This window comes from Pseudonaja textilis, chromosome 3, assembly GCF_049901715.1.
Source record: "Pseudonaja textilis isolate UNSWEBS1 chromosome 3, rPseTex1.2, whole genome shotgun sequence".
Classification (NCBI taxonomy): Eukaryota; Metazoa; Chordata; class Lepidosauria; order Squamata; family Elapidae; genus Pseudonaja; species Pseudonaja textilis.
In genome coordinates, this window is record NC_141992.1 from 104,887,661 (window position 1) to 105,176,018 (window position 288,358).

A 288,358-nucleotide genomic window follows, 5' to 3' on the forward strand; every position below is an offset into this window, starting at 1 on the left:
TGCCTACATTGCTTGCTGGAATGACCTTCCTGTCTGCACCTATAACAATGCTGACATTTGCCTTTCGACCATCCTGCTTTATCGCAATGCTAGCATTTCTTTGAATTATAGGGGGGTTTACCTGGCGTTTGTCTGGCATCATGTTTCATTAGAGCAAACATTTTAAAGTCTTCCTGTCTTTCTACTCATCTTTTTCTATCTTTCTCTTCCTCTTTCAGCTTGTCTCTTTGATCATAGACAAAGTTAGCAATCCTGTGCAACTCTGCTATTTCTAAGGTTGGCCAGTTAGAGATGAAGCGGTGGAAATGTTCTTTAATATCTAAGGTGGACTGATCCACGAAGGCTGAAGTTAAAATCCTTTGGTCCTTCAGGCAGCTAAGGTCTAGGTGGGCATATGCAGTAGCTGCTTCTGACAGGCAGACCCAAAAGGCATCAGGGTTTTCCTTTTCCCTTTGTGTTTGTTTCTTTTGAAATTCAGACTAGTTTAAAAGTTTTTTTTTCTTATTTCCTCTAGAGCTTCTAGTAAATTATCTTTTGGTCTAGTGTATTTGTCCCATTGATTGGTATCATTATAATCCCAGTCAGGGCGATGTATTGGCCCTGCGATGTGGGCTGGGGCTGCCTGACCAGGGATAGTTGGTGGTTTGGCTATTTGGTCTGTTTTTTTTTTTTTCAAACAGTTTTAATAGTTTGTCTTTCATTAGAAAGACTTGTAACAGCTGAGTCATGTCACCCCAGGATGGATTATAGCTGTCTATGATAGATTTCAGGGTTTTAATAACTGTTTGAGGATCAGCCCTGAAAGCTGGGGTATCCTTTTTCCAGATGACTAGGTCAGAGGCAGAGAAGGGAGTGTGGGTAAAAACATATTCTAGTTGTCCCCTATTTCTGCCTGGCACTGGCTTGCTTAAAAGGGGAGCCATAACCTGTGCCTCAGTATTCCCTTCCCTGAAATGGGTTTCAGGCTTTTCTTTCTTTCTTTTTTTATTTTTCTCAGTCAGGTCTTTGGTCCTAACAATTTCAGCCCAGCAGTACCAATAGGGTATTTGGCTGGTCTTAATGCATGTTCTAAGTGCTTTCAGGGTTTTATAATCTAAAGTACCACTATCAGGCCAAATTTGTCTACCCATGTCATCTCGCAATAAAGCCCACTTTTTGCTAGCCCACTTTTTGCAAATTCTTTTCACTTCCTTTCTATTCATTCCAGTTAGGACAGGCACTTGCCTTTCGTCCCAAGCCTCAAGTAATTTATCCAAGGGGGTCTCTTCCATTGCCCTCGAGCTACAACTTCCCATATTCCCTACCTGATGTGGGGATTACTTTGGTTTAGCCGGGCTCCCGCCGTCAGTTTTCAGACAAAAAGGTCTGGAAAGGACTCCGGTTTCCCTACACACGGAGTATGGGCCCTTTCTCGTAGGGAAACTCCGCCGTCAGTTTTAAGACCCCCTAAAAAACGGGATCTTGGAGGACCGTCTGCCCCTAGCAGCACGGTACGGGCCCCTTCCTACACTCTGCCGTCAGTTTTCAGATCTCCCTTAAAGGTGGGGATCTGGAAGGACCTGCTCTGCTTTGTAAGGCAAACTATTTCCAATTTTGTTTGCCAGCAGCCGCACGGGCCCCTTCTAAATGCACAGGGCTTTACTTGCGGGATGCACTGGGACTATTTATTCTGCTCTCTATTTATTTCCCAACAACAGTTCCTTTCTCAGCCCACTCGGTTTTTCTTACGTCCTTCAGAAGGACTCACACTCTGTGATTACCCCTTGCGTTCCCAAATCCAGCCGGTCACAGCTTGTTGGAGCTAGCAGCTGGCTGGGGTGCGGCTGGCAATCACAGAGGAGGTGAGGTCCCACTGTTTCAGCAGAGAAAACCCACACTCACACACCTGGTACACTCATGCTTCCACTCCCCTCCCTAGTAAGATTATAAATTTGAAGTGGTACTCACCTGCTTTCAAGCAGCTGTTGAGCAGAAAAGCCCAAGGACTCCCTTTACTACCCTTATGCCTTCCGGGCTGGGTCCGTGGATGTTTTCCCTGGACAAAGAAGGTCCATGCCGGCTGGGTTTGGATCTGCGGGCCCGGTCCGGTGGCAGGGTTGGCTGGAAAACCTTCATGGTCGCCAATTGTTGAAAGGCTGGAAAATGCCTTTCTTCTAAGGATTCGGTTTTCCTGCTGGGAGTGCTCCAGTACAAGGACACAGACAGAGACAACTGCTTGGAAGCTGGTTTATTCTTCAGGAAGGCAAGAGATAGCAAGAAGTCTGCGTTCCTGGGGCTAGCCATCTTTGTATAATAAACTCCTGATTTTTATACCTTTTCTCCTTTTGTGTGTGAGTGCTTGTGTTTGTATTTCTTAATGTTTTAAATCCTGTCAGGGGTTGTCTTCATTTCCGCCAGAGGGTAAACTCTGCGGGGTGGTTTGATTGGATTATCAGTTTCATCCTAATGTTTTCTTATATTTGTTTGGTGGCAATCTCCTGTCTGCTATGGAATTTATTTCGTATCTTTTGTCTATTTGTTTTGCTGATTTGGCATGACCTTTTGTTTGTAAGGGATTTCTTTTTCTTGTTTCCCTAGCTTTCTTAATTACTTGGCTTTTGTCTAGGGGGCTTCTTTCAATACCTTTTATCAAATCTCTTTTCCTATGCAAGTTTGTTTTATGGCTGGCCTGATGTTCCCTTTGGGCTTTTCCTGCTTGGGTATCACCACTGTCCTCACGAAGTTCCCTTTCCACACTAACAAATGTTGGCACTGTGCAACCAGTTTCATCTTAGAACTCATCAGACATAAGCATCCAGATGTTATTTTATAGGGTTCAAGTCCCTTACTAGGAATTGAATCATAGACTTTTGCACTGTAACAATAAAGTCTCCATATTTGCAGGATACTGATTCATTTTTTCACTTACAAAATTAATTCTAGAAATCAATGCAATTGATAGTGGATAGGACACTTTGTGACCTTTGTGTGTTGTAGTATTGATAAAGTTCCATAGATATGCAAGTAAACTAGAAATAGATGAGAGGCAATGCAAACTGGTGGATTCCTACTGCTAAATTTGTGGCTTAGATACATAATAGAGTTGCAACAAATGGAGAACGAACTGTTTATTTGTATTTAAGACCAGCACAAGGAAAATGTAGTGAACATTGGTAAGATTTTGCTTAAGGTGATTGTTCTTCATAACAGATTTAAGCAAAAAAACATCTTGTATCAACAGCTCTGTAGAAAACACTTTCATTGCTGGCAAAGGCTGCTTCCAGAAACTGAAGAGGTGTTACCCACCCCATAATTTTACAGGCAACTCTGGTTCAGGAGCTGCTAAAGGTCTATCATGTGTAACTCAGGATGAAATTTGTCCGTTTTTCATGTTTTACATCCTCTGTAAACTACCCAGGACCCCTGGGAGTTGTGCAGCATATAAATTTAATAAATAAGTAAATTGTGAATATGGCAAACAGACTTGGCCTGTTGCTTTCAACACCTGCGATGTGTAGATGAGGCTGATTCTGAAGCATAGAACAGGATTCAAAAAGCCCACAAAAAGAAATCTAACTCTGCCTGACTGGTAGCAATTCTAATTTCCACTCAGACAAAATATTTAAAACAATCCAAGAAATTGGATTAGCCCCCGATATATCAAAAGGTCCATTTATCTCGCACTTTGCCACAATATCTTTTTTAAAAATCCACGATCAGAAAAGCTACCTTTCAACCCCTAACGTCAAATGAACTGCGTCCTCGGCGTTGCTGTAGCCACTCCCCTTGAGGTAATCAAAAAGAGCATATTACTACAAGCAGGAGCCAATTAGATATCGTTTTTTAGAGAAACGTCACTGCTACACTTGGTGGTTGGCCCACGCTCTTCGGAGGAAGTTCGGTGGGGTCTTGGGTAATTTTTCAGTACGCAGGCGCAGAACGCTCATCGCGTTCTCTTCCTTTTTCTTAGGGCTTGTCTGGCTGACGCGTCACATTCACCTCAACGCGACCGGATACGAACAAGACGGGCTTCTGGTTTAGTTTGGGAAAATCGGAGAGAAAGGACGCCGCCGCGCCAGCTACGAGCCCGTTCCATGAGAAGTCCCTCCTCGGCTTGCCCCTGTCTTGTAATCAACAGCAACAGCCACAGCCACCGAGAGGATGCGTCGCCACCCCCTGGCCCGAAGAAGTGCACGGAGGAGACGATGAAGGAGGTGTTGCTCCGTCGGCTTTTGATACTGGTGGTCTCCTTCCTCCTCGGTTGCTTGCTTGGGTGAGTGCTTTGACCTCCCGGGAATTTTAGAGATGGTTGGAAGGAGAGAGAGATAAGTCTTTGGGTACCGGAAACTTTTTTCACATCTGCGCCCCTTGTTTCCCGTACATATCGAACAGCGATTATTTTAAAACTTCTCCTTGTCCAGTTCTACAGTTTCTAATCCTGAAGCGAAATTTTAATTTCATGAGGCTTTATTATTTGCTCCAGAAGTAAAGAAAATGCTTGCCAATAGTTATGCTGAAACCAGACTTTTCCTTTACAATTCTCTCCATGCTTATCAGAGACAAATGCTTGGAAATAATTTCTTATTTTGAATACACTTTTTAAAGCAAACGAGTCGAGCTCCGTATGTAACAGCCTTTCCCAGTCAGGTGCAGTCTGCAATCTACCTTTCTTAAAACTGATAGTGGTCATAGATATCACACGTCTGGAAGGTACTCTCTATTCTTGACAATTAACATCATTGTGCTGACTAGTAGTATTCTGTGCAAAAGGTACCTTGAGAACAAACTAAGTTTTACATTTACTTTTTAAAAATATAACTTAGATTTTCTAATTTTTACAAATTATTATAAAAAAAATCCAAAGTCCAAATTATTAAAATAAATATTTTAAAAACCAAATAAAATTGGATTTACCATTAAAATATTCTGACAATATATAAACAAGACACCAGTTATTGATTGGATTTTTAGTATTGGTGAACACCAACTTGAACTTACTGTTACATTTGAGAGAATGGGAAGGGTTATTAAAAGCAAGGTTAGTACTTGGGTCCAATTGGGTCTGGAAATGGCAAGCTTTATAACTATTACCATATAGATGATGACATGAAGTGATACAGTAGACATCATCATTGTCTTTATATGACCATTTTTATGTGAACACACAGCAGTTCAAATTTTCAGATTGATTTTAAAGGTAATCCTATATAGAGGACGTGAAAATAATCGTCATAAGACCATGAATAGTTGAAGCAAGGTTGTCCATCCAGATAGGGTCAGAGCAGGGTGGGATCCGACGAACATAACTTGTTCAGGGAACGCATGCATGCGTGTCAAATGCACACTGTCCGGGTGTGCACATTACTGGCTCTGACAAGCATTTATCTTCTTCAGCTGATGAGCAGCACTCAGCTGTGCTGTGCAAAGCAGCTGAGGAGGAAAAGCAGCCTCTAAAGGACAGCATAGAGCCCGCGTGGGTGGGCCAAACAGAACACCAAAACCTTATCCCAGCAAACCGGTTGCTCTGTGGAGCTACTGGTTCTATAGAACTGGACCGAACCAGTAGGATCCCACCCCTGGGTCAGAGTGGATACCAGCCTAAACTGGTAAAAGCTCTTTGACCAACATAGTGATTAGTAGATCACAGTGATCTGTAGAATTCAGAAAAAAAATCTCGTACTTGATTGTTTGCATAGAGTGCAAGTTCCTCTGATTTAGACGGGGAATTGCACTCGATTTGAACATCAAATATAATTAAAAATATAACAACAATAATAATAGTAATAAGTCAATGGTACCAATAGTAATAGGAGCCCTTGGAGCAATACTTAAAGGTCTGCCTAGATAGATGGAAATCCAGAAGTCATTAGATCTGAATAGCCTGATTTTGCAAAAAAAAATCCTACTCAGAACTATATATTCTAATGCTACCTTAACAGCTCTTGGTTCCTTGATTAGTACTTGAATTGTTAAATTTTTACCAGTCCCAGACTGTGAATTGAATTGAAGATTAACCATATTATTGTTATTGTCCAGAATAATTAGGGGCTACATCCGCATTATGAACTTGTTTTGGCTCCAGCAGTATAGTTACTTTAATAATTTAGAAATAATACAACTTGATACATAAACACAAAAAAGACTTTCCTATGCACCAGTTCATCTGCCTTCCTGAGATGAATAGTGGGGTATAATGAAGAGAGAGAACCATTAAGCTGTCTTGAGTTTATAAATTAGATTTTTATCTTGCCTTTATTACTTCATTAATCAAGGCAGTGAACCTATATAATCCTCCTTCCTCCTCCTCTTTTCTCCCAAACAGCAAACCTATGAGGTGGATTAGGATGAAAGTTATTGGTCCAGTGTCACCCAACTGGCTTTCATGCCTAAGACAGAACTAGAACTTATAGTTTCCAGGTTTCTAAGCTAGTACCTTCACCACTACGTCTAAACTGGTTGTTGGAGAAAATGCAGGATAGAAATTTGTCAGATAAATTGATCAGATTCATGTACTTTGGATATCATTGGGATGGGAACCACCATTAATTTCCAGAACAAAACATATTAGATTTTATAATTGTTCCAAATCATTGGGTTATGGATCAATCTCTTTCTTAAATAAGTAATCTCACCATAGCCTTCATGAAGACAATGGAACAAAAGCATCCACTATTGTGGACTTTTGCAGTATCATTTCAAAATCCAACAGGGTCACTAAAAGTCTAACAAATATACAAGTTTTTAAATGATACATTAAATTCAATCATGATAATTGAAATTATAATTCTGTTTTAGGAATGTTAAAGTTTTGAAAAGAAAACAGATCTTGTATTGGCTTTCTCTATTTCAAAGACTATTTTGAAAGCCACACCATTATTAACCAATGAAGTGTTTTCTTTATATGAGTTTTCAAAGCAGGGAATGTTCTTTGCTTCTAGCACCACTTGAAATGTTCTGTCAGAATGGTCAAGCAGATTGTATTCCACCAGAATAGTTGTTTGTTGAAGTATATGTCTTTTGTTTCAAGTTTCATCGTTTAAAAAGATTTTAGTACAGTAGGTTCCCCAATCCCAGGGCTGTGGCCCACAAGCCTTTTGGAACTGAACCATGGAAGTGGTGGATGTGTGTGAGCATGCTTTATTTGCACAAGCGGCAGGCTTGTTTGCCCACTGCTGGAATGGAACCATCCAACCCTCCCCCTGCTAGTCTGCAAAGCCAGAAAGATTGGTGAACTCTGCAGTACAGTATTGTTTTCCATGATGAAGAATGTCAGCATGGTGAAATTCTGTTTTAAAATCAACAAAATTATATGTTTTATTTTGATCTTGAAACAGCTCTAGGATATACTACAGATACTTTGCACATAGTATGCTGTGCATTATTATTCTATAATACGAGTTACTAAGATTCATTTTGTTGTAAGAGAAAAATGCTCTTAAAAAGTACCTGTTCATACTCTTTTATATTTTGAAATAAGTTACATACTTTTACTGTGTAGGATTTACTTTTGTTTGCAAAAACAATGTGTAAGGACCTGCCTCTTCTCTCTGTTCAAGAAAGTAGAACTCTTGAAACAATTAGCATTTCAAAAGGAGACTTTTATTGAAGGAAAGAGATAGCAAGACGAAGTAGAATCTGAGGATTCTCATGCAATTCAGTTAGGCCTCTGCTCAGTTGATGGTTGAATAAGCCAATGCACAGGTGCAAAGTTGTTTTGAGAATTGGCTGACAAGATAAGTTTTCAGGCATCTCTTGCTGGAGGCTCTGGTGGTGAGACAAAAAAGATGGCCCTCCCCCCTTACATTCCCACAAAGGTAAATCAAAGGAGGGATCTATGGGACCTGACATGCTGCCTCCCTAGGAGAACTCCACCTGGAAAACATAAAAGAGAAAGATCAATGAGTTATCAGGGCTTATTAGGGGTATTGTGCATGGATTTTTTTCAGCAAGTTGTGGGCCTTAACATGTCCCTTAGCCACCCACTCATTTTGAAAGGGCGGGCAGGTGTTTCCAAGCAACTAGGTATTGTGTGGCCCATGGTGTGTGCGTGAGTCTAGAGTTTCCTTAATTTTGAAATGTTGCTCACCCTAAATCGTGATAGGGGTGGGTGGGTTGTCTATTGATGGTCTGAATGGGGACATAATTTCAGGGTTCAATAAGCTGCAATTAAATACAGGTGTACTTCCCTGAGGTTTTTTTGCAGCAGTAATTCAACTGTCACTGGGTTTATGATTTGAGTGACAGAGAAAGGTCCTATGATTTTTGATCCCAATTTTTTGGACTGTTGCAAGTATTGTAGAAACTTGGTGGATAAATACACCCTATCACCTACTTGAAAGGCTCTGGGTTTTGTTCTTTTTTTATCAGCTTGTGTTTTAAAAGCGGCTCTAGCATCACTTAGAGATTTTCTTACCACTGGCCAGGTGTTTTGTAGGTGGTGTATCCACTCCTTAAGGGAGGTTATGGTTGGTTCCTGCACAGATAGTTCAGGTATTGGGTTAAATTCCTGGCCCGTGGCAACTCTAAAAGGGGTGAAACCAGTGCTGGAATGCACTGAGTTGTTACTGACCTTTGCAAAGAGAAGGAGGACAGTCCAGTTACCTTATTGATAGTTGATGAAACATCTTAAGTACTGCTCTAGAATCCTACTAGTTGTCTGCATCCCACTATTAATCTGAGGATGGTGGGAGGAACTTAGTCCCTGATCGGTACCTAGAAGGCTTAGGAATGATCTCCAGAACTTTGATATAAATTGGACCCCCCTCCCCTGATCAAATATAATCCTTTGAGAGGCACCATATAGCCAGTATATGTGGCGTAGGAACATCTTGACAAGGGCTTTGGCAGTGGGGATCTTTTGGCAGGGGATAAAGTGGACCTGCTTGGAAAACAGGTCTGTTACAACCCTGATAACAGTGTTCCCCCCACTTCTGGGAGTTCTACAATAAAATCCATAGAGATCTCTCTCCATGGTGCTGATGGCTCTGCTACAGTTTGCAGTAGCTCAGGGGTTTTCCCCTGCATTCTTGTTGTGCTTGCACAGACAGGACATAGCTTTCTATATCTTTCTTTAGGGATGGCTACCAGAACTGCCTCGTGTTTTCATGAAGCCGAAGTGGCCAGCCAACTTTGAATCACAGCAGGTTTTCATGAGGGGAAATTTCTGGCTGACTGGGACATACTGTAAGCAGGTATTCTTATGAGCCTGGAACTGGTCTATGAGGAGGGCTTGTTTGAATGCTTGTGTGGTGGCATTGTCAGTCGAGAGGTCTTGTTTTGCTTGCGCCCTGCTCATAACTGGCTGCTATGCTAGTTGAGATGCTGGGAGCAGGGGTTTGACCACCTCAGACGTGACTATTATACTGAGGCATTCTGGACAGAGTCTCTGCTAAAAAGTTATTTCCCCCCAGGAAGGTGTATTAGAGTGAAGTTGAAATGCTTGAAATACTGAGCCCAGTGGATTTGCTTTGGGGATAGCTTCCGTGGGGTCTTAAGGGCCTCCAGATTTTTGTGGTCAGTCCAGACTTAGAAGGGGATTTTATTCCCCTCCAAGAAGTGTCTCTATGAGGAGGGCCAATTGCACGACATATGTCTCTTTCTCCCAGCTAGTCCATCTTTGTTCTGTATCCGTTTTTTGGAAGTGTATGCACAAGGCTGTAGTTGGCCCTGCTTGTCCTCTTGGAGGAGGATGGCACCGATGGCACTGTCACTGGCATCTACCTTTATGACAAAAGGTTTTTCTGGATCTGGGTGTTTTCAGCACTGGTTCTGCTGAAAACAACTATTTTAGTTTCTCAAATGCGACTTGGCATTCCATGGTCCAGTTTTGTAGCTGTTTTGGTTTGTCTCCCTTTTGTTTTCAGTAGGTTGGTGATGGGGAGCGCAATTTGCACAAAAGCTGGGATGAATTGCTGATAGAAGTTGGCAAACCCCAGGAAGCTTTGCAATTGCTTGTGTGTGTGGGGAGGGGCCCACTCAATCACTGCTCACATTTTTTCAGGGTCCATTTCCACACCCTCATGGGAGATTCTGTACCCCAGGTAGTCTATTTTATCTTTGTGGAATTTGCATTTGGATAGTTTTGCATACAGCTTTGCGGAACGGAGTTTGTTTAGGACTTCCCGGACAAGTTTTACATGCTCTGCTTTCATTTTGGTGTATATTAAAATGTCATCTAAGTATACCAAAACCTCTTTGTATAGGTGCTCATGGAGCACTTTGTTTATTAGTTTCATGAAAACTCCTGGGGGCGGGGGGAGTGAAGTCTGCATAGGAGCACTTTGAACCGAAAGCACCCAAATGGTGTGTTAAAAGATGTTTTCCATTCGTCCCCTTCCCTAATTCTGACTCTGTAGCAGTCTTCTCTCAAGTCCAGCTTTGAGAATAAAATTCCTTTAGAGAAGTGGGCTAGCATGTCTTTCATTAGGGGAAGGGGATACACATTTTCCATGCTTACTGCATTCAGACTTCTATAATCCATGCATAATTGGAAAGACCTGTCTTTTTCTCACAAAACCGTACCAGTGCTGTAATTTTGGGTTGGGCTGGTTGAATGAACCCCCTGGCCAGATTTTTATCTAAGAAAGCTTGAATTTCCTTGAGTTCTCTTGGAGACATGCTGTACAGTTTTGGTTTCAGTGGTTTTGTCCCTGGGAGAATCTCAGTGGTGTAGTCTGTGGGTTGGGGGTGTGTGGAGCTTTCTTGGAGCTCTCTTCGCTGAACATCTCAGCTAAGTCCTTGTATTCTCGGAGGATGCCCTGAAGTGGCTTGGCCCTTCCAGCTGCAGTCATTTCTTTTTTTGGGTTTTCCCCCAGTTCCTCTCCTTGGTCATCTTGTCCAGTCACTCCCCAGTGGAACCTTAGGGTCCCCTCTTTCCAGTTTAATTAGGGCCGTTATGGTGAACCTATGACACGCGTGCTGGAAGTGGCATGCAGAGTCATCTCTCCAGGCACACCAGCTGTCACCCATTGCTCTTCTAGGTTTCGGCACATGCATGCGCGCCAGCCAGATGGTCTTCACATGTGTGGGAGCATTGGAAACTGAAAGAACAGCTTTGTGGTGTGCATGCATGGAGACCACCTTGGCTTATTGGTTGGAATGTGCCTTGTTTTGACTAAGATACCACCTCCTTGCTGTAGCTGTAAAGTTTGTTTTCCCATCCCGCTTGCCTATGGCAACTCAAGAGCAGTTCAGGGATGCTTTACGAGTTGACAGGCAATGTGACTGGCTTGACCAGTTCACTTACCAGTGGGTCGTCTTCTGAGTTACTTTTGAATGGGCCAGAGTCTTCTGATTAGGCTGGAGTTCCCTCCCCTGGTTTTGCTAGGGGGCAAAACTTCACAGCCTCTCTGCTTCTCAGTGCAGTGTCTTTTCCACAAGGGTGACTTTCGCAGGCTTTCCGCTAGATAGATTCTCAGGCTTCTGGGCAAGGGTCTTTGAGCAGCACTCCGCTGCATGGTGTCCATCTTTTCTGCATTTGAAACAGACAGTTGATCATGGCAGGGGAGCAGTTTGTGGCTTGAATGACTCTCGCTTCCCTTGGGTGGGGATCTCTTCCACGTTCTCCCCGCTTGGTACTGGTTTCTGGCCAGGTGAATCTCCACCTCTTCAGCTAAGATGTACCACTCATGGAGGAGGTTCAGGGCTCTGCGGGCCAAGCAGGCATGGTAGAGGCTATCATTCAGTGCATCTTTGAACCAGCTCACCAGGATGACTTCTGGCCAGTCTACTCAGTAGGCAAGGTCTCGGAATTCTTCGGTGTATTCCGCCACTGGTCAGAAGCCCTTCTTCATGGTTCTGATAAGGTTGAAGGCCTTGCAGTTTGCTAGGGGTCCTCGAACCAGCAGTAGAGAGCTATCATGAAGTGATCAAAGTTCCGCAGCTCCAGGGCATCAGCATTGTGGAGGGTCACCATCCACCTGGCTGCTGCCCCTTCCAGAGCCAGGGTGATGACACGGACCTGGGTACCCTGGGTTTGAAAATCATGCCCATATTCCTGCATGTGAGGACATGCGCCAGGAAAAAGCCCAACTGCTATGGATCACTGTCATACTTCACTCCCAGGAGGTTATCTTCTTTCCAGTTGTGGTGCTCTTGCCTGGCCCACGACATTTGCTGGAGCTGCATGTGGCAGGTTCACTGGGACAGGTGTTGGTCCTGCTGCCCCCTCTGCCTGGTCAGTGGCCACTGGACCTAGGGTGGCAGCCCTGGCCCTGTCAGTGGCTGCTGCTGCCTTACCTCCTCCTTTGTGGTGGTCCAATTTCCCCTGGGGTCTCAGGTTCTCAAAAGTCTCGGTCACAAACATGTGACATGTCTTTTCAGTTAGTTGTCACTGGCCAGTTCCTCACCTAGGCCCTCAGGGCTTCCAGCTCATATTCCCAGTCCAGTTGCCGTCTGCCTTGACTGAGGGTGACACCTTTGATTCTTCTGTCCCAGATGTCTTTTCCCCCCAGTGCAATTGACCATCTCGATTTCGTGGGGTCCTCCAAAGTGGTCTTGATATCTTTGATAGGGCGTTCGGCTGGGTGGTGGTAGAAGTTTCACCCAGTACTCTTCCTCTGTGCACTCTCTGTGCTCAGTGCTTTGTGTGGACATAGCTTGCAGGCTCCCCTCGGTAGAGCGAGTGTTTCTCCGAGTTGACCACTTTTGCAGATCCTGCTTTATGTAAGGACCTGCCTCTCCTCTCCGTTCAAGAAAGTAGAACTCTAGAAACAATTAGTATTTCAAAAGGAGCCTTTTATTGAAGGAAAGAGAAAGGCAAGACAAAGGAAGCATGATCTGAGGATTCCCGTGCAATTCAGTTAGGTTAAGGCAGTTAGAAACCTCTCCCTTCAGTCTGATGTTGAATAGGCCAATCCATAGGTGCGAAGTTGTTTTGAGAATTGCTGGCTGAGAAGGTGATAAGAAGCTGCTCTCAGGCATCTCTTGCTGAAGGCTTCGGTGCAGAGGCAAAGCAAATAGCCCTTCCCCCCATACATTCCCACAAAGGTAAATCAAAATACAAGGTAATAGGCACCAGAAAAAAGCTCCACTGTGGCTGGGTTAATCTTTTCAATGCGAAAGGTTCTATAAGCTTAGGACCCAGCTTTTTACAGGGCAATTTAGTTTTAGATATTTGGTAGAGAGCTAAACTTTCTCCCTTATGTGAAATGGCCTGGGTGGGGCGAATCGCCTTTTGCCTGCCTGCTCCTTTTGCATCTATGTGGCTTTTGTTAGTGCCCATTTTACATTTCCCCCAAGCATCCTGAAGGGAGTCTACCCATTCAGTCAGGCTTTCTCCTCCATGCTGCTGCGAGAGACCAGGATGGATTAGACTTCTCCTGATGATGTCATTAAGCTGAGTCTGTTCTTGTATATAAAAGGCCAGTCCCTGGGAGTGTCCCCAGCTTTGACTCAACTTCTTTTTGTCAGTAAGCTGTGTCTCTGAAAGCACTGTGATAATTCTACCATTCAAAAGCAAATACAGCTTTAAACACAGCTCCTGGGGATCCGGGCAGCTGTGTCTTTAGGAGAGTGGGTCTCCGTTCTCCTGCCATGCTGAGGACTTGACATTGCTAACATCAGGGAAGGGAAGCATCCATCAACCTCCCCCACAGCCTTTCCCTCTTTCTAACTGCTGAATTTGTCACTCAGGGCTCTTAGCCGCCTAAGGAGCGACCACCATTACCAAAGGCCACAGCATGTGCGGGTGGCCATTTTGGGGGAGCAAATCCTCTATTGCATGAGGTGAGCAGCCATTTTAAGTGGCCCAACTTCAGATCAGCCTCAAAACAAGGGTAAATTTCTGGGATTCCTTGGCAGCAAGGCCCCACTAATAGGCAGCACATTCTGAGGGTAGCTTCCAGCACCTTTTGTGCTTTGCCTATTCTTGCCATGGATCAGGACAAGGCCCAAGCTGAACTTCCTTGTCCAGAGGACCTGGCCTTCCAACCAGCCAGAAGAAAAAGACGCAGACAGCGATATCAATCAGTACAGAAGAGAGGTGGCTGCAAAAATTAGGGCTAAGAGAGACAGTTTAATAAAACAATAGAGCAAATGAGAGGGCAACTGCAATAGGCTTCCCAATCAGGAGAATCCCAGGGTTACCAAGGAAACCCTTCTAGGGGAATTAGTTTACTTTATCGTCATTGCATCTCGTACAACCTCGTACAAGGGAGGAAATTTCAGGATCCTCCATCTTGATTCCCTGAGAGGCTGGAGGAACAACTTGATCCTCAAGACCTAAGCATGTCAGGGCCTAATTTCAAACAGGCCACTTGGGCCTATGCCCCCCTCCACCCACCAGCTCCCAGCCCAGATTGGAATCTACCTTTACTCCCACTGTGGCAGGCCTTCGATCCCTTGACTTTCCCATTAGCGACAGGCCTAGGGAGATTCAGGATATGACTCTATTGCCATCAGGCAGGGGTTGGCTGAAGGATTCCAGGAAACCCTTCGGCCCTTAAAAAGGGCTCACTCCCTTTTCCCGTCACAACCCCAGGGCCCCTTGCCCCTTCAGAGAAGATTTCATCCACCCCAGGAGCATAGGGCCCTCTCCACCCACTTAGAATGGGAGGATTATGGGGAGGACGACTGCACTGACCCTTCTGTGCACAGTCCCCTCGTTCAGATCGGAAAGAGGGGGAGATCTGGGACCCTAACCTCTCAGAGGTGGAAGAATCTTGCCCAGATCAACAACAGCAACAGTCTTCAAACCAGCCTTATTCAAACCACTCCTACATAAGGCTCTGGTTATAGCCAAGGTGTCCCCTGAGGAAGTGGCCCCTGAATCACAAGAGCAACCCTCTGGGCAAGGAGACTCCCTTTTCTCCAAGCCGGTAGTTTACACGGAGGTCTTACCCTCACCTCTGTTGTTTCTCGACCTGGTCAGGGAAAAGTGTGCTTCTCCCACTGCAGATTCTCGCCCTTTGTCTCATGATAGATGATTTTACAATGTGGGCCTGTCAGTAGCCAATGCTCTTGCAATGCCCCCTGTAGACGCTCTGGTCATGGCCTCATTCTCCTTCTCTGGCACTCCCATTGAGACAGAGGATGTACTTAAGCCCAAGGACAAATGCTCCGAACAGACACTCAAACGCAACCACCAAGCCACTGCGTGAGCTGTCCGGGCTTCGACCACTGCATCGTTTTTCCACGAGGGCCTCACTCCACTGGCTGCACCAACTACAAGGCTGGACCCTGGCATCTGACTTCACGTCTCACCAGGACCTCAACAAAATAATAGCAGCGGAATTTACGGTGGACATCACCCTTAATTCCGTCAAGTTTGCAGCCAGAGCCATGGCCTCCTCGATGGCAGTGAGAAGGCTCTTATGGCTTCGGAATTGGCAGGTGGAGTTGCGACAGAAGTGGAAACTGTCTTCGGCTCCCTGTAGAGGTGAAAGGCTCTTTGGCGATGCACTAGAGCCACATCTCATCGAGACCAGGGACAAATGGAAGATTCTTTCCTCATCAGAAAAGAAAACTGACTATTGCCCTGCTTCATACCATCCACCAACATTTCGGCCTGAGACTACCCCCTGTTTTTACCCACCACAGGGCATATTCCCAGCGACAAGATCAACGCCCAGACTCACCCGGCAGACAACAACCTTCTGCAGGTAAACAGCCCTTGTTCTCTCCACCCATTGGAGGTCAGTTAGCTTACTTCGCCTCCAGATGGGAGGAGTCAATGATGGACACCTGGGTACTCAACACTGTGCGGTCAGGGTTGCAGTTGGAATTTCTCTCGCCACCCCCAGAGAATTTCGTGTTCTATCACATTTTGTGGAACAGTTAAAAAAGGGTCCTTATGGAATAAGCCATTCAACATAAGTTGACATAAGGGCCATTCAACCTGTCCCGGAATATCAATGTGGACAGGGATTTTATTCCCAACTTTTGTGGTCCCTAAGACCTCGAGGGGTTCGCGAGCCATCCTTGACCTCAAATTTTTGAATGAGTTTATCCCATACAGGCGCTTCAAAATGCAGACCCTGCATTCTATTTTAGAGAGCGTTCAGGATGACGATCTCTTCTCCTTCATTGACCTTACGGAGGCCTATCTCCATATACCCATTTGGCCTCACCATCGCTGGTTTCTCCATTTCTGTTACCAGCACCATCACTTCCAGTATCGAGCCTTCCCCTTCAGGCTTTCTTCAGCTCCAAGGGTCTTCATAAAGATCCTAGCGGCATTGGTGGCTTCGCTTTGGTCCGTTCCATTGAGGATCCAATGCTACCTGGACAACATTTTGATACAGTCATCCTTCACCCACTCCGCCCATCGAGACCTGCAAATTACACTTTGCTGCCTTCAGGACCACGGCTTTTCCATCAACACCAGGAAAAGCCATTTTACTCCTACAGCCAGATTGCTTCTCCTGGGGGCTGTCATTGACACAACCCTGTGCCAAGTCTGTCTGTCTCCAGACCAGGGGGAAAGCCTCACTGAGATCATCTGTCTGGTTCAACATCAACACACTGTTCCCCTGCCACTGCTGTCCAAATTATTGGGGAAGATGATCTCGTGTATCGGCATTGTCCTCTGGGCATGGCTTCACTCCTGATCTCTACAATGGTTCCTGCTCCCTTTTCAATGAGCAGGAACCAGCCACACATTGATCAGGGTCCAAGTCACTCCACAGGCCCTTCAAGTGGCTCTCCATGGTCCTCTGGAAGGGAGGACACTGTTCAAGGAGCTGGACAGGCTGTTACTCATCATGGATGCCAGTCTTCTGGGTTGTGGGGTCCATATGGAGGGCCAGATAGCTCAGGGTATTTTGTCCCAGACAGACAAAAACTGCCCCATGAACTGGCTAGAGCTCAGGGCCATATCTGCTAGCACTGAGGCACTTCAGGGCCATGGTAACTGGATCCCACATACTAGTGTTGATGGACAACATGGCTGCAAAGGTGCACGTCAACAAGCAAGGGGGGACGAGGTCCAGGGCCCTCATGAGGGAGGCCAAACGTTTGGGGCTGTGGGCGGAGAGACATTTGTCAATAATGGCAGATCACATCTCGGGAGTCGACAATTCCTAAGCCGACTGACTGAGCCGGAGCTCAGTTGACCACCTCCACCCATCCCTTTTCAGAGACCTTTGCCTGAGGTTTGGGACCCCGGAAGTGGATCTCTTCTCCACTTCCCCAAAAGCCCAAGTAAACAGATCTTTCACAAGGTTTCCTTGTCAGGGAGCAGAGGGGACCAATGCTCTTTGGTGCAGATGGCCTGGGGGTCTCCTCTATGCCTTTCCCCCTCTTCCCATCATTCCGGCAGTCATTTGAAAGATGTTGGAGGAATGAGCGGAGCTAATTCTCCTGGCCTCCTATTGGCCACAGAGGCCCTGGTTTGCAGACCTGGTGAACCTGTCTCTAGCCTCTCCCTGGAGGATCCCAGCTCACCCGATCTCCCTCCATCAGGGAACCTTGCTCCATCTGGATCCCCAGTGGTTCAAACTGACCATGTGGTGCTTGAGCGGCAATGGTTGAGAGAGGCTAATCTCCCGGAGAAACTTATTCTCAGCATCCAAGTGTCTCACAAATCATCCACAGTGGGCATCTATGATGCCACCTGGAGGGTTTTTTGTCAATGGTGTTGTAAGGAAGGTCTTTCACCCACCTCAGCTCAACCAGCAGAGGTTCTAAGTTTCCTTCAAGAGGGCCTAGAGAAGGGACTCAACCCTAATACCTTACGACGCCAGGTAGCGGCCCTTTCCTCAGTGCTATCCTTATTTCCTTCCTTGTCTCACCATCTGGCTGTCAGGAAATTTTTAAAAGGGGCTTCTAACCTTCATCCCCTGGTAGTACACAGGTATCTTTCATGGGACCTTTCTAAGGTGCTTCAGGCCCTGATGGAACCACCATTTGAACCCCTTAGGACAGTGTCTCTGCAATTCTTGACACTAAAGGTGGTTTTTCTGGTATCAATCACACCGGCTAGAAGGGTGTCAGAACTGGCTGCCCTTTCAATCAGACAGGATCTATGCAGATCCCACCTTTATCCCAAAGGTCAATACCTGGTTCCAAAGGTCCTAGGATATTGTGTTGCCAGATTTCTGTCCCCTTCCGCACCACAACTTAGAGCACAAGTGGCACACTTTAGAAGTTAGGAGAGTGCTTAGAATTTACCTCAAGCACACTTCCACCTTTAGAAAAACTGAAGCTATGTTTGTGTCCTTTTCCCCATCTCACTTGGGGAACAAGGCCTCTCCTTCCACCTTAAGCAGGTGGGTCAGGGTGTGCATTGCACAGGCGTACAAGGTTATCGCTCTTCTGGTGCCTCAAGGGCTGACTGCACACTCTACCAGAAGCACTGCAACTTCAGCTGAACTTCTTCATCCCTGGAAGAGATTTGCAGGGTGGCCACATGGGCTTCCCCGTCACCCTTCATCAGACATTACCGTCTGGATTCCTTTGCCTCTGTGAGTGCAGCCTTCGGCAGACGGGTACTTCAGTGAGTGGTTCCACAATCAGAGAGATCACTGGATGAGGACCCTCCCGTGGACATGCAGGCTTTGGTATGTCCCATCCTGGGCTCTTGCAGCAGCATGAAGGAAAATGGGTGTTGGTATAATTACCGGAGAATGCCCTTTCTATCTATGCTGCTAGAGAGCCCAGCCCCTCCCTTGTTTTGTCCGGATTGGGCGTTGGTCCTTACCTGATATGCCCCTTCTCGGCAAGCCGCGAGGAGCATCCAGAGAGTGGGAGGTGCTTCAGAGTCCTCTCTTACAGGCTGAGCTTCAATTGAGGAATGCTCCGCCCCCTCACGTGGCTCCATGCAGCGTTCCCCAGTTTTTGCAAGGACGAAAAGGAAAGGCTATGTACTCATCCTAGCGAACTAGTGGATCCTTGGCTGAAACAAGTTCCCCTACCAGACAGAGAAATAGGGTGGGGCTGGATGCTCCTTGCGGCTCGCCGAGAAGGGGCGTATCAGGTAAGGACCAACGCACGTTCTCCCTCGAGCCGCTCGGAGCATCCAGAGAGTGGGACATACTAAAGCTTGGCAGTCCTACGGAAGGGACTCCGTCTGGGCCGGAAGCCCCTCCGGGTCACTGATGACCTTCTGTAGGACTCGTTGGCCAAACGAGGCCTCCGCTGAGGCATATACGTCTATTTTGTAATGCCTAATGAAGGGGAGACCCAGGTGGCCGCCCGGCATATGTCAGCGATTGGGGCTTGTGTGGCCCAGGCTGCCGAAGTAGCTGCACTCCTAGTGGAATGAGCAGTGATTCCACTGGGTGTGGGGAGGGATTGTGATAGGTAGCATTTGGAGATGGTTGCCCTAATCCAGCGGCTGATGGTTGAGGGGGATACTTTGAGCCCCAATGACCTGGGCTGAAAGAAAAGGAAAAGGGATTCCGACCTTCTCAGGGGTTGGGTGCGCTTGATGTAGATGCGCAAGGCTCGCCTCACATCTAGAGTGTGCCAAAGAATTTCCCTGTCCCTCGAGGGTCTGGGGCAAAAGTTTGGTAGGACCAATTCCTGCGACCTGTGGAAGGTTGAGTTGACCTTGGGCAGGAAGGTGGGGTCGGGACGAAGAACCACCCGGTCGGCGTGGAACACACAGAGGTCCTTTCTAACCGATAAGGCTGCGATTTCTGAAACTCGCCGTGCTGATGTAATGGCCACCAGAAAAACTACCTTAAACGTTAAAAATTGAAGGGAGGATTCCCTTAGAGGCTCAAACGGGTGCTTTGTGAGTGAAACGAGGACCTTATTGAGATACCAGGTAGGTTATCTACAACAGTTGGGGGGCACAGGTTGGTGGCACCTCTGAGGAAGGCCCTGACCCTAGGGTGGTGGGAGAGGGAGCCGAAGCTGTCGCAGCAGACAACAGTTGACAGGGCTGCGACTTGCCGCCTCAAGGTGTTAGGGGAAAGCCCCTTGAGCAGGCCCTCTTGGAGGAATTCTAGGACCTGGGCAATAGAGGGGCAGAGGGGGTTAACCTGGGACTTATGACACCTGCAGAAGCCATTCCAAGTGGCATCATAAATCCGTGTGGTTGGGGGCCGCCTGGCGGCCAGGATGGTGTCAATTACTTGATTGGAGAATTTCTCTTTTTTTTTAAACAGTTCCGTTCAACCTCCAGATGGCTAACTGGAGCCATTGAGGGTGTGGATGCATAAGGGGCCCCTGAGAGAGGGAAATCCTGTCGGGGGGGATTCTCCAAGGGGGCGCTACTGATAGGTTGCGGAGGTCCGCAAACCACGGGCGCCTGGGCCAATGGGGGGCCACCAGCAGCAGATCCGCCTTCTCGAGGATGAGCTCCCGGATCACTCTGGGCACTAGAGCTAGAGGGGGGAAGGCGTATAGGAGCCCTGAGGGCCAGGGGCAGCGTAGCACGTTGTGGTTCTCCGACCCATGGGACGGGTATCTTGAGAAAAACCTGGGAAGTTGTGCGTTGGCCGGGGATGCAAAAAGGTCCACCACTGGTGGGCCAAAGATCCTGGACGCCTCCCTGAACAGGGATGGGTGGAGGCGCCATTCTGACTGGTCCACCGTGGCCCTGCTCAGCCAATCCGCCTGGATGTTGGAAACTCCGGAAATATGATCTACTCTTAGCGAGAGGAGGTTGGACTCTGCCCAACGACAGAGACGCTCGGCCTCCCTCATCAATTGAATAGACTGGGTGCCCCTTTGCCTGTTGATGTGCGCTTTGGCTGTGACGTCCGTGAGAATAAGGACATGACGTCTGCGCACCTGAGGGAGGAAGCTTCGCAGGGCCAGATAGACGGCGTGAAGCTCCAGCCAGTTGATGCTGCATCCTTGTTCTATCCTTGACCATCTGCCCTGAGCCATGAGCAAGTTGATGTGAGCGCCCCATCCGGATAAGCTGGCGTCTGTGGTAAGGGTAAGCCTCTGGGCTCCTTGAAGAGATGGCCCTTGTTGATGGTGGGGTTGATCCACCAGAGGAGGGACATGAGGACCTGTGGAGGTACCTTGACCCTGGATTTCGAATTGCTTCTTCCGGATCTTTGGAATGGGAGCAGGAACCACTGCAGGGATCTGCTGTGTAAACGGGCCCAGGGAACAATGGAAATGCATGAGACCATCTTACCTAGCAGTTTGGAGAGGTCAAGTAAAGATACCTTCTTTGATCGCCTAATTTGTTTGACCAAACTTTGGATATTGAGGAACCTCTCTGGGGAGAGGAAGACCTTTTCTGAAACCGAATGGATTATGGCCCCCAGGTGAGTAATTCGGGTGGAGGGAACCAGTTGGCTCTTTTTCCAATTGATAAGGAACCCGTGGGCCTGGAGGGCAGAGACAGTAACCCTGGTGTCCCTCTCTGCCTGGCATTTGGACGGAGAGAGGATGAGAATATCATCCAGATAACAGTGGAGGCGTACGGGAAGGCTCCTGAGGTGGGCTGCTAGAGCTGCGAGGACCTTAGTGAAGGTCCTCGGGGCCGATGCCAGACCAAAAGGGTGGGCCACATATTGAAAGTGAAGGTTGTTGTAACAAAATCTGAGGAATTTGTGGTGGGAGGGCCGGATTGGGATATGTAAATATGCTTTGGAAAGGTCTATAGGGGATAGCCAGTCCCCTTGCCTGGTACTCAAGAGGATAGATTGCAAAGTGTGCATCTTGAATTTGCGCTGAATTAAATGACGGTTAAGTCATTTTAAATCTAAAATTGCTCTCCATCCCCCGGAATGATTGGGAACCGCGAAGAGGTGGGAGTAAAATCCCTGCCCTCGCTAGGCTGGGGGAACGGGTTGAATGGCCTGAATGTCGAGGAGATGTTGAATGGCGGCATCCATCAATTGGCGTTTGGCGGGGTCCCTTGAGGGGGGGGATGTCATGAAGAAGTCAGAGGGGGAGGACCGAAACTCAAGGGCGAGACTGAACCTGATGGTGTCTCTAACCCAAGCATCGGAGGTAGATGCATCCCATTGGGCGGCGAAGTGTCTGAGGCGGCCGCCAATGGGGAGGGAAGAACGTATTCTATCTGGGACGACGGAAGGGTCTTCCCCCTGATCCCCTAAAGGGTTTCCTATAGTTGCCGCCCCTTCTGTTTCTGTCGCCCGTGTCGGTTCGATCCTGGGGTTGGGATCGGAAAGAAGGGGGTCTCGGGTATCTGGGCAGAAAGGAGGGCTGATAGAAGGGACGGGGGGAGCCTCTTCGAAAGGGCTGAGGGCCTCTTGGTTCTGACCTCCGAAAGAGGGAGGGGAGAAATGTTTTCTTACTGCGGGCCTCAACCAGCAGGGGATCTAGAGCTGGGCTGAACAGTTTGTCTCCCTTAATGGGAGCAATGTCCAGTTTAACTTTATTTTTAATGTCCACCTGCTAGTGTTTGAGCCAGAGCAGGCGGCGGGCCGTGACATGTGAAGTTATAGCTCTAGAGGAAAACTTCACTGATTGGTAAGTGGCATCAGCTGAGAATTCCGCTGCCACCACGAGCTTGGGTATATCCTGATGTGCACGTGTGTTGGAGGAGGGGACATGCTGCTTCAACTGATGAAGCCACCAGATTGAGGACCTGGTGAAAAAGGAGGCGGCCATGGCCGATCTAATGGCCCAAGCATCGGATTGGTGGGCCCGGTGTAAGGCCAGTTCCGCCCATTTGTCCTCGGGCTTCAGCGCCTCCAAGGCCTCACTGGGGGTGGAGGAGGACGCTAGGTCCACGATGGGCTGATCAACCTCGGGGATGTCTAGAAGACTAGAAAAGTCCGAGTTGAGATTGAAGAATCTCTTGTCCTGGTTGGAAGGCACGGGGGGGCGTGGAAGTCAGCTGCTTCGTCACTAGGTCTGAAAAAATGGGTGGGGCCGGGATGACCTCGGCCTCCACCATAGGCTGCTTAAATATGGAGTCCTCTGGGCCTTCTGATGTGGAGGGGGGAGCAGAGGGAGACTGGGAAAGTAGGCCAGAAATGTTTTTGGCCTTAAACAGAAGGGACTTGAACATGTCTGGCTTGAACAACCCCACGAATGTAGGTTGGTCGGGGGTAAGCCCCTCATCCTCCAACATCTCCCCCTCGCTTGGTTCTGCCTCTAAGAGAGGCTCACTGAAACGGGAAGATCCCATTTGGGATTCCTCCTCCTCTTCCCTGAAATAATCAAAGGCCCCTTCTTCCTCCTTCTGGTCCCTTACTGGAGGAGGGCTATCCCTCTGTAAGAGTACCTGACCGATAGGAGGATCCGATCTTGGAAGGGATCTGATGGACAGAGACTTGTGTTCGGGGGCCCTTGGGGAGAAGCCGGGTCTGGACATGTGTTGCGGACCCTCCGCAATACCCTGGCAGATAGCCAGTTCCATCCATGCCTTGATGTGAGCTGGGACCTCCATTGTAGAAGGATCCTCTTGGCGCAGACCAGCGGCCATAGGCGTAAAGATGGCTTCAGGAGTCCGTCTGCTCGATGGTCCCGGGGCCTGATGACCCTGAGGTGAGCTGCGCCTGGATCGGGAAGAGAGGTCTGGAGGGGGGGAGGTTGAGTAGAGGTGGAGGGAGTGGAAGGAGGAAGGGCTGGAGGCATCGAAAGTGACTCCCTGGATCGCCTATCAAACTCCTTTTCCAACGCCTTATGGCGCCTTAAGGCGTCCCACTGGGAGGCCTTGGAAGGTTCCTTAGCCTGCCTGCTCAAGTGGTAAGACTTAGATTTAGCCTTCAGAGAAGGGCGTTTAGAGGAATTGTCATCTGCCATTTTGATAAGTGAAATTGGATAAATATCACTAGAGGCGGTTGGCTCGCCTGGAGTTCGGCCTACGACCAAGGCCGGGTGATCTCTGAGCTGGCCCGCACCCCCTTTTGGAATTTAGAATATACTATGGTGCCAGGAAGATACTTAAGGTAGTAATAAGACATAAATATATACAAGGATATTGTGTGTGTGTGAGTGTGTGTGTGTGTGTGTGTGTGTGTGTGTATATGTGTTGTGGCTCCGGGCTTGGATTCAGCTCCTGTGATTGATATGAGTTCAAGTGAAGAGGTTATGGCAGAACAATTATGAGCCGGCCTGGCTTACTGATTGGACTGATAACCGGGATGAGGAGATGGACGTGACAAAGGACGACAGACCTGATGTATTAGAATTGTCAGGACCTTTGACCTCCTCTGGTTCCTTATCTGATCAACAGCCGGGAATGGCTGACAGGGAAGTTTTGAGAGAGTCTTCTAGTGGAGATGAGAACTTGGAAAATTTGTGGTTAAATGTAAAAAATAGAAGACGGTTGAAAAGGCAAAATCAGCTGGAGCGAATGAGAAGAGCAAGTTAGTAAATTAGCACGTTGCCTTAATGATTATAAAAGGACACAGCTGGGCTGGTACATTTCGCCAGGAACAAAATAACTATTTGAGTGAAGACGTTACAGCAAGGAGCTCTGAGGCTGGAGAGTTATTGCCAGGACTGGTTTGCCGGACAGAGTAAAGATTTATGCTGTGGTTTCTGCCAGCCGTTATCTTGTAAGACTTCTTTCCGTTTGATTTAATTGTGAGACGGCTGCTTTCTGTTTTGTTCGTTTGAATTTTGAAGGGGAGTCATAACATAGATAGATAGATAGATAGATAGATAGATATAAAAGTTTTTATCTGATATACTTTATGTTTTTGATTATTAATAAGAATTCTTTTTTTTTTAATACAATAACGAGGTTGAAAAACTTGGACTGTATAGTATATCAACAAGGAAAAAAACGAAACTGGCTAGAGAAAAGAATTCGAATTTGCCAAATGGACGCCTGAGTCCTGTATCAGAGAGGCCTAGCAGTAGACCTCCAGACGAAAACTGGAGGGGAGAGGAGACTGCTGAGCTTCGTCCCGAGTGAGGCTGCGGGAGGCCAACAGACGTGCTTGACCAGGTCGGTCAAAGTAGCACTAGCAAAATTAGCTCATGACCCAGGGGTCCGATAGGCGCTTTGATCGACCGCAGCGGAGAATAATAGAAAAAAATGGCGCCTGACCACGAGGTGGCGCCAAGATGGCGGCCGTGAGCTGAGCTATCGTCGGGGCCCCTCGGGACGGAAGGGAGGGCTTTTCTGGCTAGCTCAGCGTGCCTAGAGGGGCTGTGAGGAGGAAATTAGCCCTTCCCAACGGTCGGCGTTCAGGTGGGGGGAAAACCAGCAACGCGCTTGGGCATGAAATTAACGAGCCGCTGAGGCGGCACGAAGGCAGAGAAGCGATCTAATGGGGGGGCTCGCACGAACCGCTGCGATCCCGCCCGCGTAAGCCCCTAGGGGCGAGGGAAAACCTTCCCCTAGGTCGATACCCTTTGCGCAGGGGCTAGGAAGTTAAGATCAAACCTTGTTCCTTGGTTGGAGTGGAGAAATAGGTAGAAATAGGTAGAAAGCCTGAATCAGCCAAGGAGCCTTTACTGGAAACAACTTGTCTCTCCAAGGCTGAGAAAAAACGGGGGAACGCTGCATGGAGCCACGTGAGGGGGCGGAGAGTTCCTCAATTGAAGCTCAGCCTGTGAGAGAGGACTCTGAAGCACCTCCCACTCTCTGGATGCTCCGAGCGGCTCGAGGGAGAATCTGGTAAGCAATATTAACATTCTAGATTCTGTTTCGCTTTCAGAGAGACTCATACAGTCTTTCAGGTATCTTCGCCAAAGCTGGGGACACTCCCAGTGGCTGGCTTTTTATATACAAGAACAGACTCAGCTTAATGACATCATCAGGAGGAGTCTAACCCATCCTGGGCTTTTTAGCAGCATAGATAGAAAAGGCGTTCTTAGGTAATTATACCAACGGCCATTCCTGAGGGTACTCAGTCATTGGGACAAACTCCACCCCTGTGACCACGTTAAAAAGCATAAACCCTGTGCTGCACAGCGTTGTTGTATGCCATGTCAACAAAAGGAAATAGGTCAGCCCAATTGGTTTGTTGGTGATTGACATAGCACCTCAAGTATTGCTCTATCATTACGTTAGGTTGTTTCGCCACCCCATTGGTACTTCCCCTGGGAAGGCCCAATTAACTTTATGAACTCCCTCCAGAATTTGACCATGAACTGGACCCCATGATCAGATAGGATTCTTTTTGGGACTCCATGCAGCCAGTAAATGTACTTCAGGAACAACTTCACTAGTTTGTAGGCTAAAGGGAGGCTGGAACAGGTGATGAAGTGAGCCTGCTTGGAAAAAAAATCAATCACTGTCCAAATTAGAGTGTTTCCCCCACTTTCTGGGAGATCCGCGATAAAGACCATTGCTATTTTCTCCCAGGGTTGTGATGGCTTGGCTACTTGTTATATCAGTTTGGGAGGGGCTTTCCAGGTCACTTTTTCATCACACGGCTTTTTATATAGCTTTCAATGTCTTTTTTCATTGTTGGCCATCAAAATTGTCTTTGTACCATATGCCATGCCTTTGGAAACCCAAAGTGCTTGACATTGTGGCTTCTTTGCAGAACTTGGACACAGAAGGTGCTGGGGATGTATAATTTGGGATCTTTCTATGCCAACCTGTCCCAGGAGATTCAGTTTTTTGTTATTCCTGAAACGGGTCAGTTTATAGCTCATCTTTGAGCTTCTGAGTTAGCTCTCACCCTGGCTTGCTCAATCATCTCTGAGTCTGTTGCCTTGTAGTGACCTTATGCTGTCTTCTGAGGGAGAGGAGTGATCGTGTTGACCACTTGTACTGGGGCATACTGGTTCTCAACACCAATAAGACCAAGGAGCTTATAGTAGACTATAGAAGGAACAGATCAGACATCCAGCCCTTGCTTATCAATGGCAACCAAGTGGAGCAAGTGGCCAGTTTTAAGTTTCTGGATGTTAAAAAGAGGACCTGACCTGGGGTGCTCACATTGCAGCACTGGTCCAAAGGGCCCAGCAGAGATTATACTGCCTAAGACTTCTCAGAAAACAAAAAATGAATGCTGGTGATCTACCGCTGCGTCATAGAGAGTATCTTAACTTACTGCACCTGTGTATGGTTTGCCAATTGCACAGTGGCAGGACAGCACTCCGGAGGGTTAACGTCATTGCCCAGAAGATCATTGGTTGCCCTCTCCCCTCTTTGGAAGAACTTTATAGCTCCCGCTGCCTTAAGAAAGTTCAAAACAATCTCAAAGATCCATTTCATCCTGGGCACCCTGTTTTTAATTATTACTATCTGGCAGATGGTACAGAATAATAAAAACAAGGACAAATAGGCTGAAAAACAGCTTCTATCCCAGGGCAGCAACTGTATTGAATTCTACTGTATAGTGTAATATTAATGCAATATCGGGGATTTTCAATTCAGTGTATAGAATGTGAAGGATGTGTGTTTGTGTTTATTTTCATACTCATAATGTACATTGAAGATGGTATTTAATTTCATTGTACGAAGTGCAATGACAAAGTAAACTAAACTTTCAGGATAGGGCATCCACTAGGAAATTCTTCCCTCTGGGGATGTATTTTAGCGAGAAGTTGAACTGGTTTAAAGCACTGCACCCATCAGACTTGTTTGAGAGAATGTTTCTGAGGGGTCCTATGGGCTTCCAGATTTTTGTGATCAGTCCATACTTCAAATAGCACTTGGCTCCCTTCTATGAAGTGCCGCCAGGTTAATAGTGCCCAGCGGACCATGAAGGCCTCCTTCTCCCACATCTCCCACCTTCATTAGAGGTTGGTGAGTTTTCTGGAGGTGTAGGTGTATGGTTGGAAGTTTCCCTTTTTGTTCCTCTGGAGCAGGACGGCCCTCACTGGCGTCTGCCTGAATGGCAAACAGTTCTTTGGTGTTTGGATGTTTTAAGACCGGTTCCTCCGTGAACAACCGCTTGAGCTTCTCTTCCCCCCCATTTTTTTGGATTTTTATTTTTAAAATATACATCAACATCAATATATGAACAGTGTGGCATTTGGGTATCATTCATTTTAGGACAAGTGACAATAATAACATTAACATTCAAATGTATGAAATCCTAGTACTTGTTTGTTTTAAAGTTGTTATTCAATATTTCATTGTTCGATTTTAATTCCAATCACAATATTATTTGAGCTTACATAGTAATGCCATCGTTCAACCTCTAATCTTTCCTTCTAGTTCAGGGGTCTCCAAACTTGGCAACTTTAAGACTAGTGGACTTCAACTCCCAGAATTCTCCAGCCAGCTGGAGAATTCTGGGAGTTGAAGTCCACAAGTCTTAAAGTTGCCAAGTTTGGAGACCTCTTCTCTAGTTACTGCTTTTATTCTATTATATCAAAAATATATGTGCTAATATTCCTTTTATTTCTTATTTCTACCTCTATTCTGGCTTCTAGTCAGGCCACCATTATTAATCCTAGTGTCAATACACATGTTTATATTACAATATAGTCTTTTATTATTCAATGTTTCAATGCACTATTATAGTGCCAATCACCATATTATTTAAACAAACTTAATACCATCTTTCAACCTCTAATCTTTCCATCTAGCTATTACTTTAAATAAGAGCGTGTATTCTTATTTATACCTTTATTCTAGTTTTTAATCAGGCCATCATATTAAAAAGAAAGAAAAATATTTCTTTTCTATCCATCATCTCTTTTGTCCATTTTAATACTTCAATTCTTATTTGTTTTTTAGCTTGCCTCCCATATTCCTCTCTTGGATCTTTGTGTCTATCCACATCTATATCTTCACTGTTCAGTTTAAACATTTCTCCTATCTCTAGCCTCCTATGATGCCAAGCCTCCAGTGTATCTACCCAAGCCCCTACCTCCCTTTCAAAAATATCTTCCTGCTTATCCAATTCTATTTTAAAATCTCTTAAAGTACTTTTCCCTTGGTTTATTTCTTCAGTCAGTATTATCTTCATTATCTTCTTCTCATCATCTTGCTTTATTTGCTGGTTTGTCTGTTCTATCTTTTCCTCCATTTTTTCTCTTGTCTCCTCTCCTCTCTTTCCTGGAATTTTTGGTCTTCATTCATTATCAGTTGCATTTTCTATTTTCCCATTTATGCCATGCAATAGAAGATGCTTGTGTTCCTATAATTCTTTGTCATAGTGTCTTTAATACTTTGGAACTTCTACACAATTTCTTTTGAAATTTCATTTATTTTCCCCTGGTGGAGCATCTTGTCTTATTTTAGGAAGTCCAGCTCTTACTCAATAGTCCAAAAACAATAGATTCAAGTCTAATGTTGCTCCTCAGAAAGTACAATATTCATAGTTTTTTATATTCCAGGATTATTCAATCAGTTCCATTTAAAATAGCCCAGGAAGCTTTCCAAAAATCAGAAGTCACTTTATTTAAGAGTCTTCCTTATTCCCATAGTTGAGTCTCCAGTAATTATAAAGCAGATAATTATAGAGCAGTAGGTTTCACCACAGTCATCTGGATGAATATTGTTTATTTCTCTTATCAGAAACTTTCCTAGGTTTGTAGGGGTATGATATATTTTCCATTCATCAGTAGGCGGTGCCCTCAGCTTAGGTTTCAGCATTGTTTCAAATGAAAGAAGTTATTTAATCCAATTTTAATTCAATTTATAGAAGCAAAGTCAATTATTCAAGTAGATAATTCCAGCATTTTAAAATGCCTTTCCAAAACAATGCCTACCCTTTCTTTTGGCGCTAGGATTTTTTTCTGTATAATTGTTTGCCGCTTTAACAAATAGTTCTAAGAGTCTCTTTTCCTGGATTTTCTTTTTTTTTCTTTTTAAAGTTAGGGTCTAAATAAAAAAAAAGAATCTCCTCACCCAGTTCCAGTCACTTCATCTACACCGCTCCTGCACTCTGGTTGTGGATGAGAGGGAGTAAGTTGAGCGGAAGAGTTGTGGCTCTCTGTGATCTACAGGGTGCCCTTCTTTACTTCACCATCCCTACAGGGTGGATTTAGCTCCTTTCGGCACCCTCCCACGGGGAGAACCTGACATGAGAGACCCACTGCTCATGTCTGATCTCGCTGCAATGTCAGCTGGAAGTCCCACTTGAGCTTCTGAAATGCCCCTGGCACTCCATGGCCCACTTTAGTGGTTGGTTGGACCGTGGTTTGTCCCCCCCTTTCCCTGTCTTTAGCAGTTAGGTAATTGGCAGGGCTGTTTCAGTGAAGGGGGGGATGAACTGCTGGTAGAAGTTTGTGAACCTGAAAAAGCTCTGCAGTTGCTTGTGGGTTCGAGGGGGTTGCCACTCCAGGATGGCTTTTACTTTTCCTGGGTCCATTTTTACCCCCTTGCTTGATACTCAGTAGCCTAGTTAGTCAAGGTGGGTCTTACGGAACTCTCATTTGGACAACTTAGTATATAGGTTTGCAGCCAGGAGCTTTTTCAGTACCTGGTGGACCAGTTTGATATGCTCCTCCATCATTTTGGTGAAGATAAGGATGTCATCTAAGTACACTAGGACCCCTTATACGAATACTCATGCAGCACCTTGTTGATGAGTTGCATGAAGATCGCAGAGACTCCTTGGAGCCCAAATGACATTACTTGGAACAGGAAGTTCCTCAGTGAACAATTAAATGTGGTCTTCCATTCGTCCCCCTCTTTGATTCTCACTCTGTGGTGTGCCTTCCTCAGCTTAAGCTTGGTGAAAATTTTCCCCTTTGCTACTGTGTTTCCCCCCAAATAAGACATGATCTTATTTTCTTTTGACTTCTGAAATAAGTGCCAGGGCTTATTTTCAGGGGATATCTTAATTGTTCTCCTCCTACACTTTAGGGCAAGAAGCTGAACATAGCAATTTGGCTGTGGCCTCTGCTGCTGCAAAAGGCATTGTTGGCATTCACTAAGCATGCTTGAGGCCAGCGAGTAGGAATGGTTGGAGCCACAGCTGCAGCTTCTTCCTGCTTTAGCTTTGCCCTCAGTAGGGAATGGGCTGGTTCATGGTTCATGGTGGGTGAGTTTGCTTGTTAGATATTCCTCAGGCCTCAGCAAGAGGGGAGGGTCACTTGGGTAGAAGGCTGAAAAAGTGGGGTTAATATGCGATGTGTGATGACCCGTGGCACGGCACAGAGGCAACACAGGCAGCTGGCAGTTCAGACTACCCCTTGCTCCAAATTTCCCCAAATGCTCCCACGTTTCTGGCAAGTTCCAGAGCAAAGAGAGATATCTCTCTCTTGTCTCTGTCTCTCTTTTTCTCTTTCCCCCTCCCCCCCCAACTCCAGCAGCCCTTACCTGCAAGTAGTCCAGCCCAATGCTGTGAGCACAACAGTTGCAAAACAAGAAATCCAGCAGGGTAAGTCAATGTGTCCAGGAAGCAAAAGAGTAAGCCAATTAAGCCATGAAGCCAGGAAGAAAGCAGGTAATCCAGGAAATTTGAAATGTCGGCAATGGCACTCAACACTCCAGGAATTCAGCGTTTGTTCCTAACAAATGGCCTGCCCCACAATATCTCTAGGTATGCCTTGTGAAGAGGGGCAGAGTGCTCTCCTCCTGAGTAGTCGGATCTGTCTGCACTGATCTCACCTTCTCTCCACTCCATGCTCGAGGATCAGGAGGGGATGCTCATCACCTGAGCTGTCTCTTTATGTTCACTGCTTAGCCTCTCTTGGTCATCCTCCCTGCCTATAAGCTGTCCCAATCTTGAAAGGCCCTGGCTTGACTTGGCATGTTCCTCCTCACATTCCGCTGAAACCAACAAAGCCACCCCCTTGAACTCTTTCGGCTCCAGTTCCGGCTCATCTTTCTCTGCAGAGTAGGGCTCTGATTGGGATATGACTTCAAGATTTTCTCCCTTTGATTTGCATCTTTCGGCTGTCATAAGTAACGGGGGGAGGGGGGGAAATTTGGTTATGGGAAGTGAGCTGGAGGTGTTACAAACCAGAACTGTATAATCTGGGGGGGGGGGGTAGATTCTTGCTTAGGCTTCTATGCTATGTGCAGGGATCATTGCGCATACGTACTGACCAATGCCCAGAAGGGGAGGGCAACCTCAACTGAAACTCCAGAATTCCACTGAGCTGGCCTCCACTGGCACCAAGAATCTGAAGGGGGAGGAGAAAATCCTGGAGGAATATTGGAACTTAAAGGAGGTATTCAGTGAAAAGGCCTCGGACAAGCTTCCCCCCATCGCATTGAAATTTTACCAGGGGTGAAACTCCCAAAATTGAAACTGTACTCGATGACACCGTGGGAGCTAGAAGAGCTGCGGTTATTTATCGATAAAAATTTGGAATGTGGTTTCATCCAACCTGCTACACCCTGGGAAGCAGCCCCAGTATTGTTCCGTGAGAAGAAAGATGGCTCCCTTCGTTTATGTGTTGACTATAGAAACCTCAGCTCTATTTCAGTGGAGAACATGTACCCCCTCCCCTTGATGAAGGATATGTTGGCCTACTTGGCCAAAGGGAAATTTTTTACGAAACTCGACCTGAGAGAAGCATACTACTGAGTTCGAATTAAGGGGACGAATGGAAAACTGCTTTTAACTGCCCAATGGGCTTTTTTCCAATTCAACGTTCTTCCATTTGGCCTATAGAGGGCCCCTGCAGTATTCATGCAAATGATCAATCAGGTGTTGCATGAACATTTATAGAAAGGGGTGTTGGTTTATCTCGATGATATTCTTATCTACATAGAGACTTGTGATAAACATGTGAAACTAGTGCGGTCAGTTCTGGAAAAACTTCAGGCTGCTGAGCTGTACGCAAAGTTGTCCAAATGTGAATTCCACCAGGAAAAAATAGACAGTTTAGGCTATCGCATATCACATGATGGCATAGAAATGGATCTGGGGAAAGTTCGTGCCATTTTGGAATGGGGCCCCCTCCGCACCAGGAAACAACTTCAAAGTTTCTTGGGATTTGCTAATTTTTACTGTCAATTTGTCCCTGCTTTTGCGAAGATTGCAATGCCTATCACAAATCTTCTAAAAACCAAAGGGGAGGTGAAACTGAAGCCTAGTAAACCACTGGAATGGTCCATGGAACGTCAAGCCACTTTTGAGAAGCTGAAACAACTGTTTGCTGCTGAACCAGTGCTCAAACACCTGGACATGGATGCCCTTTTTGTAATCCAAGCCGATGCGAGTGACGTAGCAGTCGGGGCAATGTTACTACAAGCAAACGAGACGGGGACTCTGCAACCGTGTGCCTATACTTCCCGTAAACTAACTGAAACCGAAAGAAGATGGGCCATCTGGGAAAAAGAAGCTTTTGCAGTTCTCTGGGCTCTGTTAATCTGGAGGCATTTCTTAGAAGGGGCAAAACACCCATTTGAGGTGTGGACAGATCATAAAAATTTGGATGCTTTGAAAATGCCTCGGAAGCTGTCTCCCAAGCAAGTTCGCTGGGCGCAGTACTTTAAGTGCTTTAATTTTTCATTGAAGTACATTCCAGGGGGGAAGAACTTCATGGCGGATGCTTTATCTAGATTACCTCAATATAATAGTGCTCGCCAAGAAGTGGTATGGCCTATTGTCCTAACCAAACAGTTTGCAGCTCCAGTGGTTACCAGAGCCCAGAAAAAGAAGGAAGTTGATTTATCAAATGATTTAACTGCACAATTAAAAGACGCTCTAAAACTTGATGATTGGTTCTTTGCTCACTCAAATAACTGTACGGTTAGAGATGGATTGGCATGGGTGGGGGCCAAATTATATGTGCCAGCAAAGCTGAGAAACCAAATATTATAGCACGCTCATGACTCTAAAGCTGCTGGACATTTTGGATTCGTTAAAACCTTACACTTGGTTAAAAGGCAATTTTGGTGGCCTACCTTGAAAAAGGACATTGAGACTTATGTGGCTAACTGTCCTATCTATGCCTCAGCCAAACGGCCTCCTGGTAAACCAGCAGGCTTACTACAAAATGTGGCTAGACCGATGGCTCCATGGAAGGAAATTTCTATGGATTTTATAGTGGAATTACCTGAAAGTGGGAGGAATACAGTTATTTGGGTAGTAACCGATTTGTTTTCCAAACAAGTACATTTCATACCTTGTCCAAAAATCCCATCTATGAAAGCATTGGCTAAACTGTTTATTTTACATATCTACAGGTTACATGGGGTTCCTGAATGCATAATCTCAGACGGGTGTCCAGTTCACCTCAAACTTTTAGGAGTAGTTCCTGAAGTTATTGGGCTCTGCCCAGGGCTTAAGCTCCGCCCACCACCCACAAACCAATGTGGCTTGTGAGAGGACTAACTTGGGTATTGGAACAATACCTTTGATGTTATATAAATTATCAGCAAGATAATTGGGCTGACCTATTGCCATTCGCTGAGGTGGCATATAACAATTCGGTACATAGTAGTACTGGGTTTACTCCATTTAAAGTGGCTTCGGGACAAGACTTTGTACTCATACCCGAGCTTCCACAGGAGAAACCTAACATTCAGTCATTAGATGAATGGATAACACAGCTCCAGCTTACCTGGCCGGTTACCCGTAAAGCATTAGATGATGCACATCAAGCTCATAAAAAAATTTCAGATAAAAAGAGAACTCCACAAAAACCATATCAAGTGGGTGACAAGGTCTTTTTATCCACCAGATATTTGCAGACCACACAAAAGTCAAAAAAGCTTGGACCTAAGTATGTCGGACCTTTCTCAATTAAACCCTGTGGCAGTCCAACTAAAATTACCTAAAACCCTCCAACAAATCTACCCTGTGTTCTGTGTTAGTTTATTAAAACCTGAACATACCTCTGACTTGAGACCAACTCAGGTTGATTCCCCTGTGCCATTGCTAATTGAAGGTGAACAACATTTTGAAGTTAAAGAAATTTTGGATTCTCGAAAACAAAGGGGTCGACTCCAGTATTTGATTGTTTGGAAACATTTTCCTCCTCCCCAGTCTGAATGGGTAAATGAGAAGGATGTTAGAGCTCCTAAGCTTATCAAGGCATTTTGTACTAAACATCCTGATAAACCCTTAAAAATAGTATTATGGTGTTCCATGTATATTTTCTGTTACCTATTTTTATTTTTTCTAGGACTAACGTCTCTTTTGCAGGAGGGCTGAATGTCAGCCTTCAAGATTTTCTCCCTTTGCTTTGCATCGTTCGCTGTCATAATTAACAGGGGGAGGAGGGGGGATTTGGTTTTGGGAAGTGAGCTGGAGGTGTTACAAAACAGAACTATATAAGCTGGGGGGTAGATTCTTGCTTAGGCTTCTATCCTATGCTATGCGCAGCTGCAACTCTTTATCAAAATATGTCAAGGTCAACGGACAGAGGCCTCATCACCACCTGGAGATGCCCACATGATGATATACACAACTTTTAATTGGATGAGCCAGTTGAACTTTTGGGGGTGGGAACGTTGCCATCACTTTGTATATGTGATTTACGTGCCCATTTTCTCAGATTCAGAATTCTTTTGTTGCTACCACTTGATTTCCAGTGAAAGATATTTTTTCTCTGATTAATGGAGTCTTAAGTATTTCTTTCTTGGATTTTGAATGGAGCACCAGCTGACATTCTCTCCCTGCAAGCTCCCCTTCCCCAGGACCACGCAGACAGGACATTGCAGGAACCAGGCATGGACATCAGCATCATCATCCCAGGCGAAGTCCTCCGGTCCATAGCCTTTCCACGCCATGAGGTACTGAAACTGGCCCCGCAACCAGTGGGAATCCCAAATGCAGCTCCATGAGGGGCTACCGGTCTGGTGATGGTGGAGCTGGCCGATGTGGACTGTTGGCTGATACAGGTACTAGCAATGACCTATGGAAGACTGGGTGAATCCACATAGTTCACGGCAGAGATACACAAAACACCACAGGATTGATTACTGCTTCAACTGGAAATGGCCTCAGTAGCGGGGTTTGAGTGTTTTTGATAGCCGGGACATTGGCAGGTACCGCATGGAGACCCAAACCCGATCGCCCACGGCTAACAGAGGGATGTCTTGATGATGCCGGTCTGAGAATCATTTCTGATTCTCCTTGACTTTCACCAGCTGGTTTCAAACCACTTGATGCACAGCTTTAAGCTCTTAGAGGATTATATCCATGGCTGGAACTGGGAAGTCAGATGGAGCCAACAAAAAGAGCCGTGGATGGAAGCTGTAACTGGCAAAGAACGGGGACACGCAAGTGGATGCATGCTGGGCATTGTTGTAGGTGAACTTCTCCACAGCCAGCACCTCCACCCAATTGTCCTCTTGGCCGTTGCTGAAACATCAGAGATACTGTTCCAATATGGCATTCACTCTCTCATATAGATTTGAAATTAGATAATTGAATTAGATAATTCATGTATTAACAGCAGCTAGGAATGTATTTACCATATATACTCGAGTATAAGCTGAGTTTTTCAGCACATTTTTTCTGCTGAAAAAAACCCCCTCAGCTTATACTCGAGTGAGATTCCCTCTGGAAAAAAAAAAAAATGATGTGGAGCTCCGGAGCTGGGCAGCCGCTTCCCTGCTTCCGTGTTTCCTTTGCAACTTGTAAGCATGGGGGTAATCGGAAGCAGAAAAGTTCTTGCATGAGGATATATTGTTTTTTCTTTATTTAACTGTTTTTAGGGGGGGAAGACCCACCGTCATGTGAGAATGCTCAGACACGAAATCTATCTGCCTGAAAATAAGTGTGTGTGTGTGTGTGTGTGTGTGTGTGTGTGTGTGTGGATTTTAACAGAGGGAAGACATAGGGAGAAGGCAAAAGTGACGGAAGATCCTTCAGGGGAAACTGAGGGGGAGACTCACCCTTGGTCGAGATGAGCCCCCTTCCCCGCCCCTAAGGAAGCAGAGGCAGCCAGCAAGGGCAGGCAAGCCCCGCTTTGCGGACTCCGTCCGTCCTCGCTCCCACCCACCCAAAGCCACGAAGTCCCCCAATCGCGCAGCCCAGAATCACCCTCCCCTCAGGGAGCAGCAATGACGCCCGGTGTTTCCTGAAACAAGAAGCTCTGCCGTGCAATGAAAGCGCCCTGGCTCTAGGCTCAGAAAACAACGCGAGCCGAGGTGGCTTCATTTCCTCAGCCCCAGCTGCTTTCAGTCCGCTCGGGAGGAGGAGGAAGAGGAGGAGGTGGTGGCGACGGCGGCTCGCATTATTTTCTGAGCTCTAGGCTCTAGGCTCGCAATCTCAGAAAACAACGCAAGCCGAAGTGGCTTCGTTTCCTCAGCCCCAGCTGCTTTCAGTCCGCTCGGGGGAGGGGGAGGTGGTGGCGACAGCGGCTCGCGTTATTTTCTGAGCCTAGAGCCAGGGCGCTTTCATTGCACGGCGGAGCTTCTTGTTTCAGGAAACACCGGGCATCATTGCTGCTCCCTGAGGGGAGGGCGATTCTGGGCTGCGCGATTGAGGGACTTCGTGGCTTTGGGTGGGTGGGTGGGAGCGAGCACGGACGGAGTCCGCGAAGCGGGGCTTGCCTGCCCTTGCTGGCTGCCTCTGCTTCCTTAGGGGCGGGGAAGGGGGCTCATCTGGACCAAGGGTGAGTCTCCCCCTCAGTTTCCCCTGAAGGATCTTCCGTCGCTTTTGCCTTCTCCCTATGTCTTCCCTCTGTTAAAATTCCCCCCACACACACACACTTATTTTCAGGCGGATAGATTTCGTGTCTGAGCATTCTCACATGACGGTGGGTCTTCCCCCCCCCTAAAAACAGTTAAATAAAGAAAAAACAATATATCCTCATGCAAGAACTTTTCTGCTTCTGATTACCCCCATGCTTACAAGTTGCAAAGGAAACACGGAAGCAGGGAAGCGGCTGCCCAGCTCCGGAGCTCCACACCATTTTTCTTTCAGAGGGAATCTCACTCGAGTATAAGCCAAGGGGTTTTTTTTCAGCACAAAAAATGTGCTGAAAAACTCAGCTTATACTCGAGTCAATAAGTTTTCCCAGTTTTTTGTGGCAATATTAGGTGCCTCGGCTTATATTCGGGTTGACTTATACTCGAGTATATACAGTACTCAGAATTGGAAAAGTGATAAGATACCGGCAGAGGAAAATTGGATTGAGAAAATATTTGAATGTTCAGAGATGAATAGATTAACACTGGCAATTAAAGAAAAAGAAGAAACTGAATATTATCAATGGTTGGAAAACAAAACAAGTTAAAATGGAATAGATAAATATATAGAGAAATAAGTTAAGATTGTTATAAAGATAATAGATATAAGAGGTAATGGTTATAAAGAAAATGTGATTATTGTTATATTGGTAAGAAAAATATTAATTGTAATTGTTAACACAAGACGTATGTACCCAATCGACACACTGTTAAAATGAAAGATGGAATTATTGTAAATATAAAATAAAAAAACTTTACAAAAAATGTGGTCTTTAATGTTGGCGGGTCTTTCAACAGCAGAGGAAGGGGTGCCCACAGCCAGGGGAACCTAAAGCGATGGCAGATGTCCGTGCCATCCGGAGGGAGGCTGATGTTGCCCCACTGGACTTGCTGCTTACTGCTGCCGTGGGGAACTCTGCCTTCAGCTTGGCTTCATTACCTTGGCTGGCTAGGGAAGTGGGCTGACCGCTTGGGCTGCCGTGGTTAGGCTGGGGCTCTGGCGGGTTAGTAGCAGGTGAACTGGTCAAGCCACTGTCACCACGGACACCCCAGGTCGGCACATTGGCTCTACTCCTTGGATCTTCATGTGAGTAAATCTCTCCATGAGCCATTCCTCTGATGGGTTGTGAAGGGCGCACATCCCTTTGCCAAATTTCCCCCTCTTGTGTTGCTGGCCCTTTGGTCCTTTCCACACGGACCTTCGGCCTGGTTGTCAGCGGGAGGATTGTCTGTCTGGTCTGACCTGCTGGCTGTGCAGCCCCGCTTGGGACAGCACTAGTGTTAGCGACTACTTTCCCCATTTTCATCTCTGATCTTCCTTGTCTTTTCCATCATCCTGGTGTTGTTGGCAGCTGGGGCTCAGGACCCAGGGAAAGATGTAGAAGAGTTGATTTTATGGTTCCAACTAATAAACCGAAGAAAATCAGAACTCTGAGACTAGAATCCTCCTCAAAGATCCTCTTTATTGAGTACATCATATCAACACAGCTCTAAAGGAAAACCATCTCTAAACTTTTCCTGCTGTTTCAGTATAATTAAAATAGGAAATAACCCCATCCCCAAGTGTCACATGTCACGTTGGCTAATTAGGTTAGTAGGCACTCTTTCCCTGACCTTATTTGTTGCCAGTAGATATGACTTTGGTATTCCCAAGAAAACTCTGTTGTGTCTAGTAAGGCATTCTAACCTCTTCTTCCCCTTTCTCAGTGGCAAACAGAAAAATGGCTGCTACCAGGTTCAGTTTGAAGTTAACATTTTTATTGTTTAATTGAAATTCTGATTCCCCCAACATACTGGTAAATGTTTTTTTTTAAAGCAAAAGAACTACATAAATTGAAGATAAAAGAACAAATTCCTTAGCAATGATAATACACTGTTCTTGTTTTATCATAGCACCATCTTTGTTGTGAATGCATCTCAGTCCATTTGTATTTTAGATTTTTTTTTTTAATTTAACAGATTTCCCAACTGGCATGTCTTTTGTAAAGAGAGTCCTGTATCTGTATCTTTGCATTTACCAAATGAGAACACTCACTTGTCAAATGTGGATGAGAACATCCAGGAAAAGGTAAACATTTATAGGCTATATGGAATTATTTTAATACAAATTATTAATGAATTTAATGTAGACACTTGGTAAGAAACTATAAAAACAGATACAAATTTTTGTTGTATACCAGTGTTTTAATTAAGTAACAATAATAGCCTTAATGGAATTTATAAATATATGTAGAAAAATAGAAGCAAAAAATACTTTTCTAAAATTGAGTTAGAGATTTATAATTCATTTGTTTATTTATGTTAAAAGAAATGCATTTTCAGCTGGTTTTTATAAAAAGATAATTTTCTATAGACCTTTGCTCTTGCTGTCCCTCTTTCAAATTTTTCTTGTAGATTAAGGAAATAGGAAATAGTATTTCTATATTGTATACTTCCTGCAACATAGTTGAAATGTTTTTTTTTTGAGGAAGCACAAATTCCTCAATTTACTAAAATAAGAGAAGCAAGACCAATATTCTGAGACTAATGCTGCTTCTGATATAACTCTCTTTATGAAGTCATTCTAAAAAATATTGTTTGGTTTAAATCAGCTGATAATTTTAAAAGAATAAAATGCAAGTTTTTGCATTTTTGGAAAATTATATTGTATTGGAGAAAAGTGTATAACTGCAGAATTAGTAAAACAATATGATTTATGTTGTCAATTTATATCTTTATAGTCATGAAGTTGTTACAGCAAGTTCAGTTCTGAAGTGAGCAGTATGAAATTAAAATAGCTAACAAACTTCAATAATTTTGCTGTTTATGATATAAGATCAAAGAATTTGTTATTCAGGGTGCATGCTTGGTTATAAATCAAAATCTGTAAAATCAGAAAAAGGATGTTGGCATTTGATTAAATGCTTACCGTATATACTCGAGTATAAGTCGACCTGAATATAAGCCGAGGCACCTAATTTTGCCACAAAAAACTGGGAAAACTTATTGACTCGAGTATAAGCCGAGTTTTTCAGCACATATTTTGTGCTGAAAAAAAACCCCTTGGCTTATACTCGAGTGAGATTCCCTCTGAAAGAAAAATGGTGTGGAGCTCCGGAGCTGGGCAGCCGCTTCCCTGCTTCCGTGTTTCCTTTGCAACTTGTAAGCATGGCGGTAATCGGAAGCAGAAAAGTTCTTGCATGAGGATATATTGTTTTTTCTTTATTTAACTGTTTTTAGGGGGTGGGAAAGACCCACCGTCATGTGAGAATGCGAGCCGCCGTCGCCACCACCTCCTCCTCCTCCTCCTCACGAGTGGACTGAAAGCAGCTGGGGCTGAGGAAACGAAGCCACCTCGTCTCACGTTGTTTTCTGAGATCGCGAGCCTAGAGCCTAGAGCTCAGAAAATAACGTGAGCCGCCATCGCCACCACCTCCTCCTCCTCCTCCCGAGCGGACTGAAAGCAGCTGGGGCTGAGGAAACGAAACCACCTCGGCTCGCATTGTTTTCTGAGCCTAGAGCCAGGGCGCTTTCATTGCACAGCGGAGCTTCTTGTTTCAGGAAACACTGGGCGTCGTTGCTGCCCCCTGAGGGGAGGGCGATTCTGGGCTGCGCGATTGGGAGACTTCGTGGCTTTGGGTGGGTGGGTGGGAGCGAGGACAGACGGAGTCCGCAAAGCGGGGCTTGCCTGCCCTTGCTGGCTGCCTCTGCTTCCTTAGGGGCGGGGAAGGGGGCTCATCTGGACCAAGGGTGAGTCTCCCCCTCAGTTTCCCCGTCGCTTTTGCCTTCTCCGTATGTCTTCCTTCTGTTAACCCCCCCACACACACACACTTATTTTCAGGCGGATAGATTTCGTGTCTGAGCATTCTCATATGACGGTGGATCTTCCCCCAAAAAAACAGTTAAATAAAGAAAAACAATATATCCTCATGCAAGAACTTTTCTGCTTCTGATTACCCCCATGCTTACAAGTTGCAAAGGAAACACGGAAGCAGAGAAGCGGCTGCCCAGCTCCGGAGCTCCACACTATTTTTTTTTCAGAGGGAATCTCACTCGAGTATAAGCTGAGGGGGCTTTTTTCAGCAGAAAAAATGTGCTGAAAAACTCGGCTTATACTCGAGTATATATGGTAATTTGATTAAAAAGTTGATTAGCACATCCTCACCCTAGGATTTAGCAAACTTTGTAAGCAGCAGAGATCATTGCCAATTTGATATAGATATAGATAAGCAGTAGAATACAATTTGGAGAGTATTTTGATCATTAGAAATGTTTACTTAATGTGCAAATTAGAGGGATCAGTCAGGTGGTATCACAGATGCTTTATACCCATGGGCAGGTAAATCAGTAGTAACAGTGAGGATGAGCTAAGATACGATATTATAATATTAGCTTTGATACTGATATGTTGGCCTTGAGAGGGCTTTAGGAATATATATATATATATATATATCCAGATTCAATTAAATTGTGAATCCCACATTTAAACCATGTAAAGGGAAAAAAGGAAACGTTTAAAAAAAGTTTAAATATATTCCATATTCCATTTCCAAGGTGGTGTTTTTATGTAAATGGCAATTGCATTCAGTTGAATATGTGTTTATGTCCTATAACTAGGAGGACACTGATGGATCACTTGGAACACCGCTTTTGCAATATATTGATTCCACTACAAGTATTTATTCTGAAGACGATTCATCTGAGTCTATAGAGCAAAAAGTGGTAAGTTTTTTAACTAGTATTTTTAGAAATTATTTTTTCAAGTACTTGATGAGTTTTGATGATGCAGAATAGAATTGAATTAATGTGATGTTGCTTTAATTACTTCTGGAACAAAATTGGCACTAACAGATTGAGTCCAAGCCAGCCTTTTTATATTACTTATATAACTCAATTTATTACAAAATGGTGACTGAACATGGACAGTACAGCGTCTATTTATTTATGACTACCTTTTGTAAAAACAACAACAAAACAATTCCAATATGTATTAAATCCAGGATTAAAATTGACCCAGGATTTTTAGCATTAGCTTATGACAGGTGATCCTCATTTAACAATCACTCTTTCAGTGGCTGAATTTGCAATGGTACTTACAATGGATCCTCAAACTTCCCACAATTACAGCAACCTTACAGATTTGTTTGCTATCTGGGCACTCAGCAGCTGGCCCAGATTTGTGAGTGCTGCAGCATGCACAGTCACATTATCATGATTTGAGATCTTCCCTGCAAGCTTCCCATAAGAAAAGTCAGGAAATTGTTCATGTGAGGTCCTTGCTTGGCCTGGGTGGTCCTCGCTTTACAATGGTGACCAGAGATTGATGGAACTGCTGACACTAGGTACCTTGGTCACACGATGTCACACTTTACAACTGTTTAGCTTAGGGCAGAATTCTAGACCCAATTACCATTGTTAAGCAAGACTACTTGAACATAGCTTCTGGGCCATTTACCAGATTGATTGAATTACTTTTTTGAATAGGCTTTTGCTTGTTGGCAAAATACAATTTTCCCTTCTCTAAGCCAGTGGGTGGCAACCAGTGGGCCGTGGAAAAATTTGGGTGGGCTGCAGAAGAAAGAACCTCCAAAAGTAATTAATCTGGGCCGTGCAGTTCTCGCGCCTCACAGCTCTTCGAGGGACCCCGGAGCCAGCTCCCTAAGATGCACATGCCAACCAGCTCCCATACATGGTGGCGGTAACAACAACAGTCCCCTCCCCCAGAGCCTGCTATCAGCTCTCCCCATTAATTCTCCAGTTTTGGATTGCTCATGCCTCTCTTTCCTCTCCCCCTCACCTCCCCGTGCCCACCTGGAGGCAGGCAAGGAAATTGTCCATGAAATTGCGGTCCTGTGACCCCAGGACACTGCACATGACAACAAATGTGGACCAATTGCCAAGTGCCCAAAATGCAATCACATGACTGCATGGAGAATGAGTGTCAGTGTTTAAATCCAGGACATAAGTATCTTTTTTTGGGGGGGGGTCATTGTAACTTCAAATAATTGCTAAGGGACTAGTAGTAAGACAAGGTCTACCTGTAGATCAAAAACATCCATTCTGTAGTGCAATTCTTAAGTTTCCCTTTAATATTCTATATCTTACAGTCACTTAAAATTATTTTAGTTGGTCTTATTGAAAACTATATTAATGAAATCTGGTCGCTCAGGCCCATGCTTTCTGAACTTTCTTTCTTCTTTATGCTAACCTACCTCAAAGGCTACATCAGATCCCCCTCTCTTATTGAAGGGAATCACCAACTGGCCGATGACCTGAAAGTGTTGTACTGTAGGTTTGAGAAAAGATCATTGTCAATTATCTCTACTTTCCCCATCTCAGATACACCAACAGTAGCTACATCTCCTTCATCTGTCTCCATCCTTTTGGAATCCCCACTTCTGGTGATCCTAGAAAAAGAGATGAGAGGTCTATTTCATAGACAAAAGACTGGAAAAGCTCCAGGCCCAGATGGAGTACTTGCTTGAAGGTCTGTGCTGATCAACTGGCCCCCATTTTTACCTGAATCTTTAATCACGAGATATGTATTATGTTCCTTCCTACTTCAAATTCTCTACTATTAAACAGACTTGGAAGGGACCATGTAGGTCATCTAGTCCAACCCCCCCCCCGGCAAAGCAGGAGACCCTACACCATTTCTGACAAATTGTAGTCCAGTTCTCTTCTTGAAAGCTTCCAGTGATGAAGCTCCCACAACTTCTGAAGGCAAGCTGTTCCATTGGTTGATTGTTCTCACTGTCAGAAAGTTTCTCCTTGTTTCCAGGTTAAATCTCTCCTTGTTCAGTTTCCATCCCTTATTCCTTGTCTGGCCTTTGGGTGCTTTAGAAAATAGCTTGACCCCTTCCTCTCTGGGCAGCCCCTCAAATATTGGAACACTGCTATCATGTCTCCCCTGGTCCTTCTCTTCACTAGACTAGCCATGCCCATTTCCTGTAACCTTTCTTCATACGTTTTTATTCTCCAATCCCCTAATCATCCTGGTTGCTTTTCTCTATACTTTTTCTAGAGTCTTAACATCTTTTTGATAGTGCGGTGACCAAAACTGGATGCAGTAATCTAGGTGTGGTCTTACTAAGGCTTTATAGAGTGGTACTAGTACCTTTCTTGATTTTTATTGTATTCCTCTGTTAATGCAATTTAGGATTGCATTGGCTTTTTTGGCTGCCACCACACACTTATTGGCTCTTATTTAATTGATTGTCCACTAAGGCTCCAAGATCACTCTCACAGTTACTGCTGTTAAGTCTGGTTTCACCCAGTCTATATATGTGTACTTTTGGTTTTTCTTGCCTAAGTGTAAGACTTTACTTTTCTCTACATTGAATTTCATTTTGTTAGATAGGGCCCAGTGTTCAAGTCTATCATCAGGGGGGTTGAATATTCCTGCCAGCTTTGTATCCACAAATTTGGTAAAATCCCCTTCTATTCCCACATCTAAGTCGTTAATGAAGATATTGAAGAATACTGGGCCTAAGACAGAACCTTGTGGTACCTCACTGCTTACTTCCCTCCATGTAAATGTAGTACCATTAAGGACTACTTGTTGAGTACTGTTTGTCAGCCAGTTACAAATCCATCTGATGGTGATGCTATCTATCCCACTTTTTTGTAGCTTACCAGGAAGTACGATAGGTTGTGGTCTACTTTATCAAATACCTTGCTGAAGTCTAATTATATTATGTCCGCAGTATTTTGCTGGTCTACTAATTTAGTCAATATGTTGAAAAATGAAATAAGATTGGTTTGGCTTTATCTGTTTTTGACACACCCATGCTGACTTTTACTTATTTCTTTACTCATTTCTAGATGTTGGCAGATATGTTTTTTTATTATCCAGTATCATCCCGGCTACTGATATTAGGCTGATTGGTCTGTAGTTTCCTGGGTCTGTTCCCCCCCCCCCACACACACTTTTTTTTTTTGAAGCAGTGGAACCACATCAGCTCTTTTCTAGTCCTCTGGTAGTTCCCTGATGCTCCAGGATTTTTGAAAGATTGGGTACAGAGGTTCTGAGATGATATCTGCCAGCTTCTTCGTGATTTGTATTTATCAGATCAGACAGGTGTTCTCTTACTATTTTTTTCTGCTTATTTTAACTTTTATTTCTAGTCTGTATTTTACAGTTATGTTTTTGGTAGGTTGGACTATTGTTTCTGTTTGTGTGAAGACCGATTCAAAGAAGCAGCTCTGCTTTCTCTCTGCTGCCTGTTACTTCCTTGCCATCTTCTCTCTTTAATTGTCTGACTGTTTCCTTGATTTTTTTCTTGTTTCTTGGAAGAAACTTGTTTTATTGTCTTTGACTTTTTTTGCAAGTCTATGTTCTTTTAAAAAATATTTTTATTGTGCATTTTCCTTCATTTTACACCGCAATTTCAATTTTGCAACAACAGATATGCTGGTTGTATCAACACCTTTTAAAAATATGCATGATGTTATACATCATTTTTCTCTTCTTCATACAGTATAGTCCATAGAAAATGGAATAAAAACTTGATATTATACAACATACTTATATCTATTGTATCCATGGTTATAACATGCTTGTCTATACATTTATCACTCTATATATTTTGATTTGCAATTATGTACAATCTAGTACCAATATTGCTTACAATACGTATCCTTCTACTGTATATAGCTTTATACCTGTATTTGTTTCTAACTTGTTGATCCTCTTTTGTCATCTGTTTTCTAACATTTGCATCTATTGTCCAGCCAATTGTACCATAGGTCCCATATTAGGCAATACTCTGTTTCTCCTTTGTCTTTGATTTCCATTGTTAACCTGTCCATTCTCTTCCATACTGCAGCGAGAGCCCAAGATGGATAGACTCCTCCTTATGATGTCATTAAGCTGAGTCTGTACTTATATATAAAAAGCCAGCCCCCGGGAGAATCCCCAGCTTTGACAGCTTCTTTAAGTCACAAGCTGTGTCTCTGAAAGTGTTAGCGTTTTATTCAGTGATTTTCTACAGAAGCTACCCTTGCTTCAATCAGTTCCCGGGGATCTGGGCAGCTTCAGCTTCAGGAGAGCAGGGCTCCTTTGTCCTGCAACGTTGGGATAAACATTTTGCCAAGCGTTGCTAGGCAAGCAGGGAAGTATCTGAGACCTTCCCCATAGCCGCAGTTTCTCCGATTGTAAAACTGATCAGCAAACTGATAACAGAGCCAGCCAGCTGATCGCGTGGGAGGCATCTCTTCCTTCTCTGGCTGATCTGATCGCTCGGGGCTTGCAATAGTCTAAGGAGCAAAATTCACTTCTCGGAGCCATCAACGAGCAGCAGTCTCCTCAGACACGAGGTGAGTGGCCATTTTAAGTGGCCTGGCGGCCATTTTCAGGGCTCCAAAGACCCAATTCCACCCTCTGCCATCCTTAAGCACCTTTGAGAGCCATTCTCTCAATGCTTGAGCCTTGCTTATTTTAAAATGGATCAGGACATTGCTCATGCAGAGCTTTCCCCCACAGTGGAACAGGCCCTCCAACCCATTAAAAGGAAAAGATGCAGACAATGTACTGCTCAGAGGGAAGTGGCTGCAAAAATCAGAGCTAAGGCTCTAGCCCCTAAGAAGACAACTCAGGCTGAATTGAAGGCAGAGAAACGCAGACATGCAGCTCTAGAGAGACAATTTAACAAGACTATTCAACAAATGAGAGGGCAACTGCAACAGGTTTCACAGCCAGCCGAACATCAGGGTTTCCCCAGGGGAGGGGAAGTTGTTCATGGAACCTTTGGACACCCCGCCCCCCCAGTCTGGTCCCCTGAGGCATTTGAGGAACAACCTCAGGATTTCAGCAGGTCTGGGCCATATTTCCAGCAAACTTCTGGGCCCTATGCCCCCCCTCTTCCCTCCAGAGCTCAGGCCTCCCAGATCAGGCCGGAAGCCACCTTCACGCCCACTGCAGCTGACCTTCGGCACTCCACTACCTTTGATAACAGGCCTAGGGAGATCCAAGATGTTGTTTCCTTATCCATTAGGCAGGGATTGGCTGAAGGTTTTCAACAGATTCTTTGGCCTTTGGAAAGGGTTCAGGCCCTTCTCCTTTCTCAGTCTATGGCTTCCTTATTTCCGCAATGAGATTTCCACAGACCCAAAGACCTCAGGGTCCACTCTTCATAGGCAGAATGGGAGGAGTATGAAGGGGAAGAGGGTGCCTCCCCATCTGAACACAGTTGCTCCTCTCATTCAGAGCACAAAGAGGGTGAAATATGTGATTACAATCTTTCAGAGGAATAAGACTCTTGTCCAGATCAGCTCTCCTCTGCATTAGTCTTTAAACCAGCCCTCTTTGAACCCCTACTTAGCAAGGCCCTGGTCACTGCCAAGCTGTCACCTGAGGAAGCAGCACCTGAACCACAAGGGGAACCCTCCAGGAAAGGAGATTTGCTCTTCTCCAAGCCAGTAGTACACACGGAGGTTTTGCCTTCTCCCCTTTTGTTTCTCGACATGTTCAAGGAACAGCGTGCTTCCCCTTTGGCAGGTCCTCATCCATCATCTTTGGACAAGCAGTTCTACAAAGTTAGCACACCCCTAGCCAATGCCCTTGCAGTGCCCTCAGTAGACACTCCGGTTGTGGCATCATTCTCCTCTTCTGGCATTCCCACCAAGCCAGAGGATGTCCTTAAACCAGAGGACAAGCGTTCCGAACAGACCCTCAAGCGCAACCACCAAGCAGCTGCATGGGCTGTTCGGGCTTCGACTGCTGCATTGTTTTTCATGAGGGCATCTCTACGATGGCTGCACCAACTGCAGGATTGATTGCCTGCCTCTGACCTCAGGTCTTATCAGGACCTTAACAAAATTATAGCAGCGGCAGAATTCACTGCGGATGCCACCCTCAATTCTGCCAAATTTGCATCAAGGGCCATGGCATCTTCGGTGGCGGCAAGAAGGCTTCTGTGGCTCCAAAATTGGCAGGGGGAGTCATGCCACAAATGGAAGCTGGCCTCTGTCCCCTGCACAGGAAACAAGTTTTTTGGCGAGGGTCTAGAGCCATATCTCATCTAGACCAGAGATAAACATAAAATTCTTTCCTCCTTGTGGAAAAAAACTGACTATTGCCCAGCTCCTTATCGCCCACCTGCCTTTCGGGTGGAGTCCACCTCCTGCTTTCCTCGGCCAGAGAGGGCATATTCTCAGTGCCAAGACCAACGTCAAGAACCACTGGCAGACAACAACCTTCTGCTGATAAATGGCCCTTTCGGGGAGGAGGGGGTCGTGCTTTCCGTCACTCTAAGTAATACTCGTTCTCCCCACCCATCGGAGGTCACTTAGCCTTCTTTGCCTCCAAATGGGAGGAATCAATGACGGATGCCTGGGTGCTCAACACTGTTAGGTCAGGGCTACAATTGGAATTTCTGTCGTCACCCCCAGAAAATTTTTTGATTTGTCCCGTTTCACGGACACTTCAAAGAGAGCCCTTATGAATTCAGCCATTCAACACCTACTCGACATAAGGGCTATTCAGCCAGTTCCTACCTTACAACGGGGATGTGGATTTTACTCTCCTCTTTTTGTTGTTCCCAAAGCCTCGGGGGGTGGCGAGCCATCCTTGACCTAAAATTTCTCAATCAATTTGTCAAATACAGGCGATTCAAAATGCAGACACTGCATTCTGTCTTAGAGAGCGGGAGGACGACCTCCTCTCTTCCACTGATCTCACAGAGGCTTACCTCCACATCCTCATCATCACCAGTTTCTCTGTTTCTGTTACCAGAATGCCCACTTTCAGCATCGAGCCCTTCTCTTCGGCCTCTCATTGGCTCCAAGGATCTTCACAAAGATTCTAGCAGCATTGGTGGCTTCACTCCATTCTGTTCCAGTGCTACTTGGACAACATGTTGATACTGTCCTCTTCCATCCACTCAGCCCATCGGGACTTACAAATTACCCTGTATTGCCTCTAAAGCCATGGGTTTTCCATCAGTACCAAGAAGATCCATCTCTCACCCACGACCAAACTGCTTGTCATACCCCTGGTGAAGACTGACTCTGAGGAAGAGGAGGAACAGCCAACAGGGAGTGGGAGTGTGGCTCCAGAGGTGGTGGAGGAGGCTGGGGAAGGGCAAGAGACTAGCTGAGCAGTCAGAAGAGGATCCAGGCCCATCCCCTATCCATCCTAGGTCATGCAGGGAGGAGAAGATCAGGGAAAAGCGAGGTCTACTCAAGAGGAGATTACCATGATCCTCCTTGTGGCTTGCAGGTGGGGCTATGTATATAAGTTTGTAACTGTGCAGTTAGAATTTGCAGGAGTCAATTTTAGTGTTCACCTTGAAAGAGATTTATCTGTGCTGGCGTTCTTCCCATGGACTCTCCTCAATTATTTTCCTGGAGTTTATGATTAGTTATCTTGGCTTGCTTCAGAACTCTCATCAATGTGGTTTGTTTTGGTTTTCTGTTTGCCTCATTAGTTACTTTTGTGACTTTAAACTGTGCCAAATAAAACAGTGAAGTTAAGTTGAAGGCCTTACCGGACTTTAATAAACGTTTTGGGTTTGGGGTTATTTTGAGAGACTACGGGTCAGCACACTGCTACACTTGGGAGCAGTCATCGACACGACTTTGTGCCGAGGTTTTCCTGTCTCCAGATCGTGGAAAAAGCCTTGCAGAGATCATCACCCAGATTCAATGACAACAGACTGTTCCACTGTCGCTGCTCTCCAAACTACTGGGGAAGATGGTCTCCTGTATTGTCATCGTCCCGTGGGCGCGACTTCACTCCCGATCGCTCCAATGGTTCCTGCTCCCCTTTCAACGAGCAGGAACCAGCCACTCGTCAATCAAGGTCCTGCTCTCTCAGTAGGCCCGGCGGTCCCTCAATTGGTGGCTCTCCCCGTCCCTCTGGAAGGGGCTCCAATTCAAGGAACCAGACAGGCTAGTAATTACCACAGATGCCAGTCTTCTGAGTTGGGGCTCCCATATGGAGGGTCAGATAGCTCAAGGGGTTTGGTCCAGATCAGACAGCACCATCCCATAAATTGGTTAGAGCTCAGAGGTATCTTTCTGGCTCTTAAGCATTTCAGAGCCTCGGTGACCGGCTCCCATGTTCTTGTGTTGATGGACAATATGGCCGCAAAGGCACACGTCAACAGATGGGGGGAACGAGATCCAGGGCACTTATGAGGGAGGCAGAATGTTTGGGGTTATGGGCAGAAAAACACCTGCTGTCGATCTCAGCAGATCACATTTCCGGAGTCGACAATTCCCAAGGCGACTGGCTGAGCAGGAATTTAGTCAACCAGACAGAATGGTCCGTTCCTCCATCTCTATTCAGGGATCTTTCCCTCAGATTCAGAACTCCGGAGGTGGATCTCTTCTCCACTCTTCAAAATGCCCAAGTCAACAGATTCTTCACCAGGTTTCCTTGCCAGGGAGCAGAGGGGACCAATGCTCTTTGTTGCAAATGGCCCGTGGGTCTCCTCTATGCCTTTCCCCCCATCATTCTGGCGGTCATACGGAAGCTGTTGGTGGAACAAGCAGAGCTAATTCTCCTGGTACCCTATTGGCCAAGGAGGCCCTGGTTTGCGGACTTGGTCAACCTGTCTGTGGCTTCCCTTGGAGGATCCTGGCCCATCTCATCTCCCTGCACCAAAGGACCCTGATCCACCCGGAGCCCCAGTGGCTCAAGATGATCATGTGGCACTTGAGCGGCAGCAGCTAAGGGAGGCTAATCTCCCAGAGGGGGTTATCCTCACCATCCAGGCATCTCGCAAACCTTCTATGAGGCACCTCTATGATGCCACCTGGAGGGTTTTCTCCCAATGGTGCCTCAAGGAGGGTCTCTCTCTCTCCTTCCTCAGCCCACTCGGCAGAGGTTCTTAGATTCCTTCAGGATGGCTTGGAGAAAGGGTTAGCGCCCAATACCTTATGTTGCCAGGTAGCGGCTCTCTCCTCAGTTTTTTCATGGGGTTCGCTTCCTTCCTTGTCCCATCACCCCTTGGTCAGGAGATTTTTGAAAGGGGCTTCCAGCCTACAACCTCCTGTGGGGCACAGGTATCCTTCATGGGACCGTCACTTGGTTCTTAATGCCCTTACAAAGCCCCCTTTGAACCCCTTAGAACAGTGTCTATCCAATTCCTAACTCTAAACATAGTTTTCCTCGTTTCTATCACTTCAGCCAGAAGGGTGTCAGAACTGGCTGCCCTTTCTATCAGGCAGGATCTTTGCATCTTTCACAATGATAGGGTTGTTCTCCGTCTGGACCCCTCCTTTATCCAAAGGTTAACACTTGGTTCCACCAATCCCAAGACATTGTGTTACCTGGCTTCTGTCCCCTTCCACACCATGACTTAGAGTACAAGTGGTATACTCTAGATGTCAGAAGGGCTCTTAGAATTTACATCAAGCGCACTTCCCCTTTTAGAAAGACAGAAGCCATGTTTGTCTCCTTTTCACCTTCTCACTTGGGGAGCAAGGCTTCTTCCCCTAATATTAGCAGGTGGGCCAGGATGTGCATCGCACAAGCCTACAAAGCGGTGGCTCTTCCAGTACCCCGTGGTCTAGCGGCACACTCTACCAGAAGTGCGGCCATTTCAGCTGCCTGGGCTACCCAGGTATCCTTGGAAGAGATTTGCAGAATGGCCACTTGGACATTTTCGTCTCCCTTCATCAGACACTATCGTCTGGATTCCTTTGCCATGGCGATGGCGGCCTTCGGCAGACAGGTTCTTCAGTGAGTGGTTCCACTGTCAGAGTGATTGGCCGGACGAGGACCCGCCCATGGACATCCAAGCTTTGGTATGTCCCATCCTGGGCTCTCGCTGCAGCATGGAGGAGAATGGGCATTGGTAAATTTACCTGTGAACGGCCTTTCTATCTATGCTGCGAGAGAGCCCAGCCCCTCCCTTGGTTTGTCCGGAGATGGTAAGGCATGTTAATGTATTGGATTGTTTGCTTTCAGAGACACTTCTTCAGTCTGTCAAGTATCTTCGCCAAAGCTGGGGATTCTCCCGGGGGCTGGCTTTTTATATACAAGTACAGACTCAGCTTAATGATGTCATAAAAAGGAGTCTACCCATCCTGGGCTCTCGCTGAAGCATAGATAGGGCGTTCACAGGTAAATTTACCAACACCCATTTCGGTGCATTCCAATATTTTCTTTATTACCATTTCTTCCGTGGGTATGCTTCCATTTTTCCAATTTTGTGTGTAAGTAATTCTGGCCGCTGTTATTACATAATATTAAATATTGGATTCTTTTATTGTATTTCTCCATTAATGGGCTTAATAAAAACATGGTTTTAGGTCTACTTGTTGTGTTACTATCTCCTCTAACAACGTTTTTTATCTTTGCCCAATTTTTTTTCCTCAATGGACAGGTCCACCACATGTGATAATAAGATCCATGTGCCTGTTTTCATTTCCAACACTCTGGTGACATGTTTGGAAACATTTTTGCCATCTATAGAACATTTTGCTATAGAACATTTTGTACAGATTTCTTTATTTTCCATTGGTTGATCTCACTGTCAGAAATTTTCTCCTCATTTCCAGGTTATATCTCTCCTTGTTCAGTTTCCATCCATTATTCCTTGTCTGGCCTACAGGTGCTTTAGAAAATAACTTGACCCCTTCCTCTCTGTGGCAACCCCTCAAATATTGGAACACTGCTATCACGTCTCTCCTGTCCTTCTCTTCACTAGACTAGTCATGCTCATTTCCTGTAACCGTTCTATATATGTTTTAGTCTCCAGTCCCCTAATCATCCTGGTTGCTCTTCTCTGCACTTGTTTTAGAGTCTCAATATCTTTTATAGTGTGGTGACCAAAATGAGATGCAATATTCTAGGTATGGTCTTACTAAGCCTTTATAGAGTGATATTAGTACCTCACTTGATCTTGATTGTATATCCAATTTAGGGTTGCATTGGCTTTTTTGGCTGCCACTGCATACTGCTGGCTTATATTTAGCTGGTTGTCCACTAAGACTCCAAGACCCCTCTCACAGTTTCTGCTATTAAGCCTGGTTTCACCCAGTCTATATGTATACTTTTGGATTTTCTTGCCTAAGTGTAGGGCTTTACTTTTCTCTACACTGAATTTCATTTTGTTAGATACAGTCCAGTGTTTGAGTCTATCAAGATCCATCTGGATCTTGAGCCTATCTTCTTGGGTGTTAGCTATCCCTGCCAGCTTAGTATCATCTGCAAATTTGGTAAGTTCCCCTTCTATTCCCTCATCTAAGTTGTTAATGAAGATTTTGAAGAGTACTGGGCCTAAGACGGAACCTTATGTCACCCCACTGCTTATTTCCCTCAATGTAGACTTAGACCCATTAAGGACTACTCGTTGAGTACGGTTTTTCATCCAGTTGCGAATCAATCTGATGCTGACATTATTAATCTATAATTTCTTTCCCACAGTTTTTGTCAATTATCTAGTTCTATAGTGTACCCATAGTTTTTTGCCTGTGTTATTATAATTTCCTTTAATGATTCTTCTTCCATTTTGAAGCTCAGCAGGTAGTTGTAGAACTACTTTATCAGTTTTTCATCTGTCCCCTGCCATATCTTATCCAATTCTTGTGGTTCACTATAGAAGCCATATTTATCTGTATTATATCTTGTCTGTGTTTTCATATAAGGCCACCAGTCCATGTCAGTTCCCTGATTTATTTAGTTTCCGTTTTATTTTTAATTTCCCTTGTTCATTTAATATATCTTTATATCTTACTATTTTATCTAGATCTAACATGTTAGGATATATTAGTGCTTCCATTGTGGATAACCAGACCGGTATTTTCATATAGTGATTCTGTTTAATTTTTTCTCATACTAACAAAGGAGCGTTTCTCCTTAGAGCTGCTCGGATCATCCAGAGAGTGGGAGGTTCTTCAGTCTGCGTCGTTGTAGGCTGAGCTTAATTACTGAGGAACGCTCCGCCTTCCGTCATGTGGCTCCCTTGCGGCCTTCCCCAGTTTATGCTCAGCCTTCGTGAAGTTAGGCTGTGTTCCTTTCGCTCCTTGGCCGATTCAAGTCCTTCTAAGTTTAAGGTTTGCCTGTTTTTCCTTCCTTAGCCTCTGCGCATCTGGGGTGCCTCTAGAGCAAGGGGAGTGCGTTTCTCGCCCCCAAGGGGGATAAAGAGCGGGTGGTTTAGCAGCGCTTCGGCGCTAATCCCCCCCACCCTCGATTTGGCTTATTTTTCCTGCCGCTTCTCTATGCCGCCCTCACTAGCGGCTTGATCACACTGTGAGCGCAGCTGGTTTCCCCCCCACCCGAACGCCGATCGCCCCAGGAAGGGGCAAATTCCTCTTGCTGCCCTCTCGGCATTCTAAGCTTGCCGGAGGGACCTAGTTCCGCCCTGAGCGGCCCCCGTGCTCGGGCGCCATCTTCCGGCCTCATTTTTGGCTGCAAGGTTGCCAGCCTGTTAGAGCTATTATTATTTCTGTACCGTTGCTTTCCAAAAATCCCAGAATTGTTGGCTTTCCGCAGTAGCACTCAGGGCGAAGAATAGCAGTCACCCCCTCCCGGTTGTTGTCTAGGAGTTCAGGCTGCTAGAGGCCTTATCTCCAGCCTCAGGAGTTCATTCGACCAATTGGATACTAATAATAATAACCTCCTGGCTTTCTGTCCTGGGAGCTCCGAACCTAGTTAATTGATTAGCTATTTTGATATTAAAATAAATTCCAAAAGGGGGCGCGGGCCAGCTAAAAGGACACCCGGCCTTTGCTGTAGGTCGAACCCTTGGCGAGCCAACCGCCTATAGTATCTTTATATACAATCCTTACTTCTAAAATGGCAGATGACAATTCCGCTAAATGCCCTTCTTTGAAGGCCAGATCTAAGTCCTACCACTTGCGCAGACAGGCTAAGGAAACTTCTAAGGAAACTTCCAAGGCCTCTCAAAGAGACGCCTTAAGATGCCATAAGGCATTGGAGAAAGAATTCGACAGGCGATCCAGGGAGTCATAACCGGTGCCTCCAGCCCTCCCAACCCCCGTTCCTTCTACCTCTAGACACCCGCCCCTCCTCCAGATTGCTCTTCCCTCTCCAGGCACAGCTCATCCCAGGGGCATCAGGTCCCTGGACCAACGACCAGACGGATACCTGAAGCTACATTTACTCCCACGGCCGCTGGTCTACGCCAAGAGGAGCCCGCCACAGTCGAGATTCCTGAACAAATGAGGGCATGGATGGAACTGGCTATCCGCCAGGGGATTACAAAAGGTCTCCAACAGATGTCCAGGCACGGCCTCCTTCCAATGGCTCCCGAACACGAGTCGCTATCAGTCAGGTCCTCGCCTAGATCAGACCCTCACCACGGTCAGGTACCTTTACAGAGGGGCAGCCCTCTCCCAGAAGGGGAACTGGAGGAGGAGATAGAGGGCCTGGACCAGTTCAGGGAGGAGGAAGAATTTGAATGGGGGTCCACACACCTCGGTGAGCCCCTATCGGAGATAGACCCTATGGAAGGGAAGATGTCCGAAGATGAGGGTCTCACCCCCGATCAACCCACCTTTGTGGGTTTGTTCAAGCCTCACATATTTAAATCGCTCCTCTTTAAGGCCAAAAACATCTCTGGCCTAGCCGTACAGTCTCCCTCTGCCCACCCTTCCCTGGCGGAGGGTCCAACGGACGCCATTTTCAGGCAGCCCGTTGTGGAAGCGGAGGTTATTCCGGCTCCACCCATCTTTCACAACCTAGTCTCAAATCAGTTGGTCTCCACAGGGGCCCCTCCTGCCCCATCCAACCAGGACAAGAGATTCTTCAACCTCGACTTTTGCACCTACTTAATACTTTCGAGGTTGATGAGCCCATCGTTGGCTTAGCATCCTCCTCCTCCCCTAGTGATCCTCTGGAGGCTCTGAAACCCGAGGACAAGAGGTCCGAACTAGCCTTACGTTGGGCTCATCAAGCCGACGCTTGGGCCATTAGATCGACCACGGCCGCCTCCGTCTTCACCAGGTCTTCGATCCGGTGGCTCTGCCAACTGAAACAGCATGTCCCCCCCTCTAATACAAGGGCGCACCAGGACATCGCCAAGCTCACGGCCGCGGCAGAATTCTCGGCCAACGCCACCTACCATGCGGTTAAGTTCTCCTCCCGAGCAATAACCTCTCATGTTACAGCCCGCCGTCTGCTCTGGCTCAAACACTGGCAGGTGGACGTAAAAAACAAAGTTAAGTTGGCCACTGCCACCATCAAGGGGGACAAACTATTTGGTCCGGCTCTGGAGCCCCTGCTAGCCGAGACCCAAAGCAAGAAAAAATTTCTTCCTTCTCTTTTTCGGAGATCAGAGCCAAGAACCTCTCAGCCATTTCGGAGAGGGTCCTCCCGACCTTTCTACCAGTCTCCCTTCCCGTCCAGGTACCCAAGACCCGCCTCCTTTCGGCCATTCCAACCTCAGGATCGAGCCGATACGGGCGACAGGAACAGGAGGGGCGGCAGCTACAAGCGCCCCTTCAGGGGTTCAGGGGGGAAGCCCTTCCAGTGCTCCAGATAGATCCTGCCCCTCCCTTCCCATTGGCGGATGTCTCAGACATTTCGCCAACTGATGGGATTCCTCTACTTCCGATGCCTGGGTCCAGGACACCATCAGATTCGGTCTCACCCTGGAATTCAGCGCCCCCCCCGGACTTTTTCATGGCATCCCCCCCTCGAGGGATCCCACCAAACGCAGTTTGATGGATTCCACTATTCATCATCTCCTCAACATACAGGCTATCCAACCCGTCCCACCCTCTCAATGAGGGCAGGGTTTTTACTCCCACCTTTTTGTGGTTCCCAAATCCTCAGGTGGATGGAGAGCAATTCTAGATCTAAAACGCCCTAACCGTTACCTGATCCACCGCAAATTTAAGATGCACACCTTACAGTCCATTCTACTGGGCACCAGGCAGGGGGACTGGCTCTCTTCTATAGATCTTTCAGAAGCGTATCTACACATACCAATCCGGCCCTCCCATTCCAAATTCCTCAGATTCTGTTACAATCACCGCCACTTCCAGTACGTGGCCCTCCCCTTTGGGTTGGCTTCTGCCCCGAGAGCCTTCACTAAGGTCCTCGCGGCCAATGAACCCTTAAGTCTAGTAAGATGAGAGTACGACTTTCTTTTCCCTCTCGACTTCGCATAAACTGGGGAACACCGCAAGGGAGCCACATGACGGAAGGCGGAGCGTTCCTCAGTAATTAAGCTCAGCCTACAACGACGCAGACTGAAGCACCTCCCACTCTCTGGATGATCCGAGCAGCTCGAAGAGAAATGGCGTGTCAGGTAAGAACCAACGCCCATTCTAACCTGGTGTCTTTGGAAGTAGAGGTGTGCTTTATGTTTCCCATCCCATATAAATGCATGCCATCCCAATTGTAAGTCATGTCCCTCTATTACCAACATCCTTTTATTCTTTAGGTTTATCCACTCTTTTAACCCTATGACTATTAACTTTATGATTCTTTTATGTACACTGAGAGCATATGCATCAAGACAAATTCCTTGTGTGTCCAATTATACCTGGCCAATAAAGAATTCTATTCTATTCTATGTAAGGACTGAAGCTTGATAATACAACTCCTAGTCTGATAACCCAAATCCTCCCTTATTTTTAGTGCCCTGTAGTATTTTTAGTTTGATTCTTGGTTTCTTTCCTTGCCAGATAAATTTTGTTGTCGTTCTATTTAACTCTTCAAAAAAGTTTTTTCCTAGTTTTATCAAAATTACTTGGAATAAAAATAGAATTTTCAGTAAAATATTCATTTTAATTATCTATTCTTTCAATTAGCGAGACTTGTAAATTTTTCCATTTTTCCAAATCCATCTTTATTTGCTGCATTAATTTAGAATAGTTATCTTCTTTGATAGATATACATCTTGCTGATAGCCAAATTCCCAGATATTGGACTTTTTACATATTTGCATGCCCATCTTTTACATCAATTCGTTTTTCTGTTTATTTGTAAGGTTCGTTGTCAATATCTTGGTCTTTTCCTTGTTTATTTTAAGTCCTGTCACTAAACCAACCTCTTCCATTTTTTTTTTTACTAATTTGGGTCCTGTTTTGAGTGGTTCTTACAAAATAAATACCAAATCATCGGCAAATGCTTATATTGTTCATTTTTTTTTAATCTTCAGACCTTTTATTTCCTGGTCTTGTCTGGCCTGTCTGAATAGGGACTTCTAGCGTTAATATGAATAGCAGAGGCGATAGTGCACATCCTTGTCTTACACCCTTATTTATGTTAAATTTTTCTGTTGTTTCTCCATTTATTATCACACTTGCCGTTTGGTTGGAGTATATTGTTTGAATCATCTTTACAAAGTTTTCTCCAAAATTCATGTTTTTCAGTTGTAATATCATAAACCTCCAATTCATGTTGTTGAAGGCTTTTTGTGCATCTAAAAAAATCAATGCTAGTTGCTTTTCGGGGTGGGCTTCATAGTATTCCAATACATTCATAATAATCCTCATGTTGCTTTTCAGATGTCTTTTGGGTAGGAATCCATTCTGGTCTGGGTGTATGAATTCACTTAAGAATCTTTTTAGTCTTTCTGAGATTATGGAGGCAAATATTTTGTAATCAACATTAAATAGTGATATTGGTCTATAATTTTTATCTGTTGGTGATCTGTGTCTTCTTTTGGTATTAGTGTAATGTATGCTTCTACCCAGGTTTTGGGTAGTTTGGCCCTTAATAATGCATCATTATAGACCTCCAGCAGTGAGGGTCTTAGTGATTCTTGTAAGTTTTTGTACAGTTCTGCGGGAAGCCTGCCTGCACCAGGAGTTTTATTGTTTTTTGTCTCTTTTTTTAAAAAAATAGATTTTATTGAATTTACAATTTAAAAACACATCGACAATACATTTACAATATAGAAAGAAAATGGCTAGGGGGAAAGAAAGAAAACACCCGGCCTAACACACCGGATAAAGGTCGGTTGGGGAGGGGAAGAGAAAAGATATAGAAGGGGAGAGGGGAAGGGAAGGGGAGGGAGAATAGGGTAAAAAGTACAATTAAAAACGAACGATATCTTTTTGTGACAATCTGTAAGGATCATTTCTCTTCGTCATATCCAATCTACTCCTCTTTTCCATTATGTTTAAGTTACTCTTTATCATTTACATAATTTGTCTCTGTGTAAGCCAATTATACCATGAGTCCCAGTTGTTGTAAAATGTTGAGGACTCTTTGTTTTTTAACGCTATCGTTAGTTTATCCATTTCAGTACACTCACAAATTTTCTGAATAACCATTTGCTCTGAAGGTGTATGAGGTGATTTCCAACATTGAGCAAACACTAATCTAGCCGCAGTTAGAATATGGATTATTACATATTTTGTCTTTTTGGATAAATATCTATCAGAGATCCCTAACAGGAAGAACTCTGGTTTATAGTCTATTTGTTCTTTAGTTATCTCCTCCAATCATTTTCTGATTTTTTGCCAAAATTTTTGGGTAGTTTTACAAGACCACCACGTGTGGAAAAATGTTCCTTCAGTGCTTTTGCATTTCCAACACCTTGAGCTCATGTTAGGGTTCATCTTCGCCAACCTCGAAGGGGGTAAGTGCCATCTATATAACATTTTATACATATTTTCTTTGTACGCCGCCGATTTCGTAATCTTGATGTTTCTATTCCAGATCTTTTCCCATTCTGTTAATGTAATGCTTCTTCCAATATTCCTACTCCACGTTATCATGTTCCCTTTCACTATCTCTTGCTCTAATTCTACCTCCAATAAATATTTATAAAATTTGGAAATATTCTTTTTATTTGATCCTAATAAGATTTTATCTAAATATTGTAATTTGCTATTGATTCCAAACTCTTTGATATCTTGTTTGTATCTGCTATGGATTTGTATATATAACCACTGGTCGATTTTAAATCCCTGTTCCTGTAAATCCTGTCGAGTTCTTAATTTTCCTAGAGGGTCTAATAAATCTTTATATTTAGTCGTTTTTGTTATATCCAAATTGTTGGGATGAACCATTGCCTCCATTGTTGAAAGCCAAATCGGAATTTTTAAATAATGTTTTTTGCATATTTTTTTCCAATTAGTTAATAATGAATCTCGAATAAGGTGTCTATGAAAATACGACTGTTTAGTTTTCCCCACTTCCCATAGAAATGCGTGTCACCCTCTCTGAAGATCGTGCCCTTCTAAGGCTAAGGTTCTTTTATTGAGTAAATTAACTCAGTCTTTTAACCATAATAAGTTGGCTGCCCAATAATATAATTCCCAATTTGGGAGTGCTAGCCCCCCTCTACTTTTTGCATCTTGTAAAGCCTTAATATTGATTCTAGTTTTTTTCCCTTGCCAAATAAATTTAAGTGTTACCTTATTTATATCTTAAAAAAAATTTTTTGGTAATTTAATTGGGATTGTCTGGAATAAGTAAAGGAATTTTGGTAGGATGTTCATTTTGATCGTGGCATTCCTGCCCAGTAGAGAAAGCTGCAGCTTATTCCAGGATTCTAGGTCTTTCTTAATTTGCTGTAATAGTTTATCATAATTATTCTCTTTGAGCGATTTACTATGTGGTGTTAACCATATGCCTAAATATTTGACCTTTTTTGTTGCCTGTATCCCTATGGTTTTTTCTAATTCTTTCCTCTGATTCTCTGTTAGATTTTTAGTCATTAATTTTATCTTATTTCTATTGATCTTTAATCCTGCTACTGAACCTAATTGTTCTAGTTCTTTTATTAGGTTATGTCCTTTTTCCATGGGTTCCTCTAGGAAGAAAACCATATCGTCTGCGAACGCCTGTAGTTTATATTCCTCTGCTTTGACCCTTACTCCTTGGATTTCAGAGTTTTGTCATATCCGCGTTAACAGTGATTCTAAAGCAAGTATAAATAGGAGGGGTGAGAGGGGGCAACCCTGTCTGACGCCCTTTTCAATGTTTAATGGGCCTGTTTGTTCACCATTAATTAGTATGTTGGCCTGTTGGGTGTTGTAAATTGTTGTGATAATGTTCTCGAATTTAGTGCCCAGACTCATGTTATAGATTTTTTGTATTAAAAAGTGCCAATGTAGATTATCAAATGCTTTCTCAGCATCTAAAAACATGAGTGCAAATTGTTTCTCTGGATGAACTTCATAATATTCTAAGACGTCAATAACGGTTCTTAGATTATTTTTGATTTGGCGGGACGGAAGGAAACCATTTTGATCTTCATGAATGTATAAATTTAAAACTTGTTTTACTCTATTTGCTATAATTGAGATAAATAATTTATAATCAGCATTTAAAAGTGAAATTGGTCTATAATTGTTGATATATCTGGCATCTACATCCTCCTTCAGAATTAACGAAATCAACGCCCCCCTCAATGAGTCTGGCATTTTGGCTGCCAAAACTACTTCATTAAACACTTCCAGCATCAGTGACCCTACTAACTATTGTAGCTTTGTACAGTTCTACTGGAATCCCATCTGGACCAGGGGATTTATTATTACTTTGGTTCTCCATTAAATAGTGATATTGGTCTATAATTTTTATCTGTTGGTGATCTGTGTCTTCTTTTGGTATTAGTGTAATGTATGCTTCTACCCAGGTTTTGGATAGTTTGGCCCTTAATAATGCATCGTTATAGACCTCCAGCAGTGAGGGTCTTAGTGATTCTTGTAAGTTTTTGTGCAGTTCTGCGGGAAGCCTGCCTGCACCAGGAGTTTTATTGTTTTTTGTCTCTTAATTGCCTGTTATTTCCGTTATTATTTCATTTAACATTATTCTGGTATCAGTTATTTTAGCTAGACCAGCTTTTTCCAAATATTGTTTAGTAATATCTTCTGGTATATTTTCCTGGCTATACAATTTCCTAAAAAATTCCTAGGTTATTTTCTTTTCATTCTGATGATAGAGTTCCCTTTTTGTCCTGTAGTTGGTGTATAATTTTCTTCTCAAGTCTTTTGAGCTTGTCTTGTAGTATACTGTGCTGTTGTTTCTTTTTCTTATTTCTTCTTGCTATGTGTGTTAGTGCTAATCCTCGGATGTATGCTTTTGCCGTATCCCACACATTTTGCAATGATGTTTCTTCTTTTTTCTTTAAAAAAGAGTTTCATTTCTTTTTCCACCATCTGTATGAACTCGTCTTTTAAAATATTTTGATTCATTGTCCATCTCGATTTCTTCTGTCCCCTCCATGTAACTTTTCCCCCACAACACTTTATTGGGTTTTTCTGTTTATACATAATACCATTACTAATTGAACAATACTGTGACAATATATATATACATTTATACATCCTATCCAATCTTTTGATACATACTACTTCCATATACCTTCATAACTATTATATACATTACTTACATTTTCTATACTTATGTCTGTTGTCAATCCTAGGTGCATACCATATTGCCTCCATGTAACATTTATGGGGTTGTGATCTGCCCATATGTTTGTTGTTATGTCTACTTCCTGGATGTCTGTTCTCATTCCAGATGTCATCCATACCATATCTATTCTTGACCACGATTGATGTGTATTTGAGTAAAATGTATATTGGTTTGTTTTTAAATTTAGCTCTCTCCATGCATCCTGTAAATCTAGTTCCTGTGTCATCTCAAAGTGTTCTTTCTTTTTTCTTTTACTGCTTCTGTAGTCTTTTTTAACATCCACAATTGCGTTGAAGTCTCCTATTAAGCATATATTTTCATAGTCCGTTTCTATTATCTTTTTATGTGGTCTTTTATGGAACTCTTCCTGCTTATTATTTGGGGGCATATATTGCAATCAGAAGGGTTTGTTTCTGGTTTATTGATATCTCTGTCATTAATATTATTCCTTCTTCATCCACATATATTTGTTTGGGTTTTAACAATTCTCTAATGTACAGTGCTATTCCTCTTTTGATATGCTAAAGACAAATATAGCTTCCCGATTTTAGGGTATTCTACTAGGTTGCCATGTTATTTTTTGATGTGGATTTCTTAGAGGCAGACTATATCCAAGTTCAATCTTTGTAATTTTGTAAAAGTTTGTTTTCTTTTTGCGGGGGAATTCATCAGATAGCATCTTAACTTCCTCATCCCTCTTTTTTACTTATATATGGGTCTTGCTCTTCTGGTTGTTCTTGTCTCTCTCTGCATTTTTGTTCTTGTGCCTTATCGTTCCACACAATCATTTTCCACCCTGACTCTTTCTTCTCGTTCTACAGCTTTTTCATCTGGTTGCTGTTCATCTTGGCTTTTACTTTCTATCTCCTCTCTCCTGATCTACATCTGTCATGAAATGATGTTTAAAGAATTCATATGCTTTGTTGTATCTATCCTGAATTTCTTGTCTTGCCAGGAGATCAGAATTTTTTCAGATATCAAACATCTGAACATTACTTAATCAATTGTGTAGTCAAAAATTGATACTGTCTTCTCTGTGCAGCAGCAGCCAAAAAAGCTAATGCAATCCTAACTTGTATTAACAGAGGGATACAATCAAGATCAAGGGAAGTACTAATATCACTCTATAAAGCCTTAATAAGACCACACCTAGAGTACTGCATCCAGTTTTGTTCACCACATTATAAAAAAGATGTTGAGACTCTAAAGTACAGAGAAGAGCAACCAGGATGATTAGGGGACTGGGGGCTAAAGCATACAATGAACAGTTGCAGGAACTGGGCTTGGCTAATCTAGTAAAGAGAAGGACCAGGGGAGACATGATAGCAGTCTTCCAATATTTGAGGGGCTGCCACAGGGAGGAAGGGGGTCAAGCTATTTTCTAAAGTACCTGTAGGCCAGACAAGGAATAATGGATGGAAACTGACCAAGGAGAGATTTAACCTGGAAATAAGGAGAAACTTTCTGACAGTGAGAACAATCAACCAATGGAACAGCTTGCCCTCGGAAGTTGTGGGAGCGCCATCACTTGAGACTTTCAAGAAGAGATTGGACTGCCATTTGTCAGAAATGGTGTAGGGTCTCCTGCTTGGGCGGGGGGTTGGACTAGATTACCTAGGTCCCTTCCAACTCTGATTATCTGTTATCTGTTCTCTGTTCTCTGACTCTCCTGGGTATCTGTTTTAAGATTTGGATTTCTCCACCCTTGTACATTATGGGTTCGTCTCTTATTCTTTTGTATATTTTGTCTGTCACTGACTTTTGGGTGAACCTCATGGTCACCTCTTTCGGTAATCTGTGCCTTCTTCGTAGTTTATGTGGATTCTAAAAATTTCATCTATGTTTCCTTGTATGTCATGCTTTTCTGTAATACGTCCACCAGCACATCTGTCATCACTGTAGCCAAGTCTTCCTCTTTCTTTTCATCATTCTGAAATCTCAAGTAGAAGGCCGCCTTTAATTTTCAAGAAAAATTATTGTTTCTTCAAGGTCTCTGTTAGCCAAGGTTAATTTTTGTTCCATTTCTTTCATCTTTTTTTCTGTTTGTTCAGCCCTTACTTCTACATTTTGTATTCTCTGTTCATTCTTTGTTATCGTTTGTTAGATACTCCCTATTTTATCATCCATCTTTCAAATGTCCTCTTTCATCTCCCCCATTTCACTTTGATCTCATGATCTCTAGATATGGTTTCGTGGGTCTTTATCTTGGCTTCTTGTATCGCAAGAAGCGTCGCCTGCATATACTGCATAGAGCCTGACTTCTCCATGCTGAACATGCTTTCTATTGATCGCTGGTTTGATGGAGATGATGTTGCGGATATAGGCGTTGATGAGGTTTTCTTTCCTATTTTTGAGATATATGATGTATTTGTCATCTCTAGTAATCATGTAAAAAAACGCTGGGTAATCAGAAAGTATTTATCCAAAATGATAAATCTAGTAGTTTTAATAATTTTTTCCCTTTGCTCTAGGGTTCCCCCCCCCAGCCCCTGATATATCTGCTTCAACTCCCTTTTATTGTAACAATGACAACCAACCCACAGTTCAGTAACATATATAGAATATATAGACATAGAATCTATCAGATATATGTATAACTTTAAACAATTGCTACTTAGTAGTTAATAATTAGTAAAAGTACAAGTTAATCTTTCTATCAATTCTTTATACAAAAGCCTTCAGACTATGCATTCTTCAATCTTCTTTTTTCTTTGATGCTTATAGTCCATACTGAATTTGCCCCACTGTTCTTATAGTTTTTTTTGGCAAAGTTTATAATCCATAAGAGACCCAAATCTCATCAAGTCATTAAGATTTTCTCAAACAGTACCTGGATAGTTATAGAATTTCCAAATTCACCAAGGAATTTTCTTTTCTTTTTCAATCTTTCATTTCCAAACTTAATTAACGTCCTCTAAATGTCACAGAAGTCCTTCTGTAATTCTTGTAAGTATTGCATCAGTTATTTTACTTTCAGGCACACACTTCACGAACCTAGATGGCACTCTTGCTGTTTTTAATGCTAAAGAAAAGCTCTTACTGAAGCTTTAATTGGGATTTAAGGGGGATAAGAGTAAGCATATTTTCTTAAAAGTTGTTACCAAATATTTAGTCTGGACTTTCCTCCAGCTTAGTCTCCATTTTCTATAAATGCCCTGTGGCTCTTCTCTGGATCTGTCAGAAGCTCCAACCACCTGATTGCAGTTGTTCTCATGGAGCAGAAATCCTGCTCTGATCTTTTTGAGTCCCACTTTCTCCGCTTCTATTTTATGTCAAGGGTAGATGTATTGCAAAGTGTTAGAAATAAAAAGTTCTCATCCTTTGTAATCGTGTTGCTTCTTGATTTTGTCTTCCTAATTCTTGCCTAGTTATCATAGCTTTGGATCCACCATGCTGGCTAATTTCTCTCCTGCTGGCATCAGGAAGTTTTCCTTCGTTCTAGCAGGAGAACACCTTTCTCCACGCTGTCTTCAGGGCTTCCCCTCTGCCTTTGCTAGCCTCTCCAGGGTTTGCCATTCCCATTAAGGCTCGCCAGGCAGGAGAAATCTGGTAGGGATAACAGCGTTGTTTTCTCACTCTGCCTTGCCAGAAGTCCCGCAAATCTACATTCATTCTAAGCCTTTGTTTTCCTGACTTCGTCTTTGCAGTTTCTGGCTATCTGCTAATGTTCTTTTCTTAGCTATGTGTCCTCCTTTCCTTTTTTTGTACTTGTCCTTTTTGTCTTTCAATTTGCAAGAGAGATATTTGTGCAGCCATGCTGGTTTTTCTTGGATTTCTTGTTTTTGTTTTTTCAGTTGTATTGTGCTGAACTGGGTTTTTATGATCATATTTTCCAGTTTCGCAAGCTTCTTGAGTTGTTTTCCCCTTTAGGATTTTCATCCAATGAATTTTTTCCAAGTTCTCTCTGAGTTTGTTAAAATTAGCTCTTTTAAAATCTAGGATTCTGGTATCATTATGTTCTATTGCTTGTGTTTGAATTAATATCATTCCAGTGCCTAAGAAAACCATCTAGGAACTGAATGACTAGAGACTGGTTGCTCTGACATATGTAGCTATGAAAACCTTTGAAAGGTTAGTGTTTGCCCACCTGAAAATCATCACAGATCTGCTGCTAGAACCCCTGCAGTTTGCCTACCATGCAAATAAATTGGCAGATGATGTTGTCAATATGGTATTGCACTGCACCTTGCAATATCTTGAATCTCCAATGATTTATGTAAGGGTCCTTTTTATAGACTTCACCTTGGCATTCAATACCATCATCCCAGAAATTCTTGCCTCTAAACCAGGGGTCACCAACCTTTCGGACCTCAGGAACCACTAAATTCTTAATTTTAAATCCTGCAGACCATTAATATGAATGCAGCGCGCCGGTCGCTGAAGCGCTTGGACTCCCAGTGATGGGATGGGGTCCTTCAGGCACTTAGCTTGGCCGTCTATTTCTGCAACCTTAAACACTCAGCCATTTGGACCCATTTCCCGCAGAAAACAAAACACCAGGATCTCTCTCCTCCTCCCCCCCTCTCTTTCTCATTGCTCTCTCTCTCTCTCATCTCTTTCTCTCTCACTCTCTCTCATTCTGATTCTCCGGCGCTCTCTGGTTCTTGTGGTGCTTCTTCGGCCTTTGTTTAGTGCTGGACACACTTGGTCGCTCGGTGAGACGCACGACCTGCTCTCCGCCCCAAGACACTTGCCCGACCCGGCTTCGCATCGTAATGGGCTCCAGGAGGAGGAAGGGATGCTGTCTTCCCCATTGTGAAGTGTGCTAAATTTAAGTGTGCTGCGCAAGGCGCTGCAAGAACAGCAAGCATGCCATGGAGGTGGCGAGAGTAGCGTCAGCCGCAGCCGGGTCAGCCAGTGTCTGAGGAAGTCACGCATCTTCCAGTTGCGCAGCACCAAAAAGGGCCAGAAGAAACACCTGCAAAACGTGAAGCTTTGCTCCCACTTTGGAATATGGAGCGAATCTCCATCCCCCGCCCTTCCCTTCTCAGGCCAGGCAAGGACTGACTGGGAGGGGAGGGTGAGGGGCGGGGCCAGCCAGTGGTGGGTTCAGCTGACAGGAAGCCACAGCAGGAAGACAAAAGAGCTACAGGATGCTGCCACTTGTTGCTTTGGCCTGCCTGCGCTGCCACCCCCACCCCTCTTGGCTCAACAGCACCATTACCTTGATCTGGCCAGCGAGGGCTGTGCTACCCCTTGCACTTTGCACCATCTGCGAAGATGCATATTGCATGTACCATCCTCCCCATACGATGGAGATTTATAGCACCTCCATGAGCTTCCTGGCCAGTCCCATATCACAGAGTTCTAGTCACAGGACTGGCCCATTGGTCATCCCAGAGCAGCTCCATCACCCGGGTGCACTGCGGACCACCAAAATTTTCTCACAGACCACCAGTTGGTGACCTCTGCTCTAAACTGACTCTGTAGCTCTGCAGATGAAAGTAGATAAAATTAGATCAAATGCCAATTCACTTAACCAGAGCTGTGTGCTCTGCTGTCTCCATTTCTCTTCTTTCTCTACACCGGTGATGCAGCTCAAAGGATTCCTCGGTTAAAATACTGAGGTTTGCAGATGATACAATGGTCATTGGTCTCATTTGAGATGATGATGAGTCTGTATACAGATGGGAGATTGAACAACTGGTTCTGTGGTACAGTCAGAGCAATCTGCAGCTGAATACATTTAAAACTGCAGAAATGAAAGTGGATTTTAGGAGGAGCCCTACTATTCTATCACCTCTTATAATATTATACAACATAGTATCAACAGTTGAGATCTTCAAGTTTCTGGGTTCTCTAATTTCCCAGAATTTGAAATGGACACTTAACATTAGAACCATAATTAAAAACACACAACAAAGAATGTTCTTCCTGTGCCAATTCAGAAAGCTCAGACTGCCAAGGAGGAAGTGACATTACTGGTGACACTAGAAGCAAGGGAAAGGAGCTCTCCATCCCCTGTGCTGGCTTTTTCATGTTCATGGGATCTGGAGAAACCAAAAACCACCCTGCAGGGGAGGTGAAGCAAAGGGAGGTGCCTTCTGAGGCCCCAGGGGAAAATGCAATTCCCCTGAAGAGCCCTAGGCTATTGCTCTCTATGCCACATCGTGGAGAAGAGGCATCCAAGATTGCTACCACACAGCCGGCGTCTGTTTAACATCTAAGCAAAGTGCAGGAGCGAAGTTAGTGACAGTGTGAAACTGGGTGAGAACTGTCCCTTTTATTTTAAAACAGGACCCTGAGAAGAATATTCAGAAAAGTGGACTCATAAGTATATTAAATGGCTGCAACCTAACTACTGGAGTAAAAAGTTAATGTCTTAAAATAATATACTGAAGTTAATATTCTAAAAACAAGTGAAGAAAGAAAACAGCAAATTTGTTAAAAATGTAGAAACTGGATTTTGAGATTGGATGGACACTGGCTTTGGGTAGGCATTTATAAAAATGCTGAAATATATATAAAAAACGAATATAGCATTCATTTTTGAAAGATTTGGAATGTATTGGAAGTTTGATTAAAGTGTGATTTAAAAGACAAGACAAAGTGAAAACTAATTTAAGAGCACCACCTGCTGTCAAAGAAAAAAACAACAGATCCCCAAAGTTTTGAAAAGATTTGGTATATGAAGAACTGAAAGTGAAATTCTTAAGACTATTAACAACAGATTGATTAATTTTGAGACACAAAGATTCCTGGATGTTAGATATTGGTTTTTCAGCTTGAAAAGTCATTTGGCTTTGATAAAGACAGTTGAACAATTGGCTGGGAAGAAATAAAGAAACAAAAATAAAAATGAGTGGAATTTGCAAAGAAATTGCATTGGGCTTTCAGGAAATAATGGATAGAGTGACAAAAAGACTTGAAGTCATTTTGAATAAAATACAAAACATGGACGCAGAGCTGGAAACTGAGACACAAACGACAAGAAGAAAGCAGGGAAGTCCAGGAAGAGGAGGGGCTAACTAAAGACAAAAAGAAAATATAAATAAATATATTGGTGGAAGGGGAGAATACTAAGGGGAGGATACTATAAAGGAAATTAAACAAGAACTGGAATTGCAAAAAGAAATCTTTGGGAGAAAGAGGGGTAAAAATAGTTAAATTGAAAATGAGACAATTGAATATAATAGAGAAGGAGGAAATGTTTAAGATCTGGAAGTGGCAGATAGCGACAGAAATGTAAGAGACAAGCTAAGAAATGGAACACTAAAACTTCAACGAGAGTGAGAGATGAAGAGTTTAAAAATAACTATTAGAACTGCATAATTTGCTAAACAAATATGATGAATACTAGTCTACTTGTATCAAATGTGATTAGAAAGGGCATTTTTTTCAAATAATAGTGGCATTTTTAGAAATTAAAAAGGGGATAAATAATGGAAAATTATAATTTAATAATTATAATTTAATTTAATATTTGTGATTTGTTATTACAACTATAAATTTGGTAAACAGTGCAAGTATGATTATTAATATATAAGTGGTAGTAAGAGGAGTGAGGTTAAGAATATAGAGATTGATACAAAAGTAATATATTATAATATTGAATAATTTAAGATTGTAAATTAACAAAGCTACCCCACTGCTCCCCCCTCCCTTTCTGTTGGCAACTCTAAAAGACCATAGAAATATTTTATGAGTTGACAGCTTGTGTTTAAAAAGCATGTACATTCCCATGACTACATTAGAAAAAAAACTGATTGCCTGAACAGAATGTTTAAATTTGCTGGGATAATTACAGTTTAGTTTGAAGCAGAAAAGCATACTGAATTAGCACCTGAAATATTTAGTTTGGTTAGTTTCCTTTGGTTGAAAGTTGGAATATAAATTGAATGCCATATGCTAAATAAATAAATAGCTTTTATAATAGCTTCAAGATCTCAGTATTAGTTTTTTCTGTTCCCATTCTGTTTAAAATCCTTTGTGCAGTTAATTCACTCTATTACTAAAACAGTTGTCATATACCATCCTTTGTGTTGACTAAAAAAATGTAAGTTCTGAAGTTGCTAGAATTCATGTTAAAATCTGTTTTACTTTTTTGAACAGAACATGGAAAAGGGGGAATTAAAGAATTCTGAAATTCAGGAACTGTCTTCAATTAATTCAAATGAAGCTTCTTTCATCATAACTAATATTCCTGAAAATATTTTCAGCATATCTACCTCTGAGATCTCACCAGACTCTCAGTCTAGGTAAATATTTCTGTTTTCTCATTTTGATATTTACTATTTTAAATTTGCTTTGTATATTTTATCCACATGGCTTATTTGTATGAGTAAGCAGCTTTGGTATTTTTTATCCTATTCTCTTTCTTATTGAAATATGATATGATATGTTATTATACTTACATGATATGTGGAGGAAGCAGCATCAGATCGTTGAGAGAAAAGTTACTAAATCAAGTAGGAAAGTATAAGGAGATGGGAAAAAAGGAGCACAAAGTTAGTTATGGAAGATAGAAAGGATAAAGGAAAAGAAGAAATTGGGGTTAAAGAGGAAAACACCAGCAAAACAGCAGCACAACGAATGGAAGACTTGAACAGCATTCTCTCTTCAGCTACAACAGTCCCCTGTCTCCTGCCAGCCTGCTAGCCCTTCCCAGCGGCCTGTCTGAGGCAGAGGACAAAGGCCTATAGTAACCCATCCAAAAAGTGGTGGCTATAAGAAATTGATGGCAGAATTGGTGGAGGGGAGAATTGTAGTAGCAGAGACAGGTAGCACAGCAGCAGAGGCGCATAGAGGTAGAGAGCTCTGTTCTCTAAAGCTGAGTAGCAGGCTGAGCAGAGCAGACCAGACAGCAAAACTGAGGTGGCCAGAGAGCTGAACGGCAGGACATTATGGTTCCTATCTTCAAGAAAGGGGAGAAAAAACAGGCCCAGAAAACTACAATCAGTCTACCATCAATACTTGAGAAGATCCTGGAAAATATAATCAAAGAACAGATTTGCAAACACCTAGAAACAAATGAAGTTCAAATACATACAATGATTTGTATGTTTGAAAAAAGTCATGGAACATTGTTTTCACATGACTACACACAAAATGGAAAGATAAATTTATAACTAAAAGCCAGAATGGGTTGGTTAAAAACAGATCATGACAAACCAATCTTATTTCATTCTTTGATAAAGTGACTAAATTAGTAGACCAGCAAAATACTGTGGACAGAGTATACCTAGATTTTAGTAAGGCATTTGACAAAGTAGACCACAACCTACTTCTTGGTAAGCTAGAAAAATGTGGAATAGAACAGATCACCATCAGATGGATTTGTAGTTAGCTGACAAACCATACTCAATGAATAGTCCTTAGTGGTACTATAGACCTCCGATTAGTGCCGTGGTGGTACAGTTGAAGGCGGTACAGGGCTTTGTTCTCCATGATTGAGTTCTTTCTGCCAGAGGCCCCTTAGGGGGGTCTTCGATCTTTGAACTATACTGCCTGGAGCAAATAAATCCAAACAGAAAGAAAGAAAAAACTCCCCCATCAGAGGGAAGAGAGTGGCAATCAACCAAATGGGGGACCAGAAATAGAATCAGACTGAATAGAAAAAAAAGAGAAAAACTTTATATAGCAAACATTGAGGATTTTTAAAGTTTTTTGAGAGTGCAGATGGGTCAGAACAACTAATTAACTAAATTAGGAGCAAAAACAGCTCTAAAAAGTTAAAAAGAATTTTAAAGAGAACTTCAAAAGAATTGTGTGTCACGGATTCCTGAAGAATCAAATTAATGAAGGGAGAGTGACACCTAGTGGCAGAGAGGAGCAAATTGTTGAAATGTACTATACATAAACAGAAGATTTGGCTGGGCCTAGACCAGGGGGTCTGCAACCTTAAAAGAGTCATTTGGACCCGTTTCCCACAGAAAACACAACTGGTGTTACTGAGTGGGCACAGCCAACTTTACATCACTGAGTCCCACCCAGTCACATGACACCACCAGCCACACCTACCCAGCCAGTCTTTAGGGCAGAGAACTGGATGTTAAATTATTTGCCACACCTGACCCCGCCTCACCTGTCCCCTCCCTGCCACCTCTTGCCACACCCGGCCTTGGGTGTACTGTTTACCTTTCTCTGTCTTTCTCTCTCTCTGTATCTCTCTCTGTATCTCTCCTCTCCACTCTCTTTTTCTCTCTCTCCTTTCTCTTTCTCTCTCTTCTCTCCCCCCTCATTCTCACTCTTTCCTTTCTCTCCTTCTCTTTCTCCTCTGTCTCTTTCTCTCTCTCTCTCCATTGTCATCTGTTCCTCTCCTTCCCTCTCTATGTCTCTTTTTGTGTCTCTTCTCTCTCTCGGAAAGCCGAGGCTGGGCTGACCAATTGAGCTGTCTTGGGGCTCTTTGCTCTGTTTCTTCTTGGCAACTTTTTGGAAATCACACACAAAAAGAAGCCATGCCCACCCAGTCACATGATCACACTCACCTGGCCACTCCTGCCTAGCCATGCTCACAGAACAGGTAGTAAAAATATTTGCATCCCACCCCCTGCCTAAGATGTTTTATAAAAATGACAGAAGAAATCTGTATACAAGATGTTTGGAGAGAAATGAACCTGAAAAAGACTACACGTTTTATTCAAATAGACATAAATCATGGTCTAGAATTGACATAATATGGATGTTCCCTGAATTAAGAACTGATATACTTGAGACGGAGATAGAACCTAGTGTTTGGGCTGACTGTAATCCAGTAAAATTGATTTGGAGAAGAGTAAAGAAGAATCTTAGATGGATATTGAACCAAGCTATATTAAGAGAGAAATAATTTACAGAGCCAGCAGCAAAGGAAATTGAATTTTTCCTTAAAAAAAATAAGAGAAGATACCTCACTTCAGAATGTATGGAACCTAGCCAAAGCATACTTCAGAGGATTAGCTGTAACCTACATGGCTAAAAAGAATAAAGAGAAAAAGCAACAGACTGTGATATTAAAAGAAGAGTATAAAAAATGGAGCTAGAGCTCCAAAGAGACCCCCAAAAGAAAATGCTTAAAAGACAAACGGAGATAAATAAATATAAATTGAATTTAATAGTCTCAGAAGAAATAGCCCAACAAACTAAAAGGGTAGAAAAAACCATTTTTGAAATGCAAATAAACCAGGAAGATGGCTGGTGTATAAATTGAAAAAGGAAAAAGAGAAAAGGGTGATAAATAAATTGCATGATGATCAGGGACATACACAATTCCAACATGAGACAAAAAAATAGTTAAAGAATATTATGAAAAACTATGATACAGAAAATAAATCAATGGAAAAAATAACACAATAGATGGAAGAAGCCAATCTACCCAAAGTCCTAGAAAATGTTAAAAATATATCAAATGGAAAAGTAACAATGTGTGAGCTAACAGAAGCGATAAAAAGAAAAAAAAAGATAAAACACCAGGCCCAGATGGGCTACTGTCAGAATTCTATAAATGTTTTTCAGATACGCTAATCATGCCACTGAAGGAAGTCTAACAAGCTTCTGTCAGAAACCTAATTACCATATACATGGATAGAAGCGATGTAAATGCTAGATTGCTAAAGAGGATATATATCTGACACAGATAAAAAATTATAGACCAATATCCTTATTAAATGTGGATTACAAAATCTTCACCTCAATAATAGAGACTGAAATTTTTTTTGACTGAATTTATTCACCCAGACCAAACTTTTTTTTTTAACCAAAAATACAAATAAAACACAATTTAAGGATTATTTTGGACACATTAGAATATTACAAAACACATCCAGGGAAACAAATGGCACTAATTTTGTTAGATGTCCAGAAGGCTTTTGATAATGTAAACAGGCAATTTATGGTACACCAATTAAACTGTATGGACTTTGGAAAAGAATTTATGAATGTAATTAAGACTATACAAACAAACAACTAAAGTAATTGTAAATGGGGACTACACAAAGAATTTTAATATAAAGAAAGGAACAAAATAAGGATGTCCACTATCATTTTTACTATTTATATTGACTTTGGAAGTCTTATAGGAATATTAGACAAAATACAGAAATTAAAGGAATGGAGATAAGAGATGAAAGATATAAACCCATGGTGGGATTCTACCGCTTTGGCCCGGTTTGGGCAAACCGGTAGTAAAAAATACTACCATTCGGCTGAATTGTAGTCAAAAACAGCTACCAGTTCACCTGAACCTGTATTTCTTTTTTTTCCCTCCCAACGATCAGCTGTTCCAACGATCAGCTGTGCTGGGATCCCCCTCACTGTATTACTGCTTTGGCCAGGAGGCCAAAAAATGGAGTGTGGGGGTGTGTGTTCTGTGTCCCCTATACTCTGTTTTTTGCCCTCCTAGGCCTCAGGGAAGTCGTCTGGGAGCAAAAACGCCCCCCCCAGGAGGCTTCCCTGAGGCCCAGGAGACAAAGGAAATGGAGCGCTGGGGGGAAGCTGTTGCACCCCCCAAAAGTCACACCCACCCAGTCACATGGCCATGCCCATCTAGCCACGCCCACCAAGCCATGCCCACAGAACCAGTAGTAAAAATATTTGCATCCCACTCCTGATACAAGCTACAAGTGTTTGCAGATGTTTTGGCATTTATCATAGAAGATCCGTTAGAGACTATTCCTAAACTATTAAAAGAAATAGAGGAGTTTGGAGAGGTAGGTCTGAAAATAAATAGAGAAAAAACTAAAGTGATAGTTAAAAATCTCTCACAAAAACAAAAAGAAAAACTGGCAGAAGTGGAATTTCAAATAGTTAAGAAAGTTAAAGACTTGGTAATATACTTAACAGCAAGATGTGCAATGATAAAAGAAGACAATTATATAAAACTACTTAAAGAAATGAAATCAGATTTGGAAAAATGGAAAAACCTACATTTATCAATGTTGGGTAGAAATACCATATTCACCAATATGTATATGGGAAAAAATAAAATCTAAAATACATTTGAAAACCCCAGAATATGTTCTGACCAAGACTTATGGAGACACTAACAAACACATGTTAGTCCCAAACCCCTTTTTTCTTTATTTCAACAGCTGTGAATTTTAGTCATTCACAGCCTTTATAATGAGTCTGAAACAGTTTGTAAATAGTCCCATGGAAGTCTGTCAAAGTCCTTCAGGATAGGTCTGATAAGTGTGCACTTTTATCTTCCTTGAACTGCTGCCAACGGCTAAATATCCAATTAGTTATATGAGGCCAAAACAGAACACAAATTCCGAGCTTTAGGTTTCAAACCGACCAGTACGAACAAAGTTGCTTCCTGCAAAGATTCCTTTCCTTTTGCTCCTCCTTTATGTCTTATGGGAGGGCCAGTCACCTTCAAGCCTTACTCCTGAGTTTTCCCTTTTGCCTTAACTGTTCTTGCCTTCTGGCAGCTCTGTGCACGTGTGCACTGGGAACATGCTCCCCTTGTTCCTCTGCCTCGCTGCTGTCAGATTCTGGAGGCTCTGGAGTCAGTACATAACTCCCATATGGCCCTGGTCCCATCTTTGTATCAGATGCAGGTCCCTTGTCCAAGTCCTCCCCAGATTCCCGGATTGGCTCATGTTCCTCCTCACTGTCTGACTGTTGCCCTCTCCGCAGGCTGCGAATGGACCACAACACTATCCCTCACCACGGGGCCCTTCCCCCGGGTCTGATGGTCTGGATGCGGCCATGATGGAAATTGGTTGTGGAATGTTTCCACCAAAGCAGGGGCATGCACGGAAATCATATACGCCTAAGTGAAATCCTCCGGTCCATAACCCTTCCATTCAATGAGGTACTGGAACCGCCATTTCAGACACTGGGAGTACCAAATGCTGGCTACCGCATACTTGGGCAGTTCATCTCCAGCATGTGGCGCTGGCTGAGGATGGTCAGGTTGGCAGAGTGGACAGGCTGGCCATTCTTGAACAAGGAGGATCTATGGAAGACTGTATGGACATGCAGTGAGCGTGGCAATGTCAGGCAGTAGGCGACAGGGTTGATAAACACCTCCACAGGAATCAGGTCAAGTTACCGGTGGTCTAGCTTCTTGACCGGCTGGTCTGATGGAAGGTGCCTGGTGGACAACCATACCTGATCCCCTACAGCCAATGGCTGCATTGCTCACTGAGAGCGGTCCACGACTCTTTTATAGTTCTCTTTGGCTTTCTCCAGATACCAATTCATGGACAGCCTGCAACTTGGACAGTCAGTCATTAGTCACCAGAATCGGAGAGTCAAGTTGCATGAGGGAAAAGAACTGAGAATGCTATCCCACATTGGCTAAGAAAGGAGTTGTTTGCGTGGAGGGATTGTACTGTGAGTTATTAAACACAGACTCTGCTACTGCCAAATAATCTGACTAATTGTCTTGTTGTTGGTTTACAAAGAAGCACATGTATTGCTCCAGGATCCTGATAAGTTTCTCAGTTCCGCCATCGGTTTCCGGATGATGCACCGACAACAGGCAGATTTTAACATCCAAGGCTGTCATCAGCCTTTTCAAGAACTGGGCTGTAAATTGAGCCCCTTGGTCTGAAATAACCCGATCAGGTAGGCCATGCAGCCAGAAGACATGTTGGATAAACATGCGGGTGGTGGTGCGAGCTGTCGGTAACCCACAATACAGAATGAAATGCACCATCTTCGTCAGCATGTCTACCACCATGAACACAGTCATAAAGCCAGAGTACAGAGGAAAATCTGTCAAGAAGTCCATAGAAATGGCGCCTCAAAGTTTCTATGGTATTGGCAAGGAATGAAGCAGCCCTGGGGGAGCCCCCGTCGCCAACTTGGCCTACCAGCATCATACACAGGACATGACATAGGATTGGATGTTGTGTTTTAGTGGGGCCACCAGAAGGTCTGAGAAACTAGATTTAAAGTTTTGAAGAGGCCGAAGTGCCCCACCACATGATTATCATGGCACTGTGACAAGATAAGTCCCCGGAGCAGCCCCACCGGTACATAGAGCCTGTCTCAGTATTGCAAGAGTTCCTTGGTGAACATCCACGGAGAGGTGGCCCCCACCTCTTGCTTCTGTTGTTCCACCCAAGCGTCATGCCGCTGCGCCTCCTGTATCAGAGCCCGTAAGTCCACTGGTTCCTGAACTGGGGAGAAAGACTCTATGGGCAGAATAGTCCAGAGCGGGAGCTGGTCCGCCCTTTGGTTGCGACTACTTGGGAAATAAGTAACACGGAAATTAAACTGTGCAAAGAAGAAGGACCACCGAATCTGGCATTGGTTTCTGAATGGTCTTCAGGAACTTGATTTTTGTGGTCCGCCCGGACCTCAATTTGATGTCATGCCCCCTCCAAATAATGCCTCCAGACCTCAAACGCCACCTTAATGGCCAGTAGCTCCTTCTTCCAGATGGTGTAATTGTGCTTGGAAGAATTGAGCTTCTGTGAATAGTACGCGCAAGGGAAGAGGGTACTGCCGGATGTGTGAGCCTGGAGTAATACCACTTCGACCATAACATCGGATGCATCTGCTTCTACTATGAACAGAAGCCATCTTTCAGGACAGACTCTTTCATGAAAGCCTGTTTCAAGCTGAGTGAGGGGCACGTCAGGGAAGCAAAGCTGGGGATGAAGGACCAATAATAGTTGGCAAACCCAAGGACTCGCTGGACATCCTTCACTCTCTGAGGAGGTTGCCAGCAGCACAACGACTTGACCTTGCTCGGCTCTATCACAATGTCATCGGGAGAGATGCGATGCCCCAGGAACTCGATGGTGGACTTGAAAAACTGGCATTTCTCCAGTTTCATGTACAAGCGGTTCTCCCGGAGTTGTTGCAGAACCAGGCACAGATGGTGTTGGTGACTCTCCCTCCAGTTAAAGTAGATCAAAATGTTGTCGTAATTCAGGACAAATTGATCCAAAAGATCCCGGAAGATGTCATTCATAAAATGTTGGAAGACAGCGGTAACATTGGTCAACCCAAATGGCATGACAGTGCATTCTAAATGCCTGTGCCTGGTACCAAATGCTGTCTTCCACTCATCTCTGGGTGGATCTGCACCAAATTATATACTCCACACCGGTCCAACTTGGGGAAAATAGTAGCCTATTGGAGCTGTTCCAGCAGTTCAAGAATCAAGGGCAAAGGATACTGATTGCGCACCATGATGGTGTTTAACTTCTGGTAATTGCAACAAAGCCTCAAAACGCCAGTCTTATTTTTGACAAACAGTACCGGGGAAGACAGTGGCGACGATGAGGGCCAGATTAAACCCCGGGTGAGATTCTTGTCCAGAAAGTCCCACAACACGGCCAATTCAGGGTCTGACATTGAGTACAAATGGCCCATGGGGAGTGCCGCATTCAGCAACAAATCAATGGGACAGTCATAGGGCAGGTGCGAGGGCAGTTGGTCTGCCTCCTGCTCGATGAAGACATCCATGAAGTCCGCTAGTTCAGAAGGCAAGGACACCCCAGGTGGACTCAGCAACTGGCCTGTGCAGACTTGGCAGGTGTGGTCCACGCATTGCAATCTCAGGAAAGTGATAAGGTTCTGGGACCAGTAGATCAGTAGATATGTCCTGAGCCATACCAAGCCCAAGACCATGGGGAAATGCAGGCCGGAAGTAATATAGAACTGAATGGCTGCCTCATGAGAGCTAATGGTGAGGTGCAAGGGTTGCGTGATGGCCTTAATAAGCCCAGACAAAAGCACCCGGCCATCGATGGTCTCCACGAGCATGGGAGGGTCCACTGGACACTAAGGGACTACATACTTAGCTGCAAATGCTGCGTCCATAAAGTTTGTGGTGGCGCCAGAAACGACCAGGACGTGTGCCAGAATTCCATGTGTGCTACTGGACAGAATACTTGTGCCACCAAGATCAGGTGCTGAGGGAGTCCAGAATCCATGTCTACTGGGCATGGTGTTGGTGCGCGCCCGACCCAGATCAGGCTCTGTTTCCCGACAGGGTTTTCTGTGGCTGTGGAGCAGGCACAGGGGTTGATGTCCCTTGTTTCTTCTTGGGGCACAAAGCCCATGTGTCCAGGTTCCCCACAATACAAACACAACCCACTGCACGCCACCTGTTCTCAGTCACTGACATGCAGGGTCTGGTGGTGCCTAGGTCCATGGGCTCCTCCCACAGAGCCAGGGTTTCACGCATGACAGGTACCACATGGGTCTCCCTGGAGGCACAGCAAATGTCCCATCTCTGCAAGTGGGCGTTGATCCTGAGGCAAAGATGAACCAGCATGTTGAGGGTCATTGGACAGTTGACCCTCACCAGCTCGTCCTGCAACTCCTCCGACAACCCATCTTAGAATGAGTCCATGAGGGCAGCCTCTTTCCAGGCTGAATCCTGGCTAAGCAGCCGGAACTCACTAATATATTCCTGCAGGGGTTGCCAGCCCTGCTTCAGGTCCTTCAGACATTGGGCAACTGTCTGTGTTTTGATGGGGTCCTCATACATGAGCCAGAGGTGGTCACAAAACCCACTAAAATTATCTAACAGAGGACTATCCTGGACCAATAGAGGCATTACCCAGCAAACTGCAGAGCTGGAGAGCAGGCTAATCATAAACCCCACTTTATCTTGGTCCATGGGGAAGTCTTCTGCTCTCAGGCTTATACATAACTGGCATTGTCCCAAGAAAGCTAGAAACAGGGCCTGGTTGCCATCAAATTTATCAGGCACAGCCACTGGGTATTTCCTTCGGGGAGAAGGTGGAGTAGCATAAGCTTGGAGCTGGGCTATCTGGTTTGCCAGCAGAGACAGCTGTTGAGTAAGCTACGTGTTCTCTGCAGGAAGTTGCTCCATTTTTAATTAGAGGTTTGTTTTGTTTAGCAGGAAGCAAACTGTTCTGACCAAGACTTAGGGAGAAACTAACAAATACACGTTAGTCCCAAAACTCTTTTTTCTTTATTTCAATGGCTGTGAATTTTAGTCATTCACAGCCTGTAATGAGTCTGAAACAGTTTGTAAATAGTCCCATGGAAGTCTGCCAAAGTCCTTCAGGATAAGTCTGATAAGCACCCACCTTTATCTCCTTTGAATTGCTGCCAACAACTAAAGTGTCAAATTAACTGTAAAAAGCCAAATGGAGTACTAAGTCCACACAGAGCTTCAAGGTTTAATCTGAACAGAGCGAACAAAGTTGCTTCCTGCAAAGGTTCCTGTCCCTTTGCTCCTCCTTTAGGTCTTATGAGAGGGCCAATCAAACCTTACTCCCGAGTTGCCCCTTTTGTCTTAACTATTCTTGCCTTCTGGCAGCTCTGTGCACACGTCCACGTGCGCACTAGGAACATGCTACCCTTGTTCCTCTGCTTCGCTGTTGTCAGATTCTGGAGGCTCCAGTTAGCACATAACTCCCAGATGCCCCTGGTCCCATCTTTGTATCAGATGCAGGACCCTTATCCGAGTCTTCCCCAGAATCCTGGACTGGCCCATGTTCTTCCACACTGTCCAACTCTTTGTAATGGAGGAGGAACAAGTGAAAGAAGTATGGGCAAAAAACTTTGGTTACAATATTAAATTAGATAAATGGCAAAAGTTATGGGAAAGGAATAGGAAAGTAACCTTGGCCCGTTCTTGCAAAGAAAACCTATACAAAATGTTCTACAGATGGCACCTCCTACCGACAAGATTGGCAAAAATGAGTAAAAACATATCACCACAATATTGGAAATATAAGACAGTGTTAGGGATATATTATCATTTGTGGTGGTCATGCACCAAAACAAAAGAATTTTGGTAGCAGATTAAGATATGGCTGGAAGACATGCTAGACCAAAAAATAGAGTTCAGACCAGAATTGTTCCTATTGGAAATTATAGAAGGAAAATATAGCAAAGGAATGATATATTTAATGTTGCATGTTATAACTGCAGCAAGATTGGTATATGCCCAAAATTGAAAGAATGGGAATATCTCTGAGGAAAGTGAAATAATGAAGAAAATTTTGGTATGTGCAAAAATGGATAGGCCAACGTTAGAAATTAAAGATAAGGGTGAGAATAAAATGAACAAATGGTTAAGACTTAAAGAAAGGAACAAAAAACCAAAACAAATTGTGACACTTTATAACAGTGGTCACCAACCGATGGGCCACTGCCCACTGGTGGTCTGCGAGAAAATTTTGGTGGTCTGCAGAGAAATGTCACTCCCAGAGCACTCCCCCTAATCCAGGCTGCACGGGAGCACAAGGCTGTGCAGCCCACATGGCCTGCGGGAACCCTCCCCTCCCACTTCTCCTTACCTGGCAAACTTGCCTACTAAGTTGCTATTTTTCCTTTTTTTTTTCCCTGACCATCAGCTGTTCTGTTGTGCTGGTAGATTTCAGATTAGGTAGAAAGCAGGAAATCGTTGGATTTCTTGCTTTCTAGCTCATCTTTAGATCTTCGGCTCTGCTTTTAAGGATTGAAGGTTCTATTATTCAATTGCAGACTCAGATAGCCAGTGACAGAAACACAGATCTCTAAGTGAATCTGTGATTCTGTGAGCAACTCAATCTGCCTGCCTGCTTTGCCTGATATTAGGTAAAAGTTTATCTCTTTTTTATAAAAAAAATCAATATTTGCATAAATATTTATAATATTTAGATACAAGCCATGCCCAGTTGGTCACATGACCACCAAACCACACCCACAAACTAGGCTACACCCAAGAACCGCTTGTTAAGAAATTTGAATCCCACCCTGCCTCTTTGTGTTTGTGTGAGTTTGTGTATGAGAGAAGGAGAGGGAGGGAGAGAGGTTAGAGCAGATCTATCTGTCTGTCTGTCTGTCTCTCTCTCTCTCTTCCCCCCACCCTCTCTCCCTCTTTCTCTCTCCCTCAAGGTCCCTTCCAGCTTCTGATCTGATCTCTTTTTATCAGGCTCACTTAGTCATGGCAAGTTACTGACACCATATTATGTTTTTTTTTAAAAAAAACTCAGTAGTACTTTTTCATAATTGAAAGGAAAGCGAAGGGAAGGGAAGGGAATAGAATAGAATTCTTTATTGGCCAAGTGTAATTGGACAAACAAGTAATTAGTCTTGGTGCAAATGCTCTCAGCATACATAAAAGAAAAGATACATTCATCAAGAGTCAAGAATCATAAGGTACGACACTTAATGATAGTCACAGGGTACAATAAGCAATCAAATCATACTAGGAAACAGTCAATATACATCGTAAGGATTCAAGCGACAAAGTTACAGTCATACAGTCACAAGTGCCCCACACACCTGGCCGGGCCATTTTCTTTCCACTTATTTCTTCTGCTTTTGGCTGCATGCAAGGAAAGCAGAAAGTCTTTTTTTCTCTCCCCCAAACTCCAGAAGAAATTAGTCTTTGGGACCCTGCAAGGCATCCTGCTCCAAGAAGCTACTTGAAAACTTTCTCTTCCGCACTTCCACATGCTGCAGCAGCAGCATCCTCCACCTTCTGCTTTTCTGGGAAGGAGCACCGGACAGGGAAACACCAACAATGTCTGGGATTAGGAGAACATCTCCTCTGGAGTTTTGCTGTGCGCATGCACGCGCATATCATTCCAAGCTTGGAGACTTGCAAATCTGAGCTTGCAAATTGCCAATCATGCCTGGGTTTGGGGAGAAGGTCCTCTCCTTCCTCTGTGGGTAAGTCCCCAAACTTGGAATGTGCTATGCGCATGTGTGCACACATTTGACTGCCAGCAATTTGGGGAGGTGAGGAGCTTGTGGGGCACCAAATTGTTCCCACATTGAGTTCGTTGGTGCAACAGGATAGGATAGGATCGAACAGGATAGGACCTTGGAGGTCTTCTAGTCCAGGGGTTGCCAACCTTTTGGACCTCAGGGACCTCCAAACTCATAATTTTAAATCCCGTGGACCAGAGACCCTGGGATAATCCCCCCAAAAGTCTGCAGGAAAATTCCCACCCCGTTTTCCTACCGATCAATCATTCTTTATTTGGGATTGCAGGATACCATCTCCAGCTCCGTTCTCATCGGGGGCGAGGGCGGGGGGAGACTTGGCTCATGCAAGGAAAGCAGCAAAAGCAGCAGAAGTCTTTCTTTCTCTCTCCCCAACTCCGCCAGAAAGTTGGGGTGGTAGATTTTGGTTTAAGGCATCCAGTAATAATTCTGCTAGCTTCATTCAGAGCAACATCTACTTTCCCAGTGTGTGCTGATTTATACCAGACTGGGCAGGTGTATTTGCCTGCTGAGTAGCAAAGACCTAGAGCTGTTGTCTTAAGGATTCTAATTTTCTGAGGATGTTATTTGGTCTACTGACCTTCAGTTTAGTATGCTATTATATGTTAGGACCCTATCTAGAATAACCTTTAAATATTTAAGCCTGAGACAATGCTCCAGTAACGTCCCTTATATAATATGCAGCTTCCTAGCAGCCTGCTTTTTGCGAAGATGGAAGGCAGATACCTGAGTTTTTCCTGGATTTGGTCTTAATTGGCTATCACAATAGTATCAATCCAGCTCTACCAGCGCTTCAATTAAATGTTCAACCTCCTCAAATGTTAGGGTACACATATAGTTGTTAGTACCTTCAGGGAGAGCTCATCATTGGTGTAAATATTAAAAAGAGTTGAAGCTAATAAACTACTTTGTGGTAAACTGTTCCTTTGGTTCCTCCATCTACTTTGCCTTCCCTGGAACTCCACAAAAAACATATGGTTCGGAAGCAGATTCATTTTAATTTTTAAATTAAAATTTGGTCATAAAGTAAAATAATCCACAGACCATTCAATAAACCCTGAATTATGTCCCTGCTCCATTCCATTTGATATCAGTACTTTTCATTTCCCCACATTTCTTCAGTATAAAAAGACATATCACATCAAAGAATATCTGAATCCATATCCAAGTCTGATATTATTCTGGCTTAGCTTTATACTGAACAGGTAGTCTTGGAATCACTTTATATGACAATGAAGTCATCTAAGATGTTGATTGATCACTTTGACTTGGAAACTATTTCAAGAAAATTTATTTCAGTGAAAAACTTTTAATGTTTGTTTAGCTTCCTCTTTTTCATGCTGCTTCTTTTCTACCACATCCAGTTCTTCAAATATCTGAATTTAGAAAACATAAGTTTGCATACATTTCTTGCTAGCATTTAAACCTCATTCAAATCTTGGATTTGAATTGAAATGTAGATCTAAAAGCAAGACAAGTATTAATTTTTTTAACAAAACATTGAGTTTGACATATCTATACTGTAATCTTGTTTTTTATTTATGTCTAAATTGCATTCTAAATCTTTGGTTTGTTTCCACCTCCCTTCAGTGCAATAGAAAATTCTAGTGCTGATATCCTTATAGTTAGCACTACTGAAGCTGAGCAGTCAGAATCTGACTGTGATATAAATGAGGCACTTGAAACTGATTCTCAGAGGGAGCCTTCCTCGCTTGTCACTTCCCCAGAGGGGTGAGTATTGAAATGATTTTTGTCATATCTTAGTGGCAGTTCTGTACTTCCTATTTTATGTACTCATATGTTTGGTGCTGGACTGCTGCCGCTTCGGACAGGCTTGCCCATACCAGTAGTTCCGACCACTGGCTGGGTCCACCCACCCACCCCGTGCTATCCCATCCTATATATCTGGCTTGCTCGCCTTGCCCACACAGCCCAGCTGATTTTTGCACATTGCCCTCTGTTCACCGAGGCTGCCCCTCACAGGAAATCCCTGTGTTTTTGCAGCCGCGTGCAAGCTCACATTTTCGGTTCTGCACTAGGTGAACCGGTTGTTACATTATGTGCAGCCCACCTCTGCATATGTTTATATAATAACTTATTATAATGTATTAAATTTTTAATGACAAATGTAGGTGGAAATCTTTGTTTGAAAGTTTACATATTTTATAGCCTTGTAGGTCAGCATACAGAAAATATTTCTTCACAAAGGAAAGGGAAGATGACGAAATCAGAATTTGATCCCAAAATTTCTGCAAGTGAGCAAAAGACAGCTCCAAAGTCTGCTTTGAATGCTTCGGGTAACATAAGAACAGAGGTAACTAAACTTTTCCTCTCCCACTTAAACTATTCCAATGAACCTTGTTTTCTTGGGTATTATATTTGGGTTATTTCCAAATATTATTAAATAATATTATTTAATATAACAATAATATTATTAATAATATAATATAATAATAATATTACTAAATAATATAATTTAGTCTGCAAAGACCTCTGCTGTGTAAAAAAAAGGATTTGTTTCTAAGTACTGCTCTCTGAGTTTGGAAAAATGTTATTAAGAATTTGAACTACATGAATTTACTCAGCATTTCCAATCCATTTAAATAGCTGCAGCTTAAAAGTGGAATTCTATAGCGAACTAAAGATTTCATAATTAATATATTAAAATCAGTTTTCTGTAATTCACATTAAAATAATTCTTCCACTTATTTGTTTCAGAGCTTTGCTTTATTTTTTTTATTGAAAATTAAGCAAGTTAACACTTCATCTCATTTGAAAAACTGGTTTTATTATAAGATCAGAAAAACAAGATTCTAGTGTTAACTCTTTTCCTGCTTTATCCTATACTTTGTTCAAAAAAATTATGTGGGGAGAATTGTTTTCTGGGTTGTTTAAACAAGGAAAACAATAAAACAAAGGTAAATACTGAAGAATGTTGATGCTTCCAAAACAAGTGAATATTGCATCTGTGAGGAATAATTTTAAAGAAGGTACACAGCTACATCTAATTACATGATAAGGAAATGGTTTAATATCTCTCATACTTTATTTGAAATTCAAATTGTATGAAAAATACTTTTGTCCTGCATAATTCTACAGCCTTTATTTATGTCAAATTATTTTTTGTTGATTTACTTATGTTGATTTATCTTGCTGCAACAAATCTTTTTTTCCTGGTATTTTGTTGTGTTGTATTCTTTATTAAAATAATATCCTACTTTTCTATCAGAGGCTTATACTTTATATTTTAAAATGACTTGCAATATGTTATAAATAATACCTTACAAATCAGTGGTGGGATTCAAATTTTTTTTACTAACAGTACTGTGGGAGTGGCTTGGTGGGCGTGGCAAGGATCTCCAGTCAGAGATAGCATTTGCCGATTCTCCGAACTACTTAAAATTTCCGCTACCGGTTCTCCAGAACTGGTCAGAACCTGCTGAATACTACTTCTGTTACAAATAAAATAATAACAGTATATTAAACATACAATAAAATAAATAGTACAAAAACTACAAATACAATCCATCTGATTGGATAACCTCTGAAACACCTTATGGCCTCAATCAGGTCAAGAACAAGACAGAATAATATGCTTAATGGTCTGCCTTGCTGCTTAGACTCTGAGAAGGCTTTCTCTTTTATTTACATAAGCCATGTATCAGAGTTTGCAGCACATCTGACCAGCATACAAGTAAATAATTCTGCTGGATTCATCCACATAAGAAAAACTTATCATATACAATACCATACAGCAGAAGTCAGCATACAAAATCAGGAACACAGAAGCAATATTCATAGAAGCAAGTCATTACAGAGTAGAGAGATACAGAGGTCTAGGTTACAGAGGACAAATCAACTCTTATATACAGTTCAGCAAGTCAAAGCCATGTCCAGATTCCAAATTGTCTCTTATGGCCCCATACAAACAAATATGTTTCAGTTTCCAAACAGCTCCCATTGGCTGACCTGTTACCATGTCTATTCCAATCCATCCCCATTGGCTGACCTGTTACCATGTCTATTCCAATTCATGAACTATACTGACACTCCTCTCTTCATGACTGGAATAGAAATAAAACCAAATAATTTAATATTCATCCCATGCTCTTCTCCACATAATGGCTTGATCATTATATGGGCCAGATTATCCTCTGAAGAATATTAAAGCAAGATAATTAATTTACATTTGATAAATTACATTGCAACATTTAATGTCCACATGCTTGCTTCTATTCCTTACTTTGTCACCCGTTGCCATTTTTATGCAAGCAGAATTATCCTCGTATACTGTTACTGTGTCATTTACTTTTACGCTTAAATCCTGTAATAGCTGTATGTACCAAGTTACCTCTGAACAAAATTCAGATAGAACTATAAATTCTGCCTCTGCAGTAGAAATGGCTACAGTTGTTTATTTTCTGGACTTCCAACCAATTAAAGCTCTCCAAACAATACCACAATCCCAGAATTAGACTTTCTGATTTTTACATCATTGGCATAATCACTGTCAACATAACATTTCAATTTCAATTCTTCAGATACCTGTATTTGAAGACCCAAGTTCACAGTTCCCTTCAAATACCTGAGAATCCTTTTTATACCCATCTAATGCAACTGCGTTGGTGCAGCAGTAAAGTGATTTAGGATGCTTAGTGCATAGCTGCACAAGCTATGTCTGGTCTGGACCACTGTGACAGACTCCCTATTGCTGACTGATAAATCTCTTGATCACAGGCTTCACTTTTGTCCTCACCTAAACTATTATGAAAATCTGGGCTCATAGATGTTGGAACAGAATTACAATCCTTTATGTTGTATCTTTCCAACAGCTGTTCAATTTTCCTTCTTTGACCACTTTTCTCATAACCACTTTTCTCAGTTTTTCACATCTTTACACCAAGATAATTTTGCATTTCACCTAAGTCTTTTATTTCAGTTTTTTCTCTAAATGGTTGGCAAATCTCTTTTTCTGTGACACATCCTTTGCAATAAAGCAAAGATCATCCCCAAATGCTAACAATTGACAATCCCCACCTTGTAATTTTACAGCATACCATATTTTTCAGAGTATAAGACACACTTTTTCCATCCCCCAAAGTAGGTGGAAATTTCTGTGCATCTTATACAGCAAATGTTGCTGAAGTCCTGCCCACCCACTGGCCCCCACCCTTTGGCTTCTGCCTCCCAGCAATTTGCCTCCTTAAAGCAAACAGCAAACAACCTGTTTCAGCTTCAGCACAGCCTGATTAGCACAAGCAGCTGATTGTCAGTTGGATTGGCCTCCTGATGATCAGTTGATCGTTTAAAATATAGGCTATCACTAATAGGCCTAACAATTAATTGGCAAGGCAACTGCTCTGCAGAGCTTCCAGTTGTATTTGGAGCAATTATTTGAAAATAGCTCATTTTAACAAAAGAGATTGCTAAATAAATTTCTAGGCTGAAAATAGGGTGTGCGGTGGTGGCAATAGGCTATGGCAAACTCTGCAGCCAGAAACAGCTAATCATTAGGAGGCTGATCAAATGGATGCTGTACTGAAATGGAAAAAGGCTGTTTGCTGTTTGCTGCAAGGAGGCAAATTGCTGGAAGGCAGAGGCAGATTTTTTTTCTTGTTTTCCTCCCCAAAAGCTAGGTGCATCTTATACTCCAGCATTATAAATGTATTTTTATACTTTAAACCAAAAGCAGTGTTATTGCATGAATTACATAAAAATGTTTTTTCAAATTGGGTATGCTGTGTTTTTTATTGTGGTTTTTTGCCTGGATTCATTTTTGACAGAGTTGATAAAATATTATTTGGTATAGGATAGAAATTTATTTAACAATCTCTTTTATTAAAATGATTAATTTCAAATTGTTCCATATACAACTGGAAGCTCTGCAGAGCAGTTGCCTTGCCAATTAATTGTTAGGCCTATTAATGATAGCCTATATTTTAAATGATCAGTTCAATATAAACTGATCATTTGGGTACTCATCACATTGCTTACATATAATCTTGATCTTTTGTTAATATCAATAAACCTTATAATTCTGCTGCCTTGTACAGAGAAATGCAGGAGAAATTGACCCTACTTCTGTAATAACCCCAAAAGACCCAGGAGATATTCCCACATTTGATGAATGGAAGAAGCAGGTTATGGAAGTGGAGAAAGAAAAAAGTGAGTTTAATTGTTTTTAAACAGACAAATTCTCCTTTTCAAATAAAATGGTTAAGGTTCATTTTGTATTGCAATTTTTTGGTTTCCTTTAAAAATAACATGCTGTAATTTTATTTGTTATCATTTTATTTGTTATCATTTTCTATTCTGAGATGCATTATACAGATTTTCTAAAGGAACTTTTCTAAAGAAAGCATTTGTTAGCAGCTTTTCCGTTCCAATGAGCACGTTTCCATTAAAAAGTGACCTTAGCTTTAATGTTGCAAGTCTGCTTACAAAGTCATATGAAAGACAAAGTTCAGCTTCTTTGAGTTCTGTGGTTTTTTGTATGAAGACATACCAGTAATAAAAATCATATGGTCCTTAGTAGTTCTTAAAAGTAGATAAATACAATCTCACATGAACAACAACCCATGACATTATACCATATCATCATTTATTTTTCTAAAAGAAAGCCCAAATAAAGAAGCTATGTGTGAAAAACTAAGTACACTCTTACTGCTTTCATAGGTATGAAGAGGCTAAGTAGCAGCCACTACAAGAGATACATGGACACCTTCCCTCCTACCCAGAAAAAGTAGATTCATGAGCAGGAGAAAAAAGTACAAGAATTTGAATAATTTCATTATAACTAGGACTTATATTTTATCCATAGAATTCATTACAGTTTAATTAACTTTTGTTTAATAATCCTATTGATCAGAGTCTTTGTATCCTTGAATGAGGATGTTGAAAAGATGCCCAGCAGATTTATAGATGACACAAAGCTAGGAAGGTTTGCTAGCAGAATCAGAAGTCAGGGTCAAGGTTCAAAAGGTTCTTGAGGCTTGAAGATTTGAGTATTTTCCAATAAATAGCAAGAAATGTAAGGTTCTGCATTCCAGAAAAATCAGATAGTTATATGTCAAGTGGTATTCGGCTCAGCTACAGCACATGTGTGAAAGAGCTAGGAATCTAGATTATAATTTAAGCATGAGCCAGCATTGGATTGCATCAAGCAAGTGATGAAGTATGGAGAACAACAAAGACTGAGAACTTGGAGGATAAATTCTGTGAACAACTGTTAAAAGAACTAGTATGTTTAACTTGAAATAAAAGGTGAAGGGAGACATAAAAAACAGTCTTCCAATATTTGAAGGACAATCATAGCTGAGAGAAACTAAGTGGTAATTAGGACATAATCTGATTCTGGTTTGATGACTGTGGAATGGCAAGATAAAGAGAAGACATTCAAATAAATAATAGGTGTCAGTAATTTGTTCAGATTCTGATGTTACCTTCCTCCCCTTGAAAATTACTGATTTATTTTAGAAAGATTTATGTACCATAATTTCTGAGTAAATAAGTTTAATATAATAAAACATAAGAGTAGCATATATGTTTCTTAAAAAAAGACTTCTATAAAGTAATGAACTATGATGTACTTACCTTTAAAGAAAAATGTATCCACCAGGAACATGAATATTTCATTAGTAGAAAATGGCTTCTGGGGACAGTTTTTATCTCCTGTGTTTTCTGTGTTTTGTAAACTTCTAGTAGGATACCCTATTACACGGGTGTCAAGCTTGATTGTGTCACGTGATGCATTGTGATGTATCGCAACGTTTTTGCCATTGCAGAGGTGAGGTAGGTGTGGCCTGCACATGACGCATCCAGCCCACAGGCCACCAGTTTCATACCCCTGCCCTATCACTCATATCTCATGACTGACCTTTATGAGCTGAATGTGGAGAGAAAGAGCGAAAAAACAAAAATGAGAGAGAGAGAAAGAGAGAGAGAAAAAAAGGGGGAGAAAAAGAGAGAGGGGGAGAATGAGAGAGAGGAAAAAGAACAAAGAGAAGGGGAGAGAGAGGGAGAGAGAAATGAGAGAGAGAAAAGGGGAGAAAAAAGGGAGAGAATGAAAGAGGAAAAAGAAACAAATGAGAGAGAAGGGAAGAGAGAGAGAGAGAAGGAGGAAAAAGAGAGAAACAAATGAGAGAGAAGGGGGAGATGGAGAGAAATGAGGGAGCTGGAGGGACAGAATGAGAGAGAGGGAAACAAATGAGAGAGAAGGAGATGAAAGAAAGAAAAGGGGAGAAAGAAAAATGAGAAAATGATGGGAGAGTGCGGGAGAGGGAAAAGAGGGAAATAAATGAGAGGGAAGGAGATAGAGAAAAGGGGAGAAAAAAGGGAGAGAATGAAAGAGAAAGAGAGAAGGGGGAGAGGGACAGAGAAAAGGAGAAAAAGGGAGAGAATGAGAGAAAAAAGAAAAGAGAAAGAAAGGGAGAGAAATAAGAGAGAAAAAATGGGAGAAAACGGGAAAGAAAAATGAAAATGATGGATGGAGAGAAAGAGAGAGGAAAAAGAAACAAATGAGAGAGAGAAGAGGGAGAGAGAAATAAGAGAGGGAGAGGAAAAAGTTTGTGGCTGCTGATGTTTTCTGTGGGAAACTGATCCAAATGGCTCTTTGAGTGTTTAAGGTTGCACTCCCCTGCCTTAGGCTGTATAATAGCTTTAAATAACAATTGAGATTTTATAAATCCTTTTATATACACTGTTCAAAAAAATAAAGGGAACACTTAAAGAACACAATGTAACTCCAAGTCAATCATACTTCTGTGAAATCAAACTGTCCACTTAGGTAGCAACACTGATTAACAATCAATTTCACATGCTTTTGTGCAAATGGAATAGACAACAGGTGGAAAGCATAGGCAGTTAGCAAGACATCCCCAATAAAGGAGTGGTTCTGCAGGTGGTGACCACAAACCACTTCTCAGTTCCTATGCTTTCTGGCTGATGGTTTGGTCACTTTTGAATGCTGGCAGTGCTTTCGCTCTAGTGGTAGCATGAGACGGAGTCTACAACCCACACAAGTGGCTCAGGTAGTGCAGCTCATCCAGGATGGCACATCAATGCGAGCTGTGACAAGAAGGTTTGCTGTGTCTGTCAGCGTAGTGTCCAGAGCATGGAGGCGCTACCAGGAGACAGGCCAGTACATCAGGAGACGTGGAGGAGGCCGTAGGAGGGCAACAACTCAGCATCAGGACCGCTACCTCCGCCTTTGTGCAAGGAGGGACAGGAGGAGCACTGCCAGAGCCCTGCAAAAGGACCTCCAGCGGGCCACAAATGTGCATGTGGCTGCTCAAACGGTCAGAAACAGACTCCATGAGGGTGGTATGAGGGCCCAATGTCCACAGGTGGTAGTTGTGCTTACAGCTTAACACCGTGCAGGACGTTTGGCATTTGCCAGAGATCACCAAGATTGGCAAATTTGCCACTGGCGCCCTGTGCTCTTCAGAGATGAAAGCAGGTTCACACTGAGCACATGTGACAGACATGACAGGGTCTGGAGATGCCATGGAGAACGTTCTGCTGCCTGCAACATCCTCCAGCATGACCAGTTTGGCAGTGGGTCAGTAATGGTGTGGGATGGCATTTCTTTAGGGGGCCGCACAGCCCTCCATGTGTTCGCCAGAGGTAGCCTGACTGCCATTAGGTACCGAGATGAGATCCTCAGACCCCTTGTGAGACCAAATGCTGGTGCTGTTGGCCCTGGGTTCCTCCTAATGCAAGACCTCATGTGGCTGGAGTGTGTCAGCAGTTCCTGCAAGACGAAGGCATTGATGCTATGGACTGGCCTGCCTGTTCCCCAGACCTGAATCCAGTTAAGCACATCTGGGACATCATGTCTTGCTCCATCCACCAATGCCACATTGTACCACAGACTGTCCAGGAGTTGGGGGATGCCTTAGTCCAGGTGTGGGAGGAGATCCCTCAAGAGACTATCTGCCACCTCATCAGGTGCATGCCCAGGCGTTGTAGGGAGGTCATACAGGCACATGGAGGCCACACACACTACAGAGCCTCATTTTGACTTGTTTTAAGGACATTACATCAAAGTTGGATCAGCCTATAGTGTTTTTTTCCACTTTAATTTTGAGTGTATCTCCAAATCCAGACCTCCATGGGTTCCTAAATTTGATTTCCATTGATAATTTTTGTGTGATTTTGTTGTCAGCACATTCAACTATGTAATGAACAAAGTATTTAATAAGAATATTTATTCATTCAGGTCTGGGATGTTTTATTTTTGTGTTCCCTTTATTTTTTTGAGCAGTGTAGTATCATCACTTCATGTTATAACTGTTAAAACTAACATGGTATTAACGTGTAGTTAAAATAAAAGGCTTCAGAATAATTACAGGTAGCTGATAATGTGGTATGGAAATTACTTGATAAGTTTAGTATCAAAGAATGTTAACTTTTATGAGTTGCTTTAGCTTCAGAGTTTGATAATAAAGATTTAAAATGTTTAATATTAATGCTCTGGTACATTTTTGTCTGGTATGCAGGTCAGTCAATGCATCTTTCTTCCAATGGAGGTCAACATACTACAAAAAAAGTAAAAAAAAATAGAAATAATTATGCTTCAGTGGAGTGTGGTGCCAAAATACTGGCAGCTAACCCAGAGGCAAAGGTAATATTACCTAACAATGGTATAGTTTATATTTTTAGAAAACTGCTGAATGTGGGTTCATTTGTTTGTAGTAAATATATTTAGCTGCAATCAAATTTGAAATATTCTATGGTACAAATAAATTAAATTTCTGATCAACATTATAAGAGGTTTCCACTGCTGCTTGTAGAATAAATCAGCCTGTCATTTGTCAGAAGTAAAGTGCATTAGTTTCACTGAGCAGTGATAATACAAGGCAAAAATATCCATCTTAAACAACTTGGCAGACATGATTTTAGGTTGGAATAAAACATAAAATTGTGCACCCTTTGTAATTCTGCCATTAATTGTATCTGAGTTTGTACATATATTAATGTGTAATGATATATTCTACCAAAAAGCCAAAAAATAGTTAACCAACTTACCAACTAGTTTCTGCTAATGAATTATGTTCTCATTTGTAATAGAGTACATCAGCAATATTAATAGAAAATATGGACCTCTATATGCTAAATCCATGCAGTACTAAAATCTGGTAAGTACATTTTCAGTAAAGTGACTGTTAGAAAACTGAAGTGAAGAATTTTGCAAAAGTAAAAAAAAAGATTTCAAGAAGCAGTGCTAGTCACAAACACGTAGTATGCATGATTCATTATATATGCGGTCAAATTTACCAACACTTAAAAAGCCAGATAATGAGACCATCTTGGGGATGATCTATTCCCAGTGTCTCACCCTTCAGGTCCCCTAATGATGTGCTCATTGCTGATTTAGTCCATCCAACTTATTGCTGATAATCCTTTTATTTTTTTTCCACATTGCCCAGCATTATGGATTTCTCAAAGAAGTTATGTCTATGGATAATATGTCTAGAATATGATACTTATATTTTTTCCACTGTGTTTCTCACTTTCATTATTGCAGCTTGGAGAACATTTTCAGCTTTCAAAATAATGTCATCAGTTTAGTACACATTTATGTTTCTTCCTTTAATTTTAAAAATATATTAATCCTCTCTTAATTCAGCATATGGATTTAATGAATAATAAAACAACAACAAATAGCTTTGTCTCACTTCTTTGCTGAGTTGGAATCAGCTCTTTTGCCATATTTTGTTGGAACTATGTCTTACTGTTCGACATATAATTTGCATGAGTATATGTTTTGGGATTTCTATTTTCCTAAGGTTATTCCATGTGGTTAACATGGTTAATATAATCTAATTCCTTCTTACAATCAATGAAGAACTTCTTTTTGGTATTTTTCAACTTTATTCATTGTCCAGCATGTATCAACAAACCAAAATAAACAAATAAAAAACCGCTTTATATATTAGACATCAGTAGTGACTGGTTTAACTAAAAATATCAGATAATGTTATAATTGAACATAAGATGTAAAATGTCAGAAAATTTCTGCCATAGTAGTACATATTGCTTCATTCTTTAATTCGTGGAGAATATTGCTTTTTCTATGATAGATAAGTTATACCTTTCCAAAAGCTATTCATTAATATCTTGAATAATATTGTTTTTCAATTTCTCAGTACAATTTTTAACCATCCCCCATATATGAGCAGTCATAATTTCTGACAAGCACTTAGCTGCCAAAGCTTTATATAATATAGTTGAACTTTATATAATATAGTTGAACATATTATCATTTTCCCATAAATATACTTATGTATATTAAACGTTGTTTAAAAATGTATCAAACATTCACCAGATCCTATCAGGAATCAATAAATCCTCAAATTTTTGTCCAACAAAGAAAATCCAGTACATTCTCTCCCCACTCTCTCTCCCTCTCCCTCCCTTCCTCCCCCCCTCCTCTCCCTCTCCACCTCCCTCCCTCCAATCCATCCATCCATCCATATAGAAAAGTTTGAATAAACATTAAAAACAATTGAACAAAGTGCGACTTTCCTGACAGTTATTTTGCCATACATGCTATAACATCTCTTCCTTATTTTACATTGCTAAGTTGGTGCTATAAACATATATAATTTCCTATTTACAACCCTAGTTTTCTTGCACATTCTTTTTACATAGTCATTATATCCACTGTATTACATTATCTTCAGCTTAAAGTTCATCCACCTTCCGTCTTATGCAGCATCAAAAATTTTTCCCTTTGTTCCAACTTCCTTTTTTCAAATCTAACCATTGATACAGTTTGTTCAAGACTTTATAATATTCTGTTTCATCCTTATCTTTAATTTCCAGTGTTAGCTTGTCCATCTCTGCACAGACCAATTTTTTTTTATTATTTCACTTTGCTCAGGGATATTTATCTTCTTCCAGTTTTGAGCATAAACCAATCTTGCTGAAGTTATAACATGCAACATTAGATATATCATTTCTTTGTTATATTTTCCTTCAGTAATTCCCAGTAGGAACAATTCTGGTCTGAACTCTATTTTTTGGCCAATCATTTCTTCCACCATATCTTAATCTGCCACCAAAATTCTTTTGCTTTGGTGCATGACCACCACATATGATAATATGTCCCTAACACTGTCTTATATTCCCAATATTGTGGTGATACGTTTTTACTCATTTTTGCCAATCTTGTCGGTGGGAGGTGCCATCTGTAGAACATTTTGTATAGGTTTTCTTTGCAAGAACTGGCCAAGGTTACTTTCCTATTCCTTTCCCATAACTTTTGCCATTTATCTAATTCAATACTGTAACCAAAGTTTTTTGCCCATGCTACCATTACTTCTTTCACTTGTTCCTCCTCCGTTTTATATTCCAATAAGTATTTGTAAATTTTCTTAATTGTTTTATCCTCTGTTCTTAATAGGATTCTAACTAATGTGGACAATTCTCTCTGTATACCCTATTCATTTTTTATCTTTCTTATACCTTGATTGGATTTGTAGGTACATCCACCATTCCAATTATATCCCTTCTCTTCATTCTTGTCTGGATTTTAGTTCCCCATTCTCACTTACTATATCTTTATATCTAGTAACTTTCCCCAAGTTGATAAAATTTGGTTGCTTTAAGGCTTCTAACATTGAGAACCATATTGGTGTTTCTGTGTAGCTCTGTTGTTTGATTTTTGTCCATACCCTAAGCAAAGCTGAACTTATGTGATATCTCTGGAAATACTGGTGAGCATTATGTCTTTTGTCTCACAAGAGTGCATGCCAGCCTAATTGTAAATCATGGCCTTCCAATGTTAATAATCTATTTTTTAAAATGTATCCATTCTCGCACCCAAGTAAGTGTAGCTACTTGGTAATACAACTCCCAGTCGGGCAAGCCAAAATTCCCTCTTTCTTTGGCTTCTTGTAATAATTTCAATTTAATTCTCAGTTTCCTCCCCTGCCAAATAAATTCCAATATTGTTTTATTCAAATTTTCAAAATATTGTTTCTCTAATTTTATAGGTATGTTTTGGAAAAGAAATAGTAATTCTGGTAGTAATAGTCACCCAGTTCGAAGCCTTATAATCAGCATAAACAATTTATATAATAAATTATAATAGTAAATCTATTCTTAATAGTATTACTAGTGATAATATAATAATGTTACAAAAATATGCCAAAAGTACTAACACCTTCTTTTCTTTGAATAAAGGGTGAATACAAACACTCTTCGTCATCTGCAACCACAGTACATTCTTGTCTCTTCTTTCCAAAGAAATTCCAAATAGTAAAAATCCACAAGTTGAAATGAACTTCTAAGAAAATATTTTTAGTTCTTTCAGTTCTTTCAGTTCTTTTAGTTCTTTTAACAGGTAGTTTCCTTTTTTTGGCCAGCAGGTGTCCCTCTTGCTCTTCTTTCTATATTTAAGACAGTGTCAAAGATGCACTGTCACTCTCCAAAATGTCGGTCAGTTCGTCAAATTGTTCAGCTTTCCTGTTTTAGACCAGTGGTCTCCAACCTTGACAACTTTAAGACTTGTGGACTTCAACTCCCAGAATTCCTCAGCTAGCTAGCTGAGGAATTCTGGGAGTTGAAGTCTACAAGTCTTAAAGTTGCCAAGATTGGAGTCCCCTGTTTTAGACTATTACAAATCTCAACTAATATAGTCCTCAAAACCTCCAATCTGGATTTCTCTTTGTCTGTTGCAGTCCCTTTTCCTGTCAATGCAGCTTCCCTTACTCTTTAATACAGTTTATGGGATTTTTATTTTCCCCAAAATCTTCCTCGCTGCTTCTCTATGGGGGAAGGAGAGACCTCCACCCCATTTCTATCTGGGCTCCTCCTGACCTGCAATCCACTGGAGAATCCTTCCGAAGGGTTCTTCCTTCTAGATTCACTCGTCAGAACTAATTCTGGCCAGCTCCAGTCACCCCGTTGTTCTGCTGCTTCACCGCTTATGTCGTCCAGCTGTCAAGCTTCTGTGTCGCCCATTACGGGCCATCTTCTTCCCCACTTGGTCTACCAGGATCTCTTCTGCCTTCAAGCTCCGGCTGTTGCCTGAAACTCTCTCCGCCGATTATCCTTCTCTTCCGATCCCCCTCCAGGGAATCATGGCTCCAGAAAGCCAGTCGAGCGGCTGGGAAACGGTTATGCGCTACGGTGAGCCATTTGCACAGCCAGTCAGTTTGACAGCTGCCTCCCCCCCCCCCCAATATATCTTTTTTGATGAATCAACTTTACTCTCAAATCCCTTTATACCAATCAGACATTTTTAAAGAACAAGAAGCATTGATGGGACATTATTGGTGATTCCTTACTTAAAGTATATTGGATGTTCATTATCTGTATTCTACTGTACAAAATTTCAGTATATTCCTGCCATCTGAATCAGAATCTGACCTTTTTAATTTATTGGTTTCTGAATTGAAGAAATGTTTTAGAAGAATATCCTTGTTTTTTCATATCTGTTTCCTTATTTGATAGCTTTACTTCATGTTTCTAACAGTTCGCCAATTTTTATTTTTATTTTTTGTCCTTTGTTTTTTTATCTCCTCCTCTCTCCTCCCCTCCCCTCCCCTCTCCTCTGTCATGTTCTATCATTCAACTTTATTCTTTGTTTTTTTGGTCTTCAGTAATCTTTACTTCCATTCATCCATAAGAACTTTTTTTTATTTCATTCCATGGTTCTTCTAGTTCCCTTTCAATTAACTTCAGATCTTCAAATAAGTTCTTTTTTCTTCAACAATGGTAGCTCATGAACATACGGTAGAAACTGGTTCTGTCAGGTCCCAGATATTTCTACAGGGACGCTGGCATTTTGGTGGGAGGAAGGAGGGAGGAATGGAGTGATCTATATATGAAGTTTCTGTTTCTGTTTCTTGTATTACTGTGTTAATTGCTATATGAAGTTTCTGTTTGTTTCCCTGCAATGATATAGTGTGGGAGGGGTTTGGTTAGCACAGCTTTAAATAACTGGTTTTAAGTGAAAAGCTTCAGTTCTTGCCTAGATCTCTTGTTATCACAAACATTTTAATAAAAGCTCCTTTCGGAACTACTGCACTTTCAAAAGTCCTGCATTTTTGTAAAAATTGGAGAGGCAAGACCTTACATTTGGCAAGAATTGCAAACTGGTCAATCCGGAGAAATAACAGCCCAACCTTGGGGACTGTGCACATCATGTCTGCCCAGGGCAGTGATCACAAACAGGCTGAAGACTGGGAAAGAACCCCCCAAATCTCAATTGAGGCCCTCTATGCCTGGGTCGAGGAGGACATTGTCTTAAGCACCGCTGCCAAGCCGAGATGGTTCATCGGTGTTGGGAAGATGGAAGACTGGGGTGGCAGAACCAAAGATGTCACCTTCACCCCTGGGAACCAATGACCTAGTTGGAAGCAGGAGATGGGAGACCTTTACAACAATAATGAACTGGAAAGAGACCGGTCCAGTCTATTCCTGAAGGAAGTCGCGAAACTCATGAAGGGGGGGCCATCCATGGCATGTGGATCGAGGACACGCAGGCTTGTGCTGCAGGCCAGTTAGTACAAAAGGAGACTACCGATGAACGAAAAGGATCCCTGATTCCAGGGGCTGTCATGCCCCTGTCAGAGTCTGAATCCGAGGAGGAAGACAAACAGCTGACAGGGAGTGTGGCTCCATCGGTTGTGGAGGAAACTGGGGAAGGGCAAAGTCCAGCTGGACAGAGCAGGGAGTGATAGAACAAGGGAGAGTGTCAGATCCGTGTATCTGTCATTTCTTCAGAGGAAGAAGAAGAGGAGGGGGGGGGACTGATAAATAAATCCTTTCTTGATGTAACCTGAATATATTTAATCTTATGTCAAATTTGTATAACCCACACATGATACAATGGAGGGAGAAAAGCCAGATGGCCAGAACCTATCATCTCTGAGAGGCACAGCCAGGAGATGAGAGGATCATAAAAATTCCACAGTGAGATGTGTCCTGGGAATCTCTAGAAAAAGTTCGTTCTAAAAAGTGGGTGGGGGAAATTAGGTATGCCCTGGGAAACTGAAAAAGATCCGTTCCTACAGAATGGGTGGGGTGGGGAATTAACATACTGGCTTTTGTTTCACTAAATACACATTGAGATAAGGGGAGGGGTTCTAAACTGCCTTATCCTTGTATGCCTGAGGAGCCTCAGACGCTGCTTTGAACTCCTGTTGAGATGAATTGTCTCATGTCAATAAAGGATTCCTTTTGATATCTTTTGGTTTACTTTTGATACCTTTTGGTTTTCAGAAGTTCATTCTTGTTAATTGAATGGGAAAAAGTTCTGTAGTTCAGAGGAAGACCCAGGCCCACCCCCACTTCATCCTAGAGCATGCAGGGAGGAATGGAGGAGAGCAATGTGGGTTGCGTGGCTTACAGGGGAGAAAAGGGCCCTGATTCCCTTCATTAGGTACACCTGGGAAATGAATTTAAAAGAGATGCAAGCTGAGAGCGGCATCTCCTGGGAACAAACGTGAGTTTATCTTGGGTTGACTTTGGTTATCTGTGTTCCTGGCATCGTCCCAAAAGGGTTGAATTACTGCTGTTCCTTCACGTCTGGAATTCCTTCTCTTGCCCTGCCGAACTAATTACCTCATCTTTCCTTGCTTGGATTTATCATTACAGTTTTTGTTGACAGTGTTTTGGACTTGAATCTCTGCAGCCAAAGGCTGTTCTTGGGAGAGTTCTTCTCCAGCCCAGAAGGTAACCAGGACATTGGGGGCAAAGTTTGAGCAAATAAAGGGACCCCTACTTATTATTTGACTGTATTGCCTTTGTGCCATGCCCCGGGTCATCACAGGGGCATTGGCTGAAACCACAGGGACTACTGATGAACCCATTTGCACCATGGAAGATTCACCCAGGAGACATCTCAATGCAAAGCAAGGCTTGCGACTCGAGAGGAGGCTTCCATCCTTAGAATGGAAGGCACCTCCCCTTGGCATCAAATTCAGTGGGAATCCCCCTCAACAGGGATTTTTCCTTGCACAGGTACTGACCTACATGCAGGAGTATGGGAAGGATCTTCCTACAGAAGGTGCCAAAGTCAGGGTTGTCACCCTGTCTCTAGAAGGATCAGCTGCATGTTAGATGGTGAGTCTCGATAATGCAGATACACCTGAACTCCGCAACTTCAACCATTTCATGAGAGCCCATGACAGAGATTTGAGGACCCCCTAGCCATCCACAAGGCTAGAGGCCATATAAGGCACATCAGATAGGGATGCTGTCCAGTCACCAAGTACATCAAAGAGTTTCATGCTCTGACTTGCCACATAGATTGGCCAGAGGAAATACTTGTGTGTTGGTTCAAAGATGGTTTAATGACCTGTACAACGCCTGCGTTGCTTTTGGAGCCCCAGTCCACCTGCATAGCTGGTGTGTCTTGGCTGAAGAAACTGAAATTGACCAAGCTTGAAACCAGTACTATGCAAACTGTTCCTATAAGAGATCCCCATCAGAAGGGAGAAGGGAGGAAACCAAATCTCGCTCTGCTCAGCCATGCTTGGACGCCTGCTTCCATTGCGAGAAGGAAGGTCACTGCACAAATGAGTGTCATGTGAAAATGTTTGCACCACTCAAAAGATTCCCATCAGGCAACCTTGAAGTGTAGGCAGGGGTGGGATTCTACCGGTTCTGTCCAGCTCTAGAACCGGTAGCTCTGAGGAGCAGCAGACATAGAACCGGTTCTATGTCTGCTGCTGTTTTGACCCACCTGGGCTCTTACCTGACCTTTATTTCCTGCTTTTTCAACCTTATTTGCTTTGCGTGGCACAGCTGTGGTTGAAACAGCAGGAAAAAAGCACTTTTTCAACCCATCCAGGCAGCAAGCCGACGATGTTTCACACACGTGTGGAGCATGTAACGTAAAACGCAAAACATAAATCACAAAACATAAATCACCGAACAGGTAGTTACACCAGTCAAATCCCACCCCTGAGTAGGGATTTTCCCAGGCTGCAAATGGCTCACATAAATTCATCCCTTCCAGCTCCCCATATTTTCCAATCATCCCCCTTAGTCTCTGTTGTCAGGTTCCAAATAGAGGACATTTTAATTTTGCCACATCATAAACCATTAACCATGTTAATGCTCTAAAAATTCCTCAATTCTTCTTGAGAACTGGAGCCCCATCCCACTTGAGGGGCCTATCAACTGAGAATATCGTCACCTTATTTTATTTATCTGCTTATCTGTCAATGAGGATTTCTTAGTAAAATATATAGTTTACTGTTGCCTTTTCTCATGCAGTGTGAAATAATATTTTTCCTGTTGTCACTCATTCTTTCAATGCAAGAACACATGCTATTTTCCAATCCAAGTATTTAAAATTCCCTATAGTTAAGATTTGGCAAAGGTGTAACTGGCTTTATCTTTATTCAGAATTTTTAATTCAGTACTAAGTTTTACCTTCTTGCAGTATTCTTAGCTCTGCAGTCCCACGATCACTTTTATGAGAAAAAAAAGTTTATTTGAAAGAATGCATACTCTTTGTAGAACACATGCATCTCCTTTATAATATTTGACAATGAAGAGAATGAAGCAAGCGGTATGGTAGTTAAATGTCCCCAAGATAATTATTAAGCCTTTGCACAGAGATTTTTATTGTATTGCTGATGCTTTTTTTGTATGAAAAGCAATGAATAATACAACTGAGAAACTTTTAAGATCATTTTGAAACACATCTGGGATCAATTGCCATGAAATGATTGTTGGCTCAGTCAATAGTTTTACCTGTTCTTTGAGAAGTAGCAATGCAGTTCATAATTTAATTTTTATCTGTCCTGAAGGTTTGTTGTTGAATTGTGTGAACCCATACAAGTAAAACAGCTGGATATTGCTAATCATGAGTTATTCTCATCCACTCCCAAGGATTTTCTGGTGTCTATCAGTGACAGGTATGTCTCATGATAAGAATACAATTATAGAGTTTATTGTCACAAAGTTCAATGAAACTGAATAAAATTGAAGTCATTTTCAGTATTTGTAATTTTATAATTTTTACAGTGTTCATGATTTTAGTATGCTTATTTAAAGTTTAATGTTCAGACAAATATTTTTTAACAAATTCACATTTACAGTTCTTTTCTTTGCAGAAAAAATTGAATCCTTAACTTTATAAGTACATAAGGCATCAGGGAGTTTTTTATTATGGTTACACTGAACTGCTTTTTAAAAATAATAAATTTAGGCTAACAGGCTACCTTAAGTGCTTTCCATTTTAATTTCACATAATTATATCAGATATGGCATGCCTTCAACACAGAGAAAAATCCAATACAAAATATTAATGAGTAACTTTAATGCAAGAACAGGAAGAACAATACCTGGAGAAAAAATGACTGGCCTGTATGGAAGTGGTGAAAGAGTGCTTTCTGATTCTTTTTATGCATTGTTCTCCTAGGTATCCAACAAATAAGTGGATCAAGCTTGGCACTTTTCATGCCAGAGATGAAAGAAATGTCCAGAGTTTTCCTCTGGATGAACAAATGTATGCCAAATATGCAAAGGTAATTTATTTTTGGTGATTACAAATTTCTCATTAAAAACAAAGAGAAATTATATTATTAGTGGTGGTGGGATTCAAAAGTTTCCACCACCAATTCTGTGGGCGTGGCTTGGTAGGCATGGCTGCAGGGGGGTCATGCGGCTCACACACATGCGTAAAAACTAAGCTACTGCACCTCTCAGCACAGCACTGCACAGCAATCTGCCCTGTCGCGCCAAACAGCTGAGAGGTTAAAAAGGACCTAGGAGCAGGGGCAGGTGGGTGGGCCCAACTGCAGAGCATCAGAGAGACTCGGAGCAAACCGATTCTCTGCCAGCTGATCTTCGGTGCTACTGGTATGCCAGAATTGGGCCAACCAGTAGAATACCACCACTGATTATTAGGACCACATAACTACCAAGCTATGTAAGGAAATATATGTTGGCCTACTGTTATGCATGTGGATAATAAATATATGCATGCATTTAAGCAAAATTGACACTTGTCAGAAGAGGATAGATAAAGTAAACCATAGAAGGGACCACTTAGATCAGTGGTTCCCAAACATTTTTAGTCCACCGCCCCCTTTGTGCTACAAACTCATCCTTGGTGCCCCCCACCTAGGGGTAGGATTTAAATTTCTGTGGGCATGGCCTAATTTGAGGGTGTGGCTTGCTGGTCACATGACTGGGTGGGCATGGCTTGTTGGTCATGTGACTGGCTGGCGTGGCTTGCTGGCTGGGCGTGGCTTACTGGTCACATGATCAGACAGGTGTGGTTTGGTGGTCATGTGACTGGGTGGGCATGGCCAGGTGACTGACAAACCAAATACAAGTGGTCCTCACTTAATGGCCGGTTGTTTAACAAGTGTTCTAATTTATGACTAGCCTCCCCAGAGCTACTTGACCTGTTTTTGGAGTTTTGACAGCCATGCACACACATACAAACACACTCCCTTCTAACCCTGCTGGAGCAGGTCATTGGACTAGAATCAGCAAAGCATCTCTGATTAGATTCTAGTAGTGAATAAAATCTAATCAGAGATGCTTTGCCGATTCTTGTTGATTTGTTTTATTTGTATTTCTTTATTTTATGTTGCTGAATTGCATTGACATGTGTGTCTCTTCTTGTGCACAGCCCAGAAGCTTTTGTGATTCTTTGTAGCAAAAATTACCGACCTCTGGCTTTGCTCTACTTTTCAAACGTGCCGCCACTGCCGCGTTTTAGGTGCCAGCCCTGCAGGTCCGCCCCATTGAGCCTGCTGAACTGGAGGGACCTGCCCAAGCAAGTCTGAGTGAAGCAGTGCACCAAGTCAATGGGATGAGCCTGAGAAAGGGAAAGAGAGAGAAAGAAAAGAAAAGAAAGAGAAAGAGAGAAGGAAGAAAAGAAAGAGAAAAGGGAACGAAAGAAAAAGGGACAGATGAAGAAAGGGGGATGGAAGGAAGGGACAAAAAGAAATAAAGAAGGAGGGAGGGAGGAGAAAGATAATGAGATATCTATTCTAGTCCAATCACCTGCTCCAGCAGGGTTAGAAGGGAGTGTGTGTGTGTGTGTTCTCCTTGTAATTTACCAGTGCATTTTGGTTTTGCCTTCTTCAGAATTGGCACTTTAAAACATTGGGGAAAAGTAATTTTTTAGGGTGGAGATCTGGTCCAATGGATCCTCTTTAAAGCCTCAACAAAATGTGAGAGCTTTCTGAGAGTCTTGATCATGTTTCCACAAAACCTTTAATAGAAGCTAAAGATGTTTCATTGTGGAAAAGGGCTTCAGTCTAAACTAGGCCTCATTTCAATCTGATGCATCAGGTCTCTCCCCCCCCCCTCTCTCTCCCTCCCTTCCTCCCGACTGGCTTTGCTGTACTTTCCCAATGTGCCTGCGGGGCCGGCGCTTCGAACATAGATGGATGGATAGATAGACAGAGAGAGACAGGTAGGTAGATAGGTAGGTAGATAGATATATTGGTAGGTAGATAGGTAGGTGGGTAGGTAGGCAGGCAGGCAGGCAAGCATGAAGGCACCTTTTGGATGGATGGATGGATGGCTAGGTAGATAGGTAGGTAGGTAGGTAGATAAGTAGATATTGGTAGATAGATAGGTAGGTAGAAAGGCAGGCAGGCAGGAAGGCAGGTAGGCAGGAAGGCAGGCAGACAGACAGAATGCGACAGCGGTGGCACTTTGGGAAGGTAAAGTAAAGCCGCTGTCACTGCATTCGAGACACTGGCTCCGGAGCAGTATAACAGTCAATGGGGCGTTCAGACCCGGCGCCTTGAACGCCCCCCTGCCGCCTTTTAGCGCCCCTCTGCCAGTCCCCTTGGGGCCGTTAAGAGGCGGAAGGGGGCGTTCGAGGTGCTGGCACCGCAGGCTCACCCCATTGACTGTTGCACTGGAGAGGTGCAAGGGGTCAATGGGGTGAGCCTGCGGAGCCGGCACATTGAACGCAGTGGCAGCACATTGCGAAAGTAGAACAAAGCTACCTGGCCTGGGCTTCCTCAACCCTGCCCTGCTCCAGGAAGGAGGGAACAGCACCGCCCTCTACGACGTGAGTGCCCCGAGAGGGGGGGGCAGCTTGGTAGGCTGATCTATGGCAGGAGGGGCACCCTGTGAACTTGCTGTCAGGCACGGCAACTACAAAGAGGGGCAGGCTTGGCTGAGCAAGATCCTGGATATTGGGCATGTGGTCAAAGCTCCCCTTCCTCTGCCTCCCCCTAGGTCAGGGGTCTGCAACCTTAAACACTCAAAGAGCCATTTGGACCTGTTTCCCACAGAAAACAAAACACCGGGAGCCCCAAGTCATGGGTGGGCGTGGCAACTCAATGTCACTCCCACTGAGTCACATGACCCCCCAGGTTTTGTGGTTTTCTGTGTTTTCTATGGGGAACAGGTTGCTCTCTCTCTCTCCTCCCTCCCTCTCCCTCTCTATCTTTCTCCCTCTATCTCCCTCTCCCTCCTTTCCTTCTTCTCATCTCTTTCTTTCTCTCTCCCTCTCCTCTCTCCTCTAACTCTCTTTCTCTATGCCTCTTCCTCCTTCTTTTGCTCATTCCTCAGCTAGCCCGGATTTCCAAAACGAAGGAAGAAAAAAGGATAGCGAAGAGCCCCAAGTAGAGCACACAGGACTTTCCGAGAGTGGGAGAAGCTTCTTTTCTTTCTTCTTGGCAAGTTTTTGGAAATCCAGGTTGGCTGAGGAATGAGCGCAAGCCGTGGCAGAGGGTTCCTTCCTCCCTCTCCCCTCCTTCTCCTCTCGTGCGCATCCTCCAGGCCCCACCCCAGCCGGCTCCATGGCTGTTCTCTGCTCTTGCAGCACTTATGCATAACACTCAAATTTAGTACACTTTACTCCATCCCCTCCCCCTCCTCTTGGAGCCCATTACAATGAAGTGCATCGCAGCTGCCGTAATCGAGGCGCCGGCGCCGGAGTGGTGCAACAGTCAGTGGGGTGACCCTGCAGGGCCTCGAATGTCCCCCTACCGCCTCTTAAGTGCTCCCCTGTCAGCCCCCTTGCCTCTTAGCGACCCCCTAAGGCATCCCACCGCCCACTTAGGGAACCACTGAGTTAGATTATCATATAAATCAGGGATGTCAAACTGGATTTCATTGAGTGTCGTATCAAAGTTGTATTTGACCTTGGTGGTGGTGGGGCTCATGGCCAGGATGGGTGTGACTAACTCAACGTCACTTGTGTTGGCGGCAACTAGTGGTGGCCAAGTGCTAAGGCATCCTGCCTTAGCCTCCCTCAGACCCTCCCTTCCCTCTCATAATATGCTTCCTCCCTCCCTTTTTCTCTTTTTCCTTCCCTCTTCATTCTCCTTTCTTCTTCCTTCCAATCTTTCCTTCTTTTTCCTCCCATGCTCTCTTCCTATTTTTCCTTCTTTGCCTTTCCCTTTCTCCTTTCCGGTCCCTTTTTGCATGCTCAAATGCAAAAGGGGAAACATTTCTCCTTTGGTTTTGCTTTTAGTTTGTTTTGATAGCCCTCTGCCAGTGAAAATGGACCTCCTGCAGTCCTCTCCCAGTGAAAATGGAGCTCTGGGGGTCGGAACTCTCAGGTTCTGTTTTCGGCTGCGATGGCATCCTGCAGCCCTCTGCTAGAGAAAACAGAACTCACAGGGGCCACATCTGTTGTCTTTTTTTGTTGTTGTGATCTGCTGCCGTCGGGGTGGGGGTGGGGAGTTTTTTGTTTTGTTTTTTTGTTTTCCCAAATTTTTAGTTCTATTGTACTTTACTAATTTATTTGATTCTTTTTGTAAGTTTTTATTGTTTTTATTTTTTTGTTTTAAATATGGTTTTACATTGTGTAAGCTGCCTCGAGTCACCATGGGCGAATAGGTGGCAATATAGATTAAATAAATAAATGTGGCTTTCCCAAGCTCCATTTTCACTGGCAGAGGCACCGCAGGCCAGATGTAAGCCTGGAGTTTGACACGCCTGATATAAACCTTCGATAGGAATCATGTTTATAGTATGTTTATAGTATTATGTATCTAGTTTAGAGTCTTATAGTTTATACTGTATGTATGATTCTAGTAGTCTTGATGGGCAGCTATTCAAATTCTGCTTATATATTAAAAAATGAGCATTTGTCACCTGTTAGTGGATTTCTTCTTAATCTCTTCCTATCACCAGTTCTTTTTCTCACACTCTGATAATTGCTTTTCTGTGACTTGAATATACATTATTCACTCTCAGTCCTTAGAAACCTATATTTGAATGCTAAATGTATATTGCACGTGCTGTGTGAACATATGTGTGCATACAGAGTGAAACTGATTATGAGCCCTTTTTAGTCAGTATTCAAAATATAGGGCTAAGACTTGGTCATGCTTATTGATGATTACAAGGGAGATTTGAGTGGTGGGGAAAGGAGAAGAGTTGGTGACCAATTGGTCCCCTGGCAGTATTCAGTGCCATCTACTATGGTATCCTTCTGAGCCATCTATTTTCAGGAGCTGGATTTGTAATCATATAACAGTTTTTAAGGCCAGGAAGATTTGAATGGGTTAAGGCTCAGTCCTGGCACAGTAGAATAATCCCCCTGAAGCCATCTCTCTGGTAGAATACCATCTTTGATTGATTGGTGACCCTCCCATTACAGAGCAGCTGTGTAGTCTGGAGGATAGTCTTGGAGTCATGTCATCTATGATAGTAGGCAGAATGAAATAAGAGTCTTTGGGTAGAAGTGATTATTCCTGGAACAGAAGGCTTTATTGATTGTCACGCATTCCCTGTGATCTCTTGCTAGATTACTACAACATTAATTTGAGTAGATTCTTACAAAGCTTTTAAAAACATTTGCCATTTAAAAACATTTGGAAACTAATTTGGTCCAAAATGTAGTAGTCCACCTATAAACAGTTTCTATCTGTTTTATCATTTGCCATCTATGTTGTGGGAGCTTCATGGATTTTATTTGGCTTCTGGATGCAGTCTAAGTTGTTGGTCAAAAAAGACTGTTAAATCAAAAAATGGCCTTGTCTCAGTAGGTTAGAAAACAGTTAAGACCTCACTCTTTCAAAATCGTTCGAAAACACAATCAGTGTGTTGTTCCTAAGATGAATGAAGGCATTCCAGTGAGTGATTTATATTTGTTGTTTAATCTTGATTTTAAAAATATGGCAATCTCATAAAAAGAAACCCATTTGACTCATTAGTTGCATGGATTTTATTAATATCAAGAATATTAGGCTAGAAATTTCATTATTGCTATAACTGGTGGTTCTTTCATTCCATTTTCTTCGTTATTTGCTCTTAGCTTCTATTCACTATCACAACAGTTAATTCTGATTAGGAAGAAGAATGCACTATCCTAATGGTGATGGTTTCCTACTGATCTTTGGCATTGGCAGTTTTTTCTAGGGCATTGGCAGTTCTTTCTTTGGCATTGGCAGTTTTTTTCTATAGAATAGAAAATAGAATGAAAAAATAGAAAGTGCAGAAAAAGGAGAATGAAGAAAAACAAAATAAATATATAAAGTGGCTTCCAATCTTCATCACAACAAATACAAAGAAACTTAATAACTTTTCATACCCTGCAAGGATATCTCTTCCTCCCATATTCAATTTCTTATTTATGAGCAAATCCATGACACATCAACTTTTCAATCCTGGTTTCAGCAAAAAGTCCATATATGGTTGTCAGAATGTTGTACAAATGTTTTATTTTAATCATGATTAAAAAAACCAACTTTATATTCCTTCCTTTTACTTTTAACGATACTAATTTTAATTCAATCAAATATTGCCATAGGATTTGATTTCAATTCTTCTTTATCCCAGCACTTAGATTTCTCCAAGGTTTTAGCAAGCCGTTTTTGTAAATCCAGTAAGAAAACATTTTCCAGCTTATTCTCTTGATTTGTCATTTGTATTTTCCTTTTGATTTTTTAAATCAGCCAGTTTTTTTTTAATAATTTTTTTTTATTTTTTAATAACAAAATAAACATAAACATACATAACAAAATAAACATAAACATACCACAAAAAACATAAAAAGATCCTTCTTCATAAATTTACATACAGTGCATCGATTGGTTTACCACTTTTTTTTGTGCATCCATTTCCTAGTCACCAGTATAATTATATTACATAATAGCTCATATTATCAATCAACAATTGTATAACCTAATATCATCACTAAAAAAAAAATCATTTATAATTTTGTTAATTCATATTTTAACGAGATAACTATAGTTTGCTTAATTTATTTTGCAATAAATCATAAGATCATACCAAATCTACCTTAATAATGTTTTATAAAGATAATATTAAGAAAAAAAAAAATTTTTTATGCTAAATCTGAATATTCTATCATGTTTTATTATCTAACCATTGATAAAAAAGATCCCAAACTTCATAAAATTGTTTATCTTCTTGTTCTCTGATTTCAAATGTCAATTTGCTCATTTCAGCACAATCCAATATTTTCTTAATAATTTCTTCTTCTGATGGAATTTTCTCACTCTTCCAGTTCTTAGCAAATACAATCCTAGCCGCTGTTAATATATTTACAATCAGATACTTCAAATTTTTATTATATATATCCGGTAAGATTCCCAATAAAAAAATCTCTGGTTTCAAGTCTATATGTGTCTTTGTCATTTTTTCCAACCATATGCGAATTTTAGTCCAATATTTTCTAGCGTCCTCACCAAGTCCACCACATATGGTAGTATGAGCCAGGTATCTGATGACATTTCCAACATTTTTCAGATTTGTTCTTAAACATTCTTGCAATTCTTGTCGGGGAAAATGCCACCTGTAAAACATCTTATACAAGTTTTCTTTATAAGCTGTTGACATTGTCATTTATAATTTTGAGACCACAATTTTTCCCAATTCTCCAAATCAATCCCATATCCAAAATTCTTCCCCCAAACAATCATCGTTTCTTTAACTTGTTCCTCCTCTAATAAAATTTCCAACAAATAAGTGTATAATTTTTAATCATTTTTTCATCAGTACCTGTCAAGATCCTGTCTAGATCAGTCAATTTATCATAAAATCCCTCCACTTTAGAATCTATAAGATACCTTGAATGTATTTGCGCATATGAAAACCAATTCATCTTTATGCCTTGTTCTTCTAGTTTTTGCATTGTTTTAAGTTCACTCTTTTCATCCAATATTTCCCCATATCTAACTGTTTGTTCCTTCTCATATATTATAGGATAAGAAAAAGCTTCAATAGTTGATAACCAGACTGGGATTTTCAAATAACATTTTCTCTTAATTTTCTCCCAATTCAACCATAAAGACTCCCTTATATAATGCCTTCTAAAATAGCCCTGTGATTTGGTTCCCTTATACCACAGAAAAGCATGCCATCCCAGTAATAAATCATGCCCCTCTAGAGTCAACAATCTAGTCTTTCTTAATGTTATCCAATCCTTAACCCACATTAAATTTGCAGCTTGGTAATACAACTCCCAATTCGGGAGGCCAAAACCTCCTCTAATTCTAGCATCTTGCAGGAGTTTTAATTTTATTCTGGCTTTCTTACCTTGCCATATGAACTTCAACACAATTTTATTTAATTCTTCAAAGTAATCTTTACCAAGCCTGATTGGTATGGTTTGGAATAAATATAAAATTCTGGGTAAAATATTCATCTTGATTGTTGATATTCTACCTATCAATGACAATTGTAGATTTTCCCATTCTTTCAAATCAGATGCTATCTGTTGTTTAAGTTTGATATAGTTATTCTCTTTCAATGTAGTACATCTTGACGTCAAATATATCCCCAGATATTTGACCTTATTCGTAACTTGAATTTTCGATAAATCTGCCAGTTCATCTCTTTGTTTTAATAACATATTCTTTGTCAAGATCTTTGTTTTATCTTTGTTTATTTTCAAACCGCCATCTCACCATAAATCTCTATCTTTTCCAGTAGCTTTAAAGCTGTTCCTAGAGGATCTTCCAAAATAAAAACCAAATCATCCAAAGGCTTGCAATTTAAATTCCTCCTTCTTAATTTTCATTCCTTTTATATTTGGATCCTCTCTAATGTTTCTATTCAGCACTTCCAAAGTCAATACAAATAACAAAGGTGATAATGGGCAACCTTGTCTTGTGCCTTTTCTTATATTAATAGAATCTGTAAAATCTCCCTCTATCATCACTCTCGCCGTTTGTTTGTCATATATGGCTTCTATTGCTTGAATAAATTTTCTAGCAAAGCCCATCTGTTCCAATAACAAAAACATGAATCTCCAATTCACATTATCAAATGCTTTTTGGGCATCTAAAAATACCAAAGCCATTTGTTTTTCAGGGTGTGCCTCGTAATATTCCAAAGTGTCCAGAATTACCCTCATATTATCCCTAATTTGTCTCCTTGGCAGGAATCCATTCTGGTCAGGATGAATAAAGTTATTTAGATATCTTTTGAGCCTTTCTGCCAAGATGGAAGCAAAGATTTTGTAATCTGCATTCAGTAAAGAAATAGGTCTATAGTTCTTAATTTGTGATGGATCAGCCCCTTCTTTTGGAATAAGTGTGATATAAGCTTCTGACCATGTTTTAGGTATTTTCTTATTTAACATGGCTTCATTCATAACTTCTAACAATGGAATGCTCAACGATTCTTGTAATGTTTTATAAAATTCTGCCGGGAGCCCATCTGGGCCTGGTGCTTTTCCATTATTCTGCCTATTAAGTGCTTCCGTTAGTTCCATCATTGTTATGGTACTTTCTAACATTTTTCAGTCTCTTCAGGTATCTTGGGTAGGTTAGCATTTTGTAGATAAAGCTTAATTCTTTCCTCATCAAAATCCTCCTGTTTATATAATTGTCCATAAAAGTCTTGGATAATTATCTTTTTCTCCTTGTTACCATAACAAATTTGACCTTTATCATCTATTAACTGTACTATTCTCCTAGATTCTTTCTCCTTTCTCAATTTGTATGCTAGCCACCTACCTGGTTTATTTGCATCTTCAAAATAGTTCTGTTTAGCACTTCTAATTTTTGTGCCAACTCCTCTTTCTCCGCCTGACCCATCTTATGTTTAATTATATCCATTTTGAATTTAATATCTTTTTTCTGTGGCATATTCTGCAATTCTTTTTCCAGTTTTTATAATCATCTTCTAAAGCTTTAATAGTTTGCCTCTTCCTAATATTTTTTTCTTTGTATAGTCCATTATTAATCCTCTCGCATATGCCTTCATTGTATCCCAAACATTCTGCATTGAAGTATCTTCTTTTTATTTTTAATGAAAAAGAAGGCCAATTCTTTGTCCATCCATTGTGTAAAGTCTTTTTCCTTTAAGATAGCGTTATTTAATGTCCATCTAGATCTTCTTCTTTGTCCTTTCCATTTAATTGTCATAGGGTTATGGTCTGCCCATATACCCGTTTCTATATTTATTTCTTGAATGTTAGATATTAGTTCTGATGAGGTCCAAATCATATCTATTCTGGACCATGATAAATGTCTATTTGAATAAAAAGTATATTGCTGCGTTTTACCATTTCTTTCTCTCCATATATCTTTTAAATTTAATTCATCTACCATTTTAAAAAAGGATTTAGGGAGAGTCTTTCTATTTTGTTTTAATGCTGTCGCTGTATAGTCCAATTTATTATCTACAATTCCATTAAGATCTCCCATCATAATTATATTGACATGGTCCAGTCCAATTAATTTCATATGTAACTTTTTATAAAATTCTTCTTGTTTATCGTTCGGAGCATAGATTGCAACAAGTAATATTTTATATTGTTATCCACTATTTCAACCATTAATACTCTTCCATCTTCATCAGTATAAACCAATTTTGCTACAATAGTTTCTTTAATATACAGGACCACTCCTCTTTTCTTACAGTTAGTCAAGGAAGTAAAAATTTTCCCCAGTTTTGGTCTTACCAATAATCGTTGATGTTGTTTTTAATATGTACTTCTTGTAGGCAAATTATCTCAAATTTTAACTTCTCTAATTTATGAAAGATTTTTCTTCTTTTAATAGCTGAATTCAATCCATTTATATTCATAGAAATCAATTTTTTTCCTCCATGGTTATGTTTTATATTTAGGTCTAACAGTTCTTGTGGATCTTACTTCACGTTGTTCTTTGGTCTCCATTTGTCCACCTACCGCACCTTCTTCCTTCCCGATCTCATCTGGTCTTCTTGAGGCTCAATTGCAAAGGTTTCTTTTTCTGTCTCTATTTCTCTTCTTCCAAAAAATTTGTTGTGGAATATTTCTGCTTTCTCAATTGAGTCGATTCTGTGTCTCTGTTCTTGCCATATAAACATTAATCCTTCTGGGATCAACCATCTATAATTCACGTCTTTTTCCAATAATTTTTGGTCAAAAATCGATATTCTCTTCTCATCTCTCTCACTCTTCTGGGGACTTGTTTTAAAACCATAATCTCTTTACCTTTATATTTCAGCCCCTTATCTCTTGCGACTTGTAATATTTGTGTTTTAATATTCTTCTTAATAAATCTGACATGGATCTCCCTTGGTAGCTTATTCCTCATTGCATATCTTGTAAAAACACGATATATCTCATCTACTCCGTCCATCATCTTTTCCTCTGTTATCTCCAAGGCTCCAGCCAGAATTTCTATCATTACAGCCACCAAATCCTGTCCTTTTTCTTCCTCAATATTTTGAAATCTGAGATAAAATTCTGACCTATCCATCTCCCACTTCAACATCCCATTCATATCTTGTTGCACCGTTGTTAATTTGCTAACAATATTTCCAATTGTCTCATCTCTTTGTTTATCTTTCTCCTCGATTTTTTGGAGTCTCTCCTCCTGTTTTGCCATCATCTGTTGAAAGTTTTCAATTTTTTCATCAGTCTTTGCAATTCTTTGTTCAATACTCTCTGTTCTTTGGTCAATGCTTATTTTGAGTTCTTGTATTCCTTGTATAATCGTTGCTAGATCCATTTGCCAGTTTTTGTGTATCCAGAAAAGTATCCTTTTCCAAATTAGTCTGGCATTTGAAGTTCCACATTCTGTAGTTTCTTTGTCTTGTGAAATAAAATTTGTTCCAGATCTGTCTTCATTAACATAAATGTGCTATGAACTCATAGAAGCAGACCTCATTTCTCATAGTGTTGATATTGTAGTTGCTAACTTCCAGCTTCATTCTTCAGAAATCTCCTGTACTATGTTGAATGTTAAAACGTTTTGTCATTTTGTAAATCCCAGTATTAACTGACATAAGTGTATATTTTTGGCTTAGAATCTTTAATCCCTCTACTAACCAGCTTGTGAAATAATAACTTACCTTTAACTATGACTTACAATAACCAGGACAGCCAAGATAAATTTGCTTCCCACAAGAAGTTGCTTATTTGTATAATTGATTTTAAAATCTTATAATAAAAATAACATTGCAATTTTTTTAAAAAAGTAATTTTTATTGAATTTTACACAGTTAAAACAACACAAATATAAAACAACGCAAATATAAAACAACAAAACAACACAAATACGATTTTTACAATGTTGTAACATCTACTTTCCTTGTTTTAGTTAACTATCTAGCTATATATTTATATATACATTTATTTATTTGTATGGTATTCAGCTTTTAAAGCACAACTATAATGACGTGGGAAAATACCCGAACAAAGCTGAATACCATACATATAAATACCCGTGAAAACTTAAGAAAACATTTATTTATTTGTATATATTTTTGTTCTTACTGTTCTATCATGCAACCAATTGTACCAATGTACATTGCAAATTTATTTAGACCTTTAATCCATTTCTGATTTTCTTAGACCAAAATCTTATTTAATTTTTTGCTGATTATTTCAAATTCTTTAATTCTTAAGCTTGTAATTATTTTTTCTTTTTTTCCTACTTGAAGATTTTCCAAACTTAGTGTTCCAAATGTCTCTTAATAGCTTTAAAATAGTTAATAGGCAATTTCTGAAAGTGATTAGAAAGTTAGGTTTGTAAACATGTTGTCTTTAACTATTTACACCCAGATTATGAGGAAGATGGCTGATCCCTTTGTCTCCAGGACTCAAATCCAAGTCCTATTATCTCCTTGTGAAGAGCAGCCATGTGGATGCTTTGCTATCTTGTTATTTGGAGTGGCTCCAAAGAACTGATGTATTCACTGGTTCTTGTTTTTTACCATAGTCACCATATGGTGATTTTTAGTTCACCATACCTCCCTTGGAAGTTGAGCTGCTATGAGGATTATTATTCAAACTATCTGATGGATAAAGTCTCTCAAATTTGCTCTGACAGGGCTGCAGAGGTGCCTGAGACATAGTTTCAGTGGTGGGAATTCAATTTTTTTTTACTACTGGTTCTTGGGGCATGGCTTGGTGGGCATGGCATGGCTTGATGGGCGTGGCTTGGTGGGTGTGGCAGGGGAAGGATACTGTAAAATCTCCATTCCCTCCCCACCCCACTATCCTGCTTTCCAGCTCCATTCTCTCGTTCAGAGCAACAAAAGAAGACCCAGCCGATCAGCTGGGACTCAGGAGGCAGAGAATAGATGGGGGCAGGGTGGTATTTGCCGGTTCTCCGAACTACTCAAAATTTCTGCTATCGGTTCTCCAGAACTGATCAGAACCTGCTGAATACCACCTCTGCATAGTTTAGTAGTATGATCTGGGATATGCTTGAGTCAGGGACTCTTGAGACAATGAACAGGGTTCAGCTACCCATTGATTGGATCTAAGCCCCTCCTGTTTCAGAAAAATGTAGACAAGATGTCCTGCAGTGGAGTATAAAGAGGTGTTGCCCTCTTTGAAGGAGGAAATATTACCTGTTGTGGTTTGCCAGCAGCCTGTACAGATGGCAGCAGAATCGGACAGTCGGGAAGAACAGGGACTAGTCCGGGAGTCTGGAGAGGACTCAGATGAGGGTCCTAGGTCCAATGGGGCAAGGACCATCTGGGAGTGGTGTGCTGACTCCGGAGCGTCTGGAGTCTGGCAGCAGCGAGGCAGAGGAACAAAGGGAGCCTGTTCCCAGTGCATGTGTGCGCAGAGCTGCTAGAAGGCAAGAGCAGCTGAGACAAAGGGGACAACTCAGGAGTAAGGTTTGGAGGTGATTGCCCCTCCCCTAAGGTATAAAGGAGGTGCAAAGGTAGAGAAATCTTTGCAGGAAGCAAAGTTGTTCACTGTTCGGATTAAATCTTGAAGCTCTGTAAGCACCCACCTTATGGACTTTGTACTTTTGGTTTTTTACAGTTAATTTGGCACTTTAGTTATTGGCAGCAATTCAAAGGAGATAAGGTGGGTGCTTATCTCGAGGGACTGTTTGGGACTCATTATAGGCTGGGAATGCACATAATTCCCAGCATTGAAATAAAACAAGAGTTGTTTGGACTTAATTACAGTCTCAGGAAGCCTTGGTCAGAATATAACCTGCCTTTAAAGAGGCATAGAGCATCCCTCCTCAACGGACTATCCTTGGAGGTACTGTGTTTTCATAACTCTCATTCAATTTCTAACTTTTCCTTACAGGGTGTTGAGAAGGTGGTCAGCCTGCAGTTGATAAAAATTCTGGAGGAACTACATTATTTCAGTAAAACTTCAGGCAGAATTTAATACTGAGACAGTTGGCTGCACTTCCACCTGTGATAGAAGCAAGATGCGCTCCTACATCTCTCAGCTACTTTTCTTATTGTTGACCATAGTAACTCTTTATTTCTGCTCCGTGGATAGAGGACACCTTTTTCAGTAGTTTTCTTTTTTTCTTTCTCTGAGGCCAATATCAGATGGGGTGGGGGGAATTGTATCCTACCCCATTATTTGTGAGGTGCCACAGAATTTTACTTTCTTTCCCTCTTCGTCAACATCTTTTGGAACCTTTGGGGTAAGATTGTCCACCAATTTAGGGTTCAGTATCATTAGTACACCATACATACACTGTGCTACAACAGCACACTGTACATCAATACACAGTATACTGATGATACTCAAAGTCATTTTTTAACCCTTTGACCAGACAAGACAGCTGACAGTATTCTGTCCCAGTATCTGGATGCTGGCTTTGGATGATGAGAAACTTTTTTCTAATTTAATGTTACCAAGATAAAGTGGCTGTGAATGGCTCAAAAATCCATAGCTCCTTGGTCTTTGTAGGATTGAATTCAATGATGTAGCCCCATGATGACGAACCTATGGCACGCGTGCCACAGGTGGCACGCAGAGCCATTTGTGCGGGCCCGTAAGCCCCAGTCAAACTTACCTGCACTGCGCATGTGCATGCCTCCCAGCCTGTTTGAGGCCGTTTTCACCCTCCGGGGGGCTCAAGGGAAGCCTCTGCAGCCTTTGGAGGCTGAAAAACAGACCCATTTTGTCATTTCTGGTATTTGGAAGCTGAGAAATGGACCCGTTTTTCAACCTCCAAAGGCTGTAGAGGCTTCCCTCGAACCTCTGGGAGGCTGAAAAAGGCCTCAAACAGGCTGAAAATCAGCTGGAAGGCGCACACATGCACGGTGTAGGTAAAGGGGGGGGTGTTGCGTGTGCATGTGCAGGGGGGGCGCATTGCATTGTGAGTGCCAGCATGCGTGCACTTTCGGCACACCACAACAAAAAGGTTCGCCATCACTGGTGTAGCCTATTCAAAGATGGTGCTCAGTCTGGGGGTCTTCCTGAATTTACAGCTCCTGCTTGTTGAGCAGGTGACAGCTATGGCCTGAAAGGCCTTTGCACAGCTTCATCTGGTGTGCCAGTTGTGTCTCTTCCCAAATTGTATGGTTCTTCAGACATGCAGTCGCATCTTGATTACCTTATGACTTGACTACTACAAGTGCCTTACAGCTGATCTAAAATCCAATAGCACAGGCATTGCATGCACATGTAATTTCCTTGCTTTGCGATCTGCAGTGGTTGCCCATTTGCTTCTAAGTGCGATTTAAGATGATGGTTGTTATTCTATAAAGCCCTATACGGCACAGGCCCCAATTACTTGAGGAACCATTTGTCTGCCATATCATTCTCACTGATTCAATCCAGCAAAGTTGGCACACTCTGGGCTCTGGATTGACTAAAGCTGTCGAGTCCTGAAAATACACCTTCACTGTCATAGCACCTGCTCTTTGGAATAAGGTTCACACACACACACATACCCCAAGATTCAGATAGACCCATCCTGATGATGTTTCTACGATTCTTGAATATGTGGCAAAAGTGTTTGAATGCTTCTTTAAATGGTATAAGGTTGTTTTTCCTCTTTTCCATTTATATGTCTTATATTGCTTGTTCTTGATGATTATATGTTTTACAGGTAGTCCTCGACATACAACCATTTATTTAGTGACCGTTCAAAGTTACAGCAGCACTGAAAAAGTGACTTATGAATGGTTTTCACACTCACAACCATTGCAGCATCCCTATGGTCAAGTGCTTGGCAACTGGCATGTATTTATGACAGTTGTACTGTCCCAGGGTGACATGATCACCATTTATAAACTTCCCACTTGGCTTCTGGCAAGTAAAGTCAGTGAGGGGAGCCATATTCACTTAACAATCACATGATTCACTTAACAACTGTGGCAAAAAGGTCATAAAATGGGACAAAACTTATTTAACTGTTTTATTTAGCAACAAATTTTGAACTCAATTGCGGTCATAGGTAAAGGACTACCTATATTAGTTTTAATGTTTACTTGTAAAAAGCCCAGGGTCATTAGTGGTCAGGTGGTATATACATTTAATTGCTTCTAATTACAATCTAATTACTATTAAATAGTAATTGCTATTATTTCTACACTTGTTCAAGAAGGCAAACAAGAAAAACATAATGTTAAGTATTCATCTATCCTTCATTAACTTTATAATCCCATTTCTTTCATTTAAAAAGAAATAGAAGTAATATAGGGAGGGAGATGGGCAGTTAAGAAATACAAAATATAAATAAATAAAACAGACCCCTTTTGTGGATACTTGTTTACATATCTGTGTAAGCAGCAAAGTACTGTTGCTTATATCAAAATAAAAAAATCATTATTTTTTTTGAAATTTGAAAACCATGTACATCTCTAGACTAAAATAGTGACATTTATTTCTGTTGTATTAGGGTTTTTTTCCCCTCTAGCATTCAACTGTAATTTTGAAGCATGCCAGGTATTTGGTTACATAGCAAATAGCTGTGATAATTTGACTGTGTGTTGTGACTTATAGTGAGCATCTTATCATTTTCTGTAAAAGCATCACTGTATATTGGGTTGGTGGGAGAGGGGAGGAAGAACAATTTATATTCACTGTTATTAATTGACCAGCTAATTTATTGCCTGCAGCATGCATGTATTTGACTGATGCTTTTTTTTTCTTTTCTCTTACTTCAGATGTTCATCAAGTATATAAAGGTTAGCAATATCTTCATAATATTGAAAACCTAAAGCATGAGTACACATTTTTTTTGGCTCTGCACACTAATGCATGAAAAGAATAGAGCCTGACAATATTCTTTCTGTTAACTTGATGTGAAGTTTTGTTTTATCTTTAATTTATATAAGAACTATTAATCATTTTTACTTTTCAGTTATTAAATACTCTTTATTTTTCAGGTAGAGTTGGTATCACATTTTGGATCGGAACATTTCTGTCCTTTAAGCCTTATAAGGTATTAATGAAAAATATTATTTCTATGCTTTTTATATCCTTAAAACATGATATTTCTGTTTGATGATATTTGCAAATATTATTCATTTAGATTAACTAGTTTTTCAAGGCAAAACTATACAGTATTTGAATATATAAAGATCAATGTGAAAAGGTTGAAAAATCAAGTCTGTTGCAAGATCAAATCTGGGTTAGTCATTGGGACCAGAGAACCTCTGGAAACTTCTCCCTACCAAAATGTATGCTTCAGGATATCGTTGTTCGTTGTATTAATATGGTGCCTTCTTATTGATTGATTGATGTTGATGGCTGATGACTGGCTGTTGTTTATTTGTGCTGCCAAGTCCTTGGCTTCTAAGTACATGATCAGCTGGTAGTATACCTGTACTCCTGTTGACTGGTGTTCTGACCTAGGCTTCACAAAAGCATGAAACGGACTCCTTGTCCCAACAAAACCCCTTTTTTATTAGGCTAATATGAATTCCTATCATTCACATCCAGCAAAGTTCTGACAAACAGTCTTTCAAGGGTGAATTGCAACCATAGTCCTTATCAGGCTTGGAGAGTTGCCAGGCTGATCACTTCCAAGCACAACACTGTACAAGAAAATACTTGGCAAGGAGTCTATGAGTCACGAACAAATCTTCACACTAATTAAATGAACTAATTGTCTCCAGCAAACACCACTCCCCTTTTGCTCCTATTTATTCCCCATGGGAGGGGTCATTCACCACCCACCTGTGCCTTTATTCCCAAGTTGACCCTTATTCCTTAATTGTTCCCTTCTTCTGGCAGCTCTGTGCATGCGCACATCGGGAACAGGCTCCAGCTGTTCTTCTGGCCCACTGATCTCTGACTCCGAAAGCAGCTGATAACTGTGGGACAGCTCTGACCCCATTTCTGCCTCTAATGCAGAGCACTCATCAAAGCCTTCCCCAGACTCCAGGACTGGCTTATGTTCCTCCCCAACCTTCTCACTGTCTGAGTCTGCCCCTCTGTCTGAAATGGCCCTATCAGATAGGCTGTGCAGCCAGAAGATATGGAGGATAAACTTGTGGGCAGTGGCACAAGCCGTCGGTAACCCACAACAAAAAATTAAGTGCGCCATCTTCGTCAGCATGTCTACTGCCATGAACACAGTCATAAATCCAGAAGACATAGGCAAATCTGTCAAGAAATCCATGGAAATGGCGCCCAAGAGTCTCCAATGTCAACAATGCTTGGAACAGCCCTGGGGAGGGGGCCGCCTGTCACCAACTGGGCCTGCCGGCATCGCACACAGAACGTGACGTAGTTTTGGATGTCATGTCATAATTGGGACCACCAGACGGTATGGGAAACCAGGTTCAAGGTCTTGAAGAGGCCAAAATGCCCACCGCAGGATTATCAAGGCACTGTGTAAGATAAGTCCCGGAGTGGCCCCACCGGCACATATAGCCTGTCTCTGTACTGCAAGAGTTCCTTGATGAATCTCCATGGAGAAGTGGGCCCCACCTCTTCCCTCTGTTGCTCCACCCAAGTGTCATGCCTCTGCTCTTCCTGTATCTGATTCCGTAAGCCCATTGGCTCGTGAACCATGGAGAAGGACACGGGCAGAACCGTCTGGGGCAGGAGCTGGTCTTCGTTATAGGAGTAGTTGGGTTTCTGTTAGAGGGTATCTGCCCTTTGGTTGTGACCACTTGGGATATAGGTGATGTGGAAATTGAACCTGGTAAAGAAGAGGGACCACCGAATCTTGTATTGGTTCAATTTCTGAGCAATCTGCAGGAACTCCAGGTTTTTGTGCTCCATTCGGACTCCTGGAACCAGCCCAGGACGCCACGAAGTGAGGGTTTTATTTGGCGGCAAGCGCACGCCAGGCCGCCAGGACAAGTGCGGGGGCGGGTCAGCCCTGGGCGACTCGTGTTTGTGTGCCTGCCCTGTCCCACTAGAGGCTCTGGGTTTGACGGATATTCTGGGGTGGGACCCGTGGCCGTGTTTGTGGCCCGGCCCCAGCCCCTCCTGGCTTTTTTCAGTCACCGACAGGTGAGGCCTGGCTGTGCCTAATTCCATGGGCTCCTCCTGCGGAGCTGGGGTCTCATGCACGATCGGGACCACCCAAGTCTCCTGGGAGGCACAGCAGTTTCCCTGTCTGCAGCCGAGTGTCAATCCGGAGGCAAAGATGGACCAGCGCATTGAGGTTTGGAGGAACATAGACCCGGACCAGCTCGTCCTGCAACTCCTCTGACAACCTATCCTGGAAAGTGTCCATGAGGGCAGCCTCATTCCAGGCCAAATCTTGGCTAAGCAGCCTGAACTCACTTATATACTCCTGCAGAGGTCGCTGGCCCTGCTTCAGGGCCTTCAGATGTTGGATGGTGGTCTGCATCTTAATGGGATCCTTATACATCAGCCTGAAGTGGTCACAAAACCCCCAGAAATCATCCAGCAAAGGGCTAGCCTGGACCAGCAGGGGCATGGCCCAGCAGAGCTGGTGAGAAGGTTAATCAGAAACCCTACTTTATCCCAGTCAGTGGGGAAGTCTTCAGCTCTAAGGCTAATAAAGAGCTGGCATTGTCCCAAGAATGCTGGAAACACAGCTTGGTTGCCATCATATTTATCAGGAACCGCCACTGGGCATTTCCTCTGGGGAGGTGGAGCAGTGTGAGCTTGGAGCTGAGGCACCTGGGCTGCCAGCAAAGCCACCTGTTGAGTGAGCTGAGTGTTCTCTGCATGAAGCTGCTCCATATTCATGGAGGTTTGTTGGGGCAGGAGACAAACTGTTTTGACCTAGGCTTCACAAAATCACAAAACAGATTCCTTGTCTTGACAACCCCCCCCCCATTTTTTTTTCATAAATTTATTATTTTTATATTTTAAAAAACATCTCTTTTGGTGAACAACGTGGTTCCAGGTTTTTATATTTCAATACAAACACGACCATATTTACATATTCATCTTTCATATTAAATTTCATATTGTATTACTTATTCCATTTTCCTTTAAATATTCTCAAATATTCTTATATTCATTACACTTATCTAAATCCAGTTCATATTGTAGTTTATTTCATTTTAAAAAAATATTCTTATATCTTGTTTTACATTATTATCTAAAATTCTTATTTGATTTCTATGTTCATTACATATATTTACTTTTATCTGTCACATTTGCAATTTTATTACATATTATTATTCCATTCATTGTTCCATAAGTTTCATCCTGATTCTAATAATCCAAAAGTTGTCCCCTTTAATTGCAATTTGAGTTGCCACTCCTTTAACTTATACACTCCCCCAATTTATTCCCTTTAATTCATTATAAAGATTTACCATAATATAGTCATTATTTAATTACCACATTCTACATTAATAACAATAATCTCCTAACTGCTACATATCACATATGCATATATATTTTAAGTCAGATTCCACATATTCTTTTTCTCAATTACATTCTAAATCATCTATTTTCAAAGGTATTAATGTATTCAATTAATTTTAGAAACTGATAGTCTTTCCATTACAATTCTCAAAACTCATTTTAACTTTATTCATCGCTTTATTAAATATCAATTAATATTCTTATAATAAATTCTCATTTCAATTAAATCTATATCTGATTTAACAATAATCCTTAAAGAAAATATCAGTTCCAATCTTTTCTATTTTTAAATCTATTTTCTTATATATCACAACACATTATCTTGCAAAATTCCCCTGACTATTCTTCTACCCATTGTCTCTTATCCTCCTGACTATATAATTTCTTTTCATTTTTGTTTGCTTTCTGCTTCCCATGATTTTCTGGTCTTTTCTCTTAATTCCCCTTTTTTCCTTTATTATTTCCCTCCATGTTTTATTTCAATTATTTATTTTGTCCTCCTCCCTTTCTTGATCTTTCCTCTGTAATTTCTTCTTCTACTGTTTCCTTTTCCTTTGTTTAACTTTCCAAACATTTCTCCCTTTTATTATCACATCAAACCTCAAATTTTTAACTTTAATTCTTTTTTTCCCTTTTTAATGTTCATTGGTCCACTTGTTCTTTAGAGCTGGTTTCTGTTTTGTTTAACTTCTCACCCTCTGGTTCTCTTTGTTCTTCTTTAGTCTGTGTGATGACCTGGAGTGTACCACAAATATAACAAAAACCAAAAGGTAAATAAAGGTCCTTTAATGCCTTCAACTTGGCTTCACTGTTCAATTGTTCACAGTTGGAGATTAAATTATTTTCAAAATAACATTCCAAACAAAAGAAATACAGTTCAAAAACAAAGCAAAAACCAAAAACAAACTGCACTAAAGAAAGTTCCACAACAAACCAGGATAATTAATTACAAACTTCAAGAAGATAACCAGGTACAGTCCCTTGGAAGAATGCCAACCTAGATAAACCTCATCCAGAAAAAACACTCTTTGTCTTCAGCATTTGCTAGCATACTAGGTCCAAAATCTTATGCAGATCTCACACTTGCAACCCATGAAGAGGATCATGGCCCCCTCCTCCTGTGTAGACCACGTTTTTCCCTTATCCTCTCCTCCCTGGGTGCCCTAGGATGGATAGGGGATGGTCCCGGGTCCTCCTCTCACTGCTCAGCTGGCCTCTGCCCTTCTCTAGCCTCCTCCACAATCTCTGGAGCCACACTTCCATGCCCTGTTAGCTGTTCCTCCTCTCCCTCAGAGTCAGTCTCCACCAGGGGCATGACAGTCTGCGTCATCATTTCTGATTTTTGTAGTATAGTACTGTACATTTCCAAGCTTTCTTTCATCATTTCCTTTATATTTTGTAGTTCCAATCTTATTTCTCCCATTTTATACTCTTTTTTCTTTTTAATATTTATGTCCAATCCTATTGTCCATTAGTTTATTTCAACCAGTGTCTTTTATATTTAATTTCAACAGTCAATATCCATAAATCTTTGTTTCTAGGTTGCTTCTTTTGATTTCTTTTCCAACTTTTTCCCAAAGTTACCAAGTAATCCCAGGGCAATTTCTTCACATATCTTTTTTTCCTCTGTAGAGTTCCAGTATTTCACTTTTCAGGGTTTTAATTTTCTTGTAATGGAATTCCTCTTATTTCATTTCAAATTCCAATTTTAAAAAGCACTTTTCAAAGAGTCACTGAAAATTTTCCTTTACTTCTAGGTGGCGCTCTCAGTTTAGTTTCCAGGCTCCATCCTTTCTTTTCACTTTCCCTTTTTTAATATTTTATTAATTTCACCAATTCCAATTATTAGCTATTATTTCTTTTTGGAATAGAATAGAATAGAATTCTTTATTGGCCAAATGTGGTTGGACACATAAGGAATTTGTCGGTGTAAATACTCTCAGTATACATAAAAGAAAAGATACATTCGTCAAGAGTCAAGAATCATAAGGTCCAACACTTAATGATAGTCATAGCAATCAACCATACTAGGAAACAGTCAATATAGATTGTAAGGATAAAAGCGACAAAATTACAGTCATACAGTCACAAGTGGGAGGGGATGGGTGATGAGGAATGATGAGAAGATTACTAGTAATAGTAGTACAGACTTTGTAATAGTTGAACAGGGTTGAGGGAATTATTTGTTTAGCAAAGTGATGGGTTTCGGGGGAAAACTGTTCTTGTGTCTAGTTGTTCTGGTGTACAATACTCTATAGAGTCGTTTTGAGGGAAAGAGTTGAAACAGTTTATGTCTGGGATGTGAGGGGTCTGTAAATATTTTCACAGCCCCTTTTTTTGACTCATGCAGTATACAGATCCTCTATTGAAGGCAGGTTGGTAGTAATTGTTTTTTCTGCACTCCTAATTATCTTCTGAAGTCTGCGTCTGTTCTGTTGGGTTGCAGAACCAAACCAGACAGTTATAGGTGCAGATGATAGACATAATAATTCCTCTATAGAACTGTATCAGCAGCTCCTTGGACAGTTTGAGCTTTCTGAATTGGTGCAGAAAGAACATTCTTTGTTGTGCATTTTGATGACGTTTTTGATGTTAGGTGTCCATTTTAGGTCATGTGATATAGTAGAACCTAGAAATTTGAAGGTCTACTGTTGATACTGTGTTGTCTAGTATTTTAAGAGGTGGTATTATGAGAGCGTTTCTTCTAAAGTCTACCACCATTTCTATAGTTTTGAGTGTGTTCAGTTCCAGATTATTCCGGTTACACCACAAGGCAAGTTGTATAACCTCCTGTCTGTATGCGGATTTGTCGTTGTCTGAAATGAGACCTATCACTGTTGTGTCATCAGGAAACTTCAGTATTTTAACAGATGGATCATTTGAGATGCAGTCATTGGTATATAGGGAGAAGAGAAGTGGAGAAAGCACAAAGCCTTTGGGTGGGGGGTTCTCTACTAATTGTATAGGTATCAGATGTGATTCTGCCTAGCTTCACCTCCTGCTTCATGTATATTAGGAAACTTATGATCCACTTACAAGTGTGTTCAGGTACCACTAGTTGGTTTAATTTACTTAGAAAAATGTCTGGAATAATGGTATTGAATGCTTAAATCGAAGTCTACAAAGAGGACCCTTGTGTAGGTATTTGGAGATTCAAGGTGATGTGGGATGTAATGCAGAGCCATATGAACAGCAGCATCTGTCGATCTATTTGCTCATTATGCAAACTGCATAGGATCTAACAGTGGATCCTTGATGGTTTTTAGATGGGACAGCACAAGCCTTTCAAAGATTTTCATAACTACAGATATCAGAGCAACTGGTCTGCAGTAATTCAGTTCCTTGATGGAGGGTTTCTTTGGCACTGGGATGATAATAGAGCATTTGAAGCAGGAAGGGACATAGCACATCTCTAGTGATCTATTGAAGATTCAGGTGAAGATGGGGGCCAATTGGTCAGCACAGACTTTTAAGCAAGAAGGAGTTATCTTGTCTGGCCCTGATGCTTTTCCTGGCTTTTGTCTGTGAAATAGATCTTGCACTTCTTTTTCTGTGATCACCAGAGGTGAATCCAATGGGTTGGGGCCAGTGGTAGGAGGCTTGGCTGTTGTTGGTGTGTTTGAGATGGGGGTTGTGGAGATAGGTGGCTGTAGTTTCCTTTCAAACCTGCAGTAAAACACATTCAGGTCATCTGCTAATTGTTGATTTCCTTCTGCCTGAGAAGGAGGCTTGCTGTAGCCAGTGATGTTTTTAAGAGTTTTCCACATGTTTGCTGGTTCATTTGTTGAGAACTGATTCCTTAACTTTTCAGAGTAGCTGCTTTTTGCTGCTCTGATCTCTCTTGTTAATATGTTTCTGGCCTGATTGTATAGCATTCTGTCACTTTTTCTGTAGGCTTCCTCTTTGGAACAATGTAGCTGCTTAAGTTTAGCTGTGAACCAAGGTTTATTGTTACTATGTATTTGCAGGTTCCTTGTTGGTACACATAAGTCTTTGCAGAAGCTGATATATGATGTTACAGTATCTGTGAGCTCATCTAAGTCTGCAGAGGTATCTTCAAAAACATTCCAATCAGTGCAATCAAGGCAAGCCTGGAGCTTCAGCTTTGCCTCATCAGACCAAGTCCTCACTGATTTAATTGTTGGTTTCATGGTTTTAAGTCTTTGTCTGTAGGCAGGTACAAAGTGAATCATGCAGTGGTCAGAGGGTCCCACAGCTGCTTGTGGTAAAGACTTAATAAGCATCTTTTACTGTTGTGTAGCAGTGGTCTAAAATATTTTTTTGCCTCTGGTGGGACAATTGACATGCTGGAAATATTTTGGAAGCTCTTTCCTTAAATTTGCTTGATTGAAATCTCCTAAAATAATGGGAAGGGAATCTGGGTGTTTGGCTTCAGCCTCCATAATTTGATCAGCAAGAGTTTGTAATGCCTTGTTTACACAAGCTTGTGGAGGAACACACACAGCTATTAGGAGAAATGAGGAGACCTCACATGGAGAATAAAATGGCTTGCAGTTGACATGTAAAGGCTCTAAATTTTCATAACAGAATTTATATATTATACCATGTTCTCATATAATAAGGCCGGGTCTTTTTTTTTTTTTTGAGCCCCCCCCAAATGGTTAGGACATCTTTTTGGGGGTGAATTAATTTCTCCCCCCTCATGCACCCTCACCTAGGGCACCCTGTGGACAGCTACGCCTCGCCACCAGCCACTCCTAACGGCCAATCATGGTGGAGCATGGAGGGCTCCCTACCCCCACCAAGCACCTTTGCTGCAGACCCAGGTCAGCAGGTGGGCGGCAGGGATGTCTGCCGGCAGCGTTTCAGCTGCTTTTCAGGCCTCCATAGCTTCCATGGTTCCCACCAGTGCTGGTGCCTCTCATCAGTGCTGTCTCCAACAACAGCATCTGAGTCGCTCCCACTTTTCCCCTCTCCCCGTAACAACAGGAAAAAATTTTTTTGAGGTATCTGGGAGCACTGCACGCTGCTTGGGTTTAATCCCGAATGGCTGGGTGGGTGTGAGAAGAGCCGAGCGAGCATCTCTGCTGCTGTTACCCTTGGTGCTCCAGCCTCGGACTCTGCAAGTTTCCAAAAGTCCTGGTGCGCAGCCCGTTCCTGCATTTCAAGCGTGCCCAGGCCGAGCTTCAGCTGTCCCTCTCTTGCCAGCGCCGTTTCCAACAACAGTGGCAGCAGCGTCGGGAACCAAGGAAGCGTTTCAGCTGCTTCTCGGGTGGGGGAGCCGCCTCCATAACTTCCATGGTTCCCACCGCTGCTGGCACTGTTGGAGATGGCGCTGGCGAGAGAGGAACAGCTGCAGCTCGGCCTGGGCATGCTTGGAATGCAGGAACGGGTTGTGCATTGGGACTTTTGGAGAGGCCGAGGCTGGAGCACCAAGGGTAGTAGCAGCAGAGACTCTCAGCTCTTCTCATGCCCACCCAGCTGCTTGGGATTAAACCAAAATGCAGTGCGCGGCGCTCCCAGTTATCTCAAAATGTTTTTCTCCTGTTGTTACGGGGATGGGGGGAAAGTGGGAGCAACTCAGACGCTGTTGTTGGAGACAGCGCTGGCGAGAGAGGCACCAGCATCGGTGGGAACCGTGGAAGCTACGGAGGCCTGAGAAGCGGCTGAAACACTGCCGACGGACATCCATGCTGATGCCACCCGCCTGCTGACCTGGGTCTGCAGCAAAGTCGCTTGGCGGGGGTAGGGAGCCCTGCGTGCTCCACCATGATCGGCTGTTAGAATTGGCTGATGGCAAGGCGTAACTGCCCGCGGGGCGCTCCTAATGGCAAGTTCCCCCCGCCTTCCCCCCCCCCAAATTTTGCATGTTTTAAAATAGGCCTAAATTTGGGGGGAGGTGCATAATTTCATTTTATGCCTAGAAAACATGCTGGGTCTTCCTATTGGGGGGGGGGGGTGTATTGTTGGAGATACATGGTAGTTATATTCTGAGACCAGCTGTTGTTGATATATAAACATAATCCGCCACCCTTTGTTTTACCTGTTTTTGTTTTCCTCAATTCTGTCTGATCTTTAATATCTGAAATCTTGGGATGTAAATGGTGTTGTCCCCATGAATTTGTGGATTAAGCCAGGTTTCAGTAAAACAAAGAACTCCTGAATTGTAAAAATCAGAATTCCATCTATTTAAGAGATGTATTTCATCCATCTTGTTAGCAAGTGAGTGCTAGTCAGAAAAATTGAATGGAGAGGAGTTTTTTTCCTCCTATTCCTTAATCTGTTTAAAATTCCTGCTCTTTTATTTCATCTCCTTTTTTGGCGCTGCAACTTCTTTGCTTATAATCCACAGCATTGGGGGAATTAGTTAGAATCTCCTCCGTGTTTGCAAAGACAGAGGGTGTGAGGAATCAGAAAGCTGCTCCTTAAGGAAACACTGCCTAATTCTTAGCAGATGTTCTCGTGAGTATGAAATCTGTAGTGAATTGCAGATAATAATAATAAAGAAACCATTAAAGAGCATTTCACTGAGGCAGCCATCATCAGAGCCATCTTGGATCAGAAAATCCTTTTCAGAAGATTTATTTTTAACATGTTCAATTCCAGCATTTAATTATGCCCATTTAGTGCCAAAATCCAAATAGTTATCCAGTTTAATTTCCAAGTCTTTTATAATCAAATGTTTTCCTCTGAATTTTCCACCTCCAAATTAATTCTTTTCAAAGTCCAAAGCCAATTTCACAGATTTCCAATTTTCTTCTCTCTTTCTCTGGTCACTGCTTCAACAATCTTTCATAAAAAAATGCTTTATTTCTTAATTCCGGGGTACCTTTTATTGTCCATGTATTTCGCCTGCCTCACACGCTGCTCACAGCTTCATAGCTCCAGCACAACTGGAAGTCCCGACAAAACCCTTTTTTATTAGACTAATGTGAATTCCTATCATTCACATTCAGCAAAGTCCTGGCAAACAGTATTTCAAGGGTGAATTGCAACCACAGACCTTATCAGGCTTGGAGAGTTGCTAGGTTGATCGCTTCCAAGCACAACCCTGTACAAGAAAATACTTGGCAAAGAGTCTCTGTGAGTCAGGAATGAATCTTCACACTAATTAAATGAACCAATTGTCTCTTGTAAACACCACTCCCCTTTTGCTCCTATTTATTCCCTCTGAGAGGGGCCATTCACCGTCCACCTGTGTCTTTACTCCCAAAGGATCCTTGTTCCTTAACTGTTCCCTTCTGGAAGCTCTGCACACGCACACATTTGGACAGGCTCCACCTGTTCTTCTGCTACAATGATCTCCAACTCTGAAGGCAGCTGATAACTGTCAGAACGGCCTAACCCCATCTCTGCCTCCAACGCACAGCACTCATCAGCCCCAGGCCCATGTTCCTCCCCAACCTCCTCACTGACCGAATCTTCCACCAGTTCTGCTGGTCACTGGCGGGCTACAACAACTTACCCCATTTCCAGATTTTAATCATTTCCCTGGTTATTTTTGTATCTGCATGGTCAACAATCTTAGTAGTGAAATTGAATGTATGTCCTTGTTCAATGCAATGTGAAGGCTACCAATGAACTCTCCTTGTCTGACTGCTTGCTTGTGTTCTGGTGGTAGCTTCCTCCCCACCTGTCTTACCATAGTCACAGGGGCAATCCATGCAGAGGATCTGTTAGATTACATTGGAAGTACCACTTCCAAGCAAACTTTGTAATGCATGATTTTTCCTCGTATGGTAGCCTCTGGGCAATGTGCAATGCCCACTTTGCAAATATTAGAAGCTGCATTCTGTTGCTTCAAAAATGTTTTTGATACGTGGCTGGATGTGCCATATAGTTGGTCTTATACCTTCTTTCTTCATTTATCTTTCTCGCGTATTGTGCAGAAATCTTGTTATAAATGATACCCATTCTGCCTGAATGTTCATGTAGGTATCTTCTGTCCAGTTGTCTAGTTTGCTAGGTACTAAAGTGGGTTCTTAACACTTGCCACATAGTATTGAAATTAAAAATGCTTGGAGTGTTGGTTGCCTTGTGATAAAACATGGTTTCTAGGCTTCCATTTTCCTATCTGTTGACAAGCACATATAAAATTAGTAATTGTTTAGCCGTTTCTTCCTCCATTGTGAATTGTATGTCTGGAAAGATGGAGTTCAGTAGGGTATGAAAGTTTCAGCATTTCTTTTGATGATGACAAATCTATTGTCCACATAGTGGCGCCACAATTTAGGTATGTAGTTTTGAATGCACAATGTTCTAATTGACAAAGGACTGTTTCTGCAATGACTGCTGATAGTCTGGATTCCATGGGTGTCCCTTTTATTTTCTCATACATTGCCCCTTTGAATGTGAAAAGGGTATGTTGGCAGTACTGGAATACGTTCATGATATGTGTCCAGGTTAGCTTAGTCTGATCTGTGTTGTAACTTTTTCAGTTTTTTTTTAAAAAAACTATTACTTTGTATGTTGTAAAGAGGAACAGCTGTAAATAGGGACACTACAACAAAGCTGACCATGATCTTGTTAAGAGTCACATTTAAGCCTTGTAGTTTCCAGAATCCACCATCCTGTCCTGCCATTCTGTTGGAAGGCTGGGAGGAAGCTTGCTCGCATTTTAACTTGTTTTTTGCTTTTGCTGTAACTGCTTGAGAATTAGGGAGGGGGAGCATCTTCAGAGACAAAACTTTCTCTCTCCCAGCTGGTTTTAGCCCTTCTCCAAAGCCGTCATGCCCTGAGGATGAACTATGATTTCTTTGGATCTCAGAGATTTTCAGTACAATCTTGTAGCATCACATTGGTTGCTGATGGACTGATTAGAATGGCTGGGCTTGGGGAAACAAAAGAATGCTCTTTGCATTGTGCGGGCTTTTTCAGATTTCACCTTGTTCTCCTGCAACCACTTTACTCTCAGTAAAAGTTCTTTTGATTCAACAGATTGGATTAAGAGTCTTGCTTTCCTGGGGGACTAGCTGAGCAGTTCATTACATTAGGCGAAATCTACAAAGTCAGTCAACACTCTGCACATGATGTCAGCCAAGGCAGAAGACCAGGAGTGCTGGGGAGAAGCCTCATCCAGACCTTCCCCTCAGCTGGACCTCTCCCAGTGGACAGAGGGGGTTGGAAGCCTGGAAGACTCATCAAGACCCTGGTGGTCCATTGGAGTCAGAAAGAAGGAAGTTTAGGAAGGAAGAACCAACGGGGTGGCCATCATCTAAGACAGGCAGCAGTGAGAGAGGCAATTACAGCTGGAAGAGCTCAAGGAAGAGGAGGAAAGCAAAGAACCTGATCAATCAAATCTAATAAGCCATGAAGTAAGCCATGTGGTTCATGATGAATGCCTTTCAAACCCTGAAGACATGTGAAGCACATATCAAGGCTGCTACCAGCAAGCCTCAGCAAACCCAAGGGGAAGAGGATGGAGGGTGAGCTTCAATACTAGACATCACTGCAGGAGTTTCACCAAACCCAGCCACTGCCTCAACTGTTGCAGGTGCAGCACCTAGGGAAGCCGCCAGGGCTGCTGCCCCTGTGGGAACTGGCTAGGCAAGAGCTAAGCACCGAAAGACCTCACCCCTTCATGTGAAGTCCAATGGAAACCTGCAGCAGCTGGGACTCTTTCTGGCCCATGTTCTAACCTATGTGTAAGAGTATGGGCAGGGGATCCCTGCTGAAGGTGCCAAGGTGAGCATCACCCTAGGCTTGGAAGGGCCGCAGCCTACTGTATTGTGACCCTACGCAACGCGAATGTACCAAAGCTGATAAACTTTTATCACTTTATGACAGCACTTGTTCAGTGATTTGAAGACCCCCTTGCCAATTGTAAAGTGAGGGACTGCATCAAGGCATCATGTGGTGGCGGATAATTTCACAATCTTTAATTGCTTCATAGATGGGCTGAATGACGACCTGTACAATGCCTGCATCTCGAGAGGACTCCTTCCATCCTTCACAACTGATAGGTGCTGGCTGAGGGGATGGAGATTGACCAAGTATGCAGCCAGTACCGCTCAACCCAACTGTGGAAGAAACCAGCCCTGGGGAAAAGTGGTGGTGAAACTGCAAAACCTGCAGCCACCTGCTTCAAGTGTGGCCCGGAGGAACACTGTGCAGCAGAGTGCAAGGCTAGCCGCCCAGCCAAGAAGCCCCCTCTTGGGTCCCTTGGGAAAGCCACCAAGACCCCACAACGGGCCAGAGAAACGGCGCTGAAGGGAGTGGAGATCATTGAGTTCACCCCATCATTGAAGCAGGATGAGGGAACTCTGACCCAACCAACTGATGGCCAGGGATTAACTGACATCGATGATGACCTCCCGGTAATAAAGGCGGAAATAAAAAGTGGGAATTTTTGTTCAATAGTAGTTTTTTGAAGAGTTTGCTAAACATGACAAGCAATATGAATCTCACAAAGATCAGAGCAGGAAAAAAAATGCCTCATAAGGATCAATGATGGCATCTAGCCCTTCCAATCAAAAATCTATTGAAGACATGTTACAGAGGAAACGAACAAATTCGTATAAAGATCTAAAAGCAATGTTACAAAACATGTAAGAGGCAATGTTCAAAAACCATGAAGAGATGAAAAGAGAGATCAGTGTGGTGAGAACGACACAAGTGAAATCAAAGAGAATGCAGATAATGGATGGAAAATGTGAAGCTTTCCAGCAGCAAATAACCAAGAATGAACAGAAACTATTAGAAGTGGAACAAAGTATGGAAAAGGAAGAAAGGAGGGTAGAGGAAATAAATGCTATCACAGATAAAATACGGGACTATAAATGTAGCAACACAAGAAAAGGAAACAAAAGAACCTTACCAAGAACCTTTTTCAAAATGGCCAAATACCTAAATTTACAAGAAAGAAATAGGGAGAACTACTTGAACAGGCACAAATCGTGGTCCAGGATAGATATGGTGTGGACCTCAAAGGAGATGGACTAAGAAATTAAAGAAGTCTACATAGAGCCGAATTTTTGGGCTGACCACAATCCCATGAGACTTTACTGGAAAGGATACAAGACTACACCAAGATGGACATTTCAACAGGCAGTCCTAAAGGACAAGGATTTCAAACTGAAGCTGGAGAAAGAAATGGATTTCTTTTTCAAAGTGAACAAACAGGAAGATACATCCCCACAAATTATTTGGGACACAGCAAAGCATATATGAGAGGAGTGGCAATCTCATATACGGCAAAGAAAAACAAGGAGAAAAAACAACCACAGGAGAACCCTTGAGGATGACTATAACAGATTGGAGACATTATTTCAGAAAGAACCACATAATAAAAGCCTGAAAAAGCAAATGGATTTGCTCAAACATAAACTCTGCAAGCTCGAAAAAGAGGGCCTAGCCCAACAACTTAAACTAACTAAACAGAACTTTTTCGAAAATGCGAATAAACTGAGAAGATGGTTAGAACAAAAACTAAGGAGACAAAAGGAAAAATGACGGATTGATAAATTACAAGACAAAGATGGAAGATGCACTACCAGCAGGATGCAAAGAAAATCGCTCAGGTGATTTAAAACATATCGGTATGTTTTAAAATAATAATAATAAATACTTTTTTTGTCATTGTACGTATATACACAGTATACACATACAACAAAATTCACATAACACTCAGAGACCAGACCTAACATGCACACACACATGATAATCCCCAAACACCCACCCACCCACCAAAATTCCCCACCCCCTAAAAACACACAAGCATCCACACAACAGACCAAGTAATACTGTCCAACAGCTCACTGATGGTGTCCTTAAATTAATTGATAAGTGCAATTATAGCTCGCATTACCAGGTGGGATTACCAAAATTCTCAGAGGAAATAAAAATAATGTTGAATGAGGAAATTAGAATTTCAGAAGTTACAAAGGCAATTAATAAACAAAAAAACAGTAAGCCCAGATGGCTTACTGACAGAGTTGTACAAAGACCAACAAAATATTCTGGGCCAACCTTTATTGGAAGTTTTCAACACAGTTTTAGAAGAGGCAAAAATCCCCAGATCTTGGACAGAAGCTAATATTATCTTGATACAAAAAGGAAAAAGCAGATCAGACACTGATCAAAAATTACAGACCAATGTCTCTTTTGAATGTGGTCTATAAGATTTTCACAATTATAGCTGAGAGACTTAAAAAATTTTTTTAAATGAATTCATCCACAGAGATCAAAGTGGTTTCTTGACTAAAAGAAAAATCAAACATAACATAAGAACAATTTTAGATGTCCTTGAATTTTATGAATTATACAACAGACGTCAAGCAGCACTACTCTTTTTAGATGCCCAAAAGGCTTTTGATAATATCAAATGGTTGTTTTTATTACAGCAACTTAGATACATGGATATCGGCAAAAAAATTTAAAAATATAATCACAACGATATACTCAAAACAAGAAGCCAAAATAATAATAAACGGAGAAGCAACAAACAATTTTAGTATATCAAAAGGAACAAGACAAGGGTACCCTCAATCACCATTATTATTCATATTTACATTGGAAGTATTAGCAAGGACAATTTGGCAAGAACCACAGATAAAAGGCCTAGAAATTAAAAAAGAAACCTTCAAATTACAAGCATTTGCCAATCTGGTGTTCATTATGGAAGATCCAGAACAATCCGGCCTGAAACGTTTAGAGTTACTTGAGGAATATGGCGATGCTGCTGGCTTAAAAATTTATAAAGAAAAAATGAAAATGATAGTCAAGAACATGAATAATAAACAGAAAAAAATTCTGGCCACGAAGTTGGACATCCAGATGGTCAAAAAAATAAAATACCTAGGAAGCAACATCTCGGCATGTTACACCACGATTAAAGAAGATAACTATCAGAAATTGCTGAAACAAATAAAAGAAGATCTGGAAAGATGGAGCAAAATAAGTCTCTTTATTAGGAAGAATCAGCAATTAAGATCAGCAATTAAGATCACCATTCTACCCAAAGTACTCTTTTTGTTCCAAAACATACCAATAAAACTAGACAAAAAATTCTTTGGGGATTTGAATAAATTGACATTAAATTTATTTTGTGGGATCAAATTGAAATTATTACAAGATGCGAAAGAAAGAGGAGGATTCGGACTTCCAAAATGGGAACTATACTATCAGGCAACAGCACTTACTTGGATTAAGGACTGGATAAACTTAAAAGATAGAAGACTTACTACACTTAGAAGGCCACGACCTACAGCAGGGCTGGCATGCATTTCTGTGGCATGGCAGAAACACCATTTACCAATACTTTTTAAGGCATAAAATTTGACAAGCCTTATTTTTGATTTGGAATAGAATTAAATTTCAAAATTATATGGAACTGCCAACCTGGATATCGACGCTAGAAGCAATAGTGTACCCAAATTTGTATAACCTAACAAAAGCCATTACTTACAAAGATATTATAAATGACAAGGGGCAACTGAAGTTGAGACAGGACCTAAAACAACAAGAGGTAGATATGGAATGGTGGGCTTATCTCCAAATTCAGTCAAGGTATGAAAAAGATAAAGAGTTGGGAATTAATATGCATGATTCAATATTAGATAATAGGGGTGATGCAAAGAGCTCAACCTTTGGGCAGAGCCTAACAAGTTTTTAAAAGCCCGCCAAAATTTGGAGGTGAATTGAACACCCCTGTCTGAGATAATTCATTGGGGAGCTCCATGTAGGCGATAAAATTTTTGCTAGTGCCTTGGCTGTTGGGATCTTCTAGCAGGATATAAAATGGACTTATTTTGAAAAAAGATCCGTTATAACCCAAATAACTTTCCCGCGCAGTTCCACTATAAAATCCATAGAAATCTCCAGGTTGCTGAAGGTTCTGCTACAGTTTGTAGAAGCCCTGGGGATTTTCCTTGCCTTCTTTTTGCAGTTGCACAGATAGGGCAGCTAGCAACATAGCTCTTAATGTCTTTTTTAAGGGATGGCCACCAGAATTGTCTTTTGATGAGGTGCAGGGTTTTTACAAATCCAAAATGTCCAGCTATTTTGGAGATTTTCACAAAAGCCAGAATGAACTGATGGTAAAAGTTTGCAAAACCCAGGAAACATATTTGTTTGTGGATTTGGGGCTCCCAGTCAATGATGGCTTTTACTTTTGTGGGTCCCTCTCTATTTCCTTGTGGGATATTCTATATCCCAGGTAGTCAATTTGTCTTGGTGAAACTCACATTTAGAGAATTTTGCATAGTCTGACGGCTTGGAGTTTTGTGAGAATTTCTCAGACTAGTTTTATGTGCTCTGTTTTTGTTTGGGTGTAAATTAAAATGTCATCAAGATAAACTAGGACCCCTTTGTATAAATGTTCATGGAGTACTTTGTTAATTAATTGCATAAATAAAGCAGTGGCTCCTTGTAATCCAAAAGGGGGTACTTTGAATTGGTAGCATCCCAGCAGGGTATTAAAAGCAGTTTTCTACTCATTCCCTTTCCTAATTCTGGTATGGTAGTATGCCTCTTGTAAATCTAGTTTTGAAAAGATTTTTCCTTTAGAGAGGTGGGCCAGCATGTCCTTCATAAGGGGAGTGGCTACACACTTTCCACGCTGACAGTGTTTATATTTCTGTAATCAACCAAAGGCATAGGGTTCCATCTTTCTTCTTGTGGAATAGTGCTGGGGTTGCTATTTTTGGTCGGATGGGTTTGATGAAGCCTCTTTTTAAATTTATATTGATAAATGCACTGAGTTCGTCTAGTTCTCTGGGGCAGAGGTCGCCAACCTTTTGGATCTCAAGGACCACCAAACTCATAATTTTAAATCCCAGGGACCACCAACTGGTTCTGTGGGCATGGCCTAATTTGTGGGTTTGGCTTGGTGGTCATGTGTCTGGCTGGGCAAGGCTTATATGTAAATATTATAAATATTTATATAAATATTGAATTTTTTATAAAAAAGCAATTTTTACCCCAAATCAGGCAAAGCAGGCAGGCAGATTGAGTTGCTCACAGAATCATTTAGTGATCTATCTGCCATTGACTAGCTCAGTCTGTCACATAAAATTTGCTTGCCGTGAGTCTGCACTGAATAATAGAACCTTCAGTTCTAAGGGAGGTTTGGCTGTGCTTAAAAGCAGAGCCAAAAATCTAAAGACTACTAGAAAGCAAGAAATTCAACCATTTCCTGCTTCCTAGCTAAACTATATCTCCCGGCACAGCAGAACAACTGATGGTCGGAAAAAGGAAAAATAGCAATTTAGCAAATAAGTTTGCCGGGTAAGGAGTGAGTGGGTGGGGAGGGTTCCTGTGGGCCATGTGGGCGGCGCAGCCTTGTGTTTCTGTGCAGCCTGGATTAATTGCTTTCGGGAGGTGCTCTGGGCGTGAGATTTCTCTGCAGCCCACCAAAATTTTCTTGCAGCCCGGGGACATGCAGTATATTTGGAAGTTTATTCCCTGGCAGGATCTCAATGGCACAATCCATGGCATGATGAGGTGGAAGTTCATCAGATGCCACTTTGCTAAATACTTCAGCCAGATCCTGGTATTCTTTGGGGATGCTAGTAGGCTCAGCAGGTGGCCGGCCATGGATTTTTCTCTGTTGTCTTTTCTTTCCCTTTTTTCCTTTGGAATGTTTGCGAATGTTCCATGTCCCTGGAATCTTACAGTTCCTTTCTTCCTGTTTATTTTAGGGTTCTGTAGCCATGTGAACCCTAGGCCATTCCATTCCCAGAGCTACTATATACATGAGGGTCACTTACCAGCGGGTCGTTTTCCAGATCACTTTCAGACTGGCTCCAGTCTTCTCGGGGTGCCGGAGTTCGTTCCTCTGGGTTTGGAGGGGAACAAAACTCCATGACCTGTTGGCTTCTCAGCACGGTTCCTTTTCCTTGGGGGGTGGATTTTGCAAGTTTCCTCCCTGACGGGTAATCAGGCTTTCTGGTGGAAGTTTTTGAATGGCACTCTACTGCATGGTACCGCTCCTTCCCACACTTAAAATGACCTGATGGCCTTGGTGCCATGGTGATTTGGGGTTTGAATGGTTCCCACCCCAGAGATCTTCTCCAAGCTGTGCCGGTGCGGTATTGGTTTCAGGTCATGTCGATTTCTACCTTCTCTGTCATCAGGTGCCATTCGTACAGGCGGCTAGGGGCCCCACGGGCCAGGCAAGCGGTGTATGGGTCATCGTTGAGCCGATATTTGAACCAACAGACTAGAATATCCTCTGGCCAGTCGATTCAGCTGGCCAGGTCACGGAATTCCTCAGTATATTCATCTACAGGGTGACAGCTCTACTTTACGACTCTAATGTGGTCGCGGGCTTTGTGATTGGCAAGGGGGTCTTTGAAGCAGTGGCATAGTGTTGTCATGAATCAATGGAAGTTTTGCATCTCTGGGGCTTCGGCATTGTGGATGGTCACTATCCATCTGGCCGCTGCCCCCTCTAGGGCTAGAGTGACAACTCACACTCTTGCCCCCTGGCTGGAAAATTCTGCCCATACTCTTGCATATAGGTGAGGACTTGAGCCAGGAAGAACCCGAGTTTCTGGGGGTCTCTACTGAATTTTACACCCAAGGGAGGGCCTTCCTCTTCAGCTGCAGGCCCCTGGGTTGGCCGGGCACAATCGCCTGGGCTGGAATGGCAGGAGGTTGATACCTGGCATGGCTACTGCTCCACCATCTTGGTCAGCTACTTAATCAACTGTGAGTGATGGCTTGGGGTCCCTCAGCTGCTGGTTCACCTGTGCTCCTTCGTCAGCGACCCAGTTCACCCCAGACATTGAGGTTTTCCAGGGCTTCCATCACAAGGTGGTTGATGTGCCGCTTCAATTGATAATCTGCCAGCGGTTCCTCAATTGGCTCTTCCTGATCAGTAAGGATTTCCAGCTCCATTTTCCACCCGGGCTTACAGCTACCCTGGGTGAGGGTCACCCCCCTGGTTCTTCCATCCCAGTTGTCTCTTTTTCCTACACCAATAGACCATCGAGGCTTCATGGAACTTTCAAGGACAGCTTCAATGTCTTCAATGGGACATATGTAGCCAGTGTCAGGCTGGGTAGTGGTCAAGGTTTCTGCCCAGCACTTGGCTTTCCCTTGTTCGCTGCTTTGTTCGGACATTGGCACAGGATCCCCTCGGTAGACTAAAATTTGGAAGGGGAAAAAAATTCTCTCCAGTTTGACCACTATTGCAGAGCCTGCTTTATGTAAGGATCAGCCTCTCCCCCCTTATGAAGAAGTATAGACTCTTGAAAACTTTGTATTTCAAAAGGAACATTTTATTGAAAAGGGGTGAAAGCAAGTCAGAATTCAAAGCAGGCTTTGAGGTCCCTCATGGCATGAAACTAGGATAAAGGAAACTAGAGACCGCTCCCAACAGTCTGATGTGGATTGCACCAATACACAGGTGTGGAGATGTTGTTGTACCAGCCTCTCTGAGAAACAGATAAGAAGAGTTTTTCGGCCATCTTCCAGTGTTGCAATCCACATGGCCCTCCCTCCCTTAACATTCCCCAAGAGGTGAGAATTTTCCAGGCATCTGAGGTGCCAAGCAACGGTTATAAATCAGGTGCAAAGTTATACAAAAAGACAAGGCAAGAAATAGGATACATAGAGAGGAAAAGGAACCAAATATAACAAATCTACCCTTCTTCCACCGAAGAATGGGAGATACACGTATCTGACACCTGAGATCATTTTTCCCCTGAAACCTGAACCAGTCCCAGAAACTTTAATGGTAGAAGAGCAGCACTTTGAAATCAGGGAAATTCTAGACTCCCATAGACATAGGGAAACCCTTCAGTATTTGGTGGCATGAAGGATTTCCTGACAGTTCAGAATGAATGGATTTATCATTGCCATGTTAGAGCCCCTAGACTTATGAAATGTTTCCATAATCAGTACCCAGACAAACCCAAATGACATTCCTTTTGTTCTCTATTTCTTCTCCCCCTGTTTGTTCTGTTCTCAAGGACTAACAACGCTATTCAGAGCACAAGTCTGCCGCAGTTTTATCTGTGTGTCAGATCCACTATCCGCCATTCTGTTGGAAAGCCGGGGGGTGGGTGGGGAGTTTGCTGGCATTTTAGCTTGCTTTTTGCTTTTGCTGTGATCACTTGGGAATTGGGTGGGGAGCATCTTTGGAGACAGAAAGAAGGGGGAGTGTCTTCAGAGACAGAGCAAGCTCTCTCCCGGCCAGTTTCAGCCCATCTCCAAAGCCATCATGTCCTGAGGGTTAACTGTTATCTCTTCACACCTCAGAGATTCTCAACAACCTTGCAGCATCATACTGGTTGCTGGTGGACTATTTAGTGGGGTTGGGCTTGGGGAAACAAAAGAATGCCGTTTGCATTGTGTGTGGTTTTTCAGATTTTGCTTTATTCTCCTGCAATCGCTTTTCTCTCAAAGTTCTTTTGATTCAATTTAATGGATTAAGAATCCTGCTTTCCTGAGGGACTAGCTGAGGCAGTTCCTTACAGTAGTTTTGTCAAAAATTACATGAATGATGTGATCATGCTGTTAGTGCAGGAGCCTTCAAACTTGACAGCTTTAAGACTTGTGGACTTCAACTCCCAGAATTCCTCCTCCAATAATGTTAGCTCAGGAATTCTGGGAGTTGAAGTCTACAAGTCTTAAACTTGCCAAGTTTGAAGACCCTTGTGTTAGAGGATAGGGTCAGGCATTGTGCTAACCATTTAGCCAAGTTGTAGGTAGGGGTATCTTGTAGTGCTACAGTAGGTCTGAGGGGACTCTTTATTTTGTGTATGTTGGGGAATCCATAAAGTCTTGCTGGGGCGGTATCTGTTGCTTTCATTTTCCAACATTCTTTTTCTGTTATATAGTTTTGTTTGAGTTGGCTAAAGTAAGCATACAATTGTGTGACCATCATTCTCATCACTGATGTCTCTGCTGGCCCATATGTTGAGGAATCATTGAGCATGTCTTCATGTCATAATCTGTGTGGTTTATCACCATCGTTGAGCAGCCTTTATCTGCCAATAAAATAATGACCTGATCTTTCAGGTCTTTCAAGATGTGTTGCTCCATTGGGCTAAGTGTATTATTTGGTTTGTGTGTTACCAGCATTGCCGATAGTCTTTGTCTGATAACATGTTTTTTTGGCCCTTCTATCTCTGTTGAATATGAATTCTAATTTATGCACTACATAAATATGACACATTGAATAGCCCCAAGCATACACTCTGGTAGAGAGAAGGTCCCTGAGGATGGGCTCTAGCATGAGTCCGAAAGCTTGGAAAGCTAAAACTCTGATTTCAGTGACTGACCCAGATTGGATCTTGCAACATTATCCTGGGATACATATATTCACCTTCATTCATAGTCAACTCTGTGATAATCTTTAGTAAGAACCAGGGAAATGCATTGCACTTCAGTTTTATCAGTGTGCTAGTGTGAAATTCATCTTTTATGTAAAAGGAAACAGTCATGTTTTGTTACTTCTTTAACTAGTTTAATTAAAATATGATTTACAGAGTGTTTGGAACTAGCATGGTTGAAGAATATGAAGAAATTGCTGATTCACAATATCATTCTGAAAGGCAAGAACTCTTTGATGAAGATTATGGTAAGCAGTTGCTCACAATTTAAAATAAATTATAGTTACATAATAATCAAGGAAGGACTTACCTGGAAGACTTCATTTCATTTATATATAAATTAGAGAACAAATCTGAATTAATGAGTAAGTAGGGTAGTTAAAAGAACTGCAATTAATCCCGGCTGTGCAGAAACACAAGGCTGCGCCACCCACATGGCCTGTGGGAACCCTCCCCACTCACTCCTTATTCGGCAAACTTGCCTGCTAAATTGCTATTTTTCCGACCATCAGCTGTTCTGCTGTGCTGGGAGATTTAGATTAACTAGGAAGCAGGAAATGGTTGGATTTCTTGTTTTTTAGCTAGTCTTTAGACCTTCGGCTCTGCTTTTAAGCACAGCTGAACCTCCCTTAGGACTGAAGGTTCTATTATTCAGTGCAGACTCACGGCAAGCAAATTTGAGAGCCAATGTCAGATAGATCACTGAATGATTCTATGAGCAACTCAATCTGCCTGCCTGCTTTGCCTGATTTGGGGTAAAAGTTGCTCTTTTTTTAATAAAAAAAATTCAATATTTATATAAATATTTATAATATTTACATAAAAGCCATGCCCAGCCAGTCACATGACCATCAAGCCACACCCACAGAACCGGTTAGTGATCCCTGGGATTTAAAATTATGAGTTTGGTGATCCCTGAGGTCCAAAAGGTTGGCGACTCCTGTTCTAGTTCAACCCCACAAACAAACAGGAGACCCTACACCATTTCTGACAGGTGGCTGTCCAGTCTCGAAAGTTTCCACTGATGAAGCTCCCACAACTTCTGAAGGCAAGCTGTTTCATTAGTTGATTGTTCTCACTGTCAGAAATTTTTTCCTTGTTCAGTTTCCATCCATTATTCCTTGCCCGGCCTTCAGGTGCTTTGGAAAATAAAAGCTTGACCCCGCTCCTCTCTGTAGCAGCCCCTCAAATATTGGGAGACTGCTATCATATCTCCCCTGGTCTTTCTGTTCACTAGACTAGACATGCCCAGTTCCTGTAACAATTCTTTATATGTTTCAGTCTCCAGTCCCCAATCATCTTGGTTGCTCTTCTCTGCACTTTTTCTAGAGTCTCAACATCTTTTTTATAGTGTGGTGACCAAAATGGGATGCAATATTCAAGGTGTGGTCTTACTAAGCCTTTATAGAGTGGTATTAGTACCTCATTTGATCTTGATTGTATCCCTCTGTTAATACAACTTAGGATTGCATTAGCTTTTTGGGCTGCTGCCACATACTATTAACTCATATTTAATTGGTTGTCCACTAAGATTCCAAGATACCTCTCATAGTTATTACTATTAAGCTTGATTTCACCCAGTCTATATCTATACTTTTGGTATTATACAAGAATACTGTGATATCTATCACAAAATTTAACTTTTATTTAGAATGATGAGCAAGTTTCAATCAGCAAAACCTAATCACCGAACCGGTAGTAACACCGGTTGAATCCCACCCCTGTTTATAGTGTATCACAGAACATATAACCAAAGGGTTTGAAGCCCCCTGCTCAAAGCAAAGACCTTACATCAGGGGTCTTCAAACTTGACAGCTTTAAGACTTGTGGACCTCAACTCCCAGAATTCCTTCTCCCGTGATGTTAGCTCAGGAATTCTGGGAGTTGAAGTCCACAAGTCTTAAACTTGCCAAGTTTGAAGACCCTTGCCTTACATGATCCTGATTCTGAAATCTAGTTTTTAAAGTCTCCACTGATGCAACATCCACCCACTTCTGGAGGCAAGGCAATCCATTGATTGAAAATTTCAGAATCAGAATAGATCTGGAAGGGACCTTAGAGGTATTCTAGTCCAGACCCCTGCTCAAGCCGGAGTTCCGAAACCATTTCACACAAGTGTCTGTCCAGTCTCTTCTTAAAAACCTCCAGTGATGAAACGCCTACAATGTCTGAAGGCAAGCTGTTCCGCTGGTTAATTGTCCTCACTGTTAGGAAGTTTTTCCTTAATTCTAGGTTGCTTCTTTCCTTGAATATTTTCTCTCCATTGTTTCTTCTGCCTGCTGATGCTTTGGAAAATAACTTGACCCTCTCTTCTTTGTGGCAGCCCCTCAAATACTGGAACATTGCTATCATGTCACCGCTTCTTTTCTCTAGATTAGCCATATCCGGATCCTGCAACCGTTCTTCATATGTTTTAGTCTCCAGGCCTTTAATTGTCTTAATTGCAGTTCTTTGCACTTTTTTCAGAGTCTCAACATCTTTTTTCTAATGTGGTAACCAAAACTGGATGTAGTATTCCAGGTGTGTTCTTACTGAGGTAGTACTAGTACTTCACATGATTTTGATTCTGTGCTTCTTTATACAACCAAGAATTGTATTAGCTTTTTGGGCTGCTTCCGCGCACTGCTTGACTCATTAAGTGATCATCCACTAGGACTCCAAAGTCCCTCTCACAGTTATTGTTTTTGAGCCAGGTTTTGTCTAATCTGTACTTGTACCTTTGGTTTTTCCTGCCCAGGTATAAAAGCCTTGCTTTTCTCCACATTAAAATTCATTTTGTTGGATAGGTCCCATTATTGAAATTTGTCAAAATCTTTTTGGAACCTGAACTTGTCTTCTGGGATGTGACTATTCCTACCAGCTTTACTGTCATCTGAAAATTTCTATTCCTTTATCTAACAGATAACAGATAATCAGAGTTGGAAGGGACCTTGTAGGTCATCTAGCCCAAGCAGGAGACCCTACACCATTTCTGACAAATGGCAGTCCAATCTCTTCTTGAAAGTCTCAAGTGATGGCACTCCCACAACTTTCAAGGACAAGCTGTTCCATTGGTTGATTGTTCTCATTGTCAGAAAGTTTCTTATTTCCAGGTTAAATCTCTCCTTGTTCAGTTTCCATCCATTATTCCTTGTCTGGCCTACAGGCGCTTTAGAAAACAGCTTGACCCCTTCCTCCCTGTGGCAGCCCCTCAAATATGGGAAGACCGCTATCATAATTCCCCTGATCCTTCTCTTTACTAGACGAGCCAAGCCCAGTTCCTGCAACCGTTCATTGTATGTTTTAGCCCCCAGTCCCCTAATCATCCTGGTTGCTCTTCTCTGTTCTTTTCTAGAGTCTCAACATCTTTTTTATAATGTGGTAAACAAAACTGGATGCAGTACTCTAGGTGTGATCTTACTAAGGCTTTATTAGAGTGGAATTAGTACTTCCCTTGATCTTGATTGTATGCCTCTGTTAATACAATTTAGGATTGCATTAGCTTTTTGGGCTGCTTCTGCCACACTGCTGGCTCATATTTAGCTGGTTGTCCACTAAGACTCCAAGATCCCTATCACAGTTACTGCTATTGAGCCTGTTTTCACCTAGTCTATATTTGTACTTTTGGTTTTTCTTGCCTAAGTGTAGGACTTTACTTTTCTCTACATTGAACTTCATTTTGTTAGATACGGCCCAGTGTTCTAGTCTGTCAAGATCCATCTGGATCTTGAGCCTATCTTCTTGGGTGTTAGCTATTCCTGCCAGCTTAGTATCATCTGCAAATTTGATAATGTGGAATTGGATCTGATAAAGAGTATAAAAGGCATGGAGAGGCTGAGTCCCGACTGAGAAGAAGCCAAGAGAGGTGCTTGCTGGGTCAGAGGATCCTCCGCCCTGAGGGAAGCCTCGAAATGCAAACCCAGGCTATGTTTCAGATGTGGAAAGGAGGGCTATAGGGCTGCAACCTGTCAGGTGCCTAACCTCAAAGGTCCCAAGCCCATCAAAGACCAAAAAGACTCTGAAGAAGGCAAGGGAAAAGTCACGGGTGCACACCAAATCATAGAAGTATCCCCCAACCAGTGAGGGGGAGAGAACTCCAACTGCCACCGAAGCCAGGCTGACCCTTTCTGAAAGTGACAGTGAAGGGAAGGACAATTTGATGGTAAGTGGAACTGTTGCTCCTTTTATTTCCCTCATAGTGATGATAGTGCCCCATTCAGGAGTGAGAGTTGTAACGGCTCTAATAGACTTGGGATGTACCTGATGCTTAGTCAGCAGACAGTGAGGAGTTTAGGATTGAGAGTAATGAAGCTACACCAGCCCATGAAATTCCAACAGGTTGATGGCTCAATTATAGGAGGGCTGTCTGCTTCCTATCTGACCAAGCCAATTAGCCTGAGAATGGGGGTTCACAAAGAAATTACCCAATTCGTAGTGGCTCCGAAAATGGCAAAAGCCATGATATTGGGGTTAAAGTGGCTGAAGAAGTAGAGCCCAACAGTATACTGGGGAAGGGACAGGGGCCACTTAGTGATAACCTAGGAGAGCCTAAAATCTACAGGGAAGAAGCATAGCGAGCCCCAGCCACAATCGGGAGGAAAGGAAGGAAGTCCATCTGGGCCTGGTGCCTTTCCATTATTTTGCTTCTTGAGTGCTTCAATTAACTCCATCATCATTATATTGCTTTCTAACATTGTTTCAATCTCTTTAGGTACCTGAGGTAAATTAGCATTCTGTAAATACTGTTTAACTCTTTCCTCATCAATATTCTCTAGTGTGTATTTCCCATAATAATCTCGAATAATTTCCTTCTTCTCTTTTCTGCCATGGCAAACTTGGCCTTGGTCATCTATTAATTGCAATATTTTCCTTGATTCTTTCTCCTTTCTCAATTTATATGCTAACCATCTACCTGGTTTATTTGCATCTTCAAAATAGTTCAATTTGGCACCCTAATTTTTTGTGCTAATTCTTCTTTTTCTATTAGACCCATTTTATGTTTGGTTATATCCATTTTTAACTTAATGTCCTTTTTCTGTGGCATTTTCTGTACCTCTTTTTCAAGTCCTTCATACTCATCCTCAAATGCCTTAGAGGCTAATCTTTTCATGGTATTTCTTTTCCTTGTAGAGTCTATTATCAAGACACTGGCATATGCCTTCATTGTACCGCATACATTCTGGATTGATGTATCTTCTTTTTTGTTTTCTCCAAAGAAACAGGCCAATTCTTTCTCCATCCACTGTGTGAAGTCTTTTCCCTTTAAAATAGTATTATTTAACGTCTGTCTAGATCTTCTTTGTCTTTTCCATTTAATTGTCATTAGATTGTGATCTGCCCAAGTACTTGTTTCAATATTTATTGCTTGAATATTAGTTAACAGTTCTGTTGACATCCATATCATATCTATTCTGGACCATGATAAGTGTCTATTTGAGTCGAAGGTGTATTGTTTAGTTTTAGCATTTCTTTCTCTCCATGTATCTTTTAAGTTTATTTCATCTACCATTTTAAAAAAAGATTTAGGGAGAGTCTTTCTATTTTGCTTTATTGTTTTCTGTGTTGTGTAGTCCAATTTATTGTCTACAATTCCATTGAAGTCTCCCATCATAATGATATTAGAATAGTCCAGTTCAATTATTTTCATATGTAATTTTTTATAGAATTCTTCTTTATTGTCATTCGGGGCATAGATTGCAATCAGGAGTGTTTTCATATTATTGTCCATTATTTCCACCATTAATATTCTTCCGTCGTCATCAGTATAAATCAATTTCACTGAGATGGTCTCTTTAATATATAAAACCACTCCTCTTTTCTTACATTGTGTCAAGGAAGTGAATATTTTCCCTAATTTTGGCTGTATCAACAATTATTCATATTGTTTTTTAATATGTACTTCTTGTAGGCAGATTATATCAAATTTTAATTTCTCTAATTTATGAAAGATTTTCCTTTTAACGGCTGAGTTAATTCCATTTATATTAATTGTAATCAATTTTTTCTCTTCCATGGTTATATTTTGTAATTAGGTTTGACAACTCTCATGGATCTTGGTTCATGTTATTCTTTGGCTTCCTCCTTTCTATCTACTGCACCTTCTTCTTTTTCAGTTGTCATTTGGGAGTCCTCTTGGAATTCAATTAGTGAAATTTCTTTTTCTGCCTCTTCCTCCCCTCTGAAAAATTCTGTGTAAAATGATTCAGCTTTCTCAATTGAATCAATTCTATATCTCTGTTCTTGCCATGTAAACATTAAACCTTCTGGAATCAGTCATCTATAATTCACCTCTTTTTTAAGCAACAATTTGGTCAAGAATCGGTATTCTCTTCTCTTCTCATCTCTCTCACTCTTCTGGGTACTTGTTTCAAAACCACAATCTCCTTATCTTTATATTTCAATGTTTTCTCTCTTGCCACTTGCAATATTTGCGTTTTAATGGCTTTCTTTGTAAACCTGATGTGAACTTCTCTTGGTAAGCTATTTCTCATCACATATCTTGTGAAGACTCGATAAACCTCATCTATTCCATCCATCATCTTCTCTTCAGTTATTTCCAAAGCTTCAGCCAATATTTCTATCATTATTTCAGCTAGATTTTGTCCTTTTTCTTCCTCTATGTTTTGGAATCTAAGATAGAATTCTGATCTATCCATCTCCCATCTCAACATACCACTTTTATCTTGTTCAACCACTGTTAATCTATTATCAATATCCCCAATCTTCTTGTCTCTTTGTTTATCTTCTTCTTCAATTTTTTGGAGTCTCATTATATTTCATCATCATTTGTTCGATGTTCTCCACTTTTTCATTGGTTTTCCCTGTTCTTTGTTCAATATTCTCTGTTCTTTGTTCAATGTTCTCTATTCTCTTTTCAATATTCTCTGATCTTGTTTGAATATTTTGAATTCCTTGCATAATCTTCTGTAGGGTCACTTTTTCTTGTTCTTTTTCTTGCCCTAACATTGTCTGTATTGAACGTTGTCCTTCAGATGGTGGAGAGGAAGAAGTAGAAGTTGAGGGACCAGGAGCTGTTAATTTCCTACTCATTTTGAGCAATTCAAAAATTTCAGGTTCTTCTAGATCTTAATCCAATTGTGAAATAACCAATTGCAGTTCCAAGTAAAAATAGTAGGAAAAAAGAAGCCAAATAGTAATAATAATAAAAAAGAAAAAAAAATCTTCAGGTTCTTGTATACCTTAATCCAATCGGTTGGTTAGATAACAATAAAAATTCAAAAATGAATTTTTGAAGGAAAAGACCATAAACACACACACAAAAAGAAAAAGTTGTAAAATCCTAAAAAAATCCTTAAAAATCCTGTAAAATTCCAAAAAAGTGAAGAATAAAAGGCTATGGATGCATAAAAATAAACCCCCCAAAAAGAAAAAATCAATATGGAAGGTAGATGGAAAGACAGAAAGGGAGAGAAAAAAAAGCTACTCCCTTAAAAAGAAAAAGAAGGGAAACATTAATACTAAAACTTTGCCTTTAAAATAAAAAGCAAGCGTAGAAATTTAACTTCCAAAGACAAGAAAAAACAAACAAAGACAAGTTCCAAAGAGCAAAAAATCCAAATAGTTATTACAAAAAAAAAGTAAACTGATGAGGAGGGGTAGCACAGCTTAGAAAAATTAAAAAGAGCACACTGCACTTTGTTTAATTATCCAATTATCTTATTATAATTCTCTTCTCCAAAGACTTATCACCTTTTCTTTTCCTATAAGCTTCAACACCAGACTCCAGCTGTTGATAGAAACCCAGAAGAGCACCTGCAATAATATTCTCCCATGCTCTTCCCTCTATCTTATTAAACAGCAATGTCCTTGAAAAGAAGTCTCAGTTCTTTCTCAGCTTTGTCTGGTCAAAAGAGAGATAGAATATTTCCAAGCCTCTAGTTGGCAGTGTTACAAAGTTTCTTTAGCTTTCACTTTCCCCCTCCTTTTCCAAGTAAAATATAATAAGAATTAATTTAAAAAAGAAAAAGATTTTTTTTAAAAAAAAATAACTAAAAGGGAGTCTCTGGCTTAAAATATTATAAAGTCAAAAAGGAGAAAAAAAATAGATAAAAAGAAGAGAAAAAAAACCAGTCCAGTTTCAAAATATAAGATCACGTGTAGAAAATCTAGCAATGAAAAAAAAATAAAAATATTACTTTGACATTCCTGTTTAAAATCACCGCTTAATCAATTCTGTCAAAACTTTTACAGATTCTTTCTTTTCCTTAGGGTGTCCTTTCAAATCTTAAAATAAAGAAAAAGTTCTCACCAAACCAGCACACTCTCTCTTTCCATTCTCTTTCGTTTCGGAGCTATCCCAACTTCAGCAGCTTTAATGGCTGCCTCTTTGCCGCTGGCAAAAAGAGCTTCTCCTGGATCTACCAGGGACTTTGCGGTATCCCTGGGATCGACAGGATGCTCTCTTTACATTCACCGTCTCTTTGAGACAGTTTAGATCCACTTGGACCATCCAGGAGCAAAGATATCGGCAGCGATCTCAGACCTCCAAGATCGCATGCCGTATCGTCGCGACGCCAGCTCCGCCCTCTCGAACGGAAAATAATTATTGAAATATTGAATAAGAAACACAGAAACATATTGTTGATTAGATAGGCTGGAGTCTTTACCAGGATCTTCAATCGGTCTTTATCCCAGTCCACTATTCCATCTTGTTTGAAGGCTTCCACCTTTGTTCTGCTGCCAAAGAAGTTTCCTATCAATAACCTCAACGATTACAGACCAGTGGCACTCACTCCTATCATCATGAGGTGCTTTGAGAAATTGGTCTTCCGGCACATCATTTCTGGTCTTCCACATACATTTGATAAACATCAGTTTGCATACAGAAAAAATAGATCTACAGAGGATGCTATAGCCATCACTGTTCACACTCCTAACTCACCTAGAATAGCAGGAGAGGAGCGGGGCTATGTGAGGATGCTTTTTGTGGATTTTAGTTCTGCGTTTAACACAATTCTTCCACATAGACCAGTGTCTAAACTTCTGGACCTTGGGCTTTCTTATTCAATCTGCCTTTGGATTGTGGATTTCCTGTCTGGCTGCTCACAGAGGGTCAGATTAGGTAATCATAGTTCTTCAGCCCTTATTCTTAACACTGGTACACCACAGGGTTGTGTGTTGAGTCCCTTACTCTATACTCTTTATGTGCATGACTGCATTCCCACTCATGCTAGTAATACTATTGCTAAATTTGTAGATGATAAGTGGGACTTATCTCTGGGGGGGGGATGAGTCTGCCTACTGAGATGAGGGTAGACCGGTTGCTTTCATGATGTGGAGACAATAACTTGGTCCTCAACACCAATAAGACCAAGGAGCTTAAAGTGGATTATAGAATGAACAGATCAGATATCCAGCCCTTGCTTATCAATGGAGACCGAGTGGAACAAGTGGCCAGTTTTAAGTTTCTGGGTGTTACCCTAAAAGAGGACCTGACCTGGGGTGCCCACATTGCAGCCCTGATCAAAAGGGCCCAGCAGAGATTATACTACCTGAGACTTCTCAAAAAACAACAACTGAATGAAAAACTGCTGGTGACCTTCTACTGCTGCACCATAGAGAGCATTTTAACATGCTGCACCTCTGTCTGGTTTGCCAATTGCACAGTGGCAGATAGGAAAGCACTCCAGAGGGTTAATGTCATTGCCCAGAAGATCATTGGTTGCCCACCCCCCTCTTTGGAAGAGCTTTATAACTCCCTCTTTCTTAAGGAAGTTCAAAACATTGTCAAGGATCCATCTCATCATAGGAACCCCCCCCTTTTTTAATTATTACCATCTGGCAGACAGTACAGAATAATAAAAACAAGGACAAATAGACTGAAAAACAGCTTCTATTCCAGGACAGGATCTCTTTTGAATTCTGCTGTATAGTGTAGTGTTGGTGTGGTGTCAGGGGTTTCTGGTTCAGTGTGTGAAGGGTGAAGGATGTGTGTTTGTGTTTATTTTCATGGTAATGATGTGCACTGAAGATGGTGTTTGATTTCGTTGTACGAGGTGCAATGACAATAAAGTAAACTAAGTAATAGTTTCATTTTTCAGAACTAGAAATTGGTCTTTAGAGAGAATAAGATAGTGAGTGATATTAATGTTGATAATATAAAAGAGAACAGAAACAGAATTTTAGTGATCTTCTATAACTGATGGAGAACCTATGGCACGCATGCCACAGGTGGCACGCAGAGCCATTTGTGTGGGAGCGTGAGCCCCTTCCAAAGTTACCTGCACTGTGCATGCACGCACCTCCCAGCTGATTTTCGGCCCGTTTGAGGCCGTTTTCATCTTCCCAAGGCTCAAGGGAAGCCTCTGCAGCCTAGGGAGGCCAAAAAATAGGCCTTCCAGAAATACCGGAAGTGCTGAAATGGGCCCATTTTCAGCCTCCAGAGACTTCCCTCGAGCCTCAGGAGGGCTAAAACAGCCTCCCCTGAGCTCCACAGCCCTACGGAGGCTGAAGACAGGCACTTCTGGTATTTCCAGAAGTCCTGTTTTTAGCCCTCCGAGGCTGCAGAAGTTTCCCTCAAGCATCTGGAGAGCAAAAGCGGCCTCAAACAGCACGAAAATCAGCTGGGAGGTGCATGCATGTGCAGTGCAGATAAAGGGCAGGGCGGTGTTGCACGCACTTGTGCAGGGTGGGGTGCATTGCATTGTGGGTGCTGGCATGCATGCATGTGCACTATTGCATGCGTGCATGCTTTTGACACACCACAAAAAAAAAGGTTCACCATCACTGTTCTATAAATTAAAACATTGGATTTAAAAGAATCAAGACAGAAAGGTAAGATTTAATATTGCTAACTATAAAGTGATTGTATGACAATTTGGGAAAGTATTTATCAAATTTTAGGAGAGAAAAAAAAAATTCTGAAAGAGATGACCAACATAATGACAACTACTTCGAGAGCAGGGAAGAAAACATCTTCAAATTCATCAGCAGCAACAGCATCTCCATCAACCCAGAGAACAATTGATGGAATGCTAAATGCAGAAAAATCAAGTCAACCACAAAATATGCCAACAATGCAATCAACACTGATAATGATTCAAGAAACGATGGTGAAGTTGCAGGAGACAATGTCGAAAAACCATGAGGAATTGACCAGTAAAATCCAAAAGCTAGATAATAAATTTGACTCTAAACAAGAAACGATTCAGAAAAATGAGCAAAAAATTAAAACAGTAGAAGTAAAAGCAGAAAGAACAGAGAAAAAATTAGATCAGGTTGATCAATGCATGATGGAAATAAATAAGAATTTGGAAGATTCCCTGGTCTACCTGGAGATGGACCAAGCCTCTTTCTATTTATGATTTCAGAATATAACAGAGGCTAAAGATGAAGACCTGGGAAAATTGATGGTGGAACTGATAGCAGAAACCCTGGAAAAAGACACCCAAGAGGTTATAAGAGAGAGAGAGACCAAGTCTACAGGGTCCAGACTGATTATGCCAAAAGACATCAGCTACCCAGAGAAGTGCAGGTCAGATTCTCCCAGAAGAACGTCAGGGACATAATACATAAAATAACAAGGGAGGAGCCTATAGTGTATAAGGACAAAGAAATTATCACTCTCAAACAAATGCCAAGGCAAGTTAGAGAACAACATAAAGATTATCGTTACCTGGCAGTACAATTAAGCAAATGAAACATCTTGTTTTGATAGATCATTCCAGAAGGTATGCTGGTTTCATAGCAGGGAAAAAAGATAAAAATAGACAACCTGGACAAAGCCCAAAAATTCTATGACCAATTTACAGGAATGGAAGAAAATGACAGCAGTAGACAGAAGCGAGAGGAAGGAAGCCAGGAAGAAGGCCAGATAGAATCAGAGGTAGAAGACCAGGAAGATAAGACAAAAGAAACACAAGAAACCCAAAAAGAAGAAGGCATTAGAACCAGTTCCCAAAAGAAAAAAAAAACTAACAGGAACTAGACGTAGATAGACTAATAAAAAATATGGAAAAAGAACTAAAACTATTGTCAATAAATGTAAATAGATTAAATGCTGTAGTTAAGAGAAAAGAAATACTATCAAAACTGATTAAGCAAAATATAGATATTGTGTGCCCCCAAGAGGTACATATCAAGAATCAAGATAAAAAGTATTTAGAATTTAATAAATTGGGGAAACTCCATACTGCATTGGCTGGGGGGGAAATGGGTGGTGGTGATATATATTAGGGAAGAGATAGAAGCAAAGCAAATTTACATAGACGTTAAGGATAGAATATTAATGCTAGAGATAAAAGACAGACAGATATTACTAGTAAATATATATGCACCTAACCAAAACCAAAAAGAATTCTATAGAAAACTTCATGAAAGAATTGTTGAGACAGGTCAGAAAGATATATGCATAGTCGGAGACTATAATGGAATAGTAGAGACTATAAAAGACCGTCTGTGATAATAAAAAATTGAAAAAAAGGAATATACTGCCACAAACATTTTTTTGATATGACAGAGGAATTGAACCTAATAGATGTATGGAGAACATTAAACCCCATGGAACAAAAATTTACGTACTACTCAAATCCACATGAATCTTATTCAAGAATTGATATGGTATGGACAAATATTGACTTAGGTAAAGAAATAGAGAAAATTGAAATTCTCCCAAACACCTGGGCTGATCACAACCTCATTAAAATAAATTGGAGAGGCCAGAAAAAGAAAAGAAAAAAAATGGACATTGAGACCCCAGATATTATTACAAGAATTTATTTTTAAAAAATTCAAAGGAATTGACAATATTTTTGATATAAATAAAAAACAACAGACATCTTTGCAAACCCTATGGGACACGATGAAAGCATATACTAGAGAGATAATATCTTGCATGGGAAAAAGGAATAAGAAAAGGGAGCAACAAAATACTGTACATTACAATTAGAAATTGGAGATTTAGAAAAATTAATGCAGAAAAACCCAGGGAGTAATCAAATTAAAGAACAAATTAATTTGGCCAAACACAAATTATATTTATTAGAACAGGAAGATATTGTAAGGGATCTTAAATTTATGAAGCAAAATTATTTTGAAAATGCAAACAATCCAGGAAACATGACTGACCTATAAATTGAAAAAAGAAAAAGAAAAAAAATAATACACCAGGTTCAAGATGATTTAGGAATATTACAGAATAATGAAGAAGAGGAAAAAAAGATTGCTCTAAAATATTTTGAAGATCTCTATAAACAAAAAATAATAGAAACAGACAAAATAGATCAGTTTTTAAAAACAGATAGAATGTCACCAATTGAGGAAGAAAAAAGGAACATATTAAATAGAGAAATTACATTAACAGAATTAAAGGAAGCAATCCAAAAACAGAAGGCAAGTGAGACCCTGGGACCAGATGGTTTACCAATAGAATTATATCAAAAATTAGAATCATTGGAATTAGTATTACTGGAAGTATGTAATGAGGCTTTGTTAAATGCAAAAATACTGGAATCATAGAGGGAATCATATATTACCTAGATATCGAAAGAAGGTACTGATGTTAATCAAATCAAAAATTATAGACCAATATCGCTCTTGAATGCCAACTACAAAATTTTTATGAGTATTATTGCAGGAAGAACAAAAATGATTTTAAACAAAATTATGCATAGTGATCATAATGGATTTCTACCACAAAGACAAATAAGAGACAATATTAGAATAGTAATGAACATATTAGAATATTATGAAATGCAACCAGGAAGACCCTTGTTTTTCTGGACGCACAAAAATCATTCGATAATCTAAATTGGGAATTTATGGTGCGTCAAATTGAAACAAAATTTGGAGACAGATTTGAAAAATTAATAGAAACAGTTTATTCTTCCCAAAAGGCCAATGTAATAATAAATGGAGATATAACTAAGGTATTTAGAATAACGAAAGGAGTTTAACAGGGATACCCATTGTCACCTCTGCTCTTTATCTTGACACTAGAGACACTATTAATAAAAATTAGGAATAATTCAGAACTACAGGGAATAAAAATTAAAAAAGAGTATAAATTACAAGCATTTGTGGATAATTTGAATTTTTTATTGAAGAGCCACTAGAATCAGGCCCAATTTTGATAGAGGAATTAGAAAAATATGGAGAGATTTCAGGATTTAAAATCAACAGAGACAAAACCAAAATGCTAGTGAAAAACAACAATTAAAAATAAAAAGCAGTTAGAAAAAGTAATGGGATTACAAATCACAAAAAAATTAAATATTTAGGAATATGGTTAACAGCAAAGTGCTCCTCAATAAGAGAAGACAATTACACCACATTATTCAATCAAATTAAAAAAGATTTGGAAAAATGAGGGACTCTACAATTATCGTTATTAGGAAGAATAGCAACTATAAAAATGAATGTTCTGCCAAAGATTTTATACTTATTTCAAACAACTCCAACAAAATTAGATAAGAATTTTTTAGAGAACTAAATAGAATAATCACAAAATTTGTTTGGGCAGGCAAAAAAGCACAAAAAAAGTTAAAAGATTTACAGGATAGTAAGAGCAGAGGTGGCCTTGAGCTTCCAGATTCAGAACTATACTATAAGGCGGCAATACTTGCATGGATACGAGATTGGATTAATCTAAAGAAAAAAAGAATATTAACTATAGAAGGGCATGACATACAAAGAGGATGGCATGCCTTCCTATGGGATAAAGAAAGCAAGCCGTATCTATACTTCTGTAGACATAAAATAAGAAATGTGCTGATACAATCATGGAGACAAATAAAGAATAAATTGTTAGGCATCCAGAAATTGTCCATGGTAATTAATCACTCCGAGACAAGTATAATCTCCAATTGATTTATTAGAACGGCTCTGGTACGTCTATGGAATTTCCCAAACTAAAAGTCATTTCCAGCGTGCTTCACAAAATCCACCTTCTCTCCTCCCACTTCTTACACTTCATTAATCATGAGAATCAATTAACTGCAGCTGGAATTTTTTAACATGACATACCAAATAACCTTGAACTTTCCAACTCCTCCACCCCCTTTTTCTCTTATAACATTCTTGGCAGCTAAATCTCAGAGCTGACAGTCCCCCCCCTTGAAAACTCCCCCCTCCTAAAAGAAAAACAACCAAAACAGATATAGGGGTTAATACATTGTCTTTAACCCCCTCCCCACTCCATGAGGACCCTTTGGTTTGTGAGGAAAATCCTCATGGAATTGGGTAACCAATTGATCATCATGAACATCCCAACTGTTTACCCAACTAGCATCTGAGAGTGGGTATCCCTTCCATAAGACTAAATATTGCAATCGTCCACAGTGTAATCTAGAATCAAGAATTTTGTCAATTTCATAATGTGTTTCCCCCTGTACCATTAATGGGTCAGGGGGAGTGATTGGCACTGGTCTTATCATTGATGTAGCAGCTGGTTTTAGCAAACTACAATGGAACATTGGATGAATCTTCCCTAATAGTCGAGAAAGACTCAATTGGACAATGACTGGATTGATTATCTTTGAAATTGGGAACGGACCCAAGAATTTTGGGCCCAATTTCTTACTAGGCAGTTTCAACATAAGACAAATATACTTTGTCTCACACTTTAAAGGGCGGTTGAAGGAATCTGTTTATCTGCCTGTTTCTTATAAAAATTTTGCAGCTTCTGTCAAAGTTTTTTTGTATCTTCCCACCCTTTCTTTAATGAGTTCATCCATCCTGTTAAGGACATGGATATGGGAGGTTGTCTAGGTAACTCTGGCATCGGGACAAAGTCCATTCCAGTGTTGATTTGGAATGGAGTCAACCTCGTGCTGCTATGTACTGCATTATTGTAAGCAACCTCTGCAAAAGGTAATAACTCAGCCCAATTTTCTTATTGATAATTTACATAGCATCTAATCTATTGTTCAATCATGGTGTTGGCCCTCTCCGCTGCTTTGTTACAAGCCAGATGGAAAGCTGATGATAATCCTTGGGAGGACCCAATGGACTTCAAAAATTCCCTCCAAAATTTTATGGTAAATTGTACCCCCCCTGATATTATTCTATGTGGTACTCCATGTAGTCTATAGATAAGTTTCAAAAACAGCTTTGCAAGCTTCGTCGCAGATGGAAGTCCTTTACAGGCTATAAAGTGGGCCTTTTTAGAGAAAAACTCAATTACTGTCCAAATGATCGTATTCCTTTCACTCTCAGGTAATTCCACAATAAAGTCCATTGCAATTTCTTCCCACGGTTGGGTTGGTTCAGCGACTTGTTGGCCAGGAGTTTTTCCAGTTCTGTGTTTCATTGTGGCACAAATTGAGCAACTTTTTACATAGTCCTTGACATTAGGCTTCATTTTTGGCCACCAGAACTGTCTTCTTAGTAAATGTAGGGTTTTTAAGAATCCAAAGTGGCCTCCCAGCCGGGAGTAGTGGCTATGCTTTAGTACCAGTAGTCTTAGGGTTGTGGGTACATAAAGCTTAGTCCCTTTCCAAGCTAGTCCCTCATTCACTGTTAACTCGTTTTGATGGTCCAGAAACCAAGGATCGGTCAATAGGGCTGTTTTCAATTCTGCAGTCAGCTTATCTTCCAGGTGTTTGGGGTTGAGGTTGGCTTGGGCTCGAGTAGTTACTTGGCCTGCTGATTGAGTTCCTGAAATTAAGGCTTGTACTATTTCCTCTCAATGGCTGTCAAACTGAGGTTTTCTGGATAGGGCATCTGCCAATACTTTTTTCCCTCCGGGGATATATTTAATGTTGAAGTTGAATTGCTTGAAGTATTGGGCCCATCAAACTTGTTTGGGAGATAATCTCCTAGGGGTCTTTAGAGCCTCGAGGTTTATGTGATCAGTCCATACCTCAAAAGGCTCCTGCACCCCTTCTAGGAAATGCCTCCAAGTTAATAAAGCCCATCATACAGTGAATGCTTCTTTCTCCCAGACCACCCATCTTTGTTCTGTGTCCATCAGTTTTTTGGACACAAAAGTGCAAGGCATCAGTCGGTTTTGAGAGTCTTTTTGCAGTAGAAGGGCTGCCACCACTGCATCACTTGCATCAGTTTTGACAATAAAAGGTTTGGTTGCGTCTGGGTGTTAGAGAATGGGCTCAACTGCGAAGAGGTGTTTTAAGGTCTTGAAAACTTTCTGACAATCCATGGTCCATGCCACGGGTTGATTTGGCTTCGGTTTGGTGGGTGATGGGCCCGTTTTTAATAACTCCGTAAACGGGAGGGCAACTTCAGCAAAGGACGGAATGAATTGTCTATAGAAGTTGGCAAACCCTAAAAAACGTTGAAGTTGTTTTCAGGTTCTGGGCAGTTGCCAGCCCAGCACCACTTTCACCTTTCCGGGGTCCATTTCAATTCCCAGGTTGGATATTTGGTAGCCTAAATAATCCAGTGCCTCTTTGTGGAATTCGCATTTTGAGAGTTTCACATATAATTTGGCAGCTAGAAGTTTTTCTAGGACTTGTCGGACCAATTGAACATGTTCTTCCATGGTTTCGCTGAAGATAAGGATGTCACCCAGGTACATGAGGACCCCCCAATAAAGGTGCGGGTGTAGCACATCATTGATGAGCTGCATAAACACTGTGGGAGCCCCCTGAAGTCCGAAAGGCATGACTTTGAATTGGAAGCTACCCAAAGGGCAGTTAAAAGCTGTTTCCACTCGTCTCCCTCTTTGATGCAGACCTGGTAGTAAGCTTCCCTGAGATCTAGCTTGGTGAATACCTTTCAACCTGCCTTTCAGCAGGTGGTTCAATAAGTCCTTCATGAGAGGGAGAGGATACATGTTTTTGATGCATACTGTGTTCATGCCTCTAAAGTCAATACACAATCTCAACCCGCCATCTTTCTTCTCCTTGAACAACATGGGGGCAGGTAATCTTGATTTGGCAGGTTCAATAAAACCTCAGTCCAAATTCTGGTCGATGTATTTCCTTAATTCAGTTGTTTCACCAGGTGTCATGGAATGCATCTTTGGTTTTAGTAGTTTCGCCCTGGGTTCTAATTCTATGGCGCAATCAGTGGCTCGATGGGGAGGGTAAAACATTACACTCTTTTTCACTGAATGCTTCAGCCAAGTCTTTGTATTGGTCGGGTATCTGGGGGTTATCTGAGAGAAGGTGGGATGCCATGGATGCTGGCTCAGGTTTTAGGTTCAAGTTGACTGGTGGTTTTGTAGTGGACAGAAGAGGGGGCAGTGGGCTCAGTCCAATGAGGATTTTCCTGAATCCATCCTCCCATTTGATCATAGGGGCCCATTTGTCTAGCCAAGCAAGTCCCAATATGATTGATTCTGACATCCTGGGGGCCACTATGAAGCGTATGAGTTCGCGATGGGGCCCTAATTCCATCTTGATCAATTCTGTCATTTGGGTGGCTGGGGTCCCCCCAATTAATGTCCCATCCACTTGCTCAAATCTGATTGGGCGTTTTAGTGGGTTAGTCTTTATGCCCAATTGTTCAACGATAGGGAGTCCAATAAGGCAGCAGTCGCCAACTGGTGGGCCGCGGAAATTCTATGGAAATTTCCCAAACTGAAAGTCATTTTCAGCGTGTTTCACAAAATCCACCTTCTCTCCTCCCACTTCTTACACTTCATTAATCACAAGAACCAATTAACTACAGCTGGAATTTTTTAATGCGACATACAAAATAACCTTGAACTTTCCAACTTTTCCACCCTTTGTCCCTTATAACATTCTTGGCAGCTGAATCTCAGAGCTGACATAAATATTATTGGAAAATTCCAAACTGGGTATCTCCACCCCAATATAATGGAGGTTATGAAAACGGCCAGGTATAGGGAAATTTTAGATGACCAAAGGAACTTAAAGAGAAATTGGAAAAGCAGTGAATAAAACTGGATTGGTGGACCTATATGCAAATTCAAACAAGATATAAAAAAAGACAGTGAGGAATTTGGTATAGATAATGAATTACAAAAACTAGATAAAATCTTGATCAGCCCAGATGAGAAATTATTATGAAAGTTATATAAACATTTATTAGAATTTGAAAGAGCAGAAGAAATTGTGAAAGGAACAATGATTGCATGGGGTAGGAACGTTGGACATACTATTGATCTGGAAGAATGGGAAAAGATCTGTAATGTGAATTATAAAATAACAAAATCAGCGGTATATAAGGAAAACCAACATAAAATGCTCTATTGTTGATATTTGGCACCCTCAGGACTGAATAAGATTTACCCAAATTTAAAACCAAATTGGTGGAAGTGTGGGCAGCAAGGTACCTTCTTTCATTCTTGGTGGACATGACCCAAAGCGAAAAAATACTGGAAAATGATTCAAACATGGTTAGAAGAGTTAACTAAAAACAAAATTGATTTTGTCCCAGAATTATTCCTTTTAGGAATAATAAAAAAACCTATAACAGAAAGACAAAATATATTACATATATTAACAGCAGCAAGAAATTCATATGCTCAGTACTGGACGAAAAAGCTCCATACCACCTGAAGGCTTAATAATTAAAAAAAAAAAATTAGAGTGTGTCGAAATGGATAAATTAACTATGGAATTAAAAAGGTAAACAGACACAGAATACAATGCAGTATGGGAAACATGGTTTATTTGGATTGATAATACGTATAAGAATAGAAAATGTAAATAATGTATATAATAAATAAGAGAGTATGGAAATATTATGTATTGTAAGTTTTGATAGGATACATAAATGTATATGTAATGTCACAGCGCTGTTTAATAACTATTGGTATTATGTATAAATGGAAAAAAAACTCAATAAAGCATTTTTTTTTTAAAAAAAATAGAGTAACCACAGGAATAGAACTCGTGCCCATGCCAGAATATCCAAAGGACCTCTTTTCTCAGTAACTCTTACGAAGTGGATGGATTTCCTAAAAGGGGTGTCAGCTGGATCTCCAGCATGGGTTTTCCCTTTGATGCTTGGTTGCTATCGGCAGGTTTTTTGGGTTTGGGAAGTGAGCTGATGTTATAAACTAAAAGGGAGGTTTGCTCTCATGTATTATTGCACTGCTGAATGAAGTTGTATACACTCAGTCAAGGCCAACCGTCCTAGAACTCCAGATGCACAAAAACACGAGAAGAAGTGCTCTACATGACCCTATGCAGAACGTGGATTCAGCTTGGGTTCCTGGGGAGAGGCATCTGGGGAAACTTTCAATGTGTAATTTTCACGCCTTTTGGATCAGATCTTTTTTTTTTTTTTTTGCTGCTATCATTTTAAACTCAGTAAAAGTACCTCTTTTCTACTTCAATGGAGTTGGTGGGGGGTTTCTTTCTTGGGTTTTGAACGGAGGCAGGATAAAAAGAAGGCTCCTCAAAAAGAGTTCAAGGTGTGGGGGAGAATTTGTGTTTAACCACTAAGTACTACTTAAGGCTAAGGCAACCGTGCAGAAAGTTAGGTCCAAAGTGGTGGGATTAAAAAATCCCAGCAACCGGTTCTCTGCCCAGTTGCTGGGTGGGAGTTGTCATGGTGGGCATGGCCTACAGGAACTTCCTGTTTCCGGCTTCTGGTGGGCCTCCAGAACCCGGGAGTGGCCGTTTTTGCCCTCCCAAGGGTTCTGAGGCTTCTCCTGGGCCTCTAGGAGGTCAAAAATGGTCTCCCCTGGGCTCTGGAGGCCCACCAGAAACAATAGACCATTTCCAAACTTCTGGTACTTCCAGAAGGGCCATTTTTCACATTTCCAAGGATTTGGAGGCCTTCCCCGGACACTTGGGAGAGCAAAAAAGGCTTCCCCCGGGCTCTGGAGGCCCACTGGAAGCTGGAAACAGGTCCATTTCTGGACTTCTGGAAGGCCCATTCTTCCTACTCGAGAGCCTCCATGCAGACCCTGCACTTATCTCCATTGAAAATGTGCTCCGTGGAGACTCCTGGGAGGGGAGGGGTGAGTATATACCATGTTTTCCCCAAAATTAGAGACAACCAGAAAATAAGCCCTAGCATGCCTTTTCAGGATGCTTGTCATATAAGCCCTACCTCCAAAATAAGCCCCAGTTAAGATCATCAGCCCTGGGGGGACATGGCCAGCTCAACATCGTTTGCAGGGGTCGCCTGTGGCATCAGAGAAGGGAGTCTTAGCTGCCTCTTGGGGGCACCAGACACACTGCACAGCTGGCCCCCCACTCCATCCCACCATCTGTTTTTGCTTGCCTGTGTCAGATTGCGTGCCTCCCTCCGCACCTCTGCCTCTGTCTGCTGCTTGGAGGGCTGGGCCAGCAGTTGCAGCGCTTAAGAGTCTGACAGGCATCCTGAAAAGGCATGCTAGGGCTTATTTTCTGCACTGTGCAACTGCTGGGCCAGCCCTCCAAGCAATAGACAGGCAGAGGTGTGGAGGGAGGCATGCAAGGAACCATGCCTCTGTCTATTGCCCTCCAAGCAATAGACAGAGGCAGAGGTGTGGAGGGAGGCATGCAAGGAGCTGTAGCTGCTGCTGGACATTGTCGACCCTCGCACACCTGCCGCCTCTTGTACACACCAGGGGGGATGAGGCACCATACTTGGCCAGATCCTTGCAATCACCCTGATACATTATTTTTCCCAAAAGCCCTAATGTATCTTTTGGAGCAAATATATATATATATATATATAAAACAGGTCTTATTTTGGGGGAAACATGGTAGGTCCTTTTCCTATAGTGAAAATCATCAGTCCAGTTACAGTGGAGCTACAACTACCCAAAATACTAGGAAAAGTGCACCCGGTGTTCCATTGTCTTTTGTTAAAGCCTGCTCAGGTATTTAAGTTTAGGCCTATGGGAAAAGAAATCCTGGGTCCAATCATAGGGGGGGGGGGAGAAGAACACTATGAAATAAAAAGGATTTTGGATTGTAGACATTTCAAAGAAATTTGCAGTACCTAGTGCAATGGAAAGGGGGTCCAATATGAGAGGCAGAATGGGACAGATCAATTAGCGAACAAATTTCATTCTAAATACCCTCAGAAATCAAGGTAGCATGGCAAAGGGGAGAGAATGAAACCATGTTAACATGTGTTTATCATGTTTACCTGAAAATAAGACCTTGTCTTATTTTTTTTTCCACCAAAAAAAGCACCAGTTGTTATTTTTGGGTGGGGGGCATGTCATCCACTAACTCACCTCACTTGTGCATCTAGCCTCCTGCCTCCTTTTCACTGTCTTCCAGAACTTCTTTGGCCAGCAAGCCTTTCCTGAAGGCCTCTGTAGCCAATAACAGAGCTCCGTATCGATCTGGAGCTCTGTTATCAGCTACAGAGGCCTTCAGGAAAGCCTTGCTGGCCAAAGAAGAGATGCACCGATGTGTGCAAGGCCAGGCTGCAACTATACCAAGGTAAATAGTAGGGTCTTTCCCCTCCCCTCCCTATGGCAACTTGAAAGGAATGCTTTATGAGTTGACCCCTATCAAAGGGATCTTCACAGTAGCAGCTTGTAACCTTCCCTGCCAATTTTCCTATTGACTTTCTTGGCAAGCTGGCAGAGAACATTGTTCATGGCTATCATGATTGCAGCATGCTTGGAAATCAGTTGCAAGTGCAAATGGCTTGCCAAAGCCCCCTATTGCAATCACCTGACTCTGAGGGAACTGCAATAGCCATTGTCACTTGCTTATGCTCCGCTGCTATTTGGTAACAGACTGCCATGAACTGTGGGGAGGAGGAATGAAAAGAGAATACGTGCTGTGAAATGAAAATATGTGCTGTGTCTCCTTGAGATGTTGCATCAAGGTCGCCCAGCTGGAAGGAGAGGACTGCATACCAAACTGAGCTTGGATTGACTTTAATGAAAACATCTTGCCCAAACCTGATTGGTTACACTGACATGGGCAATGACAGATAGTTAAGGGAGGGAAAGTAGAGGGATTTTGGCACGTGATTTTCAGTTCTGGCTTTGCACTACTACAATACATTTGATCTCTCATAAGTTATAGCTTTCTCAACAAATGGAGCCAAGGATCATTTTTCAACAAATGAAGCTAAGGTGGAAGTTGTGACAGGTCTGACAGCCATTAAATTTAGGCATAGATTATAAGTCTCTTTGTTCAGTGCCATAGTAATTTTAAAAAGACATTGAATGAATTAAACAAGAACTACTTGTATTTTAGAAAGTAATTGTGAAGAATATTTTTCATTCTATTTATAAATCATTAAAAATATAGAATTATTGAAATAGGACCACATCTACATCCATTTGTGATCTGATCTTTAAGCTTCATAAAATAAATACCAGTATCTATGGATATTGCTGACTTTATCATTCTGGTAAAAGCCATTTCTAAGATCCCATATATGGCTTCTCTAATGAGGTTAATAAAAGCTAGTATATTTGATAAGGCCTAAGAGACATGTGGGGAGGTAGCAAATAACAGTTTTAGAAACCTTTATATATTCTTCATTTAAAAAAAAAAACAAGACTAAACTTTTCATTTTTCAGAATTATTTGGTTTGCTTGCATATTTGTTTTAAAGTACAGTACTGCTATAACAGGGAGTAAGGCACTTGGTTTTAAGACTGCATCAGAAACCCAGAATGTCTATTCTATTAGCTAGGATCTTAATGTGACAGTATTATATTGTATATATAATAATAAGGATCAATTTAATAATATGATAAAATATTACTCTAATCCACAATATATTTATTCTAATCAGTCTAAGCAAGCAGATCTGATGTTAAAAAGGAGTTACCGTATTAACCAAATATATATTTTTTATTCATTTTTGAATAGATTATCCTTTGGACTATGATATAAGAGAAGAAAAATCTTCAAAAAATCTACTTGGTTCTGCCACAAGTGAGTATACTAAAAACTACTTTTCATCTTAAAATGTTAAAACATGATTGCTCTTATCAGGCCATGGTGCAGATATGTTGATATATGTTTACATATCTTGCTGGAGGGGGGTGTTACTGGAATGTTTCTTGGTAAATAACAAAGTTATTTTTATGCTTTTGTTATTTGGTTGTTTTAATCTTATTTATGAATGAGGGATATGTAAATTACTCATAAGAGGTAGTGATTAGAATGGCATAAACCCATATAAATGAACTATTGGGGTTCATTTTAAATTGTTTCAAGATGCTGTACTTTGTGTATAGTAGGCTATTTTTAATTTTTTTTTAAACATACATCAATATCATTTCATGGACAGTGTAGGGTCTGAGTATCATTCATTTTGGTACAAAAACCACATTAATCAAACTTATATAATCTAATGTTATTATACAGTACATATCAGTATTAACACATAATCCTTCTTTTTCAATTATTCAATATTTGCTACATCCTTCTAATAGTAATAGCATAATTATTATTATTTTTTTTAATAATTTTTTTTTTATTTTTTAATAACAAAATAAACATAAACATACATAACAAAATAAACATAAACATACCACAAAAAACATAAAAAGATCCTTCTTCATAAATTTACATACAGTGCATCGATTGGTTTACCACTTTTTTTTGTGCATCCATTTCCTAGTCACCAGTATAATTATATTACATAATAGCTCATATTATCAATCAACAATTGTATAACCTAATATCATCACTAAAAAAAAAAAAAATCATTTTTAATTTTGTTAATTCATATTTTAACGAGATAACTATAGTTTGCTTAATTTATTTTGCAATAAATCATAAGATCATACCAAATCTACCTTAATAATGTTTTATAAAGATAATATTAAGAAAAAAAAATTTTTTATGCTAAATCTGAATATTCTATCATTATGTTTTATTATCTAACCATTGATAAAAAGATCCCAAACTTCATAAAATTGTTTATCTTCTTGTTCTCTGATTTCAAATGTCAATTTGCTCATTTCAGCACAATCCAATATTTTCTTAATAATTTCTTCTTCTGATGGAATTTTCTCACTCTTCCAGTTCTTAGCAAATACAATCCTAGCCGCTGTTAATATATTTACAATCAGATACTTCAAATTTTTATTATATATATCCGGTAAGATTCCCAATAAAAAAATCTCTGGTTTCAAGTCTATATGTGTCTTTGTCATTTTTTCCAACCATATGTGTATTTTAGTCCAATATTTTCTAGCGTCCTCACAAGTCCACCACATATGGTAGTATGAGCCAGGTATCTAATGACATTTCCAACATTTTTCAGATTTGTTCTTAAACATTCTTGCAATTCTTGTCGGGGGAAAATGCCACCTGTAAAACATCTTATACAAGTTTTCTTTATAAGCTGTTGACATTGTCATTTTATAATTTTGAGACCACAATTTTTCCCAATTCTCCAAATCAATCCCATATCCAAAATTCTTCCCCCAAACAATCATCATTTCTTTAACTTGTTCCTCCTCTAATAAAATTTCCAACAAATAAGTGTATAATTTTTTAATCATTTTTTCATCAGTACCTGTCAAGATCCTGTCTAGATCAGTCAATTTATCATAAAATCCCTCCACTTTAGAATCTATAAGATACCTTGAATGTATTTGCGCATATGAAAACCAATTCATCTTTATGCCTTGTTCTTCTAGTTTTGCATTGTTTTAAGTTCACTCTTTTCATCCAATATTTCCCCATATCTAACTGTTTGTTCCTTCTCATATATTATAGGATACGAAAAAGCTTCAATAGTTGATAACCAGACTGGGATTTTCAAATAACATTTTCTCTTGATTTTCTCCCAATTCAACCATAAAGACTCCCTTATATAATGCCTTCTAAAATAGCCCTGTGATTTGGTTCCCTTATACCACAGAAAAGCATGCCATCCCAGTAATAAATCATGCCCCTCTAGAGTCAACAATCTAGTCTTTCTTAATGTTATCCAATCCTTAACCCACATTAAATTTGCAGCTTGGTAATACAACTCCCAATTCGGGAGGCCAAAACCTCCTCTAATTCTAGCATCTTGCAGGAGTTTTAATTTTATTCTGGCTTTCTTACCTTGCCATATGAACTTCAACACAATTTTATTTAATTCTTCAAAGTAATCTTTACCAAGCCTGATTGGTATGGTTTGGAATAAATATAAAATTCTGGGTAAAATATTCATCTTGATTGTTGATATTCTACCTATCAATGACAATTGTAGATTTTCCCATTTTTTTCAAATCAGATGCTATCTGTTGTTTAAGTTTGATATAGTTATTCTCTTTCAATGTAGTACATCTTGACGTCAAATATATCCCCAAATATTTGACCTTATTCGTAACTTGAATTTTCGATAAATCTGCCAGTTCATCTCTTTGTTTTAATAACATATTCTTTGTCAAGATCTTTGTTTTATCTTTGTTTATTTTCAAACCGCCATCTCACCATAAATCTCTATCTTTTCCAGTAGCTTTAAAGCTGTTCCTAGAGGATCTTCCAAAATAAAAACCAAATCATCCCAAAGGCTTGTAATTTAAATTCCTCCTTCTTAATTTTCATTCCTTTTATATTTGGATCCTCTCTAATGTTTCTATTCAGCACTTCCAAAGTCAATACAAATAACAAAGGTGATAATGGGCAACCTTGTCTTGTGCCTTTTCTTATATTAATAGAATCTGTAAAATCTCCTCTATCATCACTCTCGCCGTTTGTTTGTCATATATGGCTTCTATTGCTTGAATAAATTTTCTAGCAAAGCCCATCTGTTCCAATAACAAAAACATGAATCTCCAATTCACATTATCAAATGCTTTTTGGGCATCTAAAAATACCAAAGCCATTTGTTTTTCAGGGTGTGCCTCGTAATATTCCAAAGTGTCCAGAATTACCCTCATATTATCCCTAATTTGTCTCCTTGGCAGGAATCCATTCTGGTCAGGATGAATAAAGTTATTTAGATATCTTTTGAGCCTTTCTGCCAAGATGGAAGCAAAGATTTTGTAATCTGCATTCAGTAAAGAAATAGGTCTATAGTTCTTAATTTGTGATGGATCAGCCCCTTCTTTTGGAATAAGTGTGATATAAGCTTCTGACCATGTTTTAGGTATTTTCTTATTTAACATGGCTTCATTCATAACTTCTAACAATGGAATGCTCAACGATTCTTGTAATGTTTTATAAAATTCTGCCGGGAGCCCATCTGGGCCTGGTGCTTTTCCATTATTCTGCCTATTAAGTGCTTCCGTTAGTTCCATCATTGTTATGGTACTTTCTAACATTTTTCAGTCTCTTCAGGTATCTTGGGTAGGTTAGCATTTTGTAGATAAAGCTTAATTCTTTCCTCATCAAAATCCTCCTGTTTATATAATTGTCCATAAAAGTCTTGGATAATTATCTTTTTCTCCTTGTTACCATAACAAATTTGACCTTTATCATCTATTAACTGTACTATTCTCCTAGATTCTTTCTCCTTTCTCAATTTGTATGCTAGCCACCTACCTGGTTTATTTGCATCTTCAAAATAGTTCTGTTTGGCACTTCTAATTTTTTGTGCCAACTCCTCTTTCTCCGCCTGACCCATCTTATGTTTAATTATATCCATTTTGAATTTAATATCTTTTTCTGTGGCATATTCTGCAATTCTTTTTCCAGTTTTTATAATCATCTTCTAAAGCTTTAATAGTTTGCCTCTTCCTAATATTTTTTTTCTTTGTATAGTCCATTATTAATCCTCTCGCATATGCCTTCATTGTATCCCAAACATTCTGCATTGAAGTATCTTCTTTTTTATTTTTAATGAAAAAGAAGGCCAATTCTTTGTCCATCCATTGTGTAAAGTCTTTTTCCTTTAAGATAGCGTTATTTAATGTCCATCTAGATCTTCTTCTTTGTCCTTTCCATTTAATTGTCATAGGGTTATGGTCTGCCCATATACCCGTTTCTATATTTATTTCTTGAATGTTAGATATTAGTTCTAATGAGGTCCAAATCATATCTATTCTGGACCATGATAAATGTCTATTTGAATAAAAAGTATATTGCTGCGTTTTACCATTTCTTTCTCTCCATATATCTTTTAAATTTAATTCATCTACCATTTTAAAAAAGGATTTAGGGAGAGTCTTTCTATTTTGTTTTAATGCTGTCGCTGTATAGTCCAATTTATTATCTACAATTCCATTAAGATCTCCCATCATAATTATATTGACATGGTCCAGTCCAATTAATTTCATATGTAACTTTTTATAAAATTCTTCTTGTTTATCGTTCGGAGCATAGATTGCAACAAGTAATATTTTTATATTGTTATCCACTATTTCAACCATTAATACTCTTCCATCTTCATCAGTATAAACCAATTTTGCTACAATAGTTTCTTTAATATACAGGACCACTCCTCTTTTCTTACAGTTAGTCAAGGAAGTAAAAATTTTCCCCAGTTTTGGTCTTACCAATAATCGTTGATGTTGTTTTTTAATATGTACTTCTTGTAGGCAAATTATCTCAAATTTTAACTTCTCTAATTTATGAAAGATTTTTCTTCTTTTAATAGCTGAATTCAATCCATTTATATTCATAGAAATCAATTTTTTTTCCTCCATGGTTATGTTTTATATTTAGGTCTAACAGTTCTTGTGGATCTTACTTCACGTTGTTCTTTGGTCTCCATTTGTCCACCTACCGCACCTTCTTCCTTCCCGATCTCATCTGGTCTTCTTGAGGCTCAATTGCAAAGGTTTCTTTTTCTGTCTCTATTTCTCTTCTTCCAAAAATTTGTTGTGGAATATTTCTGCTTTCTCAATTGAGTCAATTCGGTGTCTCTGTTCTTGCCATATAAACATTAATCCTTCTGGGATCAACCATCTATAATTCACGTCTTTTTCCAATAATTTTTTGGTCAAAAATCGATATTCTCTTCTCATCTCTCTCACTCTTCTGGGGACTTGTTTTAAAACCATAATCTCTTTACCTTTATATTTCAGCCCCTTATCTCTTGCGACTTGTAATATTTGTGTTTTAATAGTCTTCTTAGTAAATCTGACATGGATCTCCCTTGGTAGTTTATTCCTCATTGCATATCTTGTAAAAACACGATATATCTCATCTACTCCGTCCATCATCTTTTCCTCTGTTATTTCCAAGGCTCCAGCCAGAATTTCTATCATTACAGCCACCAAATCCTGTCCTTTTTCTTCCTCAATATTTTGAAATCTGAGATAAAATTCTGACCTATCCATCTCCCACTTCAACATCCCATTTATATCTTGTTGCACTGTTGTTAATTTGCTAACAATATTTCCAATTGTCTCATCTCTTTGTTTATCTTTCTCCTCGAGTTTTTGGAGTCTCTCCTCCTGTTTTGCCATCATCTGTTGAAAGTTTTCAATTTTTTCATCAGTCTTTGCAATTCTTTGTTCCATACTCTCTGTTCTTTGGTCAATGCTTATTTTGAGTTCTTGTATTCCTTGTATAATCGTTGCTAGATCCATTTGTACTTTATCTTGCTTCGCCATTATTGATAGTCGTCCTCCAGTTGATGGAGAAGCAGGAGCAGAAGTTGAACTGCCAGAAGGTAAAGTTTTCTTACTCATTTGAATAACTCAAGATCTTTAAGCTCCTTTAATCCAATCAGTAGGGTAGCCAATTATAATCCAATTGGGAAGAAGAAAAACATTTTAAAAAAAGCCAATAAAAATAAAGAGTCCAGGATTAAAAAGAGAGGGAGAAAAAGAAGATTAAAAAGAAAAAAAAAGAAGGAGATTCTTCAGGTTCTTCTAGACCTTAATCCTATTGTAAGATGACCAATTATGATTCAAAAATAAAAATTAAGAATAGTAAAAAAAAAAAAAAGAGAGTAAGACCCAATAATATTAAAAAACAATGATCAAAAAAAAAAGGAAAAAGAAAGAATTCTTCAGGTTCTTCACACCCTAGTCCAATTGTAGAATCTCAAAAAATAAAAAAAATAACCATAAAAATAAATAAAAAATGAAAATGAAAAATAGAAAAGGCAAAAATCCCAATAAACAAAAGGAAAAAGAAAAGCTATTCTGAGGCTTTCCCTTTAATAAAAAAAAAAAAAAAGTAAGTTTAAAAATTAAAAATAAAGTCAAAAAAAAAAAGAAAAAGAAAATAGAATATACAAATATTACAAAATACTATGGGATTGAGGAGGAGGGATGAAACAGCTAAAGAAAGATAAGAAAAAGAACACACTGCATCTTATTTAGTTATCCAAGGCTCTTATTATGGCTTCTCCACAAATTCCAAAGCCAAACTTCAAGCACTCAATAATAGAAGTTTCAAAGAACACCTGTTAAAACATTCTCCGGTGTTCTTCCCTCTATCTAATCAAGTTCCAGTGTCCTTGAGAAAGAATTCCTTCACAGCTTTTTCAACTTTCAATAAAGTATTTTCAGGCCTCTAGTTGGCAGTGTTACAAAGTTTCTTTAGTCCACTCCCCCTTCTTTCCCCAAAAAGCCTAGGAAAAAGAGGGAAATATACATGTATATATATATATTTAAAAGAAAAAAAATTACTAAAGGGAGCCTCTATTCTCAAAAGGGAGAAAAAAGAAAGAAAAATTAGATAAATATAAAAGGAGAAACCAGTCTAGTTACAGTTACTAGATCACAATAGAAGTTCAATGAAAACAAAAGTAAAAGTAAAAAGCCAAGCCTCAATTTGACATTCTCTCTAAGAAATCGCCGCTAAATCAGTTCCATCAGTTTTTGTCCTAAGTCTTACAGGATTCTTCTCATTTTAGAGTGTCCTTGAATTCCCAAAAAAAAAATTCTCACCAGCCGATGCACGTTCTCTCTCTTCCGGAGCTGCCACAGCTTCAGCAGCCAAGGGGGCTGCCTCTCCGCCGATGGTAAAAGGGCTTCTTCTGGATCAGCCAGGGACTTTGCGATGTCCCTGGGATCAGCAGAACGCGCCCCTTACAATCATCGTCTCTACGGGACGATTTAGATCCATAGGACCGACCAGGGACGAAGATATCAGCTGCAATCTCAGAGCCCCAAGATTGCAGCTGTATCGCAGCAACGTGGCTCCGCCTTCTCTCCATAATAGCATAATTATTGACCAAATATCCTTTTTCAAAATCTGATCTTATCCTCTAACATTCACTTTAAACATGTTAGGTAAAATATGTATAACAGTATCCCCTCTATTTCTAATTTTTTCATCTATTCTAGTTTTTAATACAGCCAATTGTTTTTTTAAATAAAAATCCATCCCATCCACCGTCTCTCATTCTCTTGGAAATTCCACTTCTCTTTTTGACTTGCCTCCCACACTCCTCCCTTAGGTCCTTATCTACTATACATCTTTCCTATTCAACCCAAATATCATTTCCAACCTCACTATTTGTGCTGCCCATCCACCCATAGATCTGCCAAATCCTCTTTTTTTCCAAAAGTATCTTTCCATTTCCATTTTTCTATCTCCTAATATATATTCTCCCAATTTTATTTTACTCAACTTTGTAGTCTCCTCCTCCCTTTCTCCTTTTTCTATTTGTTCTGTCATCTGCTCTCTCTCATCTTCTAAGCTTATAGTTATCTCCCTTGTTTCCCGGGCTTTATATCTTGCTTCATTGTTCTTTGTTGCTCATTTTCAGTCTTCCCAGTTATATCATGCAATAAGTCCTTTATCTCCCTGGAATTCCTAATTATCATGTCATAAATGTTTCTGAGTAACATCATAATTTCTCTTTGTGTCTCCAATTCTTCCTGATGGGCCATCTTGCCTTGTTTTAAAAAGTCTAAGTAGTATTCAATGCTCTCTGAGTAATCTGTCACCGCTCCAGAGCCTATTCTTTTTGACTTCTCAAAGCCAGCAGATTACTTAATCTTAGTATTGTCCATCAGGGAATACAATAGTTATAGTTCTTCATATCACACAGTTAGTCAATGAATTCCATTTATTCAGGGGATTTTCCCAATAATTCTTAGATCCACCTTTTAATTTGCTAGTTAGTTCCAATATACAAAAGTCATTCCATTAATTATCTTCAAGGTTTTCAAGGTTGATCCTCTGGTCACCATAAAATAGATAAGTATAGAACAATAAATAATACAGCAAACCTCCAGGTGTTACTTTTTCTTATCAGGGTTTTCAGGCTGCTATCATGGTTGGAATGTAATTCTATGTTACATAGAATATATCCATTCACTGGTAGATGGCACCTTCAGATTGAAAATCAGTGCTAAAAATCCACTTTAAATGTATTATTTCAAATTGTTTCAAACAAAATATCCAAAAGCCAGTCAAATGTCCAGTGTTTTAAAATGCTTATTCTAGCTCTTGTCAGTAAGATTTAAACATCTAGTATTTCTATATTTTAAGCTTTTAGTGATTTCCAGTCAGGGTGCAGTGTTTCTCTGCCTCTCTTTAGTCACCGCTAAAAAACACTCCACAGAGCCTCTTTTTCAGGATTAACTTTCTTTTAGGGTAAATCCTAAATAAAATTTAAAAGTCACCTCACTCAGCACCAGTCACTGTCCACTCACTCTGCTCCTGCACAATCTTGGTTTCTTCAGCTGCCCCAGCCTTGCGGCGGCCATTTGGTGACCTAGTCTTTGTCCTTGGCAAAGAGGGAAAAACCCTGGGTCCAGCAGGAGAGCTACCACTCTCTGTGACCAGCAGGGTGCCCGTCCTTATCTATCATCCCTAGAGGGTGACTTTAGCCTCTAAATTTGCATGAATACTGCAGGCCCCCCCTGTAGGCCAAATGGAAGAACGTTGAATTGGAAACAACCCATTGGGCAGTTAAAAGCAGTTTTCCATTCAACACTTCCTTAATTTGAACCCAGTAGTATGCTTCTCTCAAGTCGAGTTTTGTAAAAAATTTCCCTTTGGCCAAGTGGGCTAACATATCCTTCATCAAGGGGAAGGAGTACACGTTCTCCACTGAAATAGCGTTCAGGTTTCTATAGTCAACACATAAACAAAGGGAGCCATTTTTCTTTTCACGGAACAATACTGGGGCTGCTACCCAGGGTCTAGCGGGTTGGATGAAACCACATTTCAAATTCTTATCGATAAATGACCGCAGCTCTTCTAGCTCCCGCGGTGTCATCGAGTACAGTTTTGGTTTTGGGAGTTTTACCCGGGGTAGAATTTCAATACTGCAATCTGTTGAATGATGGGGGGGAAGCTCATCCGAGGCCTTTTCACTGAATACCTCCTTTAAGTCCCAATATTCCTCCAGAATTTTCTCCTCCCCCTTAATGTTCTCGGTGCCAGTGGAGGCCAGTTCAGTGGGATTCTTTTTTTAAAAAACAAAAAAAATTTTTTATTGGTTTTTAAAACAAACATAAACAAACAAAACATAAAAACATCAAATCCTCTTCCATATATGTACATACAGTGTGCCGGTTGGTTTACAAATTGTTTTGTGCTTCCATTTCATAGTCTTCAATTATAATTACATTGTATATAATCTTGTATTTTCAATCAATATATTAAATACATTAATGTCATTATTAATCATTTGACTATACTTTTATTCATTCATGTTTTCCAAAATGATCATATTTTACTTAATTTATTTTATGACAATTCGTATTATCATCCCAGATCTATCCTAGAATCATTTTGTAGCTATAATAAAAGAATACATCTTTATATATTTATTATTTTCTAAAAGTCTACATATTTCATTACTATATTTTATTGTCTAGCCATTGATAGAATAGATCCCAAATGTTATAAAATTGTTTATCATATTCTAATTTCAATAATATCTAATTTCAAATGTCAATCTACTCATTTCAGCACATTCCAATATTTTCTTAAATATTTCCTCAATATTTCCTCCTGTGATGGTGTTTTCTCATTTTTCCAGTTTTTAGCAAATACAATCCTAGCCGCTGTTAATAAATTTACAATCAAGTATACTATATATTTCAGGTAAAAATCCCAATAAAAATATTTCTGGTTTCAAATCTATATGCTTTTTGGTCATTTTTTTCCAACTATGTGTGGATTTTAGATCAGTATTTTTTAGCATCCACACAAGTCCACCACATATGGTAATATGAGCCAGGTATCTGATGACATTTCCAACATTTTTCGGATTTATTCTTGAACATTCTTGCTATTTTTGTTGGGGGAAAGTGCCACCTGTAAAACATCTTATACAAATTTTCTTTATATGCTGTTGACATTGTCATTTTATAATTTTGAGACCACAATTTTTGCCATTTCTCTAAATCAATCCCATATCCAAAATTCTTCCCCCAAGCAATCATAGTTTCTTTAACTTGTTCTTCTTCTAGTTTAATTTCTAATAAATATCCATACAATTTTTTAATCACCTTTTCATCAGTACTGTCAAAATCTTATCTAAGTCAGTCAGTTTATCATAGAAACCTTCTGTTTTAGAATCTTCATCATACCTTGAATGTATTTGCGCATATGAAAACCAATTCATCTTTATACCTTGTTCCTCTAGTTTTTGTATAGATTTGAGTTCACCCTTTTCATTCAATATTTCACCATATCTAACTGTTTCTTCCTTTTTGTATATTATAGGATAAGAAAAAGCTTCAATAGTCGATAGCCAGACCAGAATTTTCAAATAACGTTGTCTTTTAATCTTCTCCCAATTTAACCACAGAGACTCCCATATATAATGTCTTCTAAAGTGCCCCGTGTTTTAGTTCCTTAATACCATAAAAAAGCATGCCACCCCAAAAACAAATCATGTCCTTCTAATGTCAACAATCTAGTATTACTTAATGTTATCCATTCCTTAACCCACATCAAATTTGCAGCTTGGTAATAGAACTCCCAATTAGGCAAATCAAATCCTCCTCTTATTCTAGCATCTTGCAAAAGTTTTAACTTTATTCTCGCTTTCTTACCTTGCTATATATATTTCAACACAATTTTATTTAAATCTTCAAAGTAGTCTTTTCCAAGCCTAATTGGAATTGTTTGAAACAAATATAAAATTCTGGGTAATATATTCATCTTGATTGTTGAAATTCTCCCTTTTAGTGACAGTTGTAAGTTTTCCATTTCGCCAAATGTAGCGCTATCTGCTGTTTAAGTTTTATATAATAATTCTCTTTCAGTGTACTGCATCTTGCTGTCAAGTAAATATCCCCAAATACTTGATCTTATTTGTGACCTGAATTTTCAATAGGTCTGCCAATTCTTCCTTTTGTCTTGATAGCATATTCTTTCTCAAGATCTTTGTCTTATCTTTATTTATTTTCAAACCAGCCACCGTTCCATATGTCTCTATCTTTTCTATCAATTTTGATGCTGTTTTTAGTGGGTCTTCTAAGATAAAAACCAGATCATCTGCAAATGCTTGCAACTTCAATTCTTCCTTTTTGATTCTCATTCCTTTTATATTCTTTTCATCTCTAATATTTCTGTTTAGCACTTCCAAAGTTAACACAAACAACAGAGGTGGTCGTGGGCACCCTTGTCTTGTTCCTTTTCTTATATTGATAGAGGCTGTCAGTTCTCCCTCTATCATTACCTTTGCTGTCTGCTTATGATATATAGCTTCTATTGCTTGAATAAATTTTCTAGCAAAGCCCATCTGTTCCAGCAGTAATAACATGAATCGCCAGTTCACATTATCAAATGCCTTCTGTGGATCTAGAAATATCAAAGCCATTTGTTTTTCAGGATGTGCCTCGTAGTATTCCAAAGTGTCCAAGATTACTCTCATATTGTGTTTGATTTGTCTCTTTGGCAGAAATCCATTTTGGTCAGGATGGATATAATTATTTAAATATTTTTTAAGTCTTTCTGCCAATATTGAAGAAAAGATTTTATAATCTGCGTTTAGTAGGGAGATAGGTCTATAGTTCTTGATTTGTAATGGATCGATCTCCTCTTTTGGAACAAGTGTGATATAAGCTTCTGACCATGATTTAGGTATCCTCTTCTTTAACATAACTTGATTCATAACTTCTAACAATGGAAAATTCAATGATTCTTGTAATGTTGTGTAAAATTCTGCCGGAAGTCCATCTGGGCCTGGTGCCTTTCCATTATTTTGTTTCTTAAGTGCTTCAGTTAACTCCATCATCGTTATATTGCTTTCTAACATTGTTTCAATCTCTTTAGGTATCTGGGGTAAATTAGCATTCTGCAAATACTGTTTAACTCTTTCCTCATCAATATTCTCTTGTGTGTATAGTTTCCCATAATAATCTCGAATAATTTCCTTCTTCTCTTTTCTACCATAGTAAACTTGGCCTTGGTCATCTATTAATTGCAATATTTTCCTTGATTCTTTCTCCTTTCTCAGTTTGTATGCTTACCATCTACCTGGTTTATTTGCATCTTCAAAATAGTTCAATTTGGCACCTCTATTTTTTTTGCGCTAATTCTTCTTTTTCTATTAGACCCATTTTATGTTTGGTTATATCCATTTTTAACTTACTGTCCTTTTTCTGTGGCATTTTCTGTAGCTCTTTTTCAAGTCCTTTATACTCATCTTCTAATGCCTTAGAGGCTAATCTTTTCATGGTATTTCTTTTCCTTGTAGAGTCTATTATCAAGCCTCTGGCATATGCCTTCACTGTACCACATACATTCTTGATTGATGTATCTTCTTTTTTGTTTTCTCCTAAGAAAAAGGCCAATTCTTTCTCCATCCACTGTGTGAAGTCTTTTCCCTTTAAAATAGTATTATTTAATGTCCGTCTAGATCTTCTTTGTCCTTTCCATTTAATTGTCATTGGATTGTGATCTGCCCAAGTACTTGTTTCAATATTTATTTCTTGAATATTAGTTAACAGTTCTGTTGACATCCATATCATATCTATTCTGGACCATGGTAAGTGTCTATTGAGTCAAAGGTGTATTGTTTAGTTTTAGCATTTCTTTCTCTCCATGTATCTTTTAAGTTTATTTCATCTACCATTTTAAAAAAAGATTTAGGGAGAGTCTTTCTATTTTGCTTTATTGTTTTCTGTGTTGTGTAGTCCAATTTATTGTCTACAATTCCATTGAAGTCTCCCATCATAATGATATTAGAATAGTCCAGTTCAACTATTTTCATATGTAATTTTTTATAGAATTCTTCTTGATTGTCATTCAGCGCATAGATTGCAATCAGGAGTGTTTTCTTATTATTGTCCATTATTTCCACCATTAATATTCTTCCGTCGTCATCAGTATAAATCAATTTCGCTGAGATGGTCTCTTTAATATATAAAACCACTCCTCTTTTCTTACATTGTGTCAAGGAAGTGAATATTTTCCCTAATTTTGGCTGTATCAACAATTATTCATATTGTATTTTAACATGTACTTCTTGTAGGCAGATTATATCAAATTTTAATTTCTCTAATTTATGAAAGATTTTCTTTCTTTTAACGGCTGAGTTAATTCCATTTATATTAATTGTAATCAATTTTTTTCTCTTCCATGGTTGTATTTGGAAATTAGGTTTAACAGCTCTCGTGGATCTTGGTTCACGTTGTTCTTTGGCTTCCTCCTTTCCACCTACTGCACCTTCTTCTTTTTCGGTCGTCATTTGGGAGTCCTTTTGGAATTCAATTAGTGAAATTTCTTTTTCTGCCTCTTCCTCCCTCTTACAATTTAACCCGGTCAGCCAAAACTTTCACTTTTTATCTTCCTCCTGCACATTCTTTTCCGGTTGAGTTCTTCTTTGAGGTGGCCATTTCTGAACACCGCTGCAACCGCCTTCGGGAAAGGGAGTAATGGCCAGCTGAGGAGGAGAGATGCGGTTCTCCTCAACCCTGCTGGCGGTCTTCCCCCTCTTCACCACCTCTACGGGGTGGCTTAGCCCTGAAACCAGCCGGCTCGGGGCGCTCCAGCGGTGAGCCCAGACAGAAACCATGCACGATCGTGGATTTCTGTCTGTCGCCGCAGCCCTTCAAACTGGAAGACGAGATAGAGGGAATTTTGTAGCTAAAACAAAACAAAACACTTTCTCTTGGGAACCAAAGACATTGTCATACCTAATTAGAAGAAGGCGGAATGATGCTACCCAGTTGTTGGATTGCAAGGTGATTGGATCATGTGACTGATTGTTTTGAGAAAGTAGAAAATCTTTTACTTTTAATAAGGTGAAAACCACAGGAGTTTTCAGAGCCAGTGTTCACCAGATATGTGCCAATATGATATTTCCAATAAAAGTATTCTTTGAGGAATTCAATTGCCTCAGAGTCTTTCTTGCAATGGATTTATTACTTGGAACCCTGACACCTGGGGTAGAGTGGGTCTCAAGACCCCAGAGAGCTGCTCCGGTTGGAGTAGAAAATTAGGAGAGTAGGTTTAATGTCAGGGTTCCAAGTAATACACCTATAGCAAACAGAACTCTGAGGCAGGATGATTCCTCAAAGAACAGTTTTATTTGGTACAATACTCCAGCTATCTCTATTCCCCCCTCCCTATCCCAAAATAGCCTGTCAGGTCAGCTTCAGGGTTGACAGATGTTGAAGAGTATTGGGCTAAGACAATCTTGAGCTGGGGTGGGCAAACTATGGCCCGCGGGCTGCATCCGGCCCGTTGGTCTGTCCAATCCAACCCGCCCCTGAAAAAAAATCACTGGGCGTGGCATATGGCCCTGCGCCGCGTGGCCCCCAAAGCTGCAAAACAGTGTGGAGCGCTCTCGGGGTAGGAAAGAAAAGAAGAACTTTACAAAGGCTTCGGCTGGGAGTTCGAAATTACCTTCGAGTGCGATCTCTCCGAAGGTGAGTCCCCGCCGATCCCCCTTTTTTTTCCGGGGCTTCCAGGCTTAAACTTTGCACAGGCAAAGTTTGCAGGCGGGAGCGTCTTCCCGCCGAGGAGCGGGAAGGGTTCCGCCCGGCGGGCGGGCGGGCTGCTTGGAGCAGGCTGCTTGGAGCCACCTAAAGCTAGGCTGCTGCTGGTGGAGCCTTGCCCTGCCTTGGTGCCCCATTTCCCAGCTCGGCGGTCCTGCTCGGGCGGCACTTTAAAAGCCCTCCTCCTCGCGTATGTGCCCGATGAGCCGCTCACCACGACGGCGGCTCCCAGCACCCGACCAACTTCCCAGCAACTTGCGGCGTCCTTTTTGCTCGCGGGTGCTCGCGCCTGGCCCCGAGCCGCACGGTGGAGGGGAAGCCCGGAGTGCTGCCGGGTTGCCTCCTCCAACCAGCCCGCCCGCCCGCCCACCGGGCGGAACCCTTCCCCCTCCTCAGCGGGAAGACGCTCCCACCTGCAAACTTTGCCTGTGCAAAGTTTAAGCCTGGAAGCCCTGGAAACCCGAGCAACTTCCCGGCAACTTTCGGCTTCCTTTCAACTCGCAGGTGCTCGCGCCTGGCCCCGAGCCGTGCGGCAGAGGGGAAGCCCGGTGGGCGGGCAGGTCGCTCCAAGCAGCCCGCCCGCCGGGCGGAACCCTTCCCGCTCCTCAGTGGGAAGACGCTCCCACCTGCAAACTTTGTGCAAAGTTTAAGCGGGCGGGCGGGCGAGCTGCTTGGAGGAGGCGACCCGGCAGCGCTCTGGGCTTCCCCTCTGCCGCACGGCTCGGAGCCAGGTGTGAGCGCCCAAGAGGAAAAAGCAAGCCGCAAGTTGCTGGGAAGTTGGTCGGGTGCTGGGAGCCGCCGTCATGGTGAGCAGCTCGTTGGGCGCATACGCGAGGAGGAGGGCTTTTAAAATGCCGCCCGAGCAGGACCGCCGAGCCGGGAAATGGGGCACCAAGGCAGGGCAAGGCTCCACCAGCAGCGGCCTAGCTTTAGGTGGTCTTGGATGCCCCTGAGCGCAGTTTGCTGTTTGTTCTCTCCTGGGACTCGCGTTTGGAAAGCGTGGAAAGTAGTAGCAGGAGCAGCCGCGGTGTTACTTTTTCTCTTTATATAATATATATATATATTATAGATATAATATAGATATAATATATATATCTATATTATAAAGGGCCCATTATAAAATTCAGCAAATTATATATAAGAATATTATATATTTGTTTTCTGAGGTTCTCGCGGGTATTTGTATGTGGATCTTTGGTTGTTCGGGTTTTCTCCCGCATAAGATTCGAAGTATTTAGGCAACGTTTCGATGAAGTCTCATTCATCATCTTCAGGCTTCTGTCTTCGGCTCTGTGCTTCTTACTGACTTCATCGAAACGTTGCCTAGATACTTTGAATCTTACGCGGGAGAAAACCAGAACAACCAAAGATCCACGAATATTATATATATATCAGATCTGCATTCGAGGGCCGAACCAATTTTACAAAAGGCCATTATAAAGGGCCCATTATAAAATGCAGCAAATTATATATAAGAATATATATATCAGATCTGATTTTCCATGTGGCCCCCGACAGAAATTAATTGCCCACCCCGATCTTGAGGAACCCTATTGTATTCTCCCCTCCATGTAGATCTGGTTTCATCGAGACTATACATTGAGTGTGGTTGGTCATCCAGTTAGAAATTCATCTGGTTGTGATGCTGTTTATCCCATATTGTTCTATCTTGCCAAGAAGAAGGTTGTGGTATGCTATATTAAATGCTGTACTGAAGTCAATGTCATAGCATTTCCCTGATCCGCTAATTTAGTCACTTTGTCAAAGAAGGCAATAAAGGTGGCATGGCATGATTTGTTTCTAACAACCCATTTGGGTTCTACTCATTGCTTTGTTCGTTTCTATGTGCTTGCAAATCTGCTGCTTCATTATCCGTTCCAGGATTTTCCCAGCTATTAATGTCAGGCTGATTGGTCTACAGTTTCCTGGATCCATATTTTTCCCATTTTTAGATTGAAATCACATCTAGCTGGCAGTTCCTTCATGCTCCAGGAGCTTTGAAAGATTTTGTTCAGTGGTTCCAAGAGCACATCTGCCAGCTTCCTCAGAACTATGGAATATAATCCATCTGATCCTGGTGATTTGAACTCATCTGGAGTTGATAGGTGTTCTCTTACCATTTTCTTGTCTATTTTGGCTTGCATTCTTATTCTGTGTTCTACTGTAGTGCTTTGGTTGAACTATTTTTTCTTTTTGTAAAGACAGATCCAAAGAATGAATTAAGCAGTTCTACTTTCTCCCTATAATTTGTCACCTCCCTGCCATCTTCACCTGTTCGTGGATCAACCATTTTCTTTACTTTTTTATAGATCTGCATATATTATGCATATATATGGCACATTTGGCCAATCTTTATTTAGCTAATTGAAGATAACTGACAGATCATGTTTAAATCATCAATATTTCCTAATTTTTCAGCTCAGTTAGTATTACTAGTTGAAAAAATGAAAAGTTGTGGGGAGTGAGAGAAGAAATCTTTCACTTTTTAATGACAAGTTTTCTCTAATCATATAATGGCAAACATATCCTCCCAACATTCATAATAATAAATTGCACTGGAGGAGGTTCAGCTATTAATTACTTCATCTCCTATTCTATCTTTCGTGAAAATAAATGTGTAAAAAACCTAATTAAATGAACTGAAGAAGCTTCTTGGGGGGCTTCCGGTGGCAGGACAGGGATGTCCAGAGGTGGAGAAGCCCAGCTGTGGCCTTCGAACACCTCTTTCTCGCGTTTGCAGGGACCCCCAGTGGATACACGAAACCCGTAGAGCTTCGTGTCAGAATAGAGGACCCCCCGGGTTGCTATTTGGGGGAAGGCAACTCCCCAGCAATGAAGGAAAAGCCTCTGAGACCAGCGCGATTGAGCCAGCTGCCAGCTAATGGCGGCTCCAAAGTCCGGTCTGTCACTGAACTGACAAAGCAAAAAGTGACAGCCTGAAGGGTCTGAGCAGAAAAGGGCAGAAGGACTACAAAAGCCGTGAGAGAGATCGGTCTGACTCTCCCTGTTTCATTGTGAGTAACAGTGGGGGAAGCTGGAGACAAGCAGCTAGAAAAGCAGTTTGAAAAGTGAAAGGAGGACAAATGCGGATAGAATGGCTCGACACTTAAAGTGAAAGTGTGGATTGGAGCGTTTGGAAGAAGATTGCTGAGGAGAGAAAAAGGTGGTGGGAAATTTAAGAAGCTCGGGAGTGGATTGCCATCTGGGATCAGCGCCTGAAAATACTAGAAGACTAGGAGAGGATTATAGCTGCGAAGGAGGGCAGAGCGAGCGGCAGAGAGCGAGATAGCGACGCACTGACTTTTATACGCAAGGTCCTTTCCTTTTAGCATCATTGCCTACAAAACTGATTTCTAAAGTGATCGATCTGAGGCGGACGCCCAAAGTGACTGTGGACTGACAATTGCTGGCAGAAGGGAAGAAGAAGTGGGAAGAAGAAGAAGGAAGAGACAGATGGAAGCCTGGCAAAGACTGATTGCTGAGCGCAGACAGCAATTAGTCAGCACTTCCTCCCCCTGCTCCCTTGGTGCGCCCAGGAGGAAAGACTATAAGACTAAAACGCCAGCCCCAACTCAGACTTGTTTTTCTATGGAACTAATCCCACAGATACGTGCCTAGTGATTCCCCAAAATTGAAAAGACCCTTTTCCTCCTGCACTCTTTCTCTCTCTCCCTTTTTCTCTTGGTCTTTCCTTTCTTTCTATAATAGTTATAAATACAAGTATAAAGGCAAACTGCTTGTTATAGTTATTAGGGTTTACTGATTAGACTCTCTTGGATATACAAAAATTTTAAGGTCTGTTAAATAGGGTTGTCTCAGATGAATTGGAACCGTAAATATTAATATACATTATAGGACAAAGATATATATAGAGTGAGAAATTCTAGAGTTGGTTGTTTGCTTTAAACAAGTTTGATTTGATATGGTAATGATTTATTAGGGGTAAAATACAATTAACTCTGGTATATGAACTTAATATAGAGAATAATACATAATATTTGATTACATTCTATTGTATAGCATCTATTGTATAGTATTGTATAGTATCTGATAACACTCTATTGAATTGGAATTTAACTTGCCTAAATGACAGATTGGGCCGAAGAAAGAGATCTAAAATAACTTGGTGTGTAAGCTTAGCAAATAGACTTGTAATCACACTTAAAGGGCTATTACATCGAATGGTGATTTGGGATAATATTCTTAACATTGTCCAATTGCAAAAACAAATCTTATCAGAGATGACTTCCACAACAACCACGGCCCTGAAAACGGGAAGGAAGAACACCCAGACCTTGATGACAACTCTGGCAACTGCCTCCCCAACAACGCAGAAAACTATAGAAGAGACCTTGACAGGAGAAAAACAACCGACTGTCACTAATGCCAACCTACAAGCGACATTATTATCCCTGCAAGAATCAATGTCTAGAATGCAGGAGATTATGATTAAGAATCACAACGAGACCAGAGCCGATATTAGTGAACTGAAGGAAGAAATGGGTAAATTAAAAGAGGAGATGAGAGCAGATATACAGAGGGTTGAAGATAAGGTTGGGACAATGCAATTGGCCATGGAAAGAACTGAATTAAAAATAAAAGAAATAGAGAGGAGGACAGAACAAGCGGAGAGGAACCTAGAAAGGACTGAGGAAGACTTTAAAAATGTTAATAGAGAAATGGAAGATTCCTTGGTCCAACTTGAGATGGACAGAGCAGCTGCATATCTAAGGTTCCAAAACGTGGAGGAATCCAAAAATGAAGAACTAGAGCAATTAATGGCAGGTTTGTTGGCTGAACTAGTTGAAAAAGAGAAAGATGACTTACTCAAAGAATTCGATGAAATCTACAGGGTGAACACCAGTTACGCAAGGCATCACAATTGCCCAAGGGAGATCCATATCCGCTTTTCAAGAAGATGCGTGAGAGACCTAATACTTAGAAAGGCCAGAGATGAGAGAATATTATATAAGGGCAAAGAGATCATAGTTCTTAAGCAGATTCCAAGAAAAGTGAGGGCCATAAGGCAAGAATAATAATTTTTAGCCAATTACTTAAATAAAAACGAAATCTCATTCAAATGGCTAATCCCAGAAGGGATGCTAATATTGTGGAAGGGAAGAAAAATTAAAATAGATTCAATAGAACAAGCACAAGACTTCCTAGAACAGCTAACAACCACGGAGGATCAACACACTAGGGAGGAAACCCAAAGGAACATGCAGGATGATCGTAACCACCATAGGAACAAAGAAGAAAGATCTATCCAAACTCAAGGGAAAGACAACTTACAACAAGAAAGAGAAGAAACAACCCCATATCAACCACAAGAAGAGAGCCGTATAGTTACGAGACAAAAAGCGAGGCAGACTTAAGTAAATGGACGAAGGAAGGAAAATTCTTTCCATCAATATAAACGGCCTAAATTCAAGAGCTAAAAGGAAAAGGATTCTAACCAAACTAATAAAACAAAACGTTGATATAATTTGCATACAAGAAACACACATTAGGAAAAGTGAGGAGAAATTCCTAGATTGTCCGAAATTGGGAAAATTATTTACAGCACCAGCAGATAAACACAAAAAGAAAGGTATTGCAATCTATGTGAGAGATGACTTAAAAGCGGAGTTAATCTGGGCGGACCCTGAAGGAAGAACTCTGGTGGTACAAATCTCGATTAATGGCATTACATTTTTACTGGTAGTAATCTATGCCCCAAATGATGATCAAGGTAAATTTTTCAAACATCTCCACCAAAAAATAATAGATTTTGAAAATGGCAATATTTTCCTGATTGGCGATTTTAACTCTATTGCTGACTACCGGAAGGATCATAGTAACAGGAGTAAGAACAAAAAAGGAAAAAGAGAATTCTCTAAGCCATGTAAGGATATGATGAATGAATTGAATTTGATAGATATCTGGAGAAAATTAAACCCTCAAAAAGAACAGTTTACTTATTATTCTAACCCACACAAAATTTGGACAAGAATAGATATGGCTTGGATAAACGGTGAATTAATTAATGAAATCAAAGATAGCGAAATCTTACCAAATGACTGGGCTGACCACAACCCAATTCAAATAACCTGGAGAGGTAGAAGAAAACCAAAGAAAAGATGGACTCTTAACACTCATTTAATAAAAGAAGAATATACTAACAAACTGAAAGAAGAACTGAACTTCTTCTTAAAGGAAAATAATAATGATCTAACTTCGAAACAAAATATATGGGACACATTAAAGGCATTTATAAGAGGAATAACAATCTCCTACAACGCTATGAGAAATAAAAGAAAGTATGCCCAACAAAGTAACCTACAACAAGAAATTAAGAACTTAGAAACCCAACTACAAGAGAACCCCAAAAACCAAAGAATACAGAACCAGTTAACAACAACTAAACACAAACTAAATTTACTGGAACAAGAAAAATTGGAGATTAGTCTGAAAATGACTAAACAAATCTACTTTGAGCATGCAAATAAGCCAGGGAGATGGTTAGCCCACAAACTTAAGAAAATGAAAGAAAAAAGATTGATACACCAATTAATGGACGAGGGGGGCAATATGCAAGAGGAGATAGAGAAGAAAAAAGAGATCACTTTTAAATACTTCGGGAAATTATACAAAAAAGAAGAAGTCTGTGAGGATAAAATAATGAAATACCTGGAGGAAGCGAATGATAAAGCAATTGGAGAGGAAGAGATAGAATTATTAAACCAAAATATAACATGGTCCAAACTGAAGTCAGCAATAGAGAAGCAAAGTAACAATAAAGCACCAGGACCAGACGGGATACCGATAGAACTTTACAAAACAATCATAGAACAAATTGGACCACTGATGCTGGAAGTATTTAATGAGGTACTCTTAACAGCTAAGATGCCGGACTCGTGGAGGGGAGCTTTAATTTCGCTGATCCCGAAGGAGGACCTAGACCACAGACTTATTAATAATTATAGACCAATTTCGCTCCTGAATGCAGATTACAAACTATTCTCTTCTATAATAGCCAATAGATTAAAACAGGTTTTAAACACTTATATCCATGAAGATCAAAATGGATTTCTCCCATTTCGACAAATTAAGAATAATTTAAGAACAGTGATAGACATTTCAGAATACTATGAAGCCCATCCGGAAAAACAATTTGCATTTACGTTTTTGGATGCTGAAAAAGCATTCGACAATTTAAATTGGCATTTCTTAATTCAAAAAATATATAATATGAACCTCGGCACCAGATTCGAAAACGTCGTCACTACAATTTACCACACTCAACAGGCAAATATTCTAATAAATGGGGAACAAACTGGCCCGATAAAAATAGAAAAAGGGGTAAGACAGGGTTGCCCTCTCTCCCCTCTGCTTTTCATATTCGCCCTAGAATCTCTTCTGACGTACATTAGGCAAAATTTGAGAATTAGAGGACTGAGGATCAAATCAGAAGAGTATAAAGTACAAGCTTTCGCTGATGATTTGGTTTTTTTTCTGGAGGAGCCCATAGAAAAAGGACACAACTTATTAGAAGAACTAGAACGATTTGGAGAAGTCGCAGGATTTAAAATAAACGGGAAAAACGAAATTAATGACTAAAAATTTAACAGGAGACCAGAATAAAGAGCTAGAGACAACAATGGGAATACAGGTGACAAAAAAAATTAAATACTTAGGAATTTGGCTAACTCCACAAAGCAAATCATTAAAAGAAAACAACTATGACAAACTTCTCCAACAATCCAAGAAAGACTTAGATTCCTGGAGTAAATTGCAACTTTCCTTATTGGGCAGGATTGCTTTGATTAAGATGAATATTCTGCCAAAATTTCTATATTTATTCCAGACAATTCCAATCAAATTAAATAAAAAATTTTTTATGGAACTAAACAAGATAACATTGAAATTTATTTGGCAGGGGAAAAAAGCTAGGATTAACGTAAAAGCCCTACAAGATGCGAAAAGCAGAGGAGGGTTAGCCCTGCCAAACTGGGAAATATATCATACGGCAGCCACCCTACTATGGATAAAGGATTGGGTGAATCTAATCAACAAAAGAACACTAGTATTAGAAGGCCACGATATGCAGAAAGGATGGCATGCCTTTCTGTGGGAAACTGGGAAACCCAGGCAATCATATTTCCATAGGCATCTTATCAGGGACTCTTTATTAACTAATTGGAAAAAAGTACGTAAAAAACTTTATCTAAAAATACCGATTTGGCTATCTCCAATGGAAGCGATAGTACACCCTAATAATTTAGACATAACCAAAATGATTACATACGAAAATTTATTAGACCCACAAGGAAAGCTGAAAACACGACAAGAATTACAAGAGCGATATAATTGATCAGTGGGTGTACCTTCAAATTCATAGTAGATACAAACAAGACATTAAGGAATTTGGAATCTACAATAAATTACAGACTTTAGACAAAATTCTATTAGGACCGAGTAAAAAAAATATATCTAAATTTTACAAACATTTATTAGAAACAGAACTAGAACAAGAAATTGTCAAAGGAAATATGATTGCATGGAGCAGAAACGTGGGTCGGAGCATTACCCTAGCAGAATGGGAAAAGATCTGGAACAGGAACATTAAGATCACGAAATCATCAGCTTATAAAGAAAATTCATATAAAATGTTTTATAGATGGCACCTGCCCCCTTCGAGATTGGCAAAGATGCACCCCAACACGAGCCCCAAATGTTGGAAATGTCAAAACATAGAAGGTACCTTCTTCCACATGTGGTGGTCATGCAAGGAAACCCAGAAGTATTGGCAAAAAATTAGGCACTGGCTAGAGGAAATAACTAAGGAACAAATTGAGTACAAACCAGAGTCCTTCCTTCTAGGAATTTTTGATAAACAAATATCCAAAAAATCGAAGTATATTGCAATCCATATCTTAACCGCAGCCAGACTGGCATTTGCCCAGTGCTGGAAACTACCCTCTATCCCCACTGAACTTATGGTTATTCAGAAAATTTTATAATGCGCCAAAATGGACAAACTAACCCAAGCATTAAAAAATAAAGAATCCTCAACCTACTATAGCAATTGGAATCCTTTGTATAATTGGCTAAACCAAAGATAGATCACCTCTAGGAAAATTAAGGCCGAGGGCCTCCAAAGCAGAGATAAAGAAAAGCACTGCCGACGATAGTTTTGAAGAAGAAAGGTCTTTACAGACAGCCACAAAAAATATGGTTTTATTATAATTGTTTTCCCTACTCTTTCCCCCCCTTCCCTTCCCTTTCCCTCTTTCCTCTCTCAAGCCTTCCTCTCTTTCCCTCTTGGCCTATGCCAAGACCTGTTTGTCTTTTTGTTGTATATAATTTGTAGCTGTGTTGTTGTTTTTTTAAAAGTAAAATTAATAAAGTTTTTTCTAAAAAAAAAAAAAAGCTTCTTGGATAAGAAGCGAAACATCTTCAAAGAAAAACAAAGTCCAGTTGCCTCTTGAAAAAGTACCTTTGGGATGTCCTAATTAAATAGTTAATTCTTTATGCAGTTTTTTTAAATAGAAATTTTCTCTCTTAAGTACTATAGAACGTGTATTTAGATTGTGTCAGGCAACAAGAAGCTAGTCCTTCGGACTTCCTGTTTGCCTGGCTTCAGTGACAGCAGGGATTCGCGTTTCTCCGCGATCCCTGCTGTGCTAGCCGTCTTGGTGCCTCCAATCCTGACGGATTTGGAGGATAAGGCTGCCCTGTTGGGGTAGCTGAAGATAGGGAGGATCCGGATGGGGTTGAGGGGTATCTCAGACCCCCTCCCCAGCCAGCAATAACCCCCTTTTCTCAAGACGGTGGAGTGGCGGTCTCAATGGCCGCCACAAAGAAGCCGGCAACTGGATTAAGAATGTGCAGGAGGAAGAAGAAGGAAGTTTTAAAATGAAAGTCGTCTTGGCTGAACCGGGACTTTAAGGATATATTTAATGCCTGGAAAATTATTATCTTTTTGAATGCTACAATGTCTCTAATGGAGGTTTTCAGCGGCGAAGGGAAATGTTGAAAGAGAAAGTTACTCTCCCTCCCTTATGGAATTAACAAATGGACATGGAAAATCTGCTCTCTAACAGAAGGTAAAAATTTAAAGCCCTTTGTTACAAGTGGGAAGGGAGAGGCTTGGAAAAAAAAATCTTTTCAAGACTTTGTTGGAGGAGATGCTTTGAAAATAAAAAGATTAGAAGCAAACTGCAAAAAAGATTTAAAATATAGATTGGGTTTTTTTCCCTAATTGACTTTACCCCAGAAAGAGAAACTGTAAAAGGAAGAAGTTTGTGCTTTGCCTGGACTGTTTGATGACTTTGGGACTTTGGGATTTCGGGAAATGGTTTCAAGTTTGGAAATATTTAACTGGCTTAATAACAAGAAGAGGATACAGAAAAAGAAGAAGAAAAAGTTTATAATGGCTCTACTTCTCGATGAACTAAAAAAACAATATCTAAAAATAAGGAAAGAAGGCAAGGACGCTATGGGAGAAGCTCTTTGCTTTCTAGATATGGCGCTTGCTATGTGTCAGCAAATTAAACAACAGCTGGAAGAAGCGGAAGAAGAAGAAGCCATTTTTAATGAATTAAATAGTGTGATTAAGAAAGAAAGGAGAAAGAGAGGAGGGAAAAGGAAGGACTTAAGACATAAAAAAATATCTATGAAAGAGAAAAATAAGATGCAAAAACAATATAATGCCAGAAAGCAAAAGGAAAGAAGAATGCAACAGAAGGGGGAAGCTAAGAAGGCAGAGGTTTGGACAGGAGTGGGTAAAAAGTCTAGGTGGGCCGAGAAAGAAAGGAAAAAGGGGGGAAAAAGTTATAAAGGTATAAAACAAGATGGGAAAAAGAAAAAAATTTTTAGGGACAAAGGGTAACGTATGATTTTTTTTAAAAAAAAAAAGGGATTCTGCATAGTACACATGATAATATTGTAGTAGCTGTATTTGTATCAAAAATAGAAAATTAGAACTTTATAAGATTTAATAAAAGATTTAAATATTAAGGCACAATGTTAAAATGTTTAATAATGAATGATTTTAAGTTTTAATAAAACATTAAAGGAAATGTTTAAAATATTAGTTTAATTATAGAGTTTAACGGGCTAATGTGTCGATTATTATAGATTTATTACTGTAGTATTTGTTTTTGAAATAGTAGAATGTACTAAGCAGAATCAGATTGGGACTTAGGTGTTATTTCAAATTTCAATTTAGGGGAATGATAGAAAGGCGTCATACTCTGATTAGTGATTTCAGGAGAAATTATTCTTTTTTATATTGGGAATGAGATAGATGTAAATGGGAAAATGGACAAAAGATATAAAAATATTGCTTTAAAGCAAGATGAAATATAAGTGGGGAGGAGTTATATAGAAGATATAGAATGATAAATATGATAGGTAATGGTATATAAGAAGAGCATGTATTTAATTGAAGTCCATACAAAAAGAGGTAATCTGGGGCCAAGTTACTTTCTACAAGGAAGTTTTATGTTTTTTGTGTTTTATACGTGTGTGTTTAATTGAGAATTATTAAAATCTCAGAGGAAGGCCAGATGAGAATAACTGTAAACAAGCCAGAGGAAAATATAAATGTGATGATTGAATAGCAGATAAATTAGAAAAGAAAGGTTATTGAATAAGAGTAAAGAGAAATAATGTGAAATTTGTTAAAGGGAATTTACGTGTTTATATGGAAACGGGATAAATTAGAAGAATGTGATATAAAATAATGTGTTACCTGCCTTGTAAAGATTTATAATGGAAAGAGGTTTTATGTTTTTAATGTTTAATGATGTTTTGTTTTGTCTCTTTGTTGTTAAAATCAATAAAATTTGCTTAAAAAAAAAGAATCCAGTACTTCAAACCAGCTTTCAGATTTTGAATGGGTTTCACTGTGGATTTCCGCATGGGCAACAGTAGAAAATGTTTCATTTTCTTAATTCTAATCAATAGTGGTGAATTATTCAGAAAATGAAGTGTTGTTTCACTTAAAATGTTAAATTCTTGATACCATAATTATTAATGACAATTTTCATTTGAATTTCATATAGATATAATTTACTGCTCAAAACTAAATACCTAACAGAACAAATTTCCAACTTTAAAAATAAATAATGAGATGTGTGTCTGGCACTTTTCTAGATGCCATTTTAAATATGGTGAATATTGCTGCTAATATACTTGGAGCAAAAACTGAAGAGGATATTGCAGAACAAGGTAAGCATATATAATGTCATCTAATTGATTTCTGGAATAAACTTTAAATGGCTTTTATTCTGTTTAGATTAATTTTCCCTCTGCTTTGCATAATAATAAAAACTCTGCAATTATTTGTTTTAAACATCTTGTTTTTCTTTCACAGGGTTTACAGTAAATAAACAGCTTTAATTTAAAAAGTAATTTGAAGTAACCTAAAGCAATAAGTATAGTAAAAATATTAGGGAAACATTTAGCAATCAGTTAACAAACCAATAATTAATCATAGCAATTAACATCATCTCAAAAAGAGTGCAGCTATCCATGGACCAAAAACATTTACAGAAAGAAAGTTTTTAATATACTGTATGTCAGTCCCAGTAGGTAGACCAAACCAGAAAATCAACTCCACAGGATGACCAGAACTACACTATAACGGAATCTTGAAAATCTGCTTGTGCTTTTAATATCCCAGTATTATTTGTCTGGGCCACTTCTGAATGTGATCTTGCTTCTCAAGTTGTAATGTTTCAGCCCCCTTTGCTTAGCTTACAATTGTTGCATATTTCAGTTAAAATCACATCACTCCCTTTCTACAGTCTCTCACATAAGATCTTGCCCTGTGAAATGAGCTTTCTTTGAAAGATGTCCATGGAATTGAGACTATTGATGTCTTTGCGGATCATCTGAACAACTGTCATCCCAACCTGAAAGTCAGTATGAAGTAGATGACCGGTTGCCCTTCCTGGATATACTGATCATATGAAGGAGTGATGGCTCCATTAAAAGAATGGTATATGGGAAGTCAGCATGATCTGGCTAATATCTGAATTTCACAAGTTTTACATCAATTAAATATAAATGTGCATTGGGACAGACACTACTTATAGGAGCACGTTGAATTTGCACTGAGACTGTTTTAAAAAAGAACTGGAATTTTTAATCCAAACACTCTTCTCAAATAGTTATCCAAAGCGTTTTATTGACAGGCTCAATAAAATAAAAGAACCGAAGTTGACAATTCCAACTGCCAGTAAAAAGAAGGTATTTATTGAGCTGTCCTTTAAGGGGGATTAATTAGCACACCTGACAACTCAATGTTTAAGCACCTTAATTGAAGCAACATTCAGTAAGACTGAGCTTCACATATTACATCAAACCCAGAGGCTACAGGTGTCCTAATTAAGGAAGCACAACCTATCAGTGCCAAAACTCATTGTGTTTACCAATTTGTTTGTAATTGTGGAGACAGTTACATCAGCAGAACTGATAGGTGTTTGGCTTTCAGAATAAAGGAGCATCTTCTGAAATGAGTCCAAACAGTCTTGAGTAATCCAACAACAGCAACAAATCCTGGTCATAAAATGCTTTCTTAGGCCTTGCGAGACATTTACTATCTACGGGTCACCAGGTGGATCAAAACTCTGTGTTTAAAGTTCTACTGTGCCATAGGAACTCTTGTTTCCTGCATTTTACTGAAGCGGTTGCCATTAACCATTTGAAGCTCCCCTTGTGCATACAGAAATGGCATTATATCAGTTTATGCCTCCCGTGGACATAAGGCTTGCCATTGGTTGCTTTCCTGCATACATTATATGCTTAATTAATACTCTTGCTAGATCTTATGTTTGAGGATGATTTTAACCATGTTATTGTAATGTACGTGCTGATGAGTCAATACGAAATGCTTGCATCTACCTCTGTTTGTCTTTTGGCTGTATTGTTGAAATTATTAAAAGGGACTAATTGTTTTAGATTACTGATTATTGGTGCACCATCTAGATTCTCAGTAGTGAAAGAATGTATAAATCTTACATCAATAAATATTGCATATTAAATAGTATACCAGTAAATTAAAAACATTTTTTTCTGTAATCATAACCCAGTTCAATGTAATTTCATATACTTAAATCTATTCAATAGGAAACAAGAATGTTTCTGAAAACACAACTGCCTCTTCCAGAGAAACACCCAAACTACCAGAGCCAACTACTGTTCCTTCTTTAGAGTAAGTAATATGTGCTTTAAAGAGCCGCAATGGCGCAGTGTTTAGAATGCAGTACTGCAGGCTACTTCTGCTGACAGCCAGCTGACAGCTATTTGGCAGTTCGAATCTCACTAGGCTCAAGGTTGACTCGGCCTTCCATCCTTCCAAGGTTGATAAAATGACCCAGATTGTTAGGGACAATAATCTGACTGTAAACTGCTTAGAGAGGGCTGTAAAGTAGTGTGAAGTCTAAATGCTAGTACTAGTGTTCGATAATTAGACTATTCTGAATGTGGTTTGGAAAATTAAAACTCTAAAGGAATATTAAACTTAGACCATATGTCATGCCCCTGGTGGAGACTGACTCTGAGGAAGAGGAGGAACAGCCAACAGGGAGTGGGAGTGTGGCTCCAGAGGTGATGGAGGAGGCTGGGGAAGGGCAGAGGCCGGCTGAGCAGTCAGAGGCTATCCCCTATCCATCCTAGGTCATCCCAGGCCCATCCCCTATCCCTAGGTCCATCCCAGGCCCATCCCCTATCCATCCTAGGTCACGCAGGGAGAAGAGGATCAGGGGAAAGTGAGGTCTACTCAAGAGGAGATTACTATGATCTCATGGCTTGCAGGTGGGAGCTATGTATATAAGTTTGCAACTGCGCAGTTAGAATTTGCAGGAGTCAATTTAGTGTTCACCTTGAAAGAGGTTTATCTTTGCTGGCATTCTTCCCATGGATTTTTCTCAGTTATTTTCCTGGAGTTTATAATTAGTTATCTTGGCTTGCTTCGGAACTCTCATCAATATGGTTTGTTTTGGTTTTCTGTTTGCCTCATTATTTACTTTTGTGACTTTAAACTATGCCTAATAAAACAGTGAAGTTAAGTTGAAGGCCTTACTGGACTTTAATATATGTTTTGGGGTTTGGGTTATTTTGAGAGACTACAGCTCATCACACTCTTTGCTTATGCAAAGAGTTTTTTTTGTCATTCTGAAAATATAAAAGTTAGAAAAATGGAAATGGAGAATAGTTTTTTTGTTCCTTTTTTTCTTCTGAGGCATTCCTTCCACAAGTAAAAATGAAAAACTTAATTATGAAATATATTCTAATATTTTCATTCTAATTCGTGTGGATAGATGTGAAAGCAGCTATGCTTAGAAATATATAAAAATAGCTTGATACCCATGCTTTGCTAAGAAACTATGTGGTCGGGCTTAGTTTTTGGGGAGGAAAATAAGGGGGAGGAATTCTGCCTCTGCCTACCAGCATCCATGTATTCACCTGGCTAATGTCCTGTCAGTGTGAGAGAGTTGAGGGTTGTTTGGAAACTGAAACAGTATTTGCTGTGTGAGCAATAAGGAGACAGCAAGGACCTTGGGCATGGCTTAGCTCAACTGTTCTGTACTAAAGCTGCTTGGTGCTCTGAAACTGAAACTCCTGTCCTCTGCTTGTGTTTTGTATTTGGAATAGAATTCTTTTCAGATGGGGAAGGGGAGTAGAATTCCTTAGCATCAGAGTGTGTTAATAATAATATATGAAATACTAATGCTCTGATGGTAATTTAAAAAAAAACTTTCTTAGTGAGCACCTAGAGGTCAAGAGTGAGCACCTAGAAGTCAACATGCCAAATTTCAAGTTTGTAGGCTTTATAGTTCTGGAGATTTTGTGATGATGGTATTTTGCTTTTATAAATAATTTTATATAAATAATAAATTCATCAACAAGTGAAAGAATATTAATTCCTGTAACCACCTTTTTTAATGGATGTACTGAAGTGCACATTTACTCTATTAATTTTTCAACCTGTGTTTGTAGACTTGTTTCTCCAGAAACACCAGCGACTGAAAGTGAGATGTTAGTTTTGGAAATAACAGGAGAGAGACCAATTGTTCAGCTTGTTCATGAATATGAAGAAGAAATCAGTCAGTCCACAGTGACCCTGCTGCCAAGTGATGAACAAGAAGAGGAAATGTCATGGTTTGAGCATGAAACACAGATCTATTGTTATGATCTGACTGCAGCCTGTTGCATTTCTCGTTTTTCAGAGTACATATTCAAGTGGTGTTCAGCAATAGTTGTTCTCCATTATCCATATAGTAGAACTGATACCATTTTGGAAAAACATAATTCTGTTGCTGTTTCACCGATACAACTGATTCCAACCAAATCATTGCATATTTTGGTGCATGAGCATTCTTCAGAAAAACCAGATACCTTAATTGTAGATGTATCTGAAATAGCAGTAGATGTTCTAAGCAGTGTGTTAAATGAGGCTACAGTTAATCAGACTGAAGGTACTTTTGAACTGGAGCCTAGTCATCCACAGACTGTATCACAATCCATCCTCTCAGATGTTAAAACAGGAACCAGATCACCATCTATAGTAGAGGTGTCCTCTGAGCCTACAATATATGAAAATGTATCTGAAAGTCCAGAGATCCTTTCCCAAGAGGAAATTCTGGCTGAAGAAAATAGACTTGTAATATCTATTACAGAGAAACCACCTTCACCCAGTATTATAACTGTATTCAGGGTGTTGAACACAGAAGAAAAAACCTCAATGGAAGCTACTTCAAAGCCAACAGAAATTGTTCTACAATCCGAATGTACAGTAGCTATAGAAAACTATGGTGTCGAAACAAAAGTTAGTTCTTCAGAAACCAAAAAGCAGGAGGTGTCACTTGTGAAGTTGCCATCTTTGGAAATAAAAGATGATGAGCAAACTATTGAGGAAACATTTATTGCAATTTCAGTTTCTGGTGGGTTGCCAAATACTGCCACAGACTTTTATGCTGAACTACAGAATTCCACAGATTTAGGTTACACAAATGGGAATCTTGTTCATGGATCAAATCAAAAAGAGTCTGTGTTTATGAGACTCAATAATCGCATTAAAGCCCTGGAAGTAAATATGTCTCTCAGTAGCCGCTACTTAGAAGAACTAAGTCAGAGGTATGTACAGCAATAAATTCTTACTGTCTGGTTTAAAAAAAAAAGAAATATATTCTCAGTGCTCAATTCAGAAATTGGGATCAGTATTTTGTCATTAAGTGTTGCAATATTAAAGCTCAATGTCAGGTGACCATATTGCTAGGTAACAAAAATCCAGGCAGTCCTAGTTGCCATCATAATGTGAAACATGCAGTTGTTAAGGGAGAAGCAGAGAGAGTCCTAGGTTTAAGGAAAGCAGAAGTGCCATAGAGGGTGGAGAAGGCCTTGGGAGGCCCAATGCAGCTACATACATGTTGAGAAAGGAGGTGAACAGAATGTCCCAAGCTCACAAGAGCAGGGAATGGAGGGTGCGTTGTATGAAAGTAAAAGGGGAAAGAACATGGTACATGTGGGAGCAAATGGGGGAAGAAAGGCACAGAGCATGAATTGTGCAAGCAAGAGGAGAAAGAAGGTATAATATATATGTATGCAAAGGAGGGAAGGAGGCTAGAGTGCATGTATGTATGTGTGAAGGAGGATAAAGTGTGTACAAACGCAGAAAGGCTGTAGGGAAGAAGATTTACCCAAGTGAAGTGCAGCCTTTCCTACTGGCTTTCTCATTGACTTTTGCTTGTTAGAAACTAGCTGGAAAAGTCACTTTTCCAGCTGGTTGGATGCTGTAACCAATAAGTGCAAGCTGATTGCCAAGTGTACAAATTTTTTTCACATGACTCTGAAAGTGCTGCAACAGCTGGAATTTTGAGGGCCCGCAGAGCAATTGAACAGTTGCTGAACAAATGGCCATTAAGTGAGGACTGTAATTATTAATGCATAGAGAAATATTTTTCTATAAAGTTTTGAATAAAAGAACAAGGAATGTCCATGATACTTGGGGAACTTAGTTTTTTTTAAAAAAAAACGTTAAATGTGCATGATCATCCGAGGAATCAGGGAAGCATAATTTTATTCTGAGGGCCAAAATGTCTTTTATGGATAATTGTAAAATCATCATGCAAAGCAACTTTAAGTACCATCCTCAAAATAATTTTAAAACAACAATCCTTTCCTTGGAAGGGAAGATGTGTGCTCATCAGTTGAGCAGTCTTACAATGTATTTTAAAAGGGTTGGAGTTTTGTTTTATTTTTCTAATTGTGCAGATATAATGTTGACTAAATGAAATTGGAAAGAGAAGAGAAATGATACCAAGATTTTATTTTACTCTTAGGTATCGAAAGCAAATGGAAGAAATGCAGAAAGCTTTTAATAAGACAATAATAAAACTTCAGAATACTTCATGCATAGCAGAACAGCAGGTGTGCACAAACCTATTTTTTATTAACTGTAACAACTGTAACTAATCTGTAACTATTATCTGTTTTGAAATTCAAGAACCAAGTTTATTTTACAAGTAGTCCCCGAATTATGATGGGAAATGGAGCTAGGTTTACCATCACTAAGCAATGCAATCATAAAGCATGATGTAATGTGACTGAATCACTTAGCAGTGGCAATCCTGGCACTCTCAAGGTCCCTGGGATCTATAGCAGGCTTCTCAAATAAAAAGTGACAGTAATTTACTGAAGTGATTTGTGACCTTCTTTGCTGGCTTCCCCATTGACTTGCTTGTGGCAGGGAAACTCTGACAAATGGTGATCACATGACCACAGGGGGTGCTGCAATAGCCAGAACTTTGAGGACTGATTATAAGTCAATGTTTTCAGCACTGCTGTAACTTTGAACAGTTGTCAACAAATGGATGACTAGCTGGATGGATGGGTGGGTGGATGGATGGATGTAGAAAAAATTGCTTACAATTTTGTGAAGCAGAGAGATTGGAGGAGAAGGGATTGCAAGAGAGAAAGCAGGCATACAATGGAGAATATACCGAGTTGTTTGTATAGTGCATTGTGGCTGTTAGTGCCAGCATATTGCTTTTGATGTGCATTTCCCATTATGTGCTGCCTTATTCTCATGTACTCTCTTCCTCTCCAATGGATGTAAACATTCATTCCCTTTTTGTTAATCATCCCAGGACCAGGATGAGCATTCCAAAGGGCAAAAGAGTTAGGATACAAGCAAAAGCCAAGGTTTGAAACTGATTAATCTTGTCAATATCAAGCCAGAAAGGAGAGTTGTGGTCATTGATTTCCCACTTACCACATGGTGTTGCCAATTTTCCATTGTGGTTGCTAAATAGGGACTATATATATTATCCAATTTCAGCAATACTGCATTTCTATTTAGTAAATACTTTTAAAGATTAAGAAGAAAATGATTTTTCTTTACTATATAGGATTTGAAACAGACAGAAGCCATCCAGCTTCTACAGGCTCAACTAATAAACATGACACTTGTTGTTTCCAATCTGTCATCAACGGTAGCTGAACTAAAAAGAAAGGTAAACATCTGAATAGCATGAAAGAAATGTTTTAAAATTTAGGTACCAATATTTATATTTTGAACACTGTTTTTTTTAAACATGAAATACTAGTAATGGGCATTTAGTTTCATAGAAGATAGATTTTAATTAGAATTCAGTCATATGGCTTCTCTGTCACAATGTAATTGATCTTAAAAGTGCTACGTTGAAATGCATTGTACAGTCCATAACTAATACTTTCATGTGAAAAAATTGTCTAGAATTGTTAGTCAGTTAAAGATATGCTTATGTGTTGCCAACTAGTTTGGACAAAATACTTTAAAGTATTTTGAATATGTTTTCTATAGGATAATAAGCTCCTTGTAATAGGAAGAATTAAAAAATAACCAGTTACAAATTTATGGCGGGCTTCTTACTGTACATATCTGTAGGCTGACATAATTGGGTCCAATTATGGAATAAATAGAGCTGTTCTTATTAATAGCATAAGGCTATACTATAATGACTGCATACAAGCAAATAATTCTTTAATTTTTCAGTAATTTTTAAGAGAATTGTAGAAATTTGTATCATGGGATAGGGACATTCCATACAGAGTTGAATTCATTTCATTCCAATCATTTAGGTCATGTTATTGAATGTTGTCCATTGTAGCTCTTATTCTGTTGGACTTAAAGGGATAGCTATGGGGGAAATAACAGGAAAAGGCTTGGACCGTGGAGCAGTGTGAGCAGCTGTATTGTGGAGCAATTGCTCTAAGTAACAACAGAATAGAGAGTTATAGCTACATTATATAGAATCAGACATTTCCATTTCTATGCCTTATCAATGTTTTACAGTCTATGCACTCAATTATCATAGCTTAAAATAACCCTTGCCACTTTGTAAGCTGCTAGATTGTTCTATTTCAGGCACAAAAGATTTGGCACAAATGGCATGCTTTTTTCATCAATTTTATGGTTGAGCACTATTTATGAATAACATAGCTGCTATAAGTGAATGTGATCAGGTAAAAAATGTCATTTTGCAGAGAGGCTAAGAGACAATAATTGTCTAAGATCTGAAAATGCATCAGAGAAGGAAACTTGATCCCTAAAATACAAACTTTCTTCTTGGCACTTACAAATTCAGTCTCACTATCTCTGTTAAGAGTATGTTAGATCCATTTGAGTCATCTCTCAGGATTACCCATATGCAAGTTCAAAAATGCACATACACAAACTCTTTCCCCCTCAATAGGTTTTTCTAATCTTACCTATATTTTGTGCAGTCCTTCCAACCCTAGCTCCAAATTTCTCCTCCTCTGTACCATATTACCTTGCATTCTCCTTTATTCCATTCCCAAACCCCACATTTCTTGTTGCAGCCACATGGGAATCCTTCAGAGAAGAACAAGCTTCTTTTTCAGAGAATGTATCTGGAAATAAAAATGGCAAATAGCTACTCTGAAACATTCCTGGCAGCCTGGGAAAGACATTAAACACCAAAACAAAATTAAATTACTAGAAGCCAACATGGCTCTGTCATGCCGAACACAGCTTATTGCATTTTTTGACAAATAACTAAATTAGTGGACAAGCAAAATGCAGGTAGTCCTCGACTTATGACCACAATGGATCCCAAAATTTTTCTTGCTAAGCAAAGTAGTTAACAGAGTTTTACCCCATATTACATCTTTTTTCCACAGTTCTTAAGTGAATCGCTGCAGTTGTTATATAAATTATGTAGTCATTAAGCAAATCTGGCTTTTCCCATTAACTTTGCTTGGAAGTGAGTTGGGAAGATTACAAATGATCATTACATGACCCTGGGACAGTAAATTGGCATGTCATAAATACATGCGAATTTCCAAGCACCAGAATTCTGACCATGTGACTATGGGGATACTGCAACAATTGTAAGTGTGAAGATCAGTAATAAGTTATTTTTTCAATGCCATTATAACTTCAAGCAGTCACTAAATAAATGGTTGTAAGTCGAGGATTACCTGTAAAACATTATAATAATAGCAATAGCACTTTGACTTATATATCACATCACAGTGCTTTACAGCCCTCTCTAAACGGTTTAGTCAGCATATTGCCCCCAACAATCTGGGTCCTCATTTTATCGACCTCAGAAGGATGGAAGACTGAGTAACCTTGAGCTGGTGAAAATCAAACTGCAGGCAGGTGACAATCTGCAGAAGTAGCCTGCAATACTGCATTCTAACATCTGTGCCACCAAACTCATTATAATAAAAAAGAAAAAGCAATAAAGACACAAAACGGAAAAAAGGAAAAAGAAATTTAAAGAATTTAAAGAAGCCGGAGAAATAATATCAAAATCACATGAAGTGTTAGTACCACTTTATACTTTTTTGATAAGACCACATTTGGAATACTGCATCCAGTTTTGATCATCACAATGCAAAAATGATGTTGAGACAAAGTGCAGAGAAGAGTAATCAAGATGATTAGGCACTGGAGGCTAAAACCTGAGGTGAACAGTTGCAGGAGCTGGGTTATATGTTTAGTCTAATGAAGAGAAGGAATAAGGGTGATGACATTAGCATTCTTCCAATATTTGAGGGAGTGTCACAGAGAAGGGGGGGGGAGGTCAAACTATTCTTCAAAGCCCTTGAGGGCAGGACCAGAAGTAACAGATGGAAACTTATCAAATTGTAGATCCAACCTACAACTAAGGAGAAATTTCTTGTCAGTGAGAACAATTAATCAGTGGAATGGCTTGCCTCCAGAAGTTGTGGCTGCTCCTTTACAGGAGGTTTATAAGGAGGAGTAGTTTGGATTAGAAGACCTTCAAGAGGATATATTTGGAAATATTTGGGGACAGTTACATCTGCAGGGGATTCATTACTTATATTAGGTATAGGTAAAACTTAATATAATGCAGCATATGTGTATGTGTGCTGAGTTCCAGGTAAAACTGTGAAAAAAGAGATAGACATCCCGAACTCTGGGACTAAAAATTTATATTGTTCACTAAGCTTTCATTAGCCTCTGCTAACATCACCAGTGTAAAACTACCATTAAGGAGATATGTGCTTTTATATAACATTAATCAATGGCTGTTGTGCGTATTACTTTGACAGCATTCTCTCTAGTTCCCTCCCTCATCCCAATGGACTTCGTCTTAAAGGCCTCTTTGGTTTGTCCACTAGATTCATTTGTTGCTTTGTTCGTGATGGGAAGCAGTCTCTGCTCTTCTTCTAGGATCTTTCTTGGTGCCTCAATGCTTGGTAGGCTGGTAGCAGTTCAATATGTCTATTAATGGAGTTGTTGGAAAACCAGGCTTCTTTCAGTAAGCGTCCTCCTTTGGTTGCATCACGAGCAACAACTTCAGCCTCTTGAAAATTAAATGTGTGTGTGTGTGTGTGTGTGTGTGTATGGTATTCAGTTTTGTTCGAGTATTTTCCCACGTCATTATAGTTGTGCTTTTACAGTTGTAGCAACGTTTCAGCAGAATCTCATCTGCCATCATTAGGCTGATGAATGGAGCCTGATGATGGCAGATGAGATTCTGCCGAAACGTTGCTACAACTTTAAAAGCACAACTATAATGACGTGGGAAAATACCTGAACAAAGCTGAATGCCATACATGTAAGTATCCGTGAAAACTTAAGAAAGCATATATATGTATGTATGTATATGTATATGTATACACACACACACATACATACATACTTACATACACATATACATACACACAAATATCTGTAGCTCTGGTGTAGGATGAGGGTGAAGGTGCATTCTTGAGCTTGTGAGTTGGTTTCCGAAAATTTCTTTCCCAGGCTAGGTTTAGGGTTTAGGGTAACATTGCCTAAACACTGCTGAAGATGTTACCTAGCCTAGGAAAGAAATTTTCAGAAACCAACCCACAAGCTCGGAGAATGAACCTTCACCCTCACATATACATGTAGTTGCTTCTATATTTAACCATGATTATACAATCTATACAATTTCTTTTTCAGGTTTCAGATCATCAGAGTTACCTTGTTATTTCTTTGATATTCTGTGCCATCCTAGTCTTTATGCTTTTTCTGCAACATTGCAAACATAAACCAGAATTGAATAATGATTACCTCTCAAAGATTCTCAAAAGTAATCAGTATCCTAGTCCTAAAAGGTAATTTATTTCTCAGGTTTGTATGTGTGGTTACTTATTACCTTAGCCTAGTTCAGTCGGGAAAACTAAGAACAACTACATATTAAGACATACTTTAGTCATAAGGTATAAACTCTATAAAGTTATAAACTTATAAAATGCTTTCCATTATTAAATGCTTTTCATTATATAAATGTGTAGAATGGAAGATGTGTTGAGGTGTGAAATTTATGAATGAATGGAGTGTGAAATTATGAAATTTGTGAATAAAAATTATGTGAAAAGGTGAATTATCAATGGGTTTTGAAAGAATCTTGCCATTCAGGATAACTTGTAGATAAGTCATGAAAAATAGCTTAAGAGCAGTTGCCGATCCTTCTAGCTGGAAATAAAATAAATAAGCTATTTCAGTATTTATCTGCATTTAACATACTTGAAACAGAAAACACAAAAAAGAAAGCCACATCCAATTGCAGAAAGTTATTACCCCCTCTCCTATGTGCCCCAACTACCAAAATAGCTACCAGAAAGTTGCCTCTCCCTTGGAAAGATGATGGCTCCATTTAGAAGAAATTCTTGCCACTTGGCAAGAATTAATATATATGCAGTTCAAGCATTTGCTCATTTTACTTCTAATTTCTCATTTTGCTCTAAGTTCACAATCCACATCATGCTTTACTTATTGAGTTCTGTAAAATAAATAGAATGTAGAGTGCACAGTGGTATAAAGTTTCTTATCTTTTGTGCAGGTAATCCTCAAGTTACTAATGTAATGGAGCCTGCCAATTACATTCATATCCCAAGGCATTTTTAGGATTGAATCACGTAACTTGACTGCAATTACTCCCTGCTTTCGCCCATGCACTCACTAATCGAATGCGTGGGTCATTAAGTGCACATGAGGTATCTCAGGGTGGGGAAGGCCGTGGAGGGGTCTAGTGATGAAACAGGCCACCTGCTTCAGGGCCTTTTCCAACTTACTGAGATACCTCATGCTCCCCACAATTGCTTCCCTCCTCCATCCTGCCAAGCCAGGTCTCTGTAGGCAGACAGGCCTGTGAAGATATAGCAAGCTGTTTCCAGGCTCTCTGCTGCGATTTCTTTATCTGCTCCCAGCACTCCAAAAGCAGAATGATGAGAATAGAGGGAGGCCAGAATGAGCACAGCCTGCTTGGATTCTCAGACTCACCGAGGCTGCCTGCCACTTCTGGAGTGGTGGGCAGCCTTGGTGAGTCTCCTCCAAAGGCTTCCAGTCTTTGCATGGAAAAGCATTTGCGTGCTAATGAGAGGCTTTGGGGCAGTGAAATCACATTGCTTCAAGCCTCCTGTTGGTGTACAAACACTTTTCATGCACACACCGAAATCTTCTGGATGCCCTGATGTTGTGGGATTTCAGGCACCCATTCTCTGCAGAAACGGATGTCTTAAGAAGTGCAGAAGAAGTGCCTTAAGTCATGTGAGATAAAGGTCCCCAGAAACTTCCAGTCTCCAGGCAAAAAGTGTTTGCAAGCCAATGGGGTGCTTTGAGGTGGTGCATATTTATAATTTGCATCAGTGTGCAAATGAAGCTCCCAGTCTCTGGACAAAAAGTGTTTGAGCACTGATGGGGCACTTTGAGGTAGCGAAATCGGTGAATCAAAGAAGCCGGCAGTTGGGGGGGATGATTAGATAGGGCAAATATTGCAGTGCCTCTGCAGTCATTCGTAAGGGTGAACAATTGCCGTGGTGCTGCAACATTCGTAACCTCGAGACTGTGTCATAAGTCCTTGTTGCAACTTTGAACAATCTCTAAGTGAACTGTCGTAACTCAGGGATAAACACATTTGGACCACTTGACAAAGTTTCTGAAAGTACTTTCAGTTCATATGTTATATATTTTATACAAATATGTTCATATGTTTGTTAATCAGAGGAGATTTGAAATAGCATATTATCACATTTATCCATCAGAATAAATTTGGGTAAAACGTTATCTTCTATTTAAAAAGATGTTCACATTTAATGGCTATGAAATAATGTCAGCTTTAGAAATTAGCCTTGCTTAACCAGGAAAATAAATTGATAAATCTTTATTTTGAGTGCACAATGCTTCTCCAAATATTGGGGAAGCACAACTCCCAACAAATACGTTCAGTACAGAAGGATTCTGGGTGAAGCAGCTCAGCAGCAGTAGCTGTAAGATTATACATTGTTACACCCTTTAAAGATTTGTAAACTTCAACATGCATGCAAATTTTTGTAGCAACATAAAGCATATACTTAGAAGTGTAATGCTTTTGCAGTTAAGCTCTTGCGCCAAATGAAAATGGGAAAATAGAAGCAATAGGTTTCTCAGAATGCTTCTAGAGTAGAAGACTGGATTTTAGAACTTGGGCAGGAAAAGCTATTTAAGGTACCTTTGGTGATAAGGCACTGTTTTTTTCCTACAGATGTATTTCCTCCTATGATGATATGAATGTGAAAAGAAGAACCTCCTTTCCACTCACTAGGTCTCAATCATTTCAGCTAAATAGTAAACAAGGTAAGGATAGCTATGATTTAACTACTTGTTTCTACAGATTGTAGGTGAAATCAGTACTGTATTTCAGTCCAGAACAGTTATATATTATATTATTATGTGAGTATTATAATACACATTATAATTTGTTGCAGAAATATAAAAGTGCAATTAAAACCTTCTGATCAGGGGTGGGATGAAAATATTTTTACTACCGGTTCTGTGCACGTGGCTAGGTGGGTGCAGCTTTTTTTACTGCACCCACTCACCCATCCTTCATGCTCTTTTTTTTTTTTTTTTTGTCTCCTGGGCCTCAGGGAAGCAAAAAACAGAGTCGGGGTGGGCCATGCAGCATTCCCCCCCACTCCCCATTTTTGCCTTCTGGGCCTCAGGGAAGCCTCCTGGACGAAGCAGTAAGACAGCGAGGGGAATCCTGGTACAGCTGATCATTGGAACAGCTGGTCGTCGGGAGGAGAAAAAATGGTTCGGCTGAACCAATAGCTGTTTTTTTACTATCAGTTTGGCCGTAGCATTTTTTATTACGAGTTAGCTTGAACCGGGCCGAACCAGAAGAATACCATCATTGCTTTTGATAGATTTGTTCGTTTGTGTATATGCATGTGTATAATATGCATAATTTTGAGGAGCTGTGCAATAAAGCAAACCTAGGTCCATCAATTGCTATTACCTTTAGCAGTCCTTCTTTCCCAGAGACTATCAGAAATATTTTGGTTAATAGCTGACTATTGAGCTTTCAAACGTGAATAAATGGATTTTGCTTTAGAAGTTTAAGAGTGCTATTGTTACTTAACTTTTATTTTAATTCCCTTTAGAACCTAATATAAACAGATACATCATTATTACCAAATATAATAAAAATTTGCTTCCCATGGCACCACAAAAACTTGTATAGTCCTATAGTATAGTGCTTGTGGAAGACAGGATTTCAACCAAGTTGAAATATTAGAGATAGAAGCTCTCAAGGTTCTCAATCATTAGCTTTACAATCTTGCTTTATCTCTTAAATTATGCCTGTTTCTTGAAGTTCCATTATATGACATTTTCCCCTGAAAAGTCACTACAGATTATTTCGCAAACTGGCACATGGGCAGATTTTGTGAATTCTTTTGGAGTCAATGAAATTTAAATGTTTGATTACTCTTTTGGCTGTTAGAGGTACATCAAAATTGATTTGGAAGTAGTGTTGCCCAAGTAAAGACTAACAAACTGAAAATATAGTGTTAACCTATTCTCCAAAGCACCAGAGGGCAAGGCAAGAAATAACAGGTGAAGAACAGTAAAGAGAGATCCAACCTAGAACTAAGGATATATTTCCTGACAGTGAGGCCTATCAGTGGAAATGCTTGCCTCTTAGAATTATGGTTGTTCCATCACTGGAGGTTTTCAAGAGGAGATTGGACAACTATTTGTCTGGAATGGTACAAGGTCTCCTGCTCGAGCAGAGGATTGGATTAGAATCTCTCCAAAGTCCCATTCAGTATTGTAATTTTATGATTATGTATTTCTGTTAGCATGAACCTATAAGCAAATACTTACATATAGCTTGCAATAATTTCTATTAAACTAATGGCTCATTCATTCATTTATTCATTCATTCATTCATTTTTGATAGTTTTATTGAATTTTAAAATAAAAAGATAAAAACTATCAGAAACTAATAATCAAGAAAAAAAGAATAAAGAGAAAGGGCAGAAGTACATCAAAATAAAAAAGAATGACTTCCAACTTATTTTACAGTAGATATAAATAAAACTTACATTAAAAATAAGAATCATCTTGGCCTGTCAGCTGTATATGCACTTTCAATATCATCTTTATCTTGTCAGATAAAATTTATTCTACATCTTCAATAACATCTTTTGGACATAATCTATCCATAGAAGCAAATGTAATTACTGATATTGTTTATATTGTGGCTGCTATTATCTGATTCAATTCTTCAAAAGTCTCACAGTTTTTATTGTCATAACATTTTGTGTAATAGCAATAGCACTTAGACTTATATACCACTTCACAGTGCTTTACAGCCCTCTAAAAGTGATTTACAGAGTCAACCTTGCCCCCAACAATCTGGGTCCTCATTTTACTGACCTCAGAAGGATGGAAGGCTGAGTCAACCTTGAGCTGGTGAGAATCGAACTGCTGGCAGTCTGCAGAATTACCCTGCAATACTGCATTCTAACCAGGGGTGGGATTCTACAAGTCTGCACCTATTTCGCTAGAATCGGTTGTTAGAAGAAATTACTGGCCTAATCCTGTAAGGAAGGCAGGAAGGAAACATTCTGGTGTTGCTTATGAAACTGCCTCTCTGTTAACCCTTATTACATTCTTGGCAGGACTAGACTTCCTGTCTTTGGAACTTCTCTGGAGTTCCCCTCCTTTGCTGGTACTTTGCTTGTGTGGAGTGACCATTCAAAGTTACAATGGCACTGAAAAAAGTGACTTATGACCATTTTTCACACTTATGACTGTTGCAGCATTCCCAGAGTCATGAGAGGCCAGGTGAGGAGTTGCGTGCCTCGATGTGAGTGATATTGAGTTGGCCACATCCAGCCAATAACATGACCACCAAGCCATGTCCACCCAGTCACATGACCACCAAGCCATGCCCACCAACTAAGCCATGCCCACAGAACCAGTTGTTTAAAAAAACGAATCCTACCCCTGATACCAGGGGTTAGTTGCAATTGCTGAAGGTGGCTGATGAATCTCATAAATTGAAAATGTAGAATTCTTGCTACTTGCTGGTTCATAATTAACCATATCTTTGAAATTGGGAAAACTAAAAATCTGTTATTTTGGATTTGCAAGGGAAAAATGAGGGGAATTTGCTTTTGTGTAGAGCAGAGCTTCTCTGTTTCTGTCTCTCTCCCTCTCTCCCTCCCTCCCCATTTCTCCCCATCTCCCTCTCCCTCTCTCTCTCTCTCTCCCTTCTCCTCCCCACACTCTCCTTTTCAGAGTCACATTTTTCTGAGTAATTTTCCTGGCAAGTGGCGACTGATGATGGAAAAATTGTCTGTAGTTACAGTTCATTTGGAAATGGGATGGTAGCTTCTTAGACCTTTATGGCAAACTGAGCCGCCAGAGAGTTTTCTGTATGCCAACATTATAAAAACATGATAAGAATAATAAGTTAGTAGAATAAGTAGAATAAGTTCAAATAGCCCTTACTGAATTATTGGACATTCTTCACTGTGTCACTAATCATTCAACAAATCAATGAAAATCTGTGGGGAAAACTTGCAAGTTGGGGCCAAAATGACTCTGAGAGCTGGATTTTAACAGCTGAATGAAATGTCATTGGATTGATAAGGAAGATTGCAACTTCTTGCTAAGAAAGAGAACTATTAAAAAAGTATTTTAAAAAAGTTTTTAAAAATAATTCTGTGGGTATTATTGACAGCTAGTCCTCTTTTGTGGTTTTGTCTCGGGAAAGTACTTTCTCTGTCTCCTTTCTCATGAACCATTTTGAGATAAAGAGTGGTGATTCTAGGGGGATTTCTTGGGGGAAATTCTTTAAACAAATTTGATGGATTAAGATTATCAACCAATGTCGACTATCGAATAATAATCTTCTCCAGAATGATCTGTCTGACCCTTCACATCTTCCAATGATGTAGGCATGGCTGCTTTTGATTTGTGTCAGAAGCACTTACAAATTCAAACAATAGGTACCAAACAGGTCCTAAAATGTAGCATGTGCACAAATTCTTTGGGTTCACTAGAAATATTTCCAGTTTTTAAAGACAATGAAAAAAAATCTGATCCAAATGTGGGGGCGAGAAGACACCTGCATTCATCTGGCCAAGCTGAACTTGAATCACAAAGAAAGCCCTGGACTCACATAATTGCCACATGCTTGAAAATTATATGCATTGCATTCTATTAGGTGTTATCTTTATCTTTTTACTGTTCCATCCCCACAGATCTATGCTTTGTAAAAAAAACCTAAATCTGTACAAAAACAATGCTGGGACTTGTGTGTGTAGATATGTGTGTTGACATGTACTATTTAGAAATTTTTATTTATTACTTGAGCTAAAGAACTGAGAATATATTTGCATTGTATATATCAGAGTGTGCTTTAGTTACACTTCAGTGTAACTTTTTAAAAATAAAATTATTTGACGGGGGGGGGGTTGAGGAAAAATGTGGATATTTCATCAAAAACTATTTCCTAAGCAGATTTTTTTTTTAAATCGAAAAGAAAGCAGGCTACACCTACAGCAACAGTAATAATAATCTAAGGGTTCATCCACGCAGCAGCTGAAAGATGCTTTGCTAACCTCTTTTAAGGACATGTCCTTAGGATGCTGCTTCTTATCTCCAGCCAGGAGCCGAATGCTACCTCTATCTAACCTTCTGGTGTTAAAAGTCATGTTTTCCACCATTTCCTCATTAATGTCCTGGGGTTTTCTTGGGGTGATGAAGCAGCAAGGGCTGGAAACAGAGGTGGCATTCAGCAGGTTCTGACCAGTTATGGAGAACTGGTAGTGGAAATTTTGAGTAGTTCAGAGAACCGTTGGTAACCTTCCCCCAGGAGTGGGGAGGGAATGGAGATTTTACAGTATCCTTCCCCTGCCACGCCCACCAAGCCACACCCACCAAGCCATGCCCACAGAACCGGTAGTAAAAAAATTTGAATCCCACCACTTGATTCTAACCACCACAGCTCCTAATCTTAACTGTATATCTGTCCTCTACCTAAAAGTTTTAATGTCCTCTAGTGTCCAGTTTTTGAAATTATGAAATTGCTTATCTATGTTACATAAACTAAATCAGAATCTATTTCCCACAGAAAAGGTGTTTATACCTTATATTTAATTCCAAAATCTTGTTATAAAAGTCATTTTTCACTATTTTATTTGTTTTCTTCCATTCCGTGCCATTTTCCCCTAAAATCCAGTCCTGATATTACCAGCAGCCATCTTTCCAATATTAAAAATCTCTCATTTTGTATACTTTAAATATTTTAGTCTTTCCTCATGAACAATCAAAATAATTGTTCATTCATTTGTCATATCTACATATGATTAGATTTGCTTCAACTATGTGTTCGAAAGAAACACACATTTTTATGCAGTCATCATTCTTTCTTAGTTTTAGATTTAGTTTTTAATTGCCATTTCCATACTATCACTCTCACTTGTTACCATTTGTGTGATTTAGTCAAAACAAAAAAAAAAAATGTTCTGCATCTCATACAGTGACAGCGTTTTATTTTATTTTTCTGCAGAACTCATCTTTGGTTCATTTATTTTTCACTGGTGCATAATATGCAGTATGGCAACTATGGATACCTGCTTTCATGTACAATCTGTCAACCTGCAAGATGACTTCAGCTGAAGCCATGCTTCTGCTTCGTTTCTTGGTTGCCATTCAAGGGAGAGGGGGGAAGAGTATGGGGAGGGGGACTCAGGAATGTGGTGCCTCAGCCACAACATCTCCCAGCTGGCATATGAACCAAGATCATTTCAATGGACATTTGTTGAAGTTGAGCAGGAACCTACATCTGGACTGCTTGGCCTATGTGACCTGAGGGACAGAAAGGAGTGGAGTGATCTTATTTTTTAACTATCCCTGAGCAAGGGAATAATTTAGAGCTAGCTTCAACTTTCTAACTGCCAATATGATATACTCAATAAAGGATCTCTTGAACCTGCAAAAAGTGTCACAGTCCTGACGCCCTGAGTTCATTACTCGGAACAATGACATAGTCATAACAACCTAGCTTACACTGTATTTTCTGACACAGATTTTATCCTTTTAATTCCTAATTAAACCTGTCCATTGATTTTCATTCAATTATGAATCCCAGATTGTCCTTAGAGATTATTTAGTTCAATCTCTGTTCAGTGGAAGGATCCATTATCCCAGCATTTCCAGCAGATGTACATCCAGCCTGTTTAAACATCTCTACTGGATGAGAGTCTATATCCTGAAGCTGCCTGTTCCATTATTAAACAAGCTTTTACTATTAGAAGATTTTATCTGATGTCCAATTAAATTTATTTCCTTGAAATATAAATCCACCGATTCTTCTCTTGTTTACTGGAAAAGCATTGAACAATTTGGCTTCATCTTCTACATGGTAGCTTTGAAAAACTTGAAGACAGCTACCATATCTTCTCATAATTTTCTCTTCTCTGGGCTAGTCTTGTTTAACTCTTCCAACTGTTCTTCTTATCAGAATCTTGCTGTCCTCTGGGCAGGCTTCAGTGTGTCCATCCTATAATGCTCTATTCTGACCAACACAGAATAGAAGTGTGATGGCTTCCTTTGATATTTATCCTGTAATTCTATTGATGTGATCTAGGTTTACAGGAGCTAGTTTTGGCAATTACCTTGCTTTTGTAAATAAAGTTTTACATTCCTATCAATGTCATAGCTTTTCCTTCTCTCCTATTTTAACAAACTCTTTTATACGGTATCTTGGTGACAGACAGGTATATAAAGATATGTTTAAGTTTCTACTTATCCTTCTTTCCATATTATTTGACATACACTATGGACCTAATATGGAGTGTGCAATTTAAAGTATATGATATATAGTTTAAAATATACCAAATAGCCATATAATTGGGCAGTTTGGAACAGCCAACCAAAAGAACTCTGCCTAAGAATCATCTTACCACTGCATTAACCAGATCAGAAAGTGCCCCTACCTTCTGCACAAGCTCCATCCTATAGACCCCAGTCTTTCCAGTTTTGCAGACTAATGGAGGAGAAGGCTCTGGATGAGCAACTGGCAAGCACATGAGCACACAGCTCCAGAAGCGCCACTTCCACAGTCCACAGCTTGGGGCAGGGGTGGGAGGCAAATATTTTTACTACAGGTTCTATGGGCAAGACTAGGTAGGCATGGCCATGTGACTGGGTGGGCATGGTTTCTTTTTTTTTAAACCCACCCGTGCTTCATTTTTTTGCCTCCTGGGCTTCAGGGAAGCCTCCTGGGAGGCCATTTTTTCTCCAGGAGGCTTCCCTAAGGCCCAGGAGCAGGGGTGGGATGCTACCTGTTTGGCCCAGTTCTATAGAACCTGTAGCTGCAAAGAGCAGCTGACACTGAACTGGTTCGGTATTTGGCCCATCTGCCTGCCCGGGCTCTTTATTCCCTGCTTTTCCCTCCTGAGCTGCTTTGCACGGCACAGCTGAGGTTGAAAAAGCAGGAAATGAGGATTTTCAAACGCTGCACACCTGCACTTGTCAGCTATCCAGACAGCACAGCTGATGATTTGCAAATGCTGCACACACGCATATTATGATTGTCCGCAGTTCAGAGAACCGGCAAATCGCTCCACTGGTTGGCCCCGCCCTTCCTCTCCCACTCACTCCTTACCTAGCATGTGAGCCATCCAAGTTGCCTGGTTTGGTAAGTTGCTATTTTTCCCCCCCGCCCATCAGCTGTACTGCTCTGCTGGGAGATTTAGATTAGCTAGAAAGCAGGAAATCCTTGGATTCCTTGCTTTCTAGCTAATCTAAAAGCAGAGCCGAACTCTCCTTAGGACTGAAGCTTTTCAGTGCAGACGCAGGCAGCCGATTGCAGATAGAGAGATCTTTACTTGTATCTGTGATTCTGTGAGTAACTCAATCTGCCTGCCTGCTTTGCCTGCTTTTGGGTAAAAGTTGCTTTTTTATATATAAAAAATTTAATATTTACATACATGGTGTGTTGTGAGTTAATGTTGTGAGTTTGCTTGCTAGCAAATTTTGTGAGTTTGCTTGCAAGTAAATTTTATGTGACGGACTCAGGTAGGTGATTGCAGATAGATAGATCTCCAAGTGAATCTGTGATTCTGTGAGCAACTGAATCTGCCTGCCTGCTTTGCCTACTTTTGGGTAAAAATCGCTCTTTTTTATAAAAAATTCAATATTTACATAAATATTTATAATATTTACATACAAGCCATGCCCAGCCAGTCACATGACCACCAAGCCACACCCACAAATTAGGCCATGCCCACAGAACCGGTTAAGAAATTTGAATCTCACCCCTGCCCAGGAGGCAAAAAATGGAGTGGGAGGGGCTGTACAGCACACACATACATATGCTCCTTTTGGGGAGGGGGGGCTCCTGGGCCTCAGGGAAGCCTCCTGGGAAAAGCAGTAAGACAATGAGGAGGATCCCAGCAGAGCTGATTGTCAGGAGGAGGGGGGGGAAAACAAAGTACTGGTTTAGCCGAATCGATAGCTGTTTTTTTTTACTGCTGGTTTGGCCGAATGGCAACATTTTTTACTATCGATTCGCGCGAACCAGTAGAATACCACCATTGACCTGGGGGTTGGGGACCCCTGCTATATAAACCATGTCTCTCTGCCTCTTCTGCCATATTCCATAAAAGAATGGACAGTGATATATGTGTAAGGTTATAAATTCTAAGAGACATTAATTCACAGTTATATATGATTTTTTTCTTAATATCCATCTTGATGGTATTAAATAACATCTTTTTCAACAGTTAGGCCATTTCATGAAGGAATTAATGGGATATAAATTTTCTAAAATGGAATCCAGTGTTGAAACTGCAATTTTCTTAATTATTTGCTGGGCATTTGTATGGCTATATACTTGACAATAAATAACAACCAGTGTAGCTTAGGTATGTATAACATGCCGTTAATAGTGTAAAATCTACTTAAAGAACAAGTTCAGAATCTATTTTAAATTTGTCACTTATATTGATGCTATATCATTTGTCTGGTTTTTTTTTTACTTTTAATGTTACTGTCTATCTTAATAACTGTCTATCTTAATTACTGTCTATCTAATACATATAAAAGTAAGAAGGTACTATCTATATATCCTTTTTTTTCTTTTAGTGAACCCAGATGACTTTTACATTGTAGAACCATTGAAGTTTTCCCCAGAAAAAAAGGTATGTTGTTATAGCTAACCTAAGAGCAGCATTATATAAACTTGTTCTAAGAGTTAAAAGTCCCTCAATTAACATTCTATTTTTCTTTTTTAGAAGAAGCGTTGCAAATATAAAAATGAGAAAATTGAAACAGTCAAGCCAATAGCTGAACAAATTCATCAAGTAGCTAATGGAGAAATAAAAAACAAGAGGACTTTTACCAATCAGAGAGACTTCTCTAATATTGGTGAGGTATATCATTCTTTGTACAAAAGCCTGCCATCAGAAGGAAGCTCTGAAACCTCATCACAATCTGAAGAGTCCTACTTCTGTGGCATTTCAGCGTGCAGAGGTTTGTGCAATGGGCAAATCCAAAAGACAAAAACTGAGAAGAGAACTCTTAAACGAAGACGTTCTAAAGCCCCAGAACAGCAGAAACTCAGAAAAACAATACAGACTAAGACAGGGTCCTTGCCAAGCCTGCATGATATCATCAAAGGAAACAAAGATATAACCATGGGAACATTTGGTGTCACAGCTGTTTCTGGTCACCTTTAAATTTTATTGAATACTTCATAGTGGAAATTTTTGTATGACAAATTCTGTTGTAGCGGGGTGATAGACTAAAAAAGTACAGAAGAGCATCTAGATATTTTGATGGTGTTTTTTTTTTAAAAAAAAAAACAAATAGCATTTTGTGAACAATTTTTCAAAGCTGCTTTTTTACATCATCAATTTTCCCCAGCCATGTTCTACACAATTCCCATTATCCCCTGCCAGCATGCCTAGTACTTGCTGATTAGGGTTAATAAGAATTCCAAAGTATCCAGGGGGCAGCTGATCGTGGAAGATCATTCAGTAATTGAAGACTCTGACATGGGGACTAATTTTACCGTTTTTGTGTAAATGTGTATGTTTTTTTCATTTGACTTAATTTTTATCAGATTGCAGAAATGAGAGTACACCAGAGTGAGAATGGTCTTTGGGAGAAGTTTCAAAATTATATTGTATAAGTTAACTTATTGAGCACTTTCAGTAGTGCCTCCTTGTTTTCTTTTTTTTAAAGATATAATGTCTTTTCTAAATTTCATATGTAATGTCACTTATTTAAAAATCTTTGTTTTGCATCCTTCATGTTTGTTTTTATAGTCCACAGGGCTAATGAGATGGACTTACAAAAGAATATGAATTATGAAGTGAGCCCAAATCAGAATAAGAGGCAGAAGGGTTAGACTGTTTGTGTGAATCATACAGAATCGTGGCACTAGGATCTGTAATAAACAACAGATTTATGGTGTCAGTAGAAACTGTGAATTACAAAATAAATCTGAACACTTATATTTAAAATATGTTTACATATTTTGTTTTACTCTGGGGCTAGGATTTACCCTGCATATTCCAGGGTTGAGTTAATATTTTTAATCATTCTTTGCATAGCTGCTATTATGCTTCCATGGCTCCTTGCAGTGCATTTTATCCCCACCAGTGTTGCATTTCTTATACTATAAGATAGTGTTTGCCAAATAGGGAGATAAAGCGCTCTGCTTCATATAATGTTATCCTTATATGTGGTAAAGCAAAATTGTGGCAGCTCTATTCATAATGATTTAAAAAGACATTATGTAATATCTAAGAAATAAGAAGTGTTCAAAAGAAAACAGTAGCTGAAGAAAACAGTAATTACAAACATGTTTCTGCTAAAAATTTGAACAAGCAACCTTCAAAAATTTGAACAAGACAATTTTTTAGCTATTTTAATACAGTTAATATGCAGGTACTCCTCAGCTTCCGACTGTAATTGAGTCCTCAATTAGTCCCAAGGCATGATAGTTGTTAAGTGGACATCATGTGATAGTGCCCGATTTTACAATCATTTTTGTGGCAGTTGTAAAGTGAATGCTGCAGTTGTAAAGCCAACACCATAAATGTTAAGTCGATCAATTTTTTGCTAACACCAATTTCTTGAAAAAAAAACCAAGTTATGGTCATATATTCACAGGATGTTGTAATTGGCCTTAAATGTGGGTCAGTGTCAAGTGCTGCAAATGCAGTCACATAGCCATGGGGGCTCAGAGATCAGAACTTTGAATCTGGGTAACAAGCTCCTTTTTCAGGATCCTCTGTAACTTTGGTTACTAAGTAACTGGTTGTAAGTTGAGGATTACCTGTAAATATAGATAACGTCTTTGAAACTTCTAGATCCTGGCAACAATGGCCTCATCTGGGTGGACATGTCTTTGTGCCCTCCTGGAGTTGGCCTGTCAGGAAGTCAAATGCTTCAGGATGCTGAAATAGAAAATTTGCCTGGTAGTTAAATTTGCAATGGGAATGAAGGTAATAAAGGTTGTCGTTCATCTCTGCCCTCAAAAAAATGGTTACTACCCTATTCTGACGGTGGGCAACTAGGCAGTGCAGAAAAAATCCTAGACTTTCCAGACAGAGTCCCAGAAGTTCCAGGAAACAGACAATGGTTTACTTCAAAATGATTCCTAAAAGTAGAATTTGGTGGCTTTAATCATTCAAATATTTGGAGTACAAGCATTTCTGAACTTATGACCAGCCTGTTAATGGCCATTATAATTACAATGATGATTCGAATTTATGACCCTCAAGAAGCCTCTGCAGTTATGTTAATTGGATTTGTCACTCCTGAAGCAGCAGCCATTTTAGTCTTGTGGCTGCCTATCAGACTGGCCACAGCTAGTTCCCTAGAAAGAATGATCCTTGACTCCCTAGATGTTAGAGAAAAGGTACTTTTACAAGAGATGCTGAGTATAGTATAATTAAGGGAAGATCTGAAGGAAAACTGCATGAAAATCATATATTGAAAGCAATCCTCAATATCCAAAAACCCCCAGGAGAATAGTCCAATCAGGTCCTTCTTTTGGGAACTTGGTACCTCTGGTGCTGTGGTAAATTCCTTTTCCTGGGCCAGCATTCCTGAAGGCAGGAAGATAGCTTGGTTTGGCACCTCTGGTTCCTCTCAGTGTCCATACTCCCCAATTTCCCATAGTATTCTTTCACTCCTCCAGCACTCTTCCCCTCCCAAATGCTCCCTCCCCCCTAGTTAATGGCAGTTGCTAGCAAGCTTCAAGGAAAGCAAAGATAGGCAGCCAACATTCAGCCCCCCTTTTCAAAGGTGTTAGCCCGGGGAAAGAAAGAAAGAAAATTTTAAGTAGACATTTAAATGGCTTTGGAAATTCGTGGTTTCTTAGGATATTCTGGTGGAAGGAACTAGACGTTTGGCAGCTCATAGATAGTGTCCACGAATCCATTCAGACCGTGAGGCTGGGAAATGTTTCAGTGCAACTAGATACTGCACTTTGCCTTTGTGTTTTCAAGAGTCCAAAATTTATTTGACCTTGAAGTATTGATCCCCCTCTATGAAAATAGGAATGGGTGGTATAGGAAGAGGTGGGCAAAGTGGGGGATGTAATTTCTTGTTTCAGTAGACTATAGTAAAACATGGGGTGAATTCTTTCAGGTTCTTTGGCAGTTCTAATTCAACTGTGACAAGGTTGATAATTTTGCTAATAGGGAAGGGACCTATGTACTTAGGGCCCAAGTTTTTGGACAGTTGGACAAATTGTATTTTGTAGAAAGGTATATTCTGTTGCCCACTTTAATCTCCTTTGGCTTGGCACATTCTTTACCAGCTTTCTGCTTGTAGGCTTCTAGCACTTTGCAGGCTGTTAGCCACATATTTTCCAGGTGTTGTATATCTAGTATCTTTCAGTTGTATCTCCTCTAATGTGGAGTTTTAGGGTTTTTCTAGAGGTAGATGGGGGATTGCAACAAACAGAGTTGGAAAGGACCTTGTAGGTCATCTTCTCCAACCCCTCGCCCAAACAGGAGACCCTATACCTGTGATGATGAACCTATGGCACACGTTCCAGAAGTGGCACACAGAGACATATCTGCCAGTACGCGAGCTGCCGCCCGGAAAAGATCCACTGTGCATGCGCGCGAGCCTCCTACCAGCCAGCTGATTGTCAGGTATCTGCCGCGTATATGCGGGGAGGCAGGGCACATGTGCACGGGCAGTAGGGTGCATGTGGGGGTGTCATGCATGCTTGCGCAGAGGTGGGCATGCGGGGGTCGTGTGCGCATGTCCAGGGGGGCAGGGAGGGTCACACACACACTGCATTATGGGTGCAGGTATAAATGTGCATGTATTTTCTGCACACAATGACGAAAAGTTTAGCCATGACTGACCCACACCATTTCTGACAAATGGCAGTCTAATCTCTTCTTGAAAGCCTCCAGTGATGAAGTTCCCACAACTTCTGAAGGCAAGCTGTTCCATTGGTTGATTGTTCAAACTGTCAGAATATTTCTCCTTATTTCCAGGTTAAATCTTTCCTTGTTCAGTTTCCATCGATTATTCCTTATCTGGCCTACAGGCACTTTAGAAAATAGCTTGACCCCCTCTTCTCTGTGGCAGCCCTTCAAATATTGGAACACTATGATGTCTCCTGCAACTGTTCTTCATATGTTTTAGTCTCCAGTCCCCTAATCATCCTGGTTATTCTTCTCTGTACTTTTTCTAGAGTCTCAACATCTTTTTGATAGTGTGGTGACCAAAACGGGATGCACTAATCTAGGTGTGATTTTACTAAGGCTTTATAGAGTGATATTAGTACCTCCCTTGATTTTTGTTTTATCCCTCTGTTAATGCAATTTAGGATTGCATTGGCTTTTTTGGCTGCTACCGCACATTGTTGGCTCATATTTAATTGGTTGTCCACTAAGACTCCAAGATCCCTCTCATAGTTACTGCTATTAAGCTTGGTTTCACCCAGTCTATATGTGTATATTTGGTTTTTCTTGACTAAGTGCAAGACTTTACTTTTCTCTACATTGAATTTCATTTTGTTAGATATAGCCCAATATTCAAGCTATCAAGATCCATCTGGATCTTGAGCCTATCATCTAGGGTGTTAGCTATTCCTGCTGGTTAATATCATCTTCAAATTTGGTAAGTTCCCCTTCTATTTCCTCATCTAAGTTGTTTATGAAGATATTGAAAGTACTGGGCCTAAGAGGGAAGCTTGTGGTACCCTACTGCTTATTTCCCTCCATGTAGACATAGACCCATTAAGAACTACTTGTTGAGTATGGTTTGTCAACAAGTTACAAATCATCTGGCGGTGATGCTATCCAGCCCATTTTTTTCTTTGTTGAATGCCTTGCTGAAGTCTATTTTGTCCACAGTATTTTGCTGATCTACTAATTCAGCCACTATGTTGAAGAATGAAATAAGATTGGTTTGGCATGATCTGTTTTTAACAAACCCATGCTGACTGCTAGTTATAAGTTTATTTGTTTCTAGAAGTTTGCAGATCTGTTTTTTTTAAGTTATCTTTTCCAGTATCTTCCCAGGTATTGATGATAGGCTGATTGGTCCATAGTTTCTTGGGACTGTTTTTTTCCCCTTTTTGGAAATTGAAACCACATCAGCTCTTTTCCAGTCCTCTGGTAGTATTTCCAGCTCCATTGTGTTCCTCCGGCGGGTTTCTTGCCATTGTGTGCAGGGTGTCAGCTTTGGAATCCTTATTCATCGCTGCCATATTGTTTGAGAAAGTGGGAGGGGGTGATTTTTATTGAGTAGCTCTAAGTAGATAAAACAGAATTCTTTTGTTAATTCAAGGTCATAGAGTATGGCTCAGAAACAAAAAGGAACTTACTTTGGGATTGGTTAATGTGATGTGATGATGAGAGAAAAGGAAATGGTTTGTAGATTGGGACATTGTGGGAAGTCCAGGAAATGTTTAGGTTCAAAATTCCACAGATGTGCCCGGTGCTATTCTAATAAAGGTACTTTTGAGATTATGCTTGTCTCGGAGTTACTGATTGGAATGGAGGTTCCCTGGAATGCTGACATTATTTTGAAACTCTAACAACTTCCAGCACTCCAAAGAGGGGAGCTGTTAGGGGTTGCTGAACCCCAAGACTGATTCCAGGAATGGATCAGTATGAAGAATCAGCAAAGACGGAAGGTGAGACAGAAGGGGCTTGGGGTGGGGGTGGGGGGCTCCAGAAGATTAGCTGAATCCCCCAGCCCCCCTTTGGAGGAGGTGATGCAGGCATTGAGGCATGCAGAAGAAAGACAAGAATTAGGAGCCCAGCACAAAGGATCAAACTTGTGGGGGAGTTGTTAGACGGGACCAGAAGAAAAGCTGCTGGAACAAATCTCTTTCTCAAGCCCTCTACATACTGCAAGGGAGGCAGATTGGAGGTGTGGAGCCCCAATTGCAACAGACGCCTCCCAAGATGGCAGCCAGGGGATTACATCCTGAAGCCAATCATTTGCAGGAATCTCAGAACAGCTTCACTCTCAAAGCCACAAACTCTTCAAGCAAGCTGGAGCATAACGCAGCCCATGTTTACCTTCCCCAGTGTAAGGAGGGAAGGGGAATTCACACAGGTACCAGTTGGAGATGGCCAGCGAAGCAGCCCAGCCCAGCAGGATTGAATTTCAGAGGAGAGACGGGAGACACAGACTACAATGGGTATGTTATGAATTCCCAGTCCTCCCCCACCAACGAGAAAGGAAATTACCCCCTGCAGAAAGTATCCCTCCAGGGTGGGGATTTTATCCTGGCCAAAGGTGGGTCCAGTGCCAGTGGGTGCCAGCACCGACAGCACCCTGGCCCCAAAGAGAATCAGTGATCCCTTCCCAACAAAGGGATCTGCACAGGTAGCAGGCGGCAGCCACTCCCCCTTTCCCTACGCAGGTAATAAGGCAACAACTGGCCTCTTCGTGGAAGCTTGCTGAAAGGCAGAAAAAGAGCTGCAGGGAAGAAGCCGGAGTTGGGAATACCCTTCCTCCCCCACCCTCACCCTCCCCACCTGCAACCCCCAAATTGCATCAAAAAAGGGGATGGGTGGCTAAGTGAGTGACACAGGAAGCCCTGCCGTGCCTGGTGTGGGGGGGAGAAGTATTTGTCATCTCACACTCTCCTCCATTTAAAAGCAGGAGTACCATATAACTACATTTTAAAACTGGTTTTGTTAATAGATAAATTAAATCTAGTCATGCACAGGGGTGGGATTCAAATTTTTTAACAACCGATTCTGTGGGTATGGCTTGGTCATGTGACTGGGTGGGCTATCTGGGCATGTGACTGGGTGGGCGTGGCTATGTAGTCATGTGACTGGGTGCATCAAAAGAGAGAAACTCACTTTAACAATGCTCTTGGAGCAGGGGTTGGACTAAATGACCTCTGAGGTCCCTTCCAGCCCTGGATTGCTGTGCTGTTTCAAACTATCCTCTGAAGCTGCGTCTAGTGCCAGGATTTGTGGTCCTTCCTTCTTCTCCTTTTTCTCTCCCTCCCTCCCTCCCTCTATCCATCCATCCATCCATATTTCATTCCCTTCCCTTCCCTCTTTCTCCCTTCCCTTCCTTTTTTCCATCCCTCCCTCTTTCTCTTTCTTCCTTTTAAGAGAAAGAAAGAAAGAAAGAAAGAAAGAAAGAAAGAAAGAAAGAAAGAAAGAAAGAAAGAAAGAAAGAAAGAAAGAAAGAAAGTTGCATCTCTGTTATTCAGGGTAGATTTTCAGCTGGAACCTCTTTCTACTTAAACCTTAGTACAACACCCAGATATTTAAAGCTTGGATTAATCTTGAAACTTTTTGCATACTTGTACTTAAACAGAAAGACTTTTGTTTTAACACATAGGGCTTCAATTCCAAAGCTACTTTTTATAAAGACCAAGTCATGAAACGGAGATTGGAAACAAAGCAAAGGTTAACCTCATTTTTTCTAACCCCTTCCTTCTAAAGTGGAAGTGAGCCTTTCTACTTACCATTTTATTACTAAGAATTTACTACCGTCTTCAAGTTAAAGAGTTGCCTTCCAACAACAAAAAACACAAATTTGCAAACTGCCTGAATAGTAACCCAGCACATAATTTTGTATGTTAAATATCGAACAACAAAGTGGAAGAGGAAAAATATTTATGAGACATATTTACTGTGTTTTTTGCTTGTCAAATTTAAAAGACCACAACCATAAAGTTGTGACAGCAATAGAAGTATTGATGTAACCATGAAGCAGCCCAGTGGTGGGATTCAATTTTTTTTTACTACCGTTTCTGTGGGTGTGGCTTATTTGGTGGGCATGGATGGGTGGGCATGTGATGGGTGGGCATGGCTTGGTGGTCAGATGACTGGGTGGGTGTGGCCAACTCAATGTCACTCACGTCAAGGGGTGCCTCACCTGGCCCCTCCCCTCCCAGCCATTCCTTGTCATACCCAGCCTCAACGTATCTGTAGTTCAGTAAAAATGTTGTTCACCTGTTTTTGACTTTATTATCTACATACTATAGATATACTTTCATGGACCACTGAAAGGAGGAAATGGCTCACATGCTTTGCCCAAGAGTGTGATAGGCAACAGACTTTTAAGGAGCTGCCAGAAAGAAGGGGGGGCAATGTAATGTATTTTCCAAAGAAGCAGAAGGCAAAACGAGAAGCAATAGATGGAAACCGAACAAAGAGAGAAGCAACCTAAAACTTCCTGACAGAATAATGAACCAGTGGAACTACTTGTCTCCAGAAGTTCTGGGTGCTCTATCATTGGAAGTTTTAAAGAAAAAACTGGACAGCCATTTCTCTGAAAATAGTATAGGATTCCCTCCAAGGTCCCTTCTAAGTGTTATTCTGTTATTCTGACACCATTCCCAGGACCTCTACCCAGAGTTTGGCATTCTAAGTTTTCCTGCCTGAGCAGGGGGTTGGACTAGAAGACCTCCAAAGTCCCTTTCAACTCTGTTAAACACACATGTATTTATGCGCTGGACTATAGACATGTAAACCCTGAAAAATATCTGGGCAAAAGAAAGGCTATAAAATCACTCTAGGTGTACTGACAGTGTAAAATATTAATATATGATAAATAATGGAACAATTAAAAATAATAGCACAAGGTTTTCTCCCCCCCCCCCCCTTCCTATTACTTTTTTTCTTTCTTCCTATTTCTTTTTATTTATTTCTTTTTTCTCCCTTTCTTTCTTGCTCTTTCGTTCTTTCTTGTCTTTCTCTCACACACATACCACACCACACTCTAACGCACACACGCACACACACCTGGTCTGGGACAAACTGATCTGGTGAGCTCCAGAGCAGCAGGTGGCGGGAGAACAAAGAAAGCGAGCAGCCCCGGGACATCCACCTGCCCTCCATTTGGAGCACCTCCACCACTGCTTGCTTCTCCCGGGGGATGAAACGAAAGGAAGTGGGAGGTGGCAGAGGTGGTGGCGGAGGTGGCGGTGCAGCAGCAGCAGCACTGCTATGGGAGGCAGCTGGGTCCCTGCCCTCCCAGTCGGGGCAACTCCACCACCGCTTCTCCCAGGGGATAAAACAAAAGGAAGAGGGTGGCAGAGGCAGTGGTGCTGCAGCGGTGGTGCTACTGTGGGAGGCAGCCGGGTCCCCGTCCTCCCAGTCAAAGCACCAACCAGGAGGGCGGGGACCCGGCTGCCTCCCATAGCAGCGCCACTGCAGTAGCACCTCCTCCTCCACCGCCTGCTTCCTTTCGTTTTATCCCCCGGGAGGAGGAGGAGGAGGAGGCAGCACTGCTGTGGTGGCACTGCTATGGGAGGCAGCCAGGTCCCCGCCCTCCTGGTTGGAGCACCTCCGCTGTCACTCGCTTCTCCCAGGGGATGAAATAAAAAGCAGGCGGAGGCAGCACTGCTGCTGCCCGGCTGCTGCTATGGGAGGCAGCCCCTGGAGTCCCCGCCCCCCCGGTCAGAGCACCTCCACTGCCTCTCACTGTATCATGGCCGCCACGTAATAGGGAGAGCTGGGAGAATGCTGCATAGCGGCTTAGCCAGCCAGCCAAGCCCAGGTATGGGGGGGCAGCTAGCTAAGCCCCAGCCAGCATTGCCACCCGGGATGCAGACACGCTGATGGGGAAGCCAGCCAGCCGAGCCTGGGGACAGTGGGGAGGCCCTCAGCAAGTTCTGGGAATGATGGGGGGGGGTCTGGGAAGATCTGGGAACGGTGGAGCGGGAAGATCCAGGAACGATGGGGAAGATCCGGGAACAGGGGAGGGAGATGGCCTAGGCCCAAAACGGGGCCTAGCAAGACTCCCTGGAGCCTCCTTGGAGCAAAAAATGAGGCTTGGGGGCCCCCGCCGTATCCTCCCCTGCCCCATTTTGGGCCTAGCAAGCCTCCCTGGAGCCTCCTAGGAGCAAAAGCGGGGGGGGGGGGCTTGCCGCACGATTCCCACCCCATTTTCACTCCCAGGAGGCCTCCCTTACCTGGGAGCCAGATGGACCTCATGGGGACTTTTGGGAGGCGTGGAGCAGGGTGGACAGGGCCAGCTGGTCATCAGAACTACCAGTTTGGTGAACTGGATGTAAAATTAACATCCAGTTTGCCCAAACTGGCCCAAGCCCACTGAATCCCACCCCTGATTATGCAACTACAAAGCCATCTTTTATTTTACAAAAGTAAGGCTCACATTATTATCTATGATGATTTCAAGTTTGAGATACAGTAATAATTCTTTTAAATACAACCTTTATAAAAGACATCTATATTAATGGTCCCAGTAACAGTCCCTCTTTGAGGAAGATGGGTGGTCTAGAAACACGAAGAATAAATAAATAAACAAACAAACAAACAAACAAACATTACTACTTTTTCTGAGAAAATCATCATTGTAACTATTTTTTTAAATGAGTTCAGCAAAAGTGTGTCAAATCTTCCCTAAGGCATTTAGTAGCAAAGTTAAAAAAAAGAACTGGAGTCCACATATGTTCTCCATATTGATAACCTGTGGGCAGCCAATGATATAACACAACTTTCAAATCATATCTAAGTTATATTCCCACCTTGGCAATATATATTCATTCAACGAGTATGTAATAGTTCAACATAGGATTGATACGTGCTCTTATCTAATCTGACATTCATTTTGGAAGAAGACATGTCTAGATGTTAAGTGCTGAAAATGCTTTAAGTTAGGATTGGTAAAGTGAGTTTCTGGTCAATAAAGAGGACAAATTCTCCAAATCACCTGAAAGCAGGACAAGAAATAACAGATGGGAATTTATTAAAGATAAATTCAAGCTAGAATTAAGGAGAAATTTCCTGACAGTGAGAACAATCAGTTCTCAGTTGCCTCCAGAAGTTGTGGATGATCCATTCCCTGGCTTTCAAGAAGAGATTGGATAACCATTTGTCGAGAATGGTATAGAGTCTCCTGCTTGAACAGAGGTTTGGATTAGAAGACCTCCAAGGTCCCTTCCAAATCTGTTATTCTGTAATTTCTGGTGACAATTATGCTCAGTTCACATATTCTAGTCCCTAGAAGGAACTCAGGATTGACATCTTATACTGATAATTGCTTACCATCCATATAGTTGACCTTGTTGTAGTTCTTTTCTCTCTGACTCTACCCTGTCTTCACCTCTGAGTTCCAGCACCTTTGAACACATTTGACTTTTGAGAAAATGACAGGTGCACCATCATTTTTTGAGGAGGCATTATCAATTGGTATTTATTCAAATGCAGATATGGCTAGGAGAGAGGAATTGGAAAATATTTCACTCTTTTGTGTTTTTCTCTAAGTTACTCTCTATGGCTGGGTCAGCATTGTAGTTCTCCTCTGTGGGCTGGCCAGGGGGAGGGAAAACGGAACAGACACCTGCAGCACCCTGCCAGCCAAAACGGGACATGGGAGGCCACGCGTGGTACCCCTGTGCTGCAGGCCGTCCAGGCAAAAAATCAGGGCCCAGGGAACCGTGCGTGGCCCCCCTCCACACCCTATTTGGGCAGTCAGAGAACCACAGGCCAGTCCTTTGCTATTTCCAGATCAGCCCTACAGGCCAGATTTAAGCACCCCGTGGGCCTTGAATTTTTCACCCCTGTTCTATAGTCTTGGAAGTTGTAGAAAACTGAAAACTGCTGAAAACATAAGAATTCCTAAGGTCCTTGATTGGAATTAGGATTGCATGCACAAATACATGCAAACAAAAATCCATCTAGTTTTTGGGCAGGATAAATATTCCCCTCTGTGCAAGGGAATAGCCTTAAATCATAAAGGTAGACAACTTTGTTGAAATACACTGTTGACAGAATGCCAAGCTATTCTTTCAATTATTCTTGAAAAATGGCTATCTGTAAAAAAAAAAAAGGCAGTTATTTTAATATTACACTTTTGATTTATTTCAAGATATTTTGACCAAGAACATCAAGCCTGTAGAAAAGTTATGGCATTAACAAAAGGCAGCTCTCCTATTAAAGCCACAAAAATACCTGCTGAATCAAATACACTACATTGTGGGGGATAAGCTAATCACATTTTTATTTCAGTGCTATACTCATTCCTCTTTAGAAATGTTAATTGTTGTTGAAATCTTGAATAAATTCCTTCTTTTCATGCAGTGAATGTTCATGTTTATATTTTACAGAAAGAAAGTTTGGTGGGGAGATTTTTAAGCTCAAGATCAAAGTATTTCTTCCATAAAGACAAAGTAAATCTTATACTTTTATGTCTGAAAGACTCCCTTTAACTTCTGTTTCCAAGATTTGATGACACTACTTTTCAGTTCAGTTCAAAGTGATCACACTAGAAGTCTGATGTCAGGAAGACTAATAGTATGGAATAATTTAATATATGTAAATCAACAAATTGTTCTATTTTTCATAGAATTCATAAAACACACAGAGTAAATCACAAACTGCTGTAGGTAGAAAATCTCACTGCTGCTTCTCCACTGAGATAATTTTTGCTCAGCAGGAGGTATAATCACTTTGCTTGTAAATTTGGTCTCAGTAAAAATATTTTTCTAACTCTTAAAAGGATTTTGCCTCTGCTTTGTTTCTGATAAATCAGATGTTTAACATTCTTTCAAAAGAAACTAGTTCCATTGACTATACATTGAGTGCAGTTGGTAAGCCAGTTTCAAATTCATCTGGTGGTGATGCAATCTATCTATTTTACCAAGAAGCTGGCTGTGATCTACTTTGCCAAATGCCTTACTGAAGTTTCAGTAAACTATGTCTACAGCATTTCTCTGATCTTAGACACTTTAATTTAATTTCCTGCATCCATTTTTTCCAAGATTGAAACCACATCAGCATTTTTCCAGTCCTCTGGTAGTTTCCTTGTGCTCCAGGATCACACAGATTGATTTTCTAAAGGAAGTTACTTTTATATAATGCAAGTATTTCACTGTTTATTCATACTAGATATCAGTGATTTCCATGAAGGGGCCTATGTCTGTATTTCCAGTTAGTTATGAAAAAAGATAGCATCTGTCAGGTCTGCCATCTTCAGAACTTAGTAAGTGAACCTTTCACTTCACCAATGGAGTCAAGGGTCATTCTCTCCTAAGGGACCAAGTCAGGACACACTGACATTAAGCTGAATCTGGAGTAAGGTCCACCTGAAAATACACATCTACCGTGGGGACTGCACATGGAATGTCTGCTCAGAAAAGCAAGCAGGAGGAATTGGAAGCTGGGAAGAAGCCACTTCGATACCACAAAGCAGTGGATATTACTTTGAGCTGCAAGAAGAAACAGAGGCTTTTGATGACCAGCCAAGGTGTCAGATTCATGTATCTGCCATTCTTCAATGGAAGAAGAAGGGGGGGGAGTTGGTACAAGTAATCCTTTTTGATGTAACCTGAATATCTTAAGTCTTGTATTGAATTTGTATAACTTGCACATGATATACAACTGGGGACTGGAGCCCAGATGCCTGGAAACTTGGAGAAGGAGAGGAGAGGAGAAGGGGCCATAAAAATCCCAGCTCTGAAAGAAACTTCGTGGGAAACTTTTCTCAATTATGTTCCCAGAAAAAAAAAGGGGGGGGGTTAACATGTTGCTTCTTTGTATTGATGAAATCCACATCAGAATAAGAAGAGGGGTTCTAACTCTTTTTATCTATTACTGTATGACTGGAAGCATCTTAGATTCTGCTTTGACTAGTACCTAGATCACTTCCTTTCAATAAAGAATTCCTTTTGAAGTACCTAGCTTTCAGAAGTTCATTCTTTTCGGTTGAAGCGGAAAAGTCCAGAGCTTACAGTATGTCATATGTTTCAGCTTACAAACAGCTTCATAAAAACAAGTCTATGTACCTAAAGAGCAAGACAGATAGAAACGTCACTTTTAGAAGAAAACAATAACCAAGAGCAAAGCCCTTACTATCTACCCTAGTCCACTGCAATGAAACTCCTCTGGTACGGAATAATTGCTTTCATAGCCTCCCCCTGGAAGAAAATATACAGACACTCACCAAAGAACATTCATCAATGGTTTCTTTAAAAAGAGGCACAATCCAGCATTCCTGGTAATAGATTCAATTCTTAGGGGAACAGAAATTATAGTCTGTAGACCAGGCAGTCAACCTAGAGAGTTATATAGTTTCCCTGGAGCAAAAATCAAAGATATAACTGAGTGCCCTACTAAAATTATCAACCCCACTAAGGAAGGGGAATTATTACCCCTTTCTTCTACGCATGGTGGCCAATGACATAACAATGAACCTGAAAACAATAACAACAGATTACGAACAGCTAGGGAAGAAAGTTAAAGAATTAGGAACACAAGTCATGTTTTCATCTATACTTCCAACAAAAATCCAACATCCAATGAGGGAGCAAAGTATTTGGTAAGAGAAATACTTGGCTGATGGTAAGAGAACACCTGTCTGACCTTGATGAATATAAATCATCAGGCCCTAATGGATTACATCCCAGAGTTCTGAAGGAGCTGGCAGATGTTAGAACCATCCTGTCATATATTTTAAAAATCTTAGAGCACCGGGGTACTACCAGAGGATTGGAAAAGAGCTGGAGTGGTTCCCATATTAAAAATAAGGGTTGTGGGGGACCAGGAAGCAACAAACCAACTAGCTAAACATCAATACCTGGGAAGATACTGGGAAAAAATAATCAAAAACAGATCAGCGAACATCTAAAAACAAACAAAGTCATAACTAGTGGCCAGCTTGGGTTTATTAAAAACAGATCATGCCAAACCAATCTTATTTCATTCTTTGACAAAGTTACTAAATTAACAGACCAGCAAAATGCTGTGGACATTGTATATTTAGACTTCAGCAAGGAATTTGACAAATTAGACCACAACCTATTTCTTGATAAGGTAGAAAAGTGTGGGATAGACAGCATCACCACCAGATGGATTTGTAACTGGCTGAAACCATACTAAATGAGTAGATATAGTACTTAATGGTACTACATCCACATGGCAAGAAGTATGCAGTGGTGTACCACAAGACTTACAGTACTCTTTAATATCTTCATAAATTACTTAGATGAGGGAATAGAAGGTGAACTCAGCAAATTTGCAGATGACACCAAGCTGGCAGAAGTAGCCAACACCCCAGAAAACAAGCTCAGGCCCCCAAAAGATCTTGACAGACAAACAATGGGCCCTATCCAACAAAATGAAATTTAATGTGGAGAAAAACAAGGTTTTTACATCTAGACAGGAAAAACTAAAATTACAAGTACAGATAAGGCAAAACCTGGCTCAGAAACAATAATTGTGAGAGAGACCTTGAAGAGGATGATCACTTAAGCATGGGTCAGCAGTGTGCAGCAGCAGACAAAAAAGATAAATGCAATCCTTAGTTGTGTAAACAGAGGCATAGAATCAAAATCAAGTGAAGTATTAGTATTGCTTTATAAAGTCTTAGTAAGACCACACCTGGAATACTGCATCCAATTTTGGTTACCACATTACAAAAAAGATGTTGCGGCCTGGAGACTAAAACATATGAAGAATAATTGCACGATTTGGGTTTGACTAGTCTAGAGAAAAGAAGGATCAGCAGGGACATGATAACGGTGTTCCAGTATTGGAAAGGCTGACACAAAGAAGAAGGGGTCAATTTATTTGCCAAAGCACCAGAGGACTGCAAAAGGAACAATGGATGGAAACTAACAGAAGCAGCCTGGAATTGAGACTTCTGGTTTGAGCTTCTTCAGCGACAGACCAAAACCTTGTCTCTGCGAGGCTTCGATCCGTGCTCACCACTGGAGCGCCCTGAGCCGGCTGGTTTTGGGGCTAAGCCACCCCGTAGAGGTGGTGAAGAGGGGGGAAGACTGCCAGCAGGGTTGAGGAGAGCCGCATCTCTCCTCCCCAGCTGGCCACCACAAAGAAGAACTTGACCGGAAAAGAATGTGCAGGAGGAAGATAAGAAGAGAAAGTTTTGGTTGACCGGGTCAAACAGCAAAAGCAACAAATAAGGTACCCTGGAATTGAAACTGTTAAAAAACAATAACATTGTTCCCTAAGAAGATTTCTAAGCTGTGAAGGAGAGAGAAAAGGGAAAAGATTTGGCTTTCTCCTTTTCTTATACTGACAGCTAAGAGACTAAAGCAAGAAATTGGAAAAAAATCCACTTTGACATCAATAGGCATTTAATGCTGAAAATAAAAAGTCAAAGGGATAATAAAGATTTCTGGATAATTAAAAGCTTTTGAAAACAGGAAAGGAGAGAAAAAGAATAAAAGGGTAGGATCTGGAAGGGAGGAGACTGCCTGGAATTAAAAAAGAACTTACAGCAAAATCTCAACAAGACTTCCAAAAGAGACATTCTAACTGAAATATCGCAACAAAAACCCCAGGAAGAGAAAGTCGAAAAAGAAATAAGAAGATATAACTCGGGACTATCTGGATTACTTGATGATTTCTGGATTCTTGGTTATTGTTTTGAATGACTAAAATCAATCAGGTGGTTGTTTAAAACTGTTTAAAATAGCTCCACTTTTAGAAGAACTGAAAATGGAACTTAAAAAGTACAAAGAAGATGCACAAGAAGGGAAAGGTTCTTTTGGCTTCGTATTTCAGTTTTTAGAAATGGAGATTTGGAATGATGAGAAACAACAAGAAATGCCTGCAGAACAAGAAGATTGTGACAAAGAAGAAGCCATCTTTAATGAACAAGTAATCTTAGATGGGGGGAAAAAAAGGAAAGGGCGGGGAAAGAGAATGGAAAGTTTAAGATTGGGAAAAACAACTCCAAAAAAAAATAGAGTGAAAAATAAGTATAAAATTAGAAAGCAACAGAAGAGGGAAATGCAGAAGAAAGAATTAGAAGTAGAGAGACAAGTGGGTTTAAAGGGGAGGGAGAAGATGAGAGGAAAGAAAGAAAGGAAAAGAAGTTATAAAGGACAGAAGCAAAATATAGAGAAACATGGCCTATTTAGAGATAATGGGTAAAAACTTAATGGAAAAAGGGATTCTGCAAAGGTACATAAGATAGTATGGTTATATTAGAAGCAGTAATAATTTTAGAAAATATGAAACAATGTATGATTAAAATGTCTGATAAAATAGCTATCATAATTCAGTGGAATGCTTGTCAATAAATAAATGTAACAAAAGGTATATTTAATGATTTATAAAATATGTGAAGAGAAATAAGGGAAAAATTAATTATGGAGATTATATGTGTTTTTAAGGAAGTATGATATTTAATTGAAAAGAAGTGTTAAAGATGTTAAGATTTTAATGTTTATTAATGATAGAACTGAACTAGAATGGAATGAGGGTTTATAATTACATATATTTACAATCTTTCTTTAAAAAAAAAAAGAATATAGTGTGTATTATAAAAATGTACCAAGCAGAATTCGATTGGAAGTTATGTATTATGTATTATATTGAAGGTCATAAACTTAAGGTATATATTGAAGTTTAAATAAGAGTTGAATGGATGTAATTAAAAGATATAAAGGTGTCATACTCCAATTAGTAACTACAGGAGAAAATTTGTTTAATGAGAAAAGATAATATGAAATTGAAACAGAACAGACAAAAGTATAAATATAATGATTTGAATTGAGATGAGATAAACAAAATAAAATTGAGAAAATTAAAAGAGGGGAAAAACTATATGGAAAATGTAAAATAGTATAAGATATGGAATAGAATACAAAAAGGAGCATGAAATTGAGTTTTGTGTCTGTATAAAGAAGTTCAACCTGGGACCATGCTATTTTCAAAAAAGATGTTTTACTTGAATTTTGTATGTGTGAAAACCCAAATAAAACTTTATTAAAAAAAAAAAAAAGAAGCAGCCTGGAATTGAGAAACTTCCTAACAGTGAGGACAATTAACCATGGAATAGGTTGCCTTCAGAAGTTGTGGATGCTCCATCATTGGAGGTTTTAGAGAAGAGACTGGACAGTCACTTGTCTGAAATGGTGTAGGATCTCCTGCTTGAACAGGGGGCTTGATTAGAAGACTTCCATTGTCCCTTCCAGCTCTATTCTGATTCAAATGGGGGAAAGAAAGGCACCAAACAGACTGCCAAGCATTACACCCAATGCCAAAGCCAGCCTCCAGCCACGCAAAGCGGGCAGGAAACCACTCCCCTATGAAAATCTAGGATTCAGTTTTCAAAAGAGTGGAGATTGTTGAGTTCACTCCATTGTTTGCCAATGGCAAGGGAACTCCAACCATGCAAGGCAGGACCTCTAGAGAGTGACAGCAATGATGATCCCTTGATAACCCCTGTGATACCTGTGACAATCCTGATAGAACTGGTTGTGCCTTCATCGGTTGGGGCACAGGGGAACTTTGATTGCCTATTGGACTCAGACTGCACCAGATGCCTGGTCAATCCTGGCTTAGTAGAGAAACTGGGGTTAAGGCTTACAGAACTTAATGTGGCTGTTGCTGTCTGCCAATCAGGTGTCTCAGTGCCTGGGGGTGAGGCCCTGTCATGTTTGTCACCAAACCAATTGAAATGAAGATGGGAACCCATGAGGAAACCCTGACACCAAGCATGGATAGACCCCTCATGCTAGGTCTAGCATGGCCTCTGAAGTGGAACCCTTGTGTGAATTGGAGAACATGGTGATTAAATATTTGTTGGAGGACATCTGCAGAAAAGCAAAAAGGGGAACCACCCACATGCCACTTGATGGCAATGTTAGATGTGAAGTTGTGGTGGTACAAGAGTGGACCAAAACAGATCCCAAATCCCCAAGGAGTACCAAGATTTGTGAGAGGTTTTCTGTTGTGGCCAGTCGGCCACCGGCCCCTCCAGCTGCTGGATCAGATGGGGAGGTGGAGTGTGAGTCAGGGCCAGCATCAAGGCAACTTGAGAGCTCCAAGGGGAAAAAAGGAATAGAGCTGGGAGAGATAAGAGACAGAGGTATAGCCTGAACTATCCGTCAGCCCCCAGATGGAGAGGCAACAGCCCCCAGATCAGGAGGTGGCTGTTGAGGAAGAGGAGGAAGATCTAAGTCTGGTGCCTGGCATACAAATGAGCAGAAAGCAGGGGAGAGGAGAGCAGCGGGACCACCACTGCTAGCTAAGCCCCAGCCTAGCTCTGGGAATAAAAGGCAGGAGGCGGAGACAAATAGGTGTGTTAGACAACTATTCATCTCCTGTGAGTCAGCCACTGATATTCTGAATTTCTGAATCTGTCAGGAATGTTATTGATTCTTTCTTGGAATCTGTGGGGCTGAGAGTAGGGTGCACCTTCTGAACATGTGTGCGTGTGTGTTGGGGCTATTTCAGAGCTTCCCTTTCCACAGGCACTTAGAGACTTTGTTAGCCTGCTGTGTGTGTGTGAGAGAGAGAGAGAGAGAGAGAGACTCTGGGCTGGGGCTGTTGATGCTCTTAATAAAGGGAACATTTAGTTTCAAAGAGCTTGTTGTGTTTGGGAGTTGGTCAGAACATTTTCAGTGAAAAGGAGAGGTACACTTGCTCTCGTACTTTAAACGGGGCCTGTGGACTATGCTTCCTGTCTGCTTGAACTTTATAGGCTTCTGCCACTTTCCATAAGGCCTCCCTGACATGATCCCACACCCCTCATGCCTGCAAGCCATTCATTCAGGCCCACTTCAGCAGGAACTCTCACTGGAACTTGGGTATTGGGACAAACTTGAGTCCAGTCGCAATTTGGAAGGGAGTGAACCCTGTGCTGCTATGCACTGTGTTATAGTCCACCTCAGGACTTCTCTGGAGTTTTCTTGGATGTTTCTTGGTTATTTATCCCTCTGCTCTCTGGACCCTGGTGTTGTTTTTGAACTTTTCACGCAGTGCCTCTAAGAACAAGCCAGCTTTTCCCAATTCCCAATTCCCAGCCATGTTCACTATATACAGATCAGCCACCCATTTTGCAGCCTCATCCTCCAGCACTGCCAGTACAGCCATTACCATGGCCCACTGGAATGTACACTCAGTACCAGTCCAGATGGTCTATCACCTGCCCTAGGAAGAGAGCCATCTTTATCTGGATTGCTGTCAAATGTTACTCACAGCACTGGTGGCCCCCATGGTTGATGGGTGTTGGCCCCTGCTTGTAGCCAACAACCATCAGCCAAGCAGGTGCCAGCGGTGAGATGGCAGTGGTAAGAGATGCTCACTGATAGCTGCTCCCCCCTGGGTAGTAACTTGGATATCCAACAGTAAAGGCAGGCTCTAATGGTCTTCCCTTCATTGGCTCCCTAGAGCACCCTTGGTTTGCCTCCAGTCGCAACTTTGGGCTGGCTAAACAGAAACGCCCAGGAGGAATCGTCAGTTGTTGGGTCGATAGTGGCAGCGCCCACCCAAGCAGCTGGGTCTTGTCCCCCCAGTCCCCGCTATGCCAGGATCTGACATCCCATTTCATTAAATGGCTGCCAGATAGGGTCAGTGTGGGCAATGACCTCTCAGCACCTCTAGTCACCAATGAATGCTGCCACCACTCCCCTTCTGGAGCTGCCATCTGACCTGCCTCCCCCATGGACATATATGGTTCCTGGCTGGATGTGGGCATACCTCAGCCAACCCGCTTCTTGGGACACACATCCAGGACAGGAGCATCTTGTGGTGCTGCCAGGGCTTCCAAGGTGGATGGCTCCTCTGGTACTGCAGCCTCTGCACCAGCCTCCATCCCTTCTGCCATGTGTGATGACCCGTAGTCTCTCAAAAAAAACCAAAACCCAAAACATACATTAAAGTCTGGTAGTGCCTTCAACTTAACTTCATTGTTTTATTAGGCACAGTTTAAAGTCACAAAAGTAAATAATGAGGCAAAAGGAAACCAAAACAAACCACATTGACGAGAGTTCCAAAGCAAGCCAAGATAATTAATCATACATTCCAGGAAGATAATGGGGAGAGTCCATGGGAAGAACGCCAACAAAGATAAACCTCTTTCAAAGGAAACACTAAACTTTGACTCCAGCAATTCTGACTACGCAGTTACAAACTTATATACATAGCTCCCAGCTGCAAGCCACGAGGAGGATCATGGTAATCTCCTGAGTAGACCTTGCTTCTCCCTGATCCTCTTCTCCCTGCATGCCCTAGGATAAATAGGGGATGGGCCTGGATCCTCCTCTGATTGCTCAGCCAGCCTCTGCTCTTCCCCAGCCTCCTCCACCACCTCTGGAGCCACACTCCCACTCCCTGTTGGCTGTTCCTCCTCTTCCTCAGAGTCTGTCTCCACCAGGGGCATGACACCATGTCCCACAGCGGCCCCTCCAAGGAAAGAGGTGCTAGCTGTGGTGTATTGAATGTTTTAAAAAAGATTTTTATTTTATATTTACCACAAGTCCATCTTTCATTTAAACAGTGTGTTGACTGAGTACACATAACTTGTGCTAATAATTATAATTAACATACTTTTCTTGCTAAAATATCAGTAATCACATTTTCTTTATATGCCATTGTCTCTTACATATTTATCTTTGTAACAATCCTAACTTATTTCTATCTACTCAATTTTAACTTGTTTTATTTTCCAACCATTGATAAAATAAACCCCATACCATATAATATTCAACTTCTACTTTTTCTTTAATTGCCAATGTTAACCTATTCATCTCTGCACATTCTAATATTTTCTCAATCACCTTTCCCTCTACCAGAAGTTTTTTGCTTTTCCAATTCTGAGCAAATACAATTCTAGCTGCAGTTAATACATGAATAATTAAATCTGCTTTTCTTTGCTATAGCTTTTAGGTACCATCTCTAACAGGAATATTTCAGGTTTCAAATCTATATGTTGCTTTATCATTTTTGATAAAGTGTGTAATTTTGACCAATATTTTTTAGCTTCTATGCATGTCCACCACATATGGTAGTATGATCCAGGTGTCTGATGGCACTTCCAGCATTTGGCTGATTTGTTTTTAAACTTCTTTGCCAATTTTGCCGGTGCAAAGTGCTATCTATAAAACATCTTATACAAATTTTCTTTACATGTTGTTGATATTATTAATTTATAGTTTCTTTCTCATAGCTTCTGCCATTTATCTAATTCTATAGCATACCCAAAAATTTTCACCCATGCTATCACCGTTTCCTTCAATTGTTCTTCTAGATTGACACCTAATAAATAACAATGCAATGTTTTAATCAGCTTGTTTAGTTTTGCGCTCACCCTTTTCATTCAATATGTTCCCATTTTACAAACATTTGAATATGTGAGTGCTTCCATTGTCGATAACCATACTGGAATTTTCAAGTAATGCTGTTCTCTGATTTTCTCCCATTTTAATAAGGCCAGGTGAGGGAGGGTGAGGGATGGGGCCAGCCAGTGATGGGACAGGGAGCTGCAGCAGAGGGCCCAAAGAGCCGCATTGCATCTCCGGAGTCACAGGTTGCCGACATAGTCCAGCATAGATAGATAGATAGATAGATAGATAGATAGATAGATAGATAGATAGATAGATAGATAGATAGATAGATAGGAAGATAGATAGAATTCTTTATTGGCCAAGTATGATTGGATACACAAGGAATTTGTCTTGGTGCAAATGCTCTCAATGTACATAAAAGAAAAGATACATTCATCAAGAGTCAAAAATCACAAGTTACAACACTTAATAATAGTCATAGGGTACAATAAGCAATCAAATCATACTAGGAAACAGTCAATATAAATTCTAATGATACAAGCGACAAAATTACAGTCATACAGTCAGAAGTGGGAGGGGATGGGTGATAAGTGATGAGAAGATTAATAGTAATAGTAGTGCAGACTTTGTAAATAGTTGGACAGTGTTGAGGGAATTATTTGTTTAGCAGAGTGATGGTGTTCAGGAAAAAACTGTCCTTGTGTCTAGTTGTTCTGGTGTAAAGTGCTCTATAGCATCGTTTTGAGGGAAGGAGTTGAAACAGTTTATGTCCGGGATATGAGGGATCTAAATATTTTCACAGCCCTCTTTTTGACTCATGCAGTATACAGGTCCTCGATGGAAGGGAGGTTGTAGTAATTGTTTTTTCTGCAGTCCTAATTATCCTCTGAAGTCTGTGTCTGTCCTGTTGGGTTGCAGAAACAAACCAGACAGTTATAGAGGTGCAGATGATAGACTCAGTAATTTCTCTGTAGAACTGTATCAGCAATTCCTTGAGCAGTTTGAGCTTTCTCTGAGTTGGTGCAGAAAGAACATTCTTTGTTGTACTTTTTTGATGACATTTTTGATGTTAGGTGTCCATTTTAGGTCTTGTGATATGATAGAACCTAGAAATTTGAAGGTCTCTACTGTTGATACTGTATTGTCTAGTATTGTAAGAGGTGGTAGTATGGGAGGGTTTCTTCTGAAGTCCACCACCTTTTCTATGATTTTGAGTGTGTTAAGTTCCAGATTGTTCTGGTTACACCACGAGGCAAGTTGTACAACCTCCTGTCTGTATGCGGATTCATCATTTTTTGAATGAGACCAATCATTGTTATATCATCTGCAAACTTCAGTATTTTAACAGATGGGTCATTTGAGATGCAGTCATTTGTTCTGTCTCACCTTTCTTCTTAAAAGCTGAAAGAGTACAAACTCACACAAACACAGGCAGGCAAGCTGGCTTGGACTTCACAGAGTTAATTCTTTGGAACTGATAACGTCCTTGCCATTCCAACATGCTCTGCCTGCCAAGTCCAAACTGATAACAAGTAAAAAGCTACTTACAGAAAATTACAAGGCAGACCACAAAAATCATTCACAAAGAAAAACCTGAAGTAAGATCAAACTTTGTCCCGTACAAAGTTCCAGCTGACAACACACCCACTTTTATCCCCTGTGGGGTGTGGCTCAATGACTCAGCTCACTCTCTGACCCTCCCACGCCTCCTACGTTGCTGCTCACGTTTCTCCCTACAACACTGCTTAGGACCGAACCAACACTCTTCCTCTTTACTCCCTGTCAGGGGCTGCTCTGATATGCCTTCCTCCTGATTAACCTCAGGCTGTTCCTCTCGGTTTCTGATGAAACCTGAGGCATTATCAGGGAGGAAGGCATTGCCAGAGAGGAAGGTCCTGGGGAGGAAGGCATTCCCAGTTCTTCCTCCTCATCTTCCAGCTGGCTTGCAGTTGATATGTAAAGACTCTAAATTTTCATCACAGAATTTATATATTATAGTTATATCCTGAGACCAACTGTTGTTGATATATAAACATAATCCTCCACCCTTCCTTTTACCTGATGTCCCTTCAATTCTGTCTGATCTAAATATCTGAAATCCTGGGATATATATGCTGTTGTCATCATGAATTTCTGCATTAAGCCAGGTTTCAGTAAAACAGAGAACTACTGAGTTGTAGAAATCAGCTAACTTGCTAACAAGATGGATGAAATACTCCTTTTAAATTGATGAATTTAAAAGGAGTATTTCATCCACCTTGTTAGCAAGTGAGCGTAAATTAGTTAGGAAGATTGAAAGGAGAGGGTCCCCCCCCGCATTCCTTAGTTTATTTAAAATCCCGCTCTTTTACCTCATCTCCTTTTTCAGTGCTGCCGCTTCTTTCCTTTGTTTGTTGTAATCCATAGCACTGGGGATTTACTTAGAATCTCCTCATATGTCTCTTTTCCTGCCAAGTCACCATTATTTGCTCTGGTATTAGCTATTTAAAATTAATCTCTCTTTTGATGAAGCACTTTGTCACAAATTGATATTTGTTCCTTACATTTCTAACTCTTGGGATTTGCTTCAAGACTATTATTCCTTTCCTTCTGTATTTCAGTGGATCGTCTCTCACTTTCTGTAGGATTTCTGTTCTTATAGCTTTCTTTGTGAATCTTACATGTATCTCTCTTGGCAATTTATCTCTCAGTGCATATCTAGTCTGAACTCTAAATATTTCATCTATATCTGCCATCACTTTTTCTTTAGTCACCTGCCAACAAGTCTGCTAGGTTTTCTCCCTTTTCTTCCTCTATATTCTGAAATCTTAAATAATAGTCAGCGCAATCCATCTCCAGTGAAAGTATTGTTTTCTCCATAATCTGATTAGCTAATGTCAATCAGTAATCAATCTCTCCTACTCTTTTTCTGTTATGTCTGCACTCTCTATTTTTTGCATACCTTCTTCATTTTTCATCATCAATTGCTGGACAGTCTCAACCTTTTCTTCTACATTCCTTACTTTCTCTTCCACTCTCCCTATTTGTTCTTGGAGAGCTTGTAGAATCATTTTAATCTCTGCTTGCATTGAGATAGCCTTTTCCTGTTGTAGCATGGCATCCAGAGATCTCTGCCCAGCAGGGCTCGAATCAGCTGAAGAGAAGGAGAGGATGGTGCAGATGTTGTTTTCTTAATTTTAAGATATTTAATTTTTACAGTCTTTTTATAGTTCTTCTTGTAGAGGTCTAAAAAGAAAATCAATTATAATTCAAAGGGAGATTGCAGTTGGAAATCAGTCCCCACCCAGATTCCTTTCTTCATGTTCTTCTATACCTTAATCCAAGTCATATTTGTAATAAATTTAAAAAAAGGAAAAATACAAAAAGGAGTAAGGTAAAACAATGTTATGATAAAAAAGAAGAGAGAAAAAATAAGAATTTTTTTAGAAAATTTAAAAAGGAGATGTGGTAATGGGGTAACCAGAAAAATGAAAAAATCTAAGTAGTGTAGTAGCATAGTAATATAAAAAAAATAAAGATGAGAGTAAAAAGTAAAATTTCCAAATATCCAGTTATAATCCTCATTAAGCCACCAGCTTTCAAAGTCCAGCCATCAATTATTTTTCCCAATAGTAATTTCTACAGTGCACTGTAATTTCTACAATGTTCTTCAAAAAAGAAAGAAAAAAAAACCCCGAAGCAGTCCAGGAGAAAGGGGGTGTTTTGATCTTCTGTTCCCTTTTGTCTAGTTTGTTTCTTTTTAATTTCCAAGATCTACACTATTTTAAAATGAAAATTCTCAGTGTTCCACTCTCTGTCTGTAAACAAAGTAACTTTATTTTTCTTTTCTCATACTGTCAAGTTCATGTAATCCCCTTTCTCCTTTCTGTCTTCTATTTTCACTTTGGCCTTTAGATGACACTGTTGCACTGGTTTCTCTCTTCTCCTTTCTGTAGCAGTCCCTTATTGTTTTAAATTCTTCAAAATGTATAGTTAAATAAATAAAAAAAAGGAGAATAAAAAAGTCAGGAAAAAAGGAGTCCAACTATTACTTCTTACTCTTTCTAAATTTAGTCCAGTAAATCCAATAAGTCCAGTCCAGTTTAAAAGTTGCTATACATTCACAAGTCCTTAATTAGTAACTTCCTTTCCCAATTTGCGCTGGAAAAAGCTTTCCTCACCGCTTTCTTCCGGGGGCGGGGGTATTAATCCACCTCTACCTCTGTTTTTGGCTTTTCTCTTCACTCGGTTCTTCCCAGGGGGCTGTTCCTTTAATGTATTAAAATTATATTGTTCTCACCCAGCATGATCACGCTTCTCCTTGGTTCTTCCTGTCAGCAGCTGCCCCAGCCTTATAGCCACTCACAATTGCCTCTTTCCTTTTCTGCCAGCTTGGAAGGCTTCCTCTGGATCAACGAGGGACTTTGCAATGTCCCTGGGATCAACAGAGCATTCCTTCCTCAGTTATCATCCCTCCAAGATGATTTAGGTCCAAATTGGACCACCAGCAGTCAGAATATTGACAGATTCCCCCAGGAGCTCCAGGGAAGTCCGTTGTGTCACCACGACATCAGCTCTGCCCCACTCCCCTTGATGTATTGAAGTTGAAGGTAGCACAGACTTCCTGTCATGTTCCAGAGTCCCATGTCAAGAAAATCCAGCAACACAGTTTGGTGTGGTAACTTTTATCTGATAAAAGCGAACCCAGCATGGAGTGACCAACCATAAAATAATCAGTCTGTGCTACCATGGTTTACTTCACCACCCCTTATATTGTGCTCCACCCCACCCTGTGGTCCTACCCCCTTCCCTTCCCACCTATTGTTTTCTGCCGATATGGCCACTGTGGTCCTGCAATGCCCCAGGTGCCCAACCTGGGCCAGCATGCCCAGCTCTGTGTACCTGCTCGTGATCCAATATCAGCTGTTCTACCATGAATCAGCTGTAGTCAAAGTCCAGACCTCCACTGGCCATATGATGGCTCCGTAGGTGCAGCAGGATCCCTGAGACATGCCATCTGCACAGTAGGCAGGAGTGCGCCTGGGGTGGCCATTGGCAGTGATGAATATGCATCCCAGCTGGCAGCTCCTTCTCCACCCAAAAGGCAGTATGGCATGGCCATCAGTGGCCATGTGTACATGTCCCAGCTGGCCACTCCTCCCCACCCAAATGGTAGCCCTGGGCAATCTGGTGGTCTGGGACTGACACTTGTTCTGTTTGGGAGCTGGGTCAGAACATTTTCAGTGAAAAGGACTCAGATATGCTTCCCCCTCACTGGGCCACTGATTACTCTATAGAGATATTATTGGAGGACCAAGCTAACCAAGCCTAAATTATACTCCATTACTGCAAGGGAACTAGATGAAACCAAGGCCTGTATTGACAAATATTTGCAATGGGGTTTTATTCAATTGGCCAAATCACGTTTGGCTGCCCCAGGGTTATTCCGAGAAAAGAAAGTCAATTCCTTTCATCTATGCATAAATTATCAAGGGTTAAATACTACTTAATGTCAGCATTCCAAATAAGCCCTCAATACAGTTTAGAACTCTGAGACAAAGTCTATCACAGTAAGAATTTATTAGAGAAGTCATGTTGGTACATCTGGGGAAAACTTGCATCTGAATTGCTGCATTTCCCCCCATACATACTAAAACTCACACCCTGCCCCATTTAGTGACCTTCACGTCACATGGACCAATCAATCTCCTGTCTCAGCTGCTGCCAAACCCTGGTCATTCCCCTCCAGGTTTTCCTTGATCTCTTGTAAAAGAATGTTCTTATGGTTAAACTCCCTTAGCTACTCTCCTATTCCCACAACTTACCCACTATGGCAGCCCTGAAAAACTGTCCCAAGATGGACCTGGGGAAGATAGGCTGCTTCCCCTCAAGCGATGAGAATGTCCTGAAATGAAACAAGTGACAGGAGCTTAGCAATGGGGACTAATACTCTCTAACCACCCCCACCCCCCACCTCTTGGGGCCTTTTGCCTTACCAGAGAACTTCTGGTTAAATTGCTTATCAACCTATCCACTTCCCAACATTTCACTTAAGTAGCATCAGACAGAGGGTACCCCTTCCAATGGATTAGGTATTGTAAGCGACCCCTATCTAGAGTCTAATATTTTCTTCACTTATAATGGGTTTCTCCTTGTACTACAATTGGCTTGGGAGTGAGTTAATCTCTAGCTCTTATCTGTGAGCTAGTAGCCAATTTCAATAAAAACATAACATAACCCACAATTGCAGGTAGAACTCAATTCACCCAGAAAACTGGGTGAACTTTTGAGACAGACTCAGATTTTGAAAACACATGCACATTAATGTTCCCCTGGGTCAGAAACGCCAAAAAACCACTTCATTTTCAGACCTGACCTTTCCTTGAGGAGTTAGCCCAAGACATAACTCACAATTGGAGGTAGAACACGATTCACTCAGAAAACTACACTTTTGACACAGTTTTGGAGAAACGTATATTAATATTTCCCTGGGTCAGAATTGGTAGAATTCAGTTCAACCAGAAAGCTTCTCTTTTGACACAGAGTTCAGATTTTGAAAATACATGCATATGGATCAGAAATGCTTCATTTACAGATCTGATCTTTCTTTTGGAAAAGAAACACGTATTCCTGTTCCCCCTAGGTCAGAAACGCTGAAAAACCGTTTCATTTTCAGATCTGACTTTTCCCTGAGGAGTTTTGAGACACATCTCAAAATGGTTGGTAGAACTCAATTCCATCAGAAAACATTACTTTTGAGACAGAGCTCAGATTTTGAACAAACACAGGCATATTCATGTTCCCCTGGGTCAGAAATGCTAAAAAACCACTTCATTTTCAGCCCCAACCTTTCTATGTCTCAGAAATGGTGATAGAACTCAACAAAGCCAGAAAAGTTCAATTTTGACAAAGAGCTGTTTTGGAAAAGAAACATATATTCATGTTTCCCTGGGTTAGAAACACTGAACAACCACTTCATTTTCAGATCCGAGCTTTCCCTGATGAGTTAGCTGAAGGCATATCTCAAAATAGTAGGTAGAACTCAATTCAGTCAGAAAACTTTTAAGAGAGAGTTCAGATTTTGAAAAGAAACACATATTCATGCTCCTGTGGTTCACTAATGCTGAAAAACCAATTTTCAGATCCGACCTTTCCCTAAGGAGTTAGACCAACATGACCCCCCAATAAAATGGGATGTCCAGACAGTTTAGAGTTAATGGGATTTGAGATAGTTAGTTAGGATTTCTGAGCTGTCCCCTTAAGGGAATGCATCATGGTAAATGTAGTTAAGATATCCTGGGAAATGTAGTCCATGTCATGTGGTTACATCTGTAATCCTGATTGGTCACTAAATTGACACTTGTTGGGTTGGGGGAGGCTCCCTCACTCTTGCCTGAAGCCACCATACCATATAGTTGTTGCTTCAATCATCATGGGGTTGAGACTTTATTATCTTCCTACACCACAATTCAGATATGCAAAGGATTGGACATTAAGAAGAACCTCATCATAAATGTGAGTTGACAGGATGCCTGATGAACCAATAAAAAAGACTTTGTGTGGATGCTTTGTGGAGTTGATCTGTCTGCCTTTGTACAATATTTGTACAGTATTTGTACAGGACAGGCAGAATAGTAGGAAGATATTAATCTTGATTCCTGGATAAAGATAAAGAAAAAAGATAAAGACAAAGATATTTTGAAGCCAGGAGTAAATGTGCATGCTATTCCTTTGTTCCTCAAACCTAGCATTGTGTCAGCAGAAAGGGGCAAATTCACCCCCCTTTTCTCTTCTGCGAAAGAAGTTCTGTGTCTCAAATTACAACTCCTAACTCAGAAAGAACCCATTTGTAAAACATAGAGAGGGGCAAGAATTCCACCCCCCCTTCTCCTTTTACACAAGAGATTTTCAAACATCCTATTTTCTGGCTTAATCTGCATCTTCCCATTGTTGGCCAAAGTAATGAAACAATTTGAGTGGGACTTGAAAATGTTTCCTCTGTTCAAGTTTTAAAACCTGCGTAACTTTGCTGGATCTATCTTGTGCCCTCTGACAAAGTAATTGCATTTCTCCAGCTCAGAGGAAATAAGAGAAGCCTCTTCAGCTATTTTTACAACCATTCTGGCCATTTTATTGGGGGGTCGTAATTCATTACTGACAGACCATCTTCAAAGCAAAGAAGCCCATTCCCCCCCTCCCAAGACACAAGGCTAATTCAAGCAGCGTTTTAAAAAGGAACAATTGATCTTTCTGCTAAAAAAAATAAACTTAAAATTTCTTCATCTTCATTTTTTAAAAATATAACACTGCAAGCAACCTTTGAAGCGCTGTATTTGTTTGATAGATTTCTCTTCCAGTGAGGAAACAATAAATTCCTCTGGGGTTCACCCCCACTACAGACTTAAGCAAAGCAGCCCACATCACCATCTGGTGGTCTAGGAGAAATTTCCCAGAGAATTCAAAGACTTGTCTGCCAATTTTTATAAGAACTACAGGGAGTTTCCCAAATTTAACCAATGAAAAATCCTCTTTTTAAAAATTATTGTGGCAACATTAAGCAACTTAATGCAAGGTTCCAGTACTACCTGCAGCCTAACCTGTTCTTAGCAACAGTGTCTTCCAGACCTAGCAAGGAACACTAACAGGCAAATGTGCATTTTCCTCTCACATCTCCAGACTCAGCAACGATGCCTCCCTTTGTGCCCATTTGTGTAGCAAGCAACATTAACAGGCAACCCTGTGTTTTGCTCTCACGTCTTCAGGCTCAGCAACAATGCCTCCTTTTGTGCCCATTTGTGTAGCAAGCACGCAATGCACCTTAAAAGCAGCCATATTGTGCAGTGCCACCTACATGCTCAAGTACTAAATTTTCCAAAATTCACCTTTGCCAATTTGAAGCATGGCAACTTCTTCACCCATGACAGATGTCCCTGATGTACCAGAGTACTCGAACTCTCCACCCACTCTTGATGTAAATGTGGAGTCATACTTGAGGGAGAATTGGGACTGGGAGTTTCAACGCCATACAAATTCGTGGAAGAAGCTGGAGAAGATCTGCGATACCCCCACATGCAGACTGTCCCTCGAGATAATCCACACATTGCTAGATGATCTATCTAACCCTTCTTGCACAATGGAGAGACAGCGAAAGTGAACTGGGTGACCCAAAGCTCCAAGAACACATTCAATGCTTCGAGGAGCTACACAAGGAACACGAAGACTGCATTGAGGAAAGCAATAAAGCCCTCCAGACAGCGATCCTCAATGTGCTTCAAAAGGAGCAAGGGAGAGGGCCACATCCAAAATAGGTCTTCAATCACAAGCAGCCTCTTCCCACCATTCTAAGAAAGCCTCCTTCCTCCATCCCAAACCGGCTAGATTGCAAGCAGGTTCCAATGTCTTGCGCCAGTTCTCTGCTGCCGGCTCTCACCATCCTTCCAGAGCATCCTCCCGTCACAGCAACGCATCTAAGGCCTCCAAAGCAGAAAGTTACACCAACCAAGCTGTAGAAGCTCAAATCAAAGCTGCAGTAGCAGAGGCAGATTTACGTATAATGACGGAGGTGACATGGAAGAAGGCAGAAATGGCCAAACTTCAGGCAGAAATGGCCAAAGCTCAGGCAAGTTGGAGTTGGCCCAACGGAAAAGGGAATCAGCAACAAAAACAGCATGGGCCGCAGCATGGCAGAAGGTAGCCAACAACGCCTCCTTCAACTTCGACCTCGAAGAGTTGGGAGAAGAGAGCCCAGACACATGGGTCAAGGCTTATGTGGATGAGCAGCACTCGCTACGAAATGAGCAGGTGGAACCGGCATGGTTAGTTTGCAGTCTCCCAGAACCAAGGGATCGAAGGAGAGAATCTCAATCACTGACTTTACACGCCAGTCACAAAACTGACGTCGTAAGACCTAAGACTCAAGACTCCCTTCCCAAAGACATCAAACCAAACCCTATACCTCCAGTCCTAGAGAGTGAGTGAATTAATCCATCAGTTGCTACGCAGATTTCTCAACAGAGAGACATACCTCAAGCAACAATGCCACACTCGATGCATAGGCAGTAGCATTGCTACCACACCCTCGAGGCAACTCTAATGCAGATATGGGGTGAGACGAATGTGGTACCCACACCAAGCAGCAAGAGAGACCACCTGCGCATGTGTTAACGGATCACAACCTCCTCATAAAAGTACTCTGAGGAGAACCACGAACTGTCTACAACACATGCCCTCAAGCCACAGTGCCATACCTATGAGGATGCTGACAGCAACAAACAGCCAGGTGCTCTGCATTCACATTCTGAGCCACCATAGCAGACAACTCATAACCTCCCCCCTTGGCCAAGGAGCCTCAGCATGCTACAGAGGCACACCCAGAGCCAGTGGTGAGTGTCAATTGCATGGCGGTGTGCAATGGCACACCAGCCCCTCACTCGTATCGTCAGATCTGTTTAGCTGAAGTCTACCCAAATGGACGCCCAGCAGAAGCAGTGAAGCTGTATGTAATACTGGATCCTCAAAGCGATCACTCACTACCCAGGTCCGCATTCTTTGATCTCTTTGATGTTCAGAAAGAAGAAGTGCACTTCACGATGTCAACATGCATCGCACCAAGACGCACGGTGGGGAGGGAAGCTACTGGACTCTGTATAGAGTGATTAGATGGAAGTTCCCAGTTCCTACTGCCGCCTGTGTTGGAATGGAATGGGATACCAGATGACCACAGACACATTGCAACACCAGAAGTAGCTAGGAACATACCTCACCTAAAGCATATGGCTCATCTATTTCCCGCCCTAGATCCTGAAGCCAAGATTTTGCTCTTACTGGGATTCGATGCCCCTGATGCCTTAGTGCACACTGAAGTAGTCAGAGGCCCAAAATACTCACCCTTTGCCTTCAAGACAGACCTGGGTTGGGGAATCTCAGGACTTGTCAGGGTTGATCAGATGCAGGCTCCAACCCAGGCAGATGCCTTAGCACCATCCATTCTGACATCCTTCTGACATCCTTTAGCACCATCGAAAACAAGAATGCCGTTCCATCCTAAAAGGCCACCGGCGACCAGTACACTTTCGCTAGGACACCCTAAACAGCTGCCAGCAACCACCAAACATCCACTAAGATGTTCTACATGGGCATATGCCTCCGCAACACCCTTTCCAACAGCTTCCCGATGCCCTTCGACACCGTGGATGTAAGAGTACCACTCCAACCCTAAAAGACCGCCAGAAGCGACCACCAGACTTTCACCATTGGCACCAAGAATACTTGTCCACCCTGGACTTCCAGTTTGCAGGGCTTCGGCAGCAGGCAGGAATCCGCAATCGTGTGCGGTTTCTGCCTGGGCTCGCCACTGGAGCGCCCCAAGCCAGCTGGCTTTGGGGCTTAGCCACCCCATAGAGGTGGTGAAGATGGGGGAGTGCCAGCAGGGTCGAGGAGAGCTGCAGCTCTCCTCCTCAGCTGGCCAAATTCCCTTTCCCAAAGGCGGTAAGAGTGGCAGTCAGAAATGGCTGCCTCAAAGAAGCACTCAACCGGAACAGAAAGTGCAGGAGGAAGTCAAGAAGTGAAAGTTTTGGCTGACCGGGATAAAAAGCAACAACTAAGGTACCCTGGAATTTAAATTTTATAAAAGATACATCGCTCCCAAAGAAGAGTCAGAAGCAGCGAATGAAAGGGAAAAGGGAAAGTTTTTTTTTTCTTCACTCTCCTTCCTTACATTGACAATGAAGAGAGCTGAATAAGAAATTGGAAAAATCCACTTTGGCACCAAAAGGTAAATAAACTGGAAATATAATTAAATGCCAAAGGGACAATAAAGATTTCTGAACACTAAAAAATCCTTTTTTTGCTATAAGTGGGAAGGGAGAGGAAAAGAATAAGGGCAGGATTTGGAAGGAGGAGTTTGCCTGGAATTCAAAAGAATCTAAAGTTAAATCTTAATAAGACTTCTAAAAGATACATTTTAACTGGAACTTTGCAACTAAATGGTAACCCCAAGAAGAGAAAGTGAAAAAAAGAAGAAAGTGTTAAAAGAAACAGCTTGTGTGTATTTGGATTGCTTGGTGACTTTGGGATTTCTGGAAACTATATTTGAATGACTAAAAACAATTGGGTGGTTGTTTAAAAAAATTCTACAAGGGCATCACTTTTGGATGAACTGAAAATGGAATTTAAAAAATATAAAGAAGAGGCACAAGAAGGGAAGGGCTCCTTTGGCTCCATTTTTCAATTCTTAGAAATGGTGATCTGTGTCTACAAGAAACAACAAGAAAAGACTGCGCAACAAGAAGATTGGGACAAAGAAGAAGCCATCTTTAATGAACAAGTAACTCTATCTGGGGAAGAAAGGGGAAAAGGGGGGGAAAGAGAATGGAGAATTTAAGACTTATAAAAACAGCCAAAAAAGGGAAAAATAATGTGAAAAGTGGATATAATGTTGGAAAGCAACAGAAAAGGGGAATACAGAAGAGGGAAATGGAGGTGGAGAGACAAGGGGGTAAAAAGGGGAGACAGAAGAAGAAAGGGAAGAAGGAAGGGAAGAGAAGTTACAAAGGTTTGGAGCAAGATGTAAAAAAACAGGACTTATTCAGAGATAATGGGTGAAAATTTAACTGAAAAAGGGATTCTGTAAAGGTACATAAGATTGTATTATTATATTTGTACTAGAAATAATGTTAGAAAATTGGAAATAACATATGATTAAAAAGTGGGATAAAATAGTCAGTGTAATTCAGGGAAACTTTTGTGAATAAAATAAATGAAATGAAATAAATGAGAGAATTGAATTAGGAAGGAATGGGAACATTTTAACTACTCAATGTTTTATAAAATATAAGTGAAGTGGGGGGAAAGTAACTATGGAAAGTTTATAAGTGTTCCCATAGAAGTATGATATTTATTTGAAAAGTAATATGTAAAATGTTTAAGATTTAAATGAATATTAATATTAATGATAGAATTGAATTGGAATGGATTGTTGTTTTAATTATATTATATATTTATAATTTTTTTCTTTTTTTAAAATACAGTGTGTAGTTTTAGAATGTACCAAGCAGAATCCGAACGGAAGTTATGTATTATATTAAGTGTTATAATTTTAGGGGAAAGATATAAAGGCGTCATACTCCAATTAGTAACTACAGGAGAAATTTTGTTTAATGAGAAAAGATAATAGACAGTTGAAACAGGACAGACAAAGAATAGAAGTACAATAATTTGAATTGAGATGAAATAAATAAAATAAAATTAAGAAAGTTAAAAGAGGGGAGAAGCTATATAGAAAATGTAGAATGGTAATAAGATATGGAATGGTATATAAAAATGAGCATGAACTTGAATTTGTGTCTGTACGAAGAGATGTAACCCGGGATCATGCTGCTTTCAAAAAAGATGTTTTATGTTTTTACGTTTTATGTTTTATTTGTGTTTATTTGTGTTTGTTTTTAAAAAATCAATAAAATTTTCTAAAAAAAAAAAAGAGTACTTGTCCACCCTAAAAGGCCACCAGAAGCGACTACTTTCACCATTGGCACCAAAAGTACCTGTCCACCTTAAAAGGCTGCCAGAGGTGACCAGCAGACTTGCACCAAGAAGCTCTATACCAGACCAGTCACCGACCTTGTGTTGCTGCGGAGAAAGGGTGAACTTGAAGATTGAACCTCAAGCTTTGCATGCTTCGTTTTGTTTGATGCTTTATTGCTATTTACTGTTTCTCTTAGTTATATAGCAAACTGTTTATTTAGTTATATAGTTATCTGCTATTCAGTTAGTATTACTCTTTACTGTTTATCTTAATTAATTGCTCTTTACTTAGTTAGTGGAACTTACAATTCCAGGCGTGGACTGTGCTGTCCAGACAGTTTAGAGTTAATGGGATTTGGGATAGTTAGGATTTGTGAGCTGTCCCCTTAAGGGAATGCATCATGGTAAATGCAGTTAAGATATCCTGGGAAACGTAGTCCATGTCATGTGGTTACATCTGTAATCCTGATTGGTCACTAAATTGACCCTTGTTGGGTTGGGGGAGGCTCCCTCACTGTTGAAGCCACCATACCATGCAGTCACTTCAATCATCATGGGGTTGAGACTTTATGATCTTCCTACACCACAATTCAGATATGCAAAGGATTGGACATTAAGAAGATCCTTGTCATAAATGTGAGTTGACAGGATGCCTGATGAACCAATAAAAAAAACTTTGCGTGGATGCTTTGTGGAGTTGATCTATCTGCCTTTGTATGGTATTTGTACAGTATTTGTAGAGGACAGGCAGAATACCGAAGTGTTATGACTCCCCTTCAAAATTCAAACGAACAAAACAGAAAGCAGCCATTTCACAATTAAATCAAACGGAAAGAAGTCTTACAAGATAACGGCTGGCAGAAACCACAGCATAAATCTTGACTCTGTCCGGCAAACCAGTCCTGGCAATAAATCCTCAGCCTCAGAGCTCTTTGCTGTAACGTCCTCACTCAAATAGTTATTTTGTTCCTGGCGAAATGTACCAGCCCAGCTGTGTCCTTTTATACTCATTGAGGCAACGTGCTAATTTACTGACTTGCTCTTCTCATTCGCTCCAGCTGATTTTGCCTTTTCAACCGTCTTCTATTTTTTACATTTAACCACAAATTTTCCAAGTTCTCATCTCCACTAGAAGACTCTCTCAAAACTTCCCTGTCAGCCATTCCCGGCTGTTGATCAGATAAGGAACCAGAGGAGGTCAAAGGTCCTGACAATTCTAATACATCAGGTCTGTCGTCCTTTGTCACGTCCATCTCCTCATCCTGGTTATCAGTCCAATCAGTAAGCCAGGCTGGCTCATCGTTCTGCCATGACCTCTTCACTTGAACTCATATCAATCACAGGAGCTGAATCCAAGCCCGGAGCCACAACACCGAAGTATATCTCAAAATGGTTGGTAGAATTCAATTCAGCCAGAAAATTTCACTTTTGACACAATGATTAGATTCTGAATCTAATTCATGTTTCCCTGGTTCAGAAATGCTGAAAAACCTTTTCATGTTCAGATCCGACCAGGGGTAGGATTCAAATTTCTTAACAAACCAGTTCTGTGGGCATGGCCTAATTTGTGGGTGTGCCCAGGTGGCCATGTGACTGGCAAACCAAATGTAAGTGGTCCTCACTTAATGACCAGGTCCTCGCTTAACGGCCAGTTGCTTAGCAAGTGTTTTTTGCCAGTTTCCAAGGCCTGGGGAGCCCTGGAGAGGGCAGGACAAGGCCTGGGCAGGTGGCCATGTGACTGGAAACCAAATGTAAGTGGTCCTCGCTTAATGACCAGATCCTCGCTTAATGGCCAGTTGCTTACCAAGTGTTCTAATTTACCACTAACCTCCACAGAGCTACTTGGCTGTTTTTGGTGTTTTGACAAACACACACACACACGCACACACACACACACACACACACACACACACACACACACACCCTTCTAACCTTCTTTGATTCTTTGATTCTGTAAGGATCTCCTGCTGGAGCAGGGGGTTGGACTAGATGACCTTGCAGGCCAGCCGTAGATTGCTGTGCTGCTTCAAAGTCTTCTGAAGCCAGGGTTTATGTTCTACCTTCCTCTCCTTTTTTCTCTCTCCTTCCCTCCCTTCTTCCATGTATTTATCTATCCATCCATATATCTCATTTACTTTCTCCTCCCTCTTTCTTTCTTTCTTTCTTTCTTTCTTTCTTTCTTTCTTTCTTTCTTTCTTTCTTCCTTCCTTCCTTCCTTCCTTCCTTCCTTCCTTTCCTTTCTGCCTTCTTTCTTTCTTTCTTTCTTTCTTTCTTTCTTTCTTTCTTTCTTTCCTTCCTTCCTTCCTTCTTTCTTTTTCTTTCCCTTTTCTTTCTGCCCCTTCCTTCCATCCCCCTTTCTTCCTTTCACTTCCTTTCTTTCTCCCTTTCTCTTTCTTTCCCTTTTCTTTTTCTTTTCTTCCTTGTATCTTCCTTCTCTCTTTCTCTCTCACTTGCTTTCTCTCTCCCTCCCTCTCTTTCCCTCTCTTTCTCTCTCTCTTTCTGTATCCCCCCTCTTTCTCTCTGCCCCCTCCTCTTTCTTTCTCTCTCTTTCTGTCCCTTCCTCCTTCCCTCTCTCCTTCTAAAACTAGGAAGCCCACCTGAAACACACACATACACCACCCCCAAGGGTGGGATTCTCCCAGTTTGGCCCTGTTCTGTTGTACTCTGCCTCTCAGAGAATAAGCCTGCAGGCAGGGACTGTGCTTTTTAATATTTGTGCAGGGTCTTTAAAAAAATACATGCAATCAACAGAAACAAATGAGGCAGCTTAGAAAAAAGATGCTCAGAGCAACCCCAGTTCTACAGTATCATAGAATAAGAACAGCCCAGATGAAATGCAATAGCAGGCAGGCAGGCAGGCAGGCAGGCAGGCAGGCAGGCAGGCAGGCAGGCAGGCAGGAAGGAAGGAAGGAAGGAAGGAAGGAAGGAAGGAAGGAAGGAAGGAAGGAAGGAAGGAAGGAAAGAAAGAAGAAACCACTCTACTGGGGCCTGCAGAATCATGCAGCCTTTAACATTTCAGATTGGTGACCCTTCCTAGACCCAAGTTATTGTATAGTATAGACAATACAATATATTGTATTGTATAGACCCAAGTTATTGTACATGAGTTTCAGTCCCAAAGATGCCCCTTCTCCCCGGGAGCCCAACCTTCAATTCTGGATGAATACTTCTGCACCCTTTCACTCTTTGTTCCTCAACGTCCTTCTTACATTGGATCACAAGCTATTGAACCAGATTAGAACCAAGAACAACAGTTGCAGTTATGCTGCAACAGTCATAAGTGTGAAAAATGGTCATTTCACTTTTTTTCAGTATCATTGTAACTTTGAATGGTCACTAAATGAACTGTTGTATGTCAAGGATTACCTGTACAAAAATACAAAAAGCTTCTTTGCTTGCAAATACTAATCATTAGATTAAAAATACCTGCAAGCTGGAGTTACAAATCAGGCAGGGTGCCAGAGCACCTTGAGGAATGAATATATTTAAAATGCAGTGATAACTATCAAACAGCCAACTCTTGCTCATAAAGAAACTCTTTAGCAGAGAGGTCATTTAAGCTCTCCAGAAAAAGCAGACCCAGGAAAAGTAATCCTTAGATCCATTTGCACCATTTAAAAATACCAGCTGGTCTCACTCACCTCACAAGATATCCTAAGGAAATCACCCAGATTTAAGGAAAGATCACATGCCCCCCAGAAAGGCAGTAAAAAAAAAATCAGTGCCAAGATTACATCCTGCCTCTTGGAAGTATACCCCAAAAGGACAGTGCCAGATAGTATTAAAGCAGTGAAGGAAGACCCCCCTCCCCAAGTAGAAAAAGAAACCATGAGGCAAGAAAAAATTCAAACACAATACAAATAATTAAATCACAACAGTAGCTGTTGCTTGTTGAAGCTGAATAGGGAAAATTATCCCATCAATAAACACAGGATTAAACTTCACCAAGCACAGAATTAAGCTTCACCAAAAACCAGTTTTAGACCAAAACTCAGAAAGGGTATGTAAACTCACATTTGAATGTCAATCCTTCTAGCTAGCCAAGAAGCCCTGCTGAATGTCATTCATCTTGGTTCCCTGTCACTAAAAGCTTTGCTTCATTATTCAATGATTTCTTCAAAGTGCTGATTTTCCAGGGAAGTATTTCCTCCCAACAGCAGTGTAAAAATATTCCCCTTTAAGAAAGCCAAGCCTTACAAGCTCCAAAGACAGCAAGTCTAGTCTGTCTGCCAAGAATGTAATAAGGGTGGAAAAAAACAAACAGAGATTGCTTCTAACTACCAGTTCTGCAAACTGCTTAGAAAGTTAACAAGGGGTTCTATAGAACTGGTAGAATCCCACCCCTGGATCTGACCTTTCCCTGAGGAGTTAGACCATGGCATATCAGAAACCATGGTAGAATTCAACCAGAAAAGTTCACTTTTGAAAGAGCTCAGTTTGGGAAAGGAAACATATACTCATGTTCCCCTGAATCAGAATCGATGAAAAACCACTTCATTTCTGTATGTGAGCTTTCCCTGAGAAGTTAGCCCAAGGCATATCTCAAAATGGTTGGTGGAACTCAGTTCAGTCAGAAACATGTGAGACAGAGCTTAGATTTTGAAAACACACGCATATCCATTTTCCGCTCAGTATGAAACGCTGAATAACCACCTCATTTTCAAATCTGACCTTTCCCTGAGGAGGCAATATTTTAAAATGGTTGGTAGAACTCAATTCAGTCAGAAAACTTTTTGAGACCAAACTCAGTTTTGGAAAAGAAACACATATTAATGTTCCCCTGGTCAGAAACATTGAAAAACTACTTCATTTTCAGATCTGAGCTGTCCCTGAGGAGTTAGCCCAAGGCACATGTCAGAAATGGTGATGGAACTCAATTCAGCCAGAAAACACTTTTTTTCAAGCCAGAAAACATGGGATACTGAGTGTTTTCACTTTGTCATTATGGGATACTGTGTCAATTAATGAGAAAAAAATGAATTTTAGCAACTATAGAATCAGGCTGCAATATTACAAAATTGACAAAAGTGAAGTGAACTAAATACTTTCTGAATGCCCTGTATTCTGCAGAGTTATTATTCTATTTCCCCCAAAATAAAAATTATCTGGCACCAAGCATTTATTAATCTGAGTGATAATGCATTGTGAAGTATCAAAACAGTGTTTAAAAATGATTGTTTTGATTTATTAAAAAAACATTATTAAAGTATTTGTCAGATCTGCCATCATGAACGCTTCAACCTGCTTCAGGCATCCTGCCATAAAATTCAGGAATGGGGAGAATGGGAATGTGGGGGGAGGGATGATAGGAAAACAGAAACCAGAGTGCCAATCCAGAACAGACCAGTGCATCCAAGTATATAAGCATGAGAACGGAATGCAAAACTACATCAAAATGGTGCCAAACCTCAAAGCTTTTACCAAAATGCCAGATATGTATATTATTGGACACTCATGAACTGGTCAAGGGTGGAGGACCCGGGAAATGAGGAAAAGGCATTTGAGTAGAAATAGTCACATTCAGCCTTGTTTATTCTGTAACTACTTGGCTTTAGTAAAAGTATACTTTTGCTACAAATGAGGGTCTTTCGTTCCTAAATGCCCAAGCTGGGACAAAACTGACAGTATCAGAAAGTTTTATTTGACAGTATTATATCATTAAAATGCTCAGTTAACCAATATTTTGCCTTTTTTTTTTTACATAACTAGAAACACATCTTAGCCCTAATGTAAGAAAACTAAAAAAAATAATTCTTGACTAGAATTGAGAAAATACAAGAGATTTCAAACTAATGACAACATTGGCTGTCTTTGTATGATACACCAAACCACTCGAGATTGGTATAGCCAGTCTCATTTTAGCTTAGCTTGTTGTGTCTACCAGTCCCTGCAGTTACTTACAGTACGTTCCACAAATCTAACCAAACTGAGTAAACAACTATTAGGTGAACAAGAAGATGTGTAACCTGTTGATTATAGCCACTATATTATGTCTAAAATATGAAACATGGCTTTTTCCATCCAATGGTTGCAGCTGAAAAGACTAGCTCACTTTTAATGGAATGGAAATCTCAAGTGAAATTTAGAACACACCCACCACTTCTTGTAGCTAGTATGAATCCACTGAAACTGCACAAAAGTAGTTTATTGGGTCTTATTCACCAGCTTGTCGTACTGTACATGCAGCTAACAATCAAGGTGATACTGACCCAGGAACTATTCTATAATTACATATCATCAGAGCCCTGGGGGCCCATGTGTGTTACCCACTTACCTATTCATGTTTCCACAAAGAATGTTGTAGCAGGCTTTTAACATCTAATTTCCTTTTGATTATCATCCAAAATCTATGAACTGTAGTAATTCAGTTAACTAGTTCATACAACTGCCCTTATGACTTGGGTACTGTACTGAATTTTCAGTATACGTAGAATTAAAGTTAAAATTAAGTTGCATGTAAAGCTCTTTCTGGTCCTTTTTTGTTACAAGTCTCCCTACAATTAGCAACCTCACTTTAGTCTTACTCCACAAAATTCTTGGAAGGCTCACAATAAGTAGAGTTATGAAAGGTTGGTAGGACCAGATGGGCAGGGCTGGAAAGAGTTGTTTTGTTTGGGAGTGGGGTTGTAGAGGCCAAAAGTTGCTTTGTTTTGTTTTTGTTTTGCAAAAGATGACTATTTGAAAAATATTAAGTTTATTTTAGGGTTAATACCACTTGAGGGTGGTTTGGGGGCGATTTCAAAGCACTTCTTTGTGAATGTGAATTATCTAGCATCACAACAGCGGGCGGAAGCTTTGTGAGGTTTTCAGCAGTCAACCCCAAGGTTTTTCAGCTTGGGTGCAGTTGCTGAATGGAGATACAGTACAGGAAGAGAGCATTTTGATGACACAGCATCTAAGATTATCTGAGCAACAGTGAGAGAGGACTCCAAAGACTCAGTTTATGCATCTTTCAGTCATGCAACAGAATCAGTATTGTGGTTATCCCCAGATCTTCTGGACAAACAGTAGTGCTCTTTCAAGCTCTGACTGTGCTCCTCAGATGGGATTGTACCATTCCAGTGGAATTGTGGCAGATCAGGACAATTGCTTACCATTGCCTGTGCCAGAGAGGAAAAGGCATAGACAAAATCAAGGAGATGGTACACATCTTTGTTTCCTGGTGGTATTTTTGCTGATTCTCCTTGCCATCATGGGGATTGGTCTGGCAATGTTTCAGATCTTCCACCTGCAAAAGAAACTTCAACAGGTAACATCTCAATTTGAAGTAGGGGGAAGTGCACCAGATATCTTCTTAAGTTGGGAAAATGGTTCTGGAGTTACAGAAGCTTACCCAGCTATGTAAACTTTGTGGGGTGGTTTTCTTTTCAAATATATGTGTATGTTTCTTGCTTTCACAGTTTTCCAGCTCTGGCTGTGTCCCTCCTTCTCCTGATATGCTGAAAGGTGAGAACTCCTAGTCCTGTGAAGATTGGGAAGGTACAAATTAAAAATTGTGTTTCCTATTGAAAGATTGTGTTAATAATTCTGGTAATATTATATCTGAATTTCACTTCATAGCTTTGCACATGTTATTATCCTCCTATTATTGAGTCTTGGGTAGGAAACAACTGATGCAGGCTTATATAGGCAAAATGGAGAATAAGACAAGAAGGCAAGTCCAAAGGCTTTAGGGAACATTTATAAAGTACTACAGTACAGAACGGGGCTTTTTCACTTCATGCAAACTCCTTGTGAAAGGAAAAAAATCCACCTGTTGCCCAATTTTCAGAGCCAAATTTTAATATAAAATCCCACTCTTAGTTCCACAAACTCAGCAATAAGAATCAGGGACATCTGTGGAGGGAATCATTAAAATGGCAGAGGTAATCAAAGCCCCACCCTTCTATAACTTTTGCACATTTAAAAGGGCAAGATTTCTGTTGCTCTGTTATATCCATCACATTTAAATAATAATAATTTTATTCATTAATTCACTCACCCACTCATTTAATTTCTATAGCTATTACATTGTTGATGTTCTTGATTCCCTCTGCACTTGTCCTTGGTAGCAACTGTTCTTAAACCACACAGTCTCTTTCTACCAAACTGGATATGTTATCCTCATGAGAATGGTTCCTGTTCCATGCTTCTCAATACATCTGAAATCCTTCTAAATGATTACTGTGTCTGGCTCACCTTTTCCTGATCAGATAAGTTACCTAGAAAAGTAAAGATAAAAAATACCACTCTGAATTTATATAAAACAACTTAAAGCCTTAGTACATAATCCTTCATTTCTTTTGCCCCAAGCAACAATTAACATTTGCAGCATTTTCTTTGAAAAAATTGTTTCTTTTGTTCTAAATAAAAGCCTTTATTACTGATCCATCTGGACCAGGTTTCTGAAAAAATCATCCATATTAATATCACAAGTTTTCAGATATGAATCTGAAAGTCTGGATGATTTTTTAAAAAATTCACATTTATTTGTCATTCTTTAATGTCATGCAAACTGCCCTATTTATGATACCTTAAAAATATAAATGTATGGATTTTCATAACTATATGACTTGTTAGTAAATATTTTTCACTGGAGTTTGTGCTGTTATGAAGTTGGTTTTGGCAGAACATGCCAATTTAATTTTACTGGAATGCATAACATTTCTTAGTTTAGACCAGTCCATACTTGATATACAGTATATCAAGTTATTTGAGCTTATTTGGGAAATCAAGTTTTGGCCTCTTTAGAAGACTGCTTTATGATGAGACAGAATCCAATTAGGTTCCATCTTGGGGTTTCTACTTTCTCTCTGTTCATATTCTAAATCATCTTCCTGATGGCACCAAACAGTCATGAACTACTTTTTTTGTTTTCTGCTGCAATGTAGGAGCTCTGAACAAAACAGCAGAAAAGAAAGTCAAGAGGAGTGCACATTTAACAGGTAGGCATCAAAAACACAGATTGCTGATGTATCTAATTCTCTTCCCCTACTCCCCCACCTTACTCCCAGAGAGCTTTGTTCCCTTTGTAGAAGTGTGTTTGAAACCTTGCCCTTGGTTTGTTGCTAAATTGTTAGCCTGGCCATCACATCAGCAAAGTTCAAGAGTCAAAGGCCTTTCAACATCATACAGCATAAATATTGCCATGTTTTTCATAAAATAAACCACCAAGGAACAATTCCAAACCCGAGGGAGTTTTCCCAGGAACAGATCTGACAAAAGTATGGGCTTTTAAAATCTGCAACCAAAGATCCTCTGCATGTTTGCCAAGGAAAGTGAGAAGCTTCTACCTCAGAGGAGCAGGATGTTGCCTAACATTCTTATCTTGACCACACTTGGAATACTACATCCAGTTCTGGTCACAATACAAAAACAAATTTGAGACTTTAGAAACAGTGCAGAGAAGGGCAATAATGATAATTAGGGGACTGCAAGTTAAACTGAACAATGAATGGTTGTGGGAACTAGGCATGTTTATTCTAACAAAGAGAAGGACTGAGGTGATGTGAAATAGTCTTCCACTATTTGAGAGGCTGTCACAAAAAGAGGAGGTCAATCTGTTTTCCAAAGTACTAGAAGGCAACAGCCAAATGCTCAATGGAACTAGTGGTTCACCCGAACCAATCTGAATCAGTAGAATCCCACTCTGGGATGACCCATGCCAACCAATAGAAGAACAAGCTATTTTTGTTGCCTTTTAACATTCCACATCCTTTTAAAAAGCTTGCAACAAGTTGTCCTAGAAAGAAAGGATGTTCAATATCAATACTATACTGACACTTTACTCCCCATGCAGAAGATCAGCCTTTGTACTCTATTGAAAAAAGGCAATTTCAGAGTGTTAACATCATATTTTCCTCCCCATCCTGTTCCCATTCTACAAATGGCCTGTACACGAATCTTTACTGGGGTCAGCTGAATGTTGCAATAAGTGACCCATTCTACACATGAAGATTCTACCAAATACGGGTAAGCAAAAGGATTCCTTTCTGAATATTGTCTAAGTGCAGGGCTGTCAAACTGGCAGTCAATGGGCTGGATGTGTTACATATGGGCCATGCCCACCCCAGCTCTGTGAATGGGGAAAATGTCATGAAATGTCACATGACAGCAAAGTGATGTGGTGAGTTTGACATCCGTGGTCTAAGCAATCATGGCATGGCAATAATCTAGTATGCAGTGGATTGCTATTTGGAGCATTTCAACTGAGGCAAAACTAGTGCAAGTTGCTGTGGATGCTGTGAGATGCAGATAATATGCTTATAACAAGAGTTAAGCATAATAACTAGGAGTGAGTCGAGATATTTGAAGCAAGAAACAAAGCAGCCAGGAGAAGGATCCACTTGGGAGTAACAAGATTATTTGATCTAAAGAAAGGAAGAAATGTGGAAATGTCTAGCATCTAGTCTGATAGGGGAATGGGATCCCAGAGCAAATGCTACTGACTGCATGAAATCACTCCCATTTTCATCATGATATTTCATGTTTCTCTAGGCAAAGCAATTCAGCAATCTCATCCCCTGGAGTGGGAGACTACCCATGGACATGCCTTTCTCTCTGGGGTCCAGTACAAGAACAAGGGTCTAGTGATTGATGAAACTGGGCTGTATTTTATTTATTCCAAAGTGTTCTTCCGAGGCCAGACCTGCACTTCCCAGCCACTTGACCACATGGTTTTCAAGAGAAATCCATCTTATCCTGACAATCAAGTCCTGATGGAGAACAGAAAGATGAACTATTGTGTGACAAGGCACATGTGGGGCAAAAGTAGCTATATGGGGGCCTTATTCAACCTTTCCAGGCAGGACAGTGTGTATGTGAGTGTCTCTGAGCCTGCATTGGTAAATTCTGAAGAGTCAAAAACTTTTTTTGGCTTATACATGCTTTAACAAAACAGCCAGTAACACTTTCATTAAGCTATTCATAGCTATTCATCTGAGCAGTGTGTGGAACAGCCGGACTGGAACCACTATTGGAATTGCATGGATTTAAAGAAAGTATGATTCCCCTGCCCCGCTGGATTGCTTCAAGGCCATATACTGATTGGCAAGACCAACAGGAAATTTTCAACTCCAAATACTGCCCAAGACTGACATAGGATGTTTTGCATGGCTTGTGGAGCTTAGTTGTAAAATGAAAGATTTTTTTTGTCATTTGAATCCCAAATCAGCAACTATTCAGCAACTATTCTTTTCTAAGATTATTTTTTATGCTGCTCACTTTCTGATACATCATTTTTGATGTGAAAATATATTGTCTTTAATTTCTTGAAGGGAAAGAGGAATTTTTTGATTTCTAGATTTTTTTGAGGACTCACAATCCCATTACTAAAAATAACTTTAAAAGTTATAATTATATTCTCAATATTTGTGTCAGCTTTTAACTTTCCCTCTCCCCTTCTGACAGGCATTAACCTGGTGCTTTAAAAGATTCCGTGCATAAAGTTTGCAATAGACAACTAATGGTAGTTTAAAAGAGCAAGACCTTTTAAATCACTCTGCTTTCAGCCTACCTGCTTGATGGAACAGCCACTCTACTAAGCTCCTATGCACTTTCTTTTCTTCCCACGGCTTTCTCAGTTAGTCCTACAAGAATAGAACAGCAAAATTTGAAGTGACTACTAGGTGATAGGAAAAAGCTAAGATTTTTTTGGGTATCTCCTTGCTGCCATATGGTGGTTAACTAGATGCTTGCAGCCCAGATCTGGTAGCCTTACCTTTAAAGACTATTCAGATGTATCTTCGTCTTTGCTTCTATGTCCATCAAGGATAATTAAACAGGCATTGCTTGCTCCTGTTTGTGTATATAGTCTAACAGCTTCAGGTGAAGGATTAAACATTATCTTTTATTCAGATAATGCCAATTTCATATCACAAACACTGCCCAACTTTTGACTAGGATTTTGAAATGGGAAAGGGGCAATAAAATCTTGATTCTTGAATGACCAAATGTGAAATATGTCCATTTGTCCATCTCTGGGATGTGGATTTCTTTGACGGGCATATGAGTGCCAGTTTGAGGCCATGGTTTGACATTGGTTCTCATGGCTCTACTTTTCAGGGCAGAAAACCTGAGCTTCATTTCTCAATAAAAGCAGGCTCCACTTGCAAAATTCTTTTCTCAAAAGTCTTCCTTTGCAAAATTGTCATCCATTTTTTAAATGCAGCCAGGTTTTGATCTACTGTTTACAATAGCACTTAGACTTATATACCCCTTCACAGTGCTTTTTCAGCCCTCTCTAAGTGGTTTACAAAGTCAGCATATTGCCCCCAACAATCTGGGTTCTCATTTTACCCACATTGGAAGGATGGAAAGCTGAGTCAACCCTGAACTTGATGAAATTCGAACTGCCAAATTGCAGGCAGCCATAGTAGCTTGCTGCACCACCGCAGCTCTTGTATATAGCTGAATATAGATTAAGCTATATAGCGGAAGGAAACTCTGCTTAACCAGTTTTCTCACAAAAGCCATAACTAGATCCCTCCTTTACTCTAAGCAGGTTTTAAAAGAGCATTTAATGTATGAACTGCAGATTTTGATCATATATGCATTAGGAGAAGAATTAACTAGAAACATTGCTGAAAGTGGGGTAAATCCCTCCCAGACTGAACAGTTCTAAATTATTTTCTGATGTGGCATCTTTTGATGTGGCAAACTGACACAATGCAAATTTAAAAAACTAAGAATTAGGCCACAAAAGGATTCCCTGTTATCAAAGCTAGCTAAAATTAGCCACTTGGAAAAGACCACAGTGCTGAGATGGACAGCCTAACCAAATTATTAAAAAATAACAAAGATAGTGATTATTATAAAGTATGGAATATTTGGTATGAGTGGTTAAAGAAAAGGTAACATCTGATAGTTGGACAAGTTATTGAAATAAGGGAGACATGTGTTTAATTATAAAGCATATAGAGAAATTAAAACATTTAAAAGAACGAAGAAATTACTTTTAACAAGGTAGAACATGTCAATGATAGGGAAAAAACAAATGTAATCATTGCTCAACATGCGCTGTAAAATCTGTGTGTGTGTGTGTGTGTGTGTGTGTGTGTATACATACATACATACATACATACATACATACATACATACATGGTATTCAGCTTTGTTCTGGGTATTTTCCCGTCATTATAGTTGTGCTTTTAAAGTTGTAGCACGTTTGCAGAATCTCATCTGCCATCATCAGGCTTCTTTATGGTGTTTGAACACCATACAGAAGCCTGATGATGGCAGATGAGATTCAGCCGAATCATTGCTACAATTTTAAAAGCACAACTATAATGATGTGGGAAAATACCTGAACAAAGCTGAATACCATACATACATACATACATACATACATACATACATACATACATACATATTTGTTTGTTTTTAAATGTATGAATATTAAATAAATTCTTTTTTATACTCAAAAAGAAAAAAAAAGGAAAAGACTACAAAGAGCACTTTCAAGTTGCATCACCTGAAATTAAATGTATCCAGTCTGTATATGCACTCTTTTTCATGTGCTCTCTGGACACTGTATATGCACACAAGTCATATGTTTAATTAGATTAACAGAGTTGGAAGGGATCTTGTAGGTCATCTAGTCCAACCCCTCACCCAAGCAGGAGATCCTACACAATTTCTGACAAATGGCAGTCCAATCTCTTTTTTTCATTTTTAAAATTTTTTTAACAACAAACATAAACATAAAACAACAAATAAAACCCTCTTTCAATTATACAGTGTGTCGGTTGGTACATATTTCTTGTGCACAATATCTATAGTCTTTTCCTCTTAGGTTTACATTCTTATTGCATTAATTAACTTTCCATATCATATTATTATTACATCATCATAAGAATTTAATTTCAAATCCACATTATCCTTTTGAGCAAATCTCAGTTCTTACTAATTTTTATTCATGTTATAATTCATTCCAAAATAATCAATTGTAACATATCATTGCTATTGTATTATACTTCAGTTTCCTACCTTTCTATCTAACCATTGGTAAAATAAATCCCATATCTTATAATACTCTTTTTCTTCTTGCTCTCTGATTGCTAATGTTAATCTACTCATTTCTGCACATTCCATTATTTTCTTAATCACCTCCTCTTCTATCGGAATTTTCTCATTTTTCCAATTTTGGGCAAATACAATTCTAGCTGCAGTTAAAACATTAATAATCAGGTATGTCAATTCTCTGTTGTAACCTTCAGGCTAAATTCCCAATAAAAATGTCTCTGGTTTCAAGTCTACATGCTTTTTTGTCATTTTTTCCAGCCATGTATGTATTTTAGTTCAATATCTTTTAGCTGCCACACATGTCCACCACATATGGTAATATGATCCAGGTATCTGATGACATTTCCAGCACTTTGCCGATTTATCCTTGAACATCTTTGCTATTCCTGCTAGAAGTAGATGCCACCTGTAAAACATCTTATACAAATTCTCTTTATATGCTGTTGACATAGTTAGTTTTTAGTTTTTAGTCCATAACTTCTGCCATTTTTCTAGATCTATCCCATATCCAAAATCCCTCCCCCAGCGATCATTGTTTCTTTAAATTGTTCTTCTAGTTTCACTCCTAGTAAATAACTATATAGTTTTTTGATCATCCTCTCCTCAGTATCTGTTAAGATTTTATCTAATTCAGTAAATTCTTTGTAAAACCTTTCTATCTTACTATCTTTATCATATCTAAAATGTATTTGCACATATGAATTCCAATTCATCGTTATCTCTTGTTCATCTAATTCTTGCTTTGGTTTGAGTTCACCCTTTAAAATTTCAGTATATTTAACTATATGTTCCATTTTAAAAACAATTGGATATGCATATGCCTCTATTGTTGATAACCAGACTAGTATTTTCATATAATGTTGTTTCCTTATTTTCTCCCATGTTGACAATAAAGCACCTCAAATATAATGTCTCCTAAAATACCCATGTACTTTGCTTTTCTTATACCATGCCACCCCAATTGTAAATCATGACCTTCCAGTGTTAACAATCTACTATTTCTCAAAACAATCCATTCTTTCGCCCATGTCAATGTAACTGCCTGGTAGTATAATTCCCAATTGGGTAGTCCAAAACCTCCTCTCATTCTAGCATCCTGTAGCAATTTTAATTTAATTCTTGTCTTCTTTCCCTGCCATATATATTTCAACATTATTTTGTTTAAGTCCTCAAAGTATTCTTTGACTAGTTTAATTGGAATTATCTGAAACAAATATAATATCCTTGGTAGTATATTCATTTTAATTGTAGATATTTTCCCTACTAGAGATAATTTTGGCATACTGTGTAATGGTGTGGTATGCTGGATGCTCTGTAGTGGATAAGAAGATGCTCCAAAGAGTTATAAACACAACACAAAAAAACATCGGTTGCTCTCTTTCTTCTTTGGAAGAGATTGCAAAGACCAGACTCCTCTCCAGAGCACTAAAAATCTCCACAGAGCATTCTCATCCTGGTCATTCATATTTTGAACTGTTACCATCAGGTAGACGCTATAGGGGTCTTAAAATGAGGACTAATAGACTGAGAAACAGTTTCTTTTCCAAGGCAGTAATTGTCTTGAATCAAACAGTGCATTTGTGATTTAGTCCTATGTATATAGTGGCATTTTAAAACTATTTAACTTACTATATGTTTTAGATATGTTTTAGACTAGGTTTATTATTATTATTATTATTATTATTATTATTATTATTATTATTATTATTTTAATTGTTTTAATTTTTAAATACTCAGTTGTGTGATTGTGATGTGGTGTTTGGGGCACCACAGTTTTCAAATTTCATTGTATTTGTAGAATGCAATGACAATAAAAGTATTCTATGGTATTCTATGATAATTGTAGATTTTTCCCATTTTTCCAGATCTGTCACAATCTGTTGTTTTAATTTATAATAATAATAATCCTTTAATGTTCCACATCTTGCTGTCAGCTATATTCCCAAATATTTCACTTTGTTTGTGATCTGGATATTCAATCTGTCTGTCAGTTCTTTCCTTTGTTTTTCCATCATATTCTTAACTAAAATCCTAGTTTTATTTTTATTTATTTTTAATCCTGCTACCTGTCCATATTCTTCAATCTTTTCTATCAATTTAGACACTGTTTCCAATGGTTCTTCCAATATAAAGACCAGATCATCTGCAAATGCTTGTAATTTATATTCCTCCTTTTTTATTTTTATTTCCTTTATTTCTTTGTTTTTTCTAACGTTCCTGTTTAATACTTCCAAAGTCAATACAAATAACAATGGCGACAGAGGACGTCCTTGTCTGGTTCCTTTTTTAATATTGATATGATCTGTCAAATCTCCATTTATCATTACTTTTGCAAATTGTTTATGATATATTGCCTCAATTGCCTTAATAAATCTTTCTCCAAAACCCATCTCTTCCATTTGCAATAGCATAAATAACAGTCCAATCTCTTACTGAAAGTTTCCAGTGATGACGTTCCCACAACTTCTGAAGGCAAGCTGTTCCATTGGTTGATTGTTCTCACTATCATAAAATTTCTCCTTATTTCTAGGTTGAATCTCTCATTGATCAGTTTCCATCCATTATTCCTTGCCTGGCCTTCGGGTGCCATGGAAATAGCTTGACCCCTCAAATATTGGAACACTGCTATCATGTCTCCCCTCTCTAATGATCTTTCTGTTTGTGTTTAAGAGTAGTCACTTTTCCTGCAGTTGGAATATGAGCAGTAGAAAACAAGTTTGGCTATTACAACTCACTTCCTAAAATAGCATTACTTTAATTTCCAGAAAAAAACAAATGCAAATCACTTCATAAAGGACCAAGAACTTTTGTCAAGTTTTAAAATCTCTGAACTTCTTTAAAAAATCTTTTTTCAATTTTTTTCAATTTTTCAATTCTATTTTCAATCTTTAAAACTTTTTTCAACTTTCAACTTTTTTTTTCAATTTTAGATTCTTTTTTCAACTTTAAATTTTTCAATTTTCAAATTCTAAAATTTTAATTTTCAAATACTAATACACTCCTTGATTATATAACCAGAGGCATAGAATCAAAATCATGTGAAGTATTAGTAGCACTTTATAAAAGCTTAGTAAGACCACAGCTGGATACTGCACCCAGTTTTGGTCACCACATTACAAAAATGATATTGAGACTTTGGAAAAAGTTCAGAGAATAGCAGCTAAGATGATTAAAGGCCTGAAGACTAAAACAGATGAACAGTTGAGCAGGATTTGGGTACAGCTGTCTAGAGAAAAGAAGGGGTGACATGATAGCAGGATTCCAGTATTCGAGGGGCTGCGATAAAGAAAAGGGGCTCAACTTATTTTCCAAAGCACCATTGGGGAGGAGAACAAACAATGCCTGGAAATAATCAAAGAGAGAAGCAACCTTGAATTAAGGAGAAACTTCTTAACGGTGAGAACAATTAACCAGTGGAACAGCTTGCCTTAAGAAGTTGTGGGTACTTCACTGGAGGTTTTTAAGAAGAGACTAAACAACCACTTGTCTGAAATGGTATAGGGTTTCCTGCTTAAGCAGAGGGTTGAACTAGAAGATCTCCAAGGTCTGTTTCAGCTCTATTCTGAATTGACTTGAATTACACAAAACAACCCATGCCACAATAGGTTATTGTTTCAGAAACATTTCCTTACCTAAATAGAAACAGAATAACCATGAGTGGAGAAAAAAAGGTTGCTACCTCAGTCAGGGATGGTGCTGTTGTGGCCTGCTACTTTTACAGATTGTTTTTGATATATTGCCTCAATTGCAGAGGTGAAGGGAGGTGGAAGGAGAGCCTGGGCTAGCTTCAGAGCCTTTGGAAGGCTTTGATAAGGAAACAGCATCAGAGGCAGAAGCAGAGCCAGGGCCTTGTATACTCCCCCAAGTGGAGTATACAGCTGTCTTCAGGGCCAAGATGAGAGAGGGGGAGGAACAAATGGAGCCCATCACAGATGTGTGTATGTGCAGAGAGGAAAAGAGAGGAGAGCAAAGGAAAGCAGTAAGCCAGCTCTTAGGGAGAGGCAGACGCAGACACTACCCAACCCCTCCCTGGCTGGGAAATAAATAGGAGGGGTTTGGGAGTGGCCAGTTGTTGCAGACAGCCATTCGTTTCTAGTATACAGCAATCAATTCGAGTTTCTTGGATAAACCCAGGTTTATTGGGACTAATTATGTTTGATTTTTTGTTTACCTCTGTGAATAAAAGACTGTTACTGCCCTGTTATAAAAATTTGTTTTGCTTGTGAGTAAATGTCTTATCACTACTTGTGAAGACTGGGTCAGAACAGGTGCATAGGGATGCTGTGGTTAGAAAGTTTGCCTGGAGGTGCTTGGGCATGTACAAAATGTGCCTTGCAAGTAAGGGATGGTGCCCGGGGAGGTATTGTGGGTTGGAAAAGTTATGTGGAGATTCCCAAGAGGCATCACATGGGAAAGGCATATGGAAGAGGTGCAGGCTGGGGATGGTGTGCAAGAAGTGTTATGTGGTTCAGGGAAGATGCATGGGAGATGGTGTGTATCAGCGAGGCTGTGTGAGGGAATGCAAGCAGTACTGTGCAGGTCAGGGAATTGGTAAAAATTGTGCAAGTATGATGGGTGTGGCACGGACTGGGAAGTTCACATGGGGGTTCCCTTCTGAACAGGCAGGTAAGTGGCTGCTGCTGGGGGGCAGGAAGCAAGGCTGGCTGAGAAACTATCATAAAATATTGAAAATAAACATTATGTAACTGCAACAGCAGCCCAGCAGTGCAGCAATAACCATTAGCATTGAAAAAGCCACATTTCCCCCAAATTTCATTCCCTTGGAGTCATGAGAATCATATACATGAGGAAGACATTCTGTAAGTTAGCCTATTTGAGAGACCTTGTTCTCAAAAAAATGTTGCCTTGTGATGCACTATTTCATCCAATTAAAGATCAGAAAATGAGAGTTTTAGTATGTAGAATAGATGATGATTACAGGCAGTTTTATTGAGAAACATCAACAAAAGGTATCTCACTTCTACAGTGTGAACTAGTATCCTTTTATTTCATTGTATCTTTTCAAACCAGATCAAGACCAGACCAAAGCATTTTATTTCTATAAGCAATAGACAAATTCTCCCTCACTTGTTTGATATAGATGAACTAATGCAGCTGATTCATAAATCTTCCATCAATATTGACCAAAATACCCACCAAATTCCAGCAGACCGTTCAGCCTGCCCAGTTCTGTCTTCTAATATTGAAGAATATCCTGGGAAGAATGAAGAATAAATAGCAGACAGCTGCCCCTATCTCCTTACAAATTATTTCATTTGCTACCATCCTCACACACAATTTCTGAAGTAGACATTAGGATCTGCTAGGCTTGATTCAGGGGTGGGATTCTACCAGTTTGCACCTATTTACTAGAACCGGTTGTTAACATTCTAAGCAGTTCGGAGAACAGTTGATAGAAGAAATTACTGGCCTAATCCTATAAGGAAGGCAGGAAGGAAATATTCTGGTGTTGCTTACAGAAACTGCCTCTCCATTAACCCTTATTATATTCTTGGCAGGACTAGACTTCCTATCTCAGGAACTTCTCTGGAGTCTTTTCCCCCTCCTTTGCTGGTACTTTGCTTGTGTGGAGTGACCATTTAAAGTTACAATGGCACTGAAAAAAGTGACTTATGACAATTTTTCGTATTTATGACTGTTGCAGCATCCCCACAGTCATGAGAGGCCAGGCAAGGAGATGCGTGCCTCGATGTGAGTGATATTGAGTTGGCCACACCCAGCCAATAACATGACCACTAAACTATGTCCACCCAGTCACATGACCACCAAGCCACACCCACAGAACTGGTTGTTAAAAATTTTGAATCCCACCCCTGGCTTGATTCCATTCATGCAATTACCAATTGTTTGAATGGTTCCTTAAATTTCAAGCACAGTGAGCCAATTTGCATCCAGCCACTGTTAGGAGAAAGTGGGAACCATGATTCCACCTGTTCTTGCTTCAGGTTTGATCTGGGTTAAGAGACCCACCTGTAGCCATTTTACATCATTTTACAAACTTTTCACACCATTTCACAACTATGTTCACACCATTGCTAATTGCACAATCATCATCAAGATTTTTGGGGGTCCTTCATATGAGTAGGAAAGTCTCGAAGCCAAAGTCCTCTAAGCAATTTGTCATACAAAAAACCCTTGGTGTCACAATGCTGGTTCTGAGGAGATGCTCTCTGATTTTAATCAGCCATGGGAGTGCTGTAATTCCCTTTATAGAAAATATGCCTCATAACTTTGAGAAATGAAATCATAGACTTTGCAGCAACAAGGGAACCGAAAAGGCTTGTGGTTTGGTGACACATTTCACACTTATTGATAGGAAACTCTGCCACATCAAACAGATCCTGTTGTTCTCAACAATAAAGGAAAAAGTCTCAGTTTGCTTTTATATCTGTGGTCTCAAAAATTACCAGAAAAGCTGTCAGAAATAGAATTAAGATATTATATATCTACCCAGACCCAAGTTGTTTCTTTATGAGATTGGATTATGACATTTCTTGTTCTGGGACTCCAAGTATCCTGATTTTGAGAAAGGATCTTAATGCACTCTTTAAGAAAATAAGGCAGCAATATGAAAGTCTCTGTTTCTCACATGCTATTGATAGTTAGGAATACTTATCAATAGGAACGGATATTGTTCGTATAAGATACAGGTTTTGTATAAAGTGGCTAAATAGATAGAATTTATCTATAGAACCCACCTACATTGAAAACACTGAGTGTTACCTTTCATGGGTTAGAATATGGGTGATGTTCTAAGTGTCCTATTGTTAGTGACATTTTTAGATCTTAAACCCCTGTTGCAGTTGAGCTCGGCTACATATTTTCAAAAGCAATTATAGAATGCAGGAATACCTGATCCAGCCCTTAAACTTGCAACTTTTAGGAAGAAACAATTGTATTTTTCTATCAGAAGTAGTTGGGGGAGAAAAAAAAACTTGACAGAGCTGCAATATCCTTGAAATCTAATGGAATTCCTGGTGACTACAATATTTCAGTATTTAAATTTGGGGGGGGACGGGACGAAATGTAATCACAGTGTATAAGGCTTCCAAATACCAATGCTAAAAAAATGATAAACTTCTTTAATTTAAAGAGGAAAATCTAAAAAAATATATTTTAAAATCTACGAAAAATATTAAGTAAAACAGTACAGTAAACTAGCTTGCCTTTTAATACTTTAGCCCCTCGTTACAACTTTTCTTCCTGAGAATTGTGTTTTTGTGTTGAGTGTAACAGAATGTGTGTTTGTGTGTGTATATATTTATTAGAACTTAACTTATCTTGCAGCTTATACCAAAGACATCATGCTATATTTGTTTTGTACTATAAGACAGCCTTCACTATCTTCTGTGAGAAATGGTGTTCGGTCTTATAGCTGATTGATCCAAAGGTTAGGATTAGGATTAAAATTAATGGCTGAATGTTTGGAGGGCTGCGGCATTTCCACCTTGGTTTTGGATGCTAACATTTCAATGTTAGATTTATATCCATTTTATTGTTTTATCAAATTGTCCAGTAATGATGATAATGATGATGATGACGACGACAATGCCTTATTTAACTTACCTAAATAATCAACCCCACAAATTATTATTATTTTCTTCTCTTTCATGTCTGGATAAATGATACAACTAAAGAGAGCCTGAAAAAAAAAAAAGGGACAATGAGCAGTTCAGCAAAATAATTAAGGAACACAGGTGGTGTTTTCATTCATGCTTCCAAAAGATGGTCAATTCCCAGTGAGGGAATGGAGAATTTTAGAGATGAACTCCTTGCTCAAGGGATGTTACCAGTGACAGAACTTTGGATTTCTGGACCATGGTTTACAATTATCTGCAGATAGGTCCTGTGGCAAGAGATGGCTTATACTTCATAAGGACCAGGAAGAATGTGTTTGGAGAACATTTGGCTCAGCTCAAAGGGCTTTAAACTAAAAATTGAGAAGGAAGAAAGCCAATTTTTAGGAAAAAAATCCAAACATAAACCTCACAGATCAGATAACAAAGAAGGGAGTAGAGAGAAGGGCAAGGTACTAAGTATAAAACAGGAAATGCAGAAAACAAATGCAGGTTTAATCATGAATGGCTCTAATGTTTCTACAGTAATGCTCAAAGTATAGGGAACAAACAAGGAAAAATTGAAGTCCTGGTACACAATGGCAGGTATGATATTGTTGCTATTACTGAAACTTGGTGGGATGGAAACCGAGATTGGAACATGTTAGTAGAAGGGTATAATTTGTTCAAAAGAAACAAACCCAACAAAAGAGGAAGAGGAGATGCATTGTATGTATAGAATTATTACACTTTTACTGAAATACACAATACCAAGGATGAAAGCCTTCTTGAAAATATTTGGGTCAATGTTAGAGGAAAAAGAAATAACATTGCTATAACTATGTATACTACAGGCCACCCAAAGAAGCAAAATAAATAGATGAACTTTTTGCAAATCAGTTAGTTGAGCTGTGCAAGAAACACACCATTGTAGTGATGGGGGATTTTAACTACCCTGACATCAATCAGGGGACAAATTGCAGCAAGTGATGCAGAGATGGTATTCAGCAGGTTCTGACCAGTTCTGGAGAACTGGTAGCAGAAATTTTGAGTAGTCCGGAGAACCGGTGGTAACCTTCTGCCAGGAGTGGGGAGGGAATGGAGATTTTGCAGTATCCTTCCCCTGCCACGCCACCAAGCCATGCCCACCAAATCATGCCACGTCCACCAAGCCATGCCCACAGAACCAGTAGTAAAAAAAATTAAATCCCACCAACTGAAGTGATGGTAAAGCAACATACTGATTTAAAACCAGAAATATTTTTGTTGGGCATGTTACCAAATTAGTATAACAATACTAACATTAGTGTAACATATATGATTCTACATGTATTGACTTCAGCCATAATTGTATTTGCAGAACAATGGAAAAGTGAAGCGTTACCTACAGATGAAAAAATGGAAAATGGAAAAAGTGAAGCATTCCCTACTGTATTATTTCTAGTAAACTAGAAAAAAGTGGAATGGATAGCACCACCACTAGATGGACTCACAATTGGCTGACAAACCATACTCAGCGAGTAGTACTTAATGGGTCTAGGTCTACATGGAGGGAAGTAAGCAGTGGAGTGCCACAAGGTTCTGTCTTAGGTCCAGTACTCTTCAATATCTTCATATTGACTTAGATAAGGGAATAGAAGAGAAACTTACCAAATTTGTAGATGATACTAAGCTGGCAGGAATAGCTAACACCCAAGAAGATAGGCTCAAGATCCAGATGGATCTTGACAGATTAGAACAGGGTTTGCCAACCTTTCGGACCTCAGGGACCACCAAACTCATAATTTTAAATCCCAGGAACCACTAACCAGTTCCGTGGATGTGGCCTAATTTGTGGTTGTGGCTTGGTGGTCATGTGACTGGCTGGGCATGGCTTGTATATAAATATTATAAATATTTATATAAATATTGATTTTTTTTTATAAAAAAGAGCAACTTTTACTCAAATTCAGGCAAAGCAGGCAGGCAGATTGAGCTGCTCACAGAATCATTCAGTGATCTATTTATCTGACATTGGCTAGCTCAGTCTGTCACATAAAATTTGCTTGCCATGAAGCTGCACTGAATAATAGAACCTTCATTCCTAAGGGAGGTTTGGCTGTGCTTAAAAGCAGAGGTGAAGGTCTAAAGACTAGCTAGAAAGCAAGAAATCCAACCATTTCCTGCTTCCTAGCTAATCTAAATCTCCCAGCACAGCAGAATAGCTGATGGTCAGAAAAAGGAAAAATAGCAATTTAGCAGGCAAGTTTGCCGGGTAAGGAGTGAGTGGGTGGGGAGAGTTCCCACGGGCCATGTGGGTGGTGCAGACTTGTGTTTCTGTGCAGCCTGGATTAATTGCTTTGGGGGGTTTCTCACAGCCCACCAGTGGGCCACAGCCCACTGTTTGGCAACCACTGGACTAGAACGCTGGGCCATATCTGACAAAATGAAATTCAATGTAGAGAAAAGTAAAATCCGACACTTAGGCAAGAAAAACCAAAAGTACAAATATAGACTGGGTGAAACCAGGCTCAATAGAAGTAACTGTGAGGGGGATTTTGGGGTCTTGGTAGACAGTCAGCTAAATATGAGCCAGCAGTGTGCAGCAGCAGTCAAAAAAGCTAATGCAATCCTTAGTTGCATTTAACAGAGGGATACAATCAAGATCAAGTGAGGTACTAATACCATTCTATAAGGCCTTAGTAAGACCACATCTAGAGTACTGCACCCAGTTTTGTTCATCACATTATAAAAAAGATGTTGAGACTCTAGAAAAAGTACAGAGAAGAGCAACCAGGATGATTAGGGGACGGGAGACTAAAACATATGAAGAACGGTTACAGGAAATGGGCATGGCTAGTCTAGTGAAGAGAAGGACCAGGGAAGACATGATAGCAGTCTTCCAATATTTCAGGGGCTGCCACAGGGAGGAAGGGGTCAAGCTATTTTCTAAAGTGCCTGTAGGCCAGACAAGGAATAATGGATGGAAACTGAACAAGGAGAGATTTAATCTGGAAATAAGGAGAAACTTTCTGACAGTGGAACAATCAACCAATGGAACAGCTTGCCCTTAGAAGTTGTGGGAGTGCTATCACTTGAGACTTTCAAGAAGAGATTGGACTGCCATTTGTCAGAAAAGGTGTAGGATCTCCTGCTTGGGCAGGGGGTTGGACTAGATGACCTATAAGGTCCCTTCCAACTCTGATTATCTGTTATCTGTTATTATGATCATTATGATAGAATATCAGTGTAATGAACACTGTTGTAATGAACTTCGATGATTATTTCCTAAAACTATTCGTACCCAGACAGCACACTTTTTAACTAAAAATGGATATTTTATATGTTATAACCTCAACCCGAACTTCAAAAAGACCAAAGAATTGATTATAGACTTCAGAAGATGCAAAGCAGAGCATCTCCCACTATATATCAATGGAGATTGTGTGGAAAGAGTTCATAGTTTTAAATTTCTAGGAACTCATATTTCCGACAACCTTACCTGGTCGGTCCACACTATAGCTACTGCAAAGAAGGCGCAACAACGCCTGCACTTTCTGAGGTTGCTGAAAAAGAGTGGTCTGGATGAGAAGTTGCTGATTACTTTTTACCGTTCTACCATCGAGAGCGTTTTGGCATGCTGTGTAATGGTGTGGTATGCTGAATGCTCTGCAGTGGATAAGAAGATGATCCAGAGAGTTATAAACACAGCACAAAAAATCATCGATTGCTCTGTTTCTTCTTTGGAAGAGATTGCGAAGACCAGACTCCTCTCTAGAGCACTAAAAATCTCCACAGACTGTTCTCATCCTGGTCATTCATATTTTGAACTGTTACCATCAGGTAGACGCTATAGGGGTCTTAAAATGAGGAGCAATAGATTGAGAAACAGTTTCTTTTCCAAGGCAGTAATTGTCTTGAATCAAACAGTGCATTTGTGATTTAGTCCTATGTATATAGTGGCATTTTAAAACTATTAACTTACTAAATGTTTTAGATAGGTTTTCGATGAAGTTTTTAATTATTATTATTATTTTAATTATTTTCATTTTTAAATACTCTGTAATGTGATTGTGATGTGGTGTTTGGGTATTGTGCTAGAGTAGCTTTCACAATTTCATTGTATTCATGGAATGCAATGACAATAAAGGTATTCTATTCTATTCTATAAAATAAAAATATGCAAAAAAATAATTAATCACCCAATTAATCACTTCCCCAGCCTTTGTTCAACCAGCCCTCCAAGAGCAGCAGTCCTTCTGTGGGCAGCTGCCTACTGAGAAGCCCCTGGAGGGTGGCTGAGGGGCGCTGCCCCCAAGAAGAGCAAAGCCTCCTTTTTGCCTTTGCTTCTCCCAGCAGCAGTTGCCCCAAGGCCCCTCAGCTCAGCCTCCCCACCCCACCCCACCCGCTCATCTGTCTCTTTGGAAAGTGCAGGTGGGGAGAGGGATGGAAGCAGCCCGGCCCTCCTTCCCTCCCCCAACTCCAGGCAGCTACCCCTGGTGAAGGAGGGAGTGGTTTCCTCTAATTTGGAGGAAATATGAAAATGACAGGAGACCAGATGGGGGGGGGGCGCTTTTCTTTTCTTCCATTTCATGGGGAGCTGGTTCCTCCCTGTCCAGACCTTCCCAGCCTCCAGGCACCGTGTGGTTTCTTTTGAATCCCAGCATTATTAAATCCTCCCTCTTTCACCCAAAGGATTAGAGAGGCCCCTCCTTTCCCTTCACTCTGCCCCACAGTTCCTAACCTTGCCCCCCAGGACACTACCCACTTGCCCCCTCTCATTCAGACAGAGCACTGCCTTCCCTCCCCAGATGAACCTGTCCTATATTTTAGAGTTGTAGTAGTCACAGGACTGACCCTTTGATCATCTCGGAGCAGCTGCTTTGGAATGACCACATGGGATTGAATTTCCCACTACTGTCAGTCTGTGTGTCTTCATTTTCCTTCACTCAGATTGACCAAGCTTCTTGAGAGAGGGAACACAAAAGAGTTCCTGGAAGGCTGTGTGCTTGGAGCAGGTGCTTTCTCTTGGGCCTCCCACCTGGAGGCCAAGAGAAAGTGCCTGATCTGGACACACAGCACCCCAGGGTCAAGCTCGGTTGATATCCCCCTGTATAGATTCAGCACACAAAACAGGAAATGCCAGAGTGGGAGACCAGCAGACCAGATAGCTTCTTCCCCATCTTCCTAGGAGCATGGGACTTCTCATGACAGGGTTCTGAGATCCCTTGCAGTTTGTCTGCTGCTGGAGGATGGGCTGCAGTGGTCCCACCTTGGCCCATGCCAGCTCCTTTGAGTTGCTCATGCTGGGATTGCAGAATCTCCCCCTTTGGGGTCTTTTTGTGTGGGTTAGAGGGGGGCAGAAATTCTAACTTGGAGCTCCTGTGTGGGGCTTTGGGCAAAGGCTGGAGGGAAGTGCTGCTGGTGGCAAAGAGCCAGAGGGCCTTGTTCCAGTGGGACTGCATCATGGCCTGTAACTGGCTGGCCATTTCAGCCCACTCAGCCTCCAGGCACTGGTATCTGGCCTTGCACTCTCACAGGTCTTCCCTCTGCTTGGAAAACCTATACTCGTAGTCCTCAGTGAGGTGTTCTGCTGTCTCCTCGATCAGATCCAATTTTAACTGAGCCAGATGTTTTACCAACTCTTTCTCATGGTGGCTGCTTAGCTCAAACAACTGCTTCCTGTTGGGACCCTAAGGGAGCCCAGGCATGGAGGCAAGGAAAGGCTGGCGAGGTGGCCCTCAGTATGAGTGACATCGAGTTGGCCGTGTTTACCCAGCCAGTCATTAGGCAGATCAAACTATAATCCAGAGTCCAACAGTCTGGGGACTGTGAATTGGCCCCCTATTTAAAAAGTTTGATGACCCCTGCACTAAATTCACAAACTACACTAGCGAGGGGGAAACAAGAGGTGCAGCATGATGTCAGGGTAGACTTAAGACCATTGCTGAACTGTATGCTTCAGTATTGTTTCAACCATTACAACAGTCACCTTGTGCCATGGATACCAATTCTCATCCAATCATTTTATTTATTTCTCCGATGCTCTTTTTAGGTTTGATCTTAACTGTATTTTCTTTGACTGTAATATTTAATGGCATCAAATAATTTGATTTTGACAACTATCATTTCTTGTTTGGTTTTAGATTCAAATGATTTCCATGATGAGCGAGAAAAGCAAAGGAATATTTTGCATTTCTTTAGCAATACAGAAGATAATGTTACTAACAACAATTTTAACAACAATAATATGTGTACTTCACTTAACCATGAGCTGATCAATGAATCAGAGCCTCCACAGTCCTCATCAGGCACCATTCGGCAGAACATTCAAACTGGAGGCAGAAAGAAGAAAAAACTCAAGATATCAAGAAAATATGATTCAGTCTACTTGAAATTTGGATTTATGCAAGAACCTGGTAGTGAGCTGGATCCACGGCTGCTTTGTGTTGTGTGTTCTGAGAGTTTATCCAATGATGGCATGAAACCTTCAAAACGCAGAAGTCACTTGCAATCAAAACACCCAGATTTAGCCAACAAATCACTTGAATGTTTTCAAAGAACGCATGAAAATATGCAAATGCAAGCAATTGCTTTAACAAAATTACTGTTGAAGATAAGTCCTTATTAAAGGCTTCTTTTCTGATAGCACTTCAGATTGCAAAAAATAAAAAGCCGTATACGATTGGAGACGATTTAATTAAGCCTTGCATGTTATAAGCCTGTGAAGAGGTTTTGGGAAAACAGGCTGTCCAGAAACGGAAAGCAATTCCTATGTCTGCTAACACCATCAAGCACAGAATTGAAGACATGGATGAAGATATTGAAGATCAAGTTATAAAAATGGTGAAAAAGGCACCATTTTATGCAATTCAACTTGATGAATCAACAGACATAAGTAACAAAGTAACTCCTTTGTTTTGTGAGGATTCAGTGTGAAGGAGAGTTACAGCAAGAACTACTTTGCTAGCTCAATTTGCCAGGTAGAACAACTAGCTCTGAGATTTTTGCAGCACTAAATAAATTCCTTGAACATGGAATTGAATGGAAAAAATGTATTGGGATATGTACAGACAGTGCTGCAAATATGACTGCACATCTTTCAGGAATTGTTGCAAAGGTGAAAAAAATTGGTCACCCAGACATTGTGTCTACACATTGCATTATACATCGTGAGCAACTTGCGGTGAAAAATTGTCCCCAGAACTACACAAAGTATCAGATGTTATTAAAATTGTAAATGAAATTCAACAAAAAGCACTCATTTCTCAAATGTTTGAAACACTTTGTGAAGACATGGGTTCTGAATATACTCATCTTCTTCTTCATGCTGAGCTGAGATGGCTGTCAAGGGGCAAAATACTAATCTGACTGTTCACCCTGCGCGAAGAAGGCAAAATATTTTTCTACCAGCAAAATAATCCAAAATTTCAAGAACTCTTGTCTGACGATGAGTAGGTAGCCAAGCTTGCATACCTGGCAGATATTTTTTCATTGTTAAAGGACAACTTCAGGACGTGTTCACATTACGAGGTAAATTGGATGCTTTTCAAAAGAAAATATTACTGTGGCAAATGCGGTTGGCTGAAGAAGGTCTGCAAATTTTTTCAAATTTTGATGAGTATACGAGAGAGAAAGATGTCAACTGGCAGGAGGTAACCATTGTTCAACAGCACTTACAGTCACTCATAGCATCTTTTGGTCATCATTACCCAAAGAAAGAAGATCCCAGACATGGCAATATGTGAATAATAGATCCATTTGCAGCAAACATAGCAATTTAAGCATGCATGAAAAAGAAAGCCAACGACCATCTAAAAGCTAAATTCCAGTCATCCATCTCAAGACCTCATTTCTGGCTCTCCATAAAAAGTGAATACCCATTGCTGAGTGAAAAAATAATGCAAATTTTGATTCATTTTTCAACAACATATTTGTGCGAAAAGGCATTTTCATCTGTCACAGCAATTAAAACTACCGGTCTCAGCTTGAAATAGAAACGACTCTCCATCTTGCAGTAACATCATTGGAGCCAAAAATCCATAAACTTATTTCAAACAAGCAGGAACAAATATCATACTAAAAAGTGTAATATTTAAATGCTTCAATATTTTAGTGTAATTATTATTTAATAATAATTACACTAACTTTAATAATTATGTTACAATTAAATGTTTTATTTTCTTATGATTAAGCATTTAGGATGTTGTTATAATTAAGCATTTATAATTTTGTTATATTAAGTAGGTGCATTTCATATTAATAAAATGGAAGTTCTCTGATCATTATTTTACAAATGTATTTATCATTTTTAAAAAATTCATATTAGTGAACTGCGGGATTTAAAATTATGAATTTGGTGGTCCCTAAAGTCCAAAAGGTTGGAGACCCCTGATCTAGTCCAAATCCCCTCTGCCCAAGAAGGAGACCCTGCACAATTTCTGACAAATGGCAGTCCAATCTCTTATTGAAAGTTTCTAGTGATGAAGCTCCTACAACTTCTGAAGACAAGCTGTTCCATTGATTGATTGTTCTCACTGTCAGAAAATTTCTCCTTATTTCTAGGTTGAATTTCTCCTTGATCAGTTTTCATCCATTATTCCTTGTCTGGCCTTCAGGTACCTTGACCTCCTCCTCTCTGTGGCAGCCTCTCAAATATTGGAACACTGCTATCATGTCTCCCTGGGTTCTTCTCTTCAGTAGACTAGCCACACCCAGTTCCTGTACCCGTTCTTCATATGTTTTAGTCTCCAGGCCCCTAATAATCTTGGTTCCTCTTCTCTGCACTTTTTCTAGAGTATCAATATCTTTTTTATAGTTTTATTATTTTTATAGACGAAATTGTTTGATTAATAGTTAAGGTATGTTTAGCCTAACAAACAGAAGGCTCAGGGAGGACATGAAAGCAATCTTCCTATAATTGTGGGGCTGTCAGAGGGAATTGATTGTTTCTCCACAGTAGTTGAGGGAAGGACAAGAAGCAATGTGGGAAGCTCATGAGAGGGAGAGCCAACCTGGAAATAAGGAGGAATTTACTTACAGTGAGAACAATTAATTAGTGGAATAGCTTGCCTCCCAGATGTCAGCTTTGGAAGCCATATTAAGATCAGATGCTCCCACAGTGCCACATCTGAGCCTGGGAAAGTGGAAGGGGGGAATATATTGGAGTATATCTAATTAGACATAATAACATTCTTTTTCTGATTCAAGGTCAGGTTGTGTCGTGCATAACTGAGAGGAAGTCTTAACAGGGGATTGATGGTGATTGGGCCATGTGATGGATGATGGGTGTAGGGAATGGATTTTTTAGTTTTTACTTATTGTAAGGAAGCCCAGAACTTTCAGATTCAGGATTCCACAGTTGTGCCAGTTACTATTCAAATAAAAGGAACCTTTGAGAGATGTCTGTCTCAGAGTTATTGGGTGGAATGGAGTTTTGTTGGAATGTTGACATTATCCTGAATCTCTAAACAAACACCAGCACCCTGAAAGGGGGCTATCTGGAGTGCTGAGTCCCAACACTGACTCAAAAGATGGAGCAGTGTAAAGACTCAGCAAAGATAAAAGAAAGGGAGGAAGCTACAGAAGGAATGGTGGGACCAGGCACCAGAGAACTAATTGAGACTCCATGTCCTCCTTCTGAAGAATTTGTGCAAGCAATGGAAGGTGCAGAGGAAAGATGGAGGCTAGGCACTTGGCCCAAGGAACCGGATTCATGGAGAAGCTGCCAGATTGAGCTGAATCCAGAGATGGGACCAGAGGAGAAGCTGCCTGAACAACTTTCCTACTCCAGCCCTCTGAGGTTGTCCCATGAAGAGAGTGGAGAAGCGGGGGGCTTTGGAATCAGACAACTCCCAAGACTGGAACCTGTTGCCTCCAACCCGTAACCAGTCATTGGCAGGGATCCCAGAGCAACTCCAGCAACTTAGGGTGGAAAGTTATGTCTCACAGCCACAACCTCTCCAGCTGAGCTGGGTCCTAACTCAGCCCACGTTCACTTTCCCTAGTCCAAGACTTGACAGTGCAACCAGTGTGGTGTTGGTCAGAGATGGCTGAAAGATTAGTTCAGCATGGCAGGGCCAAGCAGCAAGGGAGGGACAGCAGATGCAGCCAACATTGGGTACATTACAAACCCCAATTTCTCCCCCTCCACAGCCAGCAGGGAGGTTGCCCCCTGTGGAGAGTATTCCTCCTGGGTGGGGTTTCTATCCTGGTCAGGGGTGGGTCCAATGCCAGTGAATGCCAGTACTGGTTGCATCATCTGGTTTGGGACCACCATGGCCCTAAGGAGCAGCAACAATCCTGACTCAGCAATGGGATCAGCATAGGCAGCAGGCTGCAGTTACCACCACCCCTTCCCGGTGTGAAGAAGAGTTCAGCAGGTGGCCCCTATTCAACAGGTTCCAATCCAGCCACCTCTCGGAGCAACCCTGAAGGGGCCCTTCCTGCAGCATACTCCAACTGCACATCATATCCCACTCAGCCACCCCTCGGGGTACCCCTGCAGAGCCCCTTCCTGCAGCCAGCTCAACAAAGTCCTGCTCTGCCAGCAGTTGCTATGGTGATCCCTCCCCGCCAGACCAGACCCAGTAATCTTCAAAGCCACTTTTGATGGATGGTATGAAAACTTTGCTTACTTTCTCACCCAGATCTGGTCACATATAGATCAATTTGGAAACCACTATGCAACAGATCGCGACCTAGTTTCCTCAATTACAGATGGGATGAATGAGGAGGATACTTCCACTTGGGTGGCTCAATTACACTATGAGGATGCCCCCAAACTAAATGATGCTGATGCCTTTGTTGGGTTGCTCACGGCTAGGTTTGAAAACCCTGACAGAATAGGTGAGAGTGAAGACAAAATAATGGAAATGAAGCAAGGTAAGTGACTCTTAAAAGACTTTGTATGGGACTTTAGACAGGTCGCAAGCAACCTCATGAATTGGCCTGACAGAATACTTCTGCACTATTTTAAAGAAGCTATTGATCCAGAAGTCAGAAAAGCCTGCTGCATCAGAGGAATACCAGAGCAGCTTTAGGACTGGTATGCCATGTCCATTAGGCTGGATAGGGAAATCCAGCCACAACCTCCCCCTGAGGGCCCTCCTAGGAGAACTTTGGTCAGACACTCTCTGACTAAACCTGCTGAAGCTGCTCCTACCCAACCTACAAGGATTATAAAGTGTTATTGATGTGGCCAAGCTGGTCATACGGCAGCTGAATGTCTGCTCCTGGACCTGTTCCACAACAAAGGTCTAGCACAGCTGCCAGAGGAAGAACTCCATGAAAGCCTCCAGACACCAGCTGGTTTGCCAGCACTTGAAAGTGGCTCCCCTCCCCACAGAAGAGAGCAAGGAGTCTCTGGCCAAAGAAAACCTTCCCAAAAAGGCAGGTGAAGAAGAGGACCCCATGGTAACTGCTGCCATTCCTCCTTTTACAGTTAAAGTGAAGGTGGTGGTGCCTGAAAGGCTGGGGATTTAGAAGCTGGGGATTTAGAATACAGGGTGTTCCAGATGCCTATCGTTGAACAATTAGGGATAAAGACTAAAGCCCTAAAATGCCCAATCAAGTTTGAACAGGTAGATGGAACATTAATTGGAGGAGTCCCAGCCACCCAAATTACAGAGTTAATCAAAGTAGAGATGAGCAGGCATCGTGAACTTATATGATTTGTAGTGGCTCCAAAAACATCAAAATGTACCATATGGGCCCCTACCATTAAATGGGAAGACGGATACCGGAAAATCATAATTGGTGTTGGCCCACTGCCCCTGGTTCCTCCTGAAAAGAGATTGCCACCCAACAGGGGTCCATAACCAGAAGCAGCAGCCACCGCTTCAGACTCTCCTCCAGGTGAGCCCCGGGTCCCAAAAGAATACAGGGATTTGGCTGAGGCTTTTAGCAAAGAAGAATGCAACATTTTACTCCCTCATTGAGCCACTGTGCCATTGAATTGGAATCTGGGGCAAAACTGCCAAAACCAAAGATGTATTCCATGACACCAGCTGAGATGACTGAATTGAGGAAATATATTGATACCAATTTGGCCAGAGGCTTCATTGAATCTAGGTTGGCAGCCCCAGTATCGTTTAAAGAAAAGACAGATGGTGGCTTATGCTTATGTGTGAACTTTAGGGGGATAACAGGGTGTGCATAAAAAACATATACCCCCCTCCCCCTTTTGAAGGACTTATTAAATCACCTGCCTAAAGGCAAGACCTTTACCAAGCTAGATCTGAGAGAAGCCTACTACTGAGTCTGCATAAAGGAGGGAGACAAGTGGAAAACTGCTTTCAACTGCCCTCTGGGTAGTTTCCAGTTCTGAGTCATGCCTTTTGGTCTCCAAGGGCCCCCTGTGGTATTAATGCAACTAATCAATGAAGTGTTACATCCACACCTGTACAAAGGGGTCCTTGTCTACTTGAATGACATTCTTATATTCAGCTACACCATCGAAGAACATGTCAAATTAGTTAGGCAAGTACTGAAAAAACTTTTAGCCACCAAGTTATACATAAAGCTGTCAAAATGTGAATTGCATAGAGTCTTTGGACTACCTGGGCTACTGAGTGTCTAACCAGAGGACTGAAATGGACCCTGGAAAGGGGAAGGCAGTGCTAGACTGGCAGCCACCAAAAACATGTAAACAACTTCAGGGCTTCTTAGGTTTTGCAAATTTCTAAAAATAATTTATCCCTTCGTTTGCCGAGGTTACCCTCCCTTTAACAGAGTAACTAAAAATTGGGTCTTCCCAAGGGCTTTCCTTGGCATTCCGTTTGGCATGTAATGGCAACTCTGAGAGAACGAATGCTATGGTGGAATAAAACATTAGATGTTATGTAAATTATCAACAGGAGAATTGGGTGGAACTGTTGTCATTTGCACAAGTTGCTTACAATAATGCAGTACACAGCAGCACAGGCTTAACTCCTTTCCAAATCAACACTGGCATGGATTTTGTCCCTATGCCAGAGTTGCCTAGGGAACCCCCAACATCCGTGACTTTAACAGATTGGATGGAATCATTAAAGAAGGGTTGGGAGGATACAAAAAAGCTCTAGTGGAAGCTGCTGAGGAATATAAAAAACAGGCAGACAAACATAGATCTCTCCAACCACCGTTTAAAGTGGGGGACAAAGTGTTCCACATCTTCCAACACAGGGGCTCCTTCATCATAGAGTTAAGCAATCCACGTGGCTGCTTCCCTTTCTCTCATATTATTTGCAATAACTAAGATCATGTCCTGGTTTGACCGATACTGCACCCCATTATCAATCAATGTGAGCCCAGATTCGGTTTAGGAAATAGGCCAATTTTCCTGGGGTGCCATCAAAGGTAGCCAAGAACTGTGGTAGGACAGCTGCTAGGGGTTCAGCTGTGGACAGTGGGATTGGTGGTGGGACAGGAACAGGCATCTACTGGTACTTGATCTATCCTTGGCCTGGGTAAAAGACCCACCTGGGCAGAGCCTGGTTGGCAGCAGCAGTTTGGGAGATGCTGGTGGGGGTTGATGGGCAGGCCTTGGCAAACCTCCTATTCTTCTCCTGGTCCTTGGGCTTGAGTGGCCCAAGGGTCTGGGTTGTCATCCTGCCATGGCAGCCAGCTGGGCTGCAGCTCCAACGGAGAGAGTCCAAAGCGGGAGGCTGTACTTTGGCCCTACCAGCACCTAGTGGAATGAAGCAGATACTCCGCTCTGGACTGCAATGCTTTCTGACCCTAGAAAGTTGAATGTAGGCTGGGTTAGAATCCAACCGGGCTGGATCAATTGTGCGGAGGTCTGGACCATGGCTCCCATACTCAGTGTCAGTCTTCAAGATCTTCTACTATTGCTTTGAATCTTTCTGCTGCCATAAGTAACGGGGGGAGGAGGGGGTAAAGTCTGGGAAGTGAGCTGGAGGTGTTACATTCTAGTGTTGTGTGAAATGAGGAGCGGGGGAGTATAAATTCTTGCTTAAGTTTCTATTTCTCACTTAGCTTTCTTTTCTCTGCGCAACTGCAAACTTTTATCAAAATATGCCAAGGTCAATGGACAGAGGCTTCATCATCACCTGAAGATGTCCACATGATCATATTCACAACTTTTAATTGGAAGAATCATTTGAACTATTGGGGGTGGGAACATTTCCATCACTTTGTATATGTGATCTGCGCGCCTAATTTCCCAGATTCAGAATTCTATGGTTGCTACCACTTC

At 40.7% G+C, this 288,358-nt stretch overlaps 2 protein-coding genes across 4 annotated transcripts; both read left to right on the forward strand.

Moving 5' to 3' along the window:
• Positions 1 to 3,908: 3,908 nt before the first annotated feature.
• Positions 3,909 to 218,105, forward strand: SUCO (SUN domain containing ossification factor). Of its 3 annotated transcripts, none has more exons than XM_087932039.1 (24): positions 3,909 to 4,252; positions 39,227 to 39,335; positions 41,864 to 41,968; positions 70,596 to 70,741; positions 84,714 to 84,854; positions 85,293 to 85,437; positions 89,177 to 89,288; positions 93,623 to 93,747; positions 94,194 to 94,261; positions 102,899 to 103,006; positions 103,513 to 103,618; positions 120,372 to 120,392; positions 120,594 to 120,649; positions 143,409 to 143,500; positions 166,906 to 166,971; positions 193,938 to 194,012; positions 195,915 to 195,999; positions 197,787 to 198,923; positions 200,129 to 200,216; positions 201,197 to 201,301; positions 205,255 to 205,409; positions 207,818 to 207,909; positions 216,724 to 216,779; positions 216,873 to 218,105. In XM_087932039.1, the coding sequence occupies exons 1-24, from the start codon at positions 4,074 to 4,076 to the stop codon at positions 217,314 to 217,316; spliced, it is 3,816 nt and encodes a 1,271-aa protein (XP_087788165.1). In that variant the 5' UTR covers positions 3,909 to 4,073; the 3' UTR covers positions 217,317 to 218,105. The 3 variants fall into 3 exon arrangements, with proteins under 3 accessions (XP_087788165.1, XP_087788166.1, XP_087788167.1); XM_087932040.1 differs by having other exon boundaries at positions 216,876 to 218,105; XM_087932041.1 differs by having other exon boundaries at positions 216,724 to 216,783; positions 216,876 to 217,007.
• A 41,329-nt stretch (positions 218,106 to 259,434) lies between these two features.
• On the forward strand, positions 259,435 to 265,636 carry FASLG (Fas ligand). The gene is made up of 4 exons (XM_026703447.2): positions 259,435 to 259,853; positions 260,005 to 260,050; positions 261,475 to 261,528; positions 263,081 to 265,636. The coding sequence occupies exons 1-4, from the start codon at positions 259,548 to 259,550 to the stop codon at positions 263,473 to 263,475; spliced, it is 801 nt and encodes a 266-aa protein (XP_026559232.1). The 5' UTR covers positions 259,435 to 259,547; the 3' UTR covers positions 263,476 to 265,636.
• The last annotated feature ends 22,722 nt before the right edge of the window (positions 265,637 to 288,358 follow it).

Excerpts from the sequence above, each read along its gene's own strand:
- SUCO (XM_087932039.1), top strand. The coding sequence starts at position 4,074 with ATGAGAAGTCCCTCCTCGGCTTGCCCCTGTCTTGTAATCAACAGCAAC. Across the intron at positions 166,972-193,937 it reads TCTACTTGGTTCTGCCACAA|ATGCCATTTTAAATATGGTG; the intron begins GTGAGTATACTA and ends GCACTTTTCTAG. Across the intron at positions 201,302-205,254 it reads TAGCTGAACTAAAAAGAAAG|GTTTCAGATCATCAGAGTTA; the intron begins GTAAACATCTGA and ends TTTCTTTTTCAG.
- FASLG (XM_026703447.2), top strand. The coding sequence starts at position 259,548 with ATGCATCTTTCAGTCATGCAACAGAATCAGTATTGTGGTTATCCCCAG. Across the intron at positions 260,051-261,474 it reads TTCTCCTGATATGCTGAAAG|GAGCTCTGAACAAAACAGCA; the intron begins GTGAGAACTCCT and ends GCTGCAATGTAG. Across the intron at positions 261,529-263,080 it reads GAGGAGTGCACATTTAACAG|GCAAAGCAATTCAGCAATCT; the intron begins GTAGGCATCAAA and ends ATGTTTCTCTAG.